Raw genomic sequence first — 288,358 nt, 5'->3', positions numbered from 1 at the left:
ACCGAGACATACATCATTCCTTTTACAATTCAGATTTTCACATCCATAAACAGGACAATAAATTTTGGGGAAAGCTATTCAACAGGCAGTGGCTTCTGTTCTTGCTCCTGGCATTCTCTGTTAGTGATAGTATCATCGGGAGTCCAAAGAATTGAGCTCTGTTTTGATCTTGGGAAAATCCAATTCTGATGCCACAAAAATGAACTACTCTTTTCTTTTACCATCACCATTACCATCTGATCACGGTAAATGCTATCTCTCTGGTTTGATGTGATTAAATTACAATCCCTTGTATTGTTATTACCCTCGCTCCTCTCCAGTTGGATTTTTCTAAAGGACTCACTCTTTGTGGGATGCTAGCCACAGTGACGTAGCATGGTGCACAGAGAGCCTTATGAAAGTTGTGCCTTTCAGCACTCGGATGACATATGGTGGCACGGACAAGATTGCAGAGGCAAATGACAAAGTCTGCAGGCTTGGAGTTGAAGGAATTTAATTATAGTTTTAGCTCAGAGTCTGAATTTCTTGGGGCACATCCAAGGTCTCTACCTCAGTGTGGGCATCTATAAAATAGGTAAAGCACGGTTCATCATCTGGCTTCTCACAAGAAAATTATCACCCACAACGATTCCTATTCAGGAGCTCTGGCTCTGCAAGGCTAGTTAGATGGGAACAACAATCTTTAAAACACAGGTGGAGATCTGCTGGTGAAATTGGGCAAATTAAACCATCATAATTATTAAATATAGAGGGAAGGCAATAGAATTAAGACAAGAATAGTAACGAGCACCATTTCTTGAGCACATGGCAGATGCCAGCCTTTCTGCAGGCTGCCCTACGAACCTCCTTGTGAATCCTCACTGCTACCTTGTGAAATAAGTACTTATCCTTTTATTTTTTTAATTTTTTTTAATGTTTATTTTTGACAGAGAGAGACACAGACAGACAGAGCATGAGTGGGGGAGGGGAAGAGAGAGAGAGGAAGACACAGAATCTGAAGCAGGATCCAGGCTTGGAGCTGTCAGCATGGAGCCTGATGCGGGGCTCAAACTCAGAGACCTCGAGATCTTTACCTGAGTTTAAGTCGGACGCTCAACCGGCTCAGCCACCCAGGCTCCCCAAGTACGTATTCTTATTCCCATCTTTTCAGACAAATGAACCAAATGAGACTTATAGACCTCAAATAGCTTGGCCATGTGCCCACATCTAAGTAGCAGAGCCTGCAGTTAAATCCAGCTTCCCCTCTGATGCCTATAAACAAGCTGTAGCTATGTAATTGTCATGAGATTTAGAAGAATTCAGGAGGAAGAGGTGAGCTTCCATTAGTTTTACAGATATCTCAACATCTCCAGTGATTAGAAGTGTGTGTCCATCTGCCGGTTTGTAAAACACCAACTCACGTGCTCCTTTCTTCTCCTTTGTTAGTCATTTCCTAAATCACAGCAAATCTGCAGCCGTCTTTGGGATTTTCCACAGAACAATGCGATTTCAGCGCACCAGCTTCAGTGTGTCACTCCTGGTAACAGCTCATGTATGTGCAACAGGGATTTTCACTACTCTTTTCTGTCATGATTCTAGAGTCTCTGGTAGCCATCAGTCTCCCAAAGCGATGGAAATTCCCATGTTTAAGGCTCTTGTGTCCACATCTGATTTTTTTTTTTTTTTACTTCTAGTGAGAATTTACCATTGGAGAATGAACAATCTGGCGGCGACACCACCTGTCCACTCCACACACTCCCCTTGCTACCTCTAGGTCTTGGTCCATGCTGTTTTTCTCTACCTGAGAAAGGTCTTTCCCTTCTATATCTGGCGCAGTTGTACTGATTGTGTTCATCCTTCACGGCCCAGGTCAAATAGCACAGCTTCTAGAAAGCTTTCTCTAAACACCCAGATAAAACTAATCTCTTTTCTGTGTTTCTATTAGTATTTTATACTTTATTATGAACATTAGCATAGAAAAAGCTGTGTTCATCTCCCCTGTTGTACCTCATTCCCAGCACCTAATACAGGGCTTGGAACAAAACACATTCATGGGATTGCACTGACAAATTACCCCCGACTTGCAAATTTTGAGGAATTGGAAAGATGGTGTGTCAAGGATCATTCTGGATACACTGCAAAGGCTACCTTGGGAAGTAAGTACTACATTATATTTAACTTTCAACTTCTATGTAAGGATTTTATGGAGATAAAATTCATTCCGAAAGGATTGAAGAAAGAGAAACAGAAGATTGGGCTGGGTGGGGGCACAAACATAGGGAAGGCAGTAAGGCAAACATGGAAGCCCCCATGGAAGCACATTTGCTTGGCCTCCAGTTCTTATCTGTAGCCTTCACTACACATTTGTGAAGTGCTGGGCAGCTCCCAAAAATATCTATTACAAGAATCATCTAATGCAAGAAGTGTGACCCCTCTTTGCTAACAAAAATAACTGAGTTTCAGAAAATTGCCTAAAGGTCACATTGGAGATCATACAATTGGTTGGAGGCTGAGATAACACTAGGACCTAGGTGGGGCTGGTGGAGGGGGAGTTGTTTTGTTTAGTTTTGTTTTATTCCACTCTGTGCTCTTTGCCTTGCAGCATATACGGTGTCAATAACTTTCAACTGGCAGTTGTCCTCAGCTCACTCTTCTCCTTCATTATCCTTTTTTATCACTTTTTCCAAATCCCTTCACTTTTCTCCCTGAAATCCCTGCACAGACTCTTGTATATTGTCACTGTGAAGAAAGAGCCCTGTAAACAATGCCAGGTGCTCTGTCTTGCCTTAAATCATTAAACCCCGAGTCTGCAGCAGGAAAGTGACTATTGGCAGCAAATTGGTCTTTTCAGATACACCTGTTCATACAGAGAACTGTCACTCCTGGGAGAACCATCTTAAAATATTGACTGTTCTACTTTCAGAGTTCTCCAAGGTACTGCCATTTAATGCACTTGGGGGGAAAAAGTGCTGTTTGCTAATAGTATTTCCTGTCTACTGCTCTATAGCTGCACAAATTTCAAGTCAACAAAAGTATATTGAGCATCTAATACGGGTCATGCCCTGTTCTGAACACTGAAGATTCTCCAAGTTAAATGAAATATGGTCCCTGCCATCACTGTGGTCTTAAGAATAGTGAGTTATAATACAATAACGGGGTGTAACACAATAGGGTGGAGTTATGCATCATGAACTGAGCAGAATGGTACCACTACCAGTTTATGCCTTCCTTCAGCTTTTTCAAAGCCACTAACCCGTCCAGCCGACACACTGCCTCTTCCCAGGCGACATTCCTTTCTATTGTCTGCAACAGTTCATACCCTCACCACCCCTCACCTCTCTCCCACCTAACACTTGATCCTTATGCTTAGCCAAAACTTCGTCTGTTACCTGTTAGAAAAAATTTAAGAAGTCATTAATCTTCTGAGCACTGCTGCCCCATCCAGTGTGTCAGTACAGACTTATTGCACCTGCTTCCCTCTTTGTCCCTTGCTCTCCCATCTTGTAGATGTGATGCTTCTATTTGCACTGGTACCCCGTATCCTCTTGCCTCTCCAAGACCTCACAATACCAAACAGCCTCTACGCGTGCTTTCTAGCCAACATTTTCCACCATCCTTGGTCCTTTGCTCTTACCAGACAGATATACAAGTTCCTCCAATCCTCCTAGTGTCCAAGTCAGAAACCTAAGAGTCCTCCTTGACTCTTCTCCCTTCCTCTGCATCTAATCAGTCACTACACATATAGATTCAAATTCCTAAAGACCTCTTATATCCACCCCATCTGCACTCAGTACCACTGCCTCAGTTCGAGTCACAATCCTTTCTCACAATGGTCATTCCAGTAGTCTGACTAGTTCTCTCTTGCTCCATTTTGTTCTCTCCAATCTAATGGACAACACGCTTCCAGAGAGCTTTCTAAAATCTGCAAATAACCATGCTACTACTCCGTTTAACATCTTTTCATGGCTCCCTTTTGCCTGTGGAATAAAATTAGACTCACTTACATAATGCACAAAACTTTCCCAGATCTGCCTCCTACCTACCTGGCCAGCCATTCTGCCTCTCCCACTGGCATTCCAAACTTCTTAAACTGGTTTCCTCCCACATCTTTATTCCTTTGTTCATGCTCCTCCTCTACCTAAAACACATTGCCTCTTCCATATTCTAGCCTTGACAAGTCCTTTTCTTTCAAGAATTCAGAAAGATTTCCCTGACTTCTGTTAGGTGCCTCCCCTGTGCTCACATGCACCGACAGTGTGGTCTGTAACGTCAGATGCTTAGAGAAACCAGAAAAGGAAAGTAATTTCCCCCGTCAAAGTATTATCTGTCTTGGGGACTTCATCCAAACAGTCCATGTCTTATTTGGGGCTCTGCTTCTTTGAAAATCTAGTGCCAAATTATCGTGACCTCACTCATTTCCCTTTTTGCTATGAAACTCTTGTTTGTATAGAACCTAATTTTCATGTCAGGGGGAATTGCTTCAGAAATTCCAGTGCAAAGCACAGCAGATGCAGACGGCTCTGGGAAAAGAACAGTCAAAGGCAGTTAATCACGAGCCCCTGCTTTTCAGTGAGCAAAGCCAGATGCTACCGTTGTAGGTCAGTGACAGGTAAACTGCAAATAAAGTAAATTATCACAGAGGCCATTTCAGGTGCCGAAGCCTTTATTGGCGTTCTTCATTCTTCAGGAGAAAACACGCACTTGTTTTCCATCAGAAGTGAATAAAGACATCGCTCCTCTGTCTGGATCATAAAAAGATCGCCCGGTTATATATAATCAGTCCACTGGTAGCCCCTGTCCTCAGGATAGGTTCTGACCATTACAGAGGTGAGCCAACAATGGTGCACTGCCTAGGTTGGCCTTGGGAATCCTTTTGCCTGGGTTTAAACCCTGGCTTGGCCACCTACTGGCTGCATGGCCTGAGCGTGACCTTGACCTTTCAGTGTTCCAGTCTGCTCCTCTACAAGAGGAGATTAATAAAGACAATAAAAGTTACCTCACAGGATTGCTGCAAAGATTAAATGACATCCGCAAAATACCCAACACAAGGTAAATGTGCAGTAAGTGGTCTATCGTTGTCTCGGAGCTAAATGGCAAATTCTAATGGAATCCATTAAGAGGCAAGCGCTCTTCTTACACAAATTTTGCTCACATTTCACCCCCTCTCCTAAGCTTTACCTCTAACCATTGTTCTCTTGATAGCACAGTGCAGCTTCATCTGGGACCATGGTTGAAAAGAGGTTTGGACCGATGCAGACAATTTTACCGCAAAGATCTTTTTTTTTAATTCCAACATTTTTTCAATAATTTTAATTCCAGGAGGGAAATCTGGAGTCCCTGACTCTATATTTCAGGAAAAGATCCCTGCCCAAGATTCAGTTTGATCCCTCCGTTTTCCTATGAGGTCACTCAGAAGCCCCCCAACTCAGATATTTTTTACTCAGTGGGTTTTAATTCATTACTGTCACTATTCATCCTGATGTTCAACTTGTCACATATTTGGCCAGTAGCATGTCTTTTGACCTATGTCTTGTGTCCTTAATGGTATGTTTCTTTCATTTTTCATATATTTCTTTACTTTTTACCTTCTGCTTTAAGATGTTGTAGGCTCATCTTGTACACTCCTTGTCCCAGAGCTGGAATCAGTTATTTTTCCAAGGACTCCTGGTTCTTTTTAGTGGGGAATGCTATTTGAGAAACCAGCAACTTATAGCCATTATTACTTCTGGACCCCGTAGCTCTGCGTCCAGGTCCAGTCATCTGATAAAGGGGTCAGTGACATGATAGCAATGCTTAAAGCTCAGAGCACCCCACTCCTTGATCTGCCTAGGGATGAGGCCTCTAGTTATGTTGACTTTTACCATCTTCTCTTAATGAAGTCAACAGCAGGAAGCTATAGAACGATCTTCAGGATCCTTGAGTGTTCCACCTTCCTATTAGAAGGTCAAGAGTGCAAAGATGTTTCATGCCATCATACTGGGCACGTGGGGCACAGAAGGATCCCTCCACAAAGATTAATGTTGCCCAGACTGTGAATAAAGAAAAATGCCCAACACCTGCCAGATGTAGAGGTCAGCAGAACTTACTTTGGTGCTTTCTTTAAAAACTTGATTATGGCCCTTAGTACCTAAAGCAAAATTTTAAGTTCATCAAAACTGCAGAAGATATTCCAAAGTAAAAGGAAAAACCTATTCTGGTATTTATTTTGATCTGATCACTTCAATAAAGAAAGGAAAGAAGGAAGTGGGGGGAGGGAGGAAGGAAGGAAAAGAGGGAGGAAGGAAGGCGGAGAAGGGAGATGATTTCAACTTTTTGTTTTATGAAATCTCACTTTTTACTTATTTATATATCAATGCAAAAAATCTATCATTAATTAAAATATATGGACAACTATGGACAGATGCAGTCTGAGCTATGGATGAAGAGACAGATATAGATATATATTGTACACACACATACATACACACACACACACACACACACACACACACACAAAGTATGTAGCATGGGTCGAAATCAGAGGAAACATTTTCTAGTTTCTTTTTCCAAGGATTTGAATCTTTTTTGAGCATGTACAATCCATTCTGTTACATTGTGCTCTGTCTTGCTTTTTCGTTTTTCTCAAATTTGTTTCATCATATTCCCTTAAGAAAGAGTAGCCTATAAGTTCATTGAATTAAAAGAAAATTGTCAAAGGATAAGCAATTTCTTGTGTAGGAACCAGGGACTGGGTCCAATGATTCACAGATGCAACCCCAATTGGTACCAATGTAAGGAGATTCTGCTGTTGTCCCCATTTCACAGATGCAAATGAAAAGAGACAGCTAGGCATGGGCACTTTTCACTTCACAGAACTGCCTCATCCTGCAACATTCTTAGCTCTAAATTTTGCAATGTCAACTCTTACTTTTTTTTTCTTAGCACTTATTTTCCATTCTCTTAATGGGTCTGAAGGTTCTTCTGAGATCTTCCTGGAGTCTTCAGGTCTATCCTGTGGGTCTATTTTTGTGTCTCTCGCATGCACGAGTGCACACACATACACACATGCGTGTGCTTGTTTCACCATAGACCTAGATTTCCTCATTCACTCAACAAATATATATGGAACACCTGCTCTGCTCCAGGCTCCATTCTACACATGAAGGATACAAGAAGCCTATGTGAAGCTTGCACTTTGCACCTGTCACAGATATTAAAGAAATGTATCAAACAAAAAATCATTTATTACAGTTATAATAAAATGCCATAGTAGATGTAGAGTATGGAATGATAGCTCCTAACTTTGGGACCCAACCCAAAATTGAGGGGAAAAAACATCAGTTTTATTAAGGACATATTGCACTGATCCCTCTGCGGGCACATCCACCTGCTTCCTGATGGTGTGAACCAGTTCCACTCCTCCCCCTTGCTTTCTCACTGCTTGACGCAACTGTACATCTTTGCTCCATGATACCTTGTCCCTATATCAGACCAAAGGTTGCAGAAATCTCAAAGCTTTTGAGGGTTCAACAGATGCCTGCATTCTGATTGTCATGATTCATTCTCCTATGCTAGTTGTTTAACATATACATGCCATAGCTTCTATCTTTAACCTATGGATATGTGTCTTTGGATTTGACATTCTGCCTCAGGTATCCTTTCTCCTGATTGCTCTTACCTGTTAAATGCATGCTATAAAAATTGACACAGGAGGGTTTTTACTGCACTTAGCTCTTCTTACTCATTCCCTCAATCACAAAATGTATACTGGACACTTACCATGTGCCAGGCATTGTGTTACCTACTGAATACATAACCTGGGAACAGAGAAGGCATGACCCCAGCCCTCATGGAAGATTCTCTGTTGCTATATGATTCCTCAAATACTTACTAAAAATTTTTTTAAAAGGCTTAGCACTGTCATAGATGCGATGCAGCAGAAAATAACACCTCTGACCCTGCAAGAATTTAAGTTTTTATGAAGGAGACAACCCCCAGCACACAAAACAATACATGAGAGTACCCTGTTGACAAAGGAAGGTGGAGAGGGATTTGAGTGTCCAGGGGAGATTTATTTGAGGAGATGAGGTTTCAAAAGTGCTTTGAAGAAAAAAATAATCTTGATAACTGATGAGAAGAGAGAAGGCCATGGACAGAAATAATAGAGGACCACCTAAAAAAGGCTGGAGAGAAGACAGCAAAGAGACAGGATTATCCAGATTGCAAGCTCACAAAAAGGAAACAAAAAAAAAAAGTGGGGCATTAAGTGGTAAGTTATTGAGGATTGTTTTTTTTTTTTTTTAATTTTTTAAGTGTTTTTTTTTTTTTTTTGAGAGAGAGAAAGCTTGAGCTGGGGAGGGGTAGAGAGAGAAGGAGACACAGAATCCGAAGCAGGCTCCAGGCTCTGAGCTGTCAGCACAGAGCCCGATGCGGGGCTCGAACCCACAAACTGAGATCATGACCTGAGCTGAAGTAGGACGCGTAACCGACTGAGCCACCCAGGTGACCCAAGAATTGTTATCATAGATAATGTGAAACTAATCTTCTCATGGTAAGTGAAGAGTTCATGGATCCCTTTCTAGTCATGGTTACGCTGCGAAAATTGTCTTTGAAAACGTATCTGGGTATGAGGAACAAAGAAATAAGAGGCAGGGAGACAGATGAGAACATTGTTGATTTGATTCAGGTATGATGAAATGTGTACAAGTGTGTATCCAATGGGACTAGCAGCAAGGAATCCAAGAGATAATATATAAGCCTGTGCTGCAGTCTGAATGGAAGGGATGAGGGAACGGTGGATAGGCATACCGGAGAGAGAATGTGGGAGATGCAGGGGTGAAAGATAGACCAAATGGATAGCAGAAGAATCTTGGTTAAGTTGGGGTTTGTTGTATTTTATTTGGTGGTGGATCTTTTGCATGAAAATGTCCTATGGTCACTTGAAACCATGGGCCCAATGCCTGGGTAAGAAGTCTAGCCTGGAAATCAGGATATCATTGAGGCAGAAGGGATGTCCAACTCTGAAAACAGATGAGCTCTGTGGATAGAGGGGATGCAGAGATCAATTCAAACCTTCAGAAGCCAGAACAAGTTAGCAGTGACTATCTATTAGAAATAAGAAAACAGGGGCGCCTGGGTGGCGCAGTCGGTTAAGCGTCCGACTTCAGCCAGGTCACGATCTCGCGGTCCGGGAGTTCGAGCCCCGCGTCGGGCTCTGGGCTGATGGCTCGGAGCCTGGAGCCTGTTTCCGATTCTGTGTCTCCCTCTCTCTCTGCCCCTCCCCCATTCATGCTCTGTCTCTCTCTGTCCCAAAAATAAATAAAAAACGTTGAAAAAAAAATTAAAAAAAAGAAATAAGAAAACAGAATAATTAGACTTCAGATGATAAGAATGTCTATGCCATTGACACCAGACATTTATTATGCTTATACATTTCTTGGGAAAATGTAAATGCTAATTTGAAAAAAAAAAAAAGAAAAAGAAAAAAACCTCTTCATTAAGTTGTCCACGTTCTAATTTTGTGGTTTCTAGAGAGGTCAACACTGTTGGTTTATAAGAGGCCAGCTTCCATAATTACCTGACAAATGTTCGTGATGGCTAGGAAAATGGTGAACTCCCCATAAAGACAATGAGAAGATGGAAGCTGATTTATTTCCAGTTCCTCCATAAATCATAAGAAAACTTGAAAGTTTCAATTAAGAACAAAAATGGCCTCCAGACAATTTAGTAAAGGTAGGGATTGTTTTCCCCCAGGTTCTTGTCACTGTTGGTTTAAGGCCTATGTTAAAAAGCTTCGGTGATGGGTAACAAGCTTCTATTTCCAAGACTCTTGTAAACAATGTGCGATCTTGTCATGGAGTATGTTCCACGTATATCAACGTATTTGTCAGTGAACTCTCATGACCCCTCTTCCCAATCACATACAAAAGAAGCATTTAAATTTTAAATTGCCATTTCACTTTTAAAATACCAGACAGTGAAGATATAATTGGAAGGATATAATCTATGAGATTTATTTCTGAATGCAGACACCAGTTCCAATAGTCAAAACTTTTAAAAAATCAAAACATGTTCCAAGCGTTAGTATTCAGTCTTAGTCTGGCTCTGCCTTAAGTGAAGCATATTTCAATCCATATACTATGCCTGTGTTCAGGAAGTTGTTCCCAACTGGAATATTAACCATGGTGTTGCTAGTTCCTTGCCTTTAAGTGTCTCTCTCACTAGGCAATAGCTGATAGTTTTAGAATCTCACTCCATCATCTTGGTCTGATGAGATCTTACCTAGTTCCAATGTCATTTTCCCTCTGAAATCATTCGTTCATGCATTCAACAAATGGTAAGTGCTGGATGTATACATACAAAGAAGACAGAAGAGATCCTTGATCTTACAAAGCTTTCATCTGTGAGTTTGTATGTGTGTGTGGAGGGCCAGAGTGGGGAGGGATTGGGAAGAAAAGATAAACAAATGAGAGGCCAGCACAATTTCAGAGGTAAGTGCTGTGAAGAAGGAAATAAAGAGTGAATTGAGCCAGGGTAGGGAGGGGACTCCTGAGCTCAGGTCTCCAAGAAAACAAGGAGCCATCCATGAGCATATCTGGGGAGAGCGAGTTCCATGCAGCAGGTCTGAGGCGACAGCAAGCTAGACCTATGTAGAAATGGAAAGAAGGTTGAGATACTTGCAGCACTAAGATGGCACACCGATTGTACATGTCACAGCTGTTATGACTTGGAGCCAAGAGGAAAGTGGAGAGAGATGAGGACGGCATGGGACAGCTCATGTTGAGTCTTAGAAGTCTTGGCTGGGGGCTGGGTTTTATTTTAAGCATAACAGGAAGCCACTGAAGAGCTTGAGACAGTAGAACATGATTTGGTTTGTAGTTTTTATTTTTATTTATTATTTTTAATTTTTATTTTTGAGAGAGCATGAGTAGGGGAGGCGGGAGGGAGAGGAGACACAGAATCCAAAGCAGGCTCCAGGCTCTGAGCTGTCAGCACAGAGCCTGACATGGGGCTCGAACTCACTAACCGTGAGATCATGACCTGAGCCAAAGTCGGACGCTTAACCGACTGAGTCACCCACACGCCCCTGGTTTGTATGTTTTTAAAACGCTACTTACTGCTGTGCAGAGAAAGCACTGTAGGGTGGCAAGAATGGAAGAAAGGAGACCAGGGGAACTGGTTACTGGAGAGGACCCGAGGAAAGTGCACAACAGCTTGAATTTGGGAGAAAAGCAGGAATGGAGGTGAACTGGCAGGTTCAAAATTTAGGGGAAGTGTGTGGCTGGACCAGCTGATGGACTGAATGAGGGAGATCAAGGAAAGGGCCAGTTCATGGATGATGACCTCTATGTTTTTGGCTTCATCAGCTGGGAGATGTGGAGGGCCAGAGAATATTTGGAGAGTTGGAGCAGGAAATTAAGGGATCACCCCCCAACTCTTACCAGTAACTTCTTACTAGTAACCTCCTTAACACTTTAAATACATCTTGTCCCGGTGTGTGCCATGTTTTATTGCAACTTGCATTTTAATAGATTTTGAGTCCCTAGAAAGGATCCTGTTTTATTCATATCCCAGATACTACCAAAGTGTCTGGCACATAGTAGGTGCTCCAAATATACTTACTCAATAACACATGAATTGAAGTAAAATGTTTCAAGTCCAGTTGCTTGTCTTTTTGGAAAAGTCGTGTTTGCGTAATTGAATATAACCTTTTACTTTGATTTATAAACTATGTTATTCACACTGGGAAATAAATACCATAAATTTAAAAAAGAGCTATAATTGTGATTTAGATGTATTATAATTAAAAGAAGCCTCTATTTACATGTAAAACAGGTGATATATTATGTAGAGAAGAAACCACAGAAGTTGTTTATAAACAAGAAATCTTTGGAGTCCCTACAGGGCTTGGATTAGTCCCTCTGAATTTAGTAGGGTTTCCATACATATTTATTTAATAAATGGAATTGAAAGTGATGGAGTATTTTACCTAAAAGCCTTCACTGGTCTATAAAAATTATATACAAGCAGAGTACTTCAAAATAAACTATTAAAATCTAGGAAGGATTTAAATTTGCTCTCTTGGAAAAGAGAACCATTGATATTTAAAGGCCCTCATAAGGTATCAAACAGTCAACTTTTCATGTGAATTGACCCCTGGAGATTATACTTTCTGGGGCTGCACAGAATTTGCTATTTCAGTACAGTGTTCATTGCATGTAACTTACTGTTTTTGTTGTGGCTGCTTCACTATATCTCATACTTATAGGAAAATGAAATGTTTAAACCACAGAATCCCAGGTGGTTCAGCCGACAGGTGTAAAAGCAATGTGATACAGAAATAAAACATTGTCAGGTTTTGATTACTGGGAGGAGAAGTTTTGATGCAGCATGCGGGCTTGAGTTTTTTTTTTTTTTTTTTCTTTTCTAAGCCAGAGTGTTCTATAAAATCCCCACCTACACAACCACTAACAAAAAGCACAGAGAAAAATCATCCCCTGGGTGCGGTAAGGAACAAATTGGAAGAAAGGCTGGTCTTCCTTCCATGTAGCTAATATACAAGAAATTACAGAAACACACAAGCTCAATTGGAGAAATAGGATGGATGAGGACTCTGTGGTTTATGGCTGAAAACTGAAGCCACTGCAAGCCAGGAATTCTGCATTTCCTGTCTATCAGGACCTGACCAGTCGGTCACAGGGTAAGGTGAGACACAGAAGAGGATGGCTGCTAATGAATGAAGAGCCAACAACAATAAACAGAAGCATTACCCACTGGACCTCTTAGTAAACGAGCCCTGTGCCACACACATGGCCATAAGCTTTGTGTTTGTTGTCACTAAGTCCACAATCATGGCAAAAGAAACGGCAATTCAAAAACATTGAGACGCGTATTCAAAACTATATTTCTTTTTTTTTTTCAACATTTATTTATTTTTGGGACAGAGAGAGACAGAGCATGAACGGGCGAGGGGCAGAGAGAGAGGGAGACACAGAATCGGAAACAGGCTCCAGGCTCTGAGCCATCAGCCCAGAGCCCGACGCGGGGCTCGAACTCATGGACCGCGAGATCGTGACCTGGCCGAAGTCGGACGCTCAACCGACTGCGCCACCCAGGCGCCCCTCAAAACTATATTTCTTAGGGCACCTGGGTGGCTCAGTCGGTTAAGCATCTGATTCTTGATTTCAGCTCAGGTCATGATCGAGTTTGTAAGATTGAGCCCCACATCAGGCTCTGTGCTGACGGCGTGGAGCCTGCTTGGGATTCTCTCTCCCTCTCTCTCTGCCCCTCCTCCACTCATGCTCTTTCTCTCTCTCAAAATAAATAAATAAATAAATAAATAAATAAATAAATAAATAAATAAATAAATGTTAAAACAAACAAACAAACATAAAACTATGTTTCTAGTAAGAGGCAGGCCAGAATCCAACCCCAGGTACACTGGATCTAAAACATTGCCTTGAACTAGTGAGTGATGCAGGCTGGTCTCGCCTTATCTACCAGGGACTTCAACAGGAGGTTTGGGGGAAAGGTTTAGCACTGCAGTCTCCTAAGCAGCTTCCTTAGAACCACCTGTGAACTTTTTTTTTTCCCATTTGGGGTGCAGAACTCTACTGCACCTCAACTTCCCTCTCTGGCACTCAGGAGTTCGGAGTCCGTGTTCGGAGGCACCACAAGCGAAACTCATAGTACCTCTTTTGCCACAACATGTAAGCGTCACCAGCTCTCCAACCTGCGTGTCTGTGTCTGTGCCACTTACCGCCCAATGGCTAAGCCAATTCACATGTTTAGGTGAAGTTCAGGAACACAATTGAAAGGGTAAAAGTCTAAATGAGAAGTATGTTGCACGGGGTGGGGGGGGAAGTACGATGGGAATCAATCAGATCAAGTTTCTTACCTCAAATCTGTCATAAAGTATTGGGAATAATCTAAATTTAAAGTGCTTTATGCAATACAGTCCTTGAGAGCAATGAGAAATACAATTCAGCATGTTTTTTCAAGATCTTCCAACATTATATCATATTATCAAAAGTCTTTCCAGACATTTCATATGTTTTCCCCAAACTGCTTTAGATTGCAAACACCAAGTTCTTTTCCTGCTAACATCTCACAAAAGCCCCTGGAGGAGGAAGCTGTGATACATCTTCATTCCAGGGTGCTGTCCTCACTCCCAGTGTTCACTGCTCCAATGCCAGCTCTCCTGCAATGCCCCTCATGCCCTCCGGTTAACCTGTACTGGAAGCCTTGAGTTTAAAGCCAAATTAGTTAAAACTCTTAACTTTTCACTTGGGCCCCGAGAGTGACTTTGGGTCTTTATGAATGTGTGTGCGTTCCTCTGATTCTAATAGAAAGTAATAATGTGTATATGTGTGTCTGTGTATTTCTTGGCAAAATGAATAAATCTCTTATCTCTTTCTTTTTTTAATGGTTATTTATTTTTGAGAGAGAGAGAGAGGAATCGAGAGAGAAACAGAGGATCCAAAGCAGGCTCTGTGCTGACAGCAGAGAGACCAATGCGGGACTTGAACTCATGAACTGTGAGATCATGACCTAAGCCACAGTCAAACACTAAACCAACTGAGCCACCCAGGTGCCCCTGAACCTCTAATCTCTTAATTACAGTCTGAATGCCAAAAGAACAGATTTTAGGATTCGACCTATTTCCTTTCCTTCCAGACAATGTGGATTGACTTTTCCTTTTCACGGGCAGGTAAGTAGATAGATGGATAACCGATAGATGGAATTGATAGATAAATGGATGGATGAGAAAGAGAGGTGGGGGGTGGGGTTACGGCAGACTCTAAATTTTTTATTAATGTTTATTTATTTTTGAGAGAGAGAGCAGAGGAGGGGCAGAGAGAGAGAGGGAGACACAGAATCTAAAGTAGGCTCCAGGCTCTGAGCTATAACACAGAGCCCAATGCAGGGCTCAAACCCACGAACCGTGAGATCATGAAGTCAGACGCGTAACTGACTTAGCCGCTCAGCACCCTGACAGACTCTAAATCTAGGTTTGGGTCATCCTGAATGAAAACCTATTTCGGTGCTCATAAGGCTCCTGAGAATGATCCTTCTGTCACCTCTCGCTCTCTTTGAGCCCTGTACTCTGGTCTGCTTTCTTCCTTCCATTTCAAAGCAGTAGGTAGCTGAAGCAGTTCCCCTGGAAATCTTGGCCTGCTGTTTCATAGACTCATTTATCCTGTCTTCTGCTTTTGACCCCAGCTGCTTCCCCCACCTCGTACACTCCGACTCACTGGCCATAACAGCAAAGGCCCAGGGCGTTCCGTGAAGTTTTCTTTCAGAAGGCCATGCCGGGCTTCTAAGTTCACCAAAGGGGTGTCCTCAGCTTGGCGAGTGCTGCAGACAGCAAACCACCAGCACCAGCTGACACGTGAGGTTTCTGTGCAAAGCCTGCCCTATGTGGCCCTTCCTGCCAACAAACGTGCTCCATCAAAGAAACACCAGGCAGAGGTCCTGATGCTCTTGAGCCTATGGATTCCAGAGTCAGCAAAAGGAAAATATGGTGAACAACCAGTTAAGGTCCCCTGACCCCAGAGCCAGCTCCCAGGTGAAGGCAACAGTTCCAGAACTCTGTTCCTCCCAGTGTGTGATGCTACATCAGTTAAAAATTTATTCTTATTGACAAGCACCTCAGTGAGAACTAAATTAGACTGTTTTTTTTCGAATATGTAGCCATTCTCATCTTCACAGAAGCAAGAAATATTATTAAAGAGGGAGAGGAAAAAATAACAGGGCGATACAGGGCATGTGAGGAAGAAACTAGAGAAGTCCTAGGTAAGACTAGCACGTGCCCTATTGAGGGATGCGGGCAATAGGAGCCTAGACCATTTTAGTCTTGGTGTGAAGGCTCTAAGCCTTGGAGAGGGTGATGGGGGGCGGGAGGGATCGTGTCCTTTCACTACCCGTAAAGTGGTGGGAGGGGTGGTTCAAAATCGAGTAAACCTCATTTCTCATTTCTCATTACTTCTATTCAGGTTCTCCTTCACACCCCACTCAGGCCCCTCCGGCCCCTTCTGACAGTCTTCTACCATCCCAGACATGTCACCCAGAATTTTCCCTAAGCCCTTTCCTAACTTACTTTCTATCACTACCTGCCCTCTAGCATGTTTTACACATTTTGCTAACATATAAACAGACTTCCATCTGTGTTGTTCCCCCACCGTAGCTCCACTGTAGCTAGAGAAGGGCCTGGCCAGAGCAGACCCCCACTAAGCATATGTTGACACTTTGCATGAATGAATGAGCAAAAGGACAGCATGGCCACCCACAGAACCCATTTCAAGATCCGACCTCTTCTCTCCTCCTTCAGACACTGTGGTTTGACTTTTCTTGTTTATGTTCATCAGAGCAGAAGGCGACATCCTGATCACCTACTACTAAGACAAAAGAAGGGGTCACGTTCACGAGAATCTCAAAGTTATATAAGCCACACCAAGTGAAGGTGAGGCCATAGATGGGAGTTTGTCAGTCTGGGCATGCGTTAGATTCCACAAACTAGCATGGTTGAGGCTTTCAACCACCTGCATGCTGGACTTCAGATGCCAGAGGGTGCCTGGTGCTCCTGCGGCACAGGTGAGATCAGGTGAGCAGGACGAGAACAGGGACTGAATGACCATGTTGCTGCCTGGTAACACGGCTGTGTAACAGCATCACATGGAGGCTGTTGCACCTGACCCAAACCTACCTGCCGGGATTTCCATGGTCCTTTCTGGAAAATGATTAGGGCCGATTTCAATACCCAGATAGGACTGAGATCCAGTGGTTTAGGGAAACCACTTACCTTGCCTGCAATCCCTCCTCAGTATTTCTGTAGCGCAAGAAACAGCCTATTTCCCTACGGGCCATGTCGCACAAGGGTAGGTGCGTTACAGCATATAAAGCAAACCTGTGAGTGTTGCAGGGAAGCTGCTAAGTATAAATGTCAGGCTTCCAAAATCTGGCTGTGAACCCAGTGCCCAGGAAAGTGGGTGATACCACTTACACCATTCTTTTCATGTGAAAAGACATTCTCATTTCCCAACCATAAGGTCACCAAATAAATTCTGAAGCGAAATTGGTTTATAATTTGGGACCTGCCTAGAATACTGCAGATTTAAAATCTGTAACACAAGGCAGATAAATCACAGATCACACTGGCAAAGACACATCCTGACAAGCATACTGGGCAATTTATGAACTGTTTACGCTGGTTTTATTGAAATCTGGGCAGAAGCTGTGGCTAATGGCTTGCGTTACCCAAAGCATAGTAAGAGCTCAAGCGATAGTAGCTGTATTTTAAGAACGACAAAGGCCAAAGACTATGGTTAATGTCTGATGTGGAAACTCTAAGACACCGCAGTGGTGGTTTTAGAAGATGCTGTTTGTAAAGATTTTGGATTATTGCCCCTTTTAGTTACTTAGGTGTAAGAAGGTATTTTTCTTCTAGGCTTCCAATGTCTTTTTTGGGCCCTAAATCCAATCACCTGTGAATCTGTGCACACTTCTGAAGGAGCTCTGTGTTAAGGGACTCTGGGGATGCCTATACCTTCTTTCCAGGTGTGCTAGTTGCATTAAAGGGCAGTTGTCTCCCCAACAGTCTTCACACCTTCCTCCACAATAAACCTATCAGGTATTGCCTTTGCAGCCCAATCCTGGAGGCCAACGCACTCACACTGGGGAATGAGCAGGCGCAGAATCACTGAACAAGAATCAGCAGCATGGGAGCACCTGAATGGCTCAGTTGGTTGAGCGTCTGACTTCGGCTCAGGTCGTGATCTCATGGTTCGTGAGTTCGAGCCCTCGCATCAGGTTCACCACTGTCAGCACAGAGCCTGCTTCGGATCCTCTGTCTGCCTCTCTCTCTGCCCCTCCCCCACTTGTGCTCTCTCAAAATTAAATAAAAACATTTAAAAAAAAACAGAATCAGTAGTATGGCTATGAGCTGACCTCCTTTCCTACTCCTACAAATATACAGTCTTACTTTATATAAATTATATAAATTATATTGACCTACAAATCAGGTTCTCCCTATTAGTTTCCACTCAATAATATCACTTTCAAGATGTACACAGGTGCTGTATGATTATTGCTTCTTCATCCTAGATAACAGGTTTTTGGGTGCCCTTGTCTCATTTTACTTACTATTTCCTCAGCCATGGTTTCCTCCAGCTTCTCGCTACCACAAACTGTGATGCAAACAGGGATCCTTAGACGTGTTGAAGAGAAGTCTATAACCAAGAACAGGGTTGTGGGAATGTTAGGAGATGCACATATATAATTTCATTAGTACTGCCAGATTTCTCTCCCGCAGGTTTCTACCAGTTTATACTTTCTCCAGAATATGAGAATTCCCATTTCATTCCCATCGCCAGTGCTCGCTATTTTCCTAATTATCAATCTCAGAAGTATAAAAAATTGTCTCAGCCTTGTATTATCCACCTGAGGAGTATAAAGGATTATATCTTTACTGTTTTAATTTATAATTCTCTGATTATTTGTAAGCATAAGAATCTCTGATACTTAAAAGCACTTAGGTTCCCCCTGCTTGTGAATTACCAATTCACGTCTGTTCATTATTTTCTACTTTGTTTTATTTTAACTGCACATCAACAGACACTTCTATTATGTTCTAGATAATAATCCCGGTGGTTTTTAATGTTGCAGATATAGTTCCTGGTCCCCAATTGGTAAGTTGTTTTGTTACCTTCACTGCCAAAAAAATCCTTCATTTTCTTGTAGTCTTAATCCAACAACCCACTCTTTTTTTTGAGATGTTAAAAAAAAATTTTTTTACATGTATACATTTACTTCAAAGAAACATGTCCACAACATACTGTTAAAAGAAAAACAATGAGTTCTAAACCAGCATGTATACTATGATCCTACTTATGTATAATTATTCACAAGTAATAAGTATGCCCCCTTCATTGGTTTGGGTATAAAATAAAGTCATTTTTCTTTTACTATTCAAATTATAATATCACCAATCCTATTCTACTCAGTTTAACAGAAAATATCACTTTTCCTTCTTGGCTCTCCTTGCCCAAGATTCCTCAAAGTTAGTTTTGTTGATCTTTTCACAGAACTAACTCTTGGTTTTGTTGATTTGTTCCTGTTTTTCTATTCTTTATTTCATTTATATCTGCTTTACTCTTTATCATTTTCTTCCTTCTGCTAACTTTGCTCAACCCACTTTTAACTTTTAGGGTATGTGCTTCAGTGTTTTATTTAGAAAGTCACATTTTTAAGTGTAGCTTTCTAATTGGTATAGACTTCAAAAACATCAATTTTAACTTTTTTCACATGAAAAGCAAATTTCTTCAATGATATCAACTAAAAAGTCCTTCTTTGTGGTGTAATTTGTATTATTTAATAAGGACTAGATTCTGAGATCTTCTTTATATTTTATCAGCCCTCTTTGAATTCATTTATTCTTTTATCCATTAATTCACTTAACAAATATTTATTGAGCTCCTGCTATAACTGAGACATTATTTTATGTGCTGGGAAAACAGACAAAAGTTCCTGATTACCACAGAGCTTATCTTGGGGTAGGTAGGAAGTGTAGAGCCCTAAAAGTCATTTTAAGCATTTTGGTGTTTGGGGCGCCTGGGTGGCTCCGTCAGTGAAGTGTCTGACAGGTCATGATCTTAGCCCCATGTCAGGCTCTGTGCTGACAGCTTGGAGCCTGGAGCCTGCTTCAGATTCTATGTCTCCCTCTCTCTCTGCCCCTTCCTCACCCATTCTCTGTCCCTGTCTCAAAAATAAATAAAACATTTAAAAAATTAAGAACTTTGGAGTTTACCAAAATAACAATAACAATAAAATAACAGCTGATACACATATTGCATTACCATATGCCAGGCACTGTTCCAAGGCCGTTATACATATTAATTTACCTAATCCTCTCGACAACCCCACCTGAATGATGAGGAAGCCACAGCACAAATAGCTTAAGTAACTTGCCCAAGATCAGGTAGCTGGGTCACATGACTGATTGGGTCTGATTCTAGAGCCTGTGCTCTTACACACTGCCTTGCACAGTCTCCGACTGGGATGGGAAACCACTGTATGAATACCATAACTGATCTAGAGGTTAGGTTTACTTAGGCTACTATGTTGACACCAGGCTATAGGTGGGGCAAGAGTAGAAAACGAAGACCAATTAGGGACTATTTCAAGAGGCACAACAAGAGATGATGGTGATTTGGACTAATTAGTAGCAATGGAGGAGGTATGAGGAGTCACATTCTTGATTTGTTGACAACTGGGCAGTGGAGTATTGAAGAGAGAGGAGTCAATGATGATTTCAAGGTTTCCAAAGATGCAGTTGTCATTTTACTAAATGGGGAAGAGTTCCTAAAGAACAAATCAAGGGAAGAACACTCCCTTAATCTTTTAGATGCCATTATATAAGGGGATCAGTAAGATCCCTTTTAGATGTCATCAGACACTCAAGTGAGATTTGAATACACTGTTGTGTATGTGAGTCTGGAGTTGAGAGTCCAGATCTGTCCAAGAGATAAAATTTGTAACATTACCATATCAGCTTAAAAAACTAGAAGAAATCACCAAGGAAGAGAGAATAGGTCAAAAAGGTCCAAGGACTGATCTTGGTGTATTCCAGCATTAAGAAGGCACAGAGACGCAGAGGAGATGAAAAAAGAAAACTAAGATGAGCAGCCAGTGAAGGTGGTGTAAAACTAGGAGGCTACAGTTCTATAGAAGCCAAGTGAATCGAGTGTTTGGAGGAGAAAGTAATCTACTTTATCAAATACCAAGAACAGGTGACACTGAGTACCACTATTTGTTTTTCTAAACTGATGTTTCAGCAACACTGCCACAAGATCTTATTAGTCATAATCATTTAGTGGTTTTCTTTGATTTCTTGTTGGTTTATGTAAAAACTCATAAATCTACAAGGAGACAGTTTTGTGTCCTTTCCTCATTTCCTATGAACTTGCCTCTGTGGTAGTTGTTAGAAATGCCCACCGGTATTTCCGTATCTTCCCCTTTCTAGGTCCATTAATAGGATTCCACTTCCTGCCTTGCCAGTACATGGGTGGGGCCATGTGGCTATTTCTGGCCAACTGAGTTTTGAGCAAGCGACATTGTTGCTTTGGAACCACAGCATTTAATTGTGGATGCCAGACCTTCCCAGGTTGTGATCTTCCCTTAGACGTAATGACTGGCAATGTTTAAGATGATGGCTTTTCCATCAGCCTCCCTCTCCGAGGGACAACGAGCCCGACCCCTCTGCCAACCCATAAGGAACGTTTAGTGTGAGCAAGAAATAAACTTGTGGAGGCGAAGCCGTGGTGGCCGCTGTCCTGCCCTCAGCTGTCTCGTGGGACAGCGATCACAGGCAAGTTCTCAGCTCCCTCCTGCCTTGGGTTCCGGCCGGTGCTCTTGCCAAAACAGCGGTATCTCCCCCGTGGACCCAACCAAAACCACCTTCCAAGTGTCTTCACAAAGATTTTTGGCCCAGGAGACCTTGTACCTGCCTCCACTACGGCATCCTCAGCCTGGGGCGCTGGAGCTCAGGCGGCCCCGCGCAGCCCCCCAACGGAGCGCGCTCCAGGAGCCCCGCGCAGCCGCGGCCGCCGCTCGGGCTGCGGTGGGGAAGCCCTGCCAACCGCCCCCCCCCCCCCCGCCCCGCCTCCTCGCCCGCGCCCCGGGTGCAGCCACCGCGGCTTCGAGGACCCAACCCCCGGCCCTGCCGGAGCGAGGGTGGCGGTGACCCCAAGGGCAACGTACAGCACCGTCTTTCCCGTCTTCAGCCGCATCTCCCGGGAAGTGGGCCGGGAGACCGTCGACCACGGATACGCGCCCACCGCGCTGGGGGCGCTGCCTGCACCTAGGAGACGCTCGGGCCGCGCAGAGTTCAGGGGCCGCCCGCAGCCCCGCCCCCCGGGCCTGCGCCCGCCCCGTCCTTCCTCCCGCCGGCCTCCTGGCGCCCTCTGGACGCCTAGCGGTGGCTCAGGCGGACGGCCGGGGTCTCGGGACACCTGCCCGCCTCCATCGCCTGCCGCCCGTGGGGGAAGAGGGCGCCGTGCGTGGGCCCAGCAACTGGCTCAAGGGCCTGACCGCCGTGGGCGTCAACTTCACCACCTTCGACCTCGTGCAGCTGGTGCTGAGGCATCTGCAGACCAGCCGCTATTGACACAGGGAACTGAGCTTCGCCGTGCGGGGGACCACTGACCCTTTTGTGTCTGAGCACGTGGGGCCAGGGTGCGCTTGGTTCCACCCTGGGAACCACCTCGGAGCACGCTGTAGAACAAGCTGGGCGCCTATACTCTGTCCCAGAGTAAAGCCAGGGGCTCCTGAAATGCCAGTTGGGACTGGTGGGCGGGGGCTCCCAGAGTCTCCCCCTCCCCGCTTCCCAGGGCTGGCGCTGTCTCCTGGAGGCTTTGCCTTAAATGCCCAGAGCTGGGAGTGACCAGCGCCACCTCCTGGCACTCTGTGACCTTGGACATGCTCCTAATTGTACTGACCACCTGCCCAGGGGGCTGAGAGCCAGACTCCACCTGCACAACGGGAGGAAACTCCACAGAGTGTAAGGAGAGGCCTGGCCTGCGGGCCCTAGTGAGGTGGGGCCAACCTCCTGCTCATCTGGAGCTATAAATGCAGCCTTGCCCAGCCCTGCCCCTCCCTACCTGTGCTGCCTTTCCCAGATGACCGGACGCCTCTGTCACCAGAGGAGAGAACAGGCTTCTCCCAAGAGAAGGACCCTGGACTCGACAGCCAAAGTAGGGCCCCAGGAGTGGGTCTTCCTCTCTGTTGCCCACTCACCCAGTTTGTGATGGTCCCGGGAGGGTCATACCTCCTCCGGGCAGCAGGATTTGAAGAGTTGACATGGATTTGGGTCTGAGTCCTAATCTGGTGGCATCTGTTGAAAACAGGGCGCCCAGGTCGCCTCCTCTGGGCGGGAAAGTTCCCATCCCTCTCCCACAAGTCACATCAGTGAAGCCCGGCCTCAGGCCCTGACCCTCTGTCCGTGGCACAGCAGTTCCTGGGGGGACTTGTGGCAGCTGTCACCGCCCTGGCTCCCCCCTGAGTGGACACTTGGCCAAGAACAGGGTGATTTAAGGCCCACAGGGTTTTCTGATTTCCATAAACAGAGTGCAGAGAGGCAGCTAGCAGCCTGATCTTCCAAAGTGGGAGCTCCTGAGACAGTGTGTGGCCTAGGTGTGGCAGCTCGCAGGGGTTGAGGTGCCTCAGGGAAGCGGTCTCATGGAGAAGTCCACCGGGGCCTGCTAGGTATCGCAGGGATACAGAAACACTCATTTCCGAGTGACGTTTGGAGTTTCTTGATTCCCTTTGGTTTTGGTTTTCAGTCTGGCTGACCCCACACCTGAGCTGTGCGGTCTGGTTCCAGGCAGAGGGTGACCAGAGGGCCATTTTTCATAGATGGCTCCACAGCCACCGTGTGTGAAAGGGTCTGAGAGGGCGTGTTTGCTTCCTGAACATTTCCAGTGGTGACTTTCGTGTCTCTTCCTTCTTCTGTCACCTTTCTGTTCTTGCCTTTGACTTGTGGGTATGAAGACCCCATCGGGCAGCCTGAGACTCTTCCCCCAGGGTCCCAGGCAGCCTGCGATGACTGTCCTGTTGGGTGGGCTTCCCTGCTCCTCTCCTGGCCTTGCCTGGTGCCCAGGCTGGGAAGGAGAAGCAGACCCGTTTCAGGGAGATGAGGTGGGGACCCAAGGGTCCTCAGGTGAGAGAAAGCAGCAGGGGCCAGGGGTCCACTCCAGGCAAGTGACACCAAATGAATGGTCTGAGCCACAGGCTGGGCAGCAGAGGAGAGGGTTCCAGGTCCTGCTGGCGGGGGTGTTCCTCCCCAAGGTGGCTCCCAGCCAAGTGGGCCTCCAGAGCACGCCCATCCTCAGCCCTGCACACAGTGGGGCTGTGCCCTCTGCAGTCACACGCCTCCCACTGGTGTCCCTCCTGATCTGGAGTAACATTTTGATGCCATGAAGACACTTTGTTTATATACTTTAAAGACTGTTTCTAAGAGAGTATTATTTAATATGAAAATGACCAAAAAGAAACCAAAGAAAGAAAGAAACTCTTGGGGTTTTTAAGCAACTAAAAACATTTAGGTTTTATGGAGTGTAGCATCCTGATTTGGTCTCTCTCTCTCTCTCTCTCTCTCTCTCTCTCTCTCTCTCTTGCTCTCTCTCTTTTAATCTCTTTGAACTAGTCAGGACCATGATGAAGAGTAATGATGGGAGTAGGTATCCTCATATTATCAAATGGCATTACATAATGTTTGTAGTAGGCTTTAATCAAGTTAAGTAATTTCCAGTTATTTCTAGTTGTCCAGATTTTTTTTTTTCAATCATAAATAGGAATTGGATGCTATCAAATGCACTTTCAGCATCTATTTTGTTAACATGTGATTTTTCTTCTTTAATCCATTTGGTGGAGTGAATCTCAGTTATAAACCATATTTGGATTCCTGAGATAAACCCTACTTAATCATGATACATTGTTACATCGTAGGATTAATATCTCATTTGCATTTAGGCACTTCTATTTGCAAGTGAAAAGGGTCTATAATTTTCTTTCTCATTTCTTCATGTTTGGAAGAATGGTTTTTCTAGTCTCATAAAATGAATCGGGTCTAAACAAAACCATCATTCTATACACCTTAAACCTACACAGTGATGTTTGTCAACTATTTCTTAATAAAACTGGAAATAAACAAATTGGACATGTCTTCCTGTTTTCCGGAAATAAATCACTAGGATAGGAGTTATCTGTTCCTTGGTAATTTGCTGAAAGGCAATGCAAAAATTAAAAGATCTTATTTATTTTAACATTTTTAAATAAACCATTTTAGTTTTTGGTTTGATTAATATTCTTTAATACTTTGGCTCAGTGATCTCTGCATGTATCTTTATTACTGTGGATCAAGTGAGTTAAGCATCAATAACAATGCCTGGGTCGATAAATGTTGTAATATAAATGTTAACTTATTGTCGTAATTTTTGTTTTATTTCCTATCTGGGTCTAACATTGCACATCACTAATTCTTTTTTAGTTGAACAATCAGTTTACTTGACTTCAGTTTTTACTATGGTAAAGATCTTTAAAGCTATACGTTTTCCACTGAACACTGCCTTAGCTATATTCCATAAATTCTGTCATATAATAATTTGGTAAATCCATTCTAGTTATTTTATCAATTTATCATTATTTGTCCTTTCCCCCAAGGGTTAATATTATGATTTTAGTTTCCAAATCTGTGCCAGCTTTCCAGCTTTCCTTTTGTTACTGATTTCTAATGTGATTGAGTTTTCCTGTTGATTCTTTTATTGGTTCAAACTTTTTTATCACATAGCTTTTTTATGGCTTATGAGTGTTTGATGAGCACTCAGCACTGCTAAAAAATTTCTATGTATGTTTTAATTTATATTTCTGTATAAGTCTATTATCAAGGACATATTAATTATGTTACTCAAATCTTCTAGTACACTTAATTTTTTGTCTATTTGGTCAGTAAGTTTCCAAGAAACGTGCCAAAACACTACCCCACTGTCTTCTTATAGAGAGTGTAATTGGATTCAGCCCCTTTGCCTGCTCCTAAAGTTCAGTGCTCCCCAACAAGCTAAATGTTAGCACCACTTAACATTACTCCACAAAGCCTGGCCAAGGCTGAGCTGAATCTGTGGGTTTGGGGCCTCACCGTGACTCAGGCATAGACAACAGACCACCAAGGAAAGATGAGTACAAATTAAAAAGATTCCCCATGCACGGTACTCTGTACTCTTCCTCAGATCTCCCGGGAGATTCTCATAATTTGACATGAGCTTCCCAGTTCCCAGTACAACCTGTGTTCCACAAGGGCTAATATTCAGTGGGTCACAGTTACATCCCAATAAGCATAGAAAGGCCTAAACGGTGACTGAACAAAGAACTGAATACATTCCTCCAGTACGTACTCACCTCTGTAGCATCCCCAGATTTGAGATCAGGTTAAGAAGCTACCGGCGCAGGTAGGGTTGACGTTTTGTCAGCTATGACACTTTGTAAGTCTTTGCTCCTTTTCCCCCGTTTTGGTGTAACAGGTGTCTCTGCTGAGATACCATCATGCTTCTCCGCTCTGGGCCTTTGCTCCAATACTTAGCCCGTTTGGTTTTCTTTGTATCATAATTTTCTCTGCTGGCTTCATCTCTTCAGCCTAAAAGCATGTTCAGTATCCTTCTACCAACCTTTTTGTTTCTTTCCTTTCCTTTCCTCTGGGACTTCACTAACTTGTTTTTGAAACACTGACTCTACCATATCACTCCTAGCACCTTGTATTTGGACTAGAGCCACAAGATGGGGCAAAGACAAAAAAAAAGGGGGAATCACTTTGGAATATGGTATTTCAATGGTCCAGGGGGGAATGGAAGCACCTCTGCACAGGGATGGGGCAGTGAGAGTTGAGAAAGACTGGAAAGGCAGGAGAAAGAGAGTCTAGACAAGGCAGAAAATGTATAAAATACTTATTCCAGAGAGTTAGTTATTAAAGAAAGCAGTGGTGTGTATCCATTTGAGTTTGACGAACAGGATCTATCAATATAGCAATCTGCCCCACTGTGTGATTTCCTCTAATAAATCTCAGATGTGTGGATACCGCCTATCAGAAAACTAGTAAATGATCTGTGGATTCCTGATGTGCTACCAACTCTCTAGATTAATCTTCTGAAATCAGTGTCAGGTTTACTTTACTTCTCTGAGGAAATATGTACAGTGGCTATCCATTGCCTACATAATAAAATTTAAAGGGGCACCGGGGGGTCAGTCAGTTAAGCATCTGACTTCAGCTCAGGTCATGATCTCACGGTTCATGAGCTCGAGCCCTACATTGGGCTCATGTGCTGACAGTGCACAGCCTGCTCGGGATTCTCTCTCTCCTTGTTTCTCTGTCCCTCCCTGGCTCATGCACAAGCTCTCATTCTCTCTCTCTTAAAATAAACATTTAAAAAATTTTAAATATTTCTCAGGCTGGCATTCAAGGTCTCTCCATAATCTGGCTAAAATCAAACTTTTAAGATTTACCGACTCTATTCCATTTTCTTCCTGTAATATTGAACATTTGCCCTTCTCAGAACACATTTTGTTTTGCTTTATATGGCTTTAGTATCGTCTTTCCATACACCAAGAAGACTTCTGTCTTCTCTGTTTCCCAGCCTTACCTCTCAAATGTGTCTTTAAAATCGAACTCTAATCCCAATTTCTCCATCAAGGACTCCTTCTCTGACTGCCCAACTGGTTTTCACACCTTCACATGCTTCTTTTTTTCTAGTTGTCTGGGTACTTGGCTTGGTTAGTCAACATATCACCTGGTAATACAGGGGCAAGAGATCTAATGTTTTGCCCTCTTTTCTCCTAGAGGCCATCATCTCCCCTCTCTCTGGCAACTGCATTTAGATGTTCTTTTGGAAAACCACCTCTCCTATACACTTAATCCATATAATTTTGGGAGGCACACCCTTGGGCAAGGGATGCATAAATAACCCAGGCCCACACGCAGTGACTGGCTCAGGAAGCAGATACATCACTGAATCCGTGGAAATTCAAACCTGAGACCATCCTGGAACTGCTTCTAGAAACGTGGAGGTGGAAGAGCTCATTACTGGGGGTATAAAGCTGGCAGAATGTACTCCTGAAGCCAGTAGGGGCAACCTGGCTTGCATGAAGAGAACTTTGCTGAGAATTATGCCGACAGAAGAAAAGAAACCCAGAAGGAAAGACAGATACTGTTGATATCATCATTTACACCTTGGGATGCACGCATGCCAGATGCACTCCTAGATTTTTCAGTTAGGTCACCAATGAATGCCTCTTGTTCCCAGAAGTTTGAGCTTGAGTTTTGAATCTTTCATTTCCTATCATCTCTCCAAATAGCCACATACAAGCTTCTCTCCCAGCTCCAGGCCCCTGAGTCATCTACTGTGTAGAACACTAATTCGATATTTAGGACAAAGTGAGTTATATGGTCATTTACACGGTTAATGCATTTCCTACCTCTCCACCCAATAGCAGATTATTTGAGGGCAGTTTTGTGCAGACCCTGAAGCCAGACTTCCTGGGCCTTGGATGCTGGTTCTACCACTCACCTGCTGAGTGACACTGAGCAAAGCATTTCACCTTCTTGTGCTTCAGATTCACCATCCACAAGGTGGGCATTAAAATGGTAACAACTGAGAAACAAAAATAAACAAAAACAGTGGTTACACCTCAAAGAGTTGTAAGGAGTTAATATACGTGAAGCCCTTAGAAAAGTATCTGGCTCATAACATACACCATACGAGTAAGCCCTATGTAAGTGTAAGCTATTTTTATTACTATTATTATCACAATGATGCTGATTATCATTATTATTATTTGTAACCTCATTGCCTACTGCAGTGCCCCTCAATTATAAAGAGTGAATCACTCTTAACTATTATGTAAGAGGATTTTAATATAGTACTTGTTTGCCTGGTCCCACAGTTTTAACACAGATCAAAACACCAAGGCATCGAAAGGAAGCCCTTGCCAGCTCAGCTCAGAATACTGCAAAAGTCCCACATCTTCCTGCCTCATTTCTGTCCCTGTCTCACCTTCGCTTTCACCCCTGCCTGTGCTCACGTCCTGCCCTATCAGTTTCATCTCTCATGCCTGGCATCCAACAGGCCCTAGAAACTGACAGTTTTCTCCTTGTTCATTTTTGGGTATCAACTCTCTTCCCTTAACCTGCCTCTCCATCCTACAGTGGTTTCTCTGCGTTAGCACACACTGGGCCTTCGATACAGGGGGCATCAGCTAACACTTTGTACAACAGCATCCATTCTACTGTAAGACTTTATTGTATGTAAACTCCAAGATACAGGAAATAACTAATACTATGTATTTTGAAAGGACTAAGAAAGAAAATACATCTTTTCTTCCACTAAAATCCCCCAGCCTCTGCCATGTCTGTTTTCCCTCCAAGTTCAAGGAGAATTTCTAGGTTAGGTAACTCTATCCCAAGTTAGTCACCTAAGCAGGACTAGGATGTTGATGGGGCCACATTAATCACATACAATGTAGTAATTTACAGTCTAAGGCTGGAAGGGAGAGGAACCAGTTAGTTTGCAAATCATGAGCACTAGTGAGCTCTATTTAAAGTGTATTTATTATGACCTGGCCATTTTGAGAGCCGAACATCATCACCAGTCTGGAGGCACAAGAAACTGCTAGCATTCAGAATGTTACCTGAAGCAAAGCGGGAGATAAAGTTAGCAAAAGGCACACAAGCCATAAAAACATCTATGATTTAAACATGAGACATTTCCAATGTGCTAAATTTGGAATGATTTGCTTATCCATGGTCCTGCTGGAAGAAATAAAATGCGCAGCTTGGGAAATGAAGGAAGAAAACATATCAATGTTTTGCTCATAATGCTGGAAGAAACAGAATTATCTGAACCATGTGAATTCAAAATGTACCCATTTTTAAAAAGCACATTGGCTATATTTGGAATACAACTTAAGAACTTAGATTTTCAAACTCCTAAAAATTCAATAGTGAAATTTTTAAGGCAACTTCTAGTTTCCATTCAACAAACACACATAAGCTGCACTTTTGTACATGAACACACTCAGCAGAAAACTTTTCTGCATTGTTTGCTACAAAAAGTACGAAAGGTCAAATAAAATCTCAGAAAAAGTCACATGATAAGAGAAGGCATCCTAACAAATCACTGCATGTGATGTTGGTCACTGATTCTTACAAAGACATACACACCATGTTAAACAATGAAAAGAAAGAGGAAAAAAATAAGCAGACTTATTAGATTTTAACGTACAATTTTCCCAGGTCAACTTCCCCAGAAGGCAGATCCTGAGATGAAGGTTCACCTGCAAGGGATTCATCAAGGGGAAAAACAACAACAAAAAAAGGCTGAAGGAAAAAGGACAGAGAGGGGGAGGAAGACAAATAAGGGTCTGATCTCAAGCAAAATCACACAGCCTAGCCCCACAGAGAACTCTGAAGAAAAAAATTATCCCTGAAAGTTTTCCTGGGTCAAGAAAGCAGGACTTTAAAACTCCATTGGTATTAGGTATTGCAAAAGGGTCAACCCGGTGGGGGGGGGGGGGGCTACGTTCCCACGTGTTCAAAGAAGTGTCCAGTAGACCGAAGAAAATCCTCCCCCTAATTGCTATAGCTTAGGAATGATGGGAATAAGAGCACACTGAAGTCTGGAGACACACAGAAACAGTGAAAAGGGAATTGTGGGATCTGGGTAGAGCACTGACATTATTTACTATCTGGTTCTTTCATGATGTTCATTCATATAAGTAATACTTCCTACCACTATTATTAACTTTATTATTTGAAAATATTAGATAGACACACGTGTACAACTCAGACACAGGATATATCTTCCCAATATGAATGAATATGTTTACTGCCTATACAAATCAAATCAAATCAAAACAATTTATTTTGTGACCCACCATTTTTATTTATCCAATAGTTCAAAAGTATGTGTTGATTGGCCACCATGGAAAGTCCATTTAACAATGTTGTTAATAACTTTGGAGTCACAAAGAACTTATTTTGAATCCTGGTTCCACTGGTTACCAACCATATGATTTGAAGCAAAGGACTAAGTTCTCTAATTCCCTGTTTACACATTTATAAAATGGGGACAATCACAAGGATTCAATGAGATAGTACATATCATTGACTGTGCATTAGTGCCTAACACATAACTGCTCAATCAATGTTAGTTAATAACAATGAAAATTATGATAATGTTCAAGGCAGGGTGATAACTTCTGTGTATGTGATAGTATGCTTGAAAGAAAAACAAGATGTGTCCCCTGTCTTAAATAGTTTATCTTGGAATCCAAGGAATAAATATTTAGCACAGAAGAGATACGTAATCCAAGAGGGCAATGTATGATCGATGCTGAATGAGATACACAAGAAAATAAACAGATATCCCACCACCAACCTCTTCTACCCACGAACGTGTTCTCCACACTGACACTAGAGCTCTTTTTCTAAAACATAACTCTAATAGTGACATTCTCATGTCCCTAAATTGTGATGGCTCCTTTACACTATCTACATAAGCCAGTTCAGGTTCCATAGCATTCACCCATGGTCTATGTGCCCCCTGTCCTCAACAATCTACTGTAGTTCATATCTTCCGTTTCATCCCCGTGATAGTTCAACCCAGAACAGTTAAGAACATATAACATCTTCTACTTCTGGGTCACTGCTCAAGCAGTTCTATCCATGTGGAATCTTTTCTCCACTTCTTGCCAGTGAAATTTCTCCATCCTTAGATCTCCATCCCAAGTGTCATCTCCTGTATAAAGCTTCCCCATCTCCTCCATTCAAATTACTTCTCCTCTGTCCATGCTCTTATAGTACATTTCTTTACTGCTTAATGGGTACTGCTGGGATTTACACTTATTTACTAATGGATGTGTAGAAGGAAATGGCTGGGGAGAAGTGGTCTATGCACTGAGATTGGGCCAGCTACTTAGCAATGTCTGCCAAAATGTTGGGCTTGGCACTAGACTGTAAGTTTCTTGAGGCCAAGGATGAGCCCTAAGATATCATAGATGAATTATAAAGAAGGGAAATTAGCATGCTGAAATATTATGGAAAAATTTTTTAAGTTTATTTCTTTATTTTGAGAGAGAGAGAGCGGGGCGGCGGGAGGGTGCAGATTGAGAATCCCAAGCCCCAAGCCTGACATCAGGCTCGAACTCACAAACCATGAGATCATGATCTGAGCTGAAATAAAGAGCTGGATCCTTAACTGATTCAGATACCCTGCAATATTGTAGAAACTAAGGAAATATAATTTCAAGAAAGTAGACAAGGGATTTGTTGTCAAATACTTCTGAGAAGTCAAGGAAAACAATGGATGAGACTTGTGCAGATAAGGTCATCAGTAATTTTGGAAAATGCAAATAAAAGTTATGAGACATGGTAACTGGTGGTGGGAGGTTGAAGAGATTTATGTCATGAGAAAGTAATTTGTAGGAATTTTTTAAAAACTGTTTTTGTTAAAGGATAAAGGAAAATGATTCATTTAAGAGGGACATTAAAAATTCGTGAGAGAAGAATTACTTGAGAAGGAACTGATATTTTAAACCATACTCAAAACTTTGCTCTATAATTAAATAATGTGGTTGTGTAATTCCTATAATTCCAGAATGTGGACATTAATACCACCCAAACTCTACATTGACCTTTTTCCAATTTAGCATGTTCCTATTATGTAGAAAGATTCACATATTTGAATCACAACAACCAGTGAATGCCTACTGCTCCATTCCTAGGGAAGTTCCCCACTGATTCTACACACTTCTACCTTGTCTGCAAGTTTGACATTCTCCCTTCAAGGTCCCAAACTCACTTAGGATGACCAGATTCCCCAGCCTGTGAGCAGAAGCTTCCAGGTGCTCAGGACTGCTGGAGAGTAGCTTCTCTGTCTTGGGAGGTCCACTGATGGGTGAACGCACTGGATGGTGTGCTTATCGCGGGTCATTTCCAGATGAAGGGCCTTTTCGTTCCCTCCCTTCTTCCAGCTCTTTCCCTCCAGAGTCACCATCCTGCCTTTCCTTTCCTCTTTCCCAGCCGCAAGCCCTCAACCTTATGATCTATGAGGAAAAGAAGACAAAAACAAAAACAAAACACAGACCCAAGAATCTTTGTTTAGCATTTAAGTCAATAGTTAGCTTGAGTCTTTTTTTTTGGGGGGGGGGCATTGTGTGGGATGAGAGAGGAAAGATGAACCCTCAAGAGATCCTGAGAACTTGGGTGCCTGGGTGGCTTAGTTGGTTAAGAATCTGACCCTTGATGTGGAGGAAGATGGCAGCGTAGGAGGATGCTGGGCTCACCGCGTCCTGCTGATCACTTAGATTCCACCCACACCTGCCTAAATAATCCAGAAAACCACCAGAAGACTAGCAGAACAGATTCTCTGGAGCCAAGCGTAGACGAGAGGTCCACGGAAGAGGGCGGAGAGGCGGTGCATGCTACACGGACTGGCGGGAGGGAGCCAGGGCAGAGGGGCAGCCCGCTGGCCAAGCAGAGCCCCCGAGTCTGGCTTGCAAAAGCGGAGGGGCCGGACAGAGTGTGTTCAGACAGCAAGCGGGACTTGACATCTGGAAGGTTATAAGCTAACAGCTCTGCTCGGAGAGCGGGAGGGCTGGAGGACAACAGGAGGGAGAGTTGTTGAGTCCCGGTCGACAAAGCTAGCTTGGCAGGGAACAAAGGCACTCGCCAGTGCCATCACCCTCGCCCATCCCCCAGCCAAAATCCCAAAGGGAACCAGTTCCTGCCAGGGAACTTGCTTGCACCCAAACACCCAAAGCTGTGCTTCTGCAGATCCACCCCTCCCTCCGGCGGTGGGTCTGACTCCCTCCAGTGCCTCAGGGCCCCTCCCGATGCAGATCACCAAAGGAAAAGCGAGCTGAGCCTACCCCTCCCGCCCCCGTGCACCTTGCCGATCTACCCCAGCTAATACACCAGATCCCCAGCACCACAAGCCTGGCAGTGTGCAAGTAGCCCAGATGGGCCACGCCACCCCACAGTGAATCCTGCCCCTAGGAGAGGGGAAGAGAAGGCACACACCAGTCTGACTGTGGCCCCATCGGTGGGCTGGGGGCAGACATCAGGTCTGACTGTGGCCCCACCCACCAACGCAAGTTATTCAAGACAGCACAGGGGAAGTGCCCCGCAGTTCCGCACCACTCCAGGGACTATCCAAAATGACCAAACGGAAGACTTCCCCTCAAAAAAACGTCCAGGAAATAACAACAGCTAACGAACTGATCAAAAACGATTTAAACAATATAACAGAAAGTGAATTTACAATAATAGTCATAAAATTAATCGCTGGGCTTGAAAACAGTATAGAGGACAGCAGAGAATCTATTGCTACAGAAATCAAGGGACTAAGGAACAGGCAGGAGGAGCTAAAAAATGCTATTAATGAGCTGCAAAATAAAATGGAGGCAACCACAGCTCGAATTAAAGAGGCAGAGGAGACAGTAGGTGAACTAGAAGATAAAATTATGGAAAAAGAACAAGCTGAGAAAAAGATTAAAAAAAAATCCAGGATTATGAGGGGAAAATTAGAGAACTAAGTGATGCACTAAAGAGAAATAATCGACGTATAATTCGTATTCCAGAGGAGGAGGAGAAAGGGAAAGGCGCTGAAGGTGTACTTGAAGAAATAATAGCTGAGAACTTCCCTTATTGGGGAAGGAAAAAGGCATTGAAATCCAAGAGGCACAGAGAACTCCCTTCAGAAGTAACTTGAATCGATCTTCTGCACGACATATCATAGTGAAACTGGCAAAATACAAGGATAAAGAGAAAATTCTGAAAGCAGCTAGGGATAAACATGCTCTAACATATAAAGCGAGACCGATAAGACTCGTGACAGATCTCTCTACTGAAACTTGGCAGGCCAGAAAGGAATGGCAGGAAATCTTCAATGTGATGAACAGAAAAAATATGCAGCCGAGAATCCTTTATCCAGCACCCTTTATCTGTCATTTAGAATAGAAGGAGAGATAAAGGTCTTCCCAAACAAACAAAAACTGAAGGAATTCATCACCACTAAACCAGCCCTACAAGAGATCCTAAGGGGGATCCTGTGAGACAAAGTACCAGAGACATCGCTACAAGCATGAAACCTACAGACATCACAATGACTCTAAACCCATATCTTTCTATAATAACACTGAACATAAATGGACTAAATGCGCCAACCAAAAGACATAGGGTATCAGAATGGATAAAAAAAACAAGACCCATCTATTTGCTGTCTATGAGAGACTCATTTTAGACCTGAGGACACCTTCAGATTGAAAGTGAGGGGATGGAGAACTATTTATCACGCCACTGGAAGTCAAATGAAAGCTGGGGTAGCCATACTTATATCAGACAAACTAGACTTTAAATTAAAGGCTGTAACAAGAGATGAAGAAGGGCATTATATAATAATTACAGGGCCTATCCATCAGGAAGAGCTAACAATTATAAATGTCTATGCACCAAATACGGAAGCCCCCAAATATATAAAACAATTACTCACAAACATAAGCAACCTTATTTATAAGAATGTGGTAATTGCAGGGGACTTTAATACCCCACTTACAACAATGGATAGATCAGCTAGACACCTGGTCAATAAAGAAACAAGGGCCCTGAATGATACATTGGATCAGATGGACTTGACAGATATATTTAGAACTCTGCATCCCAAAGCAACAGAATATACTTTCTTCTCGAGTGCACATGGAACATTCTCCAAGATAGATCACATACTGGGTCACAAAACAGCCCTTCATAAGTATACAAGAATTAAGATCATACCATGCATACTTTCATACCACAATGCTATGAAGCTTGAAATCAACCACAGGAAAAAGTTTGGAAAACCTCCAAAAGCATGGAGGGTAAAGAACACCCTACTAAAGAATGAATGGGTCAACCAGGCAGTTAGAGAAGAAATTAAAAAATATATGGAAACAAACGAAAATGAAAATACAACAATCCAAACGCTTTGGGATGCAGCGAAGGCAGTCCTGAGAGAAAAATACATTGCAATCCAGACCTATCTCAAGAAACAAGAAAAATCCCAAATACAAAATCTAACAGCACACCTAAAGGAAATAGAAGCAGACAGCAAAGACACCCTAAACCCAGCAGAAGAAGAGAAATAATAAATATCAGAGCAGAAATAAACAATATAGAATCTAAAAAAACTGTAGAGCAGATCAACGAAACCAAGAGTTGGTTTTTTGAAAAAATAAACAAAATTGATAAACCTCTAGCCAGGCTTCTCAAAAAGAAAAGGGACATGACCCAAATAGATAAAATCATGAATGAAAATGGAATTACAACCAATCCCTCAGAAATACAAGCAATTATCAGGGAATACTATGAAAAACTAATATGCCAACAAACTGGACAACGTGGAAGAAATGGACAAATTCCTAAACACCCACACACTTCCAAAACTCAATCAGGAGGAAATAGAAAGCTTGAACAGACCCATAACCAGCGAAGAAATTGAATCAGTTATCAAAAATCTCCCAACAAATAAGAGTCCAGGACCAGATGGCTTCCCAGGGGAGTTCTACCAGACGTTTAAAGCAGAGATAATACCTATCCTTCTCAAGCTCTTCCAAAAAATAGAAAGGGAAGGAAAACTTCCAGACTCATTCTATGAAGCTAGTATTACTTTGATTCCTAAACCAGACAGAGACCCAGTAAAAAAAAAAAGAGAACTACAGGCCAATATCCCTGATGAATATGGATGCAAAAATTCTCAATAAGATACTAGCAAATCGAATTCAACAGCATATAAAAAGAATTATTCACCATGATCAAGTGGGATTCATTCCTGGGATGCAGGGCTGGTTCAACATTCACAAATCAATCAACGTGATACATCACATTAATAAAAGAAAAGATAAGAACCATATGATCCTGTCAATCGATGAAGAAAAAGCATTTGACAAAATTCAGCACTCTTTCTGAATAAAAACCCTTGAGAAAGTCGGGATAGAAGGAACATACTTAAACATCATAAAAGCCATTTATGAAAATCCCACAGCTAACATCATCCTCAATGGGGGAAAACTGAGAGCTTTTTCCCTGAGATCAGGACCACGACAGGGATGTCCACTCTCACCGCTGTTGTTTAACATAGTGTTGGAAGTTCTAGCATCAGCAATCAGACAACACAAGGAAATCAAAGGCATCAAAATTGGCAAAGATGAAGTTAAGCTTTCACTTTTTGTAGATGACATGATATTTATTATACAGGGAAAATCTGATAGACTCCACCAAAAGTCTGCTAGAACTGATACATGAATTCAGCAAAGTTGCAGGATACAAAATCAATGTACCGAAATCAGTTGCATTCTTATACACTAATAATGAAGCAACAGAAAGACAAATAAAGAAACTGATCCCATTCACAATTGCACCAAGAAGCATAAAATACCTAGGAATGAATCTAACCAAAGATGTAAAAGATCTGTATGCTGAAAACTATAGAAAGCTTATGAAGGAAATTGAAGAAGATATAAAGAAATGGAAAGACATTCCATGCTCATGGGTTGGAAGAATAAATATTGTCAAAATATCAATACTACCCAAAGCTATCTACACATTCAGTGCAATCCCAATCAAAATTGCACCAGCATTCTTCTCGAAGCTAGAACAAGCAATCCTAAAATTCATATGGAACCACAAAAGGCCCCAAATAGCCAAAGTAATTTTGAAGACCAAAGTGGGAGGCATCACAATCCCAGACCTTAGCCTCTACTACAAAGCTGTAATCATCAAGACAGCATGGTATTAGCACAAAAACAGACACACAGACCAATGGAATAGAATAGAAACCCCAGAACTAGACCCACAAACGTATGGCCAACTCATCTTTGACAAAGCAGGAAAGAACATCCAATGGAAAAAAAGACAGTCTCTTTAACAAATGGTGCTGGGAGAACTGGACCGCAACATGCAGAAGGTTGAAACTAGACCACTTTCTCACACCATTCACAAAAATAAACTCAAAATGGATAAAGGACCTGAATGTGAGACAGGAAACCATCAAAACCCTAAAGGAGAAAGCAGGAAAAGACGTCTTTGACCTCAGCCATAGCAATTTCTTACTTGACACATCCCCAAAGACAAGGGAATTAAAAGCAAAAATGAACTACTGGGACCTCATGAAGATAAAAAGCTTCTGCACAGTAAAGGAGACAATCAACAAAACTAAAAGGCAACCAACGGAATGGGAAAAGATATTTTCAAATGACCTATTGGACAAAGGGCTAGTATCCAAAATCTATAAAGAGCTCACCAAACTCCACGCCTGAAAAACAAATAATTCAGTGAAGAAATGGGCAGAAAACATGAGTAGACACTTCTCTAAAGAAGACATCCAGATGGCCAACAGGCACATGAAAAGATGCTCAACGTTGCTCCTCATCAGGGAAATACAAATCAAAACCACACTCAGATATCACCTCACGCCAGTCAGAATGGTCAAAATGAACAAATCAGGAGACTATAGATGCTGGAGAGGATGTGGAGAAATGGGAACCCTCTTGCACTGTTGGTGGGAATGCAAACGGGTGCAGCCACTCTGGAAAACAGTGTGGAGGTTCCTCAAAAAATTAAAAATAAACCTACCCTATGACCCAGCAATAGCACTGCTAGGAATTTGCCCAAGGGATACAGGAGTACTGATGCATAGGGGCACTTGTACCCCAATGTTTATAGCAGCACTCTCAACAATAGCCAAACTATGGAAAGAACCTAAATGTCCATCAACTGATGAACAGATAAAGAACTTGTGGTTTATATACACAATGGAGTACTACGTGGCAATGAGAAAGAATGAAATATGGCCTTTTATAGCAACGTGGATGGAACTGGAGAGTGTGATGCTAAGTGAAATAAGTCATACGGAGAAAGACAGATACCATATGTTTTCACTCTTATGTGGATCCTGAGAAACCTAACAGAAGTCCATGGGGGAGGGGAAGGAAGAAAAAAAGAGGTTAGAGGGGGAGAGAGCCAAAGCATAAGAGACTCTTAAAACTGAGAACAAACTGAGGGTTGATGGGGGGTAGGAGGGAGGGGTGGGTGGGTGATGGGTATTGAAGAGGGCATCTTTTGGGATGAGCACTGGGTGTTGTATGGAAACCAATTTGACAATAAATTTCATATATTAAAAAAAAAAAGAAAAGAATCTGACCCTTGATCTCAGCTCAAGTCTTGATTTCAGGGTTGAGAGTTCAAGCCCTGTGTTGGGCTCTGGGCATGGAGCCTACTTAATAATAATAATAATAATAATAATAATAATAATAATAATATTTTAAAAAAGAAAGATACAAATATGGATGGTTACTAGAGGTGGGTGGTATAAAGTGGGCAAAATGGGTCAAGGGGTCAATAGGTATACATTTCCAATTATAAAATGAGTAAGTCATGGGGAGGTACCATACAGCACAGTGACTATAGTTAATAATATGATACTACATTTTTGAAAGTAGCTGGGAAAGTGGATCTTGAAACAAGTTCTCATGATTTTCAAGACTGGCAAAAAATTGTAACTATGTATGGTGATAGATGTTAACTGGACTTACTGTCGGGATCCTTTTGGGCTGTATACAAATACCAAATTATGTTGTACACCTGAAACTAATATAATGTTATATCAATTATAGCTCAATTAAAAAAAAAAAAAGAACCCTCAAGTTACTGGTGAGAGCAAAAAGGAGTACCAAAAGCAGATGAATGACCTGGGACACAATTCTGGCATGTTATCAAATAGATTAATAATAATAATGGCTGGGGTGCTTGCTAGCTCAGTCACCTGAACATCAGACTCTTAATTTCGGCTCAGGTCATGATCCCAAGGTCATAGGATTGAGCCCTGTATCACTCTCTGCATTGAGTGTGGAGCCTGCTTAAGATTCTCTCTCCCTCCCTCTGCCCCTCCCCTGCTTATGCTCTCTGTATTAAAAATAAAAATAAAACGTAAAATAATAATAATAATCATGGCTAACTTCGAGTGTGTTATTACGTACCAGACATTGGTCTCAGCCTTTACGTATATAACTTACATAATCATCCCACAAACCAATGAGAGAGGTGCAATTATTTTGCCATTCTACACATAAGAAAACTGAAGCACAGAGCAGTTAAATATTTTGTCAAAGGTCACTCGGCTAAGAAAGGGTAGAACTGGAGTGGAGTGTGGACTGTCCAGTTCCAGAGTCTATACTTGTAATCATCACACCATACTCCTGGGATATAATGTCCTTAGCTTTCTTAGTTTAGCTTAGCTTTCTTAGTTTCTCTAAAATAAAACACCACCACTTTTAGATAAGATTTCAAAAATAGATCTTGTTTTTATATTATTACCCTGTAGAGATTCTTTCATGCAAGTCAGGGAATTAAACAATTAACACTCTTTGGTTCCTAGATTGGTCCAGCTATAAAGGCACAAAGTATAACTGTCGGTGTCTAGTGATTGCAATACTGAGAATATTATCTGTTAGATTTTAAGTAGAGTGACAGTAACTGGTTACATTTATTACTCTAATTTACACTGATGGTTTAAAAAACCGCATATAATTTGCCATGAGAGTATGTAGGTGGTTGTTAGATATGTAGAGAAATGTGGAAATTGACAAAATAGATTTGTCTCGGTTGTACAATTCCAGCTAAGTTTTCATATAACTACTTTACGCATTGCTTGAGTAATTTGAAAATCATCTGCAGATATACAGTATGGTCATGTCATATGGGTCCTCAGGTAGGTAATTACAATGATCTCCATAAACATACTATAAATAATCTCAACACCCAAAAAAGCCTTCCTAAGAATCACCTATAGACACAAATAGAAGCATTACTAAGGAAACATTAAAAACCGGTAATTATCTTTTGGTTTCCTATAAAATTTCTATATAGAATTCATTCCCATTAATGTTAATGTCTAAGACAGTAGTTTTCACTCATTCAAAGTGGCTAATTGTGTCTTTAAAATGTAGATTCCTGGGACGCCTGGGTGGCGCAGTCGGTTAAGCGTCCGACTTCAGCCAGGTCACGATCTCGCAGTCCGTGAGTTCGAGCCCCGCGTCAGGCTCCGGGCTGACGGCTCAGAGCCTGGAGCCTGTTTCCGATTCTGTGTCTCCCTCTCTCTCTGCCCCTCTCCCGTTCATGCTCTGTCTCTTTCTGTCCCAAAAATAAATAAACGTTGAAAAAAAAATTTTAAATGTAGATTCCTGGACATCCCCAGAAATTCTGATTCGTTAAATCTGGACATGGCCCCAGAATCCGTGTTTTAAACTCTGGGAGTTCTGATACAGATGATCAGCCTACCACACTTTAAAAAACACAGATCGGAGACAAAAGAAGTTGGGGCAATGTCAGGCTATGTCCCAAAGTCATGTATGTATGCTTTGCTCAGGTAGCACCTGGAGTGAAGGACATTCACCTGGTCTGATCCATAGCCATTGGCTGAATGGTCAGTTTGTATCTACACAGTTGAGATACTGCCTTTGACCACTGTCGAGGAATTCAATGACTTGGGATTTCAAAAACTACTACAAGGATGAGTTGAAACTGAACCTGGTATAGAATGAACTATCTGCTACTTACTCAATAGTTAATGTCAAATTACTATTTGCATTATGTAAACATATATACAGTAAATTGTTAGGAGAGGTTATTAATATCTAATCCCTCCTCATCTAAGGACTAATAAAAATTATATCTAGATGAGGTTAGAGGTAATGTTTTTGTCCTGTTAATGCACAAATCATCCCTTTTCATTGTCTTCGTTTAATGGAATCTGCTACTTGCCTCCTTGTCTCTTAGTTAATGCTGATTCTTCCACCTACCTATTTAAAAATATTTTTATATTATCTGTAATCACTCATTAAGGCCTTCACCAATTACACATCTATAATTGTGATTATTCCTTCTTAGCTACTGCACAGATCTGTGTAGAATTAAAATCTGTTTCTCCCCTGACTTAGTGCACATGTTCCCATGTCCAGTTATGACAGTCTGGGGACAGATACCATCTTTGTTGTGACAAAGTGAAAATAACAGAGACAGCCTCACCCTTTCACAAGATAAGAAGGGCTGCCAAACTGAGAAATGTCCAAAACAGTTTCCTACAATGGGCAGAAGGTTTTACTTTTTCAGTATGTGTTACATAATCCAACGCCCAAATGGATGCTGCTATTTAAACATACCATTTCCTCCTCTGTGTGGGTTTTACGAGCTTAGTTTATGTTACCATGTTGGTTCTTTTGTGACACAGAGTTGCATCAAAATCTACTTGTTGGGGTTGCAGTTTGTAGTGGAAAATACATTTTTAGTATCTTTGGAAAACTTGGAATTTTACCGAGTAGTTTGTTTTTTTTTTTTAAGTGGGTTTGGGAAAAAGGATAGGTCTTCAACATGTCGAGACCTAAGAGAGACAGTTGATAACTTTTTTCAATTAATTTGTCCAGTGATCATTTCCTAGGAAAACAAATGAACCTCAGGATAAAATCTTTCTTTATATATTTCCTTGTATAGTTTTTAATTCTAAAAATTCTTAATTTGTAAAGACTATGAAAGGAAGAGTCAGGAAGTTACTCATGTGCTTCTGCACCACGCACCTTTTTTAAAAAAGTGGGGGAAGGAACACCTAAGGGGCTCAGTCAGTTAAGCATCAGACACTTGATTTCAGCTCAGGTCATGATCTCATGGTTTGTGAGTTTGAACCCCACACTGGGGCCTGAGCTGACAACCCAGAGCCTGCTTGGGATTGTCTCCCCCCCCCCCCCCTCTGCCTCTCCCCTGTTTGCTCTTTAGCTCTCTCTCTCAAAAATAAAAATAAACTTAAGAAAAAAGTGGGGGAAGAAATCATGTTATCCTTAGTACAAAGAAAGCAAAGTAAAATCTGTCTTTCCCATTATGTTTTTAAACCAAAATAAACATTCTGCTCTAACCTTAAATTCATTCTAGTCACATTCTGACTGATAACAGAGTTTCAGAAGCAGCTGTCTTGTTTTTATCCCCTGAGACACATACTGTATTCCTTAAATTCTACACTACTTACTATTTTGAGGTATCTGCCCATTCTCAAGATTCTATAGCTTTTGTTCTGCCCACTTGTGTGAAATTTGGGGAGTAAATTTTTGCTTTAGCCTTGAAATTTCTTTGCTCAGTTGAAAGTTTCAGAGCCAACATTTGTATTTTCGACAGTTATTTTCAGAGCAAAGAAACACTTCAGTTTGATTAAAGACAAAATAAAATTGCAATTTTTTCTAAAAAACAAAAAACGGGTTCAAAAGATCAATGGAATATTGGTTCATTAGTTATGACAAATATACCATAGTAATGTAAGATATTAATAGGAGGGAAAACTGGCTGTAGGTTTAATGAAACTATCTGTACTATCCTTGCAACTTTTCTATAAATCTAAACTTATTCCAGAACAACAATCTTTTTCAAAAAGCTCAGTGGGTACAGAGAGCAGAGATAAGTGAGGTAGGAATTGTGTGAGACTTTAAAGATTATCTAGGCTACCAACTGCTGAGCATTGAAGTCTAAATTCCATTTCACTTTAATTACCTGTTTAAAGGCCTTATTTCCAAATATAGTCAGATCAGGGGGTGGTTAGGGCTTTGACATGTGAATGGGGTGTGGGGATGGTGGGGCACAATTCAGTCCATAATATCCCTTTTAAACACTAAAGCCCTTCACATATTGGAAAACTGTAGTGAGATTTTACAGTACATGTTAGGAGTGTGACCTGGGATTAGTCCTGGGTTCAAATCCCAGCTCAGGCACCAGTTAGGAACATGTCTAAGTGCAGCTGTTTAACCTAATGGACTCTTCATTGTCTCCTATGGAACATGAGGAGAGTAAGGGTAATTACTCGATATGGTACCGTGAGACTTTAATTCATAATTCAGGTAAAGCACTTAACATGATATCTAGCATATAGTATAGGGCTTTACGAATAATCCATTGATTAATCCTTGATTCTCCTCTAGCCTAAGAAACCCTTACTTTTTAACGTGCTTCCCATCTCCTGAACTTAAACTGTCTTCAAAGTGACTGTTCAGGTGTAACATGAGTTACACTAAACATATCACTATCCATGGGGTTGGAAACATACATCCTAATGCTAGAAGCGACCGGCCTACGTACTGTTTTGACTCTCAGATCACCATACATTCACACTAAGCTATCCAGGAAAACCCTCGGGTCTTTTTGATTCACCAGTGTTTTTCTTTGGAGAGTTCTGCTAAGCCAGGTCCCACTCTCACCGAACTGGAAGGCCAGTTTCCTAGAACAGAAGTCATGATGACACATTCATTTATATCAAATTTGACCTTGTCAGCATCACATCTTCAACTCATTCTCTCTTTAGATGTTCACAGATCATCTTAGTTTTTGCATCAATGATCTGTTTAAGAGTTTTCTTTAGATCCACCCAAGTTTGCCGATTCACACAGGGGAACAGCTCGCCCCCCTGGTGACCCTGCAGGCATCCAGATAAACAAAGCCCGAGCTGCCGGCTTGAGTCCTGGCAGAACACCATCCTGAAGCGCAGAGAGGCTGGGCGGCCTCTAAGGAGCTGGTAGGCAGTCATCTCTCACCCACCTCTCTGTCTCCCTGCACGGATGTTATGAGACAGTGTCTCATCATCTCCTGGGTTCTGATGGACAGGCAGCTCCAGACAGGGCACCCGCAACTAATCCTGCAATCATTGTCTCTTGTTTGGGTGTCATCCTTTTTGGTAAGTAGAACAAGGAGCCAGCCCCTCTGACTTCTTCCTGTGGTTTATAACGAACTGTCTAAACCTAAAAGTGGCTCATTGTATCTCAACTGGTTGACCAGTCAAGATTTGGCTTATCTTCTAAGGGTGGGTATGCCTCACAGTGTATGGAGGCTTCTCATTCTTTTTTATTTTTTATTGTTATTATTAAATAATTTATTGTCAAGTTAGGTAACATATAGTGTAGGCAGTATAGTCTCAGCTTTGGGAGTAGATTCCCATGATTCATCACTTACATACAACACCCAGTACTCATCCCAAGAAGTGCCCCCCTCAATGCCCATCACCCATTTTCCCCACCCCCACCTCCCACCCTTACCCCCACCTCCTACCCCCACCCCCACCAACCTTCAGTTTGTTCTCTGTATTTAAGAGTCTTTTATGGTTTGCCTCCCTCTCTGTTTGAAACTTATTTTTCCTTCCCTTCCCCTATGGTCTTCTGTTAAGTTTTTCAAATTCCACATATGAGTGAAAACATATGATATCTATCTTTTTCTACCTTATTTCACTTAGCATAATACCCTCCAGTTCCATCCATGTTGTTGTAAATGGCAAGATTTCATTCTTTTTTGTCACCAAGTAGCATTCCATTATGTGTGTGTGTGTGTGTGTGTGTGTGTGTACACACACCATCTTCTTTCTCCATTCATCAGCTGATGGGCATTTGGGCTTTTTCCATAATTTGGCTAACATTGATAGTGCTACTATAAATACTGGGGTACATTTGCTCCTACAAATCAGCACTCCTGCATCCTTAGGATAAATTCCTATTAGTGCTATTGCTGGGTCATAGGGTAATTCTATTTTTAATTTTTTGAGGAACCTCCACACTGTTTCCAGACTGGCTACACCAGTTTGCATTCCCACCAACAGTGCAAGAGAGTTCCCCTTTCTCCTCGTCTTCACCAACATCTGCTGTTTCCTGAAAATTTACCCAACTCTGATTCTCCCAGAGTTTTCTATTCCTCAGAATTGAGGACAGAAGTTACTGCAGACAACAGGCTATAACTTATAGCAGCTGTTTGTTGCTTGTTGTCTTATTATCTTTTCATCCATTTGAACTTCCCTTTCACTCTTATCTGAGTTCATGTTATATTTATATTTGTTTTTGTTGTTTTTAAATCTGGAACAATATGGGCTCCTTTAACTCTAAAGATTCTTCCTGTTTGTCCAAAAAGCTCTAGCCTTCTATATTTTTACTTATGAGGGGTCCACTATTGCCAAACTCCATGAAAACAGGATTTCTATACTAAATATGAAAAGAAACATAATTTCTAGCAGGCTCTTTGATTTCTCTAAATAAGTGAATTAATTCCAAATCAATGTCCCCTCAGGGTCTTTAAATAAAGCTAAAGAAAGAAGAGAAAAGAAATCTGTATCACTTCAAATTATAAAAATTGATCCAGAAAACTACGGGTTTCTAAAAGCTGTGTAAACCAAGAATTAATAGCTCTACAAAATATAATCAAGTTCAGCCTTTTGAAAATGATGAAAATCAGTGACATTATTACAAGGTATATGGACAATGAAAAAAAAAGTTCTGTCAAATTCAGAAGAGAACAAAATTGCAGAGATGCACAACAATGCTTCCTCAACCGATCTAATGGTCTTAATTATATGGTTTTGTCTCTTTAACTGAGAAACATGCTTAATAGCTACTAACAGCTCCGTTTCTACCTTAAGAGCTGTAGCTTTATCACAATCAGCTCTTCTAATTTTCCAAAGAGTTGATAAAATTTGCATTTCATGAATAGAAAATATATTTTGAGCAAACAGTTGAATATACCTTGGCTACCTCTAGAGGGACTTAACAAACAACATTATCAGCTGTCTTAAAAACTAATGGAGTAGAGGGCTTCTCTTCCAGCAACACTAGAGTAACAGATCAGATTTGTCTACCCACCATAAAGAAGTAGGGACACGGACAAAACATGTGAAACTGTTTATGGACATTATAGAACATGCAGCCAAGGACTACAATCTCTAAAGGAAGAGAAACATCTAGAAGGGTGATACAGTCACCACAGCTTTCTGCCTGGAGGCACTTCATAGATTATGCTGGAAAAGAGAACCCCAAGAAGAACACAGGTGTGCCACTGAGTTCATGAAGACTGGAAGTCAGCAAAGCCATGTGGTTGCATTTGTATAAAGAACCAGAGATGAGAGAAGCATACAAAGAGCTCCAGGAATCTGCATGGGGATCTGCTCCAAACTATAACTGAACACTAACTTATGTATGCATAAGGTTAAATTTCACAGTCAGAAAAGACCAATTGAGAAACTTTAAGACCCCTTTAAAAAATATATTTTATTTATTTTGAGAAAGAGCACACAAGTGGGGGGAGGAGCAGAGAGACAGAATCCCAAGCAGGCTCTGCACTGTCAGTACCAAACCAGACACGGGGCTCAAACCCATGAACCATGAGATCATGACCTGAGCTCAATTCAAGAGCCAGATGCTGAACCAACTGAGCCACCCAGGTGCCCCTGTAGGAGCTCTTACATAGACCTGAGAGATGTTTGAGTTTTAACCAGGCACAGCAGGGAGGTCTCAATACCCACCAAGACTAGAGACCTGAGAGTTATCACTAAATGGTAGGGGTAAACCAGGCTTACAGTGAAGTCTATGCAAGCCCTTAAATGCCAGCTTTTAAGTACCAAGAAAATCCACATGTATCTAACCGTCTGCTAGAAAAAAAACTCCAGTGCTCCTTAAGACAACAAAATCTAACACTCAACAACAAAGAATCACAATGTACAGCCTTCAATTAAAATCAACAGACTGAGAAGCCAGAAAATGCCACCCAGGAATGAGGAGGTAAAAATCAGTCAATAATAGAAAATACTTAGAAATGACATAGGATGGTACTATCAGACAAGGACTTAAAAGAGGTACTGTAAATATGCTCAATATTTTATTTTAAAGGAAAACATACACACAATAAAAAATATAAAGAAATACTAAATTAAGTCCTGGAGATGAAATATACAATATCTGAAGTGAAAAACTTGATGGGGTTAATAGAGATAAGACTCTTTAGAAGAAAAGATTAGTGAACTTGAAGACATAGAATTAGAAACTATCCAAACTGAAGAGCAGATAGAAAAACAGGCAAAAAATGAACAGAACTTCAGTGTTTTTTAGACAACATTGTTCTAACGTACGTGTAAGAAAAAGATAAATCAAAGGAATAGCCTGCAGATTTCACAAATTTTATTGATAAAAACAATAAACACATAGATCCAAGAAATATACACACAAGGAAAAGCACAACACATAATGAAATTGTTGAAAACTAATGATAGAAATCTTAAAAGTAGTCAGACAGAAAGACAAATCTTTTATAATAAAATTATCAAGTCATCAACAGACACAACAGTCCTAAGTTTATATGCTTAGTTACATAGTTTCAAATACATGAAGACTATAATGAGAAAACAGAAAGTAGACAAGTTCAATATTATCACTGGAAATTTCAACATCCCTTTCTGAACAAGTAATAGATCAAGTAGAGAGAAATCAATAAGAATACAGACATCCTAAAAATCTGTCAATCTACTCTAACTTACATTTATAGAACATTCTACCCAACAGCATTAAAATGTGCATTTGTTACACATGGTCATCATTCAATAAGAGAGATCACATGCTAAACAAAACAACAAATAATTGATAAGGCCTGAAGACTTACAAAGCATGTTCTCTAATGACAAAGGAATTGAATTAGGAATCAATAATAATAGTCATATCTGGAAAAATTTTCCAACATACTTTCCAAACACCACATGGGACAAAAAAGAAATGAAGAAAATTAGAAAATATTTCAAAAGGACTTAAAAGAAAAAAATTTAGGGGATCCATGTAATGCAGAAGTTTGAAGATGAATTTATAGCTCTAAATGCTTACAGTAGGAAAGAAGTGAAATTTCCACTTAAGAATGGAAAGGAATAACCATGGTGAGATATCACCTCACACCTGTCAGAATGGCTAAAATCAACAACACAAGAAACAACAGGTGTTGGCAAGGATGCAGAGAAAGGGGAACCCTCTTGCACTATTGGTGTAAAAGCAAACTGGTTCAGCCACTCTGGAGAACAGTATGGAAGTTCCTCAAAAAACTAAAATAGAACTACCCTACGATCCAGCAATTGCACTACTATATATGTACCCAAAGGATACAAAAACACAGATTCAAAGGAGTACATGCACCCTGATGTTTATTACAGCATTATTGATAATAACCAAATTATGGAGAGAGCCTGAGTGTCCATCAAGTGATGAAAGGGTAAACAAGATGTGGTATACATACACAATGGAATATTACCCATCAAAAAGAATGAAATCTTGCCATTTTCAATGACGTGGATGGAGCTAGAATGTATTATGCTAAATGAAATAAGTTAATCAGAAAGACAAATATATGATTTCACTCATATGTGGAATTTAAGAAACAAAACAGATAAACACATGGGAAAGGGTGGGGGGAGAGAAGAGAGGAAAACAAACCACAAGAGACTCTTAATGACAGAGAACAAACCGGGGGGTTTTATGGAGGGAGGAGGGTAGGGGATGGGCTAAATGGGTGATGGCTATTAAAGAGAACACGTGTTGTGATGAGCACTGGGTGTTGTATGTAAGTGATGAATATTGCACTGTATGTTAACTAAAATTTAAAAAGATGAATAAAAATCAAATCAAATTAAAATAAAATAAAATAAAATAAAATAAAATAAAATAAAAGGGATTGGCCCATAATATATGTAGTAAGCCACTGGTCTTTACACATACCACGTCATCTCAAAGTATATCTTTATCTCATTTTGACAAGGTAGATTCGGGCTAATCTCCTGACAATTTTGTTAAATAGTTCTCTGAATGTGGGAATTAAATTTGCATGCCTGTGATTCCAATTATGAGTCCCTTGTAATAAATTTATCCTATACTGAATTTTCAAAAGAAAAAAGAAAAAAAAGAAAGGAATAACTTAGAGTTACTAAAAGGCATCCAAAAAAAAAACCCCTACACCTAACGCCTATTTAATGGTGAAAGAATAAATGCTTTTTCCGTTAAAATAGGAAATGACATCAAGAAAAAGAAAACACATACAGATTAGAAAGAATTAAAACTGTCTTTATTTGCAGGTAACAGGATCACATATACAGAAAATCCTAACAAATTGGGACACCTGGGTGGCTTAGTCGGTGAATTGTCAATGGTTTGTGAGTTCGAGCTCCGCATGGGCTCTCTGCTGTCAGCACAGAGCCACTTCAGATCCTCTGTCCCCTTCTCTCTGCCCTTCCCCCACTGGTGCACACACATGCTCTCTCTCAAAAATAAATAAACATTCATACAAAAAAGAAAATCCTAAAGAAGCTACGAGAAAGTTACCATAATCGTCAGGTGAATTTAGCAAATTTGCAAGATCAATCCATAAAAATGTATTGTTTTCTATATGCCATCAATAAACAATTAGAAACTGTTACTTCTTTCCCTTACTGTTAATCCTGTTTTGCTTTGTTCCATTACCAATTTCCAACTGTTAATTTGTTAGCTGGCCTTTTCAAATGTACTACATACATTCAAAACAAAGCCCTCAGTTAATCGTATCTTGGGAAGAGCCACACATTACCTGTAGATTGCAAAAATGGCCACAAAACCTCTTCCCATCAGGAAGAGTCATATTCCTTGAAGTATGACTCTGTAGCCCTTCCCATCAGGAGACAGAGTCCATTCTCCAGGTCCCTGCAGTTGGGCTTGCCCATGTGACTTTATTTTATTAAAAAAAATTTTTTTTTAATGTTTATTTGTTTTTGAGACAGCGTGAGTAGGGGAGAGGCAGAGAGAGAGGGAGACAAAATCAAAAGCATGTTCCAGGCTCTGAGCTATCAGCACAGATCCCAATATTGGGCTTGAACCCACAAACCACGAGATCATGACATGAGTCGAAGTCATACGCTTAACCGACTGAGCCACCCAGATGCTCCCCATGTGACTTACTTTAATGAACATCTTAGTAAATGCATCAGAAGCAAAGGCATGAAAAGTGCTTGGGCACTGAAGTTTACGCTCTGCTTTCGAGTTCTCTGGAACTGTGGGACGACTGTCTGAGGAATCCAGAGCTAGCCTGCTGATAGATGAGAGAACACGTGACACAAAGAGGTGATGCCAACTGAAGGCCTCTTGTGCCATCCAGCCGCAACCATGCCCATCCAACCCCCAGAATCATGAGAAATAATGCTTGCATTATAGCCACTAAGTTTTGGAGTGGTTTATTACACAGTAATAGCTAACTGGTATGGGTTACTTCTGCTCTCATTTTGGCAGTGAAAGCAAATCACATGCCCACAACTCAAATCAATGTCCAGTGTACCTAGAAGGTGCGGGAAGTCCTCTCCTCATGAACAGTGATGCTCTGTGCCCCAGTGGTTAGGCTGTGTGTCATCTTTGTTCTTTACAGACATATACGGATATATTTAGAGATAAGAGTGACATGATGTCCAATTTTAATGTAAAATAATCCTTAACGGAAAAGGGGGAAAGGAGGAAAAAGGAAGAGGAACAGATGAAGGAGGCACGACATAATGGTGACATTTGCTGAACATGGGGGATGGACAGACAGTGCATTCATCTGCTTGGGCCGTCATAATAAAATACCACCGACAAGTGGCTTCAACCACAGCTATTTATTTTCTCACCGTTCTGGAGGCTGGAAGTCTGAGATGAAGGTGCCAGCATGGTTGATTTCTGGTGAGAGTCCTCTTCCTGGCTTGCAGGTGGCCACCTTCTGTGTCCTCACATGGCCTTCCTGTGTGCATGCATGTGGCGAGAGATCTCTCTGTTCATCTTCGTACAACCCTAAGGGAACAGGACTCTATCCTCATGACCTCATTTCACCTTAGTTACCTCCAAAAAGTTCTATTTCTAAATACAGTCACACTGAAGGTTACAGCTTCAATATAGATGAATTTGGGGAGGAGGGAGGACATAATTCAATCCATAACAGGGGGGTTCACTATAATATTATTTCTAATTTTTTCCATGTTTGAAAATGTCCATAAGATTTAGAAGATGTAAGTGTATTTTGGTGCCTGTGTGTTTATACTTTATTTAGTGAGAAACAGAAAGTGCTGGAAGGTTCTATGGTCCCCTTTATACTCTTAAAATCTCTTGACTAGGTACTTAGAAGTTGCGGCTCAAGGTAACAAAGCTGTGAATTTGCTTTAATGTCCAATCTTCTGCTTTCTTCCAGGTTGCTGGTATTACTGTAGGTCCAAGTCTGCAGAGAGAAAGAAATGGTAGCCAGCTTCTCCATCGCCGCATCTCATCTCCCCCATTTATCTAGAAGTGGCTTTCACTTCAGTCAGAACTGATGTGCTGGGGGAAGGGCTTATAAAAGGTTTCACATGATTTGGAACTGTCCTTTGTTGGCCTTGAGCTCTCTGGGCCTAACGCTGCTGCAGCTTCCTTGACACAGACGCACGCATATGGTCACTTGGAATTCCTTCCTTGACAACAGAAAGTCTATGGCCTACTTCCAGACTCTTCTGGTTGAGACTCCCTACTCCCACAGAGGGCAGTATTGGACAGGCCTCACAGAAGCCTCTTGCCAGCAAGGTCTACTGTGAGGTCTGTATCCAATGCACAGAAAATACTTACCCATCTTTCCCCCCCGAGTCTGTGCCTCTCAACTTCTATCACAACAGCAGCACTCAGCTCTGTCACCTAAGCAGCAATCTGTGTATTGGTTTCCTATTTCACAGTAACAAATTATCACAAATGATTATTATTTTACAGTTCAGGAGAGGAGATATTCAAAATCAGTTTCACTGGGCTAAAAATTAAAGAGCCAGAAGGGGTGCATTACTTCTAAGGGCTCTGAAGAAACAGAGAAAACCCATTTCTTGCCTTTTCTACCTTCTAGAAGCTATCTGTATTCCTTGGCTCATGCCACACTGGTCTGACCTCTACTTCCATCGTCACATCACCTCTGACTGACCACTGTGCCTCCTTTTCAAAAGGATCCTTGTGATGCCACTGGGCCCACCTGGATCATCCAGGATAATTTCACCAGCTCAAAGTCCTGTTTGCCAAACGGGGCAACATATTCACTAGTTCCAGAGATTAAGATGTAGACACCTATGGGGCACCTGGGTGGCTCAGTCGGTTAAGTGCCTGCCTTGACCTTGGCTCAGGTCATGATCTCACGGTTCATGGGTTCAAGTCTTGCATCGGGCTCTGTGCTGATGGTGCGAAGCTTGCTTGGGATTCTCTCTCTCCTTCTCTCTGCCCCTACCCTGCTTGCTCTCTATCTCTCTCAAATAAATAAATAATCTTTAAAAAAAATTTTAATAAAAAAAAAGATGTGGACATCTTTGGGGGAATACATAGTAGCCTTCCCTGTTTCCTCACGGGAGTCTCTCTCACCAGGCTCGAGGTAAAGAAGGTAGCACTCTACTAGAGAGTAAATTCCATCCCTCCAGGGATGGCAAGAGGCCTCCAAAGAATTCTCTTCTCCAGGCCCCACACAAGGAGCTATCAGACCTCTTCTTTGATCCTTAGTCTGTCAGACAGATACAGAGTTGTGGAACAGGTGCCTTTACATTTCTTTTACAGAGTTTGCATGCACTGCTTTCTCCCCGTTCAGTATCTTGATATTCACAGAATCATCACCTTAGTTGAAACCGAGGCATGGAGAGTTCCATTCTAACATCCTGTACATAACTATTTCCCTAAAGCAGAAACATGAAATTATAAATAGATCCTCACGAATTGTTAAATTCTTAAAGCTTGTCTTCTATTTGGTGACAGAATGTATTTAATGAGTCAAAAGGAATTTCAATATTCAAAGGTGAATATTAAATGAATAACATTCTATAGAACACAAAAATATTTTTAGGAGAGTATTTTTGCTTCTGAAAAGCTTTTCAGTCAGTTTTACTGTGCCTTCTTGAATGAAGAACTATCACTCAACCAATCTTCTGTTCGTATGAAAAAGAGTAATTTTAGCTGGAGCACCTGCAGAATAGTAAATGTGATAGGTGATGTTGGCATACTCTATTTTGCCTAAAGAAATATATTTTCTCTTCCTTCAACTTCTCCCTCATAGTGTAATAGCTAAAGGCATTTATAAAATCCACAATATAATGGTGCCATAATTTATGTAAATACATTATTAGGCATTTCTACTCAAATAAGGAGAACGAATCAGTGTTTACACAAAAACGAAACTGTAGCATTTGATTGTCAGATCTGGAATATCTCTTCCATCAAACATTCCATCAAAACAGAGATGTGTAATCCCTGAGAGCCCACAAAAAAAATGAGGTGGGGGCTCTATTGGTATATCAGTTTGAACTCTTCTGGGATGAACTATAACCTCAGCCAAAGTCGAGGTAGGGGGAGAAGGTAGTGGGGGAAGAGGGAGATCTAATGATAGAATGTATGGCACAGAACTCACAGGTAGGCAATGCAGCTAAACTTGAAATTTCTAAACCCAGGCACTCACAGAAGCCTTTGGGACTCTATTTCTTGTCTCCTCCCCCCTGTTTTTCTGCATTGTTCTCTCTGGCTGCAGGGTTACATGAATGAATATGTAACAACCAAAGGATCCTGAGTCTTTACATTACCAATCAAGTGACTAGAAGAGATTTCTCTTTAGTTCAAATTCCCCAAGAGATGGCCTGCTTTGGCTTGGGCCATGTACCCATTCCTGGAGTAATTACTGCCAGGAGATCACACTACATGAGGATGGTACCCACTGTAGACGAGAGTGAGACGGAGGGGTGCAAAAACACAACTACAGCAGGCCATCCCAAAGTGTTGGGAGAGCACAGTGCTGAATACCTAAGAGACGGTTGACATCTGGACTCTTAAATCCTATAAGTCATTGAGAATGTGTACTTTCAGGCATGTATTATGTTAGCTTCTTCCATCCACTGGAGTGGCATCTAGCAAGGCCACATTTATTTTACCATCTCTGGCTGAGGATATTCATAGAAGGATGCAGGCAGTAAAGATTTAAATACCAACCCATGTGGTTATACACTTGCAGAGGAGATAAACCAGAGCCCAGGCCATGACTGATAAACTCCCCTGCTTTCTATCTCTAAAAGTTGGTAGATTTCTTCCTGTGGATATTGCCCTGGGGGACTCAGTTTTGTGTGGTAATCTTGGCTGCAAATTCCTGTCTCTGTAGGCACCAAGGCCTTCTGTCAATAAAACCAACCAAACCTTCCAGGCCTGCCATGGTGTCAGCTTGCAAATGAAACCCTGAAGTCAGTACAATGTATGAAGTCTCGTAAAACACCACTTCTCAAACATAGTCTGCATTCAGTGTTAAGAGCTTTTAAGTTATAATGAAAAATCTGCAGTGCCTGGGTGGCTCAGGAGGTTAAGCGTCTGGCTCTTGACTTGGGCTCAGGTCATGATCTCACAGTCCGTGAGTTTGAGCCCCACATCTGGCTCCATGCTAATGGTGCAGAGCCTGCTTGGGAGTCTCTCTCTGCCCCTCCATGCTCGCTCTCTTTCTCTCAAAATAAGGAAAATAAACTTTAAAAAAATCTGACTCAAACCACTCCCTCTTTTAAAGTTTCTGGGTTTTCTTTCCCTATAATAATTCTAAAGCTACAAAGTTTTCTTCACTTTTTCATAAAAATGAACTATTTCAGGGAATATTTTATGAGAGAAAATCATCTGCACGTCGTCTGAATCATAGTTAGAATTGTGCTACAGCAAGATACTCTTGTAGGGTTTTGCCTACACTGAAGAGTCTCTCAGGCAATGTATCCTCATACGGAAGCACATTTAGACATTTAACCCCATGGAATTCACCCCATAAATGTCTACTGGCAATGAAAAAGAAGAAAAAACGGACAAAATGAGAAGTTATGAAACTTCAGGAGGTAAGAAGATACTTAGTGGAAGGGTTAAAAACAGAAATAATGAAGAAACTTTAAACATCAGTTGCTCACTAGACTCTAGGGTAAACAGAAGTTGCCTATAATTTTATTTAAAATAAGCAAAAAAGAAAAAATAAAGGTATTTATACAAAGTTTTGGTTCTCATTATTTCCAAACATTCACAGAGAACTACATAGCTCTATGTGTAGATTTTTAAAAAATGTTTATTTATTTTGAGAGAGAGAGAGAGACACAGAGAGAGAGAGAGAACGCACGAGTAGGGGAGAGGCAGAAAGAGAAGGAGGAACTCTTGCCAGCACAGATTCCACCACAGGGCTCGAACCCACCAACCGTGAGTCTGGGCCTAAACCAACAGTTGCACATTTAACCAACTGAGTCATCCAGGTGCCCTTCTAATAGCAGATTTTTTAAAAAGGGAAGGTTAGGAACCTGTTTTAAAAAGTCAGAGAAAGAACAGCACCGTAAATCACAAAAACATGAGAAGATATAATGAAGAACAAAAGCAATAGCAGTAGGAAGCAAACAAAACAGACAAAATGAGCGACACTAGAGTTGGTTTTCTGAAAAGGTTAGCACAAGTGACAAACCTCGAAGACGACAGAATCTTTTAAATGGAGAAAATACAAAGTAGCATTATCAGGAATGAAATAGGTGAGATTAGTATAATATACTTTACAGGATGATGGATATTAGAAAGATAAGATCTTTAGGACAATAACTTTGTCAACTCTGATGCAGTGGCCAGACTCTTTCAGAAAATAATACATCTTACACAAAAAGAAAATAGAGGCAAATTTTAATAGTTCAAGATCTTTCAGAAAACTGAATCTGTAAGTAAAAACTACCCATGAAAGAAAACTTGAGACCAGGATAATAACTTCACCCCAAAATTCTTTCAAATATTTAAGAAAAGACTAACCAATCTTACAAAAACTCCAAAAATTTCAGAGAATGACTAAAGTATCACAATTCGTTTTAAGTGGCCAGGATAATTAATATACATCTAAAACCCTATAAGGAAAAACCTAGACCAATTAATTTCTCTAGTAAATGTAGATGAAAAACCCAAAAAGTACATATGCACATAAAATGCAGTTTTATATAAAATACATAAAATGCAGATATTATATGACCAAATAGCATATACTCAGGAATGCAAAGTTAGTTTAACATTCAAAATTCTGTCAATGTACTTGACTATAGTAATGGAATAAAGGAGAAATCCATGCATTTAAATACAACAAAAGGCACTTTATAAAATCCAAATCTCATTCATGGTAAAAACTCAGCTAACTTTGTTTAATTAAAAACTTTCTTTATCAAACTCAACACCCAAAAAACAAATAATCCAGTGAAGAAATGGGCAAACGACATGAATAAACCCTTCACCAAAGAAGACATCCAGATGGCCAACCGACACATGCAATAATGTTCAACATCACTCATCATCAGGGAAATACAAATAAACACCACAATGAGATACCACCTTACACCTGTCAGAATGGCTAACATGAACAACTTAGGCAGCAACAGATGTTGGCAAGGATGTGGAGAAAGAGGATCTCTTTTGCACTGCTGGTGGGAATGCAAGCTGGTGCAGCCACTCTGGAAAACAGCATGGAGGTTCCTCAAAAAACTAAAAATAGAACTACCCTATGACCCAGCAATTGCACTACTAGATATTTATACAAGGGATACAGGTGTGCTGTTTCAAAGGTACATGCACCCCAATGTTTATAGCAGCACTGTCGACAATAGCCAAAGTATGGAAAGAGCTCAAATGTCCACTGATGGATGAATGGATACAGAAGATATGGTATGTGTATACACACACACACACACACACACACACACACACACACACACACACACAATGGAGTATTACTTGGCAATAAGAAATAATGAAATCTTGCCATTTGCAACTACGTGGATGGAACTAGAAGGTATTATATTATTCTAAGCAAAATTAGTCAGAGGAAGACAAATATCATATGATTTCACTCTTATGAAGAATTTAAGATACAAAATAGATGAACGTAAGGGAAGGGAAGCAAGAATAATATAAAAACAGGGAGGGGGACAAAACATAAGACACTCTTAAATATAGAGAACAAACAGAGGGTTGCTGGAGAGGTTGCAGGAGGAAGGATGGGCTAATGGGTAAGGGACATTAAAGAATCTACTCCTGAAATCATGTTTACACTATATGCTAACTAACTTGGATGTAAATTAAAAAATAAATTAATTAAAATGTTAAAAAAAAACCCTTTCTTAATATCACAGAGAGTATCTACAAAACACCTATTCCAATATCATTATTAAAAGGTGGAAGACTGTATGAGTATCAGTGCAAAAATACTTAACACAATACCAGCAACAAAAACTCAACAAAAAATTGAAAGGATTCTACACCATGACCAAGTGAGATTTATTCCTGGAATGAAAGAGTGATTCAACATACAAAAAACCAGTGTCAATATACCACATTGACAGAATGAAGGGGGCGGGGGGGGGGGGGGGAGACATGATCACTTCAATTGATGCAGAAAATGCATTTGACAAAATTAAGTACGTTTTCTAACAAAAAAATGTAAAAAAGAACTAGGAACAGGGGCGCCTAGGTGGCTCAGTCGGTTGAGTGTCCAACTTCAGCTCAGGTCATAATCTCACGGCTCTGTGCTGACAGCTCAGAGCCTGGAGCCTGCTTCAGATTCTGTGTCTCCGTCTCTCTCTCTCTCTCTCTCTCTCTCTCTCTCTCTCTCTGCCCCTCTCCCACTCACTCTCTCTCTCAAAAAATAAATAAAAACATTAACAAAATAATAATAATAATAAAAAGAACTAGGAACAGAAGGAAATTACTTCAACATAAGGCCATCTACGAAAAGCCCACAGCTAATATCCCACCCAAAGGTGAAGAAAAATGGAAAAGTTTTTCCTTTAAGATCAGAAACAAAACAGAGATGCTAACTTTTATCACTTCTATTCGACATAGCACTAGAAATCCTAGCCAAAAGCAATTAGACAAAAAACAGAAACAAAAAGGCACCCAAATCTGTGCTCTGGATGAGATAATATATGATATAATATATATATATATATATTATGTCATATATATATATATTTGTCACAAAACCCTAAAGATTTGAGGGAAAAAAATAAAAAACCCTGGTAGAATAAACAAATTCAGCAGAGTTGCAGGATACAATAATATCAGACACAAAAATCAGTTGTTTCTATACACTAACAACGAACAATCCAAAAATAAAATTATGAAGATAATCTCACTCATGATAGCATCAAAAAGAATAAAAATACTTAGGAATATATTTAACCAAGGAAGTGAAAGACTTATACACTGAAAACTAAAAAACACTGCCAAAAGAAATTTTTAGAAAGACACAAATCAATGGAAAGATACTGTGTTCATAGATTGGAAGGCTTGGTATTGTTAGGATGTCAATATCATTCAAAATGATCTACAGACTTAATGCAATCCCTATCAAAATCCTAAAAGTATTTTCTGCAGAAATAGAAGAATCCACCCTAAAATTCATATGGAATCTCAACGGGTCCCAAATAGTCAAAGTAATTGTTATCTGCTGAATTATGTGCCCTCCCAAATTCATGTTAAAGTTCTACCCTCCCCCCCCACCACATCCCAATATAGCTCAGAAAATAACTATATTTGGAGAGAAGACCATTAAAGAGGTGATTAAGCTAAAATGAGGCCTTTAGGTGGGCTCAAATCCAATCTGACCAATGTCCTCGTAAGAGGAAATTTCAGTACATACAGAGACACCAGAGATGTGCATACTGAGAGGAAAGGCCATGTGAGAACAGAGCAAGATCATTTGAAAGCCAAGAAGAAAGGCCACTTAAGAAACAAAACCTGCACACACGTTGATCTTAAACTTTTAGCCTTCAGAACTACAAATAAAAGTCTGCTGTTTAAGCCACCCAGTCTGTGGTATTTTGTTATGGTAGCCCTAGCTAACTAACAGAGTAATGTCAAAAAAAGAACAAACCCAGGGGCACCTGGGTGGCTCAGTAGGTTGGGCGTACCACTTTGGCTCAGGTCATGATCTTGTGGTCTGTGAGTTTGAGCCCCACGTCAGGTTCTGTGCTGACAGCTCGGAGCCTGGAACCTGCTTCAGATTCTGTGTCTCCCTCTCTCTCTGTCTTTCAACCGTTCATGCTCTGTCTCTCAAAAAACAAACAAACAAACAAACAAACAAACAAACAAACCTGGAGGTCTCACACTTTCTGATTTCAAAACTTTTTACAAAGGACAGTAATCAAAAGAGTACGGTACTAGCATAAAGATAAGAGATATAGACCAATGGAGTGGAAGAGACACACCAGAAATAACCCCTCAGATTCAGGGTCAAATGACTTTCAACAAGGGTGCTAAGACATCCAATGGGGAAAGGACTGTCTCCTCAACAAATGGTGCTGGGAAAACTGGATATCCACAAGCCAAAGAAATAAAGTTGGATCCTTACAAACCACACAAAAATGGCTCTTTCATCTGGGCTGCCAACCAGACTGTGGAAGACCTGGAAACCGGCAGGCCGTGCAAGTCAAGGCCACGGCCGCCCATCAGCAAACACCAGAAGCACTCAGGAGGCCAGGGTAATGCATCACTATAGGATGAACTTTGACAAATATCATCTGGGTTACTGTGGAAAAGTTGGTATGAGGCATTACCACTTAGAGAGGGATCAGAGCTTCTGCCCAACTGTCAACCTTGATAAACTGTGGACCTCAGTCAGCGAGCAGACACATGTAAATGCTGCCAGAAAGAAGACCAGCGCTGCTCCTCTTGTTGATCTCGTGCAATCGGACTACTACAAAGTTTTGGGGAAGGGACAGCTCCCAGAACAGCCTGTCATCATGAAGGCCAAATTCTTCAGTACAAGACCTGGAGAGAAAATTAAACATTTGGCGGGGGGGGGGGGGGGGGGGGGATGCTGCTGTGTCCTGGTAGCTTGAAGCCACAATAGATGGAGGTTCATTAAATGCTAACAGATGAAAAAGAAATACAAAACTGAACTTAAAATGGATCAAAGATCTGAATGTAAGATTTTATTTTATTTATTTATTTTTTTAAGAAATTTATTGTCAAATTGGTTTCTGTACAACACCCAGTGCTCATCCCAACAGGTACCCTCCTCAATGCCCATCACCCACTTTCCCCGACCTCCCACTCCCCATCAGCTCTCAGTTTATTCTCAGTTTTTAAGAGTCTCTTATGGTTTGGCTCCTTCCCTCTCTAACTTATTTTTCCCTCCCCTTCCCCCATGGTCTTCTGTTAAGTTTCTCAGGATCCACATAAGAGTGAAAATATATGGTATCTTTCTCTATATGACTTATTTCACTTAGCGTAACACTCTCCAGTTCCATCCAGGTTACTACAAAAGGCCATATTTCATTCTTTCTCATTGCCAAGTGGTATTCCATTGTGTATATAAACCACAATTTCTTTATCCATTCATCAGTTGATGGACATTTAGGCTCTTTCCATCATTTGGCTATTGTTGAAAGTGCTGCTATAAACATTGGGGTATAAGTGCCCCTATGCATCAGCACTCCTCTATCCCTTGGGTAAATTCCTAGCAGTGCTATTGCTGGGTCATAGGATAGATCTATTTTTAATTTTTTGAGGAACCTCCACACTGTTTTCTAGAGCGGCTGCACCCGTTTGCATTCCCACCAACAGTGCAAGAGGGTTCCCGTTTCTCCACATCCTCGCCAGCGTCTATAGTCTCCTGATTTGTTCATTTTATCCACTCTGACTGGCATGAGGTGGTATCTCAGTGTGGTTTTGATTTGTATTTCCCTGATGATCGCATTCACAATTGCACCAAGAATCATAAAATACCTAGGAATAAACCTAATCAAAGTTGTAAAAAATCTGTATGCTGAAAACTATAGAAAGCTTATGAAGGAAATTAAAGAAGATACAAAGAAATGGAAAGACATTCCATGCTCATGGATTGTAATAATAAATATTGTTAAAATGTCAATACTACCCAAAGCTATCTGCACATTCAATGCAATCCCAATCAAAATTGCACCGGCATTCTTCTTGAAGCTAGAATAAGCAATCCTAAAATTCGTATGGAACCACAAAAGACTCCGAATAGCCAAAGTAATATTGAAGAATAAGACCAAAGCAGGAGGCATCACAATCCCAGACTTTAGCCTCTACTACAAAGCTGTAATCATCAAGACAGCATGGTAGTGGCACAAACAGAGACACATAGACCAAAGGAATATAATAGAAACCACAGAACTAGACCCACAAAAGTATGGCCAACTCATCTTTGACAAAGCAGGAAAGAATATCCAATGGAAAACAGTCTCTTTAACAAATGGTGCTGGGAGAACTGAACAGCAACATGCAGAAGAATGAAACTAGACCACTTTCTTACATCACTCACAAAAATAAACTCAAAATGGATCAAGGACCTGAATGTGAGACAGGAAACCATCAAAACCCTAAAGGAGAAAGCAGGAAAAGACCTCTCTGACCTCAGCCACAGCAATTTCTTACTTGACACATCCCCAAAGGCAAGGGAATTAAAGGCAAAAATGAACTACTGGGACCTCATGGAGATAAAATCTTCTGCATTGCAAAGGAAACAATCAACAAAACTACAAGGCAACCAACGGAATGGGAAATGATATTTGCAAATGACCTATTGGACAAAGGGCTAGTATCCAAAATCTATAAAGAGCTCACCAAACTCCACGCCCGAAAAACAAATAATCCAGTGAAGAAATGGGCAGAAAACATGAATAGACACTTCTCTAAAGAAGACATCCAATGGCCAACAGGCACATGAAAAGATGAATGTAAGTCTTTATAAAACACTTAGAAGAAAAAAACTTCATCACATTAGGTTGGCACGTATAATACCAAAAGCATAAGGAACACAAATCAAAATTGATCAATAGGACATCAAATTAAAAACTTCTGTGTGTCAAAGGACACAATCAACATATTGAAAAGTCAGCCTACAGCATGGAAGAAAATATTTGTAAGTCATACATTGTATAAAGGTTCACTATCGAACATATAAAGCACCTGCACTTCCACAACAAAAAAACCTAGTAACGCAATGAAAAAATAGACCAAGGACCTCCATATTTACCCACCGACACATAAATGGTCAACAAAAATATGAAAAGATGCTCAATATCACTTATCATTAGCAAAATGTAAATCAAAACCCAAATGAGATATCACCTCACATCCTTTAGGAAGGCTACTAAGAATCAAAAATAGAAGTAAAAAAGTTTTGACGAGGATATGGAGAAACTGAAATCCTTGTGCAATTGGGGACAATGTAAAATGGTACAGGCTTCAGGAAAAAATATTATGGTGGTTTCTTACAAAATTAAAAATAGAATTGCCATATGATCCAGCAATTCCACTTCTGGATATAAATCCGAAAGAATTGAAAACAAGGCCTCAAATATCTATGTGTAGTATACTGGTCTTCATAGCAGCATCATTCACAAAAGCCAAAAGATGGAAGCAATGCAAACAAATGCCCATCGGCAGATACACACAGGTAAAGAAAATGTGGAACATACATACAATGGGATGTATACACATGTATACACACAGCATACAGCCTTAGAAAGGAAGGAATTCTGACGCATGCTACAACATGGATGGATCTTGAGGGCGTTATGCTAAGTGAAATAAACCAGTCACAAAAAGATAAATACTGTCTGATCCCACTTACATGAGGTACCTAGAATAATCAGATTTAGAGGAACAAAGGAGAATGGTAGCTGCCAAAACCGGGCAGAAGGTAAAATGGAGAGTTGTTTAATGGGTGTAGGATTTCAGTTTTCCAAGACCAAAAAGTTCTGGGGCTCGATTACATAACAACTGTAAATATAGTTCAATTTCGGCAGAAGCGCCTTGCAATATAATCATTGTTAAATAAGAATATGAAGGACGCAGATCAGAAAGGATACCGAACTTCCCCCTATTTACTGAATTCTTTTAAAAATGTTGGCCATTCCTTTTGTAGCAATGTGGATGGAACTGGAGAGTGTTATGCTAAGTGAAATAAGTCATACAGAGAAAGACAGATACCATATGTTTTCACTCTTATGCGGATCCTGAGAAACTTAACAGAAGTCTGTGGGGGAGGGGAAGAAAAAAAAAAAAGAGATTAGAGAGGGAGGGAGCCAAAGCATAAGAGACTCCTTAAAAACTGAGAACAAACTGAGGGTTGGTGGGCGGTGGGAGGGAGGGGAGGGTGGGTGATGGGTATTGAGGAGGGCACCTGTTGGGATGAGCACTGGGTGTTGTATGGAAACCAATTTGACAATAAATTTCATATTTTAAAAAAACATTAAAAAATAAATAAAAAATAAATAAGCATTCACTAAAAAAAAAAAAATGTTGGCCATTAAAGTCCCCATATGAGTCAAGTCATATGATTGAGGGGTTGTGGGAGGGGGGAGGGGCTAAATGGGTAAGGGGCACTAAGGAATCTACTCCTGAAATCATTGTTGCACTATATGGGGGAGGGGGGGCGCTAAATGGTATGCTAACTAATTTTGATGTAAATTTAAAAAAAAAAATTGTTGGCCATTACATAATTTACAAACTGATGTAAAATCTAACATTTTTGTTTGGAACTCATAATGGATCAGTGCTTTTATAAAAGTAAGATTTTCAACAGGTAGGAAGACAGGTGGGAATAAAGTTCACTGGTGTACACCCTGGGAATCTATTCCTGTGGCTGTCTGGTTATTTGTTCACCAAACCATCTCCCCTTCCTTCTTGGGCACACAGCTCGACTTCATTTCCCAGCTTACTCTGCAGTTAGGTGTGGCCACAACTGCACTCTGGCCAGTGGGCTGGGGCAGAAATGACATATGCCATCTCCTGGGCCTGATTCATAAAACCCTCCCCGGTGCTACCAACCATTCTCTGAGGAAGGACTTGGAGCGGGCAGAGCCTGGGTAAGAACCCCTGAGGAGCGCTGCCAGGCTAGTAACATACATACCAGACCACTGCTTCAGCAAGAAAGCCTTACTGTGTTAAGGTACTAAAATGTCCATTCTTAAAATACAAAATTTAAAAGGAAATACTTAACTAAGCAGTAAAAATTGTTAATCATGGTTGCCCACTAAACATTTTTACTCAGTCTTATATAGGAATGGACACCAGTAACAAAACAAACCTGCTTAGTAGTGGAAATTCATTACTTTCGTGTAGAGTATCTTCCTAGACCCAATCTTCTTTGATTCATGACTCAAAGTCCCCATGACTCAAAGTCCCCGTGACTCAAAGTCCCCATGACTTTGGGAACTCATGACTACTCCTGGCTTTGTGACCAATCATATTCTGCATATATATTTGTTCATACGAACACTCTGATTAGCTGCATTCTTTACACAGTGAATGTGTCTCAAGAACCCTCTAGAAACATTTTGAACTTTTAAAAACATGCCTGGAATATTCTTTTAAAAAAATATTTATTTGAGAGAGAAAGAGTGCGCACACATATGCATGTGACAAGGGAGGAGGGGCAGAGAGAGAAGGAGAGAGAGAATCCCAAGCAGGCTCCGTGCTGTCAGCAGGGAGCCCAACATGAGTCTTGATCTCACAAACTGTGAGATCATAACCTGAGGCCAAATCAGGAGCCGGACGCTCAACCAATTGAGCCACCCGGGGTCCCCAAAATGCCTGGAATATTCTGATAAGAATTGTCATCAGTACCTTCTCAAACTGGATAATGGTAGCAGTAATGGATTAAACACATGCACTCACACACACTTTTCTTCCACTGTTCTGTAGACATAACAATTAGAAGGACAATACATATTTCAAACAATATAAAGCTTGCTGAAAAAGTTTGCTGAAAAAAAATCTAATGAGATTATGGCTAGGAATTAATTCTGAGCATCCAACTCTAAAAGCGTAGGTAATGGTCTGTCACTGACTATAACGGGGGTCCTGTAAGTTCACACTTGGTATCCACCTTTGAGCCACTGGCATCCCCAGTGAAAAGAAGCTGAAGGAAAGCTACGTCCAAGGGCTGCTGGGGGTTTCATCACGTGCAGCGCCAGGTTCACCAAGAAGGTGGAAAGACAGGGCGAGTCAGTCTACAGTAACTAAGTGAATGCACAGAACGGACACTTACACATTTCTCCTTGAGGAGCTGGCTTCATTTAGCCAAAAAAAATGTACTGGATTTACTGTTACTTGTATTTCATTGAAAAATAGGTGAGTTGACCCATATGACAGTACTACTATAAATATTAGGAAGATATGACAAAATCTTGGCAAGAATGATGGAACGGCCCAAGTTTGGGAAACACTATCATAAGTAGCTATAAATAATCAAATCGCCTCTCAGATGAAAGCACTGGAATGAATATTAAAATAATTAGATGATTCTGGGAATCTGAAAAGAAAAAGACAATTAACATTTGCTTTACATTTTGGGTTGCTGTTGTAGGCCTCACTTTTCTTGATGATTTAGTTTAACTCCTAGCTGAAATGCTTTCCGTTAATTTTTTTACTTCCTCATTTTTTATGGTCTCAACCACCTTCAGCTTAGGCATTCTGATCTCAATGCCTGAAACACATAGGTTTAAATGTTTTAACTTTCTTACTTTTCAATAATGAGCAAAATCTAAGCCTAAGCATCTATATATAAGTTGCCATCTGTTTGTAACATTCTATCTATTTATAGAAATATATTGAACATGGATACAAAGTTACATTAAGTTGCATGTGCAAAAATTCCTGTTATCTAGAAATTAATTAGTCGCCACCAATTACAAGCTGAAATATTAATATATGTTTATACATGTATATAAATCTAGTCACACAAATACTCAAACACAAACCTGATTTCGAACTGTTACCTAAAATCAGAGGTTGGCATTTAATACTAGCAAATAACATCATGTTATTATATTACGCAGTGACAACATGATTAAAAACCTTCCGTGGAATAAAAGAGTAAATCAGGTGTGTTTCCTTAATCAGAACATGACCAGTTATACCTTATTATGAAATTAAAACACAAACAAAAGAACTGGGATGAGAATAAAGTTTGGGGAAACTACAGATCATAAGCACCGTGAGGGCATGAGTGATTGCCTCCAGAGAAGCTACGCAATGTGTTGCAAAGCATGGTGGCCGCAGCATGAGGAAACAGGTCATGCCTCTAGATGTGGCACAACCCGCCAGCATGTTCAGCATGGCAGAAATTCTCTGAGCCTCACTTGCCAACATTTTTGAATCGGGAAAATGAATGAGCCAATTCTCTGAGAAAACTGAAACCTCTCTTAACAGTTTTATGCTCCTGTGAAAAATAAAGAAACCTCCACCAGCCACAAGCCATAAATCAAAAAGGACAAAGGTAAGGGGATACAATGTGTTCTTCATTTCCTACACGCAAACATCAAACGTTAACTCAGTCAAATACTAGGAGTATAATGCACAAAGTCATTGCTCATCACTTTCTACGCTTGGAATAACAACACATTCCAAATATTTTTAGTAGAATCTTCATTTTATTCCAAGTATTTGATGTTTTCTGTCTTCCACCCCTCCCCTAGGCCCAGCCTTCTTGTCTTCTGTTATCTACACAAAGTTATATTTAAATTAACAGATGCTTACTGAATGGTGAACGTTTCCAGGAGGGGAAATTCCTCACTTCCTGTGAGGCAGGAAAAAGCAGAGGAACAAAGTTCTTTTCCCTATGTGGAGTCAACCTATGGGTCAGAGAAAGACGTTACGCATTGTTGATGCTTTACAAAATACAAGAGCAAAATTAAAATAGCAATAAAGAAGTAGGCATTATCATTCCATTCACTCCTTTTTAGTTTATCTTTACCATTTCTACACGTCATCCTACATACGTACATCAACTTACCAGGAGACCCTGGGCCAGGCAGTGGTCCAACGTGCAAGTGTTGAATCCATCCATTTGGTCAGGATCTATCCATTGGTTTGCTTCCCCCACCAAAAGAATGTCTCTAAAACTGACATTTGACAAAGGCTTAAATAGAACTTCCAGTTTTATTATTGCAAAGCAAAATAATTTATTTCTAATGCGGTAATCCAATGACAAGTGAACACTTACCCTCTAATTAAAGTGATCTTGTGGTGTCCCTGATATTTACTCTATAGAAGTTAAGTGGTACATCTCTCAGATTTGGGGTTTATCAAGGTAAACTTGAGTCAGTATTTCTTGAGTGTACACTTTGAATCTGATCTGACTCAAACCTTTAGGCAGCTGTCACAAACAGATCTGCGCTGTGCCTCACTTCTCAAGCATTGTCTCACCTATCAGAGGGACCGGATGCACAGAGTCAGGGCAGACCCTATCTGACCTTCAAAACAGTTCCAGAAATGAACTTTCATGGAAGATGGTGGAGTAGGAGGGCCCTAAGACCACCTCATCCCCCGGATACAGCCACATCAGTGTAAATAACCCAGAAAAGGACCTGAAGGCTGACAGAACAGACTCTCCACAGCCAAATGTAGAGAAGAGGCAACAATCAAAGAGGGTAGGAGGGCAGAGACAAGGTCAGGAGCTAAATACACCCACAGGACTGTCCACAGGAGGGAGGGACACCACAGGTGTAGAGAGGGGCAAAGAAACACTCTCACACCAAGGAGCTTGCATGGGAAAGATGAATCCCCATTTTTGGCTTTGAACACCAAGAGGCCAAATTTGTTGAGTTCTTACAACCAGCAGGGCTTAACACTCAGAACATTAAAAATCAGCAGTCTGGGTTCTATGAGAGCACAGGATAGAATCACCACCCTTAAGAAGACAGAACTGAAAACAGCCCTACTGAGATACAGCACAGAGGCAGTGGTTTCAAAAATTCCTGGGGCATACGGGAGAGATTTGCTTACTAATCTCAGACCATGACTAATCACAGAGGAGCAGGGATCTTTGGGAGACTTTCCCAGGAACAAAGAAGCTGGCAGGTGCCATCTCCCTGCCCTGCACCCCAGTCTAGATACATGGACACCTGTGAAAATCAGCAGTGTCAACACTCACTACCTAACTTGCGAACACCATGCCCCACCCAGTGTTTTTCCCTGTGGACACACCCCCTGCAGCCAGGCCTGGAACGGGTCCTCTCCTGCAGCAGACCCACACAAGGCTTGCTATCAGCACAAAGCCCACCCTCTGCTCCACCCCACCCCTCACCTTGTACTTCTGCAGATCCACTCCCTCCACCTGACCTGCCTCGATCCTTTCTCACAGGAGACCAGGGCAGACCTAATGGGCACCATGTGCCCCACCACCATGTTCTTCTGCAGATCAATCCCCTCCACTTCACTCTTGTCTGGAGTTCATCCAAAGCCGTGCCACAAGCCTGCCAATGGGCAAGCAGCTCTGAAAGGGGCCAGCACCACTCCAAAGTGACTCCCACCCAAGGGAGAGAAGATAACCACACACTCGTCTGAATACAGCCCCAGAGGTGAAGGCAGACATTTGGACCTGTTCTGTTGAACTGCGGGCCCTATTCAACAAGGAGAACTTCTCAGGAGATAAGACCGAGAAAGCACCCAGCAATTCAGTGCTATTGCATCTCTGGCAAATACTTGGTCCAACTTAAGCCCAAGGTTGCACCACACTGGCCCACTAACAACACAGGGACCAAAACCTGCCCACAACAGGCAAAGAGAACCATCGCAGATGACCGAAGGAAAAAGTGGCTCAGCCACAACATTGTGTGCGCATGCAACACAAACAGGAGACACCATTGAAGTGCCAGGTTCTGGAGACTGCACTGCAGGACACATAGGCCCTCTTCTCCATAAAGCCACTACTTTCAAGAGCAGAAGACAAAGCTGACTTTCCTAACACACAGAAACAGACAGAATTGAATTGGACAAAACAAGGAGACAGAGGAATATGTCCCAAATGAAAAAAAAAAAAAAGGGACAAAATCACAGCAAGAGAGCTAAATGAAATGGAGGAAGTAATATGCTTAACAGAGAATTTAAAGGGTCATAAAGATACTCACTAGACTTAAGAGTGGAGGACCTCAGTGACACCCTTGACAAAGAGAGAAAACATAAAGAACCAATCAGAGATGAAGAACTCAGTAGCTCAAATTAATAATACGCTAGAGGAAATTAATGTAGACTAGGAGAAGCAGAACAGACTAGTAACCTGGTGGAAAGAATAATGGAAAGCAAATAAGATGAACAGAAAACAGAAAAAAGTAACAAAAAAATGAAAATAGACTTAGGAAACTCAGTGACACCATCAAGAATAATGACATTTGCACTATAGGTATTTCAGAAGGAGAAAAGAGGGCAGAAAATGTATTTGAAGGACTAGTATCTGAAAACTTCCTGAATCTGGGGAATAAAACAGAAATCCAGATCCAGGAGGCACAGAGAGCACCCAAAAAATGAACCTAAGAAGGTCCACACCAAGACACATAGTAATTAAATGACCCAAAGTAGGGATGCCTGGGTGGCTCAGTTGGTTGAAGGTCCAACTCTTGATCTTGGTTCAGGTTGTGATCTTACTTACAGCTCAGGAGATCAAGCCTTGCATCAGGCTCTGTGCTGACCACTCACCACAATCCCTGACTAGGTTTTTCTCTCTTCCTCTTTGTCTCTCCCTCTCTCTTTCCTTTCCTTGCTCTCTCTCTCTCTCTCTCTCTAATAAACATTTAAAAATAAATAAATAAAATAAAAAGGCCAAAAGTAGTGATAAAGAGAAAAATTTTAAAGCAGCCAGAGAAAAGAAAGCAGTTACATACAAGGGAAGCCCCATAAAGCTATCAGCTGATTTTTCAGCAGAAATTTTACAGGCCAGAAGGGAGTAGTAGCATGATATACTCAAAGTGCTGTAAGTAAAAAAAAAAACCACAGCCAAGAATACTGTATCCAGTAAGGTTACCATTCAGAATAGGAGGAGATCAAGTTTCCCAAACAAAAGTTAAAGGAATTCATCACCACTAACCCAGCTCTATAAGAAATGCTAAGGGAGACTCTGTGTGTGAAATGGAAAGACCATAAGTAGTAGTAAGAATAGGGTGCACAAAAGCAGTAAAAATAAGTATATCTACAAAAGTAAGTCAAGGGATTCACAAAATAAAAGGATGTAAAGTAAGACATCAAATACCTAAAATGTGGGAGGGGAGAGAAGTTAGAAAAAAATGGGTTCAAACTTAAGCGATCAACTTAATATAGACTGCTACATGCATATTATATACAAACCTAATGGTAATCACGAATCAAAAACTAGTAATAAGAGCAACAAAATAACAACAAACTAAACAACAGGAGACAAAGAGAGAAAGGAATCCAAGTCAATCACTAATAAAGCCAGCAAACCATGACAGAAGAGTGCAAGACAACAAAGGAACAGAGAAAACTACAAAAGCAACCATAAAACAAATAACAAAATGGCAGTAAGCACATACCTATCAATAATTATTTTGAATGTAAATGGACTAAATGCTCCAATCAAAAGACCTAAGGTGAAGGGATGGATAAAAAATAATAATAATAAGCCCATCTATATGCTGCCTACAAGAGACAGGTCAGACCTAAAGACACCTGCAGACTGAAAGTAAAGAGATGGAGAAACATTTATCATGTAACCGCATGTGAAAAGAAAGCCAGGGTAGCCATACTTATATGAGACAAAACTGACTTTAAAACAAAGTAACGAGGGGTGCCTGGGTGGCTCAGTCAGTAAAGCGTCCGACTTCAGCTCAGGTCATGATCTCGCTGTCTGTGAGTTCGAGCCCCGCGTTGGGCTCTGTGCTGACAGCTCAGAGCCTGGAGCCTGCTTCACACATTCTGTGTCTCCTTCTCTCTCTGCCCCTCTACTGCTCATGCTCTGTGTCTCTCTGTCTCAAAAATAAATAAAAACATTAAAAAAAAATTTTTTAAAAAGTAATGAGACAAAGAAGAGCACCGTATTATAAGGGGACAAATCCAATTTACGATTGGATATATCAATTGTAAATATTTATATACCCTACACGGAGCACCCAAATACAAGAAGCAGCTATTACAAACATAAAGTAATAGATGGCAATACAGTAATAGTAGGCGACTTTACCACCACACTCACATCAATGGACAGATCATCCGAACAGAAAATCAACAAGGAAACAATGGCTTTGAGTGACACACTGGACCAGATGGATCTAACAGATATATTCAGAACATTCCATCCGAAAACAACAGAATACACATTTTTTTCAAGTGCACATGAGACAGTCTCCAGAATGGATCACATATTAGGCACCCAAACAAGTCTCAACAAATTCAAAAAGTTGCAAGTCATACCATGCATCTTTTCTGACCACAACGTTAAGAAACTAAAAATTAACCACACGGAAAAATCTAGAAAGAACACATATATATGGAGGTTAAATAACACACTACTAAACAATGGGCCAACTGAGAAAAAGAAACCAAAACATACGTGGACACAAGTTAAAATGAAACTATAACAGCCCCAAATCCTTGGGATCAGCAAAAGCTGTTCTAAGAGAGAAGTTTATAGCAACAGAGAAAAGTTTACAGGCCTACATCAAGAAGAAAAACCTCAAACAACCTAACCTTACACCTAAAGGAGCTAGGAAAGAACAAACAAAAACCCAAACCAGTACAAGGAAGGAAATAATAAATATTAGAGCAGAAATAAACTAAAAATAAGACAAGTATATTATTTAGATATTAGACGAATATATATAATATCTAAAAAACAAAACAATAGGGCAATGAAACAAGCTGGTACTTTGAAAAGATCAACAAAATTGATACACCTTTAGCCAGAATCATAAAAAAAGGATTCAAATGAAGAAAATCAGAAATGAAAGAGGACAAATAATAACCAGCACCATAGAAATATAATTATAAGAGAATATTTTGAAAAATTATATACCAACAAATTGGACAACCTAGAAGAAATGGATAAATTCCTGGAAATATAATCTACCAAAACTAAACCAAGAAGAAATACAAAATTTGAACAGACCAATTACCAGCAATGATATTGAATCAGTAATCAAAAAACTCCCAACGAAGAAAAGTCCAGGACCAGTTTCACAAGTAAATTCTAACAAACATTTAAAGAAGAGTTAATAGCTATTCTTCTCAAACTTTTCCAAACATAGAAGAGAAGGGAAAGCTTCCAATTCATTCTATGAGGCCAGTATCACCCTACCAAAACCAGATAAAGACACTACATAAAAAGAGAACTATGGATCACTATCTCTGATGAGCAAAGATGCAAAAAGCCTCAACAAAGTATTAGCAAACCAAATTGAAGAATACATGAAAGAAATCATCTTCCATGATCAAGTGGGATTCATTCCTGAGATGTAAGCATGGTTAAATATTTGCAAATCAATCAACATGCTACATCACATCAACAAGAGAAAGGATAAAAAAACATATGATCATTACAATGGATAGTGTAACATCAACTCAGGATAAAAACCCTCAAAACCAAGTAGGTTTACAGGGAACATACCTCGACATAACAAAGGCCATATATGAAAAACCCACAGCAAACATCATACTCAGTGGGTAAAAATGGAGAGCTTTTCCCCTAAAGTCAGGAAGAAGACAAGGATGTCCACTCTCACCACTTTTATTCAACATAGTACTGGAAGTCCTAGGCACAGCAATCAGACAACAGAAAGAAATAATAGCCTTCCAAATTGGTAAGGAAGAATAAACCTTTCACTATTTGCAGATGCCATGATACTATATACAGAAAATCTGAAAGATTCCACCAAAAAACTACCAGAACTGACACATGAATTCAGTTAAGGTCACAGGACACAAAATTAACTTATACACTGCATTTCTATACACTAAAAGTGAAGTAGCAGAAAGAGAAATTAAGAAAACTTACAATTGCATCAAAAATAATAAAATACCTAGGCATATACTTAAGTAAGGAGGTGAAAGATCTACAGTCTGAAAACTATAAAACATTAATGAAAGAAACTGAAGACAACACAAACAAATGGAAAGATATTCCATGCTCGTGGACTGAAAGAACAAATAGAGTTAAAATTTTCACACTACCCAGAGCAATCTATAGATTTAATGCAACCCTTACCGAAGTAACAACAGCATTTTTCACAGAACTCGAAGAAACAATCCTAAAATTTGTATGGAACCACAAAGATCCCAAATAGCCAAAGCAATCCGGGAAAGGAAGAACAAAACTGCAGGTATCACAGTCCCAGATTTGAAGATATACCACAAAGCTGTAGTAATCAAAACAGTATGACCCTGGCATAAAAACAGAAATAAGCATCAATAGAAAAGAATAGAGAGGCCAGAAATAAACCCACAATTATATGGCTGATTCATCTTCCACAAAGGAGGCAAGAATATACAATGGGAAAAAGAAGTTTCTTCAACAAATGGTGTTCAGAAAACTGGACAGCCACATGCAAAAGAATGAAACTGGACCACTTTCTTATACTATACTCAAAAATAAACTCAAAATGGATTAAAAACCTAAATGTAGGACCTGAAACCTTAAAAATCCTAGAAGCAGAGGCAGTAATTTCTCTGACACCGGCCATAGCAACATTTTTCTAGGTATCTCTCCTGAGGCAAGAAAAACAAAAGCAAAAATAAACTACAGGGACTACATCAAAATAAAAAGCTCCCACACAGGGGTGCCCGGGTGGCTCAGTGGGTTAAGTGACTCTTGAATTCAGCTTGCATCATGATCTCACAGTTGTGAGATCAAGCCGTGCAATCAGGCTCTGCACTGGGCATGGAGCTTACCTAAGATGGCCTTTCTCTCTCTCCCTCCGCCCTGTCACTGCTCTGTCACACCCTCTCTTGAAAGAAGAAAGAAAGAAAGAAAGAAAGAAAGAAAGAAAGAAAGAAAGGAAGGAAGGAAGAAAAGATAAAACCTTTTGCAGAGCAAAGGAAAAAAATCAACAAAACTAAAAGACAACCTACTGAATAGGAGATATTTGCAAATGATAAATCAAATAAAGGGTAGTATCCAAAAAATATAAAAAACGGATGCAACTCAATACCAAATAAAACCCAAAAAACAAAAAACCTCCAATTAAAAAATGGACAGAAGACATGAATAGACATTTCTCCAAAGAAGACATCCAGAGGGCCAACAGACATGTGAAAAGATGCTCAACATCACTTATCAGGGAAATGCAGATCAAAACCACAATGAGGTATCACCTCACATCTGTCAGAATGGCCAAAATCAAAAACACAAGAAACAATCAGCATCGGCAAGGATGTAGAAAAAGGAACACTTGTGGATTGTTGGTAGGAAGGCAAACTGGTGCAGCCACTGTAGAAAACAGTATGGAGGTTCCTCAAAAAATTAAAAATAGGATGATCATATGATCCAGTAATTCTACCATGGAGGTATTCACCCAAAGAATATGAATACACAAATTCAAAAAGATATATATCCCTCTATGTTTATTAGAGCATTATTTACAATAGCCAAATTATGGAAGCAGCCCAGGTGTCCGTTAATAGGTGAATGGATAAAGAAGATGTGGTATGAATGTGTGTACATGTATATATATCACATTATATACACACGGCTCAGGTTATGATCTCACGGCATGTGAGTTCAAGCCCTGCGTTGGGCTCTGTGATTATATTATACACGTATAATTTGATACTAGTCAGCCATGAAACAGAATGAGATCTTGCCATTTGCAACAACATGGAAAGAGCTACAGAGTATAATGCTAAGTGAAATAGTCAGAGAAATGACTATGGTTACCAGAGGGGTAATGGGGGGATGGTTAAAGTAGGTGAAGGGGAGTAAGAACACACTTATCATTATGAGCACTGAGTAATGTATACTAATGTAAACTAATACAACACCACACATGAACTATGCTGTAATTAACATTCTTTAAAATAATGCAACACATTAAATAACTTAAAAAAAAAAAAAAAAGAGTTCCAGGAATGGACTCCATTGAGACTAAGGACCAGAGATGGTTAAGGACCGCAGTGCATCAATGACCAAGGGGAACATTTGGATCAGAGCAGCTTTTGCCCTCAGAATGTAATTTAAAGATCAGTACCTGAGGAACTTTATCTGAGAACAAAGTAACAGCCAACAGAACAGCCAATACTGAAGAACTCAGAGTAAGTGAATGTGAACCTGACTTATATGGCTGTACTTCATTTACATTCAAGGATAATGTATGTGCTGGGGGGTGGGGGGGGAAGGAATGATTAAGAAAATTAAACCTAAATATAAATCACTGAAAAGCCATAAAAGTGACAAAACAATATTAAGAGGATCAAAGTGATAAGGCAAAGTAATTCAATTTAGAGAGAGCTTTTGAGGCATTTCCATTTCAAAAAAAAAAAAAAAAAAAAATTCCGTGAGATCTTTTTACAAACTTGTAGCATTTAAAACTGTATTTATAAAATACATCAATCCAAACAAGCTTTGATTTATATGTCATAATCAGTGGAGTTAATTATGTAGGAGTCTGCTAATTGATTTACATAGAATTCTCATTAAAATATCCCCATGTATAAACATAATTAAAATAGAACTACATGCTTCTATTATAAAATACAAAAATGTATGGGGCACATGGGTGGCTCAGTTGGTTAAGCATCTGACTTCAGCTCAGGTCATGATCTCACGGTCTAGGAGTTTGAGCCCAAGTCGGGCTCTGTGCTGACAGCTCAGAGCCTGGAGCCTGCTTCAGGTTCTGTGTCTCCCTCCCTTTCTGCCCCTCCCCGACTTGTGCACGCACGTGCTCTCTCTCTCTCTCTCAAAAACAAACAGTAAAAAAAAAAAATGTGAGACTGAAACAATGACAAACACCTATTTATTATATTAAATACAAGCCTGAAATGTTAAGTAGATACACAGATTCCAAGAAATTACATTTCAGATGCTCAAAGTCCTGCTGGTGCTTTGACAATGAAAACGATGCTTTAGAGGGTTTTTCTTTTTAATTCATAAAAAAAGCAACAATCGGGGGATATAAAATAAGACCCCAAACTTCAAAGTTTATTCAAAATTGTTTTGAATCCCTAAGGTGGCTGCAAACAGTCTGTTTTTACATAGTCCTGGCTTCAAGGAATGTGGACAACATGGTCTGTAGGGATTTGTGCCCAGGAAGCCCACCACCGCTACCCTACACAGTAGTCTCGTGTTTCCATAGCCCAGTCCTGACGTTGCCGGTGCTATCTGTACCCAGCAAGGGGCCCTCCTGCCCACTGCTTTTGATTGGTCCATTCTGGATGGCCAAGTTGAGTCCATAAGACTTCTGCTGACTTTCAAGCTCAACTACAATTGGCTTCCTTAAGGCATCTTTTTTACCACTATTTGAAATAGGCTTTTCAAAATTTCTGCTGCTCTTGGGAAGCGTGCTACAGCCGTCGCTGCTATCGGGTTGGGGCGGGTTGTACTGTCTCTCTCTGTAGGCTAAATAAGCCCTTCGACTCCTCGAGTGTCCTTCATTGTTGCCCGGCCGGCTTTTAGGTAAGCCGTTCTGCACGCTGCCTTCCACGCTGGTTGGGACGTCATAGGCATACTCTCTTAGGACGGTGAGTCTGCTTGCCCGGTGTCCTTTACTTCTGTTTTTATGATGGCGGCTTGGGTGCACATTTGTTCGACACTGAACTTCTAAAGGTGCCACATGCATTTTGATATCATTGTCCATTGAATGTTCCGTCAGACTATTATCAAGCTGAGGCGTGGAGTTCAAAGGCAGGGAATTGGTATGGCACTGAGCCGCCGCAGCCTGCAAGTTAGTTAACTTGCAGCCCTGGGAGGAATTTTTGAAGCTCGATGTACTCTTGTTTGTGCATGAAGATTCTGCACTACTGTTGGTGCACTTAGGCGCCTCTCCGTTCGTGCCACTGGAGCTGGGGGGCTGTACATTAACCTGCACGGAGTACGAGCTCCGGCCGGGGCAGCAGGTCATGATCCACGCAAGTCTAACATCCTCCCTATTGACGCAGTGGTGAACCACGATGAATGCGCTGAGACTCAAACACGTGGCTCCAAAAAAGAAGCTGAACACCAAGTCCAAAGGGTAATACAAGGAAACAGCCAAGGCCCCAAACATCCACAGGGCGACATATAAGAGCAAGGTAAGACTGGCCCCCAAAAGTTGAGAATGAAAAGTGTGCTCATTTTCCAACGCTGACGTCGAAATCAGAGACAGAGACAGGGAATCCTGATGGTTGACTTCGCCATTTTCATTGGCCGCCAGCCTCTGCTGCTCCTCCGTGGGCTCCTTCAGCTCATATTTGCGCTCAGGGTGTCTCTTCAACTGAATAAATATGCTCAGGAAGTACATACAGTTCACAAACGTGATGAAGCTGGCAGGCCCGTAGAAGGCTCCCAAGGAGGGTTCCCACGCCATCCAGCAACTAGGAAAGAAAATGGGAAACCAGTTCAGATGCTGCATGGCAACCAACTGTTCCAGGAACTGCAACAGAGTCAGGGCCTGGGAAAGCATTAAAAGAGAAGCAACTGGGGTCAGGTACGCAGAGAACACAAAACACTCACTAGGGTGCATGTGGCCGACTGCCGTAATTCTTGATGTTCGCGGCCGCTGTTATACCACAAACTATGATGGGTATGCCACCGCCGATCAGGTAGAATCTGGAAGGAGGGACAATGTGAATGTCAGCTCATCATTCCCATTGATTAAGGTACACACATCCCAGTATCTCGGTACTGCAATCGTCCTTCCTCAATGATTAATTATTATTCCCATCCCAATAATAAACTGGAGGTTAACTTTTGGAGGCTGCTTTGATAACAATAACTTTTTAAAAAATTTTTAAATTTTTGTTTGGATAGCTTTTTTTGAGTAGGCTACCACGTTTCCACTTGAGGAAAGCTGATCAGCTTCTGCCACCCTGTGGACAGGAAGAGATACTGCAGGTAGGGCTTCAATCTTTCCACGGGAATTCAGCAGGCAAACCAGTAAGTTAGTCCATTACAAAATGGACTTTAAGGTCTCACTATGCCATACAGTTCACACAAAATATGTAATAATATTAACTACTGATTAATGTCTGCCTATGCCTGCGTGTTGCAGGCCACCTCACTGCTGTGTATGCTTATCCCTAGTCACTGAGGCAAGGAAGGTGCCCCATCTCAGCCTCACACAGTGCCCAGGCCCTTCCTGACCTCCTTCCCATGGACTCACTGGGGACAGCAAGAAAAAGGATCGTGCAGTAGGAACTGAGGAGACAGAATGGCGGTGAGTCCTACCAAGAGAAACTTCTTTTCTTTTTTTTTTTAATTTTTTTTTTTTTCAACGTTTATTTATTTTATTTTTGGGACAGAGAAAGACAGAGCATGAACGGGGGAGGGGCAGAGAGAGAGGGAGACACAGAATCGGAAACAGGCTCCAGGCTCCGAGCCATCAGCCCAGAGCCCGACGCGGGGCTCGAACTCCCGGACCGTGAGATCGTGACCTGGCTGAAGTCGGACGCTTAACCGACTGCGCCACCCAGGCGCCCCGAGAAACTTCTTTTCTTGACCAGAGCTTCTTCGAGCTCCCTGATTAGAGAAAATAGGAACTTTGTGCCCTGGCCGCATCCTGCTGGGTACAGTCAGAATCTTAACTCTGCATCTGCCAATTCTAGAGACACAGCCCCATTCCTGAGCTGGCTGGATAAAGGCGGTGCAGTAAAGCCTTGGATTGTGAGTAACCTGCTCTGTGAGTGTTCCACAAGACGAGTAAACAGTTCTAATAAATTTTAACTTGATAAACGAGTGATGTCTTGCAATATAAGTAGCCTGTGATGCCGAATGTCACATGATCACAAATGAGCCAATGGTTCTCTCTTGCTGGGGGATTGTGGGTGATCATCTCCCATGCTCAGATGCTCGGTCTCAGGCTGCTGTGTTTGGCAGAGATCAGTGATTTTGCAGAACATCAGAAAGTACCCACAACAGGCCCAGTGTATTTTTTGTCATTTCAAAGCACTTATGGACAGTCCTTTGCTTTTCCGTACAAGAGTAAACTTAGGAATACTTTGCTTCATTCTAAGTCAGGCTGCTTGCAGATACAGACCCCTTCCTCTGCTGCCTTATTGCCAGTTACATTAAATACAGTACATGACAAAAGTTTATTAATACTGTACTGTAGTCATCACCCGTTAGTGATAGTGAAAGTTGTCTGACACAATAACCCTCCTCTGGCTGGTCTCCCTCACACCAATCACGAAAGTTCAGGTTATTTTATTTTTTTTTATATTTTGTATTTTATTATTTTGGATTACATTGCAGTAATGTAATCACTTTTATATGACTATTTTTGGGTTGTGGAACAAATCATCTGAGTTTCCATTATTTCTTATGGGGAAATTCACTTTGATATACAAATGCTTTGGATTACAAGCATGCTTCCATAATGAATTATGCTCGCAAACCAAGGTTTTACTGTATTCAAAACTTTTATTTAACGCTTGGGGTTATTATTTATTTTCTCAGAACCTAACAATAGGAAGGAATAGCTCTGAAGGATGGGATCCCTAAATCTCTTAATCAAACACCATCTCTCAGCTCTTTTAACCGAAGTGACAGAGGTGCCAACTCGCATCCTGTAACCTGACTCTGGTCAAGCACTCCTGTTTGTCCCTTAATCACCCAGGGAACCATTCACTCCCTGAATCTTTTATGTTCCCAGGCATTCTCTTTCAGTTCTTCCCTTTACTTGCTATGGCCCATTTATTAAATATCAACATGGCCCTTGGGGTGCCTGGGTGGCTCAGTCGGTTGAGCGTCTGACTTTAACTCAGGTCATGATCTCGCGGTCTGTGAGTTCGAGCCCCACATAAGGCTCTGTGCTGACAGCTCACAGCTGGAACCTGCTTCCGATTCTGTACCTCCCTCTCTCTCTCTGCTCCTCCTCTGCTCACACTCTGTCTCTCTCTCAAAAATAAATAAAGGTTGGGGCGCCTGGGTGGCGCAGTCGGTTAAGCGTCCGACTTCAGCCAGGTCACGATCTCGCGGTCCGTGAGTTCGAGCCCCGCGTCGGGCTCTGGGCTGATGGCTCAGAGCCTGGAGCCTGTTTCCGATTCTGTGTCTCCCTCTCTCTCTGCCCCTCCCCCGTTCATGCTCTGTCTCTCTCTGTCCCAAAAATAAAAATAAACGTTGAAAAAAAAAAAATTTAAAAAAAAAAAATAAATAAAGGTTAAAAAAAAATTAAAAAAAAAAAAATATCAACATGGCCCCAGGACCATTTTTTAACCAACTTCTCCCTGGGGGATTTGGTTCATTATCCTTGTGTTCAATCACCACACATGGAAAATGTCTCCTGTCCTGTCTGTAAAATGCCTAGCACGTCTTCCCTACTGAGTACCAGGTTTCCAAAAATGTACACTTCTCACAAAAAGTACTAGTGAGCCTGCCTCCCTGTGCTTACCTGCCCCGCCCCCATTCTACATTTCCTATATTATTTTCTCAGTTGACAGAAGCACCATGTGCCAAACTAAACTAGAGCAATTTGTAACCATCTTGGAATTCTCTCCCTCCCACACATTTTAAATCCAGTTGGCCATCAACCCTAGAGAAGTTGCCTCAACTGTCTTCAACACACACACCCTCTCTTCTCCATGATGCTGTTCTGGTTTCAGTCCTCATGGGGACCACCCTAATGACCTCAGCAGAATTCCTTACTCTCAGGCTCTCCAATTTTTACTCTATATTAATGCAAAGCTGTCCTTCTAAAAAGATAACTAGTCAAGCCACTCCCTTAGGTAAGTCTTCAATGGCTGCCCACATTTTAACATGGCTTCCAAAGGCCTGAAACGGAACTTTCACTCGGAATTCTGGCAACTCTCCACTGCATACTGTAGGTTCCCGCCAAACTGCATTTCTTGAAATTTCCTCAGCTCACTCACCACATAATCCTGTATCTGGAGTGTCCCCTCTCCCCTTTGCTCTAATCCCTAATGAAGGATCATCACTAATGGTCAATACTTCCTAACACCATCCCCCCAAATTAATGGTGCCTTTGTTTGCACTTTCAAAAGACCGTATCTCCACTATGTAACGTTCTTACACAGCCTGCAGCTGGTTCTTTGCGGCCTCCTCACACAGACTGTAAACCCCTCAAAGGCAGGACAGCTTAAGTCTCTGGTCCCGTGCCAAGTACACAGCCAGCATCCAGTAAACTCAATCACCATTGGTCAATTTTTACTCATCCAGCACGATAATCCATTATTTTCTTCTTATAATTGTGAAGAAAGGTGTAACTCCAAAACTATGTTGTCCTTTGTAGGGAATCATTAAATTGAAACACACTTACGTAGGTTAAAAATCTCTGACACGGCCTCAAGGAGACAAAAACAGTTAACATTTTCTTAGAGCGGATTAGATGCGCTTCACACATTACGGCACTTATTTATTCCCACTTTGTAGATGAGAGAGGAAGGCACGGAGAGGGTACAACCTCACGAAGGGCTTCCAGCTGGACGGCTGTGCAGCCAGTGCCCAAACCCAGGAAGCCCGGCTTCCAAGTCCATTATGTGCTCCCCAAAACTTACTCAGAATTGTTTTGTTATGATGAAGCTTCAGCTAAACTGATGTTTCATGAACATTTACTATAAAACAGTGAACAAAGATACCAAATACCTGAGCATTGGTCTTGGTGGAGGTGGTAGTTCATCAGGATCCTGGCATCTTTTAGCCTTTCTAGTGACTTGTTTGTAGATATTTCGAGCCGTCACTCCCACCCATAGTACTGTAGCAAGAGTGGAATAATGAAGAATTATTCCAATCTAGAAAGAAGATCGAAGACTATATGTAAGCTAAAAGGAAAAAAAAAATTCCCCAGTAGTAGCTGCCACCAAGGTGTACCAAAAATAACTGGTAAGGAACTTCCAAAAATATGATTCAAAACCAGTATGACAGTATCTTCTAAAGATCAGTTCCTCTACCCACGAATCAAACAGAGGACCCTAACAGACATGTGACAGAGGGTTATGTCCCCTAACAGACAAACCAACATTTGGATCTCGGAGGCCCACACACTACGTACAATTTATACCCAAGAAAACCCTTCATACACCACAGAATTGGCTTTTCAATATCTTTAAACCAAAGGTGTGTGTGTCAGGGATGCAATGTCATAAATTAGAGTTCAGTTTTGAAGGCCCGTTTTAAGGAAGAATGTAGAAGGCAAGGGTAACCAGAGAGTGAAAGCCACAAAACACAGAGAATAAGCTTTATTGTGACAGAACGGAGTTGTTCTAATTCAGAAGTATTTACTATATACGGTGACGGTAACACAGCAAGGTAATACACTGGTGGTTAAGAGGGTGAGGTCTAGAATCAACAACTTCTGCCTGGTTTTAAAACCAGGATCCACCCCTTACCTGCTATGATACCTTAGCAGAGTCACATAACATCTCAAACATTGGTTTCTTCGTTGGTAAACGGAGAGAGATATGAAAGTAGTGGAAGACTAACTAAGAGCCTACGTAAAGCATTTTGCACATTGCCTGGCATATGGTAAGTAATCAAGAAAAATGGTATCTGTATTTTAATTATGACTATTAAGAGTGTGCTTTTAAGTAAATAATGTCACCTCTCTAAATTAATTTTCCTCATTTGAAGAGTGGGAAGATTATCAATAACCATCTCTAGCAATTTTGTGGGGACTATATGGTTACAATATTTTTTTTTTTTATTTTTTTTTTTTATTTATTTTTTTTTTTTTTAAATTTTTTTTTTTCAACATTTATTTATTTTTGGGACAGAGAGAGACAGAGCATGAACGGGGGAGGGGCAGAGAGAGAGGGAGACACAGAATCGGAAACAGGCTCCAGGCTCTGAGCCGTCAGCCCAGAGCCTGACGCGGGGCTTGAACTCACGGACCGCGAGATCGTGACCTGGCTGAAGTCGGACGCTCAACCGACTGCGCCACCCAGGCGCCCCTGGTTACAATATTTAAGACACAAGAGGTACCCATTTAAGAGCAGGTAACTGTAGCACATGTAATGGTCACACTAATTAAGTTTCTTCCCTCAGAGGGGTGATGGAGGGTATGTTTACCATGTGACTTGAGCGTGAAGCAACTCTAGTTGAAGATCAAATTCTAGGTGAGGCTATGTACTGGGGCTAAGACAGGCTTAAAATCCATTTTAAGAAAAATAAGTGTGTCACTGGGGTATCAAGGACATAATTCAGCTTTCTTGTCTAACTACCATATTTTAATGTTTCCTTTTTAAACAATTATCACAGGTAACATCCTATTAATGAAAATCTTCAAAAAAAATTTTTTCATTCTAAAAAGATGGCTCTCCGATCTCAAGAGAATCGATCCATCACCAAACCTGCGTCAATAATACATGCATTTAGATTGTTGCCCAGAAATTTTAATGAGAACCAGTGAGCGCCAAAATCTGGTAAATGAAAACCCAAGTCTTATTGTGCAGGACAAAAACGAGGGTAGTCACTGTCCAGCCTGAACCTTACACTGACTTGGGAAGGGCCGGCAGGCTGGATCCAGCTTGGCCAAATGAGAAAACTCAGATTGATTTTCTTTGTAAGGAGAGGAGTGGCTCCTTGGCTTCCATTAGTTTTACTGACTGTACCGTAAAAGCAAAATTTACAGAGGAAAGTGGAACAAAAAGCAGAAACTAAACCTTAAGCTATCTGGAGTCGCACCAAATACTAGAAGTAAAAATAGTGTAAATGAATTTGGTACACAGACGCCAAAACATTCAAGACAAATCACAATGGTAGGCTTTACGAGTGATGCTGAGGTCAGAAGAATGAGACTGAGCTGTGAAGTAAGTTTAAAAAATAGGAGTAAAAATGTTTTCAACATAGGAGGTGCAGGATGGAGCATTTTCTTGTTTTAGATCCAAGAGGGAAAACTCAACCTTTAGATTTTGAAGTGTTTTCTACGGCATTTCAAAATTTCCAGAAGTACTCATGCTTGAAATTACCGAAGCCTTCAGTCAAATATTACCAAGAGCAGAATTTTAGGAGACTGATGTCTCCTAGTAACCATCATGGAAGCAAATCTCCTGATATTCCAGAAGAACTGGAATAAAGGAGAGACTGAGAACTGGCAGAGAGGGTATTCCTAGCTTTTGGAAAGGGGTACTTCCTACTGTACTCTCTATCAGACCCTTGAAATACAATCTCACTGTCAAATTTCTTCCACATGCGTTAGAAATGCATGTGGAGGGGCACCTGGGTTGCTTAGTTGCTTGAACGTCCCACTTCGGCTCAGATCATGATCTTGTGGTTCCTGAGTTCGAGCCCCATGTCTGGCTCTGTGCTAACAGCTCAGACCCTGGAGCCTGCTTCAGATTCTGTCTCCCTCTCTCTCTGCCCTCCCCCCGCTCACACACACACACACACACACACACTCTCTCTCTCAAAAATAAATAAGCATTAAAAAAAAAATAGAAATACAAGGGGAAAGTTTGTAAAGTTTGGGAATAAGTAATCTAATTTATAGGGCACGCAAATGATTAGTGAGGTCACCTGATCTCAGGATATCAATTTCCAAAGCTGTAAAATGGATATAAAATAATCATCCTAAAGAGTTGCCCTTTAGGGGAACCTGTGTGGCTCAGTCGGTTAAGCGTCCGACTCCTGATTTCAGCTAGGTCATGATCTCACAGTTTGTGAGTTCGAGCCCCGTGTCAGGCTCTGTGCTGACACTGCAGAGCCTGCTTGGGATCCTCTCTCTTTTCCTCTCTCAAAATAAATAAAAAAATAAAAACTTAAAAAGAAAGAAAAAAGAGTTGCACTTTATATATAGGCTACCTAACCACACTCACAAACTAGAGACCAAACATTATAACAACCATATTTTTAACCACCAATAAACCTAAGATATCACAGCATGTACAGCAACTGTGCAAAAAAATTATCTTTAATATTTATAATAATGTATGAATACATACGAAATAATAATAGTTTCCACTACTGAATGCCTGCTATGTGCCAAAAAACGTATTTAGACAATTTGTACGTGCTTCCATTTATCCTCCTAATGTCCCAACCACACCTGTTGGCTTCCAAATCCCATGCCCCTTCTATTGTGCTGTGTGTCTTCACTGAACAGTAAAGCACAGTGGTGAGGGGGGAGGGCCACCCGAGTCAGAGAGACTGGCATCTGAATCACACCTCTGCCACCTAACAGCCCTTGATTTGGGGCAAGCTGTTTCAAATCCCTACGACTCAATTTCTGTATTGATAAAATAGATGAGTAAGAAGTACCTCCCAGGGTTAACATGAAAGTTAAGATAACACATTTGCAGTAGTTGGCAAGTCGACTCCCTTAATATTCATTGATTAAATTTCCCCAATGCATTTCACGTGTCATTGCAGAAGAACTCTAGATAAGAGATACAAAAGGACACCAGAGAAGGTCAGCCAGCACTGTGCTTAATAGATTAAATCATGGATGGAATGGTAGAGGAACAAGGGGACTTAGGTAAGATCCAGCCAAATCTTTTCTAAGGAAAACCAGGGAAACCAAGGACAGAAGATTAATTATCAAACAATTATCTGGCAGTGCATCATGACCCAGAACCCAGAACCTTTCCAACTGGGAGTCAACAGCCCTGGCTCCTCTGTCACTCAGCTTCTTATTCTCCTTCGACTCCTTCTGCCAAAGAGAGTAAAAGGCTGTAGAATGTACCCACTGTACCCCCTGGAACACAGAGTGGGAAGGACCTGGCTGGTGCCTAGTGGCACCTTGAATAACCTCAACCAATCACTGTGGGGTGGAACCTATATTAGAACCTGTTCTTGCCGCTCATAAAATATATGAGCACTAAAAAGGGAGATAAGAAACATAAAAGTACATTGATCAGGTACACATATCAAACTGCATGTAAGATACGTACACCTTAGGGTTCCGTTTTAGAACCTTAGGGTTTCCGCTGGAGGAACCCTGATGATCATTTAAGTTAATTAGCCCAACCCATTATTGTACAGAAGAAGCATTAAGTCCCTACCAGGTTAAGCGGGTAGTCATACTAGTCATTCTGGCAGACACCGAATTTGAACCTACCTACTAGTGTCCAGAACCCCAGGCCAGTCCTGCACGCCTTCTACCAACCCCCCCGCTCAGCTGGCTCCTAACTGAACCATCACAACAGCAAAGCAAAACCAGGCATGTCTGAGTCAGAAGCAGCAAGAATGTCTTTCATAGAAGAAGGGGAGAACATTGTAAAAACAGAAGAACACGACATACGAAAACATCTAAAGACTTGCCTTTCCCTTTTTAAAAAAATAAATAATTATGTAATGGACCTTCAGTGTAGAGGCCCCAGATGCTTCATGCAAATTCGTCTCCTTTTCTTTCTAGAAATGGTATAAAATGTCATTCAGGGCAATGAAAGGCAGTCATCTTCACAAAGTCCTCTTTCTATTCATCTCCTTAGCGAAATAAATGTGTCTGCTTTGTGAAAACGATGAATATTTTTAGACAAAAGTGAGACTACCACTACCACCGTGTGCTGGGCACGCTCCTAACAGCCCATGCTCAGGATGGCTCCAGGGTTGAATGTTTTCTACTATTTGTAAACAAAGGCCTTTTTCTGTTCGTTCACCCAGTAAGTACTTGCTAAGCATCTAGTATCACCTACTCTGGGTCAGGTCCTGGGCTGATCCCTGGATAAACACGGGTGAATCAAATCCAGGGGATTCCTGCCCCTGCAGAGCATCGAGTCCAGAGTCAGTAAACAGGTAAACACCAGTCGACTGCAAAGTTTCGGAGGCATGATGGAAATGTAATAAGTACCGTATGATAATGAGAGGAGGGGAGGGGAGGGACGGTATCTCTCAAACATTAACAGTAAAACTGAGGCCTCCAAACAAGATGAAGAGAAATCAGAAGCGGGGAAGGACTGAGAAAACAGGAGACTATCTTCTGTGCATGGATTCAGTTGACCCAAGTCCCATTATCTGACCTGTCGTAGGCTCCAATCAGGTTTGTTTCTCAATGTATACTAATGGCCTACAACAGAAACATTCTGCACAGCTGAGAGGTGATTTTGTCACAGTAGTGACAGCAGTAATAATAGCTACTATCTACGAGCACCTTCTGTATACCAGGTATTCCTGAGTTCCTTAATCCTCTCCATGATTCTTATACACACTCCTATTGTCAGTTGGATGTCAGCTCTACAATACTAGATTAATTGCCAGCCTTAGGTTCAAGACACATTCTAATGACGAGACCAAGCATGGCCTGCTTTTATTTAATTAGTTACTGTTTGCAAGCATCTAGGAATCTTGATCAAAAGGTGAGACCTTGATCAAAACCTGTATCAAATAATATAATCCCCTTCACCCCAGGTAACCACCCTATACCTTATGTTTACCATCTCTTTGCCTTCCTTCCTCAGCTTTACCACATCTACACATTTCCATTAAAAGCGAGCTGTTCCCATATTACTTTTTTCTTTACAAAAAAAGACGGCGGGGTGGATGTAATTTATGGGACTTAATTTTTTCATGTATGTTCCTAAGACTTACCCATATTGTTACACATTGTTGTAATTCATTAGTTCTGACTGCTGCATGATATCACAGTTTATTCATCCGCTCTCTCACCGATGGGCATTTGGGTTGCGTCCAGGTTTTTTCTATTGTGCACAGCGCTGCTATGAATATTCATGTCCATGCGTATACTCCTACACATGTACGTACACATGCGCACGTGCGCCTGTTGCCTATGGGCAAGCTCACTCTCTGATTCCAGGAGTGGGGCTGCTGGGTCTCAAGGTGTGTGCATGTTTAACTTCAGATGGCAAAGCCTCCCCAAATCATCCACTTACATTCCCACCCACTATGTATAAAACATGTGGACCCACATGTTCTTCATGACCCGGCAGTGTCAGGCTTGATTTCTGCTGACGGAAAAGGCATAAATATTACCGCATTGTCTTAATTTGCATCTCCATGACCACCCATGCTGCTGAGTACCTCTTCCCGTGTATACGGACTCCCTCAGTGTATACATTCTCCTCTATGAAAAGCCTGTCCACTCTCACCACTTTTTCTACTGGGTCAGTTGGGACATTCTCATTGATTACAGTTTTTAATGTATTTTTTATCCTAATATCCTTTCGGTGGTATGTATTAAGAAGAATGTCTTCCAGGTCTCCTAGGATTTCACTCATCTGGAATTTGAGAAACTCACCAGATGATCATAGATGAAGGGAGGGAAAAATAAGATAAAAACAGAGAGGGAGGCAAACCATAAGAGACTCTTAAATAGAACAAACTGAGGGTTGATGGGGGGGGTGGAGGCCAGGGGAGAGGGGAAAATGGGAAAAATAAGATAAAAACAGAGAGGGAGGCAAACCATAAGAGACTCTTAAATAGAACAAACTGAGGGTTGATGGGGGGGCGGGGGTGGAGGCCAGGGGAGAGGGGAAAATGGGTGATGGGCATTAAAGAAAGCACTTGTTGGGGCGCTTGGGTGGCGCAGTCGGTTAAGCGTCCAACTTCAACCAGGTCACGATCTCACGGTCCGTGAGTTCGAGTCCCGCGTCAGGCTCTGGGCTGATGGCTCGGAGCCTGGAGCCTGTTTCCGATTCTGTGTCTCCCTCTCTCTCTGCCCCTCCCCCGTTCATGCTCTGTCTCTCTCTGTCCCAAAAATAAATAAAAAACGTTGAAAAAAAAAAATTAAAAAAAAAAAAAAGAAAGCACTTGTTGGGATGAGCACTGGGTGTTGTACGTAAGTGATGAATCACGGGAATCTACTCCTGAGGTCAAGACTAGACTGTATGTTAACTGAATTGAGAGTAAAAAATAAATAAATAAAAAGAACAAACAAACAAAAAAAGGAACAGCATCTTCCAATTTGTTAGCTTGTCCTTCCACTTTCATTAAGGAATCTTAATTGACAAAAGCTCTTATTTTTAATTCAGTTACAATTATCTCTCTTCTAGTCAATGCCTTTAGTGTCATAATTAAGAAATCCCTTATCCCAAGAATGGTGATATTTTCTACTATGAATTTTAGCATTTTGGCTTGGCCATGTTAGTTTTTAATCCACCCAGAATTGACATTTTTTTTTATAAGGCACAACTGTAATGTTTTTCCACCAGCTGCTTTTTATTTTACTGCAGGGAGGTCTCTCTTTCCCTAACTGATGAGGCATGCAGCCTCAGTCTCACACCAAAGTTCCACATGGGTCTGCCTTGGGGTCTCCCTTCTGCTTGCACTGGTCCTTCTCCCCACACCAAATGCCTCGGCGTTCGTGACAAGAGCCTCACAAGCTCTGATGATCAGAAGGGCAGCCTTCTTGCTCTACTCTTCCCGTGCAGAAAAGTCCTGGCTATCTTTATCTTCGGTCCTTTGCTTTTAATGTAGATTTAAAAACCATCTTACTGAGTTTCGTAAAAAAAAATTATTTAATGTATATATTAATTTCAGAGGAACCACCACTTTTCTGATATTAAAACTTCCTCTCCTTCAGCCTAGTATATCTTTCCATTTACTTAGGTCTTCTTTAATACTTTATTACAATTTTGCCTGTAAATCACAAACATCTTTTATTATTTCTTGGTACCTGATGTTCTCTGATGCCACATAAATGGCACCTTCACATTAATTATGTTTTCTCAGAGTTCTATTTCTGCAAGCTAGCATCAAACTCCTGTATGTTCCCCCTTGGCTAAACCTTCCCATTACTTCAAATAATTTATCTGTGAATTACTGTAGGATTTTTCGTATATAAATAATCACATAATCTGATAACTCAATTATTATCCCCAATTTATGGGTGAGAAAACTGACACACAGAAAAGCTAAACACTGAAATCACAGGATCTTAAAGATGCATCTGCACCCCCCATGCTCACTGTAACATTATTCACAACAGCCAAGAGGTGGAAATAACTTACATGTCCATCAATTGGTAAATGGATAAAGAAAATGTGGTGCGTCCATACAATGGAATACTATTCAGCCATAAAAAGGAAGGAAATCCTATCCCATGCTACAACATGCATGAACCTCACTGAAGGACTTTACACGAAGTGAAATGAGCCAGTCAGTTGCAGAAGGATAAATACTGCATGAGTCCATTTGGATGAGGTATCTAAGTGGTCAAGCTCATAACAGGCAGAAAGTGAAACAGAGGTGGCCCAGAGCTGGGAGGAGAGGGGAGCAGGAAGTTGATGGTTAACAGATACAGCAGTTTAGTCATGCTAAAACAGGGTTCAGTCATGCAAGATGAAAAAGTTGTAGAAATCTGCTATACAACATTGTACTTATATTTAAACTGACACTTAAAAGTTTATGAAGAGGGTGTATCTTTTTGTTATACGTTTTTTGCAATTAACAAAGTTAGGGGTGCCTGGGTGGCTTGGTCTGTTAAGCGTCCAACTTTGGCTCAGGTCATGATCTCACAATTTGTGAGTTCAAGCCCCACATCGGGCTCTCTGCTGTCAGGATGGAGCCCACTTCCGATCCTCTGTCCCTTTCTCTCTCTGCCCCTCCCCTGCTTTTGCTCTGTCTCTTTCAAAATAAATAAATAAACTTAAAAAAGCAAACGTTAAATAAACTGTCCATCAAAACAGTAAACGGTAAACCTGAGATCCAAATCCAGGCAGTCTGGACTCTTAATTACGATATGGCACCACTTGCTATCATGCATACAGAAAAAAATATGCAAATATAGGAAATACGGAGAATTTTAGGTCTATTCATATGTTGAATAATTTTGGTTTTTCTTATACTTATCCTACAAGAATACTGTACTAAGCTTACATATAATAATTTACTTATTTGAAGTTACAAGTTGCGTATTTTTAAACATGCTTTTTTAATGTTTATTTATATTTTGAGAGAGAGGGGGTGGTGCAGAGAGAGACAGAGACTGAATCTGAAGCAGGCTCCAGGCTGTGAGCTGATGATCCAGCACAGAGCCCGATGGGGGGCTCGAACCCACAAGCCGCGAGATCATGACCTGAGCCAAAATTGGACACCTAACTGACTCAGCCACCCGGGACACCCAAAAGTTGAATATTTTTTAAATTTTTCATATTTACCACACCTCACAAGTTTCTGATTTTTATATCTTCCAGTTAAATCTTTTTGAAGTTCCTATTTTTGTCATAACTGGTGAAATAATTTTTAAAACTCTGTCAGAAAACACACTTTTCTCTTAGCCGAAGTCAGGGTCTTATAATTTTTTTAATAGATGTCTGCTACCATAACACACATAACAAGTAGCAATGAATTCCCAAGCATAAAGAGACAAGCTCCCTAAGTCATGTGTTCAATTGTGAACTAAGAGTTCAAGTGTCACCTGAAATCTGGTGACACTTGGCTTAACTTTCGTTAAAGAAAAAACAACCTGAAGAAGCATTTTTTCCTTTTACAGTTAATAAAACATGAAATTACTTTCTAATACCAGTATTTTTTTCCCATTCCAGTTTTTCATTCTGACTTACCGCTTGGCAGATACTGGCATTTCTGGTTTGGGTCACTCCTCCCACAAAGACCACACAGGTCAGGAAAATATGAAAGCACAGGTTCACAAGCATATGCCAGCCCTTGAGACTGATCCTAATCAGACTGTTGAAAGAAAGAAACATTAATATTCAGGCTAGTCCATGTGAAGCGGGATACTATGATATTCATCCACAAGCTAGCAATTCCAGCAGCACAAAAGGGCAAATGTAAATGTTTCGTGCTTAAGCATTTTACTTAGAATGCATACACTATCACACACACACAGGATTTGAGACATTTAAGTCAATACAGTGTCTTAACATTCAACTTTATGACCAAAAGAGACAAGTCGTTTATGGAACTACTGCACCCACGAAAGGCGAAACAAATTCTCCATAATAAGAAATATCTGGGCTTCTGTTAGTTATGATGTCTTCTGACGGCGGGATTACTTGTTTGCTTCCTAGAGGTTTCTGCAAGGTGCCAATCTCTACTTTTTCTGACCTACTAGGATAACGCGTCTAAATGCCCAGTGCATTTCTTCCTGGCCTTTCATAACAAAATGCTGAAATCTTTCTTTTCTTAACATCAAAATCTCCTTTTGTTTCTTAACTAAATGTCAAGAAATGCCATATATGTCCAGCTTAAAAAGGAAAATACATTCTGGCAAAACCTCTTGTGAAGTGAATTTCTGCTTAGCAAATCCCTCTAGTTCCTACCATAAAATAAAACTTTCTGTAGCTCTGCCTCCAATTAACAGAAACCATATCCCACACTGAAACGCCACAAACTTTTCTTACAAATGCCATCTTTAAAATAAAGAATATCGCAACCTGCAAAAAGTCATAAAACAGACATACCACCACAGTCTGGAGCTGGACGACACGGCTACGGGTAAGAGGCCTCCGGCTCACCTCACCCACGGTTGTCCCCAAGCCTCACCTCCCCGCCTCCAACACATCCCTCCCATGTTCTTTCCCAGATACAAACAGACTGGATGCTATAAAAGATGAATTTACCACCGCATGGACTAATTACTTATGTCTCAAACTGCATGAAATGAAGGAGGCTTGATGCGTTCTCAAGGAACTGCTCTTACTTTGGAAGGATAGCACGGTGTTGAAACTCAGCTTTATCCTCATTCCAGGTGAAAAACACCCTCCAAGTCAAAGTCCTCCATTCACCCAGTTCCGCTTCTTACCTGCGATGGTATATGTAACTGACGATGACCGCCAAGAGGCTCAAGAGAAGGATGACAGCGGTGGTATAAACCACGGGGTGCAGAAGACTGGCTGCCTGGGTGTAGAGTTCAGATCCCGTCAAATCCTGGGGGGAGAAAAGGAAGGACCATTCTGGGAGCACTGTTCTGGACACGCAGAGATGTTCTCCAGAGACTAAAACACTCTGACCTTTATGACGTCTTCATTTTATTCGAGGACCAATGTTTCATGCTGTTCTCCTCACACCTTACTCTGCCTTTCTGACTCCCACCATGTAAACTACTACGGTGTGTGTACTTAGGCTGTGTGTGCTCGTGTATGTGTGTATGTGTATACACACACATGCATACATACATACACGCACACACGTACCTTGTTCTACGTCGGCTTTGCAAATCTGCATACTGACTTTGCTACAAGGGTGACAGACAGCAGCAGCCTTGTGATAAGGCACAGCCCAGCAGTACCTCCGAGACAGCCAAGCCCAGACAGACGTTCCCAACCATGTGCAGGCAAGCTTAGCTCCAAGGCCAGCAAACACAAGTGGACTAAACCCCATGTAAGGTGCTGGGGACACAGGGGTCAGACATGGGTCCTGCCCGTGAAGAAATGCAAGTCACAGGGGAGAGGGATGCACGATCAGATCACAACAATGTCTGAGGACGGTGAAGGCAACACGGTTTTGGGAGCGAAGCGCTCAAAAATCAATACCGTAAAATAACGGCAAATCACTCATTTGGCTTTTATGATAATCCAGGCACTAGGCCAGCACTCCACACCAAGTTAAATCTATGAGGTACACAAATCACGGGCCCCGTTTTATAGTTTGAACAACTGAGGAGCAGAGAGGTTAAGTTCCGTGAGGATTAGGTCCAAGAGAACGTGGTTGCCAAGTCTGTGTTCTCCAACACGATGCAGACAGTGCCCCCACTACGATGCAAACAGTAGACACATAAGGTTTCTTCCTCGTAAGGGACCAAAACAGGCTGGGAACGCGGCTTCCGCGCCGGCCACAGCCACCATGCCAGACAATAAGGGTTGTAGAAGCCCAAGCTGTAGAGTCACCAGATCCCGTCACCACATGATCCTTCTAGACAGACTCTGGAGGCTACAAAATGACAGCTGGATGCAGGAAGTAGTTCACAGGAAACACATCTTTAATCCGAAGGTGCCGGACACATCCAGAAAAGCTAGATGGAAAAGGGGGCAAATTTTCCCACAGAAGAATGGGAAGCCGACACAATACAATTATGGATCTAAAACGATCTTCTCAGAACACCTTAACAAGCCCCTCACCGTAACAAATGATGAACAGAGGCTCACGGAGCCTGACAAAAATCACGGTTAATAGGAAACCGGAGATGCAACAAGGGAAATTGAATTCCAGTCTGAGTGTTCCACTACGCTGTGATGAGTCTCAAACCTGCAATTCATCTATTTATTTGACAAACGTTAATTGGGTACCCGCCACGGCCAGGAGCTGTGCCAAACCCCGGGTATTCAGCGAACCGCGGAACACAGTCCCAGCCCTCGAGAGCCGACAGGCTGTGAACTAAGTACCAAAAAGAGAAAATACAAGAGAAAAGTCCTATGGCCACAAAGTCTGAGCAACCAGCCCTTGTGAGATGCCCACGAGATTAGTCAAGAGCACAGGGCCTCAGTGTGTTCACATTTTGCCACAAGTCCAGAATATCAATGGGAAAACACAAAAACACACTGGGGCAACGAGAGCCAGTTACATGCTAGTAAACGCGCACACGTTTCTTCTTCATTTCTACAGGAAACTACTATTCCAGTGCACGATGAATAACTGAAGATAAGCGTTCAGTAGCCAGGGTTTGGTCTTCAGACTCCTTCCATGCACCACTCATTGTACGTTCCTCTAGGAAACATTCAGTAACACGTCCCCACTTACGTGCTGGCTACGTGATTCCGGAAGAGTTACCCCACTATACAGTGAAGACACCACCAATCACCTGGCAAGGTCTGGGTAGGAGCCGGTGGGGGGCATGCAAACGTGCCATCCATGGGGCCTTGTTGAGAGTAACAACACAGGTGGCTGCATAATAGCTAATGAAACTTTGGGGAGCCTGGGTGGTTCAGTCGGTTGGGCGTCCGATTTCAGCTCAGGTCATGATCTCACGGTCCATGAGTTCGAGCCCCGCGTCAGGCTCTGTGCTGACAGCTTGGAGCCTGGAGCCTGCTTCAGATTCTGTGTCTCCCTCTCTCTCTGCCCCTCCCCTGCTCATGCTCTGTCTCTCTCTGTCTCAAAAATAAATAAAAACATCAAAAAAAAAAAATTTTTTTTTTAAATAGCTAATGAAACTTTGGGGAGCCTGGGTGGCTCAGTCGGTTGGGCGTCCGACTTCGGCTCAGGTCATGATCTCACGGTCCATTAGCTCGAGCCCCACGTCAGGCTCTGTGCTGACAGCTCAGAGCCTGGAGCCTACTTCAGATTCTGTGTCTCCCTCTCTCTCTGCCCCTCCCTTGCTCATGCTCTGTCTCTCTCTGTCTCAAAAATAAATAAAAACATTAAAAAAAAAAATTTCTTTTTTTTTTAAATAGCTAATGAAACTTCAAACTTCCAATTCAGTTCTCAAAATATACTGTGTATAGTAATTACATTTAAAAGCCAGCACCGCGGAGCTTGGGTGGCTTGCTCGGTTACGTGTCTGACTCTTGATTTTGGCTCAGGTCACAATCTCACGGTTTGTGAGATCAAGCCCTGCATCGGGCTCTGTGCTGACAGCATAGAGCCTGGTTGGGAGTCTCTCTCTCTCTGCCCCTCCCCCACCCTCTCTCTCCTCAAATAAACAAACAATATTTTAAATAAAATTTAAAAAATAAAAGCAATTAGTATTTTCAAAAGCCAAGTAAACAAAACACAGTAGATGAAAGAAACTAGAGGCTGAAATAAAGGGCAAAGACTCTTATAATTCCAAGTTATAGCTAGAGAAAGGCACAGGTGCTACCGTCACCGGTTTCACAGGGCACTGCTTCTATTGGGGCATATTTACGCATCTTGAGAGAGAGAGAGCCGGAGTTGGGGGTGTGACCAGAAAGAAAGGGAAAAAGAGAATCCCAAGCAGGCTCCGCACATCAGCACCGAGCCCGACACAGGGCTCAAACTCACAAACTGCGAGATTGGGATCTGATCTTACAACTTAACCGACTAAACAACCCAGAGTTGCCCTACTGGGGCATTTTTGATGGTCACAACGAACTGACCTGCCCAAATGGAAAAGAACTCCTGCTGAGACACTGACCAAGGAAAGGGGTAAAGTGCCAGGCAGTAAACAGTTAATTTTAGGCTTTGAGGGCCAAGGGAGAAATTGAGGCTATTCTGCAGGTACTTATAAACCACTTAGTATATAACCATTTAAAAAAAGCAGCTGACTGCTCTGGGCCACCATGATTTACAGATGTCAGGTATAAAGGAAACAAAATAAGGTAAGAAATCCTCCTATCTTGATGGCATTAAAATACAAGAATATAAGACTACTGAGACAACTGAGGAGATTAGGATAGTATAGAAGTTAAATATCTAAAGCAACAAAATACAAATCTGAATTAAAATTATTTTCAGTTATATACATAAGCTTTGTGATACAATAGCACAAAGATCACTAATACACCGCCCAAATATGACCACCAGGAGGTACCTGTGAGGAGAGAAAAACTCAACATTTGCAAGTGTACATAACAGACCATCAGAGGGATACTGTTCACTCTTTACAGTACAAATTTTAAGAAAATAATGGAGAAAGGAAGTGAAAAGTATAGTTTTTCATAGAAGCTAACTTTGCCAGAGCAGGCAGAAGGTATCCAAACACCTGAAGGTGTTCCAAAAAACAAAACAAAAAAAACAACAAAAAACCCCCACACAAAGATGATGATTAAGGACCCAAATAAAGGGAAGAAGAGTTTTTGAAAATCTTTGTTAACTTGATAAAAATAGATTCATACATTTGCATGTTACTTCTAGCCCAAGACTTACTAAATATAAAATCACTGGCAGTTTTAAATAATCCATTGTCATTATATTAATAATAAGAGTAATTATAGGGGCACCTGGGTGGCTCAGACAATTAAGCATCTGACTCTTGGTTTCGGCTCAAGCCATGATCTTTTTGTGAGTTCCAGCCCCACATCAGGCTCTGTGCTGGCAGGGTGGAGCCTGCTTGGGATTCTCTCTCCCTGTCTGCCCCTCCCCCACTTGTATTCTCCCTGTCTCCCTCATATAAAAAATAAAAAAGTATAAGATTAACTATCAATCTGTAATTATGTAAACTCACCATGATCTGAACAATGGAATCAAGTTCAAAGAAAATACCACAGGGTATCCCGTTTGTCAGACTACAAAGAAGTATTAAAAAGCTCACCAAAAATAAAATTTAAAAGTAGCTCTAAAATAAAAAATGAAAAATTAATAAAGGATATGACTTCTATGCTGCTTTTAGTTTTCCCCCTATGGAACAAAAAGGAATGTTACGATTTTGCTCCCCCTACCTCACACCATATACAAAGGTCAATTCCAGTCAAAATCATGGACCTATATGTAAAAGATAAAAAACATTAAAGCTTCTTAAAGAAAACAAAGAGTATCTTCATAATCTTGAGATAGGAAGAGTTTTTTAAAAGAGGAAATAAAAAGCACTAACTATAAAAAGCAAAACTTTAGAAAAATTAAGAAACTGTACATAAAAAGACAACATTAAAAGAAAAAGGAAAAAGTCGCTTTTAAAGACTGAATGCTTGCACCCCTCCCAAATCCTTATGTTGAAATCCTAATTCCCAATTTGATGGTATTAGGAGGTGGGGTCTTTGGGAGGTGATTAGGACAGGATCGTGGCCTCATGACTGAGATTAGCACCTTTATAAAAGAGACCACAGACAGCTTCCTTGCCCTTTCCACCATGTGAGACACCATCTATGAACCAACAAGCAGGCCCTCACCAAACACTGAATCTGCTTGCACCTTTATCTTGGCCTTCTCGCCTCCAGAACTGTGAGAAATCTGTTGTTTATATAAACAGTACTCTGTTACAACAGCCCAAACTCATTAGGGCATGCATGCCCTGGGAGAAAATACTTTTTTTTTTTTTTTTTAATTTTATTTATTTATTTTGAGAGAAAGAGCACATGCACGAGGAGGGGAGGAGCACAAAGAGAGGGAGAGAGAGAGAATCCCAAGCAGGCTCTGTGCTGACAGCACAGAGCCTGACTCGGGGGTCGATATCACAAACCATGAGGTCATGACCTGAGCCGAAATGAAGAGTTGGACGCTCAACCGACTGAGCCACCCAGGAGCCCCTGGGAGAAGACATTTTAAACACATAAATCCAACAAAGAGCTCCTATTCACAATTCATATCAGCAATTCCTATAAATCATAAGAAAAAAACAGATACCAAACTAAAAATAGGCAAGATTTATATGTAGAATCTTAAAAACAAACAAAACAATATAAATGAACAAAATACAAACCAACCAACCTCACAGAGAGAGATCATTTTTGTGGTTACTGGAGGCAGAGCATGGAAGGAGGGAGGACAGCTGAAGATGGTTAAAAGGTACAAACGTCCAGTTATAAGATAACACTACTGAACAGTGTATTTGAAAGCTGCTGAGAGAGTAGAGCTTCAAACTTTCCTTTCTTTCTTTTTTTAGTATCTATATGAGATAACAGATGCTCATTAAGCTTACTGTGGTGATCATTTCATAATATATGGAAGTCTAGTCATGCTGTACACCTTACACAGTGTTGCATGTCAATTATACCTCAATAAAACTGAATGAGAAAAATAAAAGCCAAAGATAATGAAAACAAAGAGGCAAGATTTGAGCAAGAACTTCACAATAAGGGGATACCCAAACTCACAACAAGAAAATGGAGAGGTGCTCAGCATCACTAGTCAACAGAGAACGACAAATTAAAACCACAACGATATATCATAATACCCCCACCAAAGGCTAAAATTAAAGACTTAACACTAGCAACCACTGGCAAGGATGTGGAGCAACGAAAACTCTCATTACTGGTGAGACTATAAACCAAAATAACCACTCTGGTCAACTGTATGGCATTAGCTACCAAAGCTAAATATACGGGTACATACAATCCAGTAATCCCACTCCTGAGTGCCTCTGTCTGCCAAAAACCAAGTATGTGAATACTCGTAGCAGCTTGCTTTGAATGCCTGAACCTAGCAACAGCTCAAATGCCCATAAAGAGTAGAACATACAAGTTTTGGTATTTTCCTCCAAAGAACTATGCAGCATGAAAAAGAATACGCTGCTGCCATATGTAAAAACAAAGATGCATTTCATAGATGTAATGATGGGAAAGGCATCAGATATAAATGAGTACATACTGTAAAATTCCCATTTTATGAAGCTGAAAAGCAGGCAAAACTGATCTATGGTGATAGACACAAGGGGGTGGGGGGACATCTCTTGAGATGATGGTAGGATTAACTAAAAAGAAGCATAGAAGAGCTAACAAGTGCTCGAGCAAAAATCTTGATCTTGATGGTAGCCAAATGTGCATATTCACATAAAAATGTCATTAAGGGGCGCCTGGGTGGCGCAGTCGGTTAAGCGTCCGACTTCAGCCAGGTCACAATCTCGCAGTCCGTGAGTTCGAGCCCCGCGTCAGGCTCTGGGCTGATGGCTCGGAACCTGGAGCCTGTTTCCGATTCTGTGTCTCCCTCTCTCTCTGCCCCTCCCCCGTTCATGCTCTGTCTCTCTCTGTCCCAAAAATAAATAAACGTTGAAAAAAAAATTAAAAAAAAAAAAAAAAAAATGTCATTAAGCCAGACACTTCAGGTCTATCTGTGCACTCTGCCCAATACCTCCACGGAACACAACTGGTCCCCTTTGATTACCAATCCCACTTTAGAAAATTTATCCTGCAGACTTTCTATTAAATGTGCAAAATAATATCGTGCACGGCAATTACTAGAAACAAAAGAGAGGAATACCTAAATAAATCACGGTAGGGGCATAAATAATATTCAACAGTAAAAAAGAATGAGGAAGATATAGAAAGATTTCTGAAAGGAGATTTAGTAGAGTGATTAAGAACACAGATTTCTGGACTCTGAATTCAAATCTCAATTGCGACACTAACTTTATCAAGTTGGGCGGTGCTTAACCTCGCTATGCCTCAGGTTCTCCATCCGTCAACTGGGGGTAATGATAATAGTATTAGACCTTGTGAGGTAGCTCTGATGACCAAATAAGTTGATGCATGCAAAGACTTCAGAAGAATGCCCAATACATGAGCACTTAATGAAAATTAGCCACCAGAATCATATCATCCTAAGGTATCATCATAAAGATATCTTTATTATAAGATAAACTGTTCCATGGACATCATCATCATCATCATCATTACATACATAGAAAAAAAGCATGGCCTGAAACAACATCTGTAGCATGCAGCCTTCATGTAAAAATGGAAGAAAAGAGGACTACCTATTCATTTTGTTTCAACATACATGAACATCTCTTCAACAATAGGAAAGAAACTTTTATTAGTGACAGGTTACCTACTTTGTGCAGAATGACTGTGATGGGGGAGAGAGGTGGAGGTCAAGTTTTCACTCTATGTTAATGTGCAGAAATAATCAAAACATTTGATCTGTGTGAATGTAGAACCTATTTAAGAATTATAAAGAAAAAAAACCCAACAGTGCTAATGTTCACGTTCAGTTATAGAGTAGACAAAGCTGTAGTTTGCTTTCATTCAGCAAGTTTTATACAAAGATTCAAACCTGCACTAGAAAGACGTAAAAACAAATGAATACTCTTTAGTTTCATGTATTTCTGTGTGAATATGGTAACAAAAAGGAATCAAGGCACTGAGGTTATTACACATCTTTATGCCTATCACCGACTAAAGTATTAAGTGCTATGTAAATTGTCTGACCCTACTCATCACCTCCTGGCTATTCAGGTTTTTTTGTCTCCTACTCACCCCAACTTCTAGGAATCTTCCTGCCTCAATTCCTATTTTTCGGATCATATAATTCCAACAAACCCAATTTCTATGTAAGTTTTTTCTCTCCCATCAAGACTGAGGATAGACACGATTGGGTACCACAGGACATCTACTAAATCAAACTACTGTATCTATTCCAGATTTGCAAACCAATATATTCTTTCTGTCTCATTTTTTTAAATACAAAGTTATTTAAAACCAGATCAGAAAAAAGATTTTTAATGCCGAATTAGGAATTTAGATTTTCTATATAAAGCCATGTATTTTAAGACAGTTTTCAAGAAAAATAGGATTTTATCTATTATTCAAAATAGTGTCAGGTAAGGAAAAAAGATGCTGCCTTCCATTATTTTGAAGACACCACTTTTATCTTAGACATATATTTACTTAAGAATAGGTATAATTTAATTAGCTCTGCCTTTATGTTTAATTAGCAACTCTAAAAATCCCATATACTAACTTTATTATAATTTTGTCAATAATTTCAGATACATTTCACTTTGCAGCCTCTAGATGGCACAGTTATATTTTTAAAAAGCAAAAGAAAGGGATATTCTGTGAAAATAGAAAAATATCTCAATACTGTATTTTAGCTTTAAATAAGAACTGTGTATTACATTTTTTAAAAGATGAAAAGCATGAAAGATAAAATAGCTTATTCTTTCTAGAAAAGGATTATACCAATTTAAATAGTTGAGAAGAACAACTAAGGAAGTTAAAAATAGATGCTTTAAACTAGTATTAAGTAAAAATAAAAGTTTCACACGTGCAGTATCATGTCATTAACAGGAAGCTTATAAAATGCCTTTTGTGTGTTTTGTTTCATTTATTTTACCCAACTTTTTCTGATTATTATATAAAGTTCAGACAATGCTGTATCTCTAGTATTTTTCCTCCAGTACTTTCTAGTTTCATGTTATTTTATAATCAAAACCTGAATGACAACACTTCCAAAGTGAAAGAAAATGCTTCATACGTTAATTAATGCTTCATGCTTTAATGTGAAAGGTTACTACAAAATAATAAAATGTGAACTTACAGACACCAGACTTACAGACATCAAACATCTTCTATTTGTCAGAAGCCTAAACTTATCAACAAGAACCATGCACAAGAAAAGGATCAATGACTTAAACAAATATGGCTGAGTCTGACTAGTGTAGACTCTATCCACTGTCAGCCAAGCTAAATAACCCACATATTAATGGAGGTCACTGAAAGACCATCTTTACGCCCTGCTGAACAATATAGTCACTCCTCTACGTGTCTGACCAGCTGCTGGGTAAGTATATGCTTAGCAGAGGTACAAAGAAAAAAACAAAAAAGGAGTTCAGGAAAATTTATCCTACTTCAAGCTTGCTTCAAGATCACTTCTAGTGGTAAATGCACATTTGTTAAGAAAAGAAGAATTTACAAAAATTAAGATATATCATGTTTCGGCGTGCCTGGGTGGCTCAGTCGGTTAAGCATCCGACTTCAGTTCAGGTCATGGTCTCATGGCTCATGAGTTCAAGCCCCGCGTCGGGCTCTGTGCTGACAGCTCAGAGCCTGGAGCCTGTTTCAGATTCTGTGTCTCCCTCTCTCTCTCTGCCCTCCCCTGCTCGTGCTTTGTCTCTGTCTCAAAAATAAATAAACATTAAAAAAAAATTTTTTTTAAGATCTATCACGTTTTGAGATCACTCAGCTTTGATAAAATATTGTCTAGATAACAGATTCAGAGCTGGGGGCAGGAACATAAACATAAGCTTCCTCACTCCCAGGCTGGTCCTGTATGACTTCCTGGAAATGCCTTTCAGATTCGTAAGCAATTCCTTCTACTGTTCTCCAAATCCATGTGTACTCCTCCATTTATATACTGTAATATAAAAAATATAAATAGCGTGGCTAATTTCATAATTATCAGCTCAGGAATCCGACTCACTTAAGTAAGTCACTAATAATAAGACCTGTTCCTACACATTCATATACACATTGATATACATCCATACATTTTAGTTTCTCTGAGACTAAAAAACTGGCTACCAAAGACTGACAGGTAGGAACAGTGGTAAGTAACAGAAAACAACAGCAGCTTGATTAGCATTAAAAGTGAAAAGGCCTTAACTGTGTCAATACCGTCAGTTACAGTCACTGAACAGAAACTGCCACTGTTATTCTAAATTGAAGAGTCTAAAAATTATGATGTATAGTGGAAGAAGGTGCGAGATGGCAAAAAAGGAAAATCCCTCACTATCCACTGTGTATCTCTGGGCAAATGAGTCACTCTTTCCTCGAAGAGTTAGACTGTATAGACCCAAATGTCTCCAAATTTTCAGAAGGTCAAAGTTTAGTTGAACTGTCTCACTTATAAAGTTTACTGAAAATCCCTGTAACCAAATTCAATCCCACACACTGCATTTCGTAGTAACTTAATTTCCCTTTAAACTCAGAATTACACCACGTATCACCCCTTAACTATAGGTAACAATTTATGTTAAAAGTTCTTTTTAAAAAATCTTCATTTAACTACGCATAGGGAAAAAAATGAGGAAATTTAGTGTTTATGTGCATAAAGTTAATAACTGCCGTACCATTAAAACTGCATAGTTACTAAGGGAGTTGCACTGCATGGTGGTGATATTTTCATCCGAGTAGAGTATATAGCACCCATCTGACTTCCAGCCTCCTTGTCCGTTCAGCAAATCGAAATCCCACTGGGCGGCCACAGCATCTGCTCCGTGCGCGATTCGACGCAGTGTCACATTAACAGGGATGTGGTGGGTATCTACATTCACACCATCTGGAGGAAACGGGAAATAACAATATTTCTGAAACAAACTTCATAAACAATAAAATGTCAGCTTACACTCTAATGGGTACTCTGCAGTGTCTTTTTTTCACTAGTGACTCATTAAAATGAGAAGGAACAGAATTAAGCACTTTTAGGTACAGTGTATCATTAAAGTCACATTGTCCAGCAACTCCAGGGTAACATATGCCTACGTAACAAACCTATTTTGGTGAGGATCACTGGGGTAACCACCGTACGCCGTTTTCCATCATCAGCCAAATTTGTTGAATTCCCAGTGGCTGGGAAAAGCTTTCCGTTGCGGAACGCGAGGAGTTGAAGCTTGTAGAGAGAGTCATCAGTTGGTCTGACCTCCCTTTTTTGCTTTGGTGAGAAAAGGGAAGGAGGAAGCTGAATGGAAGCTTCCACGATAGTATTCTGAATACACACAAAAACAAAAGCAAAGAAAGGTTGCCACATTAGCACGCAGAAACCAGGAAGAATATTTTAGACAGCTACAAATGTTTCCTATTTGTATATGAACCGTTTCTTAAAATGTATACATATGAAATTTAATAGTTAAAACAACTTCTTGGTTAAGTGAAGTATCTGAACACCACACAAAAGCACAGAGGAAAAGAAGCATAGAAGAAAGAGAAATGGGAACTATAGTTCAAAGAGTTGAAGTAGTAAATAAGGAATTATTTCCAACTACAAAGTGAATTTTCCCATGGTAACACATACTGCTGAAGTCGATGCATCAAACCGATCAGGGATCTCAGTGATCACTCTTTGCATCAATTTTATAATGATCAGTTACAGAAATAAGCACCAATGCAGCATATCACAAATATGAGTTTAATTAATTTGGACTTACGGAACTCTAAAGGTGATTTATGACGGATTCGAACTGTCAAACAACAACAAAAAAAGAAATTCTACAGACTTAATAGAAATAGATTCAAACAAACTCTCATTTTAGCAGAAGTATCCCTGAGACTAAGAAACACATCCTGTTGGAAAAAACACAGTAACAAATAGAAGAGCTAGTAATGCTGTCTCATCGTGGAGTGTTTTATAGGATTTTTAAATTATAAATTACTCGGCATTCAATAAAAAATAAATTCATATGCCAGGCAGACAAATAATTAACCATCTGAAAAAAATCCCTATTTTAAGAATTTATCACAAAGTTTTTCTCTTGGCATCAATCTCTCTCCAATCCAATGTCCACACTATCAACAGAATTTCCTCTTAAGAAATACATCTCAGGGGGCGCCTGGGTGGTTCAGTCGGTTGAGTGGCCGACTTCGGCTCAGGTCATGATCTCGTGGTCCGTGAGTTCGAGCCCCGCGTCGGGCTCTGTGCTGACAGCTCAGAGCCTGGAGTCTGTTTCAGATTCTGTGTCTCCCTCTCTCTGACCCTCCCCCGTTCATGCTCTGTCTCTCTCTGTCTCAAAAATAATAAATAAACATTAAAAAAAATTAAAAAAAAAATACATCTCAGGGGCGCTTGGGTGGCTCAGTTGGTTATGTGTTGGCCTCAGCTCGGGTCATGATCTCATGGTTCACGAGTTCGAGCCCTCTCTCTCTGTCTCTCCCCCGCTCACACTCTCTCTCAAAAATAAATAACATTAAAAATTAAAAAATATATATACATCTGACCTTGTTATTTTAAAGAACACCTTGGCTCTCCAACGTTTAGGGAACACTGCCCCCAATTGTAAGTACATCATATAATTTGGCTAAAATCTATATCTCAAATTCATCTTCTAAAATCCCCTGTATCTCCACCTTGAATTTTTCGATCTTCAAGATTTCATATGTGTTTTATGCCACTGTGTGTGCTGTACGTGCCTGGACCCCTTGCTGAAATGCTCTACCATTTTTTGTCTGGCCAGCTCTTGATCTGGGCAAATCTGATTTCTAGCAAGATCAAAGATGGGTCAGGGTTAAGAGCGGCTGACAGCCAGGAGAAAGACATCCTTAAAACGGGGCTTTTTTGGATGATTAATTACAGGACTCCCTATCACACTGCTTTTCCAGTTAGTTGCTCCCTCTTGTGGCCTCATGCGGGATTCTGCACACACATCTCATTGCTAATATGTGTGCTTTTCACAGTGTAACTCACTGTCTGCCCCTTTAACCAGAGTAGCAGGATTTTTGAGTACAGATAATCTCCCTTATGTCTCTGGACCCTCTACACTAATAATAGTTCCTGGCACTTGTATTGGTAAAAGTAACCCATCGTTTGTAAAACTAACGAAAGTCTGTGTGGCATGATTGTATTTTTTAAAAAGGATCTATTTTAATAAGCAAGTGATTAAAATTAGTTTTTAACTGCTCTGCTTAGAACAATCTTGGAGCACACTGGACACACACAAATGTCTGTTGAATAAAGTATTTTGAAAAGTTTGAATACTGGAAGTTTGAATATTTCTTTTGAATTGAAGATGCCAAGAAGGTATTTGGTAGAAATACTCTAAGAGGGGCACCCGGGTGGCACCATCGGTTAAGCGGCCGACTTAGGCTCAGGTCATGATCTCACAGTTCATGAGTTCAAGCCCCGCGTCGGGCTCTGTGCTGACAGCCTGGAGCCTGTTTCAGATTCTGTGTCTCCCTCTCTCTGTTCCTCCCCTGCTCATGCTCTGTCCTCTCTCTCTCTCTCAAAAATAAACAAACATTAAAAAAAAAAAGAAACATTTTGCCTAAGAAAAATACACAAAAAGGTTTCTACTGTTCTCACTTAAAAATATAACCTGATAGGGGCGCCTGGGTGGCGCAGTCGGTTAAGCGTCCGACTTCAGCCAGGTCACGATCTCGCGGTCCGGGAGTTCGAGCCCGGCGTCGGGCTCCGGGCTGATGGCTCAGAGCCTGGAGCCTGTTTCCGATTCTGTGTTTCCCTCTCTCTCTGACCCTTCCCCGTTCATGCTCTGTCTCTCTCTGTCCCAAAAATAAACGTTGAGAAAAGAATTTCTTTTAAAAAATATATATATATAACCCGATAGAGAAACAAAGTTTCTTATAAATTCACTCGCTAATCTAGTAAATTTCTACTATGTATGTAACTTTGTCTTAAATAGGTGTGCAGAAAAAAGGGAAATACATCAACAGATCGATTAGTTAAAAGGTCAAATTCCTGATAAAGCGTTACATACTGGACATTTATTAAAACTTGAGAACTATAAAATTCAATAATATAGTTTTGTTGTGAACACAAAATGACTCAAAAAGCACAGGTCTCTGGGTAAGCATTACTTATGGTATATCAAATTAATTTTAAAAAGAAGACATACTGACATTTTCTGAAAGAGCTGAAAAAAAGGAAATGACATCTATAATTTCTAGCAGTGAGAAAATGTTTTCTATCCAAGTTTAAACTTGTAAAACCATCCAAACAACAGCAAATAATAAAAACTCAGAGGAGTAAGAACAGATCGTTGACAGATGAAAGCTACATATTCAAGGCTGTATATACTGTAGCTTCTGAAATATCCTTTAAAGTCCAATAAGGAATATTGTTAAATATTATTACAGGTGACCTGGGATGGAGAGGGGACGGTTAGGGGTGCCCGAAAAACTGTATCAGAATGCCTGGATTTTTATAGGAAGAATATAATATTCGTCTATTTAATTTCCTTAAAAGAAGTGATCACTTATTATGGCAAAGCTGTAAATCTAATGAAAACAATCACTGAGAAACACTCATTTGTTACATTTACCATGATTTTTACCTTTTGCTGATGTCATTCCATTTAACCCTCTGTTCATTTTTAAATGTATGGATTGCAGCAATAGAAAGATATACACATGGGCAATTAGAGCTAATAAATTAGAAAAACCTCTCTTAAAACCCTTTGGGAAATACCGTATATGTTTTTGGCGTCTAATTTTTATTACTGCGGATCATATGCCAACCCTGGGGAAAAGAACATAGGATCTGAAATAAGAAACCAGGATACGGGTCCCAGCCTCACCACTTAGTGGCCACTTAACACTGCACAATTTTGTTTATACTCTCTGGATCTCATCTGTCACAGGCAGCTAATGATCCTTCTAACAAACGGTTGTAAGGACCGCATGGGATCATGACCATGACAAGCATAAGAGGCCACATCACTGTGGGTGGTATTTTTATTACTCTTACTACTGCAGTGTGGCGAATGGTTATCTGGAGTCTGGGGAAACAGAAAATGTCTTCAAGTAACTGACTTCCCAGCAATAATCTAGAACCTCATCATATTTTGACTTCTACAATTCACTTTTAGTATTAATTTCAATACTAAAAATCGACTAAATATGAACACACATAAAATTAATGTTATCACAGAGCTCTTGCTATTGTATTGGCAAAATTCATGTATATTTCCCTATTTACGAGATATTAAGTCAAGAAGAACGTTAAGTATCATAAAGGATGTCAACTCCAATACTTCCATTGGATCTTAACATCTTTCCTTATGAAACAACCGGAACGTCTGCCACTGTGTAATTAGCAAGTTAAAATTTTCTGAAATCCTAACTTTGTTCATTTCTGCGGAATTCTAACACAAATTTGAATAAGTCAGAGAGCCACCACCTGCCTTAAAACAAGAAAATACTAATTGATTCATACTGTCTTAACTATCTACTCCCTTGATTTTAAAGATAGATATGATACACTCCAATTTTTTTGTGAATAATTAGTTATTAACTGCATACCACTTTTTGATTATTTCACTGCTAAAGATTAACAGGAATTATGTTTGACTTCAGAATCAAGTTTTTATTAACTGACTTTCCTTGCTAATTAAGCTTCGGCTGTTAAATTTTATTCAACAGTATTTATTGGGTATCTTGTTACTCTGTATTGGGCACTGTGCAGGGTCTGGAGATAAACAATGAATAAGCCACGGACACTAACTCAAATATTGATAATCGAACAGGGGAGAGATAACAACAATAAAACAATAATAAGAACTAACATTTATTAAGGGCTTACTCTGTGCTGGACACTACTGTAAATGTCTACATATTTGCCTCCTTTAATCCTCCAAGTAACCCTTTGACTTAGCTACTGTTTCCTGACGCCTATGTAACAAACGAGGAACTGACATTCAGAGAGGTGAACGTGCTTGCTCAAGTTTGCACAGCTGTTAAGTTAGGGAGCAGAAAGACAACGTCTGGCTGCAGAGACCAAATTCTTTGTCACCATATCCCATGGCTTCTCAGTCTAACTCAGCTCACCATAGTATCAGCTTTGAATTATTCTGGAGAACAGACGAAGCACTATGGAACAAACAGGCGGTGATGAATTCTCAGGAAGAGAAGGAAGGTACAATTTGCGTGGAGTCTTAGAAACAGAGTAGCAAGGCTTTCACCAGGCAGAAGTGGGAAAGAGGGTGGGGTGGGAAAGGGGGCAGAAAGGCTGGTGTGGAAAGTTAGAGAACTTCAGTTGGGGTCTCAGACGAGGGAAATATGGGATGTGCAAGAAAAACTGATTTCTAAATTCCAGTCAAGCAAAGTTTAAAGAACCAATTCTTCCAGACTACATTACAACTGAATTCAAAACACCAGCAATTTCTAAAAGCTCTTAGCAGATTATCGAAAAACAGATACTGTTGGGTGAGCTAATATAATCTGTTATGGCACCAACAGGAGAAGGAAGCATTTGGTTAAGAAAAAAGAACAGATGTGGTGCTGTAAGTGTCCAAGGACAGCTAATTCAGTCTCCACCTGGCCGGCCCGCATTGGTGCTCACTGGTGACTCGAGCACTCTGCCCTCAAGCAAGCTTCAGCCTCCCGTGTAGGAGGTGAGAAAACCATTTGGCCCCTGTGTGTAACATGCAATGACAAAGAGATGCGCAGAGTGCGACAAAGTACGGAGGAGAAATACAGGAGATAAGGGTGGGAGAGGACAGACAGGACGGTATTAGGGAAGATTTCTTGAAGGCAATATTTCTGCACGCACAACCAAATTGCAGAGAAGGGGAAGGGGAGGAGCCAGGAATCCTAGCAGAAGAATTAGCATGAGACTGGCCTAAGAGGCTGGGAGAGGAACCATGGGGGGGGTTGGTTGGTAGTGGACAGAAGAAAGGAGGCAGGAAGAAAGATGGGGCAGGAGGGCACATAAATGCCAGAGGATGAAGCTCCCTGGCAGCCAGCCTCCAGAGAGACATGAAGAGTATTTATCAGAGGAGACACGAGGTCAATTTCCATGTTGGGTAGATCCAGGGATAATGCTAGTAACAACCTTAACCGCGTGAAATGACACGGACACGGACAACTTGAGCAGCCTCTGCAAACAGGAAGACTCCTGGAGACCCTCTGCTCTGCGGCCCTGGAACTTGTTACTAAAGGGTGGACAGACTAGGAGGTGTTCCCAGAAGGCGCAGCAGGGCTGAGGAGCCGCTCAGGGAACTGGCACGACAGCTCTCTGGTAGAGGGCAGGAAAGTATTTCAGTACTTTACTGTCATGGATGAATTGCTACATGCTGGCTGAATGCCAGCCCTAGGGAGACAATCTATATAAGGAGGATGGATTTTTAAGGAAGAGCCTGTTGACCCAAAGACTAAAGAGGAAGCCACAACGGTTTGGGTAATCTAGAAGTCCAAACCAGGCTGTGATGGTAGTAAAGACAGAAGGACAGCGATTGAAGAAATACACAAAAAGCAATTCAAGAAGCTCCTATTGCTAACGGAAAACTTCCTTGTTATAGGTTTAACTTTGTATGTTAGCATATTCTCCCATTCAAAGGTATATACATGGTATCTAGTTCGTATATGCAAGGCTTTAAAAAAAAAAGAAAAAGACATGCGTAAAGAGTAAAAACCGCCCTAGTGTAAACTTACAAATGTAAAGTTAGTTTCCTGTTAAAGTCTAAAGCATTTTGCTCTGTTGACGTTACAATTTTTAACTAATTTTGTGTCACGAAGGACAGACTCCCTTTTCACTCAGTTTAATCATGTCCACCAAAGAAGCATGAATAATAGTGCAATGTGTCCTTGGTTTCTGGCCACAGATGATCTTAAAAGGATAGAATAGTATGAAATTGACAAATCTGAGTGTGTTCATTTAAAGCTTTTGACTTTGGCAGGTAGAAACTCTCCTTACCCAGAGGGGTAGCTTGTGAAATTGATGAAATGTAGGGTTTCATCATTTGTAATCCCTTTCTACCAGCTCTGATCATCTAAGATAGAAGGGTTCATCAATTTTAAGTGCTCCTCAAAGGCACATGCCTTTCTCTCTCGGGTGTGTGTGCGATGCTGTTTCTCTGCTTTCTGTGGTATGTTTTACCAATGCAAAACACAACAAGGAAAGGAACAGGTCTGCAGAAGCAATGCTGGGTGCATTGAGTACCCACACAGAACCAAGAATAACAAATAAATCTTGCGAATTTTCCTCTGAGTATATTATATCAAGTAAATATATTATCATTAGACATTCTGGCCTGGTTGAGATTGTCCTGGGAAGTGGGGGAAGTTGGACTGCTTCTAAATTCAGCAAGCTGGCTCTCCTTATGGAAGTCACCAATAGCAAGGTGTAACAAAATACATTAATTTTCTTTCTTTTTTCTTCTTTTCTTTGTTTTCTCTTTTCTTTCTTTCATTCAATATTTACTAAGTGCCCATATTCATTCATTCATTCATTCATTCATTCATTCATTCAATATTTGCTGAGTGCCCATATTCATGCATTCATTCATTCATTCATTATTTACTGAGTGCCCATATTCATGCATTCATTCATTCATTCAATATTTGCTGAGTGCCCATATTCATTCATTCAATATTTACTGAGCGCCCATATTCATTCATTCATTCATTCAATATTTGCGGAGTGCCCATATTCACTCATTCATTCATTATTTACTGAGTGCCCATATTCATTCATTCATTCAATATTTACTGAGTGCCCATATTCATTCATTCATTCATTCAATATTTACTGAGTGCCCATATTCATTCATTCATTCAATATTTACTGAATGCCCACAATGTACCAGGACACCTAACACCTATTTGATCAATTACTATGCAGCCATTAAAGTGAATGGAATATTGTTTGTGATATAATTCAGGGACAAGCCAGAAACAAAGAAAGTCCTGTGTCATTAAAATCCACAGACAACACAGCTACACGTGGCCACGCAAAGCTAAATGAAAAAAATGTGGTTTCATTAGGGTGTTAGACTTGGACCTCCAGTATTTGCTTCAATGTAGTCTTAATGAAACACACCTAAACCCCAAATTTTAAAACTCAATAAAAATGCTTTTCATTTTGCTTGCTGCAATAAAACACACATTTTCTGAAGACAGATCACATGTTTGCACTTCTTTGCCAAAACTCTTGATATACAGCTTGCCTGATTAAATGCCCAATCTCAAGGCTGGCTTTTCCATTAGGTCCAAGAGGCACAGAGCCAAGGACACACAATACTTTCAGGAGGTCTACGAAATGTTCTCATGTCTTTAAAATCAGGAGCATAAAAATGAACTTTCAGGTCAAAGAAAATGTTCTAATATGTATTAATATATTCATCTTTTTACCAGTGCAGTCATAAAATATAATTTTGATATTTTTGTATGGAGACGGGGTCCAAAGGGCAAAAGTGTCTAGGCCCATGAGAGGCATTACATGTCCCTTCCTGGTCTGAGTTTCTTTCAAAACAACAGCAAAAAACAATACCAATACCTACCCCACCCCCAAAATAACTTCTAATTAGGTGATTCTTCAAAGCAAACCATTTTGAGTATTCTAACCTAACAATAAAGAGTCTTAAATGCTTATAGAATGTAACATACCTTTAGGGCCAGACTTGAAAACGTATTTGACACATTGCACTTAAAGCTCAGTTGCTTATCCAGGTTTCCATCTGGATCCCGCCTCCCATACTCAGAGAGGCCTGTCCGGTCAGAGGCTGCTACCTTCTGGAACACGGTACAAGTCATCCCAGTGAAGCCAGCAGCCTTGATGACATAAGCTTCCAGAGCAATATTGGGTGAATACTTCAAAAGTCAAAGAGGAGTTATGAAAGATTTACAGCATGAGGGAAAAGCACTTTCAAAGAGTCTTCAAACACAAAACACTGTACATAAGCTAGAGGCAAAAAGCTCAAGTTCTTACATAACAAAGACACTGTGCAGGTAACTGGCACATAAAAAAAGATGCTGGAAACAAAAGGATATCCTAATCTAGAAAAATACCAACTGAGGAACATGCTTTGTGGGATGGAGCCCCACAGCGGGCTCTACACTGACAGTGTGGAAGCCTGCTTGGGATTCTCTCTCTTCCTCTTTCCCTGCCCCTCCCCTGCTCGTGCTCACTGTCTCAAAATAAATAAACTTTAAAAAAAAAGAATTAAAATAATAAATAAAATAGGGACACCTGGGTGGCTCAGTTGGTTAAGTGTCTGACTTCAGCTCAGGTCATGATCTTGGAATTTTTGGGCTCGAGCCCCACGTCAGGCTCTGTGCTGACAGCTCGGAGCCTGGAGCCTGCTTCGGATTCTGTGTCTCCCTCTCTCTCTGTCCCGCCCCTGCTCACACTCTGTCTCTCTCAAAAATAAACATTAAAAAAAAATGTTTAAAAAATAAAATAAAATAATAAATAAACTTTAAAGAAAAGTGTGTCTTATAAAAAAATCAGCTAGAGAAATCAGTGGACTCGCTTAGTAACACAAGAGGAGTGCTGGGGTTTGGGAAATACACTTTCAAAAGCTGCCTTGTTCTAAGGCGCCTGGCTGGCTCCGTCGGTAGAGCATGTGACTCTTGATCTTGAGATCATGAGTCTGAACCCCAAGTTGAATGCAGAGATTACTTAAAAAGAAACTTAAAAAAAAAAAGGCAAGGTCCCATTTTAAGTCCCATGTATGGACAAAGTCCTCTTTTGCAATTTTTTTTAAGCGTAAAACTTATGTGCAAGGTGTGTAAAATCTATCAGGAAGATAAAATACAAATTAAAAAATATAGAAGGCAAAGTAGAATGTGCCAAGCACCATATGTATGGAAGAAAAGAATTGGTGCTCCCTCAAATATTCAAGACTAACAAATTTTTGCATTAGCTTTTGCAACCCAGATGCCACACTGTGAAAACTCTTACTAAATTCGATTGCATTTTTTTAAGCTTATTTATTTTTGAGACAGAGAGCAGGGGAGGGGCAGAGTGAGGCACAAAATCCCAAGCAGGCTCCGCAATGTCAGCGTAGAGCCCAACGTGGGGCTTGAACCCACAAACCGTGACATCATGACCTGAGCTTAGATCAAAAGTTGGATGTTTAATCGACTGAGCCACCCAGGTGCCCCCAACTGTGTTTGTTAACAAAGTATGTTCCATTTTTTTATTGACCAAAGACACAAATAATTAAGACAAATATGTGAAACCTCAGTTGAAAGGAAGAAAACAGCCATTTTTGAGGTGCCCTGTAAGCTGTATCATTTGATAAGTAGATGCACAATTTCCGGGAACCTTTCCTACCCTTTGAAATGGAGGACAGGCCGCCTGGTGGGGGTGCTCAGGTGGTTTAGCGTCCAACTTCAGCTCAGGTCATGATCTCACGGTTCATGAGTTCAAGCCCCACATCAGCGCTATGCTGACAGCTCAGCTCAGAGCCTGGAGCCTGCTTCGAATTCTGTGTCTCCCTCTCTCTCTCTGCCCTTCCCCCACTTGTGCTCTGTATCTCTCTCTCAAAAATAAATAAAAAGCATTAATGTAAAACTAAAAAATAAAATAAAATAAAATAAAATAAAATAAAATAAAATAAAAGGAGGGCAAATGCACTATGCACCTTTATTATATCCTTGAGTTCTCCAAAGAACCAATGAAGTTTAGAGAAAGGAAGAAGTTCTTTGAGCTTAGTAAGGCTCAGGCAAGGAATTTAAAATAGATCTAAATGACCAGGGAAGACCAAATGTGGTCATCGAAAATGGTGTGGGGCACCTGTGTGGCTCAGTCGGTTGAGCATCTGACTTCACCTCAGGTCATGATCTCATGGCCTGTGAGTTAGAGCCCCACGTCAAGCTCTGTGCTGACAGCTTGGAGCCTGGAGCCTGCTTGGGATTCTGTGTCTTCCTCTCTTTCTGCCCCTAACCCACTTGCATTCTGTCTCTGTCTCTCTCAAAAATAAATAAATATTAAAAAAAAATTTTTTTTTTAAATATGGCAAGCCAGTTTCCAGTAAGGTCATGTGTCTGAGAGAGAAATTACCCTGAAGTATGTTGTCAGGTCAGTAGCCATGGTAGGCCCACCATTTTATTTACTATTCAAGAAAGTAATCCTAAACTTAATTGAGCAAAAGGAACAATAAAACACAGTATCATCAAAAAGATCCCATCAACCTCTGGAAAAACAGTAACCCTGAATTGTATAAAATCCTAGGAGGAAGTAGAGAGTATTCTATGAACCGACTTAAAATCATTAGGAAATGAGAACCGTGGACCAGAGATCAGAGTATGAGTAGTAAGGGAATGACAGAGTATTTATCATATTTACCACATTTGTAGAAAAAGTCAGCAGTACACCAAGAAATTTAGAGCTGCTCAATTTAGCACAAATAAAATTTAATATGATGAGTGATTATTAAATATAAATACTCATTATTCCAAGAGTGAGACTTACTGGAAATGTCAACACTGCACAAAGGTTAGAGGGCCTCCTTGTTCTCTCTCTTTTTCTGTTTCAATTTTTTTTTTTTTTAGTAGTGTTTATTTATTTTTTGAGAGAGACAGACAGACAGACAGACAGAGTGTGAGCAGGGGAGGGGCACAGAGAGAGAGAGACAGAATCCAAAGCAGATTCCAGGCTCTGAGCTGTCAGCCCAGAGCCCGACGTGGGGCTTGAACTCACAAACAGTGAGATCACGACCTGAGCTGAAGTGAGACGTTTAACCGACTGAGCCACCCAGGCGCTCCCCAGTTCTGTTTTGAAATTGGAACCTGGGCAAACAATCAGACACTTTCTCAGAACATCCTTCAGGGCCCAGAACAGAGTATCAGCTGGGAGGTGCATGTGACAGTTACAGTAATCCTACAGTGTGCTTATTTGTCTTTCAAATTAAATGGCGATAACCATTCAAACTGCAAATTAAGAAAGTATTTTCTAATTACCAAGAAAACAGATTACTCAAAAGTGAAATGAGCTTTTAAAATGTTAGAGAACTGGAAATTCTGTAATAATCAGCAGGAACAGAAAATACCCACATCATGAGGAAAAAAACCAAAACTATCTTTTATAAGTTCAAGTTGCTTTCAATGAATTTCTTTTCTTAGAATTCTAGGACAATGTTACACTTACTGTTGAATAAACGTGAGCTCCGTTTGCTAATCGGTACGTGGCAATGCGCTGTAGACACTGAACAATTCGACTGCAGGCCTTAGCTTCCCTCTGTGCCAGCCACAGAACACGCTCGTCAGCCAACATGATGTTGCTTGCAATGTCAACCATCACATCACCTAGCTAGCAGGTGTGCAGGAGAGAAGAGGAAGACCTTTAAAACCAATACAGGCTGTTTTACATAATCAAGATCACAATGAGACACCAAGATTGGCCTTCCGTCTAAATGTTCACATGAAAACCCAACAGGCACTTATTTTTTTTCTGACTGAAACATTTTCAGATATGAATAGCACATTCAGTTATGACCGGCAGGTAACATTTAGCTCAGGGGCGCCTGAGTGGCTCAGTCAGTTAAAGCATCCGACTTCAGCTCATGATCTCATGGCTCATGGGTTCGAGCCCCGGGTCAGGCTCTGTGCTGACAGCTCGGAGCCCAGAGACTGCTTCAGATTCTGTGTTTCTGTCTCTCTCTCTCTCCCCCTTCCCCTGATCACATTCTGCCTCTCGCGCTCTCTCTCTTAAAAAAACACATTTAGGGGCGCCTGGGTGGCGCAGTCGGTTAAGCGTCCGACTTCAACCAGGTCACGATCTCGCGGTCCGTGAGTTCGAGCCCCGCGTCAGGCTCTGGGCTGATGACTCAGAGCCTGGAGCCTGTTTCCGACTCTGTGTCTCCCTCTCTCTCTGCCCCTCCCCCATTGATGCTCTGTCTCTCTCTGTCCCAAAAATAAATAAACGTTGAAAAAAAAAAATTAAAAAAAAAGCAAAAAAACAAAAAACACATTTAGCTCAAAACAGTATACTTGAATAACTACCAACTCATTGGTAAAGAATGACATGTGGTACCCATTTTCATAAGGGGGGGAAAAGGCAGTTAAGTTAATCAAGGAGAAGGGAAAGATACCACACGATTCCCAAAACAAAAAGATCCCAACTCTTTGGAAAAACATTTATAAAGACCTCTTTTTGTATGTTAACTCAGTATTATTAGTAAGAAACACACACGGCTACCTCTTTAGTATCCTGTCATGTCCAAAACCCTAGGAATGTCCAGCTATCATCAGTTCCCCGCAAATGCCAGGCACTAGATGGGTCTTTGCACATGCGGTTTCCATGACCTCGAATGAACCTCTTCGGTTCCTCCCAGTTCAATGAATGCTTTACGATCCAGTGCCATGAAATACATGGATCCTAAGAGGTACTTTTCCACCACTTGTTTTATTTACTGAATTCCTTTTATTAAGTTCAATCCATGACTTACAGATGTAAACATCTGTCAGGCAATGCCACCAAAAATGTCCATTAACGATTATTGACACTGACTTGTATGTCCCATGTCAGAGAAATGCATTGAATAGCCCGGGCTAATGAGACATACTGGTGTCGAGGGGGTTTGCTATCAAGCAAAATGTTCCTGAGAGGGAGATCTATGGCAGAAACAACTACAAAAACATTCCAGAGGTAGGATCACAGGATTTACAAGCTGGCTGGGCCTCTAATCAAGAAACAAACAGCAAAGGCGTTAAGCCCCAAAGCCAAGCGAGAAAGTGAAGGCTATTTTAGCAAATGTCTTTTCGTCATCCCAGAAGATCCCAGATGAGCTGTTCAACCCTGCTCTGCATCCGATACTCTTCCCAAGATGTACAATTATGAAACTGAGGTGGGACTAGAAAATGTTCAGTCCATCCCACCCACAGTTCACTTCACAAAGAAGACAAGCCTGTGGAAATGCAGTGGATCCCAGCGCTGGAACACGATGGGTGAGGCAAGTGAGTGAGTACAGGGGTGAAGAGTAGGACTTCAAGTCCTGACCTCTAGCTGAGCTGGACACTTACCCTCTTACGCCTTCCTTTAATTGTAAAAGGCAGATAATAACAATCCTGTCTTTTCTGAATGTTGTGAAGATTAAGTTCCTATGATAAATACAAGGCTCCTAAAACCATGCCTGGTCAGCTGTCCTCATTATTGTATTTTATCGCTCCATTATTTGTTTAACATTTCAATTCCAGCATAGGCCCCTCTTTCAAGATAGCTCTAGGAGTGTTAAAGAGGAAGGGTGTATTTATATGCAAAACTATGTAAGAACTCATACAACTCAATAGCAAAAAAAAAAAAAAAACTGATTAAAAATTAGGAAGAGGATCTGAATAGACATTTTTCCAAAGAAGATATACAGACTGACCAACAGGTACATGTAACGGTGCTCAACATCGCTCATCATCCAGGAAATGCTAATCAAAGCCACGATGAGATGTCACCTCACACCCGTGAAAATGGCTATCAGAGGGACAGCTGACGAGGATGTGGAGACGAGGGAAGCCTTGTGCGCTGCTGGTGGGAACGTAAATTGGCACAGCCACTTAACTTCTAGAAAGCAGTATGGAGGTCTCTTGAAGAATTAAAAATAGGGTCTAGCAACTCCACTTTACCTGAAGAAAATGAAAATGCTAACTCATAAGATTCTTGCGCCCCTACATTCACTGTAACATTATTTACAGTAGCCGAGACATGGAAGCAAGTCAAATGTACATCGATGGATGAACGATAAAGAGAACGTGGTGTCCACACACGTGCACGCGCACACACACTCTCTGGAATTTTACACAGCCGTAAAAAAGAAGGATATCTTGCCATTTGTGACAACGTGGTTGGAACTTAAGTTGAGGTATTATGCTAAGTGAAACAGGTCAGACACAGAAACACAAATACCATAGGATCTCACTTCTTTTTTTTTTTTTTTTTCAACGTTTATTTATTTTTGGGACAGAGAGAGACAGAGCATGAACGGGGGAGGGGCAGAGAGAGAGGGAGACACAGAATCGGAAACAGGCTCCAGGCTCTGAGCCATCAGCCCAGAGCCTGACGCGGGGCTCAAACTCACGGACCGGGAGATCGTGACCTGAGCTGAAGTCGGACGCTTAACCGACTGCGCCACCCAGGCGCCCCAATAGGATCTCACTTCTATGTGGAATCTTAAACAAAACTGCCAAGAAGGCAGACAGGGAGTTGCCAGAGGAGGGAGTAGGGGGTGGGCGAAATAGGTGAAGGAAGCCAAAAGGTACAAACTTCCGGTTACAAATAAGTCATGGGACGTAGCGTGGGGGCTGTAGTTAAAAATACTTATTGCAGGGGCGCCTGGGTGGCGCAGTCAGTTAAGCGTCCGACTTCAGCCAGGTCACGATCTCACGCTCCGTGAGTTCGAGCCCCGCGTCGGGCTCTGGGCTGATGGCTCAGAGCCTGGAGCCTGTTTCCGATTCTGTGTCTCCCTCTCTCTCTGCCCCTCCCCCGTTCATGCTCTGTCTCTCTCTGTCCCAAAAATAAATAAACGTTGAAAAAAAAATAAATAAAAAAAAATAAATAAAATAAAAAATAAAAATACTTATTGCATATGTGAAAGGTGCTAAAAGAGGAGATCCTTCTCATGACCAGAAAAAAAATTTTGTAACTGTGCAGTGATGGATATGAACTAGACTTATTTTGGTGATCGACTCACAATATATACAAATACTGAATCATTGTGTTGTACACCTAAAAATAATACAATGTTTCATGTCAATTACACCCCAACAAAAAACAAAAATTTAATTTAATTTAATTTAACTTAAAAAGAGGAGTGCCTTTTTAAAGTCTATGTTCAGGGCAGCCTGGATGGCTCAGCCAGTTAAACATTTTTTTAATATTTATTTATTTTTGAGAGAGAGAGAGAGACAGAGTACAAACAGGGCAGAAAGAGAAGGAGACATGGAATCCAAAGCAGGCTCCAGGCTCTGAACTGTCGGCACAGAGCCCGACCTAGGGCTCAAAATCACGAGCCGCAAGATCACGACCTGAGTCGAAGTCAGATGCTTAACCGACGGAGCCAGCCAGGTGCCCCTAAAAATAATTTAAGTCTATGTTCATCTGTAAATAGGACAATGCATCCAGCAAAACTGTCTCTCTCTACTCTCTAAAGCACTGCTACCTCATCCAATTAAAAATAGTTTATGGGCTTCTTAATGCCTCTAACATACTATATCGCAACTCTTTCCTTATTTTCTTTCCAACGTAAACATCTTAAGGGCAGAGACAACACAATGTCTTACTTATATTTATACCCTTATTCACTAGTAGAACTCTTGGTATAAAAGCCAATAGCTACACAGTTCCATTTACTCACTGACTAAATATTTATTGAGGACCAAGGTGAGCCAGACACTGTCCAGAGCAATGGAGACACAGCAGTAAGAGAAACATACAAGGTCTATTAGGGGGCTTGTAATCTCTGAGGAAAATGCACAACAAGTAAACGCATGTTGTAAAAGTGACTAAGTTGTGATAACTGCAAAACTACCAGAGTGATATATAATGAAGAGAAGGGAATTTAATCCAAACACTCTATTTTAATGGACTCAGACATTCCCAAAGAGCATTTTCCTCCAAACCCAACACATTAACAAGATCAACTGACAACCAGAAAGGCCTAGGCCTCTAATCTAATCAACCCCAATGCAACCCAGAGCCTATTCATTTTATACAATTCATGGAACATTAGCATCCTAGTATATAGTCTATATATTCCTAATAACAAACAGGTGAGGGGGGTGGATTTTATTCTAACAGAAGCTCTTGTTTCTGGAGCTATAAAGAAGGCAGTGCGGGGGAGGGGGGGGTGTGCCTCGGTGGCTCAGCCAGTTAAGCGTCCAACTCTTGATTTCGGCTCAGGTCATTGACGATCTCATGGTTCATGAGATCCAGTCCTGTGCCAGACTCCACACTGACAGCAGAGAGCCTGCTTGGGATTCTCTCTCTCTCCCTGCCCCTTCCCCCTCTCAAAATAAATAAAATAAACTTAAAAAAAAAAAAAAAAAAGGACAATGACTCCAATATGCCAATAACTGAACATGTCAATCAGCTATTTATACAGACAATTGGAATAGTAACTGCCAATTTTTAACAGGAATTCAGAGTAGCCTGAATAAATTGGCTAGGTTTGTGTCTCTTATTCTTACCTACTGTGGCTTTTAAAAGATGCTCTATGGCTATCAAAAAATTCCCACTGGCCGCAAACACCTAAAAGATAATATGTAAGAAAACACAGACTCTAAGGTACTACAGAAATAAATATGGAGTATTCATAGATTAGCACCATTACAATTCAACTTGTCTTATACTTTTTTTTAAAGTTTTAAACACATAGACTTTACGAAGATCCAACAGGAGACCTGACAGATACATCATCTCCACTGAGAAACTTTATTGCATGATCAAAAAGCTACTTACTGCTATGGCCACCAGATAATGCCAGTAATGGAATTTAGTGTGTTCTAATAACTGTAAAGAAAAGAAGTATCTTTAAGAAGGTATATAGCTAGCAAGAATGATTGCTTTAGCTGGGAATAAGCTATCTTTCTCATTACTTCATTCCAAATGGCTAAGAACTCAGGAAAGGGATTTGTTGCCAAAATACTCCCCAGAGCAGGTGATCATAAAATGCTGTAAACTTCTGTAGCTCGGTTACGGAAGCAGTTCTGAATCCGTCACAGTGGCAAAAGAAGGACACGAAAAGGGTAACAGTGCATGAAAAATTAGATTGGACTAAAAAAGTATTCCTAAAATCTGACACACCAAGACAGTTTGGCAACTGCAACAAGCGTTAAAAAGCATTGGCTCTCTCCTTGACCTCATTTCCTAAAGGCCACTCCAGGCACAAAAGGGTCAGAAGGAATCACACACCTGCTCTCCCACCTGTCACAGTGAATGGTTGAAGCTCAAATAAAAACACGTGTGAACGCGCATTATCAAAGATAAAAAGGGTAAAGAAATGGAAATGCCACATTAATAACAAAGAAAGCATTAAATGTCAATTGTCATAAGAATATTTCATGTTCTCAATATATGTGTTTGGAATTCTGATCAGAATCAGATCAAATCACCTGTAAATTTCATGAATGTCTGATGCGTTAGCATAGGAAACACACGAGATGATACATAACCTAAACTTGGTATTTAATTGTAATGTAGGAGGATAGTAGGACAATGAAGACAGAGTATTTATGTGCCTTCGAGTTACACACTCCTGGGTTGAGACTTCAAGTCTGTCACCTGCCAGTTAAATGCCCACGAGTCAGTTATTGAGCCTGCCCAACACTCAGTTTTCTCACTTGTAAAATGAGACCAAGAATTCTATGAGAAGGCTCAGAAGGGTTCATGCCATAGGAAATTAAGAAAACAAAAGTTATCTTCAATAAGCAACTCACGTCATTTCTGAGAAAAGCCAAGGGATGTAGCCCTCCCCACCCCAGTTTGCATTTCCAAGCACACGGAAGCAGGGGGTACCCGTTAAACCTAATAACCAGAAAATCAAGAATTACAGACTCATGTGTGAGACGGGGCAGCAAGGTGGGCAGTTGTTTGGGGACAGCTAAGATGGTGACAGGTTGTAAAGGGATGATGTGCCTTCCAAACGTGACTAGGTAATAACAGGAATAAGGGCAGCAGCTGGTATTATTACTAAGTTCAAGAAGTCCTCATGATTTCCTCCTAGTTACACATTACATATAATACTGAGATCACACCTATCTCAAACTGTGTTACTGCCCTGCATACTTTTTTTTTTTTTTTACATTTTTTAAAATTTATTTTTGAGACAGAGAGAGACAGAGCATGAACGGGGGAGGGTCAGAGAGAGGGAGACACAGAATCTGAAACAGGCTCCAGGCTCCGAGCTGTCAGCACAGAGCCCGACGCGGGGCTCGAACTCACTGACTGCGAGATCATGACCTGAGCCAAAGTCGGACGCCCAACCGACCGAGCCACCCAGGCGCCCCTGCCCTGCATACTTTTAACAAAGGGATTACTCCACTGTGAAAGCCAAGTTTTAAAGGTGTATTTATGTCCCTCTTAACTAGCTTCGGTGTCCTGAATGCCTCAGGATCCCACTGCAGGCTTCTCAGTTTGCTTAGTAAAGCAGTCAATATTCAGCGAGAGTCTCACTGTGATAATCATCAGCGCCTGTGGCAAAGATTAAAGATCTGATTTTATTGTGGTAAAGGAGCAAAGAAGATAATGAAGAGGAGGACGATGACCATGGGGGATCCGGGGAAACAGGTGAGAAGGGGGGGAGGGAGGGAGGCTGAGAATAATGTTATGTGGAATAAATGTCCCACTTATTCTGTTTCCTTACAAAACGGATTTGAGGTAGCTTAGCAAAATAAAAAGGATTATTCTTTTAAATTAAGAAAGCAGGGGCGCCTGGGTGGCTCAGTCGGTTGGGCGTCCGACTTCGGCTCAGGTCATGATCTCGCGGTCCGTGAGTTCGAGCCCCGCATCGGGCTCTGTGCTGACAGCTCGGAGCCTGGAGCCTGTTTCGGATTCTGTGTCTCCCTCTCTCTCTGACCTTCCCCCCATTCATGCTCTGTCTCAAAAATGAATAAACGTTAAAAAAAAAAAAATTAAAAAAAAATAAATTAAGAAAGCAAATAGTGGGAAATATAGACGTATAAGAAAAAGATACGCAAGTAAAAACTGTGCATCAAGGCACAGCTTCTATCACACGGGAAAAAATGGTATGTTTCTAGGCGAGGCGGTGAAGACCATACCACAATTATCAACACAAAGGGAGAACGCTACCTGCAGGTCAGCAAAGCTGCTTTTATGAGAACACTACTCGAGAGGTGGACCTTGATCGGCGGCCCCCTCAGCCATACCTTCACAACAAACGGAAGAGCCTAACTCCTCAGAGTCCTTCAATTCTCCTGAGGGAAGCTCATTTTGTTTTTTTCTGATTACACAAACCTCTGTGCATCTCCCATTGGGGGAGCATGGAGAACTAGGTACTCAGGAAGATTCCCCTGCTAACAGTGAAAACTGCTGAGCGAAAACTCATCGACAGGAAAGAAAGAAAGGCACCACTGACCAGTCAGACAATAAAGACTGTTCCAGAGGCCCACAGCAAAACAGCAGCAGGAATCCAAGAAGCTCTGAGGTTGAACTCTGATGGCCGTGGCTTATGTTTTGATTTCCAGGCAGGCCTACAAGGAGATCACTGCATTACGCTGATAACATAAAGGGGACACCTCCAGGGTCAGGGCGAACCAGCAAGCAAAATTGAAACTGTCTTGACCTTGGCACAAAGTAGGAGGTGAAAAATCTCTTCCCTGGCAATTCGTAAACACAGCTGATCACACAGGACTAAGGTCAAGCATCACATTATTCCTGAGGTCTAAAAAACCTCAAGCTGAGAACTAATTTCAAAGCGAGCCCCTTACCTTGGTATTGCCCCTAGGCACTTAACAGAAGCAAACAAATATCACACTTCATAAGGATACATTAGACTATTCCCATGAAGACTCCTCATCATCAATATTAATCAACATTGTTCTGGAGGTTCTCACTAACAACCAGAAAGGGAAAAAATTTAAAAAAGGATACAATTTAAACAGGAACAGAAAAACCAACTGTATTCACTGGTGACCTATGTCTAGAAAATCCCACATAACCAACTGCAAAATTATGTGAATGAATTCCTTAAGGTAACCGGACATAAGATGCACATTTTTAAAAACCATAATTAGGGAAAATTGAACAAGGACTAGATATTTGATGGTGTTAAGGTCTCAGAGCTCATTTGGGTAACACATAACAGTATCACGGTTCTACTTTATCTTTTGTAATGTTTATTTATTTTGAGAGACAGAGACAAAGACAGAGACAGAGACAGACACAGAGAGAGAGAAAGGGAGAGACCGTGCATGTGAGTGCAGGTGGAGGGGGGCAGAGAGAAAGGGGGGGAGAGAGAATCCCAAGCAGGCTCCACACTGTCCAATGGAGCCCAACTCCCGGCTCGATCTTACGAATTGTGAGAGCATGACCTGAGCCAAAATCAACAGCTGAGCGTTTAACCAATAAGTCACCCAGGATCCCCTCATAGTTCTATTTTAAAGTTCCTTTTAGGGGCGCCTGGGTGGCGCAGTCGGTTAAGCGTCCGACCTCAGCCGGGTCACGATCTCACGGTCCGTGAGTTCGAGCCCCGCATCGGGCTCTGGGCTGATGGCTCGGAGCCTGGAGCCTGTTTCCGATTCTGTGTCTCCCTCTCTCTCTGCCCCTCCCCCGTTCATGCTCTGTCTCTCTCTGTCCCAAAAATAAATAAAAAACGTTGAAAAAAAAATTAAAAAAAAAAAAAAAGTTCCTTTTATTTCAGGAAAATTATGGATGAGGTAGGACATCTAGAATTTGCTATTCAATGTTCCAGCACTGAAGAAGGAAAACAAGAAAGAAAGAAGAAAAAGATAAAGGAAAAGAGAGTGGGGGAGTGGGGACAAAAGAAGTGGATAGATGAAACAAAACTGGTCAATAAGGAAAAAGGCTGAAGCCCGGTGGAAGGTAAAACACGGGTATTAATGATAACATTCTCTCTCCTACACTTTTAGAATTTTCCAATAAAAAAAGTTTCTGAAAAGTTTTTAGGAAGTTAAGACTAAAGTATACATTTTTTTTTTTTTTTTAAAGCAAGACAGGGATAGAAAAGGAAGATACTATAGTGCTTCTCAAAGCTTGTGCCAAAGACAGGGCACTGGGCACAGTGTAGAAATGCAGACTCCTCATTGACAGACTGAATCAGAAACTGAGGGGGCAGGGCCACCGCTCTATTTCACAAACCTTCGGGGGATTGAGATAGACACTCAAGTTTCAGAAACAATGTAACAAAGCCAGGGTAGCCATCTCTGAAAAGCTTAACAGTAAAGTCTGACAAAAATCAAGGAAAAAACATTAGTAATACTGAAAACCAAACAAAATGGTTAATACAGAAGTGATTATATTTTAAGATAAGGAAGTGAAAGAACTTTACATTTTTAAAGATCTGGCCATAAAAATGTGCCAAATGAACTTTGTGGTAAACTAGCATTAGGGTGCATGCCTCGCTCAGACATTTAAAACTAGCTCACTGGGGCGCCTTGGGTGGCTCAGTCCGTTAAGCATCGGACTTCAGCTCAGGTCATGATCTCACGGTTCGTGGGTTCGAGCCCCGCGTCGGGCTCTGTGCTGACAGCTCAGAGTCTGGAGCCTGCTTCAGATTCTGTGTCTCCCTCTCTCTGACCCTCCCCCGCCCATGCTCTGTCTCTGTTTCCTTCAAAAATAAATAAACATTAAAAAAATTTCTTTAAACTAGAGCACACTAAAAAATTAAAAATTTTAGATATATATACATACATACATATATATAATTTTAAATATATAATTAATTACAATTTAAAACCAGAGCAGTAAAAGGACTATTATGCATAACCAAATCTGATCTTTATACATTCCCCTCTTCTGAAATGCACATATGTTTTCATAACAGACATCACTAGTGTAAATACGGAACAGACACTTAAATTGCCTGACAGACAACCTTAAGCTGTTTTAAAAAAAACCCCACCAAAAGGGCGCCTGGGTGAGTCAGTCAGTTAAGCATCCGACTTCATTTCAGGTCATGATCTCACAGTTCGTGAGTTCCAGGCCTGCATCAGGCTCTGTGCTTATAGCACAGAGACCACTTGGGATCCTGTGTCTCCCTCTCTCTGCCCCTTATGTGCTCTGTTTCTCAAAAATAAAACAAATATTAAAACAAAAAAGAGTCCATTAAATACACCATTTGGATCTGACGGCTGGGAAGCTTTCAGCACCCACCTTAAGATCACAGAGCACCAGCCTGAGCTGCCTAGACTCAATCATAGGTTAAAAAGCAATTGCCTCACAATATTTCCCTTATGAATTATTCATAACAGAGTAACTTTTTGGATATAATGCAAAAAATCAATTTAACTATTTGTCCAACTAAGCCATATGCATTTCAGGATACCTTAGAATAATTTCATGGTAATTAACATAAAACGAAGCCCTTAAACATCATGATTTCTTTTTACTGTTCTAATAAATGGTGACAGCTATGGCCTATACTTCAACTTTCCAGAGAATCTGATAGGATGCCTGTCACGACCACAGGTGATGATAGTACATTTGTACCTCAATTATTCGATCCTAAATATTTTTCTTCTGTTTCTCCTATTTATACTTAATAATTTGCCATCATTTGTTTCCAAAGTTAATTCACACTTTACCTCTAATGTCACCAGTGAAAGTGACAGTTAAGTAATTAAAGCACTCTGGTGATTTTTTTTTTTTTTTTTAAAGAACCTACTTCTCAGCTTCGGAGATAAGAATGTTAAATTTCCTAACTTTATGAAAGTATAACATAGCTTTCAATCATTCCGCAAAACAGTTTCGCCTCTATTTTCTCACTTGTGCACACAAACACCGCAAGTTAAAGAGGGCAAATATCATCCCATTTCAAAATAAAGAAAGGGCCTCAGGTTAATAAGTAACTCATGAAACCCTATGCACTTCCTGTCCTCAACAAGATGCATCTACCTGACAGCACACCAAAGTGGAGACGGTTCACCGCACGCAGTGGGGGAACGCACACCTCTGGGCACCATGTGACTCCTCACCAGTTGAGATGCGCACAAAGCTCCTTCAGGCAAAACCAGGACAGCATGTGAATAAACAGGGCAACATGGGAATAAACAGGGCAGCACGGGAATAAACAGGCAACATAGGAATAAACAGGCAGCGTGGGAACAAACAGGGCAGTGAGGGAATAAACAGGCAGTGTGGGAATAAACAGGGCAGTGAGGGAATAAACAGGCAGCGTGGGAACAAACAGGGCAGTGTGGGAATAAACAGGCAGCGTGGGAATAAACAGAGCAGTGAGGGAATAAACAGGCAGCACGGGAACAAACAGGGCAGTGTGGGAATAAACAGGCAGTGTGGGAATAAACAGAGCAGTGAGGGAATAAACAGGCAGCGTGGGAATAAACAGGCAGCGTGGGAACAAACAGGGCAGCGTGGGAATAAACAGGCAGCGTGGGAATAAACAGGCAGCGAGGGAATAAACAGGCAGCGCGGGAACAAACAGGGCAGTGAGGGAATAAACAGGCAGCGTGGGAACAAACAGGGCAGTGTGGGAATAAACAGGCAGCGTGGGAATAAACAGGCAGCGAGGGAATAAACAGGCAGCGCGGGAACAAACAGGGCAGTGAGGGAATAAACAGGCAGCGTGGGAACAAACAGGGCAGTGAGGGAATAAACAGGCAGCGTGGGGGGCGCCTGGGTGGCGCAGTCGGTTAAGCGTCCGACTTCAGCCAGGTCACGATCTCGCGGTCCGTGAGTTCGAGCCCCGCGTCAGGCTTTGGGCTGATGGCTCGGAGCCTGGAGCCTGTTTCCGATGCTGTGTCTCCCTCTCTCTCTGCCCCTCCCCCGTTCATGCTCTGTTTCTCTCTGTCCCAAAAATAAATAAAAAACGTTGAAAAAATAATTTAAAAAAAAAAAAAACAGGCAGCGTGGGAACAAACAGGGCAGTGTGGGAATAAACAGGCAGCGAGGGAATAAACAGGCAGCGCGGGAACAAACAGGGCAGTGAGGGAATAAACAGGCAGCGTGGGAACAAACAGGGCAGTGTGGGAATAAACAGGCAGCGAGGGAAAAAACAGGCAGCGCGGGAACAAACAGGGCAGTGTGGGAATAAACAGGCAGCGTGGGAACAAACAGGGCAGTGAGGGAATAAACAGGCAGCGTGGGAACAAACAGGGCAGTGTGGGAATAAACAGGCAGCGTGGGAACAAACAGGGCAGTGTGGGAATAAACAGGCAGCGAGGGAATAAACAGGCAGCGCGGGAACAAACAGGGCAGTGAGGGAATAAACAGGCAGCGTGGGAACAAACAGGGCAGTGAGGGAATAAACAGGCAGCGTGGGAACAAACAGGGCAGTGTGGGAATAAACAGGCAGCGAGGGAATAAACAGGCAGCGTGGGAACAAACAGGGCAGTGAGGGAATAAACAGGGCAGCATGGGAACAAACAGGGCAGTGAGGGAATAAACAGGCAGCGTGGGAATAAACAGGCAGCGTGGGAATAAACAGGCAGCGTGGGAACAAACAGGGCAGTGAGTGAATAAACAGGCAGCGTGGGAACAAACAGAGCAGTGTGGGAATAAACAGGGCAGTGTGGGAATAAACAGGCAGCGTGGGAACAAACAGGGCAGTGAGGGAATAAACAGGCAGTGTGGGAATAAACAGGCAGCGAGGGAATAAACAGGGCAGTGAGGGAATAAACAGGCAGTGTGGGAATAAACAGGGCAGCGTGGGAATAAACAGGCATTATATATTGGCAAAATATTTCTCAATGTCCACATTCCAGAAGATATGCCATTTATTCCCGGGACTCAAACCATTCCCACTTCCGTGAATGATTTCTCATCATGTAGCAGCCAACCTGTGATTATCATCAAAATGGAAAGCAGCACTACCACAGAGCCAGAATCCAGACAGCTTCTCCCACCACTGGGAAAATTTACCACCGGAAGTAGGCTGTGGCCCAGAGAGACCATCAAGTAGCAAGACAGCTCTTAAGAAAACTGTGGTCTGAAGTTCAGAGAGCAACACTAAAATGTTACCTCATTATCAAGTGGTCCCTTGACCTGGGTCTCATTTAAATACATGTAACTGTTTTTCTTCCTTTACTAACTACATCCTATCAAATAAAGCACGTAGGGTACTGGGGCTGTAGTTCCAAGTTCCAAAACTTACCACCAAAATGCAAGATATTAATAAGCAGTGTACTAAAAAGAGAAAAAAAAAGTTCCTTGGTTTAAATGATGTAGAAGAACTAGGGATGATATTTACCTTTGAACATTATTAATGAATCTGGGAGGTCCTACATCAAGAAATACATTAGACTTTGTTCAGTCCACTGTTTCCACACAGCTGTGTGCTGTGTACTTTGGAAAACCACACAGGGCAACACTACTAGAAAGTAAACATGAGGGGTGCCTGGGTGGCTCGGTCAGTTAAGCATCTGTTGCTTGATTTTGGCTCAGGTCAAGATCTCACCATTCATGAGTCCAAACACCCCATCGGGCTCCAAGCTGACAGTGTGCTGACGGAGCGGAACCTTTTTGTGTAACTGACTCTATCACATAAGAGCCACTAGTTCTCAAGTAGCTTGAAACTTAACGTTTAAGAATACATTAATCTGCATCTAAAAACTTACTTGAAACATTATTTTCTGCTCATTCATTCCGAAAATGGTGGTTGTCAATGTTTTCACATAAAGGATTATCATGTTGACAAGCATAGTTTTAAGAACATGGCCCTATTAAAACATACCTGTTTTCTTTTCTTTTTTAATATTTTGTTAATGGTTATTTATTTTTGAGAGACAGAGCATGAGCAGGGGAGGAGCAGGGAGAGAGGGAAGCACAGAATCTGAATCAGGCTCCAGGCTCTGAGCCGTCATCACAGAGCCCAACACAGGGCTTGAACTCGCAAACCATGGGATCATGACCTGAGCCTAAGCTGGACACTTAACCAACTGAGCCACCCAGGTACCCCAAAATGTGCTCATTTTCAAAGTCACCAAATTTTCCTAACTTGCATATTACAATCATTAGGAATTTCAAAAAAGTTCCGAAAAATAGTCTCCTTTTCCAGGATATTATGAAAGAAATTAAGCAATATAACAAGATCTGGGTGACTAAAACTCACAATAAGGATGGCTCTCCCTGGAGGGAAGCTAACCCATGGCCCCACCTACCCCGGAATATGGTATCCAGTCCAGACCAATCTAGTAAGTCTGACCAGAGAATTCACGCAACCACAAAGCCTCAGCAGGGTAGGCAACCAAGCCAGGAGCACAGGTCCCTGTACCCATTCTCAGAGCTCTAAGAGCCGCCTGGCCCAAAAGAAGATGATAATAGCAGGTCCCACTTGCCCAAGGCCATTACCAGCAGACACACCCAGAAACCCAAACAGAGCTAACCAGTGAAAAAACAAAACTGGTAAGTCTAGAGGAGAAGCCCCATTACTCAAATAAGGAATCAAGGATCACAAAAAGTCACGTAAATATGACACCACCAAAGGAAACTCATCGAGTTCCAATAATGGAGGATCCAAGAACTGTCAGACAAAGAATTTAAAATACTCCTCTTAAGGAAATTCACTGAGCTACAAGAAAAGAGAGACACCACTAAATAAAATTCGGGAAACAACACATGAATAAAATAAGAAGTCTGACAAGAAAACAGCAACCATCAAAAAACAAACAAACTGAAATCCGAGAGTTGAAGAATACAATGACTAAAGAATTCAACAGAGCTTCAAAGGTTGCTTCAGCCACGCAGAAAAAAGAATCAACAACTAGAGAGAATAGGACACTGGAAATTCCAGAGTCAGAGGAGCAAAAATGTTCTGAAACAGAGTGAAAAAAGCCTACAGGAATTATGGGACACAATGGGGAAAAAAAAAACAACAAAACAAAGCAAAACAATATTCACATTTTGGGAATTCCAAAAGGAGAAAAGAAAGAGAAAGGAAGAGAAAGTATACTTAAAGCAATAATGGCTGGGGCACCTGGGTGGTTCAGTGAGTAAAGCATCTGACTTTTGATTTTGGCTCAGGTCATGATTTCACGGTTCAAAAGACAGAGCCAGCATTGGGCTCTGCACTCACAGTGCAGAGTCTGCTTGGGAGTCTCTCTCCCCTCTCTTTCTCTGTTCCTCCCTCTCTCTCAAATAAACATTTTTATTTTTTTTTAAAAAAAGGTAGTGTAAATCTTACTGGTAACAGCAAATATATGGGCATTTTCTATTCTGCAATATGGTAATAGTGGGGCATAAGTTACTTAAAACTAGTTTAAAAGTTAAAAGAATATACTTAAAACAACCATAATGACAACAATCTGCTATAATTTACATTAAAAAAAATTTTTTTACAGTACACCCTATGCCACACATGGGACTTCAACTCACGACCCCAAGGTCAAGAATCGCATGCTCTAGTAACCGAGGCAGACAGGCATCCCTATGTGGTTTTTTGTACTGTATAAATAGTAACAGAAGTAACCTAAAATGTGAGGGAGAGGAGAAGTAAAACTGCAAAGTTTACAAACTCTGCTGAAGTTGCCATCAGTTTAAAATAGAGTGTGATAAGTTTAAGATATTTTATGTGAGCCTCATAGCAACCAGTCAGAAAAATCTTATACTAATTACACCAAAAAATACAACAAAGAGTCAAAACAGTATATACTGATACCAAGAGATATCAAAACAACAAAAAGGACAGCAAGATAAAAATCACGGAATGAGGGATCTACAAAACAACCAGGAAACAATTAACAAAATGACAATAGTAAGTCCTTACCTATCAATAATTACTTTAAATGTTAAGAAGATTAAATTGTCCAGGGCGCCTGGGTGGCTCAGTCGGTTAAGTATCCGACTTCCTCTCAGGTCACGATCCCGCGGTTCGTGGGATCAAGCCCCACGCGCGCCGGGCTCTGTGCTGACAGCTCAGAGCCTAGAACCTGGAGCCTACTTTGGACTCTGTCTCCCTTTCTCTCTGCCTCTATCCCACTCATGCTCTGTCTCTTTCTGTCTCTCAGAAATAAACATAAAAAAAAATTTTTTTAAGATTAAATTGTCCAATTAAAAGAAAGAAAATGCCTCAGTAGATTAAAAAAAAAAAAAAAAAAGATCCAACAATATGCTGACTTACTTTAGCCTTAAAGACAAACCTACGCTGAGAGAAAAGGATGGAAAAAGACATTTTAAGCAAATGGTAACCAAAAACAAAACAGACTTTAAAAGTGGTAAAAGGACACAGAGATCATTATAAAATGATAAAGTGGTCAATATAACAAGATCTAACAACTGTAAATACTCATTCACCCAACATTGGAATACCTAAATATAGAAAGCAGAAACTAACAGAAAAAGAGACAAACAGTAAAACAATAGTACTTGCAGACTTTGGTACTTGACTCTCAACAATGGACAGATCACCCAGACAGAGAATCAAAAGGAAGCAGTATATGTGAACAACATTAGAGATTAAATGGGCCTAACAGACATATACAGAACATTCTACCCAACAACAGAAGAATACACATTTCTCTCAAGTACACACAGAACAATTTCTAGAATGGACCTTATATCAGGCCACAAAACAAGTCTTAACAAATTCAGGAAGACTGAGATCAGACCAAGTATCTTTTCTGATACAATGGCATGAAATCAAAAATCAGTAGCAAGAGGGAAACTGTAAAATTCATGAACATATGGAAATCAACACTCTACTCAATAATCAGTAGATCAAAGAAGAAATTAAAGGAAATTTAAAAACAGTTTTTGAGGGGCACCTGGCGGCTGGCTCAGTCGGTAGAGCATGTGACTCTTGATCTCAGGGTTCTAAGTTCGAGTCCCACATGTGGTATGGAGATTATTTAAAAATAAAATCTTAGGGGCGCCTGGGTGGCGCAGTCGGTTAAGCGTCCGACTTCAGCCAGGTCACGATCTCGCGGTCCGTGAGTTCGAGCCCTGCATCAGGCTCTGGGCTGATGGCTCAGAGCCTGGAGCCTGTTTCCGATTCTGTGTCTCCCTCTCTCTCTGCTCCTCCCCCGTTCATGCTCTGTCTCTCTCTGTCCCAAAAATAAAAATAAACGTTGAAAAAAAAAAAATTAAAAAAAAAAAAAAATAAAATAAAATCTTAAAAAAAAAAAAAAAAGATTCTTGAGACAAACAAAAATGAAAACACAACAAACATACCAGAACTTGGGAGATGCAGCAAAAAACAAAAAAAAAAACAAAAACATTCTTGAGACAAATGAAAATGGAAACACAACAAACAAACATAGCAGAACTTGGGAGATGCAGCAAAAGCAGTTCTAAAAGCAAAGTTAAGGGCAATAAGCACCTACATTAAGAACAAGAAAAATCCCGGGGCGCCTGGGTGGCTCAGTCGGTTGGGCGGCCGACTTCGGCTCAGGTCATGATCTCGCGGTCTGTGAGTTCGAGCCCCGCGTCGGGCTCTGTGCTGACAGCTTGGAGCCTGAGGCCTGTTTCGGATTCTGTGTCTCCCTCTCTCTGACCCTCCCCCATTCATGCTCTGTCTCTGTCTCAAAAACAAATAAACGTTAAAAAAATTAAAAAAAAAAAAAAAAAAAAGAACAAGAACAAGAAAAATCCCAAATAGCCTAATTCTATACCTTCTGGATCTAGAAAAAGAAGAGCAAAGTGAGCTCAATGGTGGCAGAAGAAAAAATGTATATGATGACGATTAAAGAAGAAGTAAATGAAATAGAGAACAAAAAAACAATAGAAAGATTAACCAAAACAGAGTCAGTTCTTTGAAAAGAAATCAAAACTGATACACCCTTACACCAACCAAGAAAAAAAGAAAACTCAAATCATCAAAATTATACATGAAAAAGGAGACATTACAACCGACACCAAAGAAATTCAAAGGATCTGGAGGAAACAATGAAAAACTATACGCCAACAAACTAGACAACCTAGATGAAAAATTTCTTAGAAACATAAAACTTACCAAGACTAAATCAGATAAAAGTAGAAAATCTGAATGGACCAATTACTAGTAGGAAGAATCAATCAGTAATCTAAAACATTCCAGGGCACCTGGGTGGCTCAGTTAGTTAAGTGTCCAACTTTGGCTCAGGTCATGATCTCACAGTTCATGGGTTCAAGCTCCACATCAGGCTCTGTGCTGACAGCTCAGAGCCTAAAGCCTGCTTCAGATCCTGTGTCTCCCTTCTCTCTCTGCCCCTCCCTCACTCACACTGTCTCTCTCAAAAATGAATAAATGTTTAAAAATAAAATATATATATATATATATAAAATTTGTGTGTGTATATGTATATACATGTATAAGTATATATATGTGTGTGTGCGTATATATATATATAAGTATACATATGTGGGTGTGTATATATATATGTGTGTGTGTATATATATATTCCAATGAAAAAAAGCCCAGGATGAGATGGTCTCACTGGTGAATTTTACCAAATATTTGAAGAATTAAAACCAATCACATGCAAACTCCTCCAAAATACTGAAGAGTTCCCTCCTCTTCTTAAACTCATTTTACAAAGTCAGCATGATCCTGATACCAAACCAGAAAATGACACTACTAGAAAAGAAAACTACACACCAATATCCTTGATAAATGTAGATGCAAAACTTCTCAATAAAATGCTAGTAAGTCAAATACAGCAGTACATTAAAAAGACCCCACCATTATCAAGTGGGATTTATCTCTGATCTCTGGGATGCAAGGATGGTTCAACATATATAAATCAATCAATAGGATATATCAAATGAATGGAATAAAAACAAACCATACGATCATCTCAATAGATGCAGAAAAAGCATTGGACAAAATTCAACATCTATTCATGATAAAAACTCCCAACAAATTAGGCATAGAAGGAATGTATCTCAACATAATAAAGGCTACAGATGACAAGCCCACAGCTAACCTCATACTCAATAGTGAAAGATTCAAAGATTTTCCTCTAAGATTATAAATAGGACAAAAGGACCCACTTTTACCACACTTATTCAATATAGTACAAGAAGCCCTACCTACAAAAACCAAGCTAGAAAAAAATTAAAAGGTATCACAATTGGAAACAAAGAAGTAAACTGTCTCTATTTACAGAGGACATAATTTTATATACAGAAAATCCTAAAGACCTAACAACAAAAAAAACCCTGTAATTCAGTAAAGTTGAATTCAGTAAAGTTGCAGGACACAAAATTAACATTAAAACTCAGTAGTATTTCTACACACTAACAATGAATTTTATAAAAATGAAATAAAGAAATCAATCCCAGGGCACCTGGATGGCTCAGTCAGTTGAGTGTCCAACGTTTAGTTTCAGCTCAGGTCATGATCTCACAATTTGTAAGTTTGAGCCTGTCATCGGGCTCTGGGCTGACAGCACAGAACCTGCTTGGGATTCTCTCTTTCTGCCCCTCCCCTGTTCACTGTCTGTCTGTCTGTCTCTCTCTCTCCCTCTCTCAAAATAAATAAATAAACTTAAAAAATGTTTTAATTAAAAAAAATTTTTTAAAGAAATCATTTCCACTTATGATAACTTCAAAAACAATAAAATACTTAGGAATATATTTAATGAAGTGAAAGTTCTCTACCTTGAAAACTACAAGACACCAATGAAAGAAGTCAAAGAAAATACAAATAGATGGAAAGGTATCTCATGTGCGTGGACTATAAGAATATTGTTAAAATGTCGGGGCGCCTGGGTGGCGCAGTCGGTTAAGCGTCCGACTTCAGCCAGGTCACGATCTCGCGGTCCATGAGTTCGAGCCCCGCATCGGGCTCTGGGCTGATGGCTCAGAGCCTGGAGCCTGTTTCCAATTCTGTGTCTCCCTCTCTCTCTGCCCCTCGCCCGTTCAAGCTCTGTCTCTCTCTGTCCCAAAAATAAATAAACGTAGAATATTGTTAAAATGTCAACACTACCAAAAGATATCTATAGATTCAATGCCATCCCTATCAAGATTCCAATGGCAGTTTTTACAGAAGTAGAAAAAAATACTCCTAAAATTTACATGGAAACACAAACGACCCTGAATAGCCAAGAGAATATTGAGAAAAAACAAAGAAGGAAGCAGCATACTTGCAGATCTCAAGCTATACTATAAAAGCTATAGTCATCAAAACAGTATGGTATTGGCATAAATACAGACAAACAGACCAATAGAACAGAAACAAGAGCCCAGCTTATACAGTCGACTAATATTTGACAAGGGAGCCACAATACTCAATGAAGAAAAGACAGTCTCTTCACAATGCATGGTGTTGTGGTAACTGGATACTAAAATGGAAAAGAAAGAAACTGAACCCCTATCTCACATTCCTCACAAAAATTAAGTAAAAATGGATTAAAGACTTAAATGAAAACCTGAAACCATGAAACTCCAAGAAGACAGAAATAAAGCTCCTTGACATAGGTCTTAGTAACGATTTTTAGATATGACATCTAAAGCACAAACAACAAAATCAAAAATAAACAAATGGGACTGCATCAAACTAAAAGGCTTCTGCATAGCAACAGAAACCATCCACAAAGTGAAAAGACAACCTAGTTGCTTACAGAATGGGAAAAAATATGTGCAAACCATTTATCTGGTAAGGGGTTAATATGCAAAATATATAAAGAACTTCCATAACTCAATAGCAAAAAAAAAAACAAAAAAACAAAAAAACAAAACACAACCCACAATTAAATAATAAGCAAAGGACCTAATAGACATTTCTCCAAAGAAGATATATGAAAGGCCAAGAGGTACGTGAAAAGGTCTTCAACATCACTAGTCATCAGGGAAATGCAAATTAAAAGCATAATGAGGTACCACTTCAGACTTGTTAGAATGGCTACCACCAAAAAGACAAGAAAACACTGGCAAAAATATGGAGAAGGGAACCTTTGTGCACTTGGTAGGAATGTAAATTTGTACAGTCACTATGCAAAACAATATGGAGGACCCTAAAAAATTTAAAAACAGAACTACCACATGATCCCAACATTCCACTTCCAGAAATATATCCAAAGGAAACTAAAACCCTAGCTTGAAGATGGCTCTGCACCCCCACGTCCATAGCAGCATTATTTATAATAACACAACCTATGATCCATTGAGGATGAAAGGATAAAGAACTTGTGATATATACATACACAAAGGAATCATATTCAGCCATTTAAAAAATGAGGAAATCCTATCGTTTATTCCAACATGGAGGGATCTTGAAGCCATTATGCTAAGTGAAATAAATCCGAGAAAGACAAATACTGCCTGATTTCATTTACATGTGGACAAAAAGAAACCTCACAGAAAAAGAACAAACCTGTGGTTACCAGAGGCAGAGGGTTGGGAGGGCAGGGGGCGGAAATGGAGGAAGGTGGTCAGAAGGTACAAATTTCCAGTTATAAGTACCAAGGATGTAGCGCACAAATGAAAACAGCTAACAGTGTCGCATGGTATATAGGAAAGTTATTAGAGTAAATTCCAACAGTTCCCATCACGTGAAGAAATTTGTTTTCTTCTTTTTTCTTTTTCTCTTTCTTTTCTTTCTATTGTATCTATATGGGAAGATGGATGTTAGCCTAATCTATCGTGATGGTATTTTGCAATATATGTAAGTTAAAGCATCATGGTGTACACCTTAAACTTATATACTGATGAGTGTCTGTTGTCTCTCGATAAAACTGGTTGGGGGTGGGTGGAGAGAAAGAGAAGGATAAACACATGCCTCTGTAGACAGGAGAAATCCCAGAATGCCGGGGAACAGTTCTAGCCAACCCACAATGTGGAGGCAGGAAGTTGCTCTCTCACAGGCTGGCTCTGCTCTATCACGATACCTTAATTCCCAAGAACGGATTGTTCACCTCTGTTCTAACAACAGATTACTATAGTAAATGCAGCATACATTTCTCAATACTTTGGAAATTAAAAGGTACACTTAATTAAAATAGAGCAAACATAAAGATGCTTTAGAAATACAGATTCAGGGGCGCCTGGGTGGTTCAGCTGGTTAAGTGTCCAACTCTTGGTTTCGGCTCAGGGTCATCATCTCAGTTTGTGGGTTTGAGCCCCGCATCGGGTTCCACACTGACAGTATGGAGCCTGCTTGGGATTCTCTCTCTCCCTCTCTCTGCCCCTCCCCTGCTTGCTCTCTCTCTCTCAAAATAAGTAAACTTTTCTTTAAAAACTAGATTCAGGGGCGCCTGGGTGGCTCAGTCGGTTAAGCGTCCGACTTCAGCTCAGGTCACAATCTCACCGTTCTTGAGTTCGAGCCCCGCGTCAGGTTCTGAGCTGAGAGCTCGGAGCCTGAAGCCTGCTTCGGATTCTGTATCTCCCTTTCTCTCTGCTCTTCCCCCATTCATGCTCTGTCTCTCTGTCTCTCAAAACTGAATAAAAGAGTTAAAAATTTTTTTTTTAAATAAATACAAACTACAGATTCAACTCTACCACATGACTATTTGTTGACATGCTATATGCTACAAATGTGAACCAGAAAAATACCTCTTTGGACTTCTCCTCTTTGGTAAATCTTCCAAACTTTTCTATCATCTCAGCCACAAATATAACATCCATCTTGTCAGAAAAATTGGCAGCTTCCACAGTGTAAGCCAGTAACTGTCGGGCTGTGGCCACAGCATTAGTAAGATTGAGAGGCATCTGTATTTAGAAAGGCAAAAAATCTGGCGTTTTATCTTTGCATTCAAAACATGGCAATGAATTCAAAGTCTTTATCATTTATCACCAGGACCTTCTTAAAATGCTTTTTCAAAGCTGAGAAAACTGGAATTATAATGGTAACCAACCTAAAGGCAAATTTTTTTTTTTAACTTTAAATGAAGCATAGTAATACATGAAAACACCTCTGGTAAACACACAACACCATCTCTTCTTCTCTGCTTATCCAAATTCTACACATACTCGATTCCAATTGCTTAGTAAAGCCTTTCCTGAGTATTCCAACTGGGAGGGATCAATAACTCCCCTGGAGCCCCAATGCACGAGAGTATGAAGCACTTACTGAACGTGTATCTGTACTGCCATGCTCTGCCGGTAATGTTTTACATTTGCTTATTTATTGACTTAAACACAACTCAGCACCAACCATTACACCAAGGGTATAACAGCTACCAAGGAGCACAAGAAAATGTGTCACAGGGAGGCCACGTTCCCGCTGCTTACAACGCGGTCAGGTTTAAAAGGATGCACAGGAGAGAATACAAGAAAAGACATAGGAGTACAAGTATAACAAGGGATCACTCGTGACAAAGAGATTATAAAAGGAACCCAACAGGTGGCTTCCCAGATGGATTTGAAGGATGGCTGGGAATTCGGTCTAGTGAATATAGATGATAAAGATATTCAAACAAAGGCACCGAGTCAGGCAGTGACTGGAAAGGAAAATCGACACCACAGAGGGCCTTGAATACCGGTTGAGGTGACAAAGCCTAATCCCCAAGACAGAGCAACTGAATGGAAACACCAAATCCTTGTGCTTTACTCGTATTTAAAACACACACACACACACACACCTGGCATTTCAACGAAAATAAATTAACCACCTCAGTCAACGTGAAGACTCTCTAGTTACCTGATTAAACATATAAAGAACTCTAGTGACATCATTTGCATACTGGCAGCGAGAATAATCATCATCCGCCCAGAAGCCGCCTCTGTCACATCTGCGCCAAGCCTTTCTCTCATCCTGCGGGTTTCCAGGGTAGATCCCACTGCCGTGGATGTTCCGAGTACACTGAAGGTACGCAGTGATGCCTGCCAACGTTCTGGGCCATCTAGAGAGACGAAGACAAAACTGTATGAAAACACTCACATGGAACACAACCAAATGGGGAAGAAAATCAAGGATGACGACAGGTCACATATAATCAGAGAGAAAAATCAAGAAGAAACAAATTCCTCTCGGAACAAAGACTTTACAAGAAAGGTTAGCATGAACTGAACTGTTTTAAACCATCAGCCACATATATTTTAATGCCATAGCATACTTCCTTAAAATTTTCTAAATATTGCTATAAACACACAGGAAAACTGTCTTAAAAAAGAAAATCCCACATATGGCACAGAGTCAGCAGATGTGCAGACAAGAGTCACCACAGCAGGGCCAGGATGGCTCTCCTTAGAAAGGCCTGCTGGGACAACTAGGGACTTGGGAGTATTTGGGACTTGCAGTATTCCCACGAACAGTGAACTGGAGGGCTGTTCACTGTGCCTAGGCTGTTGGGACACACCACAGGGATTATGCTGAAACTTGCTTTCTTCCTGGGAGTCTGAAATTTTGGTACATGCCAGGCAGAGGGTGCCTACACGGCCAGCAATAAGAACTCGGTGTACTGAGTTTCCCACGGGCTTCCCTGAGCAACAACGCTGCATAGAGGCTGCTGCCTTTTCATGGCTGAAGGAGGAGCATTCTGTGTGTGATCTTCATGGGAGGGAAAGAGCAGGAAGAAGCCTGCACGTGGATCTCTCCAGAATGCACCTAGGTCGGTCCCCTGCTATGTGTCTTACTACATCACTATAATGCATCTTAGCTGTGACCGCAATGACAAGCTGAGTCCACGCGAGTCCTCCTAGCAAACTTCTGCACTTGGGGGTGGCCCAGCAGACCTCCAACATGACACACGAATGAATTTATCTGGGAGAAACTGCTCCCTATTCAACTGGCATGGATTGCCACTAACAGCTGGGAGAAATCTTTGTCATTTGAGCTCCATTTCTCCAAAAGTGGGACTGAAGTGAATATATTTAATAAAAGTTACAGCTGACCTGTAACACGGGAAGTGATAAATTACAGCATCAGTCATGCCAAAATATAATTCATCACCGAAATCTGCATAAACAGACTAAGCAACACTAAACTAAATCTTATTAATGCAGTGAAAGTCCAATCGTGTAATATACTAGGGAGTGTCGAAAGCTAATTCATTAATCAGTTAAATAATTAGATTCTTCTATTTTAAAATTTGTAAAATACTCCAATTATGAGTAGGAAGAGAAAATCCACCATAAATAGAAAACATCATGAGCGCGTAATAAAAAATGGAGAATAGAACAAAATTCCCAAATGTTGTCTATTTTGTTTTAAAGCATACAGTGTAAATATTATCTGTTAACAGTTAATCTACATAAAGGACTTAGCTCTTGGCAATAATAAAATGCTAATTTCCATATACTCAGGTCAGAGAGATTTTTTTTAAAGGACAAAAAGACAGTTTTTTAAAAAAGCCATGAAGAGGCAGCTGAGCTAAAGACGTTGCATTGCTTCTTCACCTTGGGTTTCAAAGACTAATATCCAAGGGTTTTCTTTCCCTTAAAAGTTGGGCAAAAGGAGCACCAACCAAAGACAGTGCAAACTGGGTATTCAACACAATATTTATGCTGCTTTCAAGAGCAGACATATTTCCCTACATTTACACCAACTATAAAGTCATTATTAAATTCCTAAACATAAAGAACATTAAATAAATAATATAAAGATGCTTTTTAAAAACCTTGAAAAGTTAAGGAGAGTCTAAGGTAAAAGTTGTTACCTTCCACAAATTCTAAATTTTCTATTTAAAAAAACTGTAATACTTAACTCCTTCTGCTTATCTCAACACAGAGTCCACCACCAGTGGCTCCGAAGGTTTCAGGCCATCTGAAAAGCTTTCATTCCCCAATGTCCTTCTGGCTTAATTGTCAGAAAAACCAAATTGGGGAGGAAAAAGGGACATGGATTTCTCCTAATTCTCATGTCTACTAAACTGCCAATAGGTAAAAGTAACTTAGCAATATGAACCAAAGTTCATTCATAAAAGAGCCCCTGAAAAAAAATAGGACATACCATTAGCCTGTCTGGATTTCACAGTTTTAGTAGAATTTCCAAAACGTTTCCCTAAAGTAGTGGTCCTTAACTTTTACAACAAACTATTAAACATGAAACACTCTGCCTGCAGAGGCTGTTAAATCCACATATCTGAGATAAAATGCAGGCACCTTTTTTTCTTAATCTTCATAAATGAGTCTGGAATCACTGTTCTAAAGGGTAGTCCTAAGATACGTAAGGATATGTATATGAACATGCATGTATTTCTCAAATTTTCTTCTTCAAAACAGGAGACCATGATGCACCTTTAGGAATAAAAACAGATGCGGGCAAATCACTTTTCCAGCACTTTCCATGTCACTGACCTGAAATCACCTTTATTGTTTACCACCCTCTCGGGAGGACAGTACTGTGCAGAGCTTTCTAATACCACAATATCGACGGTTCTCGTATTGTTCCCGCGTTTGGTCTGGACATGACAGCCCCAATTTCCAGTCGATCCAGCCTGAATGTTAGAAATGGTGAGGGCACTGCATGAAGAAAGATTTTAAAAAGAGAGAAAATATGGTTAGACCAAAAAAGGGAGACAATCAGGCTTCTATCATTCACTTAGCAAATACGCCTGAATACACACTGTGGGCAAAGCACTTGCCAGATTAAAAACAAACTTAAAATGATCCCTCCAGGGGCGCCTGGGTAGCTCAACTGGTTAAGCACCCAACTTTGGCTCAGGTCACGATCTCGTGGTTTGTGAGTTCAAGCCCCGCCGTCGGGCTCTCTGCTGTCAGCACACAGCCTGCTTCAGATCCTCTGTCTCCCTCCCTCCCTCTCTCTCCCTCACATGCCCCTCTCACCATGCTAGGATAAATGTTAAATATTTATATATATAGACATACGTATATATGTATGCATGTACACATATATGTACATATGTAAAATATATATATAAATGATCCCTCCATTTAAGTACTTCAGCAGCAAGTCAAGATGAACAGATAAAAAGCTCCTGAAAACACTAGGGTTAGAGCTGTACCAGAAGTATGAGCCTGGGTGGCTCCGTCAGGTAAGCAACCAACTCGACCTCAGCTCAGGTCATGATCTCACAGTAGTGAGAGAGAGTGCTGACAGCATGGAGCCTGTTTAGGATTCTCTCTCTCTCTCTCTCTGCCCCTCCTCGTTCTCTTTCTCTCAAACATTAAAAAAAAGAAAAAAAGGTACGAACAAAGTGACAGTGAGATGGGACATCATGCCTGACACTTCTCCCACCAGAAAGAGGAAACCAGGATGCAGCCAGGCAGGGCAACAGCCTAAGTGCAAAGGCAGAAACATGGCAGCACATTCTTCGGCAAAACTAGTGGAAACGTTTCCAGGTTACGTGTACCTTTCCACTGATTTGAAGGAAAATAGTCAAGCATGAAGGAAGGAGATTAATATTATGAAGTGAACAATTAAGAAAGCATTTAAGGTAAAATACTTTGTGGGAAGAATTCATTAAGTCTCTACAAAGATTTAATAAATTACCAACTAATGCTTTCACAAAAGGAGTTTTCCATGTAAAGGTATACTTCAATTTATAAAACAGCTATATTTCTAAATAGCTGTCAGTAAATTCAATTTTCAAGATGAAATCATAATTCTCTAATATAAAACCTATTAATTAAAGAGCAAATGTCAGAACCTTCAATTAGCCTTTCTCCCCACCATATGACCCACTATGCTATGCTTTTATGTAAATAGAAAATTAAGAGATAATTAGACATAAAGGATGTATCATTTCAATTAACTGACAAAATTATGTCTTGAAGTTAATACACGTTTTTCCAGTCTCCTAAATCATTAATGGCTATACAACATCATATGTTCTAATAAAGACTTTGAGGCACTGTTACTCTGAATCAAAGAAAATGTTTATCATCTTTGTTAATTAAGTCAGTGAACAAACTAACACACTGTAATAAATATATTCCAAATAAAGTACTAAAAGTACTAAATATACTCCAAATAAAGTCCACAAAAAGTACCTTACATTAAATTTAAATAACCAAATTCTAAAATAACCAATCACTCTCTAATCCAGAGGTCCCCAAACTTTCTTGGTTCACAGCACCTTCACTGACAAGAAAATGTTACACAGAGCCCTAAGCCCAAAAGAAATACCTACAATGGTCCAATTACTAAATTAAATCCCAGAATTGTGTATCGATGTCCTAATATCTTAAGAGCCATTTGAAAAAATAATGCACAACAATCCGAGGTAAATATTTCATTCTTCAATGACCACAATTACTTCCTGATGGGTTGTGTCTGTCTTTTGAGCACTCCAAAATTAACCAAATGTCAGATACAGATCAAACGATACCCTTATTTCATGTTCCACAATGACTTTCACACAGTACCTGCTTTGCACCATATTAATCACCCAAAACTCGGTACCCTTAAAGTATGGCGCCACAGAAAGGAATCCAGCATGATTGAATGATACTGTAACTGCCTCAAGTTGGTCCAACAAATGTCAAGTATCCCCACGCTTCTTCAAAACCTTAAAACAGGGGCGCCTGGGTGGCTCAGTCGGTTAAGAACCTGACTCTGGGTTTCGCTCAGGACATGATCTCACGGTTCGTGAGTCTGAGCCCCATGTTGGGCTCTGTGCTGACAGCGTGGAGCCTGCTTGGGATTCTCTGTCTCCCTCTCTCTCTGCCCCTCCCCGACTCTCTCTCAAACACAGACAAATAAAGTTTAAAAAAAGAAAAAACTTACAACATCCCACAGCACCTCTGTAAACTCACTGTGATGTCCCAAGGCACTTCAGCACACCCGCTGGGAGCGAAGGTCCTAACACATTCTGCCAACATGCTTTTAAAGATAACCTTTAGCAACACCTTCAATGCTTTAAACCAATTATCAGAATAAACTTTTCGGGAATCCTCAAGGCAGCATATTTGGAGATTTAAGGAGGAAGAAGCAGCTTCAATTTTATCTTTGAGGAAAAGTGCAAACTCTGATTCTTACCAAGGGAGAATGGATAACATGAGAAAAACCACGGAAGAACAAACAAGTATCTCAGGTTAACCAAATTGATAACCATCATTTCCTTTTCCTGCAACTCCTTTACTATTCGGAGGCAAATTTTGGGTAAAGGACTTCATATGAAAGATTTTCACATTAGTCAAGTGTCCCTCCCAAAAAAACTATTAGGCAAGGATGCTGACCTTAGAATTAATTTTTGGTCCTGCTTACAAAGAATTTAAAGTATGACCTGCAGAAATAAATGTCTAAAGTTAATCTAGTTACTTTATAATTGCAAAATGTAAAGAGTACTAAATGATTGAGAGCCTTTTTATTTAAAAAAAGGTTCTATATATTTTAATATGTTGTTGCTATATCATATCTCAATTATTGTCTATTCATATAAAAAAATGCTTAAAGCACATAACTCCATGAGTTTTAACATATGTACAATGCTTGTGAAATTATCACAACACAAGTGAGGTAACAATTAGTCTTCTCACTGGGACTTAAACTGTTTCTAACAATCTCACTCCCTAATTAAAAAAAATAAATAAATAAAATAAACCTCTGATTCTGGGAAGAGCAAGGAAGCTCCCATGAAACTACCCTCCTTGCAGTTAACAATTATACACTCCGGACAAACTACAACATGACGCCTATCTCAACACACGGTCAGTGATCCAAGGCAAGCAGAAACCGGAGAGAAGCTGACACCTGGAAGAAGGGATCAGCACCGGGGAGTAAGACCAGGAAAGTGTTTTCAATGGCTTTTACCCAAGGACAGGCCCCACTCAAATAGAAATTCACAGTCTTACTTGTTGAAAAATCAGAGGACAGAGGTAGACAGGAACCTGGCTGGAAGCCCAAACTTCTGCATAGAACATCTACCCGGATCTCTAACTGGCCCCTGATAGAGTGGGCACCAAGCAGACTTCAGATGCTGCCCAGCACAGAAAAGACAGAAGTAGGAGTTTGAGTTTAGCCAAACTAAATGCCTGAGGGAACAAAAACCAGCTGACTTCAAGCAAATGGAAGAGAACCCAGAGTCAGGGGTTTGTAAACTTTTTCTTCAAAGGCCAGACAGTAATTATTTCAGGCTTAGCTGGCCAAGAAGCAACATTGAAAATATTATATTGGTACTTATGTAACTATTCACAAACGTTAAAAATATTCTTAGCCCACAGGCCCATCAGGCCAGGTGTGGACCATAGGCTGTACTTTGCCAGCTTCTCGATAGTGAATCATTCACACTGTCCAGGATAGAATCCAACATTATTAGACACATGAACAATATTTTTTTCTTATTCATTTATCTTGAGAGAGATGGTGCAAGTGGGGGAGGGGCAGAGAGCAAGAGGGAGAGAGAGAATCCCAAGCAGGTTCCCCATGCCATCAGCAGAGTCCAACCCAACAAGGGCTTGAACCCACAAACCATGAGATCATGACCCAAGCCAAAGTCAGATGCTTAACCAATTGAGCCACCCAGGCACCTCAACATTTTTTAAATAATAAAATATAAAACATATTCAAAAGCAAAGAAGACAGTGGTGATAATTCCAAGATAACCTAGATATTGGAAATAGCAGGCAAGAATTTAAAAGCATCTATTATAAATATGTTAGAAGACACAAAGAAAAATATGCTTCTAATAAACAGACAGGAAATCTCAGGAGGGAAACAAAAATTGTAAAATAGAATATTCTATCCCCGAAATTCTCAGACAGAATTCTCAAGTCAGAATGCCTTTATTTTCTTGATAATTTTTTTTAATGGCACCTCTTTGAATCTGCAATGATATTACCCTAAGTTGCTCTAAAAGAGTTTGGAAACTACAGACCTATTCTTAAATAGATAGAAGTAGGAAGAATAAATAGTAAGAAGGGTGGCTCAGTCGCTTAAGCATCTGACTCTTGATTTCGGCTCAGGTCATGATCTCTCACAGTTGTGAGACTGAGCCCCACGATGCACTCTGCATTGGGCGTGGAACCTGCTAAAATTCTCTCTCCCTCTCACTCTGCCTCTCCCCCACTCACACCTGTGCACACACACTCTCTCTCAAAAAAACAAAACAAAACAAAAGAACGAAATTGGTAGGAAGGAAAAAAAGAGAGAGACACAAGAAAGAAGAAAAAAGAAAATTCAATGCCTACAGGTTAAGATTTTACCAAAATAAAATATATAGTGATAATATCATATATTTTCACTCTGTTTTTTTATACTTTATAACGCTCATTCAAATCAATGATTTTGGTGATCATACCAGTCATTGGGTTAACAGGACAGGTGTTAAATCTTTTATACTGATGGAGTAGAGAAAGGAAATACAGTATCTTAAACTGTAGCATTAACCTACAGTGAAAATTAGGTGATTGCTAAATGTGAAAATCTGAGTTTAGCAGCAGTAAATGGTTAGAAATTAAGTTTGGTACAAAAAGTTTACATTTTTCCTCCTAAAACTTTTAACAAAAACAGTCTCCAACTTTTTAACAGTGTTTCCCTTTCTTCCTATACTTTTCTGCTCCACAACTGGATGACAAAGGTAGCTATTTAATTTCCGGAAATGAGTAACAATCAGGAAAAGGAAAACCAAATGTTTGTATTTTTAAATGCAAGAAGATAAAATGTTAGTTCAAATTCTAACACTTCAATTCTGAAATACAGAAAATCCACGGAGACGATTCCTCATCTAAAAAAGTTTACCTGGCAATCAACGAGCAGTTGTGAATCATGTTCTTTTCCACAAAGATACCTTGAGATTCATCAGTTTCAACTATGCGTCCATCCTGATACCACAACACTTGCATGTCCTGATCAATATATGAAGCCATACACTGGAAGGGAAGGCTGTCTCCTTCAAACACAACTTGACGATGAGAAGGAGTCATGTAGAAAGATGGTAATTCAAGGGGTGGATCTACAGACCATAAAACAAAGACTCAGGAAACAGATACCATACTATATTCACTCTCCAGAGTTAAAAGCTATTGAAACTCTTTTTTGGGGGGGCCGCTGGGGTGGCACAGCCAGTTAACCGTCCAACTTTGGCTCCGGTCATTCATGATCTCACGGTTCATGAGTTTGAGCCCCGTATCGGACAATGTGCTGACAGCTCAGAGCCTGGAGCCTGCTTCAGATTCCGCGTGTGTCTCTCTCTCTTTCTCAAAAATAAATATACACAGAAAGAAAAAACTCTATTACGAAAACAAAATTTTTTAATTTATTTTTAACGTTTACTTATGTTAAAGCAAGACAGAGAGAGAGAGAGAGAGAGAGAGAGAGCACGCGCGCGCAAGCGTGTGCATAAGCGGGAGAGGGGTAAAGAGAGAGGGAGACACAGAATCCAAAGCAAGCTCTAGGCTCTGAGCTTGTCAGCACAGAGCCTAACACAGGGCTCCAGCTCCAATGCACGAGCTGTGAGATCCCAACCTGATTTGAAGTTGGATGCTTAACCAACTAAGCCACCCAGGTACCCCCAAAGCGATAGAAATTCTAATTAAAATGTTTTAAATGAAAAAAACAAATTTTCCCCAGTGACCAGCATTTTCATGCTAGCACCAACAAGGCTCTTACTGAGATAAGTGGCTCCTAAATGAAAACAAAATTAGTAAAATTAAAATGAAACCATTTCATAATCAGTTCTGACATTTAAAGTTGTTCCTGTTTTGTGGTATCTAAGCAATTACTAAGAAAACAAATTGTAAAATAATACTTAAATCTGGAGAATGGAGCTGGTGATAAGTAAATACTGATAGACATACAATTTTAGAATACATTTAGAAGACAGCATTACCTTTGATTAAACCACTGCTTTCTGCTTACATAAGTGATGAATACTCACTGAGAAAACTTAGAACATTTAAAGAAAAGGGAAAGAAAAATCTTTTAAGATCCCACATATCATCATCATTTTAACAAGGTGATATGGGGTGCCTGGGTGGCTCAGGTGGTTCAGCGTCCAACTCTTGGTTCTAGTTCAGGTCATGACCTCATGGTTTGTGAGTTCGAGCCCCATGTCGGGCTCTACATTATCAGCATGGAGCCTGCTTGGGACTCTCTCTCCCTGCCCCTTTGCTGCTCATGTGCACTCTCTCTCTCTCAAAATAAATAAACTTTAAAAAAAAAAATTAAAAAAATAAAAGCTGATATATTTCCTTCCAGTCAGAAAAATAACAGGGAGGAATTCTAAATATATGTGCAAAACTATACACAAATACCATGGGCTCATTAAAGGCCTTTAGAATACTTAGTCCACTGTCTACTACTTTTACCTGTATGTACTCTATCCTCTCTTTTATTTTTATTTATTTTTATTTTTTTAAGTTTATTTATTTATTTTGAGAGAAAGAAAGAGAGAGAGGAGAGAACACAAGGAGGGGAGGGCAGAGAGAGATGGAGAGAGAGAATCCCAAGCAGGCTCCGCACAGCATGGAGCCCAATGTGGGGCTCAAACCACAAACCACGAGATCATGACCCGAGCCAAAGTCAGATGCTTAACCAACTGAGCCACCAGGTGTCCAAGTTGTGGTCTATCCTAAAGAATAACAGCACATATGCAAACACGCATACAAAGAAATGAATCCTTGGAAATTATTAACAAACTAAATACGCAGTAATAAGGAAGCGGTCAAGTTACAGCTACATCTGAATCATGTACTGGTATGCATCTCTTTTATATGATGAGGAAATGGGTTTACATCATCTCCAGTTTTAAAAAGTTACAAAATATTATTAGCGTATGATGAGGTTTTGGTCAAAACACAGGAAAAGGATGAAGAAAATATACTGAGTTATCTTTGACAACAGCTACCTTTGGGAATGCAAGCATGGGCTTTTTTGGGTTTGTTTGTTTTTAATTTTTTTAGTGTTTATTTATTTTTGAGAGACAGAGCACAAGCAGGAGAGGGGAAGAGAAAGAGGGAGACACAGAATCCAAAGGAGGCTCCAGTCTCCACACTATTAGCACACAGCTCGTTGTGGGGCTTGAACTCACGAACCATGAGATCATGACCTGAGCCGAAGTTGGATGCTTAACCAACTGAGCCACCCAGGCACCCCATAGGTTTGCTTCTTTTAGTGTCTTTTCTCTTCCAGCTTTATTGAGGTATAACTGACAGAACTATCATATATTTTTCTGTTTATTTTATTCTTCCCACCCATGTTTAAAATTGTAAGATATTTAAAGTGTACATCATGATGATTTGATATATGTATATGTTATTTCTTTTCACAAATCTTAATTTTCATCTAATGAGCATATTTTACTTGTGACACTACAACAATAAAGATAATAAAGAAAAAAATGTAAACAAGTATAGAACTGCTTATTTCCAGACACAAAGTCTGGAATCTCCTCTTATCATTTTAAGGAATATTTTTGGTTTATGTGTATTTTTTTCTTTTTCTTTTAATAAATATGTTGTACTTCCCTCAAGTCTTCAAATACTCTTCAAAATTATGAATTTTAATAGCTGCATTATTATAAATAGATGTGTCACAAGTAATTCAATCAATCCCCTATTTTTGAGGATTGAAGATATGCTTATACTTAAATACTGACTAACATAGCTGATCATTTCCTAAGAATTACACCCTCCTATAGAATCACTGGATTAAATTGTATCAAATTTTTGAGAACACCGATACATACTGCCAAAGTATATGTCAAAAAGGCTCTATTAATTCACACTCCTACCAACAAGTAGTATGATTGCAACCTCAGATTTTTTTTTCTTACTATCAGATTCCTGATTTGCCAACTGATAGAAAATTTGAAGATTGTCTGAACTTGCTTTTCATACAGAAAGCCGTTCAAAACCTAAGAACTTTGAACACCTATCCAAAACTGTTTTATCCGGTTGACTTTATTCACATACACTAAATATGTATTATCAGATCCATGAAGAGTAACAGTTGTAATCAGTTCCATCACAGTGTGAAGAGAACTTCACAGTTTGTCAAGAAAAAGACAGTAGCAAGTAAAATATGGCAAACACTTTCCCTCTTTCTCTTTCTCTCTTACCACACGTCAACAACTCCTGCTTCACACCCGTGACTGGCTGGGCCTGAAGAGACTTAGGATAAACACACCGCGTGTCCCGGACAGTGATGTTTCTCTCCTTTACCCAGCGATGCATCCACAGTATATTACAATCACACAAAAGATACTCAGTCTGAAACTCTCTGTAACATACAAAATTCGAATTAGTGATTACAGTGAATGTAATAAAATGGTATGTTTGCTTTATACTGCTGGCTTCTGCTTTGACAAGCACACTGGTGCTCACCCTGGGATGCCTGGGGCACAAACCACCCACCAGTTGTGCTCTCCTTGCTAATGAGAGGACAGGAGGAATGGCTGACCCCAGCCCTACCCCCCTGCTAATCCTGAGACTGACCGCTTCAGATCAAAGCTGGTATGCAAACAAAATCTACACATCATCCCTCTTCTATGTAACAGGCTCCTGAATCCCAGGGTCTAGAATAGCAAACCTCCACCTTCTGGGCCTATCAAACTTCTACCCATTCATCAAAAAGCATGGGGATACGAACACATTATGTAATAGGGGGACAAAACATAGATACAACTAACACAGAACCTAACACATCCTGCACAAATAAATCAAAGTGCAAAGAACAAATATAACATGTGTGTTCCTAGCACGGACCGTGCATCAGCACAGGCTTCATCTCATTAATTCTGGCAAAAAAAAAAAAAAAAAAAAAAAAAAAGGAGGTGGGATGAGTGATACACAAAAGAGAAAGTAAATTTTAGAAAACACTACGGAAGGACGACTGGACTGACTTCTAAGCCCTAAGCACCACTTTCTGGTTGGTTTCCAGCACGCGGAGGTAAAAACACTAACCATTTTTCCCAATTTTTGGATAAAAATACCTCCTACATTCCTACTGCCCAAGGTCTCAAAAGCCAGATTACTCTCCGTAGTCCTTATTTTCTAAACTTACAGAAATGGTTGACTTGAGCCTACTACATATGCCAAATAGAGATGTTTTCATTCACTAAACAATGGTAATGGCAACAAAAAGAAAGACGAGACAGACTTTGATCCACGGTGGCTCTTCAAGTGGATACATGTGTCCATATCTATAATGGTGAGGAGCCAGACGAATGCCTAAGTATTAGCTACATCTCAGTGAAAACTGCTAAACAGTACACCTAGAAAATTAACGGAGAAGGGCAGAGAAGAGACAGGGAAGGAAAGGTTAAAAAAAAAAAAATGGAGAAGACAAGGCACAGTAGGGAAGAAGACAGCATACACCAGATAGCGTCTGCAAGAGAAGACATTTTTCCCTGGAAAAATAATCAACCCCATAAATTATACACAATAAAGATTTGAAAAACATTATATTTAACTGTATCTCCAATAGAAATTAGTGTAACTTACAGTTTGAAATATATTATGGTTTAATGTGGAAATACAATTACTGTCAAAAGGAACTCCCATACAATCTCAGTTAATAAAACTGTTTTGGGAGGAAAAAAAAAGATCAGCCAATTCTAAAGCTACAGAGAGCTATGTCAGTATGATCTTACATTGGTTTCGTAAAGCAGGCATTCTACATAAACAATCCTAGAAATTTCAGTAATTAGTTGTGAATTCAGTTTGGGGAAAGGGTTACAAGATAAAAGTAAAACCCTAAAGTATAAAATATTCTTCACAATAGACTTTCATAGGGAAGGATATTTTATACTTTGAGGATTCAACTAGTCAAACAATCTTTTCTAATTTGAAAATAAAGTGAAAGAGAATGAATTGCCCATTTATTTACTCTAAATATAGAGACAGTATTCTAAGGAGAAAATGGCTGTCCCAGTCTGAAACACATTACTCTGGTTTATAGCATGCTTTTCAATGAGAATTCATGGTCTCAACTGAGAATCTAACTTTTGCAAAATTTCACATTTTCCCCATGAAGTCTCTTAAACCATATAATAACTGTTTTTAATTCTTAAAAAAATCAAGATTTATTTTTCAAAACAGGAAAAAAAATTTTTTCTTACTTACAATGACCGTAATGAACCAAGATAATCAAAAGTTCCTTGAGATAATGAAGAAAACAAATTCCCTGAAAGGTTTCTGGGAAAGAAAAAAGAAAAAAAAAAGGAAATAATTTCATATAAAAAATACAATTATGTATCATTTTATACAATTTTCTAAAGTGTCCTATAATCACTGAGTATTGTTATAAAGAATTTATGAAAGTTGTTTTAAATCTTATAAAAAGGAGCAAGTAGTAAATACTTTATCCAAGGATGAATAACTTTGTTCTCAGCCTATCTCAAGTAATAAAATTAAAGTTATTACTATCACATAGGATTTTCTACCAAACAGGCGTATCTAAAAGCTACCTTACTAATAAGGTAGAGCCTTAGTCATGCTCTCATTTTAAGTAAATCAGTCTTCATATGTTAACTCCGCATCATGTAAGAAAGCAGAAATTTAAAAACCAGAAAAGGACAAGGACAAGGATGATCTGAATAATCAGCAGCAGCAACCCACAGGAAGCGGATAAAAAATGTGAACAGAGTGGAAAGAGTCCAGGGTTTAAGACGGACATAATTCAGTGTGGGCCTTGGGAAAATTACTTAACCTATTTTGTTTCCTCCCCTTGTATCAGATGACTTTAATAAATACCTAACCCTTGCTGAGTTTTGTATGAATTAAACCCAGAACGTCCCATGCTACAATCTGAGTGGTTTGGTAAACCCAGAAGTATTCCGCGCTTGACCATAAGCTCCGGGAGCAGCAGGACTTGTGCATCTTATTTATCAGGGTACCCCTGGCAGCTAGTAACAAGCTGTGGTACACAGTAGGTGCTCCGTGGTGGTGGCTGACTATTTGGAATGTGGACTCCACTTCAGGAAGCTCTGAATACTAAATCAGGACTGAGGGCACCGGAAAAATGGCAGGAAGGTCAACCCCCACAAGATCTGAAGATCTGTTCTCTGTCTATAGTACTATCAAGAAGAGATACAATTTAGACCTAGAATTCTCAAAGGAGATGCCCTGAGACTTGGGAAAAAGCCTGCCTCTCACTGGGGTCTGGACTGAATCCCTCCTGTGTGGACAATCAGTAGATGGATTCCCTGGTGGGGAGAGGGGACAGAACTGATCCAGGAAAGGTCAGCCATTCCTGTGACATCTGCAGTCGTGTATTCCTGGATGGGAAGACTTAATATGACACAAATGCCAATCCTTCAAAAATTAATATACAATGAAATTCAGTAACAAAAAAAAAAAAAAAAAAAAAAAAAAGACCTCCCTGGATTGCCTTTTAAATATAATATACGAATTTTTGATAGAAAAGGCCTGGATAAAAGGGTTCAGATTCTCATAGGAGAGCTGCCTAGGAATGTAAGCAAACAAACAAAAAAGGAGATTTGCCATTAAAAGAATGATGAAAGAGATGCCCTTCTCTTTTTTGGCCTATCAGAAGGGATACTGAATGTGGATTTTGAAAAGGGTATTACAGATGGAAGTGTAAATTATTATTATATTTTTAAAAAGTAACCTAGGGGCACCTGAGTGGCTCAGTGGGTTTAGCGTCCCATTCTTGATTTTGGCTCAAGTCATGATGTCACAGTCCTGGGATCGAGCCCCACACAGGGGTCTGCACTGGGTGTGGAGCCTGCTTAGGATTCTCTCCCCCCTCCCTCTGCCCCTCCCCCACCCGCATGTCTGTGCTCACTCCATCAGGCCGCTCTTTCTCTCTCTCCTCTTGAAATTAACTTAAAAAAAAAAAAATAACGGGGTGCCTGGGTGGCTCAGTCGGTTGAGCGTCTGACTTTGGCTCAGGTCATGATCTCACAGCTCGTGAGTTCGGGCCCCGTGTCGGGCTCTGTGCTGACAGCTCAGAGCCTGGAGCCTGCTTCTGCTTCTGTGTCTCCCTCTCTCTCTGCCCCTAACCTCCTCGCATTCTGTCTCTGTCTCTGTCAAAAATAAATAAACATTAAAAAAAAAAAAAAAGTAACCTACATGCAATTAAAATGAACAGTACCTGTATGAAGCTATCCTACGTGGAATTACATGATTACTTGGATCTGTTTAAACCAATGTAGGCAGGAAGGCAAAAGAGATGGGAGGCATAACTAAAACAAGACTGGTTATGAAGTTGCTAAGTGTTAAAACAGGAGGAAGGTTACATGGAAATTCCTTATATAATTGTCTCTAACTTTTTTTTTACAAGCTTGAAAAATTCCTTAATAGTAAGTTGGAAATAAAGCTCTATCCTATAAATACAGGATTTAAGTATAAACAAAATAAAAGCACCTTACAGGGATCATTAGATTCTAATTATTAGGTAATTTTATTCTAATTATTAGTTATTATTAGCGATTTCCTCTTGGAAATCACAGAGGAAGGAATCACACCGGGGTGAGACATGCCATCCTTCCAGGAAATCCCAACACAAACCAATTTTTCCTCCAGCATTCAAACAGACTGGCTGAACACCAAACAGAGTGACTGGCTTTGGTTTGGGGACCATAAAAACTTACACGTGTTTTAAAACACTACAATCACACTCCAGCTCTGAGAGGCTTACACAGAAAAAGCAAAAGGGAACTGAGAATGACAACGGCACAGCCAAGTCATTGCTCCCCAGTCTATCAGCTCACTGAATGGAACAGCAGGTGACTTATCCATCCATCCCCCACTCCCACCCTTGCATTGTTTCTTAATGTCTTAATTTTTATTTACTTACTTTTTGCTAAACAGATACATCTGAATTCCTATAAGTTAAATATATACATCACCTGTGTATATACAGGGATATTTACCAGGGCCAATGGATTAAAGGAAGGGAAAGTGCAATCAAATAGAATCTCCTTCAACAGAAGAATAATTGACTAAATTATAATCAGTTCTACACTAGGGATATTCTGTAACTATTAACAAACAAGGACTAGGACAACATGTACCCCCTTGAAAAGAGATTAATGATATATGGGTACTTTTTTTAAGTAAACTGCTGAGTACAGCACACATTTAAAGCCCTATATGCATGCCCGTACATTTGTGGGAGCAACAGAAAATATGAAAATAAGACAGCCACATAGTGAGTACAGGCGACCTCACAGTGGTATGTCTGAGGTGATGGAAGGAGGCTTAACTTTTCCTTCAGCTCTCTAAATGGTTTTATTACTTAATGACATCACTAACTGTTCAATTGTATAAAGGAAGTTTTCATAAACACTACTTACCAATTATTTCTGATAGAAAAATATTAAATGTGTAATTCTTAGAAAAAAAATACCAGATTTAAATTGATCAAAATTCATAAGAAAGAAAAAAGGAGAAAGCTTTTGATTTGCTGATCTCCTAACAATTTCTCTGGAAATTAACCTCCTAAATGAAGGAGAGAGACTAATAATGAAAATATACAATGCAATTCAGAGGGAAAAAAAAAAAAATCTCTGGTTTGGCTTTTAAATATGGTGTCCACGGTGCATCTGGGTGGCTCAGTTGGTTGACTGTCAGACTTCGGCTCAGGTCATGATCTCACAGCTCGTGAGTTCGAGCCCCGCATCAGGCTCTGTGCTGACAGCTCAGAGCCTGGAGCCTGCTTCAGATTCTGTGTCTCCCTCTCTCTCTGCCCCTTCCCCAGCTCATGCTGTCTCTCTGGCCTTCAAAAATAAATAAACATTAAAAAATAATTTAAATATAGCATCTATTTTTAGCTCCTCATCTTCGGTTTGCCGGTTATTTCCACTGCTGAGCAGGATAGGGTGGGAACCTCTGGGAAGTTAAGCCCTCACTTCTCTGAGACGGTTCTCCCCAGAAATTCTCCATCAACAAAGGCTGAGATCCACAGATAGAATTAATCAATTTTACCCTCCACATCCATGTCCACTGAAGCCTCAGACTATTTAAAGTTATTTTTGAATTCTTAACCTAAGCCTCTAAAGCCACAGCTTGTTTCAAAACAATGAGAAGCCAGGGCAAGAAGGCTACAGTCTGTGTGCCAAGGTCTCATCCAGCCTCCCTGGCAAGAGGCCTCCATTCCAGCCTCCTTGGCTAAGAAGCCCAGCCAGTGCCAGATGCCAAGTTCCAGGGCAACCCAGAGAGTCCCCTGAAGCAGCAGCAGAGGAAATATCTACAAGAGTGATCCACTGTGGATTCCCTTCTTCTGTACACCTGGTCTTTTGGGGGGGGAGACAGATCTCAATGTAAGAAATGCACTATGTGCCCCATTGCTAATCAAATTTTTTTTCCACTTGTTACACTAAGAAAATACTATTTTGGGGTGCCTGGGTGGCTCAGCCAGTTAAGCGTCCAACTCTCAGGTCAGGATCTCTTGACAATGCAGAGCCTGCTTAGGGTTGTCTTTCTCTCCTCTCTCTCTCTGCCTCTCCCCAGGCTGGCGTGCGCTCTCTCTCTCAAAATAAATAAACATTTTTTTTTTTTAAATATGTTTTTCGGGTGCCTGGGTGGCTCAGTCGTTTAAGTGTCCGACTTTGGCTCAGGTCATGATCTCATAGCTCATGGGTTCAAGTCCAGCATCAGGCTCTTTGTCAGGTTCTGTGCTGACAGCTCAGAGCCTAGAGTCTGGAGCCTGCTTCGGATTTTGTATCTCCCTCTCTCTGTCCCTCCCTTGTTAGCACATTCTCTCTCTCTCAAAAATAAATATTAGAAAAAAAATTTTTTTAAGTATGTTTTTCTTCCCAGGGGGAAACACAAATTGTTTTTAGCCTTCACAACCAGCACACAGGGTGGCTCAGCCTAGAAACTGGGAAATTGCTGTTGCCCATATAGAATACTTATCCAAAGTTTCTTGATCCACAGCTCTAGACCTAGGTCAACCCAAATTATTATAGGCATCTCCATTACAATGCATTTCTGAACATTAAGAAGCTACCTCAATTGCCAATTTTTCTTAGAACAGTATTTAAAGGATGCTAAGTCAGGTTTACTTCTGTATGTGCCATCAACTGTTGCATTTAAAAAAGCCACAAAGACCTATTACTACATGGGCTACAAAATTATCTCAATCAAATCTCACATCTCAAAGTAGGAGACCTGGTAGCGCTATTCTTCTGTTTGAATAATTCACCTGAATAAATGTCCTGTAAATTCTTACAACAGGTATCAAAGAATTAATTAAAAATGTAAGAGATGTACCCGAGCTTTAAAACTTCAGCTTTTGAGGCAGAGGAGGGGAGGGGAAGGGAGGGGAGGGGAGGGGAGGGGAGGGGAGGGGAGGGAAGGGAAGGGAAGGGAAGGGAAGGGAAGGGAAGGGAAGGAAGAAAAGAAAGGAAGAAGGAGAGAAAAGGAAAAAAGGAAGGAAAGAAAGAAAGAAAGAAAGAGAAAGAAAGAAAGAAAAGGAAAGAGAGAAAGAAAGAAAGAAAGAAAGAAAGAAAGAAAAGGAAAGAGAGAAAGAAAGAAAGAAAAGGAGAGAGAAAGAAAGAAAGAAAGAAAGAGGAAAGAGAAAGAAAGAAGGAAAGAAAGAAAAGAAGGGAGACAGAAAAAGAGAGAAAGAAAAGAAAGAAAGAAAGAAAGAAAGAAAGAAGAGAGAGAGAAAGAAAGAAAGAAAAAAGAAAGAAAGAAAGAAAGAAAGAAAGAAAGAAAGAAAGAAAGAAAGAAAGAAAGAAAGAAAAGGGAGGGAAAGAAAGAAAGAAAGAAACAAACAAACAGTAAGGAAATAGTAAGGAAATGCCCTAACATAAAGACTGCCCCTTCTAGTTCTTTTGCCGAAGCTATAAATCCATCTGGAACCAAAGTCAATGAAAACAGTAGACTCCAGGCTCTTTTTTGTTACTTGAGTCATAGCTATCCAAAAATATAACAGATTTTTCTCCATAAATGCCTCATTTTGCCAATTCCTGTGCAGTCCTCAAAAACCAAAAATACAAAACCCTCAAGAAGAGATAATAAAAGCACTGAAATAAAATTGCTGTGATACAGCCTCAAAAAAAGAAAAAATGCAATTGGTTTCATTGATTTCCAGTTATGAGTAAAGCTGTACACCAAATCAGTCTTCTATTTCAACACAGGAATATTGGCCACATACCTCTCCCCCTAAATTAAAGGGCTCACTGAAAAGTATTATGAGTTTGCTAAGAAACAGGAATCCTCTGTGGTATTCTCACAGGTGATCCTAAGTCCCCTCCCTTCCTGCTAGGGTGAACTCATCTCCCTGGTTAAGCCCCCTAACAGCTTTTTCAAAGTTAACATGAATGAAGTTGAAGAAACATTCCGAAAAGCTACAAAGAGACAGAACCAGACACAGACAACCCTCGTAACTAGACCTTCTACCGTAAATCCCGAATTTCATCCTGCACCCTATTCCCAGATTACTATTCTCTAAAATAGGATTTTATGCCATCTTCCCAGATAAATGTCCTTCAGTGGATTCCTACTGTTAAATCGGATCTAAGCCTCTATCTGCTTCTCATACGGTCCCATATAAAGTTCTATTATAAGGGCACCTGGGTGGCTCAGTTGGTTAAGCACGTGACTTGGGCTCAGCTCATGCTCAGATCATGATCTCGCATTCATGGGTTCAAGCCCTGCACTGGGCTCTGTGCAGACAGCTCAGAGCCTGAAGCCTGCTTCAGATTTGGTGTCTCCTTCTCTCTCTGCCCCTCCCCTGCTTGCACTCTATCTCTGACTCTCAAAAAATAAAATAAAAAAAGCGTTAAGAGAAAATTAAAGTTCTATTATTATCGGCCTTACTTCTAGTTATTCCCAAACAGAACCTCTTCTTCATTTTAAAAAATTAAAATTAAAATTAAAAAAAAATGCATTTGATGGCTTATATAAAGTTCTTCTGCATTTATATCATGTAAATTTTGAGATAGATACAGACAATTCAAATTTTAATTCATCTTTGTAATAACCTTGAGGTATATTAACCTATATTAACAGATGAAAAATAATCGAAAAGCTCACAAAAGTTAACTCACCCCAAATCACAAAGTCAGAGGCATCACAATTCAAATGGCTGTTTTATTCTTCACACCAGTGGCCTTCCCCTTGACAATGGCTTTGCTCCTATTTCCACTTTCATGCATCATTTGCTCCTCTTCTTTTCCTTTCTAACTAACCAAATCTTTACAATCTCTGGACCATTGGCTCACGTTTTACCTCCTCGAGGAAATTTATCCAGACTGGCAAAGCTTCCGACCATCTCTCTCCACATGAACATGTCCTCTGAGGCACATACCACATTGTGTGGCTCTGTGTGTACATGTGTGCGTGCGCACAGTAACAGAGTATTAAGTTCTGAGGACAATATGTCTCCAGGATTGAATTTCCAGCTATCTGCTTCTCCTTCTATAATCCCAACAGTTGCTACTTTACTATTAAACATGTCACGGGTATCTGTAAATATCTGGGCAATAGTTCACATGCTTTCTTACATTTTAATAGAAAAGCGTACTTACAGCCTAACCAGATTGGTGAGTCCTCGAAATATGTCTGCATTCAGACATCCTATTCGATTGTTTGTCAGATCCCTGAGGAGAAAGGGGAAAGAAAAAATATCTTCAATGTGTTCTCTTGGTTAATGAAGATTTCATACATTCAATATTCAGGAACAGCACCCAGGTAACATACAAGATCTTTTCAGCATCTCTGAGAAGTTTACCTACCTCAAGTGAGTTAAGGGTAGCACTGAGAAAAACGAAGTCTTGCTTTCACTTATTTCTGGCACTTACAGACTACATGCTGTCTAATTATAGGTGCCCTCTGTATTTCAAGCATTTACTCCTATAAATTTTTTTTTAACGTTTATTTATTTTTGAGACAGAGAGAGACAGAGCATGAACAGGGGAGGGGCAGAGAAAGAGGGAGACACAGAATCTGAAACAGGCTCCAGGCTCTGAGCTGTCAGCACAGAGCCCGACGCGGGGCTCGAACTCACGGACCATGAGATCATGACCTGAGACGAAGTCGGACTCTTAACTGACCAAGCCACCCAGGCACCCCCATTTACTCCTATAAAATGACTCAAGATAAAACTGGAGTGGTAAAAAGGAGACTCCATCTACCTTACTGTCTGTGATAGAATTCCTTAGATGGCCTACACAGTTCACGACGCTGGAGAAGTTAGGGACAGAGCTCAGTCTCAGTGAACATCTAACAGACAATAAAGGGGCAAATAACCAAAATATTTGAACTTTTATTTCCTCAAGAATACCTGAAACTTACTTCTTTCTAATGTCATTCCTTAAACAGTCAGAAGTTTTGAGTGTATTGAGAAAACGGAATTAGCTCTTACTTCACAGATCTATCATTCAGTCTCTAAGCCAAATTACTTCAGCAATAGCTAGGTAACAGCCTACTTATTTTTTCCCTTCACTATTAACTAATAGTTACGGTCGAATACTACTTTCTAAATATGTTTTTCTCCTCAGTCCATGAAACGTTTTCCTTTTTATCTACATAAAATGTTTAGTAGATAATTGTTTTCTTCTGCACTGTGTTCTTTCCTCACACCACAGTGAATACAATTTTACATTTTAATCAGATTACATTTAAAAAAATTATTTTTAACATTTATTTTTAATTTTTTTTAATGTTTATTTATTCTTGAGAAATATAGAGACAGAGTGTGAGTGGGACAGGGCAGAGAAAGAGGGAGACACAGAATCTGAAGCAGGCTCCAGTCTCTGAGCTGTCAGCACGGAGCCCAATGTGGGGCTCAAACTCACAAGCCTTGAGATCATGACCTGAGCCAAAGTGGGATGCTTAACTGACTGAGCCACCCAGACACCCCAAGCATTTATTTATTTTTGAGAGAGAGAGAGAGAGACAGAGCACAAGCAGGGGAAGAGCAGAGAGAGAGGAGACACAGAATCTGAAGCAGTCTCCAGGCTCCAAGCTGTCAGCACAGAGCCCGATGCAGGGCTCGAACTCACAAACTGTGAGATCATGACTTGAGCCAAAGTCAGATGCTGAAAAGGCAACTGAGCCACCCAGGCACCCCTGGGAAACCGCATTTTAATTGGGAGATAATAATTGACAATTTCTGTAACCTTCAAATAACATAGCATGGCTTTCAGCATTTTTTCCATCACAAGACTTAGTAAACTATATACAAGAAAACCCTAAAACAATGAATCTTAATTTTTATCAGTTCTTAGATTTGGAACCATTCACCCCTTGGATGTTGACAAAAGGGTTTGAACAAGGTTCTAAACCAAACTTCCAGAAATATTTTTAACACATTTTCTTCAATGTCTGTCTTATTCTTTGTAATGGAAAAGTACCTATTCTTTGAGCCACACTCTAAGCTACTCTTTAGAGAAGGAATCTGCACCAGCCGTTTCTAAACTAAAACTGTTGGATTCTCAACCGTATGCTTGGTAACAGCAGAAACTTTATTAGCCAGACTAGAAATTAGAAATGGTAAGGATCTAGCATCTGAACCAGGTACTTACTCGCCAAGTGTCTCCCTTAGATAGTCCAAAAGCTAGCTTAGGTAATCCTGAGGTTCCCTGACTTTACAGCTTTGCCTTCTCTATCTTACAGCAACTTTTGATAAAAGAATCTTAAGCAGTTCAAAACTGAAACTTTATCTGCGCCTGCTGGGCTCCAGGACCCTGCTCCTCACAATGTTAAAGTGAAGTATTTAATCCTGTGGGACTTTTTTTATTCCAGCCGATTTTCCTTTTATTTCTGGGTTTTACTGTTTAAGAAAATTAGGCATCATTTTGTGAATTGTTGCTTAAGCAAGCATTTCTGGGCTCTATTCATTATCTTGTCTCTCTTCTGAGTTTTAACTGGTGTAATTACCACTGATTCTTTGGGAAACAATTTCATTATAGCTATACCTATTTAAAATGGTATTTAGGTATTGATAATGGGTTTCCATTTAGATGGAGAATCAGCCTGAATGTGTTGATAAAGCAAAAGACAAACTGAATGGGTCTGGGTTTTACCTACTTTTGGTAGTTTATTCTTCAGAAAGCCACTTAATCTTCCTGATTCAAATTATCTATAAAATAAAGGCAAAGGCACGGTACACTTACAAAAACACTTTATGTGTGGCTGTCGAGGGAGATGCACAATTGAAATGAATGATTTAGGGCCTCATAAGAAGCAGCTCCTGTATCCATAAGCAACTAGCAAACATTACTAACACAGAATATGTTTGTTTCTCATTGAGTTTGCATACAGGATGCTCTCAGCCAGCAAACCGTATACTGTAAGTTCCATTACAAGTCAGCTGTTTGAAATTAAGAATGTATCTTCTAGTGGGAAGATTATTATAAATGGCAATTACCTTCCTGGGCAAGAACACAAGAGACTACTTAATGTGTAATGCAATAAAGAAATGCTCAGGCAATGCAGGGGACAATATTAGTAATTAAATGCTACCAATCAAGAAACTTATTTATTTATTTTGGATGGAAGTACTTGAGAAATTATTTACTTAAGGATAAAGAACTAGACAGAGAATCTAAGATATTCTGCATTATCCTTAAAACAGCCTGATGAAACTGCTTTTTTATTCACAGTCAAGTTCCCTTCAATTCCCATCTCTACATGGAGATATTATTAGCATTTATCTTCCTAAAAAAGAGCTTCCCTCCCAAAAGGCTGGGATCCAGTGGTGTCAATCACAGAGGGAGAGAAGTTGTCTTATCTGGCAGTATGAGGTCACACCCCACCCGTAGAGGGGGAAAAAAAAGCTGGAGGGAAAGCTATTCTAGAAGTTCCCCAACTTTAGCATCAGAATCGCCAGGAGGGAAAATTAAAACAAAGATGGTTCAGCCGCCGCCCCAATTTCTGATAGGGTGAGTCTAATACCAGCTCTCTTCCTTCCTACTTGAGGACTCCTGTTCCTACACCTGGATTCAAACTGACCCATCCAAACATGGTGTCCGTGTGCACCTGGTAAGAAGCACCAAGAAAGTGCCTCGGCAATAAAACAAGCGTATTAAGCTGCTGCTCCTCTCCCCAGTGACCGGTTTAGAGGTGCCTGCAGCCCTTCAATGGCCAAGTTCCACACCCTCGTCTGGGTCTGAACGGCTGAATCCTAGAAACTCTTAGAGCTACACAGTAGCTACTGCTCCAGCTCTCTGTAAGAAGATCCCAAGCCCACATCCAGGCTCCTGGTCGGTGTATATGATTCCACTAGTCTGCCAACCCCTCTAGGGATTCCTGAGTTATCTGTGTATCTTGGAGCTGGGCTCACTGTTGAGCACCCACAACAGACTCCATTTTTGTTTAACGGAACTGATGGTGGTCTCTGTCTCACCACCTGATCCACTGCTGTGCTCAGTTACTACTTTTCCTGGGCTGGAAACCTAACTCTACACCTTGATCCTCTGCAACTCTGATGCCCCACGTAATGCCCCTCCCCTCCAATGCTTATCTTCCTTATCCAGAACTCCAGTCTCCATTAACACCACTGACCTACTCCAGAAGGGCCAGTTTTTCTGACTTGTCTTGTTAAAAAGCCTTAACTGGAAAATAATGGAGAGCAAAGTGCACGAGGAAGAAAACTGATCAGGGGCAAGAAAGACCTCCTCCAGACATCCCTGGGCTTCCTGAGTGCACGCATGGCTGATAAAAACAATGAACCACCATCTAGGGCCCTCAATGAAAACCATGGTAATAAAATTTCCTCCTACAGAGTCTGACTGAGATTTTAAACAATTTTACAGAATGAAGAAAGAGAGAATCCTTTAACTCCTACTATGCTTCATCTTCCAGAATTCTGAACACTAAGAAACCCAAGAGGGGAGACTAAGAGGAAGGGTTTCAGAGGATACGTTTTAGACCAAAAAAAAATTTATTTGTAAAAGTAATTTTTTTATTTTATTTTTTTTTTTTTTCAACGTTTATTTATATTTTTGGGACAGAGAGAGACAGAGCATGAACGGGGGAGGGGCAGAGAGAGAGGGAGACACAGAATCGGAAACAGGCTCCAGGCTCCGAGCCATCAGCCCAGAGCCTGACGCGGGGCTCGAACTCACGGACTGCGAGATCGTGACCTGGCTGAAGTCGGACGCTTAACCGACTGCGCCACCCAGGCGCCCCAAAAGTAATTTTTTTAAATATGCAAAACTAGCATGGCCAACTCTTACAACTGGCTCTGACTGTAAAAAGGAACGAGTTTTGAATGAAAGAATGATAGATACCGAACGTCAAAAATATTGGGAGGGAAGGTCACTGTCAGCATTTAAGTCGTGACATGATTCAACTAAGAACAAACAGAGTTGATTTTACTATACAAATAATATGGAAAACAAAGACATAAAAAAAAATGAGCAGGCACCCTCAATACCTTAAAAATGTTAAATAATAAAAGAGTATGATAGGGGTGCCTGGCTGGCTCAGCCCGTAGAGGATGCAACTCTTGATCTCAGGGTTGTGAGTTCAAGACCCACATTTGGTATAGAGATTACTTAAAAATTAAATCTTAAAAAAAAAATAAAATAAAAGAGTATAAAACCAAAAAAAAAAAAAAAAAAAGAGAGAGAGAGAGGGACAGAGGGAGGAATGAAAGCAGGTCTCATCCCCAATATCCTTTGTCCCCACCACTCTGTGCTTAACCGGTTTCTCCTTCCTGCCATCAGAAATATGATGTCAACTCTGTATTCAAAAAGTCCTCCTAGCCCCACACTATTTTTTAATGTTTATTTTTATTCTGAGAGATAGAGAAAGTGCAGCGGGGGAGGACAGACAAGAGAGGGAGAGAGAGAGAATCCCAAGCAGGCTCTGTGCTGTCAGTGTAGAGCCCCACACTGGGCGCGATCTCAACCGTGATGAGCCAAAATCAAAGTCAGACCGAGGCACCCAGGCACTCCTAGCCCGCCCTGTCTGAAGAGATTCAGAGTTCTTTAACGTGGCAGGTCATCAAAAGCCTGCCAAATTTAATCCCTCCATGACCAGCCCAACTTCCATAACTCGTCTTTTCCTGCTATATACTTCATGCTCTGGCCAAAGAACTCAACCCCAAGAGACATATTCTCCCACATTGTCCATTCTGCTTAGAACACCCGTTTTGTATTCCTCAGTATGTATTATTCATCCCTCAGGAGCCAGGTCAAATCTGAAGGTCAACTGCTCCTGTGACAGGCCATTCCCCTCCCAGGTGGCCGCTCCTGTCATTGGTGGATTATTATTGCTATAACTTTATCTGTGACAGCTCACATGTGCCTGTGTTAGGGTATATTTTCATTGTCTAGTTGCCCCCAAGAGTCTGTGAGCTCTTCCCAGGAAGTCAGACCATGGTAAGCAGCCAGTACTTAATAATAATTAAGCTCACATGCTCAAATATGAGCTCACAGGGCAGCTGTGAAAACAGCAAAATAAGGGTGAGGGGAGTTATTTAGCCTCAAAAGTACTAAAAACCTGCTCTGTAGGTTTTGAAATAATACACAGATAAAATATACATGCTAATAGTAAGACTTTGAATCATTAATAGAAAGGGGCCTCAACTGATATGCATATATGATGGAGCTTGAATGCAGTTATAACTTAAAGTCCTTCCTTCACATATTACATATTATGATCATTGGCAAAGCCAGTAATCATTTTATTAGCATATGAAGGACACAACCATCTCCCATGAAACAAATCAAATTACTGTACAAATTAACCACTTTTTACACGACTTCTATTACTCTTTTCTCCCCCCACCCTCCCATCACGGTTAACTAAATTTTGTTAAAAATTGTTAACTAAAAATTGTTAAAAACCCACCTTTTTTAATCATGGTAAAGCTTAAAGTAGGTTAACAGTTACTTTAAAAAGAAGAATTTAAATTCATAGGCAAACAATTCAAATACTTACAATCTTTTTAGTGATGACAGTCCCCAAAAGGCACCTGGATCTATGCTACTTATAAGATTGTTTCGGAGGTCCCTGTTAGAAATAAAAGTTATTCATATATCAGCACTGCAACAAATAGTTAGGCAAACTACACTTACCTGCTATACAGAAAACAACAATGGGAGGAAATTAACGCCAAAAAGGTTAACCCCAGCAGTAAGGAGTAGAGCCAGAATTCAAATTCAAGAAATCTGCTTCAAAAATCACTTTTTTGGTGAATACAATAAAGGCATATGTCAAAAAAAGATACGTATGTCCTTATTACTATTCACATTCAAAGTTATGGCTAAGCTACAATCCTATACATTATTTCTACAATTTCTTCCTTAGTATGCTATACTTCAGTTATCGAAAGAAATCAGAGATTGTATGTGGGAACATAATTAAACTTAATTTTTAAAAACCATTTTCAAAAATACACGCTCTAACGTTCATGTCATTTGGTTTTTCAGATTTTTCCCTCCCTGAGCTTCTATGGTTAGGATTCCTGTAAAACAAAAATGTGATAATTCACAATATATATCTCAAAGCAAAGATCCACTAGCCCCCAAGGCAATGAATGGCAGCTGATGGCACGCACAATTTACTCCCAGGGTCAAGTGCACAGCCACGCCATGCCAGCGCATCACCACTGGGGGCCAGTGGTGAACGCCACAGCCACATCCCTCCACCGGAGGGGATCTGAGCCACCTGCTAATAAGGCTGCTGCTCTCCAGTGGGTGCCTGGGCCCAGCTGGGGACTCAAGTTGCCCCCTACAGATGTTCACACAGACCTCAGAGACAGCTGACAGTCAACTACAGGAGGACTTAGAAAAGCAGAAGAGCAGCCCATTTTTCCTGACTACATTCCTGCCAGTGGGCTGGCCCACACTTGAGCTTTGCCAGACCCTCGAGCCAGACTCACTCATAACCTTGCCCACTGAAGTCCCAAGTGGTTTCCAGTCATCTCTCAGGGCACCGGATGTCAGACAAAGGACAGAAACTCTCTGCAACTTCTCCCGCCATTCCCTTCTTCCTTCTTCCCCTAACAATGGCAACACTGCCCTTTGCACATGTGACATATTTATACGTGGCACAGGGATGCACACAGAGTTAGGGAAACAAGACAGAAATGCAGAGCAACACCAACATAAAACCTAGCAGGGCAGGTGCCACCTCAAAGGATCCTTCAGTCCCTTACTTACTGGAGATTTAAAAGGCCTTCCTGGAAGTAGATCTTGGACCACTGGTGCCACCTGTTATCATGACACTGAGGTGACAGGTCTCTGGGATCTTTATGACTATTGCTCCATCATGGGATTTTAGCCTGAGCCCAGGCAGTCTATAAATTAGAGGAGAACCCTATATTTGACTTTTCAAACTGCTCTAACTCAGAAAGCGTGTGACTTCCCTTTCCTACTTGTGTTTAAGAAAAGACCCCCGAGGAAGTCTTACTGTATGTAGTGAACGCTGAGCCACGGATTTTCTTCCATCCAGTGAAGGAAGGCACATTCAATTTCACTGTCCCATCAGCTAATGAAAACTGGGATCTGGCCTGCTTCATAACATGCTGGGTTTTTTTTTTTTCCAACAGCTCATTCCAACTATTGCCATATACCAGTTACAAAGCTGGGGTTAGTTTCTGAACAGGTTTTCTGGAAATTTCACAAAAACATCCTGATAAGACTGGCCCTATGCACAACATGGTAGGAGTCATTCACTTACTCTAAGCCCACCATTCTTTTTTTTTTTTTTAATGTTTATTTTGAGAGAGACAGAGTGTAAGCCAGGGAGGGGTAGAGAGAGGGGGAGACAGAATCCAAAGCAGGCTCCAGGCTCCGAGCTGTCAGCACAGAGCCCAATGCAGGGCTCGAACTCACAAGCCGTGAGATCGTGACCTGAGCTGAAGTCAGATGCTTAACCGACTGAGCCACCCACTGGCCCCAAAGTCTGCCATTCTTGATACGTCGCTGACACTGGCCTCCCACACTCTCCATGCTGTTTAATATGGGGTGACAGACACTGACCAGAAACTCTCAGTAACGCTTCTCTGGAAATGCAGTCTGTGAATTCTGGGAGCAGCATGCTCTCCGGCAAATCCTGTTCTGCCTTTCTTGGGTCTTAACTCCCATTGTAACACATCAGGTACTCTTCTGGAGGAACAGTTTCAATTCTACCCTCCTCCCCAAATCAGAGCCAGGTTTTTCTAACTAAAACTGAACCACCACCACCACTCCAGTAATCCGCAATCCTTTTTAATTTATTTTTTTTATTTTTTTTTAAATCTATTCATTTTAGAGAGACAGAGTGCAAGCAGGAGAGGGGCAGAGAGGGAGGGAGACACAGAATCCAAAGCAGGCTCTGAGCTCTGAGCTGTCAGCACAGAGTATAATGCAGGGCTCGAACTCCTGAAGTGTGAGATCACGACCTGAGCCAAAGCCGGATGCTTAACTGACTGAGCCACCCAGGCACCCCTGCAATCCCTTTTTAAAAAATAACTATTACACATAAAATCTATGCTTGGATTACCATTACTAAGTAAGAGTATTTCATTAATCAGAGCTCAGACGTTATATTCCACAAGAAAACTGCTTTGCCAAAGCAGGCAGCTGACCTTTTTGGTTTTTTGCACCATAGCCTCGAAGATATTTTTTTTGTAAATAAAGTAACCCAAAGTATCTGAAAAGGCCAGGTAGCTTCACAAAATGTAATTGGATGATAATAAAAGTTTCAAAAGATATTCAGGTCAATTCACGAATCCTACCCTTTTCTGGAACTTCCAGCCAGCTTTTAGGTCCTCTAAACTAGGAGTGAAAAAGAGGTCTTTGGTGCAACGATTTCCACAGAAAATCAGGGAGAGAATAAGTTCCAACTACAAACGCCATGCCCCCAGCATCCCTTATCCCCAAACTCCTGCCCAGGGTAGACGGATACTAAGGCAGATTGTGACAGCAGGGTCCAGACCTGTACCTCCCCCCACATGCCTCTCTGCCCTGTGGGCTCTCTCCTGGCTAGCTCCTAAGGGCCACTCCAGGGAAGTCAGAAGTGAAGGGTGTGACTGGCCCAAGAAGAGCTCCTGCCCCATGAGAGAGGCGAGTGGGAGAATCCTCTGCCTCCAGGGGGATGAGGGTGATGTGTGCCCGTGCAGCTCCCAGCGGTCCGGGTCCAGGCTCAGTTCCCTGCAACAAAGCTGCTCACAAAGGCACCAGGCGTTGGCTTCCTCCCTTCCCTCCCTAATTTGTGAGCTTTCTGGGACCACCTCTCAAATAAACCACCTGAAATCAAACTTCATCTCAGGACCAGCTTCTGGGGAAACTCAGGTTAAGATACTGGCCCAATGGGAGCACCAGGGAGGCTGAGTCAGTTAAGTGTCTGACTTGATCTCAGCTCAGGTTATGATCTCACGGTTTGTGGGTTCGAGCCCCCCCATCGGGCTCTGTACTGATGACACAGAGCCTGCTTGGGATCTGTCTCTCCCTCTCCTTCACTGCTCCTCCCCAGCTTGTGCTCTTTCTCTCTCTCTCTCTCTCTCTCTGAAAATAAATTAATTGACTAAAAAAAAAAAAAAAAAAAAGATACTGGCCCAGTAATGTGAAACCCACCAGCACTCAGCCAAGTGTTAACATCAGTGCAGAAACCTAAGGAGACACTCTACCCATCTGCTCCATTTTGAGGGCACACAGCAGAAAAGGAAAGGCTTAGTCATTCAAAAATTCAAAAACTTAAGTTAAAAGAAAAAAATAAAATTCATTCCTAAGGAAAAAGGAATTCAAAAACTTTGGAGTAGATGGAGGTGAGAAAGGAGAGCTAGCATGAAAGGTTCCAGAATTTAACAATGAGAACTCAAACTATGACTGCTATCAATCATTTAATGTTTTAGTCACTGTGCTAAACATTTTTTTGGTTTTTGGTTTTTTGGTTTTTTTTTTTAGTTTTGGTTTTTGGGGTTTTGTTTTGTTTTGTTTTGTTTTGTTTTTGCCGCCTTCTCCCTTGCTCTTCTCACAGACCTACTTCTTTCACACACCATATAGGATGGACAGTGCCCCAGAGCCCCCAATACCACCCTTCCAGGTATGGCACTTGATCAACCTCCATCCAGATTCTTCAAACACCGTGGTCTCAGTAAATGGTATGATTACATGCCCTGGTCCAACTAAACCTAGGGCCTGCGGTAGGGAGGAAGAGACAGACAGGGACAGGGAATGGCTATTTCCAGTGGTTTGATTAGAGGTCAAGAGGTAACCTTAGAGCCCTCTTGCTTCTATGATATAAGAGCCTGGCTAGGGGGTGCCTGGCTGACTCAGTCAACAGAGCACCCAACTCTTGATCTCAGTGTCATAAGTTCAAGCCCCATTTGGGCATTGAGACTATTTTAAAAAAAAAGTATATAAGAGCCTGTCTAATGAAGCCAAAAAATAGGAAAAGAGAATTAATGCTGAGCCCCTGGATCCAGTTAAGCCTGAAGTCCAGCTCTAACTCTCTGGGCTCCTCAGTTACACAAGTCACTAATTTCAGCAAGTTGTTGTCTGTCACCTGTCATCCCATTAAGAATTCACAACCAATCCTAGGACACACAACTGTTGCTACAGATGAAGACACTCATGTGGAAAAAAGGTTATGAAATCAGGCCAAGTTCTTGGTGTTAATAAGTGGCCAAGCCAGAATTCAGGATTTAAACCCATCTTTCTCATTGATACAGTGGAGATTTTCTGAAGGAATTGAGTTAATTTACACCTACAGCAAGAGGGAGACATATAAAGCAAACATGCCAAGAAGATGATAATGGTTAAATCAAGGTGCTGGACATAATGTTCCTTCAAATTCTGTGTTTGATAAATTTTATAATAAGAAAAAAAGTTATCAGATGTGCTATCGTCCAGCCTTCCAATAACGCACAGAGCCATGCACCTCTCTCTCCTCCTCTCCATTGTGACCCCCACACAGTTCCGGTTGGTGCCCTGGTTTCTCTCATCTACTCTCCATTTAAAGTGATCTTCCTAAGCATAAACCTGAATGTGTCTCTGTGCTGGAGAAAACATCTGAAAGCTCTAGTTCCCTCAGAATGAAGTCCAAACTCTTTAACTTCCAAGGTCCTCCATGGCCCTGGCCCTCTTTCTTTCCTACCCTAACTCTGACTTCCCATGCTGTCCCAGACCTTGCTTTCACCCTCATCTGGCCCCTCTCTCTTCATATTACTAGTCATATTTCAAGATGTTTCTATGAAGAGTCCTATTTCTCTCACCTCTAGACCTTGGCAGGTGGTTGCTCTGTCACTGATACACATCCCAATAGCCCCCAACATCTACCCTTACCTCCATCCTGGTTTTCTTGCATAACTCCGACTCATTCTTTACACCTTGAACAGCATTCCTGTTTCTAAAAAAATATCTCTGAACAACAGTGCCCTTTACTTGCCCTGATGTGGCCCTCAGGTCTCTCTACTGATTGCTTAAACCACCTTCACTGAGAGACCAGAAGTTCCACAAGGGCAGAGTCCATGTCTGTCTATTCGGTGAGAGGGACAGACACACAATATAGAGTATAGATGGAATTGATATGGTCTGAATGTTTGTGTCCTCCAAAAATTCATATTGAAATCCTAACTCCCAAGGTGATGGAATTAGGAGGTGTGGCCTCTGAGAGGTGATTAGGTCATGAGGGCACAGACCTAATGAATGAGATTGATGCCCTTATAAAAGAGACCCCAGAGAGCTTCCTCCTCCCATTCCACCAAGTGAGGTGACAGTCAACCAAGAAGCTGTCTCACTAAACAATAAATCTGCAGGCACCTTGATCTTGCACCACCCGGCCAGCCTCCAAAACTAAATGTTTGTTGAAAAATAAATCTGTGTTGTTTGCAAGCTACCCAGTTTGTGGTATTTTGTGATAGCAGCCAAAATGGACAAAGACAGATGATAAATGGATAAGAAAAAAATTTTTTTAAAAAGCAAACCATAGCTGAGAGACAGAATTCCATTAGCTGACCTTCACTATAAAAATCTTTTTGGTAAATTACGGTTAGCTACAGAATCATTATGATATTCATAAACTCAGGCAACAGAGAGACGGCTGCATCGCATTCATAACCACTTACATTTCTTAATACAGGCAGAGGGTCATGATGCCTGCAATTGACCTTCAAGTAATTCAGCAAACATGTCTATGTGTACACATGTTCCAGTATAAAGAAAAAAAAAAAAATGACAGCAAATCATTACTTCTTGAATGCAGGTTAAGTGACTTGGTGATATGGGAGATTACTACATGATTCTTTAAATTTTTCTGTATGATTATAAATTTTCATTATAAAAATCATTTTATCCCCAGAAAATACAATTAATCATTAGGCCCAACTTTTTAGTCCCTATCTCCCCCTAGCGCAACTGTCCACAATCCTACACCTCAAAGAGAAACAATATTTCGGGAGAAAATTCAATCGGCATGTTTTTGTGTTTTTTTAAGTGTTTATTTATTTTGAAAGAGAGACAGAAAGAGAGAGCACTTGTGCAGGTAGGGGCAGAGAGAAAGGGAGAGAGAGAATTCCAAGCAGGCTTTGCACTGTCAGCACAGACCCCCAACACAGGGCTCGAACCCACAAATAGTGAGATCAAGACCTGGGCCAGAATCAAGAGTCAAACACTTAACACACTGAGCCACCCAAGCGCCCCCAATTGGAGCTAAAAAGCTCTGCAAACAAATATATGTCAGTTTCATTTTTTAAAAACATAGGTTTCCCTTTCCATATTTTAAACCGCATCTACAACAAGTACTGATTTAGCTACCGCAGTACATAAATTTGTGGTCAATGATGTACTACATGTGTTTCTACATTATACCTCTCATGAATAACGGAGTACTGTAATATGATTTAAAGATACACTTTTCCTTTAATAATAAACACGCCTTGACATATTATATAATACTTACTAATAGTCATATTAATCAGGCATTGCCAAACGATATTTATAGTCAGATTCTCTCGTTTAACATCTCTCCTCTTTCTTACCAAACACAGCTTCCCTAGGGAACAGGAGTCTAACTTTAGGGTCTATAGCTAAATCTAAATATGTTGGGTCATTAAAAAATAAATGAAAAAGTGCACAAGAATTGCTTTAACAAAATCAAAGGAGTATTTTAACAGTGCTTGGAAAAAGAACACACTCCTTTAGGAAAGAATGCCAAGCGTATCAGAAAAGATGCTTTTTAACCGAAGTATCCGAAATTTCTACTCAAAAAGTCCTCAGCAATAAAGGAAATTCTCTGGCATTAAGGGAAATCAAGACACAGGACAGGCTAAGTGGTCAGTTCCAAGCATCTCTGGAGTCTGCCCTTCTCAGAATGTCAACTTGGCCTTCGGGCTGACCCTCAACCATGATAGGATACCCCAAGGTCCACAAATTATCTCCAAGCACAAAGTCATGAAAAAGAGTGAATTCTTTCCTCCTGTAATTCCTTAGGAACCATACCTCTTTCTCACAGCTAAATACCCCTCATCACTCTTACTGGCTCAGGCTAGCTCTAGCAATAGCTACAAAGAGATGCCATCATGACCTGGACCCATCTTTTGGGGTGGAATGGAAAGTAGGGAGTTAAACACATTCCCTGGTATGTAATTTTAGTGTCAGTAATTAGACTATAGAGGAGTGTCACTAAATAGTGGCAAATAAGAAGAATCACAATACTCTAAAATGAATATGTGTACCCAGGCCAGTTTTAATACATCAGAAAGAGAGAGAGAGAGAGAGTGAGAATTAATCCTCTTAAGAAGCTATTCTTCAAACAGGGGCGCTTGGGTGGCTCAGTTGGTTAAGTGTCCAACTTTGCCTGAGGTCACGATCTCACAGGGTTCGAGCCCCACATCGGGCTCTGTGCTGACAGCTCGGAGCCTGGAGCCTGCTTCGGATTCTGTGTCTCCCTCTCTCTCTCTGCCCCTCCCCTACTCACCCTCTGTCTCTCTCTCAAAAATAAACAAACAAGGGGCGCCTGGGTGGCTCAGTCGGTTAAACGTCTGACTTCGGCTCAGGTCATGATCTCGCGGTCCGTGAGTTCGAGCCCCGTGTCGGGCTCTGGGCTGACAGCTCAGAGCCTGGAGCCTGTTTCAGATTCTGTGCCTCCCTCCCTCCCTCCCTCCCTCCCTCCCTCTCTCTCTCTCTCTCTCTCTCTGCCCCTCCCCTACTAATGCTCTCTCTCTGTCTCAAAAATAAATGGTAAAAAAATTTTTTAAATAAATAAATAAAATAAACATTAAAAAAAAAAAGCTATTCTTCAAAAGAACTGCCAGGGACAGCTTGGCCTGTAGGTTTCCTCAACCTCTGGGGCATATCTGCCAGTCAATTCAACCCAGCCAGCCCTTAATGAGAAGGAAGCCAATACGAGGGGCACTGGTGAGGAGATCTCCCCTGGGGCACAGCAGAGAGCATCACCCCTTCTGAGAGGGGAGGTGGTCAGGTGGTTACCCACCATCTACTCTCGGTCACTGGTTGAGGGTCCCTGGGGCAGTGGCTTTCCTTCCAGTGCTGGCGCACAAAAGGCTCTCAGGTTCACAGGGGGAAGACACAAGGAGAGATGCACCAGGAATGACCAGTGAAGGAATAAAATCAGCTACACTGTATTTTGGAGTAACTCTGAAAATTTTGAAAATGACGTCATTCATAAAGACCTTAAGTCACTTACGTGGCTAGCTATGTCTTAGGCTGAGTTCCCCAGAAGTAGCCCAGATCCTTCTACCTTCTTTTAGAACAACCCATCCCTGTGTTCAGCAAGGGCCATTCTGCTGTTCCCTGGGAACTCTAACAGAATGACCTAGCCCATGTGCCTCAATGGCTGTGTGACCAGTTCTGCTCCTAGATCACACTGGGTCCTGGGAAATTTGGGGGTTTGCTTCCTCTCCAGGAAAGAGGACTCAGAGGCTCTTTGCCCTTAGATTCAGAACCATCCATTCGTTTTATATGGTCATTTTCCCTGTCCTTCCCCTAAACCTGGTAGGGGTGGGGAAGCAAAGACAGAGACCCTTCTTCAGGACCCGCCAGCATAAACACTCTTTCTACATTCCCTCTAACTCTCCACTGAGCCCACAGAATGTGTATCTAGGAAAGGAGGAAGTTTTTCTTATGTTATCTTTTCCCAAATCTCTTTTCTATACTGGACTAGGACTTGTGAAACTCAACAGCCAAACACTGAATCCTTTTTTCTGTTTTGTCATTCCTTCCAAGGCAGAGTAATTAGTAAACAGGCAGGGAAAACACACATAAGTAAACTTACAAAAATGCTACATCATTGTCACAGGATGAATCGTGTCCTCCAAAATTCCTATGCTGAAGTCGTAACCCCTCTTATCTCAAAATGGGACTTGGGATTTGGAGATGGGTTCTTTAAAAAGGTCATCGACTTAAAATGAGGTCACTGGCATAGGCCCTAATCCAATATGACTAGTGTCCTCGTAAGAAGAGGAAATGTGGACACACACAAAGAGGAAAGACCATGGGAAGACACAGGGAGAACACAGCCATCTACAAGCCAACAAGAGAGGCCTGGAACAGATCCTTCCCTTAAGGCCCTAGAAGAAATCAACCCTGCCAGCACCTTGATCTTGAACTTCTAGCTTCCAGATCTGGGAAGAAATAAATTTCTGTTGTTTAAGCCACCTAGTCTACAGCATTTTGTTATGGCAGCCCAAAGACAACCACTGCACTCACACAGCTTGTGTGTGAGGCACTGAGAGCCCAAGACAAAGTCCCAAAGTCTCCGCAGAGTCTGAGAAGAGAAGCTACCTAGATACTTCACAGATAGCATGAGGAGAACCCAAAGCAAACCAGAGTCCATGAGGAGAATCTTACAGTGAAGAAAACCACAGAAGAATACAAGGTAGAGTTGACAGACATAAAGGAAGGGCAAGATATTGTTTGGATTCCATCACAAGGAGGGGGCAGTGACACACAGAGACAGAGGACATTAGTTAGGTGTCCAGAGTCAGTTAGGTGACCTGGTAGAGAGGGAAAATGAGAAGAGCTCTGAAAACGGTAGAAAGCAAGAATCAAGAGATTATTCAAGGAGTTGGTATAGAAATTACAAAAACTATAGAGGTTTTAGCTTTGAAATCAGTAAATCAGGGCACCTGGGTGGCTCAGTCAGTTAAGCATCTGACTTCGGCTCAGGTCATGATCTTGCAGTTGGTAAGTTCAAGATCTGGCTCACTGCTGTCAGCCTGTCAGCACAGAGCCCACTTCAGATCCTCTGTCTCCGTCTCTCTGCCCCTATTCCACTTGTGCTCTCCCAAAAATAAATATTAAAAAAAAAAAAAAGACACATGATGAATGAAAAGAACAGACACTTTTAAAAGGATAAATAAAAACTCTAGGTATATGCGTAAATAACACATCAGTGATCAGAGCGATAAATGTCCTGTGGACGTTCAACTGTAGAAGCTACTAGGTAAAACGGTCAAGAAAGACCACACAGAAATAGAGAAAGTAAAGCAAAGAGAACTAAGAAAATAAGGAAAAGTCTATTATTCAACAGAAGTGGAGAGGTTCACGGTCCAGCTTCCTTATAGATCTATGCCTTATATTCATCTGAAAAAATGTTATCCCAGGAGTGCCTGGCAAGCTCAGTAGGTAGAACATTGGACTCTTGATCTCAGGGTTGTGAGTTCAAGCCCCACGTTGGACATGAAGCATACTCAAAAAAAAAAAAAAAAAAATGTCTTGAGATGTTATCCTAAATGTATGAGTAATAAGGGAATTTGAAACAAGAACCAGAAATATTATTCATAATACACACAAATTAAATATTCACTGTGCAAACTCCAAGGCAAAAAAAAAAAAAATTAGTGCTACTTATATCTGATCATAAGCAAAACTAGACCTAATTTCTAAGCAAAACAAAATTACCACATTCAATAAAATATCAAAATTTATCCAAAAGTTACCCCCCTTGATGTATTTTTTAAATTCTACTTATTTTATAAGACATACACGTCATGAAAGAATTTCAAAATAGCATCTATGCTCCAAAAACCAGTGATCAGCAAACCATGACCTCAGCCTGCGTTGCAAATAATTTCGCCTCCACAATGATTCATGTATTTATTGTCCCTTGTTGCTTTCCCACTACGATGGCAGAAAACGAGGCACTGTGACAGAGACCATATGGCCCACAAAGCCTAAATTATTTACTATGTGGCCCTTTTTCAGCAAGTTTGCCAACATCCAATTAACGAATTGTTTTCTGACATTAAATTCTTGAAATTTTTTGAAATCAAATGTTGGGAAAACTCAAGTTTTTAGTAACAGTCTTATAATGAAAACGCACTTAGTATTATCTTTCACTCAAGTAAAGCTCATAATAAACAGCAAAAAAAAAAAAAAATGCAGTAAGTGAAATAACAATAAGAGATAATAAACAATACTCACAATCTTTCAAGGAGACTTAACCCAGAAAATGAGCCATTCTTCAGCTCAGATATTTTATTGTTACTCAGAATCCTAAAAATGACAGGGAAAAAACAAAAGACAAAAAAACGTAAGTTGTGGAATATACATACACCAATAATATCAAAATAATTTAGTTCCCTAGTTTAAACCTATGAGAAATTCTAGAAAGTCATTTATTACCCAAATAATCTTTGAGATGCCTGAAAAAAACAGGACCTTCTTTCTCTCTGAGAAACTGCCTAAAATAACTTGCGCACACGTCTTGTTGCCTCTTAAATTGTTCCCATCATTTTAAAGTAAAAAGGGAGAGAAGTGAACACAAAATAGCTCTAAAGTTCAATATGAGAAGAACAGCACATACGTTTATATAATTAAACCAATTTATGTAAGTTGAAGGCTTATTTAAAAACTAGCAACTTAATAGAAAAACATGTAACACTCTATAAAATACTGATCTTACAAAGAAATAAAGCAACCTCTAGATATTATTTCAACGCTGAATATTATTTGTAATTTAACGGTATGCAAATGTACTGCGCCTCCGTGTGTGAAAATAAGCTTTCTGCACATGCTCACGTACAGAGGGCACAGGCACCTGTATCACAGTATTCTATGTCACGTATCAGGTACAACGTTCATAAAAATACAACGTAAAAACAAGAACTTATTGCAAGAAGTCAGTCAAGCCACCCCCACAGTAGGACTTGCCCAAGAAGGCACTTGTGTGTACACGATCTTGCTTCCTCTCCAGGCATTGTAACTGTGCACCGTTGGCAGCTAAAATACCAATAAATATTTTCCATAAAGTGAAAATGCTAAACCTACTTGATTTGGAGGAATGGGGACATCAAATAATAAAGTGAGAAAACCAAGGTAGAGACGAATTAGTTAGGTTAATGGCCCAAAGTTACACCAGCAAATGCCAGAATCAGATCACAAACCCAGAAAATCTCTACTCTACACCCCACATTCAACACACACCAACATAGGTCAAGAAAGTCACTCTTGGCCTCATGGACAAGAAAGTTCTCCATCACACACCTCACGTCACGCACCTCACACACATGCCGCACTTCAGGGACGTTCTTCACAATGGGCACAAAGTTGAGCAGTGGCCCCTCCCTCCTGGAAAGAGCAACACAGCAATTCTGTGTATATACAAATAACAGAATGCCTCTGGGTCATACGATTTCAGGCATTCATTTTTATTTTATCTACTTTTATTATTCTAAATGAAGAATTTTTTTTTTTTTTTTTTTTTTTTTTTTTTTAGGCAGGCTTTTCCCTGCATGGAGCCCAGCATGGAGACCAATGCAGGGCTTGAAATCATGACCCTGAGATCAAGACCTGAGCTGAGATTAAGAGTTGGACGCTTAACCCACTAAGCCACACAGGTGCCCCTAAAAGAAGAAGCTTTGATTATTTGTCTTAAAACAAACAAAAACAGCCATTTGACATCTGAATTTCTTTTGATGTAAGTGGAATTAAAAAAAAAAAAAAAAAAAAAAAGCCCTGTTCATACAGATTCATATTTCAGAGCCTTTTTTGGGAATGATTATTAGGAGCCTCTCAAGTCAAGGATACCTGTGTTTAAAACTCAGCTCTACTGCTTTCAAGTTACATTGATCTTGGGTAAGTCAGTCCACATCTCACACATAAAACAGGAAGAATAATATCTACTCATAAACACCAGAAGGAAACCAGAAAATGCACGACACACTCAACGAGCATTCATCAAATTTCAGATTCTGTTCCCTGAGTCTAAGTCACACATCCTCCTTCATTTTTTTGTTTCTGGTTGTTGTTTTTTTTTTTAAAGAGAGAGTGCAAGCTGGGGAGACAGGTGGGGGAGAGAAGACAGAGGGAGAGGGAGAGGGAAAGAGAGAGGGGGAGAGGGGGGGGGGAGAGAGAGAGAGAGAGAGAGAGAGAGAGAGAGAGAGAATCTTAAGCAGGCTCTATGCTCAGCGTGGAGCCCAACGCAGAGCTCGATCCCACGACCCTGGGATCATGACCTGAGCTGAAATCAAGAATCGGACGTTCAACTGACTGCACCCCCCAGGCAGCCCCTTCCACCATCGTTCCAATATTTCTTGCAATCCAAGTGTATTACCATGTAACCTCTTGCTTCTCAAGGCTGTTCCTAAAGCAAAGACAAGGCATCAACCATCGGGACCAAGAAAACATGGTGGTCAAATAAACTGCCATTAAAATACAATACCATTTTCTCCAATCAAAATTCCAAGTGAGGTGGTTGGCTCGAGCAAAAGCAAACTAAGTCTTGCCCACCTTTGGCCACAAAGGTCACTGAAACCAGCTTTCTCAAGCAGCCTGGCAGTGCACCTTGCTCTCCAAAACATCACTCCTAAACATGTCACCAAATCCGACAAGGGGGATATCCATCCAGCGACCTCATGTCAACATTATGTAAGAGGAAGAGTTAAATGATGGCACATCCAAACAAAATTTCATGCATCCATTAAAAAAGAATTCTTTCAAAAGAAACTTGATAAAAAGGAAAATGCTTACTCTCAGTTCAGAAGCAAACACCAAAAGTGATATCGCTGACTGAAAAGAATCTATACAGAGATCAAAAAGAAGAAAAAAAAGACTGGGAAGAAACACATCCTAATGGATCACTACCTTAGTGATGAGGCTTCTATTAGTTTCTCTCTTATTCCCTATAATTGTAGTTTTTTTGAAACATCTAGCAGACTCCTCTTATTTTTTAAAATATTTTTTTCTCCTGATGATAAACATAAGAATCTTCATAAGCAGGTATAGCTTGAAATTGCGTTAATTTTGCATAGAATTATATCTTAGAAATAAAAACCGAAGGAATACTTGAAGCTTTGAGATTAAAGACTCATGCTTATTTATTTATATTCAAGAAATGTTTACGTAGTGAGAGTTTGCAACTTAGCAGGCACTATAAATAGGCACTAAAAGTAGACCAATGAACAATGGTGCGGAGAACTCCAGAGCTCGGAGTTCTAACAGAGACCTCACCAGCAATAAATGACTTAGTTCACTTCTCTAGTTAGACTTCAATTTCATCACCTTTAAGACGGAAAAAAAATCAGACCAGAGTGAACACCCAGATCCTTTTCTAGCCCCTTTTAAATTTCTGTATCCATGTTTCAATGAGCAAAACTGACGAACTTTACAGTGTCTGAGAATTTATAACCGATAAACCAAAAGTTAAAGAAACAAAGGAAAATGACACAATCTAACAGGTAACAGGCTTGGTGACATCAGTACCCTGTGTCTGAGTGAAGAATGAAACCCAAATATGGAAGTAGCTTGTGAAAAACATCCAGGGCTCTGGCTGAATTACATTCACTGCAATCCAGTATTGCTTCAGCGAAAGGACTGTCATTTTGCTCAGTCATAAAGGCTTTTAGTACAATAAATGATAGATTTTATTGAGAAGAGTAAAAAGGAAGACATTTTATCACACTTAAAAAGTTATAACTGTAACCTTAAAAATACAGTTTACAACCTCATGTTAATATATTCAGTCTATACATAACTTGATGTGTTTAAGGATTTTGTGTAAGAAAACAGGATCAGTGTGAATAAATTTACTCTGCAGACAGTTTTTATACTCAATTTTGAGACTGGGGACTGTGAAGTTAGCAAAGGCATAATATCATGTATCATTATAAACCTAAAACCCATTCTAATCAATATTTTTGCTGACATATCTGAAACTTCAAACTTTCCAGGAGGTAACTAAATAAAAAGTATAAAACTTGACCAAGGTTATAAAGCTTATGTATACCCATTTCTGTTCTATAGTAACGATATTATAACACTACCATATCTACAGACAATGCTTAGGAGCGCTATTCTGGGCTCATGCCTCTTGAATTTAAACACTGCAGGAAGCCTTGGATGCCCGTTATCATTGAACACAGTAGCAAGTTAGTTCAATATACCATTTATGCTGAAACATGAGAAAAGGAGTAAGACTTAACGTAGACATGTTTAAAAAAAAAAATCAAAAGTTTATGGAGTAGAAAAAAATAAAAATTAAGTATTACACGTTCTCAGCCACTTGCTATTCCAAGTCCCAGAATGGAATGCTATGCTATTCATAGCACCCGCACCCTGTATGGCAGAAGGCACAGAATAATTTTCCTTCTGAGAAGAACTGAAAATATATTTCAAGAGCTTTAAATATGCAGATCAAACGTCAGGAATCGAATTCTTGAAGTCAACACTGGAGGGAAAAAAAATCAGAAAAACAATCAAATGGAGTTCTTGTAGTGGGTTGAACAGTGGCTCTCCAAAAGATATGTCCACCCAAAACCTAGGAACGTGACCTTAAAAAGAAAAGGATGTTTGCAGATGTGATGAAGTTCAAAGTTTTGAGATGAGATCATCCTTAATTAGTTTGGGTCCTAAATCCAATGACAAGTATCCTTAGGAAAGAAAGGGAGGGGTGCCTGGGTGGCTCAGTCGGTTAAGCGTCCAACTTCAGCTCAGGTCATGATGTCACAGCTCATGGTTCAAGCCCCCCGTGGGGCTCTGTCCTGGCAGCTCAGAGCCCAGAGCCTGTTTTGGATTCTGTGTCTCCCTCTCTCTCTGCCTTTCTCCTACTCATGCTCTCTTTCTCTCTCAAAAATAAATAAACATTTTAAAAAAAAAAGGGAGAAGACTAAGAGAATGTCATAGTTAAAACAAAGGCAGTCTCATAAAGACAAAAAAAAGGGGGGGGGAGACAGATTTACAAGTCATAATAATTAAAGATTTTAAAGAACTAAGAAAAGGAGTAAACAGGGCTACATTTTTAAAACGTTGGTACTTTTAAAATCATAAGCAAAGTTAAAAGATATACAATACTTGGGACTACCACCAAAAACAAAGGACTAATTCCTCAAACATATAAAAAGCACATAAAAAAAAAAAAAATCCCCAATAGAAAAACTAGCAAAGGCCATAAAAAGACAGTTCAAGGAAAATAAATACAAATGGATCATAATCATATGAAGGGATATACAACCACAATCATGACAGAAATGCAAATTAAAACTAAAACAAGATACCATAATTCACTTAATGAGCAAAAACAAAAATGTGACAACACACTTTATATTCAGAGGGAAACAGCCACTCAAATTTGGTACCAATCAATACAATCACACTATGCAAGGCAAAAGTTCAAATGCATATACAGTATTTGATCCATTAATTCCACTTCTGGAAATTTACCTTAAAGACATACTTGTAGTTGTGCAATATACATTTCACGTTATATGTTAAATTATGCAATTGCATATTTATAGAACAAAAGTATTCATTGCACTATATTCATAAAACTTAACGACTGGATATTTAGGTTGGTTCCAGTAATACAGGATTGGTTAGTTATCCACAAAATGGGATACCACGCAGAGGAGGGAGAGAGAGAGCTTTTCAGGTATTCATACAGAAAGATCAAAGACACAGAGGGCCGAAGGTATGCATTTTAAATATGTGTACTAAAATTTTCCAACCCTTGACATTTCCGATTTGCTCAAGCAATACAAACTGGTAATACAAACTGATTCTGCATTAGATTTATTATGTAGAGTAATACTTGTTATTGCTACATCTTTATCAAATACAAGAAAAACAGACAATATGGCTAGGCTAAGCTTCTGAGTCACTAACCTCAATCGAGAGATGTCCTAAAAATTTAGGAGCACCTGCAAAAAGCTAAAATCAGAAATGCTAACTCCTCAAAAGTGAATTTTAGTGCTTTGCTTCATTTATCCCACTAATGAAATCCGGTTACTCCTACGTTCTTCAAAGTTCTAGTCCACAGGGTGGCCAAATCCAACCCACCACCTGTTTGGACAGCCGGGAGGCTCCAAGAATGGATTTTATATATTTTTAATGGTTGAAAGAAAATCAAAAGAATGGTATTTTTGCGACACATGAAAATCCTATGGAACATAAATTTCAATCTTTTCAAAATTTTATCGGAACACAACCAGGCCCATTTGTTCACATGTCGTCTGCGGCAGCTTTCATGCCAGGACGGCGCAGGTTGAGTGGTGTCAGCAGAGACTGTGGCGGCCAGGCAGGCCTAAAATATTTACTATCTGGTCCTTTACAGAAAAAGAGAAAGTCTGTCAACCCCCGTTTTAGCACAGTCTGTCCCAGTTTATCCTTTGGTTTCCCAGCAAATGAAACATCGAGTGCTCGTTTCGAAATTAATTCTTCCCAGCAAGTAAGAATAAGTATCTACTACACTGCAAAACTCATCAATCTGAGTCCCCTTTACATTGAAATCACACCTAAGTCGGCATGCCGGAGGCGCTGTGCACATTTTGTCTGAAGTATCATTAGTCTGTTCGCCAATGTGTCCTCCGAACCCTGCGCACTGGTTCATTCAATTCTGCAGAAAACATTCCGCGTGGTAGGCTTCACAGCTCCGGTGCGTGAAAAAACGTATTGCGCGCAACACTGCCGCATCACCTGGTTTTAATGAGCAGCTCTCATGCCGGGAGACTACCGTTCAGGTATCTGTGCGTTTACAGTGTCTGCCATGACCGGGTGAAACCCGCACAGGGACCTTCTCGAACCTCACCATCACCGCGTCCCCACAGGAAACAGACCAGAACGCCGAACGTGTGAGTGAGACCACTGTGCGGTGAGACTTCGCGAAAACCCTACGATATCGGCATTATTTTCTCCAAAGCTAAAATCTGCAAGTTAGGCGACTGGTCCAGGTTCCGATTCAAACCAAGTGGCAGAGTTAACATTACAACAGCTCCTGGTACGCGGCAAGGGACTCTCGTGGCTGTGGAGACGCACTCCTCAGACCATCCTCTAAGAGAGACCCTGCACAGGAGGCCAGTGAGCAGAGAGACTCCAGCTGCCGCTGTGCAGAGGACCTGCCTCAGTTTCTAAGCAGAGGCCGCCACTTTGTAGGCAATGCCAGCCAAGGACAAAGCACAGCGGGGCCGAGAGGGCTCTCCATTCCCGGCCAGCACAGACTCGCCAGTGGGCAATCTCTACACCAGGGCGGGCCCAGACTGCCGTACAACTGCACCGTAGTCTACGCAGTCGCCCTCCCTTTCCCCTCTCCCTTCACAGAGACCACACCTGCATCCCAGTCTGAAGGATCCCCAGGCCCACTTCTGCTTCGTTTCCCTTCATGTACTGCATTTCCATCGGTAAAAATCTTCTACTTCTAACCCCGTCTAAGCACTTGGCATGTGCTTCCCAGAGGACCCAACTGGCAAGATGCCCAGAATATCTGTTCAATAAATGAATAAAATAAAAATATGGTTGGGTTTAAGGATCGGCAAAGATCCTTCTTAAGGAATTCACCCGCACCTACAATGTACCAGCTTCCAGTGTTACAGATGAGGAGTAAAAACCTCAATGCTGCTCTCATTACTTCTTCTCTCTGAGGTTTATGTAATTTAGGGGGCAGAAGGGAATCCAAAATTCTACCAGAATACATCTCGCTTTCTTCTTTTAATATTGCAATAGAAGTGTCCTAAGATACTGTTTTCCACATTTTCACCCTTCTAAAGTTAGGACCATCTTCAAATTGGTATCAAAAGAAATTTCCAGCTGCTAGGAAAAGAAATTAAGAATTTATCAGTAGCTGTCATTGCTGGCATACACACAAACTGGGGTTGAATTTTAAGTCTGGATCCTTAATCGCGGCTTAATGTTTACACATTAAGGTTTCACTATGATACAGCACTGAAAAAAAAGTTGTGCAATAGACGATTGCATATTATACAGCAGTCAGAGTAATTAAAGGCAGCAGAAATGCTAAACCTCTCAGAATTTAACATTTAGGAGAGGTTGGTGGGATTCATTCAGGTGTCATGGAGAACTATCACTCAAGCAGCCGACAGATCTCATAAGCTGCCAGCTCATTTATAAGGGAAGCAGTTAAACTTCCAGAGATACATGATTAAACTAAAATTGGGCAGGGGGAGCTTTTCAAATTAACCAAGTAAAAAGTACAAACAAAAACTGATCTTCATAGATACCCAAATTATATCATCAAGACTAAAGATGAAAAAAAGTCAAAATCACCCATATAAAAAGATCAGTGGGTTATGATATAGGCATCATACTGTCAAATGGTCAGATTTAAAATACATTTATCACACACAGAAAAAGCAACTGATGAAGGGGTAAAATGTTATTAATAGCAAAAGCTCCAGGTCAACCTGAGTCACCTCTTGCCTCTGCATTTGAAAATCATAAGCAAAAGTAACCTCATTCCCCAAAACTGACATGAGGTAACCACTAACCAATTCCTTTACATTTAAGAAAATTCTATTACTATAACCAATCACTGTAAAGAACACTCACTGCCCTCATGCGATATAAGCCACCTTGGAGCCTCATTCCATGTTTCGGTTTGAGTGCTCATGGTTGGCAAACAGCCTTTTGGTATGTGCACAGTAAAGTTTTACTGATTACTACTTTGGTGATTCACTGGGTTTTTGTTTCTTATCAACTTTTGACACAGGTCATTAGAAGCAGACTTCCGGATTGTTCCCTTGTTCTCTCTGGCCACTGGGTCCTCTGGAGTGGTCATGGTTTCCCTTTTTCTTGCCATGGCCCACTTCATAGTTGTGCTCAGCTCAAACCCCTCACTGTTCTTGGGGCAGCTTGAACTTGTGAGTGGCGGGAGGGCTCAACAGTGGTCTCTTGCAGGCTGGTGACAGAGGCACTAGCGAACCTCACCTGAACAGTTAAACGTCAGACCCCCATGTCCAAAAAACTGAATTAACAGATTTATATGGTTGGGGAAGACAAAATTTATTTGACCTCTGAATTTAGGAAGTAGGTAACTTGCCAGGAGATTGACAGTCAGTGTCTCCTAAGAGACAGGCATGATTTTCGGAGAAGAGGGTAAGGGCCAAAGTTAAGGGCGCTGATAAAGGAACTCTTTGGACGTGACTCCTATCACCAAACCAATTTTATTACTCTGAAGAAGTTCTTGCTGTACCATGGTGGAGTTAAAAGGAGAAAGAGTACCTCTGGTATCTACCAGCACAGTGCAGATTTCTCATTTATTTCAAGTTTCATTTCACCCTGATGAGTTACAGGAATTACTGGGAGTGGCTTACCAGATGATTCCTCAGCCCCATCAGTGTTATCTTGAGAATCTGAAGGTGGAGTGTTTCCTCTTCTTGGATAATCAGGTTGTTTGAGGGCAAAGTCCTTTATCCAATGTCCCTTTTGCTTATAGTCTTGACAAGTATCTCCTCAACAGAGGCAGGTGCAAAGTTAGTTCTAAAGTTTGGTCAAGGCCCCTGTAGTTGTTGTAATTGTAGGGCCATGAGTTTATTTGCTGGATAACCCCTTTTTCTGTTCTAATATTCTTTCAAAATGCTCAGCAAGATGTTGGGAGCTCAGAAAGGGGAGTGATCTCCCGTCTTATTTTATGTTTCTTTAATAAATCATTAAGCTCAGGGAGAAGCCCATTAACAAAATGAGCAGACAAGGCAATATTAGCTTCACAGTCCCTGAAACCAAAATGCTGTCTAAATATTTCTTCTAAGCAAATTCGAAAGTCTGCAACTGATTCATCCCTTTTTTGTTTACAAGACTGTATTATGGTCCAATCAATTCTCACAGAAGCCCTGGGTATAGCTTCAACCACTGACTGACCTACTTTTCTCACTTTTTTATGGTTGTTCTTCTTTTGAGACATGCTTGGTGGGGTCCTCAAAGTCTTTTAAAATTTTTCATGTTTATTTTTGAGAGAGAGACAGAGCATGAGTGGGGGAGGAACAGAGAGAGAGGAGGATAGAGAACCCAGAGCAGGCTCCAAGCTGTTAGCTCAGAGCTCAATTCAGGGCTCAAACTCACAGACGGCGAGATCATGACCTGAGCCGAAGTCAGACACTTAACCAACGGAGCTACCCAGGCACCTCACCTTGACTTACTTTTAATGCACAATCCTAGCCTTATTATTACTGAGCTGTAACATACATATAATAAAATGTACGGAAGTATTCAGTTTGATGCTTTTTGAGTTTTATACACCTTTATATACAATCACCACCCAAACAAGACAGAGAACACTGCCATCCTCTCAGAAAATTCCTTCCTGCCCTCTACCCTGTTGAAATCACTTTCTGACTTCCACCACCATCAATTAAGTTGGTCTTTTGGGAATGCTTATCACAGTTTGTGTCTTCAACATAATTATTTCAGATTCATCTACACTGCTGTATAATTTCTCCCTTATTTCTGAGTAGGAGTCTACCATGCAAATACACACACCTCCATTGGTTTACTATCCCTGTTGACCAGTATCTGGGCTTCCAGTTCCTCACTAAGTGATGAAGACCATGTACGTACTTTTTGTGGACATAAGTTTTCTTAATTAAATATCTAGGATTGGAATTCCTGAGTCACAGGGTTTAGGCATTAATAAATTCAAAGTGGTCGTAGCCTTTTATAGCCCCACTTAGTTCCAGTTGTTCCACACCCTCTAAGTTTGATAGTGTCATTTTGATTTGGGCCTTTCTAGTAGGTATGATGACGTATCTCTTTTGTAATTTTGTTAGTATAAATGTCGAGCTTCTCTTTATATGCTTATTTGTCGTTGATAAATATCCTTTGGTAAAGTGTCCATTTAAATTGCTTGTTCATTTTCTGAGTTTGGAAAAGGTAAAGACATAAGTAACCAAATAAAAGGCAACCTAGCGCAAAGGCTTTCCAGCACCCAAAATGCTATTCCATATGTGTGGTGGGTAGGCAAACCAGGAGAGCTACAAGAAAGATGATTTCTAACCCTTGGGAGTATTATAGGTGATAACTCATCATCACAGCCCCCACCTTTTTTTAAACATATTGGGACATTCATCTGTGTTGCACATGGTCAGTAGTTTGTTCCTTTTTTCTTGCTGAGTAACAGTCCATGGTAGAGACGGACCACGGTTTATCATTTACCAAGCTGAAGGACATTTGAGAAACTTTCAGATTTCGGTGATAGGACTAGAGCTGCTACAAATATCCGAAGACAGGTTTTTGTGTGAACATATTTCTTTTAGTAACTGACTCTCTGGAAGTGTGATCGCTGGTTCGTGCATGTTTAACTTCATAAAAAACTTAGCAAATCATTTTCCCAGAGCAGCTGCACCATACTGCACCCCCACTGGCATTGTGTGAGGGCTGTGGCACAGTCTCCCCACTGGTGGGGCTGTCAGAATTTTATTTATTTTTTTTTTAATATCTATTCATTTCTGAGAGAGAGCATGAGCAGGGGAGGGGCAGAGAGAGAGGGAGACACAGAATCCGAAACAGGCTCCAAGCTCTGAGCTGTCAGCACAGAGCCCGATGCGGGGCTCAAATCCACAGACCACGAGATCATGACCTGAGCCAAAGTCGGACGCTGAGCCACCCAGGAGCGCCCAGAATATTTTTGATTTACACCATTCTAGCGCAGTGGTAACTAAATGTGGTTTTAATATACATTTCCTAATGAATAGTGATGTTGATTACTCTTTAATGCCCATCACCTATTTCCCGCGCCCCCCATCACCACCCATCTCCCCTCTGGTAACCCATCAGTTTGTTCTCTACAGTTATGAGTCTGTTTCTCAGTTTCTTTTTCTCTCTCCCCCTTCGCTCATTTGTTTCTTAAATTCCACATATGAGTGAGATCATATAGCTTGACTTTTTAAATTCAGCAAATAAAAATCAAGACAGACACCAGTGGGAGGCATATCATGAAATCTGGAGTATTTGTAAGTAATACAGATTCCAGAGGGTAAAAAAAGGAACAGGTAGTGGGGGCACCTGGCTGGCTCAGTCGGTGTGACGCATGCAACTCGATGCTGGGGTTGTGAGTTTGAGCCCCATGTCAGATGTAGAGATTAAAAATAAAACTAAAAAAAAAAAAAAAAAATGGAACAGGTATAAAAATGACTACAATTAAGTAAAAGGAAAGATCTCTGCAGAAAGGAGTACAGATGTTATCAGGGTGCAGGGGAAGGGGGGTTTAGGGAGTTATCATGTAGTGGGTACAGGGTTTACACTGGAAAGGATGAAAATGCTGCAGGTATGGTAACAGTGGTTATAAACAGTGCAAATGTCTTTAAAGCCACTGAATTATACTCTTACAAATGGTTAGAGATGTTATGTGTATTTTACCACAATAAAAAAGTAATGTCTAATAAAGATATATATATAAACCCCTCAAAAAGGGCAGGGGGGGGATATCTCCAGTTTGAAGACTTATAAAAAACTAACCACATGCCAGGCAAATCAATTTTAAACACACACACACACACACACACACACACACACACACACACACAGGCGTATTCTAATAAAATTTGTGAATTCCATGATAAAGAAAAAAAAAAAAACCTGTAAGTTTCCAAACAGACATGAAAACGTGGGTGTTTTTATCATTCAGTTTTATTTTTTTTTATTTTTTAAATTTTTTTTTTTTCAACGTTTATTTATTTTTGGGACAGAGAGAGACAGAGCATGAATGGGGGAGGGGCAGAGAGAGAGGGAGACACAGAATCGGAAACAGGCTCCAGGCTCTGAGCCATCAGCCCAGAGCCCGACGCGGGGCTCGAACTCACGGACCGCGAGATCGTGACCTGGCTGAAGTCGGACGCTTAACCGACTGCGCCACCCAGGCGCCCCTCATTCAGTTTTAATATCACTTCCACAGATTTGGCGAGTCCGGGAGGAAGTTCAGGACAGTCTGCCTGCCTTCTTGAAACCGGATGCTGTACAACTTCCAACTTCAATCTCTGGGAGGTGAATAATTATTAAAAGGAGACAGCAAGTCAAAGACATCAACTGCTAACATACTATTACAGGGTCACAATATAATTTATCATCAAACAGACACTTGAGAATAAAACAAGGTGCCATTAATAATTACAGTAAGACAACAGGTGTCATCTTGGGCATATGGTCATGCTTAACTATTCAAATGGTTCGTTAAATACCCTTTCAAGTTTCCACTCGTTCTTAATCAAAGACCTGACATTTTTTCAGGACTGTTCCTTCTTATAATTGTTTCAGATTCTTTATTCAGCAGTTTCATAAACAAAAGGGAAATCATCTATTTTTATGCTTTAGCATTAAGCAGGAAGTCTACATGTATTTAAATAGCAGTTGGTTAAGAAAAACCAAACGGTTTTTTATGCCAGCCTAGATATACGTCTAAAATGCCCAAAAATGAAAAACCGTTTATTAAAGAACACTTCATCTTATCTCATGAACACACCAGCTCCGTGAGAAAAGGGAGCCCATTTTTCAAGGCGTCTATACATCATAAAGAACACTGGACATTTAATATTTATGAATACAATAAAAGCAAGTTATTTGGCATTTTAATCAAATAGAGAGCTCTCTCCTGGGACCATACTGAGGTCCTTTCAGAATTCTGAATCTTTGATTTTTAAGTTAAAATTCCTGACAGACCTACTACACATTACTTGAGAATATATTTGAGCACCTACTCTGTGCTAGAAGGGACCCCAAGGATACACAGCTAGATTCATGTGTAGAAATAATCCTTGTGGTCTAAATGTAAAGTGCGACGAAAGGGTGCATGACTGATCCAAACACAATGCAGTTTAAATGTTGCTGAAATGCAGAATGATCAAGCGTTTCTGAACTTTGTGTAAAAAAAAACAAAAAAAAACAAAAAACTGGGTGGCTCAGTCGGTGAAGTGTCTGACTCTTGGTTTCTGCTCAAGTCACGATCACACAGTTCAACAATTCGAGTCCCACATCGGGCTCTATGCTGACAGCGCAGTGCCTGCTTGGGATTCTCTTCCTCCTCTCTCTGCCCCTCCCCTGCTCTCACTCTCACAAGCTCTCTCTCTCTCTCTCTCAAAATAAATATTTTTTTTTCTTAAAGGGACTAGAAATTCAAAGGGCAGACAGGAAGGGGAAAATCCTTTCAAACAGAGACAACCCCTCAAAGTTCTGTATTAGTTTTCTACTGCTGCACAACAAATTTTACAAACTGAGTGCTTTAAATCAACACCGGTAAGTTGGCACACAGGTCAGAAGTCCAGGCACAGGGTGGGCGGGTCCTCCGCTCAGGTGGCACTGGGCTGCAGAACACCTGAGCTCCAAGAGCAGCGAAGCCACAGTGAGCGGACGTGGGTGGAGGGAAGGAGGGATTTAAGTCTACACGTCAGCTATGAAGTAGTTCCCACCAAAGTCACACTTGAATCTAAGTAGTGAAAAGTGGTACCTCAAAATTCTAATTTGCATTTCCGACTGAGAATCTGTTTCCTTCCCTTGAAGGTCTGGAAATGCCCCTTGACCATTACAACACACGGGTTACAAACATGAGCTCTAGAGTCAGGCTGTCTGGGCTCACGTCCCAGTTCCATCACTTACTGGCCAGTGACCTCAGGGAAATCAATAAGCCTCCATGCCCCACATCCTCAGACACAAAAGAGGGATCAGAATAATGATATCATCAGGGAACTGTATGAATTAATACAACACTCAAATCACACAGGACAGGATCTGGCACGCTCCATAGACATTGCCTGTTATTGCTGCCCCATATTTCTAATAGATCATGTCTGTTTTCACTAATTTGTAGTTCTTAATATATGGGAACCAGCATTTTCCTCCAATATAATCTCCCAAAGATCCTTAGACTGCTGGTCCAAATGCTAGGAGCCACTCTATTAGAAGATATTTGGAAAGTACATTTTAGAAACTATCACTGAGGAGTGAAATCAATATTTTTGACAAGGAGAGAGCTTACTACTAAGTACAGAATCTAAATAATTCTTCCAGTAAGAAATCTCCTGAGACCTTTTATAAATGTATGCCAAGCCACTCTTAAAGTAGCTGTTGAAAACGCTCTCAAACAGTAAAGAACATGGATATGCACAAAAAGCCATATGATCCTAAGATTATAAAAAAAAAATGATTAAGAGTCTTGGGCTTCCGGGTCGACTGGCAAACAATGGCATGTGTGCCGTCACCTCCCCATCCCAGGACAGCTCATTAGTGGTCCCCATCCCAGGCCCACAGCAGCCCATGAGTGAGTCCTAGCTCTTTCCTGATACACTTACACGACACTCCTGATGGCTATTCCCAATTCACCAGTGCAGACACTCAAGAAATTGATCTGTCATACTGGCTCCAGTGAAGAAGTAGATCATAGACAACTATGACCCCAAATGTAGTTTTATAACTGGTGGAGGGATCATGACCAGAAGCTGGCCTACCCACTTAGAGAGAAGTTAGGTATTCAGAGTCAGTGGGGACTGCCGTGAAACAGCATCAGCCAGAACACTGGCATTGAAAGATCTGTATTAAATATGTGGTGGAGCACCTGGGTGGCTCAGTCAATCGAGCGTCTGACTTTAGCTCAGGTCATGATCTTGCAGTTCGTGGGTTCCAGCCCCGCATCGGGCTCTATGCTGACAGCTCAGAGCCTGGAGTCTGCTTTGGGTTCTCTATCTCCCTCTCTCTCTGCCCCTCCCCTGCTTGCACTCTGTCTCTCTCTCTCAAAAATATACATTAAAGGGGCGCCTGGGTGGCGCAGTTGGTTAAGCGTCCGACTTCAGCCAGGTCACGATCTCGCGGTCCGTGAGTTCGAGCCCCGCGTCGGGCTCTGGGCTGATGGCTCAGAGCCTGGAGCCTGTTTCCGATTCTGTGTCTCCCTCTCTCTCTGACCCTCCCCCGTTCATGCTCTGTCTCTCTCTGTCCCAAAAATAAATAAACGTTGAAAAAAAAATAAATAAATAAACATTAAAAAAAAATTTTAATAAAAAAATATGTGGTAATACAGGCAAAGCCATAAAGGGTAGGAGAGCATGCCAGCAAGAAAATAATTGTGTGGCACACAATCTGTAAGATGCATAAAGTCTGGGGGCGCCTGGGTGGCTCAGTCAGTTAAGCGTCAGATTCTTGGTCTCGGCTCAGGTCATGATCTTGCAGTTCATGAGTTTGAGCCCCACATTGGGCTCTGCACTGATAGTGCAGGAGCCTGCTTAGGATTCTGTCTCTCCTTCTCTCTGTCCCTCCCCTGCTTCTGCTTGCACACTCTCTCACTCTCAAAATAAATAAACATTAAAAAAATTTTTTTAAGAGAGGCACTAAGTCTGGAGATAAAAGGAAAAAATACGTGACTGTGTGTATGATGTCATGAAGGGTATCTTCACTATGCTAAAAAGAAAGTCTACGGGCACCTGGGTGGCTCAGTCAGCTAAGCATCTGACTTCGGCTCAGGTCATGATCTTGGAGTTCGTGGGTTCAAGCCCCACGTCGGGCTCTGTGCTGACAGCTCAGAACATGGAGCCTGCTTCGGATTCTGTGTCTCCCCCACTCGGGCTCTTTCTCTCTCTCTAATATACGAAAGAAAGGGAAAGGGAAAGGGAAAGGGAAAGGGAAGGAAAGGAAGAAAAAAAGAAAGAAAGAAAGAAAAGAGAAAAGAAAACAAAGTAAGATGAGGTTTCCAAACATTATGGACACCCTGTCAATTCCTTTGAGACTCAAAAATTCAGACAAGCAAGCTGGCCGATTCATTGAGCTGGGAAGTTAAAAATCTATATTCCTGTAACAGAGGAAGGAATAGGGTTACACAAAGAGACAACCGGAGTTCGGATGCTAACAAAGTCTACCAAGATGTTAAAGATGGGAACTAAGAGTCAAGAAAGAAATCCAATTAACAGAAAGGGAGTGCACGGTCCCAAGGCTGGCAGTAGCCCTAGGGAGAGGGCAGGTCTCAGCCGGTGAGGGGCAACTAGCCCCAGGAGTGGTAAGAAAACGCCCAGGTGGGGCGCCTGAGTGGCTCAGTTGGTTGAGCGTCTGACTTAGGTTCAGGTCACGATCTCGCAGTTCATGAGTTCGAGCCCCATGTCGAGCTCTGTGCTGACAGCTCAGAGCCTGGAGCCTGCTTCGAATTCTGTGTCTCCCTCTCTCTCTGCCCCTTCCCCACTCATGCTCTCTCTGTCTCTCAAAAATGAATAAACATGAAAGAAAAGAAAGAAAAGAAAGAAAAGAAAAGAAAAGAAAAGAAAGAAAGAAAGAAAGAAAGAAAGAAAGAAAGAAAGAAAGAAAGAAAGAAAGAAAGAAAAAGAAAACGCCCAGGAGCTCAGGAACCACACAGACCAGACTCAGGACTTGAACAGACCCAATACTACACCCCCACCCCCAAGAAAACAGTTGCTGCACCTATTATAATGCAATGAATCAATCCTAATAAAACAATTTGAGCTTCATTCAACGTGCATGGATTTTTAAATCTACCTCGTGATTTTATCAGGTTTGGTCTGCTTTAGTGGGATATATAAAATCATACAACTTTAACAGTTCAAGAGCCCTTGAAGATCATCTGCTTCAAAACCTCATTTTACTATTCAAGAAAGGGAGGGCCAGGAAAGTGAGGACTGGCTACGGGTCACCATTCTGCTTGGTATCAAAGCTACCATGAGGCCACCCACGCAGCCATCCGGTCTCATTGCTATTTCTTCTGTACCCTCCTTCTGGTCATCCTTATCAAATAGGGAATAAGAATGCCAGTGCCCTGCTTACCCAGCGCAACTGTGACACGTAGGTGTGGACCCTTCCTAAAAGTGGAAACCTACCCAAATGCAGCTACTTCCCTTCGCTATCACTCCTTTCATCTGAACGTGGCAGCCAGGCTTGAGACAGGGTCAATTAGCATTCCAGGGTACAATTTCCAACCTCAAGAATGCAGACAAGAAAAGGACTGATCATTTAATCATCAATACTACTCCACGACCGTCCTAAGTGCCACCGCCCTAGTCACCCCCCAAAACCACTTGATGATAGGAAAATAGGACATTAAAATTCTTTCCTTCAACAGTTAGTTCCTTGGACAGAATATGCACCAGGTGAGAATTCTCAGTTACCTTGTTATCTCATCAGCCAGCCACTGCTAAAGAAATGGTTCAAAGTAAAGAAGTCCCATATCTTTTGTTCGACAATGACTTAACCTCCAAGGGCACCTGGGTGGCTTAGTCGGTTGAGCATCTGACTCTTGATTTTGGCTCAGGTCATGATTTCTCAGTTTGTGAGATCAAGTCCCACATTGGGCTCTGCGCTGACAGTGCACAGCCTGCTTGGGATTCTCTCTCTCTCTCTCTCTCTCTCTCTCTCTCTCTCTCTCTCCCTCCCTCTCTGCCCCTCCCCTGCTCTCTAAAAATAAGTAAATTTCAAAAATTAAAAAAAAAAAAGATTTAACCCCAATCCCACTGCCTAAGTGAGCACCTAAGTTGTCTGTTTTATCTTTTACGGACATGATACTGAGAATTACAGGCCCAGAGGACACAGACGCCAGAAACCTACAAAGCCTGTAACTTGAGAGGATCGATTTACCTGTCCACACTTCAGCTGGCACACCTGTCAGATGTTGGGGAGGGGCGGGACCACAGCAACCTCATGAACTGGTTTTCATGATTGAGCTGTGGTATGTGAAACACTTCGCACAGTACCCGGTACATGAGAAACATCTGAATGCTGGCCGTCATTACAACTCATAACTCAGTGAAAGGTTCTTGTATGTAAAGGTAGTTCTGAAGGCTGAAAGGCTCTATACACAGCTTAAGGTTCTCCTGTTCTCCAGTACTTCCTGGTAATTACCAAACCGGTTTTGGGAGAAAGTTAAACCAGCAACAGAAAGAAACAGTTTGTAACCATGTAACTCAATCATAAATCTTTAGGCGACATCCAAACTGGAAGCAGCAGGTCTATCAAATTAATTTCATCAGAAGGCTTGGTAGTGTTTTCCAATTCCCATGCTCTTGAAAGACAACAAGACGACCAGAATCTCTAGACTGACTTTACTATCCCGCCACCTCCCAACAGAAAAATAAATGCATTCCTAAAAATAACCAAACCTAACCTAAACTAAAACTAATCCCTCAGGATCAGAATAAAATATAACCACTAAGGCTCAGTTTCATAGATTAGCAAAACAAAGAAGTTTAAAAGAGAGGGAACCTGACTGGGCCAGATTAGGTTCACCTCCCAGATATGTCTTCCAGGCACAACAGGAGACTGGTACTCCCGGACTGCACGACCCCTACACCTTCCGTTTGAAAGGTGCCACCATCCAGTACTACTCAACGTACCAGGACCACGTAGAAGGCCTCCATAATCCCCCCTCACCTTTGCTCACGCAGTGCCAACAGGACACCCACAATTTAAAAGGTTTAAAAAATCACTCAAATGGGAAAAGATGGAAACGTTAACTCAAGTACCTGAGAACGTCACAAAGCTTAAACGAGGGAAAGTCTGACAAAGTTTTTATGCTCAGGGTCCCGGTCTGTGGGTCTGTGGTTGCTAACTTCTAGCCAAGCTGATGCATAAGTGTTCCACCTTTACCCCTGCAGGAACTCCAATAATTTTGTTTATTTAAGTAAGGAGCCCTGAAAACTCTGGTCACACAGGTACCTAGGGTGCTTTAAAATGGCAGTAATCTCAAGTGGACAATCTCTATTTCTCATGGGTTCGGATCAGATGACACCCATTCTCAGTACTTGAAAAAGCATTATTTAGGACATAAGGCTCTCCGTGGTCTATCTTGACAGAGAAACCACACAGCCAAGCTAACCATTTCTTCCTAAGAGCTTCATGGCGCAAACTGTGTGAACTGCCAAGATCCAATCATTAGGTGAGCCTGATAACAGGTGGTGGCCATCAAAGAACCAGAAGTCAACACACGTGGTGGTGAATGGAAAATGTCTACATCTAGACGGACTCAGGCTGGGCTCTGTACAGACACGAGACACTAATGGGTTGAAACTGAAATGAAGAGTAAGGAGATGAAGACAATGGATTCAAGCCCCTTTTCGAGAAGCTATATTGTGAAGGAAGAGAGTGACCCCTCCAACATGGTGCTACAAGGGGGTATTTGGGGAGAGGAGAAAAGGACATGGTGGTGTATGCCTAGGAGAAACGTCACAAAGTAGGAGAGAAACTCAAAACACAGGAAAGGTAAGTGATGGGCTTCTCAAGAGGTAGTGGGGAGTGGGATCAAGAAGGGAGGCGGACAAACTAATCTGGGAAGACATTTTTCACTAGCAAATGAAGAGTGGGAGTCTAAGCACTAATCTTGTAGGTTGGGCATTCTGCTTTCAAGAACCTGAAGCTTATCCATGATAGATTCATCCCTCTTAAGGATGATGCAACATTCTGTTCCCAGTCCTACTTAAGGAAAAAAAAAAAAAAAATACTGGGGAAGGGGCGCCCGGGTGACTCAGTCAGTTAAGCCTCTGACTTCCACCATGATCTCATTGTTCAGGAGTTCGAGCCCCATATCGGGCTCTCTGGTGTCAGCACAGAACCTAAGTCAGATCCTCTGTATCCCCCCCCTCTCTGTCTCTCCCCCACACTCTCTCTCTCAAAAATAGAAACATTTTTAAAACTTAATTTAAAAACCAGTGGGGGGGAAATGAGAGTTCTTTATACAAAGATTTACTGAGCGCTTACGGGGGAGACATTGAAGACACAGAGATAAGTATCACCATCAAGAGTTCACAATCTGGTAAGACAGTGAGGATTATAAATAGTTCCACACAGTATGACGCCTGCCTTAATGCAAGCAAAGGAGAGGCGGGACCCAGTCACAAGGAACGAAGGAGCAGCCTGGCATTGTGAAGGTGAACTGCAGGCCCACAGTACTGTAATGACTTTAGAATTCTAGTCGAGTCTTGGGCATTAAGGGAGAGGTTATGCTTGGTCTTGTTTAAAAAGAAAAAAAAAGGCAGGTTAAAAAAGAAAAAAAAGATTAATCTAATAGAAAGCACAGGGGCGCCTGGGTGGCGCAGTCGGTTAAGCGTCCGACTTCAGCCAGGTCACGATCTCGCGGTCCGTGAGTTCGAGCCCCGCGTCAGGCTCTGGGCTGATGGCTCAGAGCCTGGAGCCTGTTTCCGATTCTGTGTCTCCCTCTCTCTCTGCCTCTCCCACGTTCATGCTCTGTCTCTCTCTGTCCCAAAAATAAATAAATGTTAAAAAAAAAAAAAAAATTAAAAAAAAAAAGAAAGCACATCTGTCTTAAACATGGTCCTGGAGATGAACAGAACACTCGTCAATTTCTCTTTGCCTCTTCGTGAGAAAAAAGCTGGGAAGCATTGCACAATAAAACAAAGGATGCTTTTAAGTCTTATCTTGATGGGAAATGAATCAATTTAATTAGACTTAGATTCAAACAGACTTAAAAAAAAAAAAAACTTTAACAGTTGCATTGAAGAATCTCTATCACACTTACACCTCTGAGGCCACTCTAAGTTCCCTTCGATTAAATTTAAGGAGGGTTTAGACTGAAGGGCCGTCCCAAACACAATCTACAACGCCCTGTTCGTCCAGCCCACACTAAGAGGCCATCACAGAAGTGCATGTGCAATACAAGTCCGTACTCCAGGTGCTACAATTGAAGGAAGGGGCAAAACAAGGGTCTGTGACCTCAAAAGAACAGACCTTCTAGACCTTCTATGAGGCCAGGTCACATATTCGGAACGAGGTATTATAATTCCGAAACGTCCTCATATGTGGAGTGAATTTAATTCACAATCACATCCTGTGCATTATTCCCTGTACTAGGGATGTGGGAAGTGGGAGGCAGGGGGCTTGGGGAGCTTCGATGACGCCAGGGCTTCTCTACTTCTCCCCAGCCTCGGTAGGCAGCGTGCTTATTCCTCTTTTACAGGGACATCTCGACTGCAAAGACCATTCTTAAATAGGGAGGAAGCAGCGCTTTTTCACGTAGAGCTAGCAATTATGCCAAAAGATTTCCTTTATGCTCATGGCACTGTCATCTAAAAAGGTTGAGCAAGAACTCTAAGATTCTAAGGGTCTGGATAATTTAGCTTTCTTTGTATAGAATATAGAATTCTGTAGACCTGCCCCACTCCCACAGGGGCAGGTTGGAACAACCAACCAAAAAAAAAAAAAAAGATTTCAAATATGCCCAATTCAAACACTATGTAATTTAAACTTGAGGCAAAATATCGGGGTGGCGGAGAAAGGGGGGGGTCAAAAGATGTATATATTTTATTTAAACTAAGAACAGGAAGGTCAGTCATCTGAATTGATAAAGAGCTAAAAGCAACTACCAAGTGCCTCCTATAAGAGCCGGTTCAGGCTCACAGCCTAGGATACAAAAAATCTCTTGTACTGGTCTGCCCAACATGCCTGTCACTTATAAAGTCAAGAATATGACAAGGATGCCCATCGTCCAGCCTCCATTGTCCCACCCCATCAGCAAGAAAATAATTTTTAAAATGTTATCAGATGAGGGGAGCCTGGGTGGCTCAGTCAGTTAAGCGTCCAATTGTTGATTTCGGCTCAGGTCATGATCCATCACACGGTTTGTGAGATGGAGTCCCGCAACGGGCTGTGCGCTGATCACTGATGGCACAGAGCCTGCCGGGGATTCGGTCTCTCCTCGTTGCCCCTCCCCCACATGCACACACATGTTCTCTCTCCCCCTCAAAATAAACTTAAGGGGCGCCTGGGTGGCGCAGTCGGTTAAGCGTCCGACTTCAGCCAGGTCATGATCTCGCGGTCCGTGAGTTCGAGCCCCGCGTCAGGCTCTGGGCTGATGGCTCAGAGCCTGGAGCCTGTTTCCGATTCTGTGTCTCCCTCTCTCTCTGCCCCTCCCCCGTTCATGCTCTGTCTCTCTCTGTACCAAAAATAAATAAACGTTGAAAAAAATTTAAAAAAATAAAAAAAAATAAAAAAAAAAAATAAACTTAAAAAAAATTTTTTTTAACTTAAAATGTTATCAGATGATTAGAAGGTCTCTAAAAATCTCAAGGGTATCAAGTGGGGAAAATGGTATTAGAAAATAAAAGTGTACAGAGAAGGTGGTCGAACACAAATGAGTTTTGTAAACACATCAGATTTATAAATTTTTTTTAATGTTTATTTATTTTTGAGAGAGAGACAGAGAGAGGGGGGGAGAGGGGGGGAGAGAGAGAGAGAGAGAGAGAGAGAGAGAGAGAGAGAGAGAGGGAGGGAGAGAGGGAGGGAGGGAGGGAGGGAGGGAGGGAGGGGGAGAGTGCAAGAGACACAGAACCCGAAGCAGGCTCCAGGCTCCGAACTGTCAGCACAGGACCCGACATGGGGCTCGAACTCACACACCACAAGATCATGATCTGAGCCCAACTCGGATACTTAACTGACTAAGCCACCCTGGCACCCCAACATGTCAGATTATATTAAACTTCACTAATAAGCACAATGCAAAGTAAAATAAGACTTTTTTTTTTTTTTTTTAACTAGTAAGACCTCCCTCCCACCAAAATTCCCAGAGCAGGTATATACCTGGGAAACCAGGCCTCTCCTCATTCCTCCACCATTTTATGTTAATAATGCATTACGACCAGATTTAAATCTCTACTTTAAATCTAAAACAATGGGTTTAAGGTACACTCAGGCAGGGGGCTCCACCAGAGTGCCAGGCCCTTAAATACTGGTTTGGACAAGCGCTCACTGCTGCTAGGCCCTTTCGGCTCACTTGGTGCCACAACATACTGCTACAACCTAACTGTCCTTAACCCCTCGACCTGACATTAAATCCACCTGCAGCACATCACTCCCTACCTTACAAATGGTCACTTGTCTTGTCTCCTGTGAATAAGGCCCCCTAAAGCTCTCAGCTACCTAAATGTCTCCTCATTTTCATCCATCTTTGCTCCACTTAAAACCCTCCCTCCCTCCCACGTGAGGCAGCTATCCCCAATGTGTCCCTCTATTCTTTGCTCTACTTTTGTGGCAGTGGATGCCAGCTGGTCAAGATGGTTAACCCTCAGGTCGCTAGGCTACTAGACAACAAGTTCTCAACCCAGGTGACATCAGACTTGCCTGCAGAGGTGTGAAAAATACCAACATCTAGGCCTCATTCTGGAACAATTCAATCAGAGCAGAGGTCTGTGGCCCAGGCATCTGAACTTTTAATGCTCCCAGGTGACTCAATGCAAGGTTGAAAAGCCTCAACAAAAAAATCCACCGACCAGATTATAGGAAAGCTGAGAGAACTGCTCCCCTCAACCCCTGGGGCTGGAATGCAGAGCCTGGGGCATCATTCACACAAACATCATCACTACCTATACAGGTCATGGCATGAAAGTTCTTGGAAAGAATTGCTATAAATAATGGAAGTGATTATGTACCACAAGAGATCTGAGACACACTAGGTTTGGAAAGGTTTTGCGCCTGGCAGGTGGACGTGAGGGAAAACAATGGTGGTCACTGAACAAAAAGGTCTATGAGCCCCTCTCACAAGGTTTTCCTAAGCCAGTCTTACAAATTTCCCTTAGAAATGCCTATAAGAATTTCTACAAATCCACCTGTTACCCCCCACTCCCGCCTTCCACCCCTGCCATCTCTAGCTCTCTTAGCAGAGCACAGCAATGGAGGGAGATGCAGGTTAAATCACATCACAAAGAGCCAGTGGTCAAGTCCGGTAGGAGAGATACTGGACAGCTTAAGGGCAAGAAATGGAGTTCCAGAAAGGGATACAAGCATCCAGGACTAGGATAAAACTGGTCTGATGGCCAAAGAAAAAGTCATGCCCAGAGATAAAAAGTCACAGAAACCCACCTAAGTCTACAACAAACAGTAGGCAGTGAATAACTTTGTTGAATGAATGCAAAAGCAAGCCATTTTTAAAAACAGGATGGGAATCATCAGAAATGCCACTAGAACTAAACCACATGCTACTAAATAACCAATGCATCAAAGAAATCAAAGACGAAATCCAAGAAGAGCTGGAGACAAATGAAGGCGACAACACAACGATCCACCAAAATCTTCGGGACATAGCAAAAGCAGTCTAATAGGGGAGCTTACAGGGATACAGGTCCACCTCAAGAAACAGGAAAAAATCTCAAATAAATCCAAACTTGCACCTAAAGGAACTAGAGAGGGAAAAAAAAAGAAGCCCAAAGTTAGAAGAAAGGAAGTAATAAAGACCAGACCAGAAATAAAGGATTCCAAAAGAAACAATAGAAAAGATCAATGAAACCAAAGTCCTAGTTCTGTGAAAAGATAAAATTGATAAACCTTTAGCAAGACTCGTCAAGAAAAAAAGAGGACATATATAATAAAATCAGATATCAAAGAGAAGTAACAACTGACATCATAGAAATATAAAGAACTGTAAGAGATTACTGCAAAAACATTAAATGCCAAACTGGACAACCTAGGAGAAATGGATAAATTCCTAGAAACATACAATCTTCTAACACGGAGTCAGAAAAAAACAGAAAATCTAAACAGAGTACTAGTAACAAAATTGAATATATAATTAAAAAACTCCCAATAAACATTCAGAACCAAACAGCTTCACAGGTGAATGCTACCAAACATTTAAAGAGTTAACAACTATCCTTCCCACACTATTCCTAAAATTAGAAGAGTAAGGAAAGCTTCCAAATGCATTCTTCAAGTTCAGCATTATCCTGGTACCAAAACCAAAGAAAGCCATTACAAAAAAGAAAAGTAAAGTACAGGCCAAAATCCTTGATGAACATATGTGCAAAAATCAACAAAATACCAGCAAACTGAATTCAACAATACATTAAAAGGATCATTCACCACAATCCAGTGGGATATATTCCAGGAATGCAAGGATGGTTCAATATCCACAAGATCAACATGATACACATTAACAAAATGAATGATAAAAATCAAAACATCTCAGTAGATGCAGAAAAAGCATATGACAAAGTACAACATCCATTCATGATAAAAACTCTTAACAAAGTGGGTTTACAGGGAACATCCCTCAATAATAGAGGCCCACAGCCCTATTTTATTTATACGTGTGTGTGTGTGTGTGTATAATACACCTACATATTAATAAATATTAATATAATGACAAACCGACAATGATGAACAGAAAGCTTTGCCTCTAAAATCAGGAACAAGACACTGAGGTGACTCTTACAATTTTATTCAACATAATGGTGGAAGTCTTAGCCACAGAAATCAGATAAGAAATAAAAGGCATCCAAATTGGTAGGGAAAAAATAAAAGTGTCATTATTTGCAGATGACATATTATACAGAAAAAGTCCCTGGCACAAAAACAGACACATAGACCAATGGAATAGAATAGAAACCCCAGAACTAGACCCACAAACGTATGGCTAACTAATCTTTGACAAAGCAGGAAAGAACATCCAATGGAAAAAAAGACAGTCTCTTTAACAAATGGTGCTGGGAGAACTGGACAGCAACATGCAGAAGGTTCAAACTAGACCACTTTCTCACACCATTCACAAAAATAAACTCAAAATGGATAAAGGACCTGAATGTGAGACAGGAAACCATCAAAACCTTAGAGGAGAAAGCAGGAAAAGACCTCTCTGACCTCAGCCGTAGCAATCTCTTACTCGACACATCCCCAAAGGCAAGGGAATTAAAAGCAAAAGTGAATTACTGGGACCTTATGAAGATAAAAAGCTTCTGCACAGCAAAGGAAACAACCAACAAAACTAAAAGGCAACCAACGGAATGGGAAAAGATATTTGCAAATGACATATCGGACAAAGGGCTAGTATCCAAAATCTATAAAGAGCTCACCAAACTCCACACCCGAAAAGCAAATAACCCAGTGAAGAAATGGGCAGAAAACATGAATAGACACTTCTCTAAAGAAGATATCCGGATGGCCAACAGGCACATGAAAAGATGTTCAGCGTCGCCCCTTATCAGGGAAATACAAATCAAAACCACACTCAGGTATCACCTCACGCCAGTCAGAGTGGCCAAAATGAACAAATCAGGAGACTATAGATGCTGGAGAGGATGTGGAGAAACGGGAACCCTCTTGCACTGTTGGTGGGAATGCAAATTGGTGCAGCCGCTCTGGAAAGCAGTGTGGAGGTTCCTCAGAAAATTAAAAATAGACCTACCCTATGACCCAGCAATAGCACTGCTAGGAATTTATCCAAGGGACACAGGAGTACTGATGCATAGGGGCACTTGTACCCCAATGTTCATAGCAGCACTCTCAACAATAGCCAAATTATGGAAAGAGCCTAAATGTCCATCAACTGATGAATGGATAAAGAAATTGTGGTTTATATACACTATGGAATACTACATGGCAATGAGAAAAAATGAAATATGGCCTTTTGTAGCAACGTGGATGGAACTGGAGAGTGTGATGCTAAGTGTAATAAGCCATACAGAGAAAGACAGATACCATATGGTTTCACTCTTATGTGGATCCTGAGAAACTTAACAGGAACCCATGGGGGAGGGGAAGGAAAAAAAAAAAAAAAAGAGGTTAGAGTGGGAGAGAGCCAAAGCATAAGAGACTGTTGAGAACTGAGAGCAAACTGAGGGTTGATGGGGGGTGGGAGGGAGGAGAGGGTGGGTGATGGGTACTGAAGAGGGCACCTTTTGGGATGAGCACTGGGTGTTGTATGGAAACCAATTTGACAATAAATTTCATATATAAATAAAAAAAATAAATTAAAAAACAAAAGAAAAAGAAAAAGAAAAAGTCCCAAAGACTTTACCAATAGTAAATTGGAACTAATAAATTCAGTAAAGTTGCAGAATACAAAATTATCATACAGGTATCTGTTACATTTCTATACACTAATAATGAAGTAACAGAGAAGAGAAATAAAGAAATCCTTTTTACAACTGCAGCAGAAAGAATTCCAAAGAATAAATTTAACCAAGGGGATAAAACTTCTGTAATCTGAAAACTGTAAGACATCGATGAAGAGGACACAAATGGGAAGATAATTCCACATTCACAGATTGGAAGAATTACTATTGTTAGATGTTCATACAGTCCAAAGCAATCTACAGTTTCAAAGCAATCCCTATCAAAATACCAACAGGGGGCACCAGGGTGGTTCAGTCAGTTAAGCATCTGACTCTCAGTTTCAGCTCAGGTCCTGATCTCATGGCTTCATGAATTCCAGCCCCGCATCAGGCTCTGTGCCGGCAGCATGGAACCTGTTTGGGATTCTCTCTCTCCCTCTCTCCCTGCCCCTTCCCCACTCATGCTGTCTCTGTCCCTCTCAAAATAAACAGACGTAAAAAAAAAAATATATATATATATATATATATATATATATACCAATAGTATTTTTCATACAACTAGAATAATCGTAAAATTTGTACAAAACCATAAAATACCCCAGATAACCAAAGCATCTTGAGAAAAAAAAGGACAAAGATGTAGGCATCACATACCAGATTGAGAACAATTTTAAAACGATTTTAAAACTACACTTACCGTGATGAGCCCTTAGTAATGTGCAGAATTGTTGATTCACTATACTGAACACCTGAAACTAATATAATACTGTATTTTAATTATACGAGAATGTTTTTTAGAAAAAGTATACTACAAAGCTATGGTAATAAAAACAGTAGGATACTAGCACAAAAATACACATAGATCAATGGAACAGAAAAGAGAACCCAGAAATAAACCCATGTTTATATGCTCAATTAATCTACAACAAAGGGGGGAAAAATATACAATGGGGAGAAGACTTTTCAATAAATGTTGAGGAAACTGGTCAGATACATGTGAAAGAATTAAACTGGGCCACTTTCTTACACCAAATGCAAAATTAACTCAAAATGGATTAAAGATCTAAATGTAAGACCTGAAAGCATAAAATTCCTAAAAGAAACCATGGGCCGTAATCTCTTGGACAATGGCCTTAGTAATGTCTTTCTGGATATGTCTCTTCAGGCAAGGGAAATAAAAGCAAAAATAAACCATTGGGACTACATCAAATTAAAAAGCTTTTGTACAACAAAGGAGACCATCTACAAAGTGAAAAGGTAACCTAATGAATAAGAGGAATATTTGCCAATTATATATCCAATAAGGGGTTAATATCCAAAATGTATAAAGAACTCACACAACTCAATACCAAAAACAAAAAAAAAAAAACCTAATAATTTAATTAAAAATGGACAGAGAACCTGAATAGACCAACACACAAGAAGATGCTCCACATCACTAGTCCTCAGAGAAATGCAGTCAAAACCACGATGAGATGTCACCTCACACCTGTCAGAATGGCTAGTATCAAAGGACAAGAAACAGCGAGTGCTGGCAAGGAAGGGGAGAAAAGAGAATCCTTTTCCACTATTGGTAGGAATGTAAACTGGTGCAGCCGCTATGGAAAGCACTAGCAGGCTCCTCAAAAAATTAAAACTAGAAATTCCATATGATCCAGTAATTCCACTGCGGGGTATCTACCCAAAGAAAACAAAAACACTAATTCAAAAAGATATGTGTACCCCTATATTTACTGTAGCATTATTTACAATAGCCAAGACATGGAAACAACTTAAGCATCCATCAACAAATGAATGGATAAAGAAGATGCAGTATAAACCATAAAGTATTACCCAGCCATAGAAAGAATAACATTTTGCCATTTGCAACAACATGGATGGATCTAGAGGGTATTATGCTAAGTGACATAAGACTGAGAAAGACAAATACTATATGATTTCACTTCTATGTGGTATCTAAAGAAAGAAATGAACAAAACACAGAAACAAACTCATAAATACAGAGAACTAGTGGTTGCCAAAGGAAGGAGGGGCAGAACAGGTGAGAAGGATTCAGAAGTACATACTTCCGGGTATAAAATGTTACATGGGTAAAAAGTACAGCATAGGGAATATAATCAATAATATTGTAATAAGTTTGAATGGTGACAGATGGTGACTGTGGGGAACACTGCATAATGTATAGAATTGTCTAATCACTATGTTGTACACCTGAAACTGATAACATTGTATAGAAACTATACATCAATTAAAAAAAAAAAAATACATTACTTCGGCAAATATCAAATCCCATTTTAGGTCTCTTCAAAACAAGATGATGTCATCTGAAAGACTGTTTTTCCTTTTCTTTCCCAGTTTTGATCTCAAGGAACTTTTTTTTAACCTTCCCTTTTATTAAAGATTTATAAGATTACAGTTCACTAGGGAACATAATTTCTTCCTATATACAATTTACATAGTTTTCTTTGTATTTTTAAACCAACGAAATGAATAATGAAACCCAAATATTCACTGCCATAAGAAAATGTGGTCAAGAGGCACCTGGGTGGCTAGTCAATTGAGCATCCAACTCTTTTTTTTTTTTTTTTTTCAAACGTTTATTTATTTTTGGGACAGAGAGAGAGCATGAACGGGGGAGGGTCAGAGAGAGAGGGAGACACAGAATCGAAAACAGGCTCCAGGCTCTGAGCCATCAGCCCAGAGCCTGACGCGGGGCTCGAACTCACGGACCGCGAGATCGTGACCTGGCTGAAGTCAGACGCTTAACCGACTGCGCCACCCAGGCGCCCCGCGCATCCAACTCTTGATTACGGCTCAGGTCATGATCCCAGGGTTGTGGGATTCAGCCCCACATTAGGCTCCGTGCTCAGCATGGAGCCTGCTTAAGATTCTCTCCCCCTCTCTGTCCCTCTCCCCACTTGTGCGCGCTCTCTCTCTCTCTCTCTCAAAATAAACAAACATGTTGAAAAAAAAGAAAGAATATGTGGTAAATTTATTAAAGTTGGATACTAGAATCAATTTAAAAAAAAAAAAAAAAAGAATGCCAGTACAGAACAGTAAACATCAAAAGTAGATTTGGGTCTTTGGACAGACCCCGCTGTATGGGGAAACGCACAGATTTAAGCCTGGGCTTGCAACTTACAGAAAGGAAAAAGAAGACCAGAGCACTGGGGGGAGGGGTTGTTCCCGAGACTTCTTACACCAATCCCTAAATTTTCCTTTTGTTCCCTTCAGACCCTGAGCAGGAGGGAATGGAGGACAAGAAATGCTTCCCTGGGTGAACAGCCCAATATCTGCCATGTACTCAGCATGGTACTGAAAAGTGGCCTTCTGTGAAATGCCCACTCCATCTCTGTTCACCCCACGCCAACACGCAAGATATTCCCCTACCAGAAATTTCTGAAGTTTAGTCATGAAAAGAAGAAAAAAAAAAAAAAAAAACCTTGGGAGAAGATGCTTACTTTATCTAAAACTCTCTCCTCAGACTAAAATTGCACAGGAACATTAATGCAAGCTAAACCACAAAGCATGAAAATTACATTAAGTTTTAAAATAAATTTAGTCTGGCAACAATTAAAAACTCATTGAGCAAGCCTGCATCTATAGCTTCCTTACCTTTGCAAAAACTGACTTAACAAGCTACTAAAATGTAAAAGAGCTCTGTATCCTAGTTTTTGCCTATTTACAAGGAAAATGTTCACCCAACGATAAATTAGCTGTGTCTTCTGGATTGAAGACCCCTCCATAGGAATGCAGCCAATAAAGAAAACAATGGCTTTCAGACAGGCAGCTAAATAGCAAAGAATAATAGTAATAAATCACTGATTACATACACTAAAACTTCACACTGTCATTTTCTGACTTTCCGAGAGCTTTTACTTCTGGGATTTTTTTGGGGGTGGGGGGGTTGTTTTGTTTTGTTTTTTGGTGTGTTTTGTTTTTGTTTTTGTCTGTTTTTTAAAACCATCTTTACAGGCTCCTGGGAAAAGTGGATGAACTGGGACAAGGATCTCCAAACATTCCTGTGCTCTTTTGTTCCTGGTATTTTAATTTCTGGTTTGCTGCCAAACCCACCAACCTCTCTCACACACTCCTGATGCTGGAGCGCTCCAAGCAGGCAAGAAGCAACAAGATTCAGAGTCTGGATCATGTAAAAGCTTCCCATCCTATTGGAAAAAAACTTAAGGTTTGCGTTCATGGACCAAACGCCTAAGTCTGCCCAAAATTCTGAACTATTTCTGAGCAACTTGCCACCACGCCACCTTATGTGTGCAGTCACCAGACACATAAGATCACTTATGTCAAATGTAACTGTAAACAAATTTCACATACCCTTCTTGAACTGGGGATCCTACGGCCATGAAACGCGGACCTAAGTAAATAAGTGTTCTCAGAGCCCCTGGGTGGCTGCGTTGGTTAAGCGTCTGACTTTGGTTCAGGCCATGATCTCACAGTTAGTGGGTTTGGGCCCAGCGTTGGGCTCTGTGCTGACAGCTGGGAGCCTGGAGCCTGTTTCAGATTCTGTGTCTCCCTCTCTCTCTGCCCCTCCCCCACTCACGCTCTGTCCCTCAAAAATAAATAAAACATTAAAAAAAAAACCTAAAAATAAATAAGTGTTCTCATTTGCTATAATAGGGTGAAAATCTGAATTCGCATCCCTCTTCCATCCCTCCACTGTCCTTTTGTCGTACCACATATACAGTATTATCTTTGCCAGTATGACTCATGCCCATTAAGAACAATTCGCACCCCACAGTCCAGGTACGGTATTAAGACAGGTTTCCCAGTCCTTCCCTTCAAGGGTACGTGCTTTACGAGAGCAAGTGTCATATAAAGTGTCACAGAGGGACATGGGAGCACAGTTAGTTAAGCACTACCTGGCTTCAGAGAAGGGACGGACCCAAAGCCAGAAGGGTGACAAAAAAGCTCACAGCAGCTGAGCTGGATTGTGAAGGACCCAGCATTTACCAGAATAGGATTTCCAGGCAAGAGCGACAGACTTACCCTTGATGCACAGGAAACCAAGTCAGGGGACAATGAGAGGCACACTTGGGTTACGCAGAGACTTTGCACATAGCACTGATCCTTAGACGAAAGAATCACGTCTTACGTTATCCCTGAACACCCCTAGCACCCAGCCGAGTGCCTACAGTATTAACAGTGCCTCAACTGATATGCATGTGAAGAAAATATAATTGGTGCCAAGTATTGGGAAATCAGGCTACAAAAGATTTGGATGGCCTCGAATTCAAAGATAAAAACCTAACCCTTGACACACAGAACTTCAGGCCACAGCCTATGCCTCTCTGGCTCTGTGGCACTGCCCTGGCAAGAAGCAGCCGAGCCAATCCCAACTATTTACACCTCTGGGCTGAATGCGACTGGAGAAAGAACTGTGGTCATCTATGTGCCTTCGAATTTGATCACAAGGCAGAAAAGGACACAACTCCACTCTGCTAACTTTTCTACAATCCCCAGCGAGCGAGTGAGCTCTCCCAGCTTCCAAAAGCCAGCCTCCTGTTTCTCCTTCCTCCCTCACCCTGCCTCCATGTCTATGGGAACATAAAAGAACCCCCACTTCAACCCACCTGCACTCCCAAAGCCCTCCTGCCTCACCACCGCCTTCTTCGAGAACAAACAGTGCCTGTTGCCAGCAAACCCTGTGCCTTTTTTTCCATCCACCATGTGCCCCACACCCAAGTTACTGTCCAGCTTACTCCGATGTGCTCTCATGGTCCTTTGCTCCTAAGAAACCTTCCTTTTCACCGAAATTCTTCCTCGTCTAGATGCTACCACCACCATCCTCACTCACCCCCTTCTCCCTTGAAGCCGCCCCAACCTCCCTTCGTGGCCTCCGACCCCCAGAGGGCACCAAAGCGCCAAGCAGGCCAATCCAGTGCTCAGCCCGTTGGCCTTCCTGGTCCTGATTCCCCAGCATCTCTCAACACGGGCACCCATTCCTTCCTTCAAACCTGAACGTGCCTTGGCTTCTATGACCGCATGCTCCCCCCTCTGCATCCCCCACTTCACCAGGCTCCGCCACTGCTCCAGGGAGCTTCTGCCTGGGCCACACCCCCGCCTCCTCCTCCCCACCTGCACACGCTCCCCTACTCTAACTTGACCTCCACCACACCTGGGTATTACATACCTGGTACAGACCAGTGGTTCTGAAAACCACCTCCCTGCTTCAGTAGAACCACTCTGTCCCCACCCCTGTCAGTAACTCCCCGATGCCCGCACAAAATCCAATCTTTCCCTTCCCTCAGGCCTTGCTCAAGTCCAAACTTCTCCAGGAAAACAGAAAATCTCCCAGGGCGTCCGCAGCCCCAACTGATCTCCAATCTTTTCAGACTTCCTAAAGCATTTAAACAGTTGGCAGTACAGGATTTATTACTTAATTACAGACAGTCTGCAATTGTTCCCTAAATGCTGCTTTTGTGCAAATCCTTTCTTCCAACCAGGTTTAGGTTTCAAAACAATACAGCATTCCTTTTTGTCTCCCTGACACTGAGCTGGGCACACTGGTTGATGTCTATAATCAGGTCTTTGATAGCAAAACCAAACATTTTGTAAAGTAAAAACCAAACCTTCTGCATTATCTGATTGTTTTAAAAAGTCTGAGAAACATCTAGACATTGTCCCTAAGGTACGATTCATGACAAATCATAAATTTAAAAAAAAAAAAAATTACCTAGAATCTCCATGTAGCATTATGGGAAAAAAAATCTGAAAAGCAAGGTAAATTTGTAAAACTTTCTATAACTTAAGTCCTCATTATTTTTAAAACTTAAAATATCAAATAAGACAGGAATAAAGTTAATAACTTATATTTCAGGGCACCTGGGTGGCTCAGTTGGTTGAACATCCAACTTTTAGTTCAGGTCATGATCTCCAGGTTAGTGAGTTGGAGCCCCACATCGGGCTTGCAGCTGCCAGCCTGTCAATGCAGAGCCAGCTTCAGAACCATCTTCTGTCCTCCTCTCTCCGTCCCTCCCCCCCTTGCAGTCTCTCAAAACTAAACAAACATTTTTAAAAAATAGTAATATATATTTCCAACAAAAACATTAAAAGTCAAATTTTAATTCAATCTGGCTGTAAATAATAAATGCAATTTACTCCATTAATACAAAAGACTACATGACACATGAAACAAGTGTGGTCACGCGGAGGGTTTCTGCTGGAACTCTCCATAACCAAGGCTATGAAAATAGATGTTGTTCACGAAGATAGCTGAAGGGTCTGAGCTCTTGGCTATGGTGAAGCCCCCCACCCAAGGCAGAAATTACCTAATTTTTCATTATTTAAAAAAAGAAAAAAATTCTATCCTATCCTTGCTATCCTTGCAAGCCCCATCAAATTTCCTTGCAGCAGCTGAAAATGGTTGGCCACACCTAAGGAATTAAAACTCAAACCAGAACCAGAAAGCCTGTCTGTCCTTGACCAGGCACATGCGGGCTCCCCTTGGACCACTCCAGGGAGTAGACACTTGCCCTTGACATCCAGCAATATAAACTGCACCACATAGCAAGCCAACACTGCACCCTCCAAGCCCATGGGCATGGGGTGGGAAGTAGGGAGTCTACCACAGACCAACCCCACATTTCTTCCCTCATCTCATCACCTTTTTCATTCACAGGTATCCATCTCATCCTTCTCGAATTGGCTCAGGATCCTCAGATCCTGGATCCCACCAACTATGTCCCAAGGGGGCTTTGGTTGCCCTCCTCTGGGTTCCTTTTGCTACATGTACACTCCAGGATTAGAGCATTTACCATAGTGTTCTGAATTCATGAATATTTCTCTCCTACTGCCTGTGTGTTCCTAAAGAAAGACCATGATTTATTTATATTCTGTAGTGAGTTCAATAGTATGCCCTCAAAAGAGGTCCAAAGCTCTAAACCCCTGGTACCCCTGAAAGTGATCTTATTTGAAAAGAGGGTCTTTGCAATGTAATTAAGTTCCATATCCTTGGATGAGATCATCCTGGACTTAGGGTGGACCCTAAATTCAATGACTGGTGTCCTTACAAGAGAAGGGGCAGTATGTGAAACACAGAGACACCCCGGAAAGAAGCGACATGAAGACAGGGGCAGAGATTGGCACTGGGGTGGCACAATCCAAGAAAAGTCAGAAGACCCTTCTGGAGAAGACATAGCTCTACTGACTCCTTGACTTGCAACTTCCAGCTCCCAGAATTGTAAGAGAAGAAATTTGTTGGTTTTATGCCACCCAATGTGTGGTACATTTGCCACACCCGGAGGAAATTAACACCTAGTCTAAACCTCAACATGCTGCCACTACCTAGGAAACACTCAAAAACAACAAAACACACACACACACACAACTGTTGAACTAATAAGATGATGAAAGCCTTGGTGGGGGGGGGGGGGGGGGGCGCAATTAAGAAAGCATCTGAACTGCACATCAGGAAATTGACCCTGATGCTCAATCACTATGGAACTTGGGCAAGTCACTTATCCCTGCAGGACTCTCTGATGTATTCCCTAGCAAAATAAGGGAACTGGTCCGATATAAATTGAACCAATGTAATCCACAACATCATCTGATTTTTAAGTGAATTATAATTTCTCCCCATTCACTACATTCTATTATTTTCATCTAAAGAGGTTTCCGGTGCAAAAAATATTGGATTAATAGGACATCGTAGGGGCGCCTGGGTGGCTCAGTTGGTTAATCGTCCGACTTCAGCTCAGGCCATGATCTCACAGTTTGCGAGTTGGAGCCCCCACATCGGGCTCTTTCCTGCACGCACGGGAGCCCGCTTTGGATCCTCTGTCTGTCTCTGCCCCTCCCCCACTAGGGCTCATGCTCTCTCTCTTAAAACTAAATAAACGTTTTAAAAAATTATGACATTTTAAAGGCACTAAGAATTCTTTGAAACAGCTTAACTGATAATGTGCTGAAAAGTGATTTTCTATGACACCATCTTTTTTTTTTCTGCAAAACGAAAACAACTTACAAATAGCTGACTTAATACAGCTGAAACTGTTGACATTCTGAAAAACTCGACCTAAACTTGAATCAGCTGGAGCACCACCGATTCAGAACCCAAATGTATGATGACTAATTTCCGCAAAGTTATAAAGGGATATCTCCAACATGGGGTTTTCGCTGCTTGACTCAAGGCTGTAATTAAAGGTCCCATCCCAAAATTTCCACTTCAAAGAATCTGGGTAAGAAATAAATAAATACAGCTGCTGCCACTACCAAACGGTCAGTAAACGAGTCAAAGAAAACTATTTTATCCATTTTCATGCCTCCATAGACAAAAACACATTTTCCCTGTGTTAAGCCTTTCTTAATTCAAACAAATAGAAATGAAAGAACAAAGGTTTTAGTAACGAGGTTTATACTTCTCTTACCCCCTAGCCTCCTGCTTAATTTGGGTTAAATTAAAAATCGTACTTCAAGCTTTTCATAAATCATGCTATTCCCCCTGCCTTCCTGTTTTTACAGTGGTAGCCTTGATTCTTTTTTAGGAAACGAACCAAAAGAACGGAGAGGAACACGGGGCAGAGAGGCTCACGTTTCAGTTCGACAAAATATCCCTTAGAAATACTTGAACTTTTCCAAGCCAATTCATCGTTCAGAAAATCAAGTCAAGATTCCAACTGTCCAGCTAGCATGGGCAGATACACGCCTGCAAAACTGGACCGTGTATCTGAGCACAAATGGGAGTCCTGAGACCAAAAACTCTTCCTTCCAGGTCGGAAACTCAACTCAAATATCAAGTGCCTCGACATGGGAGGCTCAACAAACCCAGTTTTCAATTCCAAAATTCTCGGATTTTTAAGTATGAGCGCGCAAACACATGAAACCTGGGCTGGAAGGTGCACGGTTCGTCTCAAATGTATTTCACGCCCTTAATAACAAACAACTCCATTTTAAAAGGTGTTCTTTTACTGTGTGATAAAACTAAGGGAGCGAAAGGCAAGGAAACAGTCTGGGGGTTAGGGGATTGTACACACAGGCGTTCCAAGTCCCAGTGTTGTTTTGGTATTCTGCAAACTATTCATGCAAACCGCATGGAAGTTTAAGTTAATGTGCAGAAAAGCTGAAGGACCGGCGCTTCTACGGAGCACCGTGTTTTCTGGAAGCCCAAGCAAAAGATGGGCCATCTACAACTTCGCGGACTGCTTGTTTACTTGCATCCTCACGTGGCACCGCGCAGCCACAGAAGCGCTGCGCCGGGACAGCGCGGGGCGCGCCAGGGAACCCGAAAACTTTTACTTTGCAAACTAGCGGAACTGGAAAGCGGCTCCGGGGCGGATTCACTTGCCTTCCCCGAAACGCGCCCCTGCCAAGCCAATCCCCCCAGCGCCATCCCTGCCTGCAGCTTCATTCACACAAAGGCGCGTGGGTGCCGGCAGCACCCCTCTCCAAAGTTGCGCAGAGAGAGGCGGCCCGACGAGAAAGCGCCCCAGGGAGGGGACCCGAGGCGAGGGCTACTCACAGGGTGACCGTGCGGTTGGGCAGCGTGTCGGGGGGCAAGACCTGCGCGAGCTCCAGGCTGCTGCACACCACCTTGCCCTCGGCGGCGCCCGCCGCCCTGCCGGCCCCTCGGGGCCGCCCGTCGTGCTTGCAGCCGGGGGGCAGCGCCGCGGCGCAGCCGCCGCCTCCCAGCAGCGCGAGCAGCGCGAACGGCAGCAGCAGCGGCGGCGGCGGCGGCGCGCGGCCCCGCCGGCGCCCGGGCGGCTCCATGCTGCGCGCCGGGGCCTGCGGGCCGAGCGGCGGCGGGCTGGCCTAGCGGGCCGGCCCGGCGCCCGGGCGGGCGGGGGCGCGGCGCGGGCCCGGCGGCGCCCGGAGCCTCATGGCGGCCGGAGGACGGGCCCTCCTCGGCGCCAACATGCTCCTTTGTCCGCTGCGGCCGCGCTCGGCGTCCGGGGAACCGCGGGGTCACGGCCGCGCGGGTCCCAGCGCTGCTCTCTGGCCCGGCCGGAGCGCCGCCTCCTCCTCCTCCTCCTCCCTCGCTGCCGCCGCCGCCCGCGGCGGCTCCTCCCCGCCCGCGGCCGCCGCCACCGCCCCTTCCCCTCCTCCCGGCCTCCTCCCCCTCCTTTCCTCCTCCTCCTCCTCGCGCCTCCCGTCGCTTGCGGCTCGGGTTAGGAAGAGCGTGCTCCGGGATCTGCGCTGCCCGCCCTAGTCCGGGACCCGACCCCCGGCCCGGTGCACGCCCGGCCCCCGGCCTCGGCCTCCGGGCAGCAGTTGTGAGCGCCCCGCGAGAGTCCGGTAACTCGTGGAGAGGGCGGAAGAAAGTTCTCGTCCAAACTCCAGGCACGGTAGCCACTCTCTCGCTGGATTCCCTCGGCCGCCCTGCAGACAAAGCCGCCCTGTGCGCCCCTGGAGGCCGCCCATTCCGCCCGAGGAGCCCCGGCCGGAACGTGGAGCGAGGGAGACGAGCAGGGCTGTATTTCCTCCAGAAAGAAAGGAAAGGGCAAGGGCCCCCAAACCGAATATACGTTCCCACCTCATCCCCGCCCCCCACCAAGGGATTTCACGCCTTCTCTTGGCACACGGTAGCCTCATTTGTCCCAAATGCCCCAGAGCAAGAAACAGGTTCCCCTCCTGGTCCGGGGACTCTCTGAAGCTGTTTCGGCCTTCAGCAACTCTACCTGTGAACCCTGGGAAGGATGCATCGGGGTCCCGCCTGACCAAAAGCCTTTTGAAAGAAATTTTCCACTGACAGCAACCAGTTAGATGTAACCAGTTAGAGCAATAGTGACCAAACTAGTCAAGAAACCCCAGCTGAATCCATCACTCTACGATGTGGGGCTGCCAACCCCACCCTAATATTTGCAAGGGCTAACATACTCTATGTTTAAATACTCTATGTTTAAATATTTACAAGAAATATGTCAAGCTAACTAAATATAATCTATTCTCTTACCTTGAGAAACATACCTTAATAATAACCCACAAGGCCAGGTGTGTGTACAGAGATCTCAGAGGCCTTCGGTTCCACCCTGAAATATGGCGGGGAGGAAAGAGCCATGGCCTACGCACTTCCACACCCTTTGCTTCCTGTGCCAGCTCCATTCATAAACAAGCGGGCTTTCTGCACGTGTATGGATACCGGAGCCCATTCAACCAAGCTCTGTCCACACCCTCAAACAGCCACCCGTTGGCGTAGCAGTGCCCACATCAGTTGTTTGGTCTTTCCTTGGGAGGACAATTCTGGAGAGAGGCCTGCTGAACACCTGGAAGTAGCCTTGGGAATTTTTGATCAGTGAATTGAAGGATTCTGGGTACCTTGGACAAGGTCTACAATCAGGAAGGGGACACAGGCTCTAGGGGAACACATCCCTTGGTCTTGGGGAATTTTTCCCTTTGGGGAGGTGAGCTAAAATGGTGGCCTCTAAAATGCAGAACCCGAGGCTTTTCTTGTCTGGGTCTGGGGCCCCTGCAGAGTTTATCCCAGGGACCAATTCCCAGAAATCTATGACTAGAACTTTCGCATTGGAAATAAATGATATAACGTACAGTCTTGCAGTCATGTTTGAATAGCACTTCATCTGACCAACATTTTTTTGAGATTCAACCATATAAACCCAACAGTATCCATTGCTAATAGTACATTATGTGATAGAAATATTCCAGGTCTGTGTTGTCCAATATGACAGCTGCAAGTGGCTGTTTAACACGTGATATGGAGCCTGTGTGAGGTAAGATAATTTTTCATTTTGTTTAATTTTAATCAATTTAAATTTGAGTTTAAATAGCCCAAGGTGCCTAATGGCTACTCCAATGAACAATGCAGATCTCCACACTGATGGCTACAAAAAGTGGCAGCTCATCATCAGCATGAAGTAGCTTTCAATCTGTAAATCAGCTAGAAGGCAAAGAAAAAAAAATCCTCTGTGTTAAGTAGGCAAAATTGTTTACATTTCTTTTGAATTTATATAAAGAACTATTATCCACTAACAAAGGTATTATCATCATCATCCCTTTTCTTTATAAAAGTAAAAACTTCTTAGGGCACCTGGGTGACTCAATCAGGTAAACATCTGAATCTCGATTTCGGCTCAGGTCATGATCTCAAGGTTTGTGGGGTCGACAGCAACAGCACACAGCCTGCTTGGGATTCTCTCTCTCTCTTTCTCGCTCTCAAAAATAAATAAATAAACATAAAAAAATTAAATACTTCTTACTGTGGCAAAATGGAAGTTTTTAATAGTCATGTTACTATTGTCATAGCTACAAATTGTCATTTGAACTTAGAATCTGTGCATATTTTCACATACTTTATGTCAGTCTATAGTTGAAATAAATATGCATGTCTATTTTGAAATTTGCCACAAGCACTAACATCAATTTGGTACATAGCCTCTGTTTACTTCACTGCAGTTGAAAAAGTTATATAAAGTATAGAATTTAAGAAAAAGAATCTCAAGTGGGGGGCACCTGGGTATCTCAGTCAGTTAAGTATCTGACTCTAGATTTCAGCTCAGGTCATAATCTCACGGTTCATGAGCTCGAGCCCCGAGTTGGGCTCTGAGTTGGCAGTGTGGAGCCTGCTTGGGATTCTCTTTCTCCCTCTCTCTACCCCTTCCCAGCTCTCTCTCTCTCTCTCTCTCTCTCTCTCGGTAAATAAACAAACTTAAAAAAAAACTCAAGTAGTATCACTCATCCAAGGAGAAATACAGAGGAAATGAAATGTTTTACTATATGGACAATTTCAGCCATTCTTGTACAGGAATCACTCATACTATCTCTGAAAATTAAAAATCATTATAGATCACAAGCTAGTAATGTATTAAGGCTGGCAAGAACTTTAGAAAAAATATCTCTCAATGCTGTAGTCCTTTGAACCACAGGACCCCTTGTTATTATCATTTCTGTACCGGTATGGGTTTGTAAGGAAATGGCAAGAAGTCCCTTCCACATGTACAAAAAATAGAGGATGATACTGTCTGAAACTTACCATCACTTACCCTGCGTCAGATCAAAAACCGTGCTTTAATTACGCTACCCCAGGCCCGACAGCCTCTTGGCAGACAGGTCTATCTACTGCTGATCCCCCCTCAGGCATCATGAGCATCATAGGATTTGAAGTTGTAGGACTTAAGAGATCCTTTCAAAGTTTTCACTGTGTTTGTGATTTCCCACTTTAGAACATCCTATAGAAACTGAGAAATTGCTCATTAACCATATTCATGTACCCACAGTCCAGTAGTAAAGCTATGTTGCACCAACTGTTGCTTTAAGGATGGTAGGTGGACCACATTCCAAAGCTTCTATGCTACCAATCTTGTCTTGGTATATTATGTAAGGCTTGTGGGAGACACCAGAGAAACACTCCAGAATACTTTGTTTCTCCTCCTAATAGGGACAGTGTATAACTATGTATGTGTGAATATGTAATAAATATGTGTGTATATACACAGATGCCACCCTGTTTATTGTTAACAATTTATTTTACATGCTTTGTCTTCTTCCTCCTCTACCAAACGATTAGCTCCTAGAGGCTTTTCCAACCGCCTTCTTAAATTACGCCCACCTCTAATCACTCCCTATTAAGTTACTCTGAAATCTGGACCAATCATCTAAACGGAGTCTAGATAACATGGCTTGTTCAAACCTGAAGATAGCTACCTTTTAAAATTTATTTGTTTAGGGGCGCCTGGGTGGCGCAGTCGGTTAAGCGTCCGACTTCAGCCAGGTCACGATCTCGCGGTCCGTGAGTTCGAGCCCCGCGTCGGGCTCTGGGCTGATGGCTCAGAGCCTGGAGCCTGTTTCCGATTCTGTGTCTCCCTCTCTCTCTGCCCCTCCCCCGTTCATGCTCTGTCTCTCTCTGTCCCAAAAATAAATAAACGTTGAAAAAAAAAATTTTTTAAATTTATTTGTTTACATTTTTCTGTCCTTAGTCTCCCACATGACACCAGCTCTATGACACTGTCTTATCTCCTTTTCATCACAGACACTTGCTTCTGCCAAGCATCCATTCCCAAATCTTTTCTCCCTTAGAGACTGAAAAAGCTAATCATTTTCCCAGCCTCCCTTGCCCAAACTTTTGGTGACCTCATTCTAGCCAAAAAGAATCAGAAGTTATGCTGTCCAATATGGTAGACATTAGATACATGTGAGTATTTAAATTTAAATTAATTACAATTAAACTAAAAATTCAGTTCCTTCAACATGCTAGCCACAACCCAAGTGCCCACTACCTATATGTGGCTGGTGAATACCATTTTGGACAGCACAGACTATAGAATAGTTTCAACATCGCAGAAAGTTCTCCTCGTCAACACCAATCTGAGAAGCCTGTTTACAGAGAAGCCTCAGGACAGGAATTGTCTGTGTGACAGACTTTTTCTTTCTTTCTTTCTTTCCCTTTCTTTCTTTCTTTCTTTCTTTCTTTCTTTCTTTCCCTTTCTTTCTTTCTTTCTTTCTTTCTTTCTTTCTTTCTTTGAGACAAAGAGGGTGCAAATGAGTAAGGGGCAGAGAGAGAGAGAATCCCATGAGGGGCAGAGAGGGAGGGAGAGAGAGGGAGAGAAAGAAGCAGGGCTCACCCAAAGTGGGGCTTGTGTTCACCCCAAGCAGGGCTCAAGTTCACCCCATGCAGGGCCTCAACTCATGAATTGTGACATCATGACCTGAGCTGAGGTCCAATGCTTAACCCAGCGAGCCACCAAGGCAGGGGCCCTGTGTGATACTTATAAGAGAATATCTCTCCCACCACCCTCATTCTCCCTGCTTTAGAGATCATATTGTGGGGACAGGAGACCTGGAGCTGAAGCACGTATTTTGTGACCACTAGGCAAGAAGCCTGAAGGAAAATTCCAGAATAATAGGAGGAATCGGAAAGAGAAAACCACCATTTGGGTCATTGAGATCATACTTGGGCTGGCAATCAAGCCTTATTTTTATTGGTAATGAATATTCTCTGGCTTAATGCATGGTTACTGTGGTTTCCTAGTTCCTAGAACAGTGTCTGGCACATGGAAGGAAATCCAAAGTGTTTGTTGATTCAATAGCTTAAATTTTGGTCATTTTCATGTTCCAAACATCCAATACGGTTCTTCATATGCATTAGCTGGTGAGTAAAAGCTTTTGTGAATTAAATATTTTTGATAACTGGGCAAGAATGTCCAGCTAAAATCAACTAACTTGAGGCTGACTAAAGTTCGGGCTTCTAGAATCAAAGGGCAATGTGTAATGTCATGATTAAGTTGACAGCATTTGGGAAAGAAGAGCAAGTTTTGGGACTTGAAATGTCTCAGTGACACCTCTATAAACCCTGTTAATAAACAGACATTCTCTGTATATTTTTGCATTATTTAGTGTTAATCTATTGGAGCTCCTGGGAGGCTCTGTCGGTCAAGCGTCTGACTTTGGCTCAGGTCATGGTCTCACGGTTCGTGGGTTCGAGCCCCAAGTCGGACTCTGCTGACAGCTCGGAGCCTGCAGCCTGCTTCGGATTCTGTGTTTCCCTCTCTCTCTGCCCCTCCCCCACTCACACTCTGTCTCTCTCTCTCTCAAAAATAAATAAACATTAAAAAAACACACATAATGTTAATCCATTAAACTCACAGCTGTAGTTTATATTTTTAGTCATTACATAACTTGTGCTGGAACGCATGCTCAGTCATTACCCAGGACCCAGATAGGAACAGCAGTAGTGTCTCAAATCACCCCCTAGCCTCTTTAGACAGCATTGGCTCCTGTTCTGGCTTACTAGTTACTAGAAATAGTGACCTTCGACAAGTCACTAAATCTCATCTTTTGAAATGAGTTTGAACTAGAACCAGCTTTTAAGCACTATGATTTTATCCTGCTGAACCATGAATTCTTTTCTTGTTTGCTGCAGCCAGACTATTATTGGAATGTATCGCTGTGACAGTTAAATGCTCTCTTTAGATGACCAAATATCTTTCTGAAATAGTATATTCTTTGCCCACTCCAGTGTAATTACCATCAGTTGTAAATACAAAGAAGAAATATGAGGCAAAAATTGGCCAGCCGTGCCATGTGAGGAATTACCTAGTAGCCTCCAAACACACGATGAGGTCGGTTACACAGAGTTTTGTGGAAGGCCCACCATTCAGCTAAAGACACTCAAATCACACAGTTGATTACATTCATTTAAAGCACTTGGTGAGAGGGGCACCTGAGTGGCTCAGTCGGTTGAGTGTCCGACTCTTGGTTTCCCAGGGTCGTGGGATCAAGCCCTGCGTTGAGCTCCCTGCTGAGTGTGGAGCCAGCTTGGGATTCTCTCTCCCTCTACCCTCTCCTCCTGTCTCTATCTCTCTCAAAAAAAAAAAAAAAATTAGGAAGAAATATAATAAAGCACTTGGTGAGAAGCAGGGGAAAGAGGTGGGGTTGGTCAACCCACATAGAATAAAATGTGACAGATGGAACACCCCCTGGACCCTGGGCCACATGGTGTTCATTTGAACTGTTGGAGTCTGTCTATCTGTCTGTCTGTTTTCTAACTCAGACAAATCAATCTTCCCACTGCTGGTATAGTTATAGTTACAAGGAGCAGAGCTGAAGTTTGAGCAAAGAGATCCAACAGACAGAACGTATCTGGGGCCAGCATCTCCCTTGGTCTATTAGAGGGATGTGGGGACAATTGTGCCTGAGCACAGTTACGACTTGTCTGCTAAGCAGCTGTGGGTCTTATCTGTGCTGCTTGGACAGAGGACACGCAGGGTCAGATTGGGTATCGCCAGTGGGTAGCTGGTTCTCAACCCGATAAATATTGAGTGCCTTATATGCCACCCCTGTTTACTGAACCATAAATATTTGGTGCATCCTCAGTTCTTCAATCCTTTTCTGCCTAGAAGTCATTTTCTCATTTGTCCCATCATTTTTATCTGTTTTCTGCTCATGTTCTCTCCTTTTCTTTCCTGAATCTATCATGTCTCATAAGCGATTTGCTTCTCTACCTAGTGTCATCTACTCTCCTTTTTTTTCTCTCTGTTTTTATAGCAGAATTAAATGTTTTAAAATAACACAGAAAACACATTACATGACAGATGAAACAACAGACTTTGGGGAAATTTAGAAATATAGCTCACACCAGAGATGTGGCTAGCTTCTTCAAATAGCAGTATTGCCTGAGACCTACCTCCCAAAGACAATGTAAATAACCTGCCTTGTTATATCACCTATCTATGTTATTACAAGTTTTAGTCCTATGTGCCAACTATAATGGTCAAAACCTATCCACCAATTACTAACTATTAATCATAGACATAGTAGGAGATAGGTCAGTCATAAATTTCCATCTATATTTTTAAGAACCCAGTAGCTTCCTTCTTCCTTAGTGTTAGTTAACATGACAAAATCCATTTGTTGATCTGTACGGAATGGGAAGATATATTTGAAGTTATACATTTCTCAACAAAATAATCATTACTTTGAATCAACCTCTGAATCAGTATATCGATAACACATTGAACATTGTGGTATTTGGATTTCTGTAATGTGCTTTTTTTTGTAACACATTTCTAAACACCCTCCTATGTCACCCAAAAGCCTCAAACATTGCTAAATCATAAAATTAGGTTATATAAACTTAGTCAAATTTTTAACTTTTAATTCAGATATATTAGTTATTGCTCTCCTTACGTTACCTGCATTTGGGGTAACAGGACTGTTTTAGTTTATATGACAATGAGTCAAAATGCATGTATAGTTTGTATAACTTTATAGCATGCTAAAATACAGAAGAAGTGTGAAAATATGGAGGAAAAAGTGAAGTCAGGAAGTCTGGATTAATATACCGACTCTATCCTTAGCTGGGTTACCTTAAGCAACTTACCTAACATCTTGGTGCCTGAATTTCTTCATCTGTTGCAAGATTTAATATAAATTTAATTTAAAATTTAATTAAATTAAGTATGACAACACTGAAGGCACCTGGCACATGAGTTGCACGATCGGTGCCTATTGAACCTACTGAACCTGAATCTAGCCCATTGCCTCATATTCCAGATGGAGAAGCTGAAACCTACAGGCTGTACAGAGGTATCTCAGATCATACCTTTGGTTCAAATAAAACCCAGAACAGAAGAACTGGAAAGACTGCAGGTATGGTTGGTTTCCCTTATAAGCCTATAATGAGACTTTCTTATAATCTGGTCACGAGTTATGATTTAAATAAGTCACTCACTTAATGTCTCAGTTTCTCTACCTGCAGAATCGAGGGACTAATAATTACCTCCTATATTCTAGGAATATTGGACAGGCAAAGAAGTAATGCCTGGAAGAAATCACTGGGAAAAACTTTCTATGTAACCATAACATATCATTATAAACATTAGAAGCTGCAAAAGCATCTCATTGTTAATAACACCACATTACAATTACATATATACAGCTTCTTTCATCTCTGGATCTCTAGATTCCAGCAAAATTAGTGCAGTGGACATTCTTAGACAGTGATTCTACTAGGAAGGCAAAATGGAGAATTGAGGGAATCATACAGAAAATTCAGGAAAAAGCAAGCCTGTGTTCTCCACATGGACTGAGTTTTACAGTTCTATTTGTCCAGGTAATTACCTCAATTGTCCTCATCTCTCTGTAAGTGAACACTCCTCATCATACAGATATACGTATCTTCTCTCTCTCTCGCTCGCTCTCTCTGTTTTAGAGAGAGAAAGGAATGTGAGAGAGTGGGGGAGAGTGGCGATGGGGGGGGTGGAGAGAGAGAGAGAGAGAGAGAGAGAGAGAGAGAGAGAATCACAGGCAGGCTCCATGCTCAGCATGGAGTCCAACACAGTTCAGGATCATGACCCAAGCTGAAATACAGAGTCAGACACTCAACGAGCCACCCAGGTGCCCAGATGTATGTACATTCCAAGTTCAGTTCAATATAACTGAGATGCTTCTGAATGTCTGTTCCAAGAAAGAAAAGCCTTTGTCTTCTGTATTACTGTAAGCCCAGCACCTGAACAATGCCTAGTATTCCATAGGCACTCCTTAAATATTTGTTGAATGAATCGATGAATGAAAAAATAAGCCAAAGAATGGGTAACATTTCTCCATTCATGAATTTGTCTTTCATGATGATCAAATAACTGCAACTGAGTTGCCGTATGGAAACTTAAGGAAAACTTTTATTTATGAACTCCACTCTCAGCTCAGTTGACTGTGCATTGAAATTTCTCATACTTGCACTTACCTCTTAAAACTATATGAACATATCATGCTATCATTGCTAGATTATAAATGATAAAATTCCAGCAGTATGACTCCTGTCTGTCCCTATCAGGAAAAGTTGCTCATCTATTTGGAGCCTGTTTGGCTGTAAAACCTCTGTATATTAAGTTCTAAATCCACTTAATTAGCTTCTCTAATCTTCATTATATAAAACTCAGTCCCATCTGATCGGAATATAAAATAAAAACAACCTCTCTGACAGCTAATATTGCAATATATAGAGTCTCAAGGGAAGAGAGAGATTCTGTCTAGGGCACTGTCCAATACTGTGACTCACTTTTACCTGATCCCCTCGGGAATTATTCATTACCCAGTGAGCTAAAAATATTTTCTGATTTTATTCTTCTTTTCTTTGTGTATTCATATCCCTAACCTCCTCCCTCCAGAACTCTGAAAGAAGGAAGTCAGGAGTCAGGTGTTTGTAGGTCCCTGCCCATAGCACCATGAAATTCTATCGAAACTACCCCTATTTTAGTTACAATTATTTCAGGTGAAAGTGACAGAAACACAACTCCAACTAGGTAAAACCAAAAAGGAACATATTGGTTCACATAAATACGAAGTTGTTTCAGGCATAGCTGGATCTAGGTTCTGAAGCAATGTTCCCAGGTCTCTCTCTCCACCTCTTTGCACTCTGTGGGCTTTGTTCTGTGGGCAGGAACTATTCACCCTGCAGTTGGAGAGCCACCAACAGCTCCACCTTCGTATCAACCTCACATTACTGTAAAATCCCAGTAAAAAATAAAAATAGCAACAAAACAATCCCCTTTCCCAGCATTCCCAGGAGAGGGACTAACTAACCTAGTCTGGGTTGAAAATACACTTACCTCACCTAAAACTAATGTAATGTGTGTCAGTTGTACTTTGATAAGGAAGGAAGGAAGGAAACCGAGTTTTAGAACAACTCGTCAAAAGAAAAAAAGAGGGGTTCCTGGGTGACCCACTCGATTAAGCGACCAACTCTTGATAACAGTTCAGTTCACGATCTCACAGTCATGAGATCGAGCCCTGAGGGGGGCTCCAAACTGAACATGGAGCCTGCTTCGGATTCTCTCTCTCCCTTTCTCTCTGCCCCTCCCCTGCGCGCGCGCTCTCTCTCACACATACACAAAATAAACTTTAAAACAAATAAAAAATAAAATAAACTTTAAAAAAAGAAAAAGAAAAAGAAAACACACATACTGAACAAGTATGGGATAAGGTGAGTTCCCCAAATACATACTTGATGGCAGAAAAAACAAAACTGTCTGCTATGCTATCTTTACCCCAATAGTATATGACATAGACAAAATGACAGGAAGGACAATTAGCTGAATGTTAGTCACAGTTATTTCTGGATGGCTTGCAAGCAAATTTGAACATCTTCTTTATGTTTCTCTTTATACTGTTGTTATTTTCCATGTTTTATAATGTATATGAGTTACTAACATAATTTTAATTTTTTTTTTCAACGTTTTTATTTTATTTTTGGGACAGAGAGAGACAGAGCATGAACGGGGGAGGGGCAGAGAGAGAGGGAGACACAGAATCGGAAACAGGCTCCAGGCTCCGAGCCATCAGCCCAGAGCCTGACGCGGGGCTCGAACTCATGGACCGCGAGATCGTGACCTGGCTGAAGTCGGACGCTTAACCGACTGCGCCACCCAGGCGCCCCCATAATTTTAAAATTAAGTGCTATTTTACGAATGTATTCATTTTATCAAATAAATGAATGAGTATAATTCCTGAGTCTGCTGCGTGTGAAGCACTTTTCTGAATGCTAAGGACAAATTAAATGAATAAAATAGGCGTGGCCACTACCACCAAGGAATTTGTTGTTAGATGGGGAGGACAAACACATACTCACTTAATCACTGTTGTAAACTCCTTAAATTCCTTTGGTAAAAGGATAATTGCTATTTAAAACTTACCAGCTATCATTACTCACTGCTTATCACCAAATCCCTCTCTTTCATAAAAGAGACATCAAAGATTTAAATATAAAAGTATAATCATGGGGCCCCTGGGTGGCTCAGTTGCTTAGGCGTCTGATTCTTGATTTCGGCTCCAGTCACGATCTCACGGTTTATGAGGTCCAGCCCCACACGGGGCTCCAAGCTGACAGCACGGAGCTACTTGGAATTCTCTCTCTACCCCCTCCTCCTCTCATGCTCACACTTCCTCTCTTTCAAATTAAAAGATAAACTTAAAATATATATAATCATAAAACACATTTAATAATGACATTTATATACAGGTATATAATCACCTAGGTGTATGTGTGCACACACATACATGTGTTAGAGGGATAATGAAATATAAAAAACTTACAAATTAGTGAGAAAACATTCAACTACTTAAGAAAAACAGGTGAAATATCTGAATAGCTAGTTCAAAAAAGGATAAATATATGGTATGATATGATATGAAAGTATGATATGAAAGAATACTCAGCCTCAGGCGCCTGGGTGGCTCAGTCGGTTAAGCATCCAACTTCCACTCAGGTTTGGGAATTTGAGTTTCTGCTGTCAACTCAAAAGCCTACTTTGGATCCTCTGTCCCCCTCTCTCCCTGCCCCTTCCCCACAAGCGCATGCACACTGTCTCTCTCTCAAAAATAAACATTAAAACAAATGCTCAACCTCACTAATAATTTTTTTAATGTTTATTTTTAGAGAGAGAGAGAGAGACACAGCCTGAGCAGGAGAGGGGCAGAGAGAGAGGGAGACACAGAAACTGAAGCAGACTCCAGGCTCTGAGCTGTCAGCACAGAACCCAAATCGGGACTCGAACTCATGCTCCACAAGGTCAGGATCTGAGCTGAAGTCCAATGCTGAGCCACCCTGGTGCCCCAGCCTCACTAATAATAAAGAAATGCAATCAAAGCAACCTACAAAAAAAAAAATTATCAAGATACTAATTTTTACCCTTCGAACTGGAAAAAATCAGAGAGTTAGATAATATCCGATGACTTTTGGAGAAGTCAACTGTTCTCCTAAGTGATTAGAGGCACTATCAATTGATACAACAAAAAACCATTTTGCTTCCTGTCCCAGCTTTATTGAGATGTAATTGACACATAACATTGTGTAAGTTTAAGGTGCCAGTATGATAATTTAATGCATTTAAAAATTGCAAAATGCTTATCACCGTGGTATTAGCTACCATCTCCATCCCATCACCTAGAAGACACTTCCTTTCAAGTGAAGTCTTGAAGAAAGGAAATGAGAAAGCCTCTGTGTGCTGATCTCCTAGTTAGGTGAAAAGAGGGATATAGTGGACCCCCATTTCTATAAATAAATGTGTGTGTGTGTGTGTGTGTGTGTGTGTGTGTGTGTGTGTGTGTGTTTATGCTGTGTATACATACAGTATTTCTGGAAGAATATAAAGAAACGGTAAGTAATGAAATCTTACCTCTGGGAGAAGGATCAGCAGTGAAGAAACTTACATTTCATCCTGTAAATTTGTTTATTATTCAATTTTTAAAAGTTTTATACATGCATTTACCTTTTATTAAAAAGGCAGACTAAAAAAAAAAGACTGATTTTAGAAACAGACTGAGCAAAAAACTGTAAATATGTTTTTCAATTTTCTGGCAGCAGTAGACAGCAAAGCATCACAGAATATGTCTTACTTGTTCCAGGAAGGTTGTCTTGAAGGAAGACTCCTAAAGGTGGATGTGTAAAAACTGTAACGGAAGAAGGTACCCATTGTCAGGGAAGCCCCACCTCCCCGCCCCGTTTTTTTTTTTTTTTTTTTTAAATGGTTTGAACAAAACTGCTCTTTTTAATATCCCTTCAAATGTAGATCAGTTCTCTGAGGGCAAGGTGGGTAAATTTGCATAGGCTCAAAGGAGATTCCTGGGAGCTTAGGGATGGAGACTGAGGACCTGAACCCTTCTGAGGCTCAATGGCTTTATATCTCTGATGGAGTTAGTGGTCTCCAGGCGGTTCTATCGTGAGTAACGTTGTAGCTGAACTGAGAGCTGTCTGTGGAAGGCTCCTGCAGCCTGAAAGAAAATAGAACATTTGGGAAAATGAGAAAAGACCAATTTTGCAGGGAGTGTAACGGAGGGAAGATTGCCATCCCAAGAGACGTGTGAGGCGGGCAGAGGTCACATCTTGCAGTGCTTGTGGCTTTGGTCATTAGGAATGTCGTTCACCTTAGTAACAGTTGGAAGCCATCGAAGGATTTAAAGAAGAGTGAAGACACAATAAAAGTTGCAGTTTTATATGCTTCTTTTGGCTCCTGCACAGGGATTGGAGGGGAATGGAAACAGCATACGAAAAGATTATGGTGTCTAAAGACAAAATTAGGTGTCTGTAGCCAGAGATGAGGGATTATTCTGGTAGCTTTAAACTAGGAGGATGGGAATGGAGGTAAAGAGAGGTGGGTATCTATGACTGACACCATGTTTAAGAAACTACGAGCCTCATTTTTGCTTATTTGGACGGAGGGAGAGGGGGATGTCAAGGATGAGTCCCAGTTTTTTGGTTTGCCAAGCTGCATAGGGATGACATTTACCAAGACAGGAAGCCCTGGAGGAAGACCGATTTGCATGGGAGGATCAGGAGTGTTTGCTGGACATGTTGAGATTGAAGTCTCTTTTAGACATTCAGGTGGCAGTGTTGAGAAGGCACTGTTACAGTCTGGAGTTTTCAGCAAGGACTGGAGGTTAATTTTTTTTTAAGTTAGAGCATAAACATTTTATTTGAAGCATAGGTGAAGATGAACTTTCCTAAGTAGAAAAATTAAAGTGAGAAAGGAAAAGGGATTGGTGAGCATCTATCCCAAAGAAGTCAACTTAAAAAAAATTTTTAATGTTATTTATTTTTGAGAAAGAGAGAGAGAGAGAGAGAGAGAGAGAGAGTGCAAGCTCACAAAATGGGGGAGGGGCAGAGAGAGGGGACAGAGGACCCAAAGCAGGCTCCGCACTGCCTATAGTGTCTCAAACTCATGAACGAAGAGAAAATGACCTAAGCTGAAGTTGGAGGCTTAACCCACTGAGCCACTCAGGCGCCCCAAGAAGTCAACTTTTAAATGTATGGGAGGAGAGAAGGCAGCAGAGAAAGAAAGACAAGTAGAATAAAGCCTTCCAAAAACGAATAATGTAATAAGGATTGCTGATTAGTCCCTATGATCATTTACTTTCTCCTTGTTTTACAAAGTTAATAAGATCACTTAGAGACAGGAAGATTCGTTATTTATCAAGAACAATATCTATTTTAAATTAACCCTTCTTAAATTGCCTTCTAGAACACCAAAGATGCTGAACACCAATTTAAACACCAAAGTTACTACAAGCAGTAACACTAAAAGCACAAAATCACCTGTCCTGCATACCACACCAGCCACATTCTAGCCTCCACCCCGCTGCCCTACTAGTGAGTTAACAGAACCCTTTTCTCCTTTATGGCACAGCTTTTTATGACATTGTCTCTGAGTTTTACTAGAAAGTATGGCAATTCCAGCTGACTTCTCTAGAGCTATTGCAGGAATCCAGGAAAATTAGTTTTTTTCTTTTGTGTCACTACTCAGTTTTTAGAAGACGGAGCTAAATATTCCATGCTAATGGCACCCGAGGAGGCACTTCTAAGGATTCTGTTGTTACCAAGTCATCATGGAAGAAGATCTTATCAATCAATCATTGAATTGGGGCCTTTTGCCCATATATGTCTTTTAAAGATAAATACCTAGTCTAGTCCTTTATAGTCTCGAGCAAAATTTTGCCCGTTGGCAAAAATAGGTAAAAATATGGAACTGATTTCCAGAGGGAGTTTTTCTTTGTCTTCAGCATGCTAGAGCAGGGGCCAGCCAATTTTTTCTGTAAAGAATCAAGTGGTAAATATTTCAGCCTTTGCTAGCTAGAGTGTCTGTTACAACTACCATGGTGAAAGTAGCAATAGATAAAACATAAATTCATGAGTGCCACTGTGTTCCAAGTAAACTTGATTTATGGACACTAAAATTGGGATTTCATATAATCTTCATGTGTCATGAAATGCTATTCTTCTTTGGATTTTTTTCTATCCATTTAAAACTGCAAAAATCACCTTAGCTTGTGGACTTCGTAAAAATAGATGGTAGACTGACTTGTGCTCTAGGTGAGACCATCATAGCATGTCTTGAATTATCACCACCTCCTTTCCTCCCCCCAATAATTAATTCAGAAAATTCAATTCCAGTTGTTGAAAATGAAAATGTTAACCCTGGGGCCAAAAAAAAATCTGGGAAACATTGGAGTCCAGTTCTTCCAACATTCTTATTTAAGGCAATCTCAGTACACTGCACCATCCATCTGGGGATGGCCATTTGCTTCGAGTTGATAAGACATAATGGTGACAGCTCAGATAAGGTTCCCAACTACAAATTCTCACCACTCATGCTGAGGTTGAATCAGAACTATTGTCAGTAAGGATGGTGTCTGTCAATCCATGTGTTGCAAAAACTAGCACAGACCTGATTATTGCAGCAGATGTTTGAAATGTAATTATAAGCACTTAGAGCCATTTTGAGAGAGAGAGTCTAACCCAAGAAGTTCTTTTGGTATCAGACTGCAAAATCAATATGAATTCTTGAAATGCATTTTGAATGCTTCTGGAGCCCTTAGCCTGAAGTGACCTTGGGCCAATAACATCAAGTAGGCCAGAATGTGGTAGAACCCTTTTACAGTCTTTCATTGCTTGTATTTGTCCCATGCTACCTGACATAAGTTTAAGTAATAAGGTCATGAAAATTTCTTCTAAGTGTTTTACACCCAAGATGATCTGATGGCCCCCTTTCAGAAAAACAATATTACATTTCTACAAAATATATCCTTTATGTCAAACTAACTCATGCTGATGACTTGGGATCAAGCCTTTATTTCATATTCCCACTCTTTACCTAATTTGAGGCATAAACCAAATGGGATCTCCTAGAAAGATAATTCTGTAACAGGATCAGCCAAAAGACATAAACATTTAGAGGCCCTCAGACATTGATGACACGGACATGATAAAAATCTGTAATTCCCAGGAATTCCAAGAAAAATTCTTAAAATCAAACCTCAGACTAGTAGCCAGACTCCTGAAAGTAAACTCCTTGGTTGACAAATACACTAACACAACTGCTTTCCAAGACCCCTCTTTCTCAACTACCCTCCCTGCCCCTCTTGTTCAATCTCCTTTAGACACAGAAACTCTTAAGGAATTTAAGGCATAGGAACTGGTAGCACCTGAAGTTGAAAAGGCTAATTATAAACAGGGGGGATTTCTATCTTTATTTATTTTTAGCTTTGGAGACACCTGCTTTGGTCTGTCCTCTTCTCTTGCCTGCAATTTAGTCCATAACCTCTGTGAGATTAGACACTATGGCAAAGGAAATAAAGTTCTCCTGCACAAATATTAGTGGGAGTGCACCTGCCTTCATATTGAGTAGGTAGCCTCCACTGGCTCAATCTATCAGGAACACAATCCTGGTAAAAATGTAAATGTGGGACAAGGATGAGAGCCAGCTCCTTCTGTCTCATTTCTCCACTGGTAAATGGATCTTATTCAATTCTTAATGTTTCATGGATAGGAATATGTTCTAAACCATAGTCTGCATGTTTTCAGGATGGTTGGAAGCTTTTCCTTGAAAATAGGCACTGCCACCGTTGTAGCTAAGAATAACCACTTTGGACAGTCCCTTGGTTCCCCTCTAGTAATAGAGGCACTCAACTCACTAATGTTCAACAGATACTTCTACTCTCACAAAACTGCATCCTTCTTACCATTCTCTGGAAAAAGGAATGGGCCAAAACAACCAAATTCCCCGAGGAACTCGCGTTTGCCTGGGTTCAAAGTCATGCCTTTATCTCTGATCATTATTTGCTCCTCCCACTTCAGCCCTTATGAAATAGTTACAGTCAGGGCAGGAAGGTCTACTATCCCTCTTGGACCTTAGGAGATCTAATATGATTCAGTCCAATAACCTTAAATACTGCCCAGGTCTTATTAAATACACTCATACTTATGACTAGCAAGTCAATTCTGTTTTCGCCCAGAGTTCCCACCTCAGCCCTTACATGATTTTCAGGTCAGATACCTAGTTTTCTGGGAAAGACAGGTCTGAAAAACTGATCCTGAATCCAAGTAGAAGGGACCTAACTCTGTCCTCCTAACCTCCTAACCTCCTGCAAATCTACAAGGAATACAACCTTGAGCTCATGTTGCACAATTAAGGAAGACAGCAGCCTCACCTAAATAGAAATCTGATCCAACAGAAGACCTTAAACCAAGGCTCTTTCAAGAGCTCCGAGAAGCAGAGAATAGCATGAAGTACCCTGCTTTCCCAAGCCCCACCAAACAGGCACAGAGCATCAAAAAGTGGTCAGCTTCAACCCCAGATTCCAAAACAAGATCCTCCAGGGGTTCCCTGCTTAATCCCTGCCTTCTTTGTCTACTCTTCGTCAAACTGTTTCTTCTATTTCCATCAATCTTGGAACCAATGCTCCCCTTATTACACAATACCTTGAAATGATTTTGCCCCTCTTTGTTCTGTCCTGTCCTGTCTCACCATATAAACAAAAAGAGAACAAAGCTCTCTCATTCAATTTGTTCTGTTTTTTTTTTTTTTTTTCAACTGTCCCTACACTCTCAACCCATCCCTCACCTGACCACTGGGGTGGACACTCCATTGCCTTCAACACATCCCAGGGAGACTTTCTCCTTAATGGTCTATATGGGTAATTCAACCACTTCCACTTCATCAACCCCAACTTCTCAGCAATTCCCAACATAATCAAGACGTCTCTTAAAATCTCCAAAACTCTAGGCACCTAGGTGGCTCCGTCAGTTAAGCATCTGACTATAGCTGAGGTCATGATCTCACAGTCCATGAGTTCAAGCCTCACGTTGTGCTCTGTGATGACATTTGAGGGCCTGAAGCCTGCTTTGGATTCTGTGTCTCCCTCTCTCTCTGACCCTCCCTCACTCATACTCTGTGTCTCAAAAATGAATAAATGTTAACAAAAATTTTTTAAAAATCTCCAAAACTCATGATTCTACTTTCCCCATAACAGGTATAAGAAAAAAAACACATCAGCACTTTCATTTCTGATAACCATCTTCTCCTTCACTACTTTTCAACTAAACTTGCAAACTTTGTTGAATTCTAAGTAATGACTATGGCCTCCTGCCAGATCTACCCAATGGTGAACTACAACTATTATTATTAATTACTACACCCCCCAAAGTGCCTGTGTCCCCCTGCCAAGTATATTACATTTTATGTGGTAGCAAGCCTACACCTGCCTTCCCCACATCATTTTTTCCCCTACATCTTCAGAAACCTTATCTGGGACTTCCAATTATTTAAAATCACTAGTCTACCTGTTGGCCATGTGTCCATCTGGAGATTTAAATGGTCACTTCAAAATGAGGCAAATATAAGTTATTCAGGAGAGTTCATAGAGGGGTCATTAATTCTCCCTTTATGTGTGCTGTGGAGGCTATTATATCCACTACGGAAATTATAAATTGGAAAAAATAGAAAGGTCTCCAAACTCATGCAGAAGTAATAAATGATACCATTTCTGCCATAGAAACACAACAAATAAGCTTAAACTCACTGGCTTATGTTGTTATAGACAATCATATAGCTCTCAACCTCTTCCCAGATGGTCAGGGAGGCGTCTGCTCCATAGCCAAAACATCTTGTTGCACTTGGATTAACATCACACACCAAGTAGAATAGTCAACCACTAAACTCAAGGAAAAGGCTATTTGGCTCTCTAAAAGTTGATCCAAATGGCCTATCAGACATGTTGTTCTGGATGGGAAATGGAAATCTAGGATCCTGGATTTGGGGTATATTGCAAGAATTACTCACCCTTCTTGTAATCTTATGCCTTACAGTTAAATGATGCATCCTGTCCACAGTCTTAAATGCTACTATGTAGTTATTATCTCAAAATATGATTCAAAAATGTGTATGATCCATCAGACTCCAAAACAACTCCACTTCCAACTAACTTCTCACTCAGAGACTGAATTTGAGCTTTAAGTACCAAGATCAAATCTGGAATGACAAAGGTGTAGATCTGTACATTCCCCATCACTTTGTTTCCCTTGCAGTTATTTAAGGACAACCTTATGGTTGTCTTCAATAAGAGGAAAGGTGATGTGACAAGGTCAAACACATCGCTTTTCTCTATTGCCTGAACCTACTAACAAGGCCAGACAGAGACCTTTCCCCTTTTGCCCCTAGTCAATTTCTAATTCTTCGTCTCATGAGTGATTAGCTAACATTAAAAGTATGTGTCTTCTGGGGTGCTTGGCTGGCTCAGTTGGAAGAACGTGTGACTCGATCTCAAGGGTCATGAGTTTGAACCCTATGTTAAGTATAGAGATTACTTAAATAAATAAAAATTTTAAAAAAAAAGTATGTCCTCTGAAGCTAGCTAGACATAGACATAAACATTTCCTGTTGAGATGACTGAGACTTTGTCTGATTGCAAAACAATTCCAACAGCAAATCACCCCATCTGTCACTTAGCTACTGCTCTCTTTAAAATGTCTAGGGTGAATCCACCCTACTGAGAAACTCATCTTCAGATCTAGATGCTGTCCCTATTGCAATAGTATGAATAAAATCATTCTCCTTAGTTGTTCAGTTTTTGTCTTATTTTTTAAAGTTAATTTATTTAAGCAATGTCTACTCCCAACATGGGGCTCAAACCCATGACCCCAAGATCAAGAGCCGCATATTCTACTGACTAAGCCAGTCAAACACCCCCAGTTTTTGTCTTTAACATGGCTTATGCAGATGGGAGAGAAAATTTTCATCCTCCTTTGGGAATTACATCTGGTCCCCAAAGAGTCCAGTCATGCATAGTTTATTTCTAGGTAGTGAGAAGAAAATGACCTTTGCTCCATTGAGGCAGACCTGGGGCTGGGCAGAGACTAGGAACCAGGCAAAGAGAAATTTCTGCAATAAACACCCAGTAGGAGATAGATAAATAGCATAGTGTAATATTGATTATTTTTTAGCAAGTTACTTCTGTTATTTCTATCACTGTTAGTACCTTCTCACTCTTAGTACTCAGTAAATTATTTTTAAATTTTCAGTCTGGGTGTAGCTGCACTATGGAGAATTAAGGAAAGAGTCCTGTGTCCCATCTTGGAAGAAAATGTCAAAGAGGAAGCAGCACCTTTTTTTTTTTTTTTTTGAAGTAATGTCTGCACTCAATGTGGGGTTCAAACTCACCTCAAGGTCAAGTGTTGCATACTCTACTGACTGAGGTAGCTAGGCACCCTGGGAGCAAGACCTTCTTTAAGTAGCAGAGGAAATTAATGAGAAATCTCCAAGAACAAGTCTAAAAGTCTTTGAGACCTGCTTCTCTCCCCATCAGATATTCTTTCTGAGTTGCCAGTTTGTGATGAGCTGAGTTTGGATTTTATTGCAAGTAGTTTGCTTACACAAGAAAAGAACAGAGTTGGTGGCCCCTTATATAGAGCATGCATTAATACGAAAGTCAAGAGCCAATCAACAGGGAAATGTTGGCGGTTTGGAAGCAGGCTCTGACTCCTAGGGAGAGTGAGGGGTTGTGCAAGATAAATACAGAACAGATGGTCAGATAATTGAGAGTCTATGGTCTATTAGTGGAGGAAGATTGTTAGGGCAAAAAGCTAGATTAGTCAGTCGGGTAAGGCAGCCGAAGGGGCTGCTGTGGAAGATGTTCACATTAACCAGGATCTTACTCCACTGGAGCCTTGAGGGTAAATTGGTTCAGAAATTGGTAAGAGTCTCACCTCAGGAGTTAGTTCTCCTACGATTTAAGAGACCAAATCCTCCAGGTGAATTAGACTCTAAGTAAAACACTAACAACCTAAAGAAAGCTTGGATTTTCTGTTCTTTCAAGGGTAGATGGGAATATATACTGCACAATCTCATCTTGAGTACGGGTGAACACTAGCCATATTGATATGATCGCTTAAGGAAATGATGCTGGAAATTTAACTTTTCGGATTTTTCCCACTCATATAACTGCAAGATGATTTCGGACCTCCCAAGTGTTTCTGTGATTCATCATCTGTTGATACTGTTGCAGGGTCATCAAGCATGACAGCCAAGAAAGAATTCTTGAGACATTGACAGTACAACTTAGTAAGTTCATTTAAGTAGCACAGAGACAGGACCTGCACTTTTGCTGTATGAAGCTGGTGGTTATGATCAAGGGGGAGGGAATGTGCCGGGAGTATTAGATCATAAATGGCTTCTTCAAATTTCTACTTGCAAAACTACTTTCTCAAGATTTCTTTGGTGCTTATCGTTCAGTTCGATATTAACTATTGGTGAGATATACAGGCAGTCGTGAAATTCTTTAAGGATGTAGCAACCAGCAGTATTTGATCCTTATCAGAACTATGCAGGGTATAGGTCAGCCTTCTGGGCTAAAGGTGAATATTTTCTGCTTCTATCTCTCAACAATATCAGAAATATGGTGCAGAAATATTGGATTAAAACTGAGAAGTAGAAGCACTAAATTCTAAGCCTTACATTGCAACTCTTGGGTAGGCTTCATTGTGTTAATGGCCATGACATCTCAGAAATACTGCATAACACGGGAATGAAAAAAAAAAAAAAAACCAAAACATTTCTGAGTCCTAAGTAATTAGGGGTAAGCATTAGGGAGAGAGAATTAGATAAAAGACCCAACTTTTACTACAGTTGATGATGTGTCTGGATTAACCATCTGAACTTTGAATGATTGCAGGTGCAGTGACCGGAAGTTCTCTACAGTTGCTAAGAAGACTCTAAGGATATTGAAAGTTAAGTAAGGCCACACCTCAGGAGCCACATGAAAGATTGGCTGAACTCCAAAATGCAGAAGAAAAATACATAACAAATCATTTTCAGTCTCTACTGGCACCTTCACCACAAATCTAGTAGACTAATTAAACACTGTATGGATTACATTCTATTAAAAACATATTGTATATGGAGAGATTATCTCATATATGGCTTATTTACCTAACCATAGCCTATTTGAAGACAACTTATTTGACTTGAAGATAAAGGTTGAGAACTGAAACTACCTTCCCTTACCCACAGTTTGGACACTAAGGAATTAAAATGCCTGTTTTGCCCTCACTACCCACAGATAACCTAACCCCCTACTTTACATGACTTTACTATTCCATTGTCTTCACAGGTGTGACTTTCAAAAGACCCATCAATTCTTCAATGGAAAACATCAACACACAGTCTGCATCCTAAGATTCTTGGAATGTCTTGCCTGAAAAATCCTTGCCTGCTGTTTTTGACAACCCTGGACTATTGTCTCTTAATCTTTACCCAGTTCTCATCAAGCTCCCCAGTGAACTAAATCTCTGATTCTCAATTAATGCTGAATTCGTTCCCCCACAGAGACATTACCAAAGCTTTGCAGAGGTTGTGTTCTTTGTTAATATGTAAGCAATATACTTAACTTTGTCTTATCCACAGGTTGTGTTTGGGGATATTTGAGGAGCCAGCAAACAACAGATCTTTTTTTAGTTGTTTTGCATAGAGCAAAATTACACTTCTAGCTTTCAAGAACATCTACAAATGGTTAGTTTGTGCTGGCTTCTTTAAAAGATAGACTATAACTTCTCCCTGCACACTTAAAAGACAGCTTCCAACAGTAACAGCTGTATCATTACTGTAGTCTTGGGAAATGTATAATGGTCTCAGCAACAAACAGGTATGGGATCTTTCAAGAATATATGGCAGATGTTATATTTATTATTTTTGTTGGTACATCACGGCCTGGGTAGCTTTCTTTCTTCCCCCATGTTCCTTTATTACTTAGACTCTCATTCTTGACCCCTGGAGCTTCACTGGTAGAGTAATTGAAATCACTTCCTACCACATGATACGAACTGCTATAACAGTTTCTGAACTCTTTTCCTAATGGACTTTTGAACAGTATGTTCTCTTAAACTGACTTTTTTGACGGAAAATGTAGCATACATTGTCATGCCAGAAGCAGAGACCTAGTATAAAACCAGAATTTGAGCAGACTTATAGGTCTGCAGATATTAAGGAGTATATAGTTTTTATTACTGATAACCTATTGGTCTGTGTTGAAAACCACTTTTAGTATTTATGGCTGAAATGATATGATGTCTGCAATGTGTTTTAAATGGCTTGGGGGTGGGGACTGGGGAAATAAAGTGTATAGATGAGATAAAATTAGCCTCAAAGATAATAATTTTGAACCTAGGTGACAGACGTATGGAATTTGACTTAACTGTTCACTCTATATATTTTGTGTCTATTTGAATTTTTCCTAATATTCAAAAACCCTGAATGTGGTTAGGAATAGTTGTGTTGGTTAGGAATTGTCTTAATTCTTCCAAAAGGTCAAATCCGGGACTGTCAAGAGATACCACTTAAGGGATTTACAGTGATTTGAGAACAATGCTGAAATTCCAGGGAGGAAAAAATAGTAAAAAAAAGAACACTATGGGGGCCATTGGGTCATTTATTACATTTTAGTTTCTGAATAAAAGAGTACACCCGAAAGCCCCCCAGCTTTTATCTCATCACCCAGTGTTAAGTGAGGGGCCAGGTTTGAGTCATGAGATGGAAATTATGCACGAGATGGAAACTGGCAAGATACTCAATTGAAAGAACATCACAGAATGGTTTCTACTAGAACAGAGGTTTGCAAACTTTTCCACAAAGACACTAATAGTAACTGTTCTCTGCTTTGCAGGCCATGTGGTTTCTGTCACAACTGCTAGACTCTGCCATTGCAGTGCAGAAGCAGCCATGGACAATATGTAAGCAAACATGCGTGGCAGTTCCAATAAAGCTTTACTTGTAAAAATAGGCAACAGGCCGAATTTGGCCTGTGCTATGTAGTCTGCCAAACCCTGGGTCAGCATACCAGCTTTGGAATTACACAGATCTGAGGCTGTATCCTGATTTTCCACTTAACTGTGTGACCTTGGGCAAATCACTTAACCTTTGAGGTCTAGTTTCCTCAGTTGTAAAATGGACAATTTCAGTATCTGCATCCAGTGGCTGTTAGAGAAGAATAAGATGATACACATGAAGCATTTAGCTAAGTATCGAGGGTTCCTTAAGTGCTAAGGAAACATTAAGTATTATTAAATCGAGGCTCTTTTTGTATATAATTTAGTACTTATTTAACCACTATACATTTAACCATCTTCTTCAAAAGAATGCAAAGATTTTGTCATTTAAGGAACTGTGATCCAAGTGTAAAATATGTAAGAATTATCCCAATTTACTAATTTTTTCATCATTGTTGTTAATCATCTTTGTTGAGGTTCCAGCTGGCTGACAACACTGTTTTCTTCACACAAGCCCCCAATTTTTCCCCCTACTGATAGTGAGACAAAAGTTGGGATGAAGATCAAAGTAGCAACTTTTTTTTCTTTAACGTTTATTTATTTTTTGAGAGAGAGACAGAGAGAGAAAAAGTTGGGGAGGGGAGATAGAGGATCCTAAGCGGGCTCTGTGCTGACAACAGAGAGCCTGACACCGGGCTGCACCTCATAAACATGAGATCATGACCTGAGCCAAAATTGGGATGCTTAACTGACAGAGCCACCCAGGCGCCCCGAGATCAGAGGATCAGCTTTATTGTTGATAAAACTGAAGAAGGGGGTTCAATCTGTGGCCACTGGGGCTTTCTGATAACCTCTTACAGTAGGTCATTATATAGGCAGTGTTGGGCAATCTTATGCCTCCCCTTTGCATAAGCTGAAACTGCCTGGGTAAGCTTTCTGCTCAGCACAGAAGGCAACCCGAAAGCACACATCCTTTAAATAGGCTAGCTCCAAAAGAGCAAAGGGACCGCACTGAGAAAAAAGGAATATGGAAGTAGAGAAATGGAGAATTTCCACTTACACTTAATACCAAGTCAAGTGTGTGTCAAAAGTTACGTGAGGCACTTCACTCGGATCAGCCTACAAGACCCTTACAACAGCTCCTTGAGGCAGTGTTATGAGTAAACAAGACAGAAAAAGGGAGAGAATTCCCCACAATCTCCCAGGAAGAAAGTGGTAAGGCCAGGATTGAAATCCATATTCAGTTCCCTACCTGTAAAGCTCAAGAGCTCTTTTTAGCAAATCTGGACCTAAAAAGAAAACAAGCAACAAACGCAATCAAAACAAGAATGCAAATGAGTTTAGTTTAGACCTTGTGTTTGTAAGCCTTTATTGGTGCACAACCATCCCTACATTACTTCCTAGATGTTTGAAATGCATATGCTTAAAAAATCCACTCTTAGATTTTGCCTACAATCTATGTCTGCTACTTAAAACAAAACAAAACACTCCAATATTCCTATTAAAAAGAGGAACATGGAGCCACCTTCAATTTCCTGGCTTCTACTCCTTTCTTCATACCAAATAGTGGTGCTGAGATCCCATCTACAAATTCTTTCAGCTTCTGAAGATGGAATTGGCTTGGTCTTACAGACTTAAATTCACTTAAAGTGGTTATGTGCCCTTTTTTACTATCTTCTCAACTATCTTGGGCTATAATTCCTTTTTTTAAATTGGACCTTTTCAACTTGAAGGAGACCGAATAGAAATATTTTAGTGTTCTATCACCTGTTAGCATTATATTCTTTAAATGGTAAGCCTATCCCATCATTTTTTTTTCCCTCTAGCTCCAAATAGTTGAAAAATCCCTTTCTGTCATCTCTAATGTCTTTTGATAACCTAATGTACTTAGCTTTTTACTTTCCTGACTGTTTTTAGAGGTTCTTCTTACTCTTTTATATTCATCTTCCGGTCTTAAAACATTATATCGTAGGATTGATGTGATGGTAATTTCACACAGGGCCATATATTGTACCTTTGACCCATTTTCAGTATACAGTTTTTGTACTGAAGGGAGATTTGAGCCAAATTGTTAGATTCCATAAAAAATGAGTAAGGTTTTCTGACATTTTGATAAAATACTGTTCCCTTAAATAGCCATATATTTAGACGTTCTATCAAAACAACCAACAAGATTGCCTTGCATGATTTGTTCTTATGCTTTTAATTCGCTTGCTTTCCCAATTGCTGCACTTTCTTTCAATGTTAAATCTGTTGTTTTGCTAGATGATGTTCATTTTAGCAGAGAGGAGTTATCAAAATTTTGGTGCATTTTAGGGAATTTGGTTTGGATTGCCCTTCAAATACAAAATTGATGCTACTGACCCGCCATTAGTAGGACACGAAATTTGAGTTATTTCCCCTGTGTTGGTGATGGATTGTGCTGCCTGAGCTACTGGCACTCCCTTTCACATTATCCATTGTGACTAATCGCATGCATTTGCAAGATGATTAGCCAAGGTTAGGGGTACAGTCTGTGATTATGGAACAGATTTTTTTCTTTATGTGAAAAATTACTAGCTTATAATAGCATTAAATTATAATTTTGCTTCCTATCCTAACCAGTGGTACGTTGTTAATAGCAATTCATATTCCTATGGCGTTTTGTGTATTGTTTGCTATATAGTTCCTGAGTAGGGCTCTGTCCCATCCTTGTTTTTCTCCCATTAAACATTTACATCTTTCTTTTTTTTAAAGTTTATTTTTATTTATTTTGAGAGAGAGATAGAGAGCAAGCGGGGGAGGGGCAGAGAGAGAAGGAGACTGAATCTCAAGCAGCCTCTGCTTTGTCAGCACAGAGCCCACTGTGGGGCAGGAACTCACGAGCCATGCAATCATGACCTGAGATGAAGTCGAGAGTCAGATGTTTAATCAAATGAGCCACCCAGGTGCCCAAACATTTACAACTTTGAAATGTACCACCTCCACTGCTAAAGAACCAGAAGTTCACTCATTTGGTCAACAAACTGAGAGCTTACTATGTAGTGAGTTCTGTTCCAGTGCTGGAGATACAGCAATGAATAAATCAGTCCTTTTCTTCCTAGAGCTTTTCTTTTAGCAAGAGGAGAAGGACAATACACAAGTATCCAAGAAAAGGTGTAGGTCATATGCTAGGAAAGATAAAGTAAGGAAGGAAGATAGGAAGTATCAGGGAGGGAAGCCATTGATAATTTATAGGGTAATCAGGGAAGGTCTCACTGATAAGGAGACATTTGAGCAGAGGTGAAAAAAGGAAAGGAACAAACCATGTGGCTACTAGAGAAAAGTCTTCCAAGCAGATGAGCAAGTGTAACTACTCTGAAAAAGGAGCATGCTTGCATGTCCAACAAAAGTCAGGAGGCCATGTGAAGCTATTGTAGGGTTTTTGCTTATACTCCAAGTGAGATTGCAAACTGTTGAAAGATTTTAAGTGGAGGAGTGCCTTGACTTTTAAAAAAAGTCATCTGCTATTTCAGAATTGACTTTGGAGAGAGGTGTTAGATGTTGCCCTGTAACAAATTGCCTCAAAACTTAGTGAGCTAAACACATACATTCGGTTTCACATAGTTTCTATGGCTCAAGAATTAAGCCATAGATTAGGTTTCTGCTTTAGGGCCTCACAATGTTACTGTCAAGGTGTTGGCTGGGGTTACAGTAATCTCAAGGTCAAGTGGGGCAGGATCTACCTTCAAACTCACTCAGAGTTGTGAGCGGAGTTCAGTTACTATGGGCTGTTGGACTGAGGGCCTCGGTTCCTTGCTGGCTGATGACCGGAGGTGTCCACAGTGCCATCCCAGGTAGTCCTAGCCATCAGAGCTAGCTAGTATGAAGAACAAAGAGAGAAATCTCAGCACGATGGAAGGCAGAGTCTTGTATCTTAGTCACAGAAGTAATATCCCATCACTTTTACTATGTTTGATTCGTTAAGAGTAAGTCCTTAGGTCCAGCCCACATTTAACGGGAGGGGATTACAGGAGGACATGGCTACCAGGAGGGGGAATCAGTGGGAGCCGAGTCAGAAGCATCCTATCAACACAAGATCAGTTAGGATATTACTGGGGTCTTGTTAATGGCTATTGATACTTCTGTGGCTATTTATGGTGTGGGGTGCTAAATAGTTTCAAAAGCCTTGCTTCTTCTACAGATTCTGGATATATATTTAAAAAAATTTTTTTAGTGTTTATTTATTTTTGACAGAGAGAGAGAGAGAGCATGAGCGGGGGGGGGGGGGGGGGGGAGAGGGAGACACAGAATCCCAAGCAGACTCCAGGCTCTGAGCTGTCAGCACAGAGTGCAACGCGGGGCTCGAACTCACAGTCCGTGAGATCATGACCTGAGCTGAAGTTGGACGCTCAACCGACTGAGCCACCCAGGAGCCCCTGGATATACATTTTTAATTAAGTTTTTATTTTAATTTCAATAGCGTTAACATATAGTGTTATATTCATTTCGGTTGTATGATATAGCGAATCAACAATTTCATATATTACTCAGCGCTCACTACAAGTACCCTCCTTAATGGATTCTTTTGAAGTTCAAACTAATAATATTCACTGAGGCATTGGATATGGAGCAGGGGAGAAAGACTAGAATCAAGAATGACTCTAACATTTTTGGTCTGCACCCCTGGAAAGATGGAATTGCCATTTTCTGAGATAGAAACAACTCTGGGAAGAGACAGTTTTGTCGAGGGGGAGGAAATAATCAGGAGTAATGTTTTAGACATGTTGACTTTGAGATGCCTCTTTGACACAAAAGTGGAGGTGTTGATTTGGCAGTAGGATATACGAATATGGGGCTCAGGGTAAAGGTTTGAGCTGTGAATAAAAATTTGAAAGTCATCATCATCTACATTGTGTTTAAAACCATGATACTAGATATGGTTGTTAAGTAAGAGTATATACCAGAAGTTCCAGAGACTGTGCCATATTGGGAAAAAATATCTTCATGAGAGATATTCATGGATAAAGAAAGCCAGTTAACACTCTATCTCTGTAGTCGCCTTTTATCCCCTTACAAAGACAGCGATGTTTTTCATTACGCAATTAGTCTAGCTTCTTATGGGCGTAAACTTCCAGAACAGGACTTTGGCTCCACCTTTACATTTTTTTTCTAGCCAACGCCAAACAGAAAGGATTTCCCAAAGGCAAAAGCAAGCCTACATTGAGTATACTTATTGTGGTGAGTATTGAGTGATGTACAAAATTGTTAAATCAGGGGTGCCTGGGTGGCTCAGTCGGTTAAGCATCCAACTCCCGATTTTGGCTCAGGTCATGATCTGAGCCCGCATCAGGCTGTATGCTGATGGTGCAGAGCCTGCTTGGGATTCTGTCTCTTCTCCCTTTCTCTGCCCTGCCCCTGCTCATGCTGTCTCATAAGTTTGTTTATTTATTTATTAAATAAACTTAAAAAATTTTAAAAACAAAACAAAATTGTTGAATCACTATATTGTATACCCGAAACTAATACAACACTGTATGTTAACTATACTGGAAATAAATAAATAAATAAATACATTTTAAAAAAGCAAGTCTACACTAATACAAAGTGGAAGCTTTGAAATGATAGACGTTTCTCTCTCTTTTTTTTTAATGTTCATTTATTTATTTTTGAGAGAAAGAGAGAGAGAGAGAAAGAGAGTGAGAAGGGGGAGAGGACAGAGAGAGAGAGAGAGGGTACCAAGCAGGCTTTGCTCTGTCAGCACAGAGCCCAATAGGGTCTTGAACCCAAGAACCATGAGATCATAACCTGAGCCAAAATCAAGAGTCAATCGCTTAACCAACTGATTCACCCAGGTGCCCCAATGATAGACCTTTCTTAAAAGAACTTCAGAAATAATTCTTTTTTTTTTTTTTTTTTAAGGCAAGGCTCAAGGTCACTTAACATGAGTTCAGTTCTTAGAATGCTTTTTCTGGCTCTTCTGTCTTTGACTAATTCCATTCACTATTTTTACTTCAAAAAATCATTTATATACTGACAAGCTCTAAAATCTGTATGTTAAACCATAGACTAACCATAGACTCTCTTTCCCAAGTTCTTGGTCCATGTTTTCAACTGTCCCCTGGACATCTAGACCTGGAGTCTTATGGAGACTGAAGATGAATTCATGCTTACTTCCAAGAACCTATTCTGTCACTTGTCTAGTTCATGACACCATCCATGACACCATCCATCTATGTCAAAAACCTAGAAGGAGTTCCAGGATTTCCTTCTCTCTCATACTCTGACTAATCATCATCATCATCATGAATAATCATAAACTAATGATATGGAGGAGGCTTATAAATATTATATCTAATCATCACAATAACCAATTAGATAGGTATGGTTATATGTACCTAATAAATAATAAGAGTAAAATTGGGGCATTTGGGTGGCTCCATTGGTTGAGTGTCCAACTTGGGCTCAGGTCATGATCTCGTGGGTTGTGGGTTTGAGCCCCATGTAGGGCTGTCTCCTGTCGGCACAGAGCCCACTTCAGATCCATTGTCCCCCTCTCTCTCTGCCCCTCCTCTGCTCTCTCTCTCTCTCAAAAATAAACATTAAAAAATAATAATAATGGTAAAATAACTTATGAGATCAGAAAGCAAGTTAATGGCAGGACCTGGCATCCCCCCAACTCTTCCAGGCTGCAAATCTGGTGTTCTTTGTCGTCTTAACTGTTGCTTCTTTACTCATCTACCTAGTCTTTTTCATTGTAAACTCAGAAGCGTCTCTGCATTCAAATATCTCCTTTCTGAACTCTTGCCATGGACTTAATCCAGAACTTGATTATCTCTCACCTGGACTTTAAAACCTTATCCTAGCTGGCCTCCATCGTTATAGCCACACTCTACCACGGCCATCCTTCTGAAAAGCAAAACCAATTGCACTACTGCCCTTCTTAAATACTTTATCGACTCTCACTTCATGTAAAATTGAGTCTCAAGCCTTAGCATTTTCAGAATCAGTGTCATTTGCAGACTCCAACATAATTCTGGGTTCAGAGATATCATCCAAGTACCCTTTGCTCTGGAAATTTCACACTTCTTTTTATTAACCTGGGTTTGGCTTTCTTCTTAGAATGCCATGACTTCTCTCTTCTAACTATAAAAGTGTTAGCCATAATTTAAGACCTAGTTCAAGTGTTACCTCCTCTGTGTGCCTTTTATACATTTAGGCAAAGCTAATCCCTCCATCTCCTGGGATCTTGGGGCTAATTTCTGCTTACATCTCTGCCTCGAACAGTAGACTGTGAGATCTTTAAATACAGAGACTGTCTTGTTTGTCTTTATATTCCCGGTGCTACCACATTGAGACATTGTTTAAATATCTGTTTTACAGATGTTAACATCATCCATATATCTGATTCAGATTTTTGAAAATGTACAGATGAGCTGTTGCTATAGGAGAAAAGGCCACATCTTGACTGAATTTCATAGATTCCAGGAAGGATCGTATTAATCATCCTTGTTTATGTGCACCTAAGGTATGCTTTGAAACTTTTTGTAAGGTAGAAATCCTTTCTGTTCTTTTCAGTATGAATGAATTAGACAGATAAGAATAATACAATTAAGTTACATATTTTATACCAATGACAATTTAAAATTGGTTAAATGCCATGCCATCAGCACTGACTGGAAGTAGCTAATAAATTCATTTGTTAGATCTTAGATCCATAGAAAGTACTCAGTGTTTAGGGAAGGCTAATAATGACATTAGGAAGGTCTTGAGGCCGTTCTCTTTGTTGTCATTGCTCCTTTTTTCCCCTTGCCTTTGACATACTGCAAACATATCACCTGCAACTTGTTTTGTCCAAAGATTTGAACAGCTAAACCCACATAAAACTGACACTATCGTTTATTGAGTGTTTCAAGTCACCTCCTGTCACCAACTTATTTTTAGGAATGGAGGCGGCTGAGACACTTTTGAAGTTGCTATAATCTTGTTTAGGTTAATTCACCCAGTAGTACTTTAAAAATTTAAAGTCTTCCCCACACCCCTGCCCACCACCGACAGTGATTACAGTGATGATGTGCTTTATAATTTGATGGCAAAGCAATTTTTTTTAAACACTTTAAATATGGCCCTGAAATAGTGGTTGTGCAAAATGTTGTACTAAGTAAGCAAGCTAGGAGTAGTGACAAAATTTGTGGTTTGTATGTTAATTTCTGGACCAAATAAAAAAGGTACAGTCAATTCTGTATTGCGCAATTTATTTGCCATCTTCTCGTACCTCCCCAGTACCCATTCTCCTCTTCTCAATAGACTCTGACTTCTATTTGGGATATCATGTGGTCTTGGGAGGATGTAACTCCAGCCATCAGCTTAAAGAATACAGCATCTGACCTGGACCAAGCCAGTTGGAACAATAAACTCCTCTAACCACCATGACTGGTTTAAGAGTTGGCCTAATCAGAGAGAGGGAATTTTGAGAAAGCCAAGACCTTCTTTTGCTTCAGATAGGATGACCCACAGATGTGAAGTCTAGAACTCTTGAAGCCATTGTGTTTTATTCACAGAACCTACTTACGGATAAGAAGGGCACACAAAGAAAGAAAGGGGTGAAAAATTGAAAGCAAGACCGAGACACAGACCGGTTACATTGTAACCAAACCGTGCCTAAAGCCTGCCCTATGTTTTGGTCTGTCATTTAGAGTAGCTAGTAAATTCTTCTTCTTATGTTAGTCACTTTGTGTTCAGTTTTCTCTTTCTTGAAATCGAAAACATTCTGATATATCCATTTTCATGTGTGGCAGAGTAAGATTCTTTGACTATGAAAAATAGGTTTTGGTATTTATACTTGAATACAAATGTGTTTGATCCATACATTGCAATAAATAATAAAGCCACATTAGTAAGTCTTAACTCCGTAGACAATGTACTCAGATTTGCCCATCGTACTCTTGCTCAGGATCCATTCTGCCTTGTTAGGAAGACTCACCTTGATGAACTCAAGAGTAGGGGATTTCAGAGGTGAACTAGTTATATTGCTTGTTATGTTTGATAACCTGGATGCATCAACGGGGGTGGGGGTGGGGCGGGGTGGTATCAGGAGCTCAACTGAGCTGTGAAAAAGAGAGCTGAGAGGCTACGTATCAGAGTAACTGATGAAAGCGACAAGCCAAAAACGAAAGAGTTAAGTTTTTAATCATTTACTGAGATCATGTAAAAGGCTACAACCAGACAAAATGCCAACTCCTGCTCTTCAATTTTCCCCCACAAAATGGCATACTGGCCCAGGATCTGCTAGGTCACTGTGGTATGGGGTTGTCTCACTGTTGATGGAACTCGGACAAAAGTGTGTGGTATTTTTACAGACGCCAGGTGGCGGCAGTGGGGGGTGGGGTGGGGTGGGAATATTGAATACTGATAAAGGGGAAGAATATCTTCAAGGTTTGTCCCTTTGCCCAATAAGAAGGACTTGGCAGAGGCGCCTGAAGAGGCCCTCAGCCCAAGGCCTCAGATAAAGACACCTAGGAACACAGAAGCTTGAGCTAGGAATGCAGATAGAGATGTAAGAGCCTGACCAGCCAGGGGTGCCCGGGACCTTGACTGCAAGTCCCTTCAGAGATTGCAATGTACAGACTCTGCATCAAGTTCGGCATGGGGAGGGCGGCTTTCCCTTGTGAGGCCTGCCACGTAGGGTCTTTGTGATTGGCTGCGATCAGGGCTGAAAAATCCCACGTTAGTTTTTTAAACCAGGAGCTGGACTCCTCAAGAGGAAAGCCAGATTATTTTTTAACTCTCAGAGCCTGAGACTTTTCATAAAACTATTTAATGTTGTATATAAGTACCCGATGTATCACATGGATCAGAGTTCACTTATCCATTGTTTGAGTCCTTTCGCATTTGTGGGTTTTACTTTTCCTTGTTGGAAACCTTTAGGTTCAAAGACTTAAAAAAAATTTTTTTTTTAATGTTTACTTATTTGTGAGAGACAGAAAGAGACAGAGCATCAGTGGGGAAGGGGCAGAGAGAGAGGGAGACACACACACAGAATCCAAAGCAGGCTCCAGACTCCGAGCTGTCAGCACAGGGCCCGATGGGGAACTCGGGCCCATGAACCATGAGATCATGACCTGGACTGAAGTTGGACGTTCAACCGACTGAGCCACCTAGGCGCCCCTAGGTTCAAAGACTTTTAAGTGTCTTACAATTTACGTGGGAAAGTAAAATTTAACAGGCAATGCTCAAGAGGAAATCAGCTACTCGGTATAATCAACAAAACTTGGTGTCACATATTCTAAAATTTAGAAATCTTGAAGAACAAAGAGATCCCTAAGTATTTGCTTCTTGGACAATCATGCAACTCCTAGATCATCAATGTTTTATTTCAGTGGGCAAATACTATAACCTCTTTTATGATCCTGAATGTTTTACTTGGTAAGTATTATAAACTCATCTAATATATGACATCAGGATACCTGGGTTGCTCAGTCAGTTAAGCGTCCGACTTTGGCTCAGGTCAGGATCTCATGGTTCATGAGTTCGAGCCCCACGTCAGGCTCCGTGCTGTCAGCTCAGAGACTGGAGCCTGCTTTGGATTCTGTATCTCTCCCTCTTTCTGCCTCTCCCCCACTCACGCTCTGTCTCTGTCTCTCAAAAAATGAATAAACATTAAAAAAAATTTCAATATATGACTTCAAATGGCCTTTTGCTGTTTCCCAACTCAAGACAATAAGTCCTACTTTCCCTATTCCTTGCTGAATGCCACAATATCTCAACTTTCTTGAGGGTCATGAGGCCACCTCCTATTCTGGTCACAAGGCAAATCTTAAAGGGGGTGGGAGTTCTTGGGTACACTGTGCATAAAAAACAAAAGCATAAAACCAACCAAATAGGGGTAGCGGAATGGCTCAGTCAGTTAAGAGTCTCACTCTGATTTTGGCTCAGGTCAAGGCACACTTCATGAGATTAAGCCCCATGTCCGGCCCAGCACAGACAGCATAGAGCCTGCTTGGGATTTTTTCTCACTCCCTCTCTCTCTGCCCCTCCCCCACCTCAAAAATAAAGAAATAAACTTAAAACAAACAAACAAAAACCTTCTGGCTTTGATGTGTTAAAAAATTGAGATACTCTCTATATGTGAAACAAAAACTGGGATGTGAGATAAACCCAGAATATAGAATGAGTGTACACATGGTAAGAACCTTAATGTTTCTGTATGACACTAAAAAAGTGCAGAAAACAAACTGTTTTTTTGAAACAACATTCTATTTTTCTCGCAGAATTTCAAACTCAAACATGACAAATACAACTTTCAGTGGCTAACAACAAACCATGGACCAATTAATTGATAAAAGAGTCATAAAATGATCCCAGAAAAAAAAGACATTTTAAATTCTTGTCTAGGTTAAGGTGGTATGTATTATGTTATGTGTATTTTACCACAATGAAAGAAAAGAAAAAAAATCTTGTATGATAGCAAAAGCTCAGATTTTAGAATGAAGATAACAGAAGGTGAGTAAAAATGGAGAGTTGGATCAAACAAACTTTCCTCCTTTCTTTTTTAAACTTTATTTTTTTATGGTTATTTATTTTTGAGAGAGAAAGAGAGAGCGTGTGTGCGTGTGCGAGTGGGGAAGGGGCAGAGAGTGAAGGGGAGAGAGGATCTAAAGCAGGGTCTGAAGCTGACAGCAGAGAGACCGATGTGGGGTTCGAACTCATGAACCTGAGAAATCATGACCTGAGCCAAAGTTGGACGCTTAACCCTTAACCAACTGAGCCACCCAGGTGCCCTGAACAAACTTTCTTTTTACTTGGAAGACTCATTTTAGAATCTTCTTCCTCACAACAATTACTTCAAATTGAGGTATTCCAAAGATAAATGTTTTATTTTATATTTAATTGTTTTTTTAATGTTTATTTTTGAGGGGGAGAGAAAGAGAGAGACAGAGCGTAAGCGGGGGAGGGTCAGAGAGAGAGGGACACAGAATCCAAAACAGTTTCCAGACTCTGAGCTGTCAGCACAGAGCCCGACATGGGGCTCAAACTCACGAATTATGAGATCATGACCTCAGAGCCACAGTCAGAGCCACAGTCAGTCGCTTAACCGACTGATCCACCCAGGCACCCCAGGATATTTCAAAATCTGATTTTAAAAATTGGCAATTTTATTGTTTCCATGGTGGCAAGAACAGTTATTACAAAATGGGATGTGTATTTTGGGGTATTGTGTATTTGGTTTCATGCAACATTTTAAAATATTGCCCTAAAGTTAATACTGTCTATTAATTTGAGCAAGACCTGGGTGATCTGGAAAAGAATGCATGGGGAAGTTGCCCTTGGCCTTTCTTGGAAAGGTACGTGATTGCTCTGGTTGCCATAACAAACTAAGCTGAGGGGCTTAAACAACAGAACTTTCTCCCAGTTCTGGAAGCTAGATGTGTAAGATCAAGGTGTCAGCAGGGTAGGCTTCTCTCGCTGCCTTTCTCCTTGGCTTGCGGATGAAGGCCTTCTCTCTGTGTCCCCACATGGCCTTTTTTTCTGTGCACACACATATCCCTGGTGCCTCATGTGTGTGTCTAAATTTCTTCTTCATATAAGAACACCAGTCAGATTGGATTAGGGCCCACCTGTACGACTGTATTAACCTTAATTACATCTTTAAAGGCCCTATCTCCAAGTACAGTAAAACCTTGGTTTGTGAGCATAATTCGTTCCGGAAACATGCTTGTAATGCAAAGCACTTGCATATCAAATCGAATTTCATGAACCATTGGCTCAGTTGCAATCATGTGACGTTCAGCGTCAGGTACCACTCGCATTACAAGACTTCGCTCCTTTATCAAGTTAAAATTTATTAGAAATGTTTGCTCATCTTGCAGAATGCTTGCAGAACAAGTTACTTGTGATCCAAGGTTTTACTGTACAAATTCTGATGTATAGGGAGTTAGGGCTTCAACCTATAAATTTTAGTGGGTCACAGTTCAGCCCAGCAGTATGGTATAATTGTGTAATATCTCTCATAATTTCCAGTTTTTAAAAGTTCAATCGTATTTTATTTTGAGGTACTGTGGTTAATATTTTAAAACATTCTTAATCATCAAAGACTCATTTGTATAACATGCACATAATATTTGTACATATCCAGTGGCTTCTGAATTCTACATTTGGTTTATTTGTAATTAAAATAAGAATATATATATATATATTCTTATATATTCATATATATGTATGTGTATATATATATTCTTATATATTCATATATATGTATGTGTATATATATATACATATATATGTGTGTGTGTGTATATATATATATATATATATCCATAAAATCTTACAGTTTGATCCTGAGTCAAATAATGTTTCAGGCAAAGTCTCACCAGCCTACATTTACAATGAATTGTTCACTGTTAATTATATGCAATTCTAAGATGCAAGGGGTATCCAGAAAAATGTGGAGATTGCTTCTAGTTATATGAATTATTTATAGTTGCTTAACAAAGAACCCCATACCTTAAGGCTAAAGATGACAAACATATGCTATCTCCCACAGTTTCTGAAAGCCAGAAATCTGGGAGCAACTTAGCTGGGTGGTTCTAGCTCACAGTGTCTCACAAAACTGTTGTCAAGGTGTCAGCCCAATCGAGGGTCATCTGCATGTTTGACAGGGGCTCGGGGCTAAAGGATCCACTTTGGAGACAGCTCCTCTCTCAAGGAGCTCTTGGCTGGATGCCTCTTCTTCATTGGCTGGTGGCAAGAGGCCTGAGTTCCTGGCCATGTCACTCTCTCCCTGGCGCTGCTTGAGAGTCATTTCAGCATGTCAGTTAACATCCTCCAGAGTGAGTGATCCAAGACAGAACAGGTAAAAAGCCACATGCCTCTTATGACCTAATCTTTGAAGTAAGAGTGAGGCTCTAAGTCTAGCCTCACTCAAGGGGAAGGAAATTAAGCTTCAGGTTTTAAAGGAAGGAGAATCAAAGACTTTGTGGATATATTTTTAAAACTGCCATATATGGGGCCCCTGGCTGGCTCAGTCAGTGGAGTGAATGACTCTTGATCTTGGAGTCCTGAGTTTGAGCCCCTTGTTGGGTGCATAGAGATTACTTAAAGAAAAAACACACGTTAAAAAAAAAAAACCACGTGCACACACACACACACACACACACACACACCTACCACATATTACTGGGTAAAGATAATACTGATTTAGAGGATTACTTGGATTTATGTACTGCAAACCTTGGTATGATAATCCAGGGCATGAATAATTAACATTGTAAGGGTAGTCCCCCAAAAGAGCACTGTTAAATCATTAATAGTGACAACATCAGTTAATTAGGATGGTTACTCTCAACCTTAAGACTTAAAATTTTAAGTCTGGAAAATTTTTAAATTAAGTGTTAAAACATATAAGAGAATCAGAGCCTTGTGTTAACAGTTTTTATTAAGAAAATGGGAATGTTTGAAATTTCATATACTATAATGTGTAGTAGTGGCTTATTATATTCATAGCTCTTATGAATTTGAAATGTGCATTTAAGAAATAGATTTAGACTTATGATTTTAGGTAAAATCTTACAAGTAATTCTTAGCAATGAAATAGCTAAAAGAATTAGGCTCATTATGGTGAACTCTGAAAAAAGTAGGATTAAAAAACTATGATATTAAAATGACTGTGTACCTGTCTTGATTAAAAAATAGTCCCCCTAAATATATCAGAGCCTAATCCTTAGAGCCTGTATATGTTACTTTATATGGCAGAATCTTTGCAGAAGTGATTATGTTACGAATCTTGAAGTGGGGAAAGAATTCTGGGTCATTCAGTGGACCTTAAATGTAAACACACGTATCCCTATAAGAGTGAGGCAGAGGGAGATTTTACTACCCCCAGAAGATAAGGCTGTGTGAAGACAGGGCAGACAGGGAATCAGCTGGCCTTGCCAGAAGTGATCTGGTCATAAGCCAAAGCTTACAGGCAGCTACCAGAAAATGGAAGGAACAATAATGGAGTTTCGCTTTCAGCCACTGGAGAAAGAATGTCCCTGTGGACACTTTGGTTTTGGCTCATTGAAACTGATTTCTGACTTTTGGCCTCCAGAATTGTGAAAGAATAAATTTCTATTGTAGGCCACTATTTGTTGCTAATTTATTACAGTAGCCACAGGAAACTAATACAGCAACTTTGTAACAAAGCAGGTTGGAGACTCTTGAAGCACTTTCAACTAACTTGGTGAATTTAACATGGCAGTTATAATTCAAAGGACTGTAGGGCTCAGATCATATGAAACCACCACAAGATGGGACTCACTGGTTCCAGCTCATATTTCTATTGTGTCCCTTTGACACCTGGTGGGCAACTTGCTGTTACTGTCAAAAATGGATCGTCATTCCAAGTTCATTTTCAGTGTGAATGTGGATTGGTCAGTACTGGGACTTCATATCAGTACATCTCTGAAGCCATGGTCTATATAAAAGAATTCCAGAGATATACCTGCGTTGCACTGGCTGGCTGGTCCCTATGAACCCCCAGAACCGTATGGTGCAGCAGACCATGACTGTGGATATATAAATCTCACCGCAAATCTGCTCTGTGTAAGAGAGCCATGGAAAACAAGGCAGATTATGTTGCCACCACCATCAAAACAGGGTGCAAACAAAACATGACCTGTAAGATCCCCAAAGTTATAAGGGAACCGACTTGCCGCTAATACTTGTGTAGTCCTGAAGCAGAAGTGCAAATGCAGGCCTATTTACCATAGGTCTAAATATTTAAAGGTTATAAATCAAGGCAACAAACTATTATGTAAAACATGTTCTAATTGCCTACCCTGACAAATACATATGTACAATAAACTCAAAAATATGTGCAAAACTATGGTTTTTATATGAATGTTAGCAAAATAGTGAGAACAACTCAATTTAAGCATTAATTATATATGTCTGGGTCTTGCGTTGATGGAATAATGCTGTTTGGAGGACTGATAAAATAAAACTTCATAAATTACTATGTATTTATTCCATTAAATTTATTTTTCTTGCTTCCATTTCAGCAATATCAATAATTATGTTATTATAATATTTTCCCTTGAGTTATGTTCTATTAATAGCAATTATATAAGTGATTAAACAATTCTAGTGTATTTAAAGTGAATACATTTCAATATATTTTCATACAAATTAATAGAAAATGTCAAAAAATTAAAATAAGTTTCCCAAGTTTTCAAAAAGTTGTTTTTATTGTAGATGATTCAAAACTACAAATAACAATAAACTTCAACATTTTCACTCAAAATTATTAAAGTTGAAGTTTACTCATTTTTGAAAATATAATTGTCATACTAAATACAGGCACAAAAATAAAACTATTCCCATCCTTGAATTCATTGTCTATCAAATCGCTAATATAAAGATTGTCAAGCTTCACACATATTATGTCTTAAATTATGTAATGCAGAGTTAAGTAATATTAATTACTATTACAAAATGTCCATCAATTGCCATGTGCATTGTTGCAAATACTATGCTAATTAATTCGTAAGTACTTCCTGAAGCACAGTTTGGAACACTGATAGGAAATGATACTTTCTTATGCAAGTATGTATGGCATTTATGTTGAGAGGAAGGATCTGATAGATTAATTTGTTGGCACTCTTAGAGGAAATCCTTCCTACACTCTGAAGCATTGTCTGTCTTCAACATCTTTAGCTTTATAATCACAATTTTCAACTCTATCCCAACCACCAAGGACACAAAAGAAGAGAGATGGAAAAGCATCCTAGGCCCTGAATAGCGTTATTCACGAGAGAGGCTGTTTAGCATCTGGTCCTAAAAGACACAGAAGCCCACGTGCTCTTTAGTGCCATTGGGAGTTGGAGTGTTTTGTGATTTACTGTGACCTTCTAAACCATGAGGCCAAGGGCAAGGGCCCTTACTGCCTGGACCTGAGGGCAGCGCTGGAAGAGAATTCATTGTTTTCACCTCTGCGCAGTACACAGCTCTAGTGCAGAAGAAAGGATGCCCTGTGGTTACTCAAAATTTCAAAGACCTGCATGTTGACATAGCACAAAGAATCTCAGAACTACTCTACACACTAGAAAACCACTATGGATTTCATAACATGTCTTTATCTTGCTTACACTTGTAGTATGCTGGTCTCTACAGAAATACTCTCTCCTACTCCTTCTCACCATGCCTGATTTCTTTAAGTTAAATTGAACACGTTGGTGAGAAATGATAATCCTCGGAAAGACATGTCTGTAGTTAAAGAATCTATTGTGGGGAAGAAAGACTATATGTGGATTTGTACATTTCTAGAGGGGAGACTGGCAGGGTTATTAGTTCTTTTATAAACAACAGAATTATAAGTCAAGTATTTTATTTTATTTTTTTTAATGTTTGTTTATTTCGAGAGAGAGTGCACATGCACATGAGTGGGAGAGGGGCAGAGAGTGAGGGAAAGAGAGAATCCCAAGCAGGCTCTGTGATGTCAGTGCAGGGGCTCCATCCCACGAACTGTGATATCATGACCTAAGCCGAAATCAACAGTTGGATGCTTAACCGACTGAGCCATCCAGGCACCCCATAGGTCAAAAGTCAAGTATTTTAAAAGTTAAAAATCTCAAATAACAAAAAGATTCTTAGTATTTCACTCCCCAGGACGATTTCAAACGTATGTTAAAATAACTCTTTGGAGGTTTGATTGTTTTTGATGAGAAGATTAACTTTCCCTCCCTTGATGAGCGTCATGGTGTCTCATTTCTCCTCCTTCAGTGACACAGTGTGGTTAGCACACTACATGACAAATCTTGAAGAAGGTCTTGGATATACACTAGCTATAAATAAACATTTATAATTTTGATGTGGTGAGAAGCTAGGAGATGGATCTAGTGAGAGCAATAATCCTTCTTCTCTGCAATGCAGTTCTTGTAATGGGACAAGTCAATTGTAAATGTTTTTAAAGTGTAGCCTTTATTTTTAACAGCTTTATTGAAATGTAATTTGCATACCATGCAATTCATTCATTTAAAGTGCAAAACTAAATAGGCTTTATTATTTTTATTTTTTTAACGTTTATTTATTTTTGAGACAGAGAGAGACAGAGCATGAATGGGGGAGGGTCAGAGAGAGGGAGACCCAGAATCGGAAACAGGCTCCAGGCTCTGAGCTGTCAGCACAGAGCCCGACGCGGGGCTCGAACTCACAGACCGCCAGATCATGACCTGAGCCAAAGTCGGCCGCTTAACCGACTGAGCCACCCAGGCGTAAATGGGCTTTATTATAATCAGAGTTGTGCAACCGTCATCACAGTCAATTCTAGAACATTTTCATCCTCCCAAAAAGAAATCCCCTGTATAGTAGCATCACCCCACTTCCCCACCGCCCACCTCAGCCCTTGGCAACCACTAATCCACATTCCATGTATAGATTTGCCTATTCTGGACATTTAGTATACATGCAATAATATAATATCATCAAATAAGGTCACATTCTGAGGTACTGTGGGTGAGCACTTCAACATACAAATTTTGGGGGGACACAACTGAATCTATAAGAGCTACCTTCTGAGAATTGAGTAAAGTTGTTTTTAAAGCCTTCCTGGAAAGCCTTAAAGATGGTCTTAAAATAATAAACTTGAAAATGACATCTCTATATTTTCAGTATTAATTCTTATTCATGAAATAAAGTTGAAGTCTGACTAATTTTTACGTATTTGAATTTTCTTGTTTGGTTCTAGAAACAGCCTGGATTGCAACTACCATACACTCCCACCCCATTATTTCCTTCTGTGGCTGGGGCAGATATTTCTATCTATTTTTCCATGAAAAAGAAGCCTTTAATTATGGAATTCTACGATATCAGGTATTAGGACCTGTGGTTTAATTAAGTAAGCTTTTTTTGGCATTAGGAGAAAAAAAGGACAAAAAGAAAGTGGAAAGGTGGAAGAAGAGAAGGAGAAGGGATAAGAATGGCATATAGAGGAGGGAAAGAAGAGGAAGAGACAGTAACTCTGATAGATTAATTCTTTCCTGGTGATATGACTGTCAGAGACAAATGATACAGAATTACCATAGATTTTAAAGTCAGATTCAAGCAAAACTCTAATAAGTCTGTGTTCTGCATGGATAAGGCTTTTGAGATGATGTGTGGTGTGTGTGTGTGTGTGTGTGTGTGTGTTTTCCTTTTTCACTTTTAGGATGCTGTCAAAAAGGAGTCAAATCCTTTATATCTACTTCCAAGATTTACATATTCAACCATACTGACATTTACTGAAATGCATTATCTTCTTCTCTCCCACCCTGATAAACAAATTTATCAGACATTTTGTTTGGAAATTTAAAAATTGAGCAGTAAATTAACATTTTAATTATAAACAATTACATAACTGAGAGCATTTTATTGTTCTAGTCATGTATATGTAAACTAATTATATGAGCTAATCTGCTAAATAAGATTAATTGTGATTTATGGAACATTAATTTAAATAATTGTCCAAAGCATGACATTCTCCAAAGAGTCAATTTCCTTATATAACTCTTTTAAGAAATAAAAGTGGTGTTAGACTATGTAAATTTACTTAATTTTAGAATTTTAGTTACTAGCAATTTAAATGACTTCAGAATAATATATTCCTAAGCTTTCCTTTTTTTTTTTTCAAGCTTTCCTTTTAATAGATACATTAAGAGTTGCTTTTTCCTTGTCATTTTTTGGCAATTGGCACTACTTGTTCATTATAGAAATCATATATTTATTTAAAAGAAAATCTTTATTGAAAATGACATTTTCAGAGGTTCACAAAGATCAGAGTGCTAAGCTCAGCCCTTAGGGCATGCACATTTTGGGAATGTATAAGTAACTAATTTGCAAAACAATGGGTAAAGTGAAGAGGTGTACAATACATACATTTAAAAAATTATACATAAAGTAAGGTTGTTTCTGAAAATACCCCTTACACCTCACAGATTCTTAGAAAAATAAAATTTGAGGCTTTAAGGCAATAACTCAAGGCACTAATAGGGTTATGAACTTTATTACAATTTTTTTAATCTTACATTTGAGTCAAAATTTCAGTGCAATATATCTTGTAGACTATGATATTAATTTCTTCTTCTTTTTTTTAAAAATTTCTTGTAGGTAAGAAGAGAAGGAGTAGAAATTAGTGCTTCTTGCTGGAGGAGTTGCAGAGAGTGGTTTTGGGGGATTTAAGAATTGCAGGTGCTGCAGAAGGGAGGGAGCCCTGATTATGAGGGAGGAGCAAGAAAGAAAGAGAGAGAGTGAAGTCACATGCAGGAGATTGCACAAGAAAAACTCTTCCCTAAAACCATTGACTGGGAAAAGGAGAAGGGCTGAGTACCGCAAGTTTGTATAAGCAGTGGAGCACAAAGTCTGAAGTTTTACAAGTCCAAGCCATTGCCAGGGCAGTGCTTGGTGGGTTTAGCGGTGCTCCAATGGGGAAGGAGGACAGAGACCCAGGTGTGGGCAGCATGGTCTGAGGATACCCTGGGTGGCACAGGGAGACGTTCCCTTCTTGGAGTCCATTTGGGAGAGGTGGCATGGCCACTCTGGGGACAAAAGAATTGGCGGCGTGAACGTGCTGCCCTATTCACTAGCATAGGAACAAAGACCCTGGCTGAAGGCAGCAAACTTTGGTCCTGGCTTTTTGCTGTGCTTTAGCATAAATTCTGAACCACTGTGTAGTCCTGCAACTGTTTTCTGGGACAAACTCGCGCTGGCCACAGTGCAATAAGACCCTCCCCCAGAGGATCAGTGTGGGTCCATGCCATATAGGTCCCTAAAATTTGGAGTTTTGAAACCCAGCCACGTACCTGAGATAAAGCACAGGTACTGTGTTGCCTGGCAGGAAGATAGCGCAGACACAGACAGGTGAAGGCGGGGATCTGACCGAAGCTGGGAGCACAGAAGGGGTGATTGCTTGCTTCTTCTAGAATGGCAGGTACTTATTCCCTGCTCCAAGAATGAGACAATGGAGCAAAGTCATTTCCCCCCCAATCCATCATCACTGACTTCGGGGAGCAAAACAGCACCACACAGTAGATCCCAGAGCCACTTACACCAAGCCCCACCACCCTGAGCCCTGCAGGTGCGTTTCCATGAAGGTAAGTATTCATCTGAGAATCAGTGCAGCAGGCCCCTCTCTCAGAGGACCAGCACAAACCCCTCACAAGCACCAAGTCTACTGATCATAGAGTGCTGCAAAACTTCAGCTCTAAGGGACATAGGATCTAGCTGCTGCTGCTTCTTTTTTCTTCTTCTTCGTCTCCTTCTTTTCTTTTTTATCTAGCTTCTTTTAAAAAGCAGACCAAAATACACCTAGTTAAAACTTGCCATACAATGGACAAGGTCCAAATACTCCCTACTGTAGGCAAGCAGAAACTGCAGAAGACTGACCTGAGGGAAGGAGCAGTCAAAACACATCAGCAGAGTGCACACTGTGAAACACTTCCTTAAGCACCAGGCCCAAACAGTATATGACCTGGTTTTTCTCTCTTCGTTTTTTCTTTTGGACCTCTTCTTTCTATTCTATTCTACTCTACTTTATTCTATTCTATTCTGTTCTATTCTATTCTATTCTATTTTTTGAGGGAGAGAGAGAGAGCACATGCATGCAAGCAGGGGAGGGGCAGGGGAAGAGGAAGAGAGAGAGAATCTTAAGCAGACTCCAAGCCCAGCCCAGAGCCTGACACAGGCTGGATCACATGAACTGTGAGATCATGACGTGAGCTGAAACCAAGGGTTGGACACTTAACTGACTAAGCCACCAAGGTGCCCCAGCGGACTTCTTAATACAGGCATTACTCTTGGAAGCAGGAATATAACAAGCTTTCCTAACAATCACTCAAAAAATAGTGACTTAGACAAAATGACAAGAAAAATAACTGGAAGAAGTAATGTCCAGGAATTTAATTAATACAGATATAAATAAAATGCCTGAACCAGAATTTAAAACAAGAATTTTAAGGGTACTAGCTGGGCCTGAGAGAAGTATAGAAGACACTAGAGAATCCCTTACTGCAGAGATGAAAGAACTAAAAATTACTCATGTCAAAATAAAAAATGATGTACCTGAGATGCAATGACAAGGATGGATGAAGCAGAAGAACGAATCAGTGATACAGAAGATAAAATTATGGAAAATAATAAGGCTAAAAGAATAGAGAAAGAAAGGTATCACAAATTGAGACTGAGAGAACTCAACAACTCCTTAAAGCATAAAAACATTCATATCTTAGGAGTCTCAGCAGAAGAAGAGAGAAAAAGGGGCAGAAAGTTTATTTGAACAAATTATAGCTAAAAACTTCCCTAATTTGGGGAAGGAAACAGACATCAAAATCCAAGAAACACAGAAAACTCCCATTAAATTCAACAAAAGCTAGCTGTCACCAAGACATATCATAGTCAAATTCACAAAATACACAGACAAGGAAAGCACCCTGAAAGCAGCATGGGGAAAAAAGCCCTTAACCTACAAGGGAAGACAGGTCATATTCAGAGAAGATCTATCCACAGAAACTTGGCAGACCACAAAGGAATGGCATGATATATTCAATGTGCTGAATGGGAAAAATACGCAGACAAGAATACTTTTTCTAGCAAGGCAGTCATTTAGAATAGAAGGAGGGATAAAGAGTTTCCCTCACAAACAAAAGCTAAAGGAGTTTGTGATCACTAAACCAGCCCTGCAAAAAATATTAAAGGGGACTCTTCCAATGGGGAAAAAAAGACCAAAAGCAACAAAGACTAGAAAGGACCAGGGAACATCACCAGTAACACCAACTGTGCAAGCAACACAATGGCACTAAATTCATATCTGTCCATAATCACTCTGAATGTAAAGGGACTAAATGCTTCAGTAAAAGATATAGGGGATCATAATGGATAAAACAAGATCCATCTATATGCTGTCTATAAGAGACTCATTTCAGACCTAAAGACACTTGCAGATTGAAAGTGAGGGGATGGAAAAAGCATCTATCATGCCAATGGGCATCAAAAGAAAGACAGAGTCACCATACATATATCAGACAAACCAGATTTTAAACTAAAGACTATAACAAGAGATGAGGAAGGGCACTATATCATAATTAAGAGATCTATACTTCACAAAGATCTAACAATTATAAATAATGACCCCAAATTGGAGCCCCCAGATATATAAGTCAATTAATAAGAAACATAAAGGAACTGATTGATAATGATACAGTAATAGTAGGGGACTTTAACAACCCACTTACCTCAATGGACAGATCATCTAAGCAGAAAATCAACAAGGAAACAATGGCTTTGAATGACACACTGGACCAGATGAACTTAACAGATATATTCAGAACATTTATCCTAAAGCAGCAGAATGCATGTTCTTCTCCAGTGCACATGGAACATTCTCCAGAATAGATCACATATTGGGCCACAAAGAAGCCCTCAATAAGTGCAAAAAGACTGAGATCACAACATGCATATTTTCTTTAAAAAAATTTTTTTTACATTTATTTATTTATTATTTTTTTTTTTAAATTTTTTTTTTTCAACGTTTATTTATTTTTGGGACAGTGAGAGACAGAGCATGAACGGGGGAGGGGCAGAGAGAGAGGGAGACACAGAATCGGAAACAGGCTCCAGGCTCTGAGCCATCAGCCCAGAGCCCGACGCGGGGCTCGAACTCCCAGACCGCGAGATCGTGACCTGGCTGAAGTCGGACGCTTAACCGACTGCGCCACCCAGGCGCCCCTACATTTATTTATTTTTGAGAGACAGAGTGAGACAGAACACAAGTGGGGGAGGGGCAGAGAGAGAAGGAGACACAGAATCCAAAGCAGGCCTCAGGCTCTGAGCTGTCAGCATAGAGCCCAATGCAGGGCTCGAACCCATGAACCACATGACCTGAGCTGAAGTCGGACATTCAACTGACTGGGCCCCTCAGGTGCCCCACAACATGCATATTTTCAGACCACAACACTATAAAACTTGAAGTCAACCACAAGAAAAAATTTGGAAAGACCACAAATACACGGAGGTTAAAGAACATCCTACTAAAGAATGAATGGGTTAACCAGGACATTAAAGAAGAAATAAAAGAATACATAGAGGCAAATGAAAATGAAAACACAACAGTGCAGAACTTTTGGGATTCCCCAAAGGTGGTCCTAAGAGGGAAGTTTATTGTAACGCAGGCCTATTCAAGAAGCAAGAAAAGTCTCAGATACACAATCTAACCTTATACCTAAAGGAGCTAGAAGAGTAATAGAAAAGAAAGCCTAAAGCTAGTAGAAGAAGGGAAATAATACAGATTAGAACAGAAATAAACAATATACGGGGACCTGGGTGGCTCAGCCGGTTAAGCGTCTGACTCTTGGTTTCAGCTCAGGTCATGATCTCATGGTTTCGTGGGTTCGGGTCCCATATTGGACTGTGTGCTGGCAGTGTGGAGCCTGCTTGGGATTCTCTGTCTCCTCTCTCTGCCCCTCCCCCACTCACACTATCTCTGTCTCTCTCAAAAGAAATAAACTTTAAAAAAAAAGAAAGAAACAATATAGAAATAAGAACAAACAAAATCCCAGTAGAATAGATCAATGAAACTAAAGCTGGTTCCCTGAAAAAAATTAATGAAATTGTAAACCCCCAGCCATACTTATTAAAAAAGGAAAAGAGCTAAATAAATAAAAGCACAAATGAAAGAGGAGAAATCACAATTAACACCAAAGAAATACAAACAATTATAATAGAATACTATAAAAAATTATATGCCAACAAACTAGGTTATCTGGAAGAAATGAACAAATTGTTAGAAACATACAAACTATCAAAATGGAAACAGGAACCAATAGAAAATTGGAACAGACCCACAACCAGCAAAGAAATTGAATCAGCAATCAAAAACCTCCCAGCAAACAAAAGTCCTGGGCCAGATGGCTTCCCAGGGGAATTCTATAAGACATTTAAAGAAGAATTAATACCTATTCGTCTGAAACTTTTCGAAAAAAATAGAAGTGGAGAGAAAACTTTCAAATTAATTCTACAAGGCTAGCATTACCTTAATTCCAAAATCAGACAAAGACCCCACTAAAAAGGAGAATTATTGGCCAGTATATCTGAGGACCAGGAATGGAAAAATTCTCAAGAAGGTGTTAACAAATCGGATCCAACAGTACATTAAAATAATTATTCACTACAATCAAGTGGGATTTATTCCTGCACTGCAGGGGTGGTTCAATATTGGCAAATCAATCAGCTTTAATCAAATAAAGGAAAGGATAAGAGCCATATGATTCTCTCAATGGATGCAGAAAAAGCATTTGATGGAATATGGCATCTATTCTTGATAAAAAAAAAACCCTCAACAAAGTAGATATAGATGGAACATACCTCAACAACATAAAAGCCCTATATGAAAGGCTCAGAGCTAATATTATCCTCAATGGGGAAAAACTGAGAGCTTTTCCTCTACAGTCAGGAACAAGAGAGGAATGTCCATTGTCATCATTACTATTTAACACAGTACTGGAAGTCTTAGCCCTAGCAATCACACCACAAAAAGAAATAAAATGCATCCAAATTGGCAAGGAAGAAGTCAAACTTTCACCATTTGCAGATGACGTGATACTTTATTTAGAATACTTGAAAGACTCCACCGAAAAATTGCTAGAACTAATACATGAATTCAGCAAAGTCAGAGGATATAAAATCAACATACAGAAATCTGTTACATTTCTATACACCAATAATGAAGCAGCAGAAAAAGAAATCAAGGAATCGTTCCCATTTGCAACTGCACCAAAACCAGTAAGATACCTAGGACTAAACCTAACCAAAGAGGTAAAAAAAATCTGTACTCTGAAAATTATAGAACACTTATGATGGAGATTGAAAAGAACACAAGGAAATGGACAAACATTCCATGCTCGCGGACTGGAAGAAAAACATTGTTAAAATGTATATACTAACCAAAGGAATCTACTTATTTAATGCAATCTCTATCAAAATAATACCAGTATTTTCACAGAGCTAGAAAAACAATCCTAAAATTTCTATGGAGCCAGAAAAGTTCCTGAATAGACAAAACAATCCTGAAAAAGCAAAGCAAAGCTGGAGCCATCATGGTTCTACGATTCAAGCTATATTACAAAGCTGTAATCATCGACACAGCATGGTACTGGCACAAAAACACATAGATCAATGGAACAGAATAGAAAACCCAGAAATGGACTCACAAACATATGGCGAACTAATCTTTGGCAAAGCAGGAAAGAATATCCAATTGAAAAAAAGACAGTCTCTTCAGCAAGTGGTATTGGAAAAACTGGACAGCAACATGCAGAAGAATGAAACTGGACCACTTTACAAAAAATAAATTCAAAATGGATGAAAGACCTAAATGTGAGATAGGAAACCATCAAAATCCTAGAGGAGAACACAGGCAGCAATCTCTTTGATCTCAGCTGCAGCAACTTCTTACTAGATGCATTGCTGGAGGCAAGGGAAACAAAAACAAAAATGAACTACTGGGAATTTAAGCTTTTGCTTTTTCAAGAAAGCTTCTGCACAGTGAAGGAAACAGTCAACAAAACTAAAATTCAGCCTACAGAACGGGAGAAGGTATTTGCAAATTACATATCTGATAAAAAGTTAGTATCCAAAATCTATAAAGAACTTATCAAACTCAACACCCAAAGAACAAATAATCCAGTTAAGGGGAGGAAAACATGAATAGACATTTTTCCTAAGAAGACATCCAGATGGCTAACAGACACATGGAAAGATGCTCAACATCACTCATCATCAGGTAAATATAAACCAAAACCATGATGAGATGCCACATCACACCTGTCAGAATGCTAAAAATTAATAACACAGGAAACAACAGATGTTGGCAAGGATGTGGAGAAAGGGGAGCCCTCTTACACAGTAGGTGGAAATGCAAACTGGTGCAGCCACTCTTAAAAACAGTATGAAGGTTCCCCAAAAAGGTAAAAATAGAACTACCTTATGACCCAGCAATTGTACTACTTGGTATTTACCCAAAGGGTACAAAAGAACAGATTTGAAGGGGTATATGTACCCTGATGTTTATAGCAGCATTATCAACAATAACAAACTATGGAAAGAGCCAAAATGTCCACTGACTGATGAATGGATAAAAAAGATACAGTACATATATGTGTGTGTATATATATATATATGTATATATGTGTATATATATGTGTATATATATATACGTATATATATATGTATATATGTGTATATATATGTGTATATATATATATATATACGTATATATATATATAGGTACATATATATACACATATGTATATATACGTGTATATATATAGGTACATATATATACACGTATATATATATATGTATATATATACGTGTATATATATACATATATACACACATATATATACATATATACATACATATGTATATATATAGGTACATATATATACATATATACATATATATACACATATATATGTAAAATGGAATATGACTCAGCCACCTAAAAGAATGAAGTATTGCCATTTGCAATGACATGGATGGAGCTACAGTGTATTATGCTATGCAAAATAAGTCAGTCAGAGAAAGACAAATACTATATGATTTCATTCATGTGAAATTTAAGAAACAAAACAGATGAACTTATGGAAAGGGAAAAATAAGAGAGAGGGAAACAAACCATCTATCGTAATGATAGAGAACAACTTGAGGGTGATGGAGGTAGATGGGTTGGGGATGGGCTAAATGGGTGATGGGTTTTAAGGAGGGCACTTGTTATGACGAGTGCTGGGTATAATATGTAAGTGATGAATCACTAAATTCTACCCTGAAACCAAGATTACACTATATGTTAACTAACCAGAACTTCAATAAAAATTTGAAAAAAAGTTATATAATTAAAAGAGATTGTCAAAATAGATTAAAAAGCATAATCTAATTGCCTGATGGCGATAAAAACTCAATTTATATATAAGAATGTAGATACATTTAAAGGAAAAATATTGGTATGCAGACAGTGAGATGAGAAAGTAGGAACAGCTATGTTAGTATCACATAAAATAGACTTCAGATGAAGGAATATTGCCAGGGATAAAGGCTGTTTATCATGATAATAAGGGGTTCTTCCATCTTAAAACACAAAAATCATCAATGATTATGTAACAATAACAGAGTTTAAAGGACATATAGCAAAATCTGTTAGAACTTAAAAGAAAAACAAAAAAAATCCACAATTATAGCTGGCGGTTTCCATTATCCTCTCCCATTAGAGTGAGATCAAGTAGTCACAATTGGTAAGGGTACAGGAGACCTAAACTATTAGCAACTATTACTCAAATTCACCTAATGGACATTTGTGGAAGGCTTCATCCAAAAATTCAGAACACAAATTGCTTTTAAATCCACACAAAGCATTCACTAAAAGGGGTCACAAACTAGTACATAAAATAAATGTCACCACATTTCCTCTGAGCTTGTAGATATATAATTGACATATAACATTGTGTAATCTTAAGGTGTACAATGTAATGATTTGATATAGGTACCTATTATCAAACGACTTACACAGTAATGTTAGTTACCACATCTATCACCCGCATAATTACTTTTGGTGTGTGTGTGTATAGTGAGAACTTTTAACATTTACTCTCTTAGAAACTATCAGGTATACAACACAATATCGTTAAAGTCACCATGCTGTACATTTGATTCCCAGAACGTATTCCTCTTATAACTGGAAGTTGGTACCTTTTGACCACCTTCACCCATTTCCCTAACCCCACCCACTGCCCTTGGCCATCACCAATTTCCTTTCTTTCTATTAGTTTAGCTTTTATTAGATTCCGTGTATAAATGAGATCACATAGAGAAAGTGATTTCATTTCATTTGGATATATATCTAGATGTGGGATTGCTGGATCATAGGGTAGTTTTATTTGTAATTTTTTAGGAAGCTCTACACTTTTTTTCCATGGTGGCTGTATCAATTTACAATCCCACCAACAGTGCACAGGGTTTTCTTTTCTCCACATCCTTGCCAGCACTTGTTATTTCTTATCTTTTCATCGTAGCCATTCTAATAGATGTGAGGTGATATCTCATTGTGATTCTGATTTTCATTTCCCTGATGATTAGTGATGTTGAACATCTTTTCATATACTGTTGGCCATTTGTATGCCTTCTTTGGAAAAATGTCTATTTAGATCTTTTGCCCATTTTTTTTTTTTAAATTTTTTTTTTCAATGTTTATTTATTTTTGGGACAGAGAGAGACAGAGCATGAACGGGGGAGGGGCAGAGAGAGAGGGAGACACAGAATCGGAAACAGGCTCCAGGCTCTGAGCCATCAGCCCAGAGCCCGACGCGGGGCTCGAACTCACGGACCGCGAGATCGTGACCTGGCTGAAGTCGGACGCTTAACCGACTGCGCCACCCAGGCGCCCCCTTTTGCCCATTTTTAATCACATTATTATTATTTTTTCTATTGAGTTGTATGAGTTCAGATATATGATTTGCAAATATTTTGTCACATTCCACAGGTTGCTTTGTCATTTGTTGATCATTTCTTTATTTTATTTTATTTTGTTATTTAAAAAAATGTTTATTTTTGAGTGAGAGAGCTAGAATGTGCAAAAGAGGGGGGGGGGCAGAGAGAAAGCAGACATAGGATCCAAAGTAGGCTCTGCCCTGACAGCAGAAAGCCTGATGTGGGTCTTGAAGTCACAGACTGTGAGACCATGACCTGAGCTGAAGTCAGATGTTTAACCAACTGAGTCACCCAGGTGCCCCATTTGTTGATCATTTCTTTTGCTGTGCAGAAGGTTTTTGGTTTGATGTAGTCCTACTTGTTTGTTTTTACTTTTGTTGCCTGTGTTGTCAATACATTTTAATGAGTTGAAATCATATATTGTAATCAATTGGAAATATATGTTTAATCTTTGTTCCTGTTCCTGGTACATAACTTCTACGACTCTTGGAATTTCTAGAATGATAGTGTCTTTTATATGTTAATGAGATGACTGGTGGCTGGGGGTCCCTAGATAGCTTCAGGATGGGGGCTGGTTACCAAAAGTACCAAGACATGGTTAGAGGGTTAGAATGTTCAGCTTCACACTCCAACCTTTGGGGAGAGCAGAGGGTCAGGAGATTGAGTTCATTGCCAATGGCCAATGATTTAATTAATATGTCTGCATAATGAAACCTCAACAATAATATCTAAATATTGGCATTTGGAAAGCTTCCGGCTGGGGAACACACTCGGGTGCTGGGTGTGGGTGCAGCTGGAGAGGGCATGGAAGCTTCATGCATCTTTCCCCATATCTTGCTTTATTCATCTCTTTCATGTGGCTCTTCTTGAGTTGTATCCTGTATAATAAATTATTAATAACAAATAAAGTATTTCTCTAGGCCATTACAGAAAATTATTGAACCTAAGGAGGGGTTATGGGAACCTCTGATTTATAGATGATCAGTTATAAGTATACGAACCTAGGACTTATGATAGGTAAGTGAAGTGTGACAGTCTTGTGGGACTGAACCCTTTATTTGTGGGGTTTGTGTTAATTCTGGGTAGTTAGCATCACAATTGAATTGAATTGTAGGATATCCTATTGGTGTCAGTTGGAGAATTGGTTGGTGTGGGAAAACCCCCACACACATTTGGTGTCAGAAGTGTGAGTAAAAATAGTTTATACATAATATCTTCTCTAACTTCAACAAAATTCAATTAAAGGACAAAAATAGAAGAGATCTATAAAATCCCCAAATATATGGAAATTCGACCAATGGGTCAAAGAATAAATCACAAAAGAAATTAGAATGGAATTAAAAAGAAAAAAAAAAAAAAGCATGTAAAAATTTGTGGGATGGGGCACCTGGGCGGCTCAGTCAGTTGGGCATCTGACTCTTCATCTCAGCTTGCGTCATGGTCCCATGGTTTGTGAGTTCAACCTCCACGTCGAGTTCTGTGTTGATGGCACAGAACCTGCTTGGGATTCTGTCTCTCTCTCTGGCTCTCTAGCTCTCAAAATAAATAAATAAACTTAAATTTTTTTGTGTGGGATATAGTTAATATAGTTCTCACAATAACATGTATAACTATTAGTAATGTAGGAAAACCTTAAAAATCAATAATTTAAATATCCACCATAATAGCCTAGGAAAAGAAGAACAAATTAAACCAAAACTAAGGAGAAGAAAACACATATATAAAATAAGTAAAAAAATAATTAAAACAAATTAAAAACCCAATGAAACCAAGCTTAGTTCTTAGGGATAAAAACCTAATAAACTGATAAATCTCTGGCTAGATAAGAAGACCTCTGGCTAAATCAAGAAAAAAAAGATAACACAAAACAGTAATATAAGAATATAGACATTGAAATGAAAATAAAGGAGTATTATGAATAATCTCATGCCAATAAATTGAGCAACCAAAACAAATGGATAAATTCCTTGAATACATGTTACCAAAACTGATTTAAGAAGAAATAGAACATAGGATGGCCCCATATCAATTAAATAAACTAAATTTATCATTAACACCTTTCCACAAAATAATCTACAGAGACAGATTCCTTCACACAATGCCATCAAACATTTAGGAAATAAATAATTCCAATCTTATAGAAAACCTTTTAGGGAGGAGGAGAAGAGAATACTTCCTAACTTATTTCATGAAATCAGCATTACCATGATACCAAAACCACACAAAATGATTACAAGAAAGAAAACTGGGATGCCTGGGTGGCTCAGTCAGTTAAGTATCTGACTCTTGGTTTTGGCTCAGTTCATGATCTCACAATTTCCAGAGAGAACGAGTGGAAGCAAGAGAGACAGAGAGAGAGAATCCCAAACAGGCTCCACTCTGCCAGCACAGAGCCCAACATAGGGCTCGAACTCATGAAACTGTGAGATCATGACCTGAGTCGAAACCAAGAGTTGAACACTTAATTGACTGAGCCACTTAGGCCTCCCTAAAAAAAAATATAATAAATAAAATAAAAATAAATAAATATATATATATATACATGTATATATATATTTATGTACAAAAAATAGTAATAAAATAAAACTACATGCCAACATCCAATATGAGCAGAGACAAGAAAATCCTCAACAAGATATTAGCAAATTAAGTCTAGCAATATATGAAAGTATAATATAGTGTGAGCCAAGAATGTATGGTTGATTTAATATTAACATCTAAAAATCAATCAATTTAATTAGTTATATTAACAAAATAAAAGAGAAAAACTAAAGTGTTTTTAGATGTAGAAAAAAATGTTTGAGGGGCGCCTGGTGGCTCAGTTGGTTAAGTATCTGACTTTGGCTCAGGTCATGATCTCCTGATTTGTGAGTTTGAGTCCCATTTTGGGCTCTGTGCTGACAGCTCAGAGCCAGGAACCTGCTTTGGATTCTGTGTCTCCCTCACTCTCTTCCCCTCCCCTACTTGCATTTTGTTTCTTTCTCTCTCAAAAATAAATAAACATTAAAAAAAAAATTAAAAAAAATTTTTTTGACAAAATTCATACCATCATGTAAGAAAAATATCTCAGCTAATTTGGAATAGAAATGAAGTTCCTTAGCCTGATGGAAGGCATCTATAACAAAACCTACCGACATTTTTAATGGTGAAAGGAAACACATTTATAAAAATCTTAAGATTGGGAATAAGGGGGTGCCTGGGTGGCTCAGTCAGTTGAGCATCTGACTTCATCTCAGGTCATGATCTCAGGGCTCATGGGTTTGAGCCCCACATGGGGCTCTGTGCTGACAGCTCAGAGCCTGGAGCCTGCTTCGGATTCTGTGTCTCCCTCTCTCTCTGCCCCTCCCCTGGTTGTGCTCTGTCTCTCTCTGTCTCTCAAAAATAAACAAGCAAAAAATTTTTTTAAAAGATTAGGAATAAGATAAGAATATCCACCCTTAATATTTCAATTCAGTTTTGAACTGTAAGAATTAGTCTGTGAAACAAGGCAAGAAAAATAAACAAAATATATATAAATCAGAAAAGAACTATAATCTTCATGTCATGATCATAAAGCGGGTAGGTTGTAGGTACAAATTCCTAAGGAACCTACCCAAAACTTCTAGAACTAGTAAGCGAATTTAGCAAGTTCTCAGGATACAAGGTTATTTATAAAAACCAATGTTACATTTATATTAATAGAGGACAATTGGAAGTAGAGATATAAATATCATTTGCAAAGGTAACTAAAATCATATAAGACTTGGGCATGCATTTAACAAGGGAGTTTAGCAAATTGGGAGGATATAAGGTCATGAGACAAAAAAAAAAAATCAATTGTATTTTCAAATACTAGCAATGATCATTTGGAAATATAAATTTTTAAATTACTAGTTTGAATAGGATCCCAAAACATGAAACTTGAACATAAATTTAGTAAACTTCTGCCAGATTTCTGCAATCGAAAATCATTACTGGGGAAAAATAAGGAAGACTCAAGTAATTTGAGAGAGATACTACATTCAGGAGTTGGAAGAGTGAGTACTGTTAAGATGACAATTCTCTCAATTTGACCTTGAGTTTCAGTGCAATTCCAGACCTCTTTGTAGAAATGGGCAAGTTGATACTAAAGAAGATGGAAAAGAAAAGGAGTTGGAATAGTGAAAACAAAAAGCCTTGGAAAGACAACAGTGTCACAAGACTTACATTTCTGATGTGAAGATTTACTATAATTCTACAGTAATCAAGATAGGGGTGTTGACATTAAGATGTAAAAATAGACTAATGGAATAGAATGGAGAGTTCAGAAATAGGTCCACACAGTCATATGGTCAAATAATTTTCAATTAAGTGCCAAGTAATCAAGGGGAAAGAACAATTTTCTCAATGGTGCTAGAATAACTGGATATGTATAATGGAATAAATAAAACCCAACTTTTATCACACACCATACACAAAAGTTTACTTGAAGTGAGACATTAAATACAAAGTTCTAAAGCTAAAATCACAGTCGATGATCCCACAGTACTGAGATAGATAAAATATTGAGTTAGGTCACAAAAATCATGAAATATAGAAGGAAAAATATGGGATAAATTTGACTTCATAAGAATTTAAACCTTGTGCTATCTATCTATCTATCTGAGAGAGTGCATGTGTATGTGTGCGGGAGAGGCAGAGAGCGAATCTCAAGCAGGCTCCATGCTGGGCATGGAACCTGATACAGAGCCTAACACTGAGCCCCATGGGGTGCTCCATGAGGGGATTCATGTGGGGCTCAATTTCATGATTATGAGATCATGATCTGAGCCGATATCAAGAGTTGGATGCTTAATCGATAAGCCACCCAGGCACCCCAAACTTTTGCTCTTTGAAAGACACTATTAAGAAAATAAAAAGGCAAACCCTGAACTGGGAGAAAATATTTCCAATACATATATCTGATATATGTAGGATGTATATCCAGAATATACAAATGTATAAAGAACAGTAATTCAATAATAAGAACGTGAACAATTAAAGATGCCCAACAAAGAATGGGCAAAGATTGGAACAAACATTTTGCAAAAGAAGTTAGGCCAAAGTCAACAAGTCTATGAAAAGGTCTTCGACATTGTTAGTTGTCAGGGAAATGCTAAGTAAAAACACAATGAAAGACAAGTCACTCTACATGCACCAGGACGGCTAAAATTAAGTATACCAACAATAGCAAATATAAGCAAGATTGTGGAACAACAGTAATTCTCACACACTGCTAGACAGGATATAAAATGATGCACTCTGAGAAACTGCCAACCTCTTAAAAATGATGTATATATTTACTGTAGGACCCAGCAATTTTACTCCTGACATGTGTGGTTGAATGTTCTAAGCTTTGAATCAAGATTTGTTCTTTCTGCCATCTAGCCTCCCATCCTAATGCTATCTAGGGATCCACCAAGAGTTGTCTCATTAGAACAAATCATTTCTATCCCTTCTTTCACTCTTTCAGAACCTGGGGATAAATACCAAACACATATACTATTTCTATAATATTTGAAAAGATGATCTATTTCTTTAAAAAATACAGAAATACCAAAAAGATTAGCAAGAATTGTTCTTTTTTAAGTTTACTTATATTTATTTTGAGAGAAGGAGAGAAAGAGAGATTGTAGAGAGAGAGGGTGAGAGAGAGAATCCCAAGCAGGCTCCACATTACCACTGTGGAGCCCGACACAGGACTTGAACTCATAAGCCTGAAAATCATGGCCTGAGCCAAAATCAAGAGTCAGACACTTAAGCAACTAAGCAACCCTGGTGCCCCTGGCAAGAATTGTTTTAATTCATCAAATATGGCAATAATTTCATTTGACCTGTCAGTAAAAGATGTCAGAAGCATAATTCCTCCAACAAGGAGAATTGTAGCTGGTGAAAGTACTGTACAGTTTTTGTTTCAAAATCTTAAATTCTTTTTCAAAAATCCATGAATCACTTTTCATAATCTCTTGTTCTTTGCACCTGTTTGTGATTCTTTCCTTTCTGTAAGCATATGAAATATTCTTATTTTATATACTCTATCTTGTGATTCAATCATATGAATCCTTTAGGAGCCTAACTGTGCTGTTTGTGGTTTGTTGTGGGGTTTCTAGTAGCTCATGGATATGGGCCTTTATCTAGTGTTGTGCTAATGAAGTCACAGAAATAAGATCCAATTGGTGGTGTTTGTCAATTTCTGAGGGGGTAACTACTTCTATCACAGCCAGTTTCGAACTACCTATGTGGTGTTGCTGAATGTGGAGTTAGGAAGACGTGTGGACAATGGTTCTTGCAAGTTGGTACAAGTCTGCTCCAGCCTGCTACTTCCCTTATTTGTAAAAATGTGAACTAGATCATGATCAAGCATCTATTCCTCAGAGGCGAACTGCCTTGATTTTTGTTAGATACCTGAAATTGTTCCCAATTTCAGACCACTTTAAGTTAATTTCTTAGCTTTTTTGGGAGCGTGCAGGTAATTTTGAATTGCAGCCTCAAATCCATTTGAGGACTGCTTCTATTAACAGATTCTCAGAAGAAATCTCTTTGTCTTTTCCTTCACTGAAGGCCAAAAATAGTTTCCCAGTTATATCCCTTTGCAGAGCTTATATTTTTCTATTCAGTCTCTCATTCAGAGTATAACCGTGTAGGCTCTTGGCTTACTCAGCACCTCCATTCCAATTGTCTATTTTGTGAAGGCCCAAGACTCTCAGCCACTAAAACCCAAGGCTCTCGCTTTTTGGAGCCAATGTCCTTGGACAGCTGCCAGCGTTAGTCCTGCTTACTAGTCCAGATTCATCCTGGGCTCCTTCACTTCTGAATACTTTTTTATCCCTAGTGAGCTTAGCTATGCATTTAAAATAATTTTTCAAAAAATGTTTTATCCAGTATTTTAAAGTGTCTTGCAGTGGGTGGTTTTTTCAGGATATGTAGCCTATAATGTTACTGGAAGTACAGTTCAAATTTTAAATACCCAAAACTCGATCTACTTTTTCTGGTTATCTATTTCTGTGTAACAAATATTCCAAACTTAGTTGTTTGTAAAAACAATCAATTTATTGCGCTCATGATCTGTGGGGTCAGGAGCTTGGACAGCACTTTGCTGAGTCAGTCTTCTACTCTTTATGGTACCAACTGGGTTCACCTAGTGGTTTTTGGTGGGAGGCTAGTCTGGTCTGGAGGGTCCAATGAGGGTTTCACTTACATATCTGGTGCCCTAGTGAAGGCAGTTGCAAGTCTGGGCTCAGTTTACTTGTTTTCTCTTTCCATATAGTCTCAGGGTCTATTTTCAGTATTTTTCCAGCAGTCATCAGACTTCTGATGGGGTAACTCAGGGATCCACTGGTCCAAGAGGCCAGGGAGTAGCAAATGTCAATCTTTTGGTCTGAGAATTAGCCCATCATCACTAATATCATATTCTATTGGTCAAACAGCCTTTTAGCCCATCCAGACTCAAGAGGAGGAGGCCCTATTGTCTGTGGAGGGGATGTCAAAGAATTAGTGGCCTGATTTAATCAAACCACATTACTGCATTAAATCTTTAAGCCTTCTTTATTTATTCTACTGATTCTACTTATTTATGTTGCTGCAGAAACAGAAATTTGATTAAACTGACATGTTTAGGGCTCTCAGGGAATTGATGTGCTCAATCACCAATTTCCATTGTCATATCACTGCATTCACTGCATATCACTTTTACTTGGATAATATATTCAGTTTGTTAAATGGTTCACCTAATTTACATGAAAATGATAGGCCATAAAGGTTTTCTAAACAATTGACATTATACTACCCACAGAAAGCCAATTAAAATAAATTATTGTTTTTATCCCACAAAGTTTTAAAATAGTTTTCAGTTTTGTTGGTTTCAATAGGTATGAAAGGAGACCATTTTGTGACAGATGACTGCAGTTGATTTTGAATTTTCACTAAGTTGAAAAAATTTTGAATATTAGTTAAGAAACATTCTAAGAAACATTTCAGAAAAGATATATTATGCTTTAATTAAAGAAATATAAATTAATATATGTCAGAAATTTTAACTTGTCTTTATTTTCCTATTATTAGAACAATATTTGGATATATGTTTCTACACTTAAAGAATCATTTATATTAAAATTTAAGAAAAGTAACATAGCAATTTTGATTTTACTCGTAACTGTTTTGAGGCATCAGACCATGACAGAGACTGTTAGCTGTCCACAAAAATCTGTCCTTCTCTTCATTATGGCATGAATTCATGTTAATCTTTCTAATAATATAGAGGTCCTATTTAAACTATTTATTACTTTTCTTTCTTCATTCAGCAGACACTTAGATTGTTTTCTTATTTTAGCTATTGTGAGCAATGCAGCGATTAACATAGGAGTACATATATCTATATCATATGTATACAATGGAATATTATTCAGCCTTAAAAAAGAAGGAAATCCTGCGATTTGTGTCAACGTGGATGAATCTGGAGGTTATGCTAAGTGAGTATGACAAACATAGACAATTACTGCATGATCCCACTTACATATGCATCTAAAATAGTTTCATAGAAAGTGAGAGTTGAATGGTGGTGACCAGGGGTGGGGTGGAAATGAGGTCAAAGGTTACAAAATTTAGTTATGCAAGATAAAAGTTCTGGAGATCTAATGCACAGCATAGTGACTAGAGTTATACAATCCAGTTAACAATACTATATAGTATACTTGAAATTTGCTAAGAGGGTAGATCTTATGTATACTCTATTTATCACACAAAAGACAGAAAGAAAAGAAAAGAAAGGAAAGAAAGAAGGAAAGAAAGAAAGAAAGAAAGAAAGAGAAAGAAAATAGTAACTGTTAAGTAATAGATTTGTTAATCTGCTTGATTGTTGTGCTTATTTCACAGTGTTGTACACCTTAATTATATACAATTTCTATTCATCAATTTCACTTCAATAAAGCTGGAAAAAAAAAAAAAGAATACATGCCATTCCTTGGGGGAAATACATGATTTTTAGCCCTGTTTAGTGACATGGCCCAGGAGCAAGGTCATTCTGTGATGCACACTAGTGCCAGAAGCAAAGCACCCCTTGGAGAAATAGTTGATTTTTACATCTGTGGTGGAAGATTCGATGTGAGACTGAGCATCTAGTTGTGCCAGAAAGCTTGGGAGCTTCCGAAGATTAATGGTGTTGTGTCAAAAGACCACAGGAACCCATTTAAAGGGTACTTGAAACAATTTAAGCACCAAAAGGAGGATAATGGCTCTGGTCAACTGACACACTTTAAGGCTGGAAACCTGTTAGTATATAATTTTGTGCAAAAGAGAAAAGCTAACTTAAGGTGTTGACTCTTACTACGCAGTCATGTTGGTGTTTGTGACTAATTTATTGTACTGTTAAAGGGTATAGAACAAAAACCATAGATACTTCAGGGAAATGTATTTTCTGATTAAAGGGAATATGAGTAGAATGATACCATACGCTGTGAATTTAAATCAGATATGAAATATTCAAATTAAATTATAGATATACATATATTAGCATATATTAGTAATATAAAATATATAATGATACAATATACAGTTGACCCTTGGAACAACACAAGGGTTAGGGGCACTGACTCCCCCCACACACAGTTGAAAATCTGCATATAACTTTTGACTCCCCAAATCTTAACTTCTGATAGCCTACTGCTGACCAGAAGCATACCAATGACATAAAAGGTAAATTAACACACATTTTGCATGTTTATATGCCTCATGTACTGCATTCTTACAATAAAGTCAGCTAGAGAAAAGAAAATGTTATTAAGAAAATTATAAGGATGAATAAATACATTTATAATACTGTACATGTATTAGTATTTTAAGGAATTTATGGTTCCAAGAATGAAAAACATGCAAAAGCCATCAGATCCAAAGAATTTAGTGTTTTACTTCTCAGGATCCCATCAAGTGTGAAGCTTTCTACAGTTAGAAAGAGAAAGACACCAACTTGAGTGACAGAATTGTTAGCAGATTAAAGAATTAGATCACGTAGATAAGTTGAATCCATAAAAGCAATTAGCTGATCCTCTTAGATTATGAAATCATTGATGTAGCGAACAAAAATTGGGTCCAATAAGTCACAGAAGAGTAACAATGTTCTTCTGGCACAAATCTCTTTTAATAATATCAAGAAATGGGTATGATAACTGTTTTCCTTAGTGAATTAATGTTTTTTCAACTTGAGAAGGTTTAGTATTACATACAGAAAAGTTTAAGAAAGCTATACCTTTAGAATTAGTGTTTTCATGTTATGACAGAAGCTGTGCCTACCTGATACTGTATATGCTAAGAATAAATGGGAGAATTTGGTCTAATGGAATGACAGTCTTTTAACTATTTAAATAATATATTTATCAGGGTACCTGGCTGGCTCAGTTGATAGAGCGTATGACTCTTGATCTTAGAGTTGTGAGTTTGAGCCCCACACTGAGTGTAGAGATTGCTTAAGAACAAAAATCTTTAAAAAATAATAACATATATCTTAGTTATATCTCATCTAAGATATTAGGCTTACATTATTTTAAGCTTTGTTTATTTAATTTATAAGAATTATTTAATACCCAAGAAAGCTTTAAATCAGATATGAAATATTCAAATTAAATTATATTTAATTTATGTCTTTATGTCTTTTTTTTAATGTTTATTTTTGAGAGAGAGAGAGAGAGAGAGAGAGACAGACAGACAGACAGAGCATGAGTGGGGTAGGGGCAGAGAGAGAGGGAGACAAAATCGAAAACAGGCTCCAGGCTCTGAGTTGCCAGCACAGAGTCCAACGTGGGGCTTGAACCCATGAACTGTGAGATCATGATCTGAGCCGAAATCAGACGCTTAACCGACTGAGCCACCCACAAGCCCCTTTATTTCTTGAATTAGCCAATTGTAGTATTTCAAAGGGAAATGCTTGAGGTGATCCAACTGCAAATGTTCTTCCATTCCAGAGTATCATACCACCACAATGTCACTCATATTTTGTCCCCTGACATCTAACTGCTTAACCTACAAATTGGATCCTTAATTCTTAAAAGTCTACCTACACACATAGGTTACTTAGTGCACCCTGTTCACAGGCTTTGGTTGTATGCAGATTAGTTTCCCATGGTCTCATCCTCTGCTCCTTGTTCTAGTCCAGGCTTTCCACTAAGTGACACACTTGGGGGATAACAGAACAACAATAATAACAACAGACTGATTTTCTCAAAAAGCAGGACTTCATTTTGTGCTCTGCTCCATTTTTGCCATTTATATACTTATAAAGCAGGGAGGGGCGCCTGGGTGGCTCAGTCAGTTAGGCACCTGGCTCTTGATTTCAGCTCAGGTCATGATCTTATGGTCATGAGATTGAGCCTTGCATTGGGCTCTGTGCCTGATAAATATCCAAGGAAAAAATGATGGGTTTGTTTATGAAGACAGATAGAGAGGGGCTCATTATGTGGAACTTGCCCCTTCCACAACCAACAGAAATTCTTGCCACATGTTCCAAAGGTTAAAAACAAAATCTCAATTATCAAAGAAATCCTCAATGTTAAACATCTCTGCACAAATGCTATAATCCCTTAGAGAGCCTAAATGTTTTACCAGATAAATAATGCGTACATTATTAATACCACTTTCAAGTAGCCTTTTCTAAGACCTTTCAAAGTCCATGTTTCTCTCCCCTGTTAAACGCCAAAGTGTCTCATCTTCTATGTCTGATTGGCAAGAGGCCCTTTCCTTCCCTGCTGCCACAGGGCAGCCTTGAAGGGGAGGGTATCTCACATGTATCTATATTTAGGTATCAGTGAAAGCCATTTTTTTTTTAATGTGCTGACCCACTGGCATGAGGTGGTCTCCAGCCACAGGGTGGTGAGACTTCTTCTTCCTTCCAACAATGGAATTCTTATAAATAGCCACATCTTGTATACATAAAATTCTGAGTCTGTGGGGTCTTTTTAAATAGCTCTTGTCCCCAACAGTAATTAATATCCTCTTTTTTCCATCTCCCATCTATTGTTATCATAGCCCCTCTACTTGTAGATTATGTCTCTCAGATTCTCCCCTCTGCAACTCCTTCTTTATCTATGACTCACAGGACTTTTCCTTCTCCTTCCAGAATCTGTCCTAGCCTTTGGTTATATAAATCACCATTAAGTTGTTTCCCTGCATCTAACACCATTTCAGCCTTTTATGCCCATTCCTAGGTTGGTTTGAAACAAAATTATCTGCTTAAGGTTTTTTGGACCACCCAGTTTCAACTTACATAGGCTGCAGACCTGTGTAAGAACTGGTTACGGTGTAAACTTCTTAGAAGTGTTTTTCCTCTTTGCAAAAGGAACCGACTTCAGGCAGGCACTTTTCCTTGTAGACCTGAGGGTGTGAAATAGAAGTTTTATTTCTAGTTCAACCTTATTTTGAAGATGAGGCCCTTTGGAGTCTCAGCTTTGGGAGAAAGTGTTTCCTATTATTTTTCTTATTTTGGGTGGCCCTGGGCCTAGTTTCCTATACCTGTAAGGCTATGACAAACCAAAGATTAATCTTGTAGGATTCAGTGGATGCCCTCATGTTGAAGGCTAGCTTCAATGTTCTATTGCTCTCTGAGTGTGTCCACATACCTTCAGTCTCTGGTCAGAACATTACTTGTTTTCTGTCTAGCCCTTTGTTGCTTGGAAGATGATTTTTAAAAATCCATTATCTAGAATTTTCAGTTGGTTTCAGGGCAAGTGTCAGTATATAAACCAGTCTGCCATGTTGCCAGAAACTGTTCATTACAAGATTTTCTAAAGTTGAACCAGATGTGTCTCCTATAAGAAACCCACATGCGTCATGATAAATCTTTCTACTTTTTCTATTCTTTCATAGAATTTGTGTAAGAGTGAAATGAAAATTTGATAGATCATGACTGTAAAACTGACACAGAACTTCTTTGTGGAAAGGTTAAAAATGAGTGATTTTTAAAATTGGTTTTAAGATCATTTAGGTTTTCTATTTCTTTTTGAGGCAGCTCTGGTAATGCAGTATTTTTTAAGAGTTTGTTATCTCACCTAAGTTTTAAAATTTATTTGTCAAAATTTCTAAAACCTTGTGATATTTTCGTCCCTAATGCATCTGTAATTTTATCTCTTTTAAAATTCCTCATATTGTTTATTTTTGCTTTCTCTTTTTGTGGTCGATCTTTCTAGTGGCTTGTCATTTTTATTAATTTTTTCCTATAACATACTTTTGGCTGATTTGAATGTCACTACTACGTATTTGTTTCCTATTTCATTAATTTTTTTCCTATGTTTGCTATGTTATTTTTTCTATCCTTTTGGGTTTATTGCATTCCTTTCCTTATCTTTTTACTTTGGATGTTTAGGGCTTTAAGTTCTGTTTCTCGGGGCACCTGGTTGGCTCAGTCAGAGGAGTGTGGGACTCTTGATCTGGGGGTCGTGAGTTCAAGCCACACTTTGGGTGTACCTAAAATAAATAAATAACTTTTTTTTTTTTTTAAATTTTTTTTTTTCAACGTTTATTTATTTTGGGGACAGAGAGAGACAGAGCATGAACGGGGGAGGGGCAGAGAGAGAGGGAGACACAGAATCGGAAACAGGCTCCAGGCTCTGAGCCATCAGCCCAGAGCCCGACGCGGGGCTCGAACTCACAGAGCGCGAGATCGTGACCTGGCTGAAGTCGGACGCTTAACCGACTGCGCCACCCAGGCGCCCCAATAAATAACTTTTTAAAAAGGTCTCTGTTTTTCTAATTATATATACATTTGGGCCTATAAATTCCCCTCTAAATACCACTTTAGCTGTATCCTTCAACTTTTGTTATATAATATTTGTGTTTATTCATTTTGATTATGATTTCTTTTTGTTCTTATAGGCTACTTAAAATTTGTTGTCATTGATTTTAATATTAATTATCTTCTGGTCAACTAATGAGGTCTGTATGATACTGATTATTAAAAAAATGTATTGATACTTGATATTTTCTTTATGACTCAGTACATGTGAAGTTTTATAAACATTCCATGTCTTCTCCAGTTGCTGAGTGCAATGTTTTACATATATTCATTAGGTCAAGTTTGCTAATAACATAATTAGCAAAGTTTTTGTTTGCTTGTTTGTTTTCCTACTTTAAATATTATAGGGGAAGAACAATCTTTTTCCTCTACCCATTTTAGGTTCATTGGCTGGGGCTCTATAAGTTAGACTGACAAAAGACAGATTAAGAAGAGAAAAATGAGCAGAAGTTTAATAGTATGTGCCTTACACATATACCCTGGAAGCATTCAGAGATGAATAACTCAAAGAGTGGTTAGAATTGGAGGTCTACATACCTAAGTACTAGGACTAAGAGAAGGGGAGAAAGGGTACTTATGGGAAAGCAAATGACTTTTTGGAAAGAGAAATGGGTCCTTGGGAAAAAAGATAGGAGATGTGATCATGTGTGACATGTCTGTCAGGGTGTGGATGCCAACTTCTCTCTCCAAGAAGAGAAGATTAGAATTTGGGAGGGGATTTATGGTAATTGAGGTCCTTTGGGAAGCTCTGCTTTTAAGCAGGTAAGGGATTTAAAGAACTCCAATGCCATCAACACAAAATAATTCCTATGTCAAAATGTCATATTTTGGGGTGGCAAATCCTGATCCCTTTCACCATCAATTGTTGAGAGAAGTGTCTTAAAATTGTTTACTGTGATCATGTTCTTGTCAAGTTTGTAAGGCAGGTGTAAATCTTCTTTTATGAGATTTTATAAATCCTTATTTTTTTTCCAGTTACAATAGTAATACATAGTAGTTAAAAAAATAACTTCAAACAATACAGAAAAAAAGATTGAGAATGAATATCCCCTGTATATCCACATAATCATTAACAGTTTGGTGTACAACTCTTCCATAATGATTTTTAGATGTGTGCATGTGTGTGTGTGTGTGTGTGTGTGTGTGTGCGCATTTTCCTGGAAAGTATTATCATTTTGTAAATCAGAAGATTGCATTCAGAAGCTGTTTTAAAAGGAATGGCTATCATACCATTTCATGAAGAAAGGTAATTTTAAAACCAACCAATCAGCCAAGCAACCAACCAACCAACCAAGCATAATTCATATATCAGCTGGATTCTCTCAGTTCCTTGAGGATTAGATGAACCTAACTTACACTTGCCTTCAAATCCATGTAGAAAACTCTAATACCTTATTCTAGATTTCTTTGAATTTCTAGATGGCTTATGTTCTCATTGCTACTTTTCTCCAAATTGGTACTCTCTTTGTTTTGTTCACAGTCAACCCGAGGTAAAACCTGGCTTCTTCCAAAACAACAGTAAACACTACCACCACCACAATAATCTACTCACACCATTTGAGAGTACAACAGGCAAAATTGAAGGCTGTGACTGGTGTAGGTGGATTGGTTGTAACAGAGAGAGTAGAAGAAAACAAAGGGGTATATATGGCAGATAAGTAAAAATATCATACGGAATACCAGATAGCACAACCCTGAGCAAGTCCTTACTCATTTAAACCACTTATTCATTCAAACCTTTGTTCATCAAATCTGTATTGAGCACCTCCAATCTGTTGAGTGTAGTTCTTCTACAGGTCTTTGTGAACCCTTAGGATAAGCTATCTATAGAGCTTTGTCAATATTATCACCTTGCACCTCAGAGCATGTGGTACTCTGCTGGAGAAGAATATACCTTTTTGGAAATACAAGACTTTGTCTTGGATAACAGAACCACACCCAGGTAACAGAAATAACATCTGTTTGAGGGAGAGAAGCAAGAAGACAAATATTCCTTTATTTAGGGGATCTTTTAATATTTATACTGTCTGAATTATATTATTTCTGGCTAGTTTGCCATGGACTATATCCCATATATATATGGGAATATATATATTCCCCTTGCTGCTAAGGGAAGAGTGAGGACTGATAATGACCGTTTTATCGTTTTTGTGGTGCTAGTCATCCATAATTATTTCCCCTTTATTTTGAAATGTTACAGCCCATTTGCCCATAATTGGGAGGGCACTGTGATGTCAATAGAATGGATTTTTCTTTATGTCTTGTGGGTGGAAGATAGTAGAACGAAGTATAGGAGAATTAAAAAAGGAAGAAGTTTTAGGAGAATAGACTAAGAGAATGTGATAGAGATAATGGAGAAGAGAAAGATAATTAAGAAACTCAAAAGTGAAAGGGCTCTTTCCATTCCATAGTATGCTGCTTCCCATAATGCAGTTCTCCCTCTCTTATCTGGCCCTTCATGCCTGAGGCTGTGCCTTCATCCCCAGGCTATGGTACCCCTAAGTCAACCTCTTTCCTCTCTCCTGGGCTCATGAAGTTTACCAATGGCTTACACTGCAGACATATTGTAAAGGGTCTGTTGCCTTCTCTGATAGGTTCTCTTGCATTCTACTTCTGGTACAAACATTTTGGTTTATTTGGCATCTTGGGCTCCTTTGACATCTAAAGTTTTTCTTTACTGAGAGACACTGGGAAATTCAATTTTCCTATTCTTGAAGGACAGAGCATCCCATTCCAATCATGGTCTTATAATGACCTCAACTCTGAATCACAGACCAGTGTGTTCTAGAACCACATAAGTGTGCTTGCACTTTTTTTTTTTTTTTTTTAAACTGGTCATTGGCTGTGGATAGCACTCAGCCCTACTAGAGGAAGGGGAGGTTAAAATTGTGCCATTGGAAAGGACTGATGAGGGGTTTTCCCATAAGAATATGTGACATATGAGGCCAGAAAATTATGCTGTATAAGTAAGTAGAGTAACTTTATAATAAAGATTAGATACTAAGTGTATTTACCTACAAAGTGGTTTCAAGTACATTATCTAATTAAATCCTCCAAACATATGAGTTGTGTTGTGTGGACGATTGGTATAATGTTAATCTTGTTATACTTCTAGAATTTCTGTCTCTGATCAGCATTTCCTTCTGATCCATGCAAGCCACAAGGGACTTTTAAAAAATTATTTTATTTTTAATTGTGGTTATATATATACATTAAATTTAGCATCTTAAGCATTTTTAAGTGTACTATTCACTGGTGGTAAGTATATTCACACTGTTGTGCAACAGAGCTCTAGAACTTTGTCAGCTTGCAAAATTGATACTGTGCATATTAAACGTTAATTCCCCCTCTCACCTCCCTCAGTCCTCAGAAACTACTTTTCGACTTTCTATTTCTATCAGTTTGATTACTTTAGATACTTCACACAAATGGCATCATATAGTATTCATCCTTTTGGGACTGATCTACTTTACTTGGTATAATGTTCTTGAGGTTCATCCAAGTTGTAGCATGTGCCAGAAACTCCTTTGTGGGGAATAAGCTTAGGAATTTCCTGAGCCTGCACGGATAGGTTAACAAGGCATAAAGAATTAGAAAGTCATAGGATGTACACACCCAAGTTTGGGTAAACAAGATTAGGTAAATAAGATTAGGTAAATGGGGCACAGGCCCCAGTATAGGACTAGCGGGGCAAAGGCCCCCAGTATAGGTAAGTGGGGCAAAAGCCCCTAGGATAGGTAAAGCGGAGCAAAGTTCCCAGTATAGAACAAAGGTATAGCAGTAGGGAATCTCGGGATGAAAACATCCAAGATGAGGTAAACAAGATTAGGTATTCAGGGTGGAAACGCTCCCCCCCCCACCTCAATTTAGCACAATGGCAGAAAGCTGCTTTCACAGGAAGGAAGGACCAAATTAGGAAAACAGGTAAATAGGGCTATAGACCACTGAGGGGGCAAAGTTGCCCAGAGCAGGGCTAATTGGCAAAAGAAAGGTGTCTTTTTGACCCTGAGGTAGCTTGCTCAGTCTTTCTTGTTCCCTAGGTCTATTTAGGTAAACAGAGGTGGTGTCTCATGTCTGCTGTAAACAACCTTCCACGGGGTTCCCAGTTGCCAGGACTTTGTTTTGTATTAACCCTAACCCCTAACACCACATATCTTCAAACCC

At 40.5% G+C, this 288,358-nt stretch overlaps 1 protein-coding gene, 1 long non-coding RNA gene and 1 pseudogene across 4 annotated transcripts; 2 read left to right on the top strand and 1 right to left on the bottom strand.

Annotated features, from left to right (window-relative positions):
- Positions 1–59,762: 59,762 nt before the first annotated feature.
- On the top strand, positions 59,763–60,239 carry LOC112858657 (large ribosomal subunit protein uL15 pseudogene; annotated as a pseudogene).
- A 15,856-nt stretch (positions 60,240–76,095) lies between these two features.
- ADGRA3 (adhesion G protein-coupled receptor A3) lies at positions 76,096–216,851 on the bottom strand. Of its 3 annotated transcripts, none has more exons than XM_025922104.2 (19): positions 216,463–216,850; positions 178,447–178,518; positions 167,018–167,089; positions 160,654–160,725; positions 153,275–153,346; positions 151,270–151,430; positions 147,951–148,164; positions 142,607–142,771; positions 140,010–140,211; positions 138,923–139,078; positions 115,964–116,125; positions 112,477–112,680; positions 103,918–104,131; positions 103,497–103,705; positions 92,904–93,028; positions 91,702–91,825; positions 81,893–82,038; positions 77,807–77,902; positions 76,096–77,667 (listed from the first exon to the last, which is right to left on the bottom strand). In XM_025922104.2, exons 1-19 carry the CDS (start codon positions 216,708–216,710, stop codon positions 76,425–76,427), a joined length of 3,957 nt encoding a protein of 1,318 aa, XP_025777889.2. In that variant the 5' UTR covers positions 216,711–216,850; the 3' UTR covers positions 76,096–76,424. The 3 variants fall into 3 exon arrangements, with proteins under 3 accessions (XP_025777889.2, XP_086561459.1, XP_086561458.1); XM_086705333.1 differs by lacking the exon at positions 216,463–216,850 and adding an exon at positions 179,523–179,595; XM_086705332.1 differs by lacking the exon at positions 112,477–112,680 and having other exon boundaries at positions 216,463–216,851.
- A 4,770-nt stretch (positions 216,852–221,621) lies between these two features.
- LOC147582081 (uncharacterized) lies at positions 221,622–239,096 on the top strand. The gene is made up of 3 exons (XR_015249842.1): positions 221,622–222,042; positions 224,946–225,041; positions 238,890–239,096. It is a non-coding gene; the product is annotated as an uncharacterized LOC147582081 (long non-coding RNA).
- The last annotated feature ends 49,262 nt before the right edge of the window (positions 239,097–288,358 follow it).

Source organism: Puma concolor, chromosome B1 (genome assembly GCF_028749965.1).
Source record: "Puma concolor isolate L17-30 chromosome B1, mPumCon1.1.hap2, whole genome shotgun sequence".
NCBI lineage: Eukaryota > Metazoa > Chordata > Mammalia > Carnivora > Felidae > Puma > Puma concolor.
Note: the sequence above shows the minus strand (reverse complement) of the source record. Positions and strands in the feature narration are given on the sequence as shown.

Excerpts from the sequence above, each read along its gene's own strand:
- ADGRA3 (XM_025922104.2), bottom strand. The coding sequence starts at position 216,710 with ATGGAGCCGCCCGGGCGCCGGCGGGGCCGCGCGCCGCCGCCGCCGCCG. Across the intron at positions 178,519-216,462 it reads CCCAACCGCACGGTCACCCT|GATTCTGAGTAACAATAAAA; the intron begins GTGAGTAGCCCT and ends TGTCATTTTTAG. Across the intron at positions 103,706-103,917 it reads AGTGATCCTCACCAAAATAG|ATGGTGTGAATGTAGATACC; the intron begins GTTTGTTACGTA and ends CGTTTCCTCCAG.